This window comes from Oncorhynchus mykiss, chromosome 17 (assembly GCF_057628025.1).
Source record: "Oncorhynchus mykiss isolate SJ-2025 chromosome 17, ASM5762802v1, whole genome shotgun sequence".
Lineage (NCBI taxonomy): Eukaryota > Metazoa > Chordata > Actinopteri > Salmoniformes > Salmonidae > Oncorhynchus > Oncorhynchus mykiss.
Genome location: NC_143038.1, coordinates 64,264,697 through 64,553,054, shown reverse-complemented (window position 1 = coordinate 64,553,054; position 288,358 = coordinate 64,264,697). Strand labels below are relative to the sequence as shown.

Genomic DNA, 288,358 nt, shown 5'->3' with positions numbered 1-288,358 from the left:
CGTGCTCTCTGATTTTCTGTCTGCTCCGTATTCTGTTTTTCTGTCTGCTCTGTATTCTCTGTTTTTCTGTCTGCTCCTATTCTCTGTTGTTCTGTCTGCTCCTATTCTCTGTTGTTCTGTCTGCTCCGTATTCTCTGTTTTTCTGTCTGCTCTGTATTCTCTGTTGTTCTGTCTGCTCTGTATTCTCTGTTTTTCTGTCTGCTCCGTATTCTCTGTTTTTCTGTCTGCTCCGTATTCTCTGTTGTTCTGTCTGCTCCGTATTCTCTGTTGTTCTGTCTGCTCCGTGCTCTCTGATTTTCTGTCTGCTCCGTATTCTCTGTTTTTCTGTCTGCTCCGTGCTCTCTGTTTTTCTGTCTGCTCCGTGCTCTCTGTTTTTCTGTCTGCTCCATATTATCTGTCCGATGGTGTTTATCACGTGACTTTGTCTATGTGTCATAATGACTATAAAGTAGTGTCAGATAAAGATATTTCATCTGCCACCCAAACCTGGCTTGTGAGCTTTCTTTTCGTGAACAGTTGTGGACATTTCCATGTCATTTTTCACACATGAAGTTGGTACAAAGAACTACAACAGAGAAGTAATGAGACATATTAATGCAGCTCATATCACGTGTTCTGTTCTTCAGGTGCTTAACATCCTGCCTCATTAAAAGTGAATAGGTTCATTCCTCAAGCTGGCTGTTGTTACCCTGAGTGAAACCACATCGGAAGCAGATTGAGCCATATGGCAGTTTGCAGGTGAACTAAAGGACAAAAACATTAATTCTACTCACTTTTGCTATATGCACCCAGTCTTTCAATACAGATGTGATAGCGTGTATCACATCATTTGTGATATGACAGGCTTATGATTTCTTGGTTGTCCCTCCCCATTCTCTATTTAAATGTATACAATCGCATATGCCCAAAACTCAATGGCTGCATTAACACAGGCAGCCCAATTCTGATCTTTTTTCCACTAGTTGGTCTTTTGACCAATCATCAGATCTGTTTTTACATCAGATCTTTTTCGGAGCTGATCTGGTTGTTCAAAAGACCAATTAGTGAGAGAGAAAAATCAGAATTGGGGCTGCCTGTCTAAACACAGCCTACATGGCCAGATTGTGGTTAACTTGAAGGTGTGACCAGAGACGGAAGAGGAAGCTAACTAAGTAGACGAGACCCAGTTGCTATCGCATTGGTGCCAATGGTAGAGCCACCCCATAAGTAGAGTGGAATTGTGACCATTTCTTTCAATGGTACATGGCCTGAGTAAGACATCTTCATTTATCAATCATCTTTGGTGGGACCACACAACTACTGAGCAGCTTGCTAAGTTTATGAGAGAGAAAAGTGAAGAGGAGTTGGTGAGTGCCACAAGTTGAGGCAATGATTAGAAGTTATTACTAGCAGAGGCATATACGGTTATTTTACAAGTGCATTTCTTCTTGGTGGTTCAAATGCTGAAATTCTTGGTTGAAATGGTTACACTTTACCTTCAATGTAAAATAGTGCAATGAGAATCATATAGCACTCTGATATTATTATAAGTTATTCCAATGACAGCCACAAGGGGTCAGGTTAGGCCTGTCTTCAACCATTGAGCCAGCGTTGCTACATTTTAGAAAGCAGCTTGCGGAGATCATATTAATTTCAAAACAAGGTAACATCCGATCAGTCCTTATCTTCTCCCTTAATCCCTTCATGAGAGTTACAGTGACAGTCGACGATGATGAGGAGAAACTGTGCAAGACAATGATGGCACATTGGGACAATTTTGCTCGCACTGGGTGAGCACTCACTCCAACATAAACAATAGTACATGGAATTGGGTGTGAAGCGGATGGTTGACCAGAAACTGAAGACAAGATGCACTGCCCAGTACTCAACTCAATAACCACTAGAAGCAACAAGAAGACCGACTGTAAAATGCAAGTTCATCTTGCAAACATATTAGCAAAATACCATAGAAACAAGAGCATCTCTAGCATCATACCATAATAACAACAGGGATCTCCCTCTCTCTCTCTAGCATAATACCATATTAACAATTGCGATCTCTCGCTCTCTCTCTAGCATAATACCATATTAACAATGGCGATCTCTCTCTCTCTCTCTCTAGCATAATACCATATTAACAATTGCGATCTCTCGCTCTCTCTCTAGCATAATACCATATTAACAATGGCGATCTCTCTCTCTCTCTCTCTAGCATAATACCATATTAACAACGGTGATCTCTCTCTCTCTCTAGCATAATACCATATTAACAACAGGGATCTCTCTCTCTCTCTAGCATAATACCATATTAACAACAGGGATCTCTCTCTCTCTCTCTAGCATAATACCATATTAACAATGGTGATCTCTCTCTCTCTCTCTCTCTAGCATAATTCCATATTAACAATGGCGATCTCTCTCAATTCATTTAAATTCAATTTGCTTTATTGGCATGACGTAACAATGTACATATTGCCAAAACTTATTTTGGATATTTACAATGTAAAAATGAGAATCAAAATTGTCAACGAGACAACAGTAACAACAATAAGCAAGTGTCAAAATAACCATACATTTAACAATAACAATACGCATACAGTAAAGCACATGTGCAGGTTGATTGGTCTGTCAGACACTGTCCCTCAACTTATGGCGGGCGGCAATGTAGTGCGCTGCCAACCCACAGCTCTCTGCGTCCTCCCCCAACAGGACAGGTATCCTACTCTGATTAGAGAGGTCTTTGAAACCTTGAAAAGGGGTTTCAAATTTGGGGAAATGACACTCTCTAATTGTTTTATATTTTTTACATTTTGTCGGGAAATGCAGCTCCGTCTCAGGTTCTGCTGTTGTTCAGTGGTTGCACAGCCTTTCCTCTACAGGGAGCCAGGTTCTGCTGTGGTGCAGTGGTTGCACAGCCTTTCCTCTACAGGGAGCCAGGTTCTGCTGTTGTTCAGTGGTTGCACAGCCTTTCCTCTACAGGGAGCCAGGTTCTGCTGTTGTTCAGTGGTTGCACAGCCTTTCCTCTACAGGGAGCCAGGTTCTGCTGTGGTGCAGTGGTTGCACAGCCTTTCCTCTACAGGGAGCCAGGGTTTCCTGTGTCTACCCTTCTCAATGGCAAGGCTGTGCTCACTGAGCCTGTACTTTGTCAAGGTTTTTCTAAGGTTTTGATCAGTAACCATGGTCAAATAGTGTACTGTCAATTTAGGGCCAGATAGCACTGCATTTTACTTTGTGTTTGTGCTTGTGTTTCCCAATAAGCAATATAGTTTTGTTTTGACTGTGTTGTAATTTGGTTTATCTTGATTGATTGGATGTTCTGGTCCTGAGGCTTCAGTGTGTTAGTAGAACAGGTTTGTGAACTCAGCCCCAGGACCAGCTGGATGAGGGGACTCTTTTCTTTGCTCAGCTCTTGGTATTGCAGGGCTTGGTAATGATATGAGAGGCGGTCACTGTATTTTAGATGTTTCAAAACTGAATTGCTATTTTTTGAGTTTTTATTATTAGTGGATATTGGCCTAATTCTGCCCTGCATGCATTGTTTGTAGTTTTCCTCTGGACATGTAGGATAATCTTACAGAACTCTGCATGCAGGGTTTCAATGGGGTGTTTGTCCCATTTGATTAAATTTTGTTTTGCAAGTGGACCCCACACCTCGCTGCCATAAAGTGCAATTGGTTCAATGACATATTCAATTAGTTTTATCCTAATTTGAATAGGTATTTCAATTTTAATTCGCTTTTTAATGGAGTTGAATGCCCTGCGTGCTTTCTCTCTCTCAGTTCATTCACTGCCTCATTAAGGTGTCCAGTTGAGCGTATGTTTAAACCTAAGTAATTGTAGTGTGTGCAGTACTCTATATATTTTGTACCAATTCAGAACTTTGGTTTAATTCCCTGAGATCTGGATCTTCTCTGGAAAATCATTATTTAAGTCTTTTTGGGGTTTACTGCCAGGGCCCAGGTCTGGCAGTACTGCTCTAGCAGGTCCAGGCTCTGCTGTAGGCTATGTGCTGTGGGTGGTAGCAGGCATAGGTCATCTGCGAAGAGTAGGCATTTAACTTCTGAATTGTGGAGACTAACACCAGGGAGTGAGGATTTTTCTAGAGTAGTGGTCAATTCGTTGATGTAAATATTGAAGAGTGCAGGGCTCAGATTGCAACCCTTACGAAGAAACCGCCCCTGGTTAAAGAATTCTGTTATTTTCTTGCCAATTTTAATGCTGCACGTATTGCCAGTATATATTGATTTAATGATGTCATATGTTTTACCCCCTACACCACTTTCAATAACTTTGTAGAACAGAATCAAATGCTTTTTGGAAGTCGATAAAGCAAGCATATATTTTGGTATTATTTTGGTGGACATGTTTATCTATCAGCGTGTGTCTCTCTCTCTCTAGCATAATACCATAATAACAATGGTGATCTCTCTCTCTCTAGAATAATACCATAATAACAATGGTGATCTCTCTCTCTCTAGCATAATACCATAATAACAACGGTGATCTCTCTCTCTCTCTCTCTAGCATAATACCATATTAACAATGGTGATCTCTCTCTCTCTCTCTCTAGCATAATACCATAATCACAATGGTGATCTCTCTCTCTCTAGCATAATACCTTAATCACAATGGTGATCTCTCTTTCTCTCTCTCTCTAGAATAATACCATAATAACAATGGTGATCTCTCTCTCTCTCTCTCTCTAGCATAATACCATAATAACAACAGGGATCTCTCTCTCTCTCTAGCATAATACCATAATCACAATGGTGATCTCTCTCTCTCTAGAATAATACCATAATAACAATGGTGATCTCTCTTTCTCTCTCTCTCTAGAATAATACCATAATAACAATGGTGATCTCTCTCTCTCTCTCTCTAGCATAATACCATAATAACAACAGGGATCTCTCTCTCTCTCTAGCATAATACCATAATCACAATGGTGATCTCTCTCTCTCTAGAATAATACCATAATAACAATGGTGATCTCTCTCTCTAGCATAATAGAGAGCACAATTGTAACGGTTTTCTTCCATTGAAGGAGAGGAGGACCAAAATGCAGCGTTGTTAGTGTTCAACATCTTTAATATAGACGATAACCGAGAACACTACAAAATACAAAACAACAAATGTGAAAACTGAAACAGTCCTATCTGGTGCAATGACACAAAGACAGAAGACAATCCCCCATAAAGTACCCACAGAATATGGCTGCCTAAATATGGTTTCCAATCAGAGACAACGATAGACAGCTGCCTCTAATTGAGAACCAATCTAGGCAACCATAGACCTACAAACTACCTAGAAAGGAAACAGCCCATAAACATACAAAAAACCCTAGACCAGACAAAACACATAATTCCCCCATGTCACATCCTGTCCTAAACAAAATAATAAAGAAAACAAAGATAACTAAGGCCAGGGCGTGACAGTACACCCCCCCCCCCCCCCTCCCCCCTCTCCTCTCTCCCTCTCTCTCCCTAAAGTACACTGATGTTTTAGGAAACAGCGGGTTGAAGGCAGAAGCCTCTCTCTTTCTCCCTAAAGTACACTGATGTTTTAGGAGACAGCGGGTTGAAGGCAGCAGCCTCTCTCTTTCTCCCTAAAGTACACTGATGTTTTCGGAAACAGCGGGTTGAAGGCAGAAGCCTCTCTCTTTCTCCCTAAAGTACACTGATGTTTTAGGAGACAGTGGGTTGAAGGCAGCAGTCTCTCTCCCTAAAGTACACTGATGTTTTAGGAGACAGCGGGTTGAAGGCAGCAGCCTCTCTCTCCCTAAAGTACACTGATGTTTTAGGAGACAGCGGGTTGAAGGCAGCAGTCTCTCTCCCTAAAGTACACTGATGTTTTAGTAAACAGCGGGTTGAAGGCAGAAGCCTCTCTCTTTCTCCCTAAAGTACACTGATGTTTTAGGAGACAGCGGGTTGAAGGCAGCAGTCTCTCTCCCTAAAGTACACTGATGTTTTAGGAGACAGCGGGTTGAAGGCAGCAGCCTCTCTCTCCCTAAAGTACACTGATGTTTTAGTAAACAGCGGGTTGAAGGCAGCAGCCTCTCTCTCCCTAAAGTACACTGATGTTTTAGTAAACAGCGGGTTGAAGGCAGAAGCCTCTCTCTCCCTAAAGTACACTGATGTTTTAGTAAACAGCGGGTTGAAGGCAGAAGCCTCTCTCTCCCTAAAGTACACTGATGTTTTAGTAAACAGCGGGTTGAAGGCAGAAGCCTCTCTCTCCTTAAAGTACACTGATGTTTTAGTAAACAGCGGGTTGAAGGCAGCAGCCTCTCTCTCCCTAAAGTACACTGATGTTTTAGTAAACAGCGGGTTGAAGGCAGAAGCCTCTCTCTCCTTAAAGTACACTGATGTTTTAGTAAACAGCGGGTTGAAGGCAGAAGCCTCTCTCTCCCTAAAGTACACTGATGTTTTAGTAAACAGCGGGTTGAAGGCAGAAGCCTCTCTCTCCTTAAAGTACACTGATGTTTTAGTAAACAGCGGGTTGAAGGCAGAAGCCTCTCTCTCCTTAAAGTACACTGATGTTTTAGTAAACAGCGGGTTGAAGGCAGAAGCCTCTCTCTCCTTAAAGTACACTGATGTTTTAGTAAACAGCGGGTTGAAGGCAGCAGTCTCTCTCCCTAAAGTACACTGATGTTTTAGTAGACAGTGGGTTGAAGGCAGAAGCCTCTCTCTCTCTCCTTAAAGTACACTGATGTTTTAGTAAACAGTGGGTTGAAGGCAGAAGCCTCTCTCTCCTTAAAGTACACTGATGTTTTAGTAAACAGTGGGTTGAAGGCAGAAGCCTCTCTCCTTAAAGTACACTGATGTTTCAGATAATTAATTCATACATCCTGCCCATTTCCTTGCTTTTGGAGTTGGAGTCGGAGCTACTTCCTTCTCTCACATCCACCTGGGAAAGCCCAGCGGGGCAGATACAAAAACAAAGATGATAATAGTATTTAGATGGAATCAGGTCATACACCAGGAGCTCTGGAGCTCCCAGTTCCATTTCTGAATTCTGGTCAAAGTGTCTCTGCCTGCAATAGAAGAGGCATGTCACTTCTGCAAGAGCGGAAGACCTATGAATGGAGTGCAGGTCAGATTCAACCCCTTCCTTCCTCCACTGAGTTAGTATTGTATCCAGGTCAGGGATCACACAACAAAGGACTGTCACTCAGGTGCTTCCTTGCTGTGAGGGTGACAATGTTCTGCCCTCCTGATATAACCGATGTACTGCTCCTATTAGCAGTCACTTCCCCCAACACTTCCTCTGAGAAAAAACTTTTTTCAGATTTGGGCAACTTTGATGGGGGTGGCGGCCACAAAAAGGGCCCACAGTGGCTCATGGGTCTGCTTACCCACATGTGGAACTGATCATGTGAATTATGCTTGTAGCACCAATGTCAAGCATAACACAACTCGCTTTCAACCAATCATCATCTGTGTGTCAAACACGGGGCCTTACATTCCATTTCAATTACATTTAAATAATTTCAAATGAACAGGTGTCTTGTAGTAGTTCATTCAAATGTGTATTTTATAAAGTCTAAAATACTGTCAACATATAGACCTACTATATATTTTCAACTAAATGTAGATTGATTCATTTCAATACCACAAGGACATAACGCATAACCTGACCTCTATTGCAAATACATGCCTTTTTAATTACGGCTCCAAAAGCGTCAGCACTGTGCGATAGAAAAAATCGCAACCTCATTGGATGATCAACCGAAGCGCATCTCATGAATGAGAAAAAATATAGGTTGCACACTGTAAGCAAGGCATGGGATGACAAGTCGGAGATATCGACAGGCAGCCGTGCAAACCTAAAGCATGCTTTGGGTTTAACAATCATTTTTGGAGTAGGCTTAAATATACACAGAGTGACAGATTTTAGAGTTCATGCCTTTGGAATCCACATGACAAGACGCACGCAATCCAGAACAAGAGCGTCTTTACGGCGTTCCATCGTCAGGACGACAGTCGTCTCTTTATCAAAGTTTTTTTTTCTGCGCACAATTTAATGGCCTATACTACGCGAGTGACATTTGTTAGAGACATGCTTGAAAGAACGAGCAAGAATCTTAGTTGAAAAAGCTTACATCTACAAAAATAGAACGACAGCTTCCCAAGTCAGAGCAAAAAAATATGGATACTTGCTTAAGACGTCTGAAGCAGGAACTGGTATGTTGTCTTATTTGAGTTTTCTGCATGTTATTGTATACAATGTATGTTTGTTTTGTTTTTACTGTAAATACCGTTCTGACATACAATTTAAGTATATACATTCAGATTTTGCATTCAGATTTTTGCAAGTTAAAATGCAACTGGGTAATAAAAGAGTAAACAGCAGCTAAAATATACATGTTAATATTTCGTTATTGTTATACAGCTAGCCCACTGGGCACAGACATTTCAACGTTTCGTTTTTGGGGTTGAATTGTCAACTAACGTGAAATCAACAACAAATGTCACTATGTCATTGGATTTAGGTTAAAAGTTGTGTAAAAATTGTTTTTAAAAGACTAACGTTGATGACTTTTTGCAAATCCAATCACTTTTCCACGTTGATTCCAATGTCATCCCCATTTAATTATTTTGTTGAAATGACGTGGAATTAACGTTGTTTCGACCAGATTTTGCACCGTGGGGGGGAGGGGTGGGGAGGGGTGGGGTGCATAATAAGGCACGGTGCAATTGGTTTACTCAAGCAAATCAAATAGCTCAGTGCGAACATCATATCATGTACTTTTTGCAGACCGTTGTGCATGCGTCTGGGCGCCATGAACGGGAAGAAATGGTACAGTATAATGAATGGTCAAGCTTCCTGCTGCCTTTTCTTTTCATATTCAACTGCTGCTTCTTTTAATATTCTTATATTCATATTCCTAACCACCGAGGCATGTATAGGCTATACACTCTCTTCAAACTCCTTTTAAACTGTGAAGGATGTTAATTTAAACTTAACCCACATGGCCATGGCAAGGCATGCAAGGTCTGCAACATTACTCTTCTGTGGCTTCTGGGTTGTCTGCACTGAATTCGCTTGTGTTGCCCATGCCAATGTTCACACATGTCTGTCTGTGTCTTCCCATTCCTGGTTCCCTGAACACTCATGGCACATAGGTACACTGTACCATTATGTCAGTGGGGAAAAGCAAGGGTGTGTATAAGGGCAACAGAATAGAGTGGAATAGAATAGAATACGGGCAGTAGATTAGCCTTATGATCCAAGTCTACAGTCTTCTTATTGTACATGTGGATGCTATGTCTCATTTTATGGACTGTTGTATCATCTGGGGTCTCTGTAATTTCAAGAAAATGACAAACATCTGCAACAGACCTTGACTTGACCCTCTGATCCACCCGCCATAGCTGGTAGGTAGCCCAGCACTATGTGTGGGAAAGTGTGGTGTCAAGAGGTCAAACTGAACAGTGGACTTTGAAAGGGGACAAGGATCTGCCACACTGATCCTTATCACTGGGGCTCCTCAGGGGTGTGTACTTAGGCCCCTACTGTATTCCCTGTTCACCCATGACTGCTGTTATAGACTGTTTTCTCTGCTACCGCACAGCAAGCAGTACCGGAGCACCAAGTCTAGGACCAAAAGGCTCCTTAACAGTTTCTACCCCCAAGCCATTAGAACGCTGAACAATTCATAAAAATCGCCACCGGACAATTTACATTGACCCTCCCCCCTCTTGTACACTGCTGCTACTCGCTGTTTGTTTGTTACTTATGCATAGTTACTTCGCCCCCACCTACATGTACAGATTACCTCAACTAGCCTGTACCCCTGCACACTGACTCGGTATTGGTGCCACCTGTATATAGCCTCATTATTGTTATTCTTATTGTGTTACTTTTTATTATTACTTTATATTTTAGCCAACTTGGTAAATATTTTATCTTCTTCTTGAGCTGCACTGTTGGTTAAGGGCTTGTCAGTAAGAGTTTCACGGTAAAGTCTACACTGTTGGTTAAGGGCTTGTAAGTAAGAATTTCACGGTAAAGTCTACACTTGTTCTATTCGGCGCATGTGACAAATAAAGTTTGATTTAATTTGATACCTAGTCAATTGCACAACTGAATGCATTTAACCCAACCCCTCTGAATCAGAGAGGTGCAGGGGGATGCCTTAATCTACATCATCGGTGCAGTTGTTGAGAGGGTTAACTGCCTTGCTCAAGGGCAGAACAGCAGATTTTTCCAACCTGCCAGCTCAGCGTTGCTGTCCCAATATTTTATTTTTTTATTTATTTTTTATTTCACCTTTATTTAACCAGGTAGGCAAGTTGAGAACAAGTTCTCATTTACAATTGCGACCTGGCCAAGATAAAGCAAAGCAGTTCGACAGATACAACGACACAGAGTTACACACGGAGTAAAACAAACATACAGTCAATAATACAGTATAAACAAGTCTATATACGATGTCAGCAAATGAGGTGAGATAAGGGAGGTAAAGGCAAAAAAAGGCCATGGTGGCAAAGTAAATACAATATAGCAAGTAAAACACTGGAATGGTATATTTGCAGTGGAAGAATGTGCAAAGTAGAAATAAAAATAATGGTGTGCAAAGGATCAAAATAAATAAATAAAATAAATACAGTAGGGAAAGAGGTAGTTGTTTGGGCTAAATTATAGGTGGGCTATGTACAGGTGCAGTAATCTGTGAGCTGCTCTGACAGTTGGTGCTTAAAGCTAGTGAGGGAGATAAGTGTTTCCAGTTTCAGAGATGTTTGTAGTTCGTTCCAGTCATTGGCAGCAGAGACCCAACGCTCTAACCTGGCCTGGCTACCAGCCACCCGTATATCTGGAACTATTTAAACCTGTGCTTACTACTGGAAACATACCAGAGCCTGATAGATCTCCTAACCTTGACTCTTTACTTACATTTCCTTTCATATGGAAGTCCTGCTTGGCAAAACAAACTCTTCCGTTTCTAACAATACAATGTTGCTAAGCGACGATGATTCATCATGAGTCACACAAAGACTCAGTCCTTTTCAATGATCCCCTGAGTATCTTCTAAATGGCAGTTGAACACTTGCATGGTGCTGTTACCTCTGAGACTAAAGGATATCAAAGCTTTTGATATCGATACTAACATTTCATGGTTCTTCTATAGCTGTTATTCGCTTCACAACATTTAAACTAACTGGCTGTCAATTTGGAATTCTATTCAAAGGAGGGTGTGAGTGAGCCGTAAAGGTCATGGAACTTCTGAGAGGTGAACTCTGGCAATGCGGTTATGTCCTGAGGTGGTTAGCCAAGCTACTGTGCTCACAGAGTTTGTTTATTCTTTGTTACCTCGAGGGTGTTGGGCTGGTAGTGGTATGGCTCTGAGTCTGAGCAGTGGTCTCTTGTTCGTTTGTTTGGAGCCTCTCCTGTGGTTCCATTCTCCAGCCAGCCCTTCCTTCCCCTCAGCTAAAATTGGCCGAGGTCACATTGGCAGCTGCATGATGTGATCATTGTGTTTCAGAGATCGCTGATAACCTCCCACAAGGACTAATGCATTTATGCCACTCCAATCTGCACAGAGATCTGATGAATGTGATTCACAGTGAAAGTCAATTCTTCAACAGAAAACATAAGCAAGTTGCTCAAGACCTAATTCATTTCATGGTTATTGGGGCAGCAGGTTTGTAGTGGTTAGAGCATTGGGACAGTAACTGAAAGGTTGCTAGATTGAATCCCGAGATGACAAGTTAAAAATCTGTCGTTCTGCCCCTGAACAAGGCAAATAACCCACTGTTCCCGGTAGGCTGTCATTGTGAATAATACTTTTTTCTTAACTGACTTGCCTAGTTAAATAGGCAAGTCAAAAATAGATAAAGTAATTACAATTATCTCGAGCGTTTGCAGTACAATGATGCAGTAAAATTTGATATTGTTATTGTTGTGCATTTTGTTTGGATAGTAAACTAATGCTCACTTGAACAGCACACAGCATGTACAGACTTTCTGTTCTGCTGTTGGTCATTGTGAGCCAAGGCTCCAGATTGGATCACCAACCGTCTCCAAAACGGTTCTTCCAAAGAAGTAGCTTGGTAATCTCTCCCGCTTCACTCAGGCCAGGAAACTGCCCATTAGACCACCTCCCAGTGTTAGATGCCCCAGGAGGCCTGGTCTGGCTCACCCCACCTCTGGTCCCTGCTCTATGGTCAGCGCAGTGCAGCGGCTCACCCCACAACAGGGCTCTGCTCTATAACACGGCTACAACAATCAAACTAGTTGTTTAAAGGGTAATAAAAAAACTGTGATGCACATTCATGTTATAAACTATTTATCGTTATTGCGTCAATTGTATTTTTGTCCATATTGACCATCTCTAGTACAGAGGCATGGCCTGTATGCCCCCAACACACATCCTATTACTGCTCCTGACCAACACAGCCTACCATTCATACTCAATGAGAGGTGTGTGGGGGGTTGTGGAGATGTTTGTGTGTGTGTGTGTGCGTGCATGTGTGTGTGTTTATGGGATAATGCCCTCTCTAAAAGCCCAGGGTTTGATAAGCTGGCCTTGGCCTCCCATTTCCCCTGCCTCTGGTCAACAACTCTGAATGGCTTTCTTTACATTCATGACATTAAATAAGGGTGTTTAGTTGACTGTCCCTTATTACAATGAACTGCCACTTAAAGACGTGTTTTTGTGTGTTGGTTTGTTTCACTGAATCCAGTTTAACCGTGTCAATGAGGGTTCTGCGAACAACCACACATACAGGGAGACGGCTTTAACCATTCCAACTGGGTCAGGTTTGCTCGCATTTATTTTCTCCTTAACTGAATGAGAAAACACGTAAGAGCACAGACCCTAATCTCAACTGAGCGCAAAATAGTGTTTGTTTATTTATGCTGGGTTGGATTTAATTCACATTCATGCATATTCAATGACTAATGTGTGTTAACTGAACACTCCTTTCCTGCTTTTAGTGAACAGTTTATATGAATTTGAAGAAAGAAGCACTGACATCATCACCTTCTTAACTTTTAAAGGCCCAATGCAGCAGTTTTATATCAATATCAAATCATTTCTGGGTAACAATTAAGTACCTTACTGTAATCGATTTCCATTAAAATGGGCAAAATAGGTTTTTGGAAAAAAATATTTCTCAAGCAAGAATTTACCTCGGACTGTCTGGGAGTGGTCTGAGTGGGATGGGAAAACTGAAAACTAGCTATTATTGGCAGAGAGGTTTGGAACTCTCTTTGTTACTGGTCTATTAATCAATTTACCGAAACTCCCACCCATGCAAACCTGCTGAGTAGAAGGTCCTGTGTAGATTGTATTTTCAACCAGCCAGGCTGGTCTCATAGACTAGACGTGACATAGTAAACGAAAATCCAGGACACTCAGATAAATATGATATGTTACGTTTGGTTACATAAGACAGAAGGTTACTGAAGGCAAAAACTAAAGGAAAAATACGTATAGCAATCCAAAGTTTGCGTGTTTGAATCTCATCACTGACAAAAGTAGCTAATTTGCAACTTTGCAACTACTTACTGCTTTTTAGCCCCTTTGCAAATAATTAGCATGTTAGCTAAACCTAACACTAACCCTTAACCATTTAACCTAACTCCTAACCTTAACCCCTAGCTCACCTAGCTAACATTAGCCACAATAAATTGGAATTTGTAACATATCATCCGTATTTCAAATTCTTAACATATTGTATCATACGATTTGTAATTCGTAAAATATAATACGAATTGTAATTCGTAACATATCATGTTACATCCACAAATTGATACATACCATACCAAACCTAACATATCATACCTATTTGAGTGTTCATTATGTGACGTCTACCCCTGAGTCCAGGTTGAACCAGCAACTATCAGGAAATAACAGTGATAAAAAAAAATCACACATTTACAATGTTAGTTTCATAAGCTGTTGTGCAATCTGATATAAAACACAGGAAAAACATTAATTGTACTGCACTGGGCCTTTAATGGCTGATCATCCAACATTAATTCGAGACTGGCAGCAATTACTCCCAGAGTTTGAGAGTATTGAGTTCTTCATTGACAATTAGCTTTAGTTTGTGTGTGAGGATGGCTGCATTGCCTTTAGCCTGCACTCTTACTTCTCAATGCATGCTCAGTCATTCCCCAAACCCTTACAGCTGACAGTTACAGGCAGACAGTAACATATCACACTGCTGAAGTAATGCTAGCACACTAACATTACTGAAAGCTGCGGACTTAGCGTCAGTATTTGAGACATTGCTTAAGTTAATGGTACCACACAGTGTTTCATGCCCTGAAGCTCCTTATTCACAGATTTCGACCTGGAGGATGTGGAGCAGCGCCTGTCTGTTCCAGTTAATATGAGAGGGAGGCGAATAGCAGTCGTATTCTATGAGTCACTGACTCAAGCCATCTCTGCAACACATTACAGTAAACATCTGGGGTGGTACAGTACACTGCCCTGGGGGACAGGGGGGTGAGCAGTCACTCAGTCAGTCTCCAGCAAAAATCTGATGCCAGCTATAGGATATGATTTGGGGTGGCAAGTAGCCAAGTGGTTAGAGTGTTGGACTAGTAACCGAAAGGTTGCGAGATCGAATCCCTGAGCTGACAAGGTAAAAATCTGTCGTTCTGCCCCTGAACAAGGCAGTTAACCCACTGTTCCTAGGCCGTCATTGAAAATAAGAATTTGTTCTTAACTGACTTGCCTAGTTAAAAATAAAAATCTGGAAATGTCTGACATATTTGGGTTAAAAGTTTTGTGGCCATGCGCTGCCAGAGCAAGTGCCTTAGATGGCACAGTGAGGCCAACAATAGGACTGCTCCGCAGGGCACATTATGAATCATTTAACAGAGCCAGAGAGTCAAGATGGAGTAAACCAGGTGTGCTTTTTGATAACTGGAGGGAATGCGTGTATTTGGGGGCACGGAGAAGGGTTGCATGTGAGCAGTAAGCAAGGCATTAAAAAATGAACAAGTTAGCCAGCTAGATTCCATGAGAATAGGATGAATAGTAGCATCTCCAAACAGGGGTTGTAGTGAAGCTGTAGAAGGTTAACTTCTATACCTTGTGACGTAGTCTTTTGAATCATACTGGTGTAATGTTTTTGAAAAGGCCACGTTGTTTAATGGAGATGTCTGTAATTGGGAAAGTGTGCATCATGTGGTTGAACTTTGATGTGGTTTGAAGTAAAACGTAATTATATACAGTCTGTTCCCCAGCTTCTAAAGACTCCAGCTAATTATACCTAATGAAGTCAACCATAGGTGTTAGCGCCTAGAACCGCAGGAGAACACAGAGATGACCTCATTGTTCCAATTACCTTCTCCTTCTATAATGGCTACTCAGGAACAAAGACTCCTTTGTCTCCAGCATATGCTTAGATAGACATATTATATGACCTTTGCCAATGTTATTCATACCCTAAGTTATTCCACTATCTTTCCATATGCTTCAGAGTAGGCCTACTGATGTTACTTTTCATTTTCGGTAGAAATGTCAGCTGAGCTGCATATTGATTCAAATGACATCTTCTATGAGACCTTTTCAAGTGCTTCTTGATGCGTAATGATCTTTGTTGGAATATGTGGGACTGAAAGGCCAGTTTAGCGTTTGTCAGTGCAGTGGCTCTTGCAACGGTTAAAAGTAGACAAATTACAAAATTCAACAGATTATTTTTCATGCAGATTAACTTGAGTTACTCTTTCAATATGAAAGTATGAAGTATTTTCAATGTGATTCAAGAGGGCTCTTTACATATGAAGCATTATAACATGTTATTAACATGTCGTTACATAAAAACAACAGTCATACACTAGGACAAACTTGCAGATTATTATATTCACCTCTCAATCACTGCTGGTGATTCTCTCCTGTCTGTCATATGCTACTGTGTTAGTTACTGTAAAACAGGATCCAATGCTTTCCCACTAGGCACTAATGGTACCCAGATACAGTACCACTGACCTTGTGATTTATGACACCCACCCACGTCCTGTTCTTCAATAATTTAGACCGCTGCTCCATGTCTAGATGGATTAAGGCACTGCATCTCTGCTAGAGGCATCAATACAGACCCTGGTTCGATCCCGGGCTGAATCACAACCGGCCGTGATCGGGAGTCCCATAGGGCGGCGCACAATTGGCCCAGCGTCGTCCGGGTTAGGGGAGTGTTTGGCCAAGGTAAATAAGAATTTGTTTTCAACTGACTTGCCTAGTTAAATAAAGGTTAAAAAAAATAAAACATATGGCAAGGCCCCCATAACGACCCTCACACCCGAACTTACCCTGCTGTTACCCCAAAAACCACTTCCACTGCTGCTGACTCTCACACGGTCTGTGTCAATCAATGTGTGCTTGAGTGAACCCACCCCCACAGTTAGGGATTAACGTCTAGACACACAGCTGATTGGCTACCAGGACAGGCACTGGCCCTGATTGGCAGGGGCTTCATATAGGGGCTGACAGGAAGGGCTGTTTGAAAGGTGAGAGAGAGGGGAGCAGAGACGGACTGACAGAGCAGCCAACAGAGAGGAGAAAAGAGAAAGGGAAAGACCTCTGGGAAAGTTATAACAAGGTAAATTGATTTATTAGGATCTTAGACTCATGGATAGATTGATGATCTAGGACGTATGGGGGGAGATATGCTGGGCAATGTAAACATATGTTTTCCATGCCAGTAAAGCCCCTTAAATTGAAATATTTAATTGATATAAAGGTGAATGTTGATGTGTCTGCCCTGTAAAAGTTTCAACAACATTGACAGACCAGAGGTTTTCTATATGTCATTGTATTGAACAGCACTTTATCTAACTTGTTTCGATGTTTGTATTCTAATGTGAGTTGGAGCAATCTCATATAATGTTACATTGTTGGTATGGTGGGCAGATTGTGCTACCCAGGTGGAGGAGTTGTTCTAGGGTGAATGCTGTCTATATTCAGAGAGATCTGTGTTCAGTGAAAACCCATAGTTGATCAGACTACTGAAATGTTATCCATTATTTTATCAATTTTACCAATGCGCTATTCAAATGTTCGAATACAACATGCTATTCTCAAAAGGATATCCGCAAATCTTTTTCTATTTCTGTAAAGCTACATTTGACGTAAGATCACACAGCTTTGCTTTTAATAGGTTGCATTCGCCTCTGTGTATTCTTAATTTCAAAGACATAACAGTCATATCAAAGTGAGTCAGGGTGCATGACTTCATTTTTAACAAGTCAAGACATGGGGTCAGGTTGTTGCCTCAGGGATTAGTTGGTTGCAGGGGAAACAGTTACAACATGGTCACATGACGTAAGCTCAGTCCCACAGGATGCTGGCCCAGAGAAAGAGAGAGAGCTACAGTCAGTGCTACTCCTCCCTACAGCTGCCGGGCGACAGGGTCCTCTCACATATTCAGGCCAGATGGGGGCCCTATCACTTTCAAAATGGGTCACGTGACTGAACAAACCATGTGTGGCCTCAAAACACAAAAGGGCAACAGTGCAGAGAGCGATTAACTGTAGCAACACTAAAGGAAGAATTAATTCATATGTTAGTACCATGTGTACATTTTGGTTTGTCCTTGAGTGCATGTATTTGTCCTAAGAGGTGCTGTGATCTAACATAAGTTCAACCGTACAGGGGCAATGAAAACAATGGTCGATGTTTGACAGAAGGTTATGGGTCAAGTGCTTGAATGGATGAGTTTTGCGGGTCCTTTTGTGAAGCTAACTAGCCATTTCCCTGTTGTTTTTCTCCTTCCTCTCCCTCTCTACAGGTGTCTATGAAGGAGGCAGGAGATGGCCTCCATGCTCAGATGAACTCCATGATGGGGGCTCTTCAGGAACTCAAGCTTCTACAGGTGCAGACAGCGCTAGGGCAGCTAGACATCTCAGGGAGGTCTGTCCAAAGGGCGGCCCTACCACCAGCAGAGGACACGTGCCCTGGCCCTATCCCCAGCCCCAATGCTACCATTGGCTTTGGCCACGATGAGACCCTGAGGCCCCCCCTGGTCAGGACATCCAGCCGGGGGGGACACCAGAGCAGCCTGGGCACCTCGCCCTCTTCCTCCAGCCTGGAGACAGTAGAGACTGAGAGTGAGAACCAGCCTCTCCCTCTCCCCCGCAGAGTGTCTGGATACACCACCCCACAGGTGGAGTACTGTGGCCCACGTCTTAGCCAAGTGTTTCCAGAGCATCATCAGCCGGCTCACTCAGGCCAGGTATTGGATCTCCCTGGCATTCTCTACAGCCTGTCCAGGGAAGGCCCCTCGCTGGACAGCGACTACTCCCAGGACAGCATGGACGACTCCAGAGACTGGACCTCCTCGCTCATGAGCCACAGCCGCAACCGGCAGCCGCTGGTGCTGGGGGACAACGTTTTCGCCGACCTGGTGGGCAACTGGCTGGACCTGCCTGAGCTGGAGAAGGAGGAGATGATTGGCTGGACCGACAGGCCCGACTCCCCGGCCCACCCTCTCTGTCTCAGCCGCTCCCAGGAGATCTGCAGGAAGGTCTCTCTGACCACCAATATCTTCAAGAAGTTCCTGCGCAGTGTGAGGCCCGACAGGGACAAGCTACTTAAGGAGAGGCCAGGCTGGATGGTCCCTGAGAGTCAGGAGGCCGAGCTCTTTAAGAGGCCCAAGAAAGTGTCTAAGCAGCAGACCAAGGGGAGCTTCTACCTCCCATTCTGGGCAGGTGTAGGGCAGCAGGGTAAGGGACGGCCATGTCCCCAGTTGGCTGAGGAGAGACATCCCACGAGCCAGGGCCAGTTCTCTGGGCTTTACATAGACAGGAGACAAGGGGCCAGAATGGAGAAAATGCTGCCCTTGTTTGACTATAACACGGCTGTGTGGGTGTGATGCTGACGCTGCTCTAGGATGCTGCGGTGGTGGCAGGTGTTGGGGATTTGGCTGGGAGCTCTTGGGTGGAAACAAGGAGGTTTGTGTGTCTGTCTGTCTCCTTCTCCAAGAGAAAAGGCAGACTGAGGGATGAATATCCAGACTATTTCCCAATAGAGAGATTATCAGGGAAACTGTTTGTCTGACAATCCTAAGACCTTTTTGTCTGTGACTGTGAGAGCAAGCAGGACTTTCTCTAATAGATGGGTTCACCAAAGTTAATAAGATTCTAATGAGTGCATAAGTGCCCTGGACTATACAATATACGGTACTTCAATATGGACATAATAATGCTCTGAATTTCTCTCGAGTTGTTACAGCATCATCATGGTTTCAAACCTCAACCCTGTTTCATATGTTTGAATTCTACTGTATACCCAAGTGTATCCCCACCCTCATCTCGTACTTCTGTCAGTTGTGACACATCCTGCATGGGCACTACTAAATGTTTCATCTATGACATTGTGAAACAGTCACTGAACTGCCACTGAACACAACCACAGGTGCTTCTCTGCCTCGCTGCCCAGAGTCAGACGGTTGGATGAATACACACAGAGTGTAATATTGTTCCATCAGCCTAACTCAGGGATCGGGATGTGGCCTGTGTGACCGACTGGGTTCAAACCTGGATCTCCTGTACACCACAAGACTGTTAGCCCGCTGAGGTAAAGCCTAGGTCTTAGCTTGGGAAGCTAACACAGGTCTTCAGGTCTCAGGCAAGGTTACTCATCACATGGTTCCTTGGTTCCGAACCACCTCTGTTACATCTTCACCATCCACCTACACACACAGGATAGGGTTAAAGGCCCAGTGCAGTCAAAAAATAGATTCACCTGTGTTTTATATATATTTCCACACTATGAGGTTGTGAAAATGATTGTAATGCCCTTTTAGTGTAAGAGCTGTTTGAAAAGACATGCAGACATGATGGAACATCGTGACTCTTCAGCCAATCCTCCTGGATAGTGTATTATACATGGCAGAGAGAGAGGGAGTGAGAGCGAAAGAGCTGTGTACCATCTGGCTGCCTACAGTTACATAAGGACAAGCTAGCATCACAGACAAGAGGTGCAGTCATTCAGCGTAGGCTGTCGAGTGTTTTGAAACCAACCCTAAGCTGTGATACTGAAGTTACATGTATATGTCCTATGTATGTAATGCCAGACAGGGCCTGGAGACAGGGCCTTGAGACAGGGCCTGGAGACAGGGCCTTGAGACAGGGCCTGGAGACAGGGCCTGGAGACAGGGCCTGGAGACAGGGCCTGGAGAGTTCATGTAGAAAGCAGAGGACTGAGGAGTAGAATGTTTACAGTGAATCATTCCACATGTACATGCAGTACTAAATGTCATGATGTCAACAAAGTCGATTAGCCGTTGTGTAAAGTCATTTTAAAAAGGGACTTAAAGAGATGGAGGTTGAACCCGGTAGATATGTGGTTAGACCAAGCACTCTTCATCAAACTGTATGAAGGAGGTGTTGTGAAGAGATTTGAGAGAGCAGCATGAACATTAGAATGGTTTAGCAACATTTGCAATCATTTTCCAGAGCTGAGCTCCACATACAATTTCCTCAGGGAAATCACTGTAATTACAAAAACTATTTATCTTCTTTAGAAAACACACGGTATGCAAGTACAATCCTCAGCCCTCACTAGTAATAAGAGTGGCCTGAGAAGTCAAACATCACCCCGTCCATTAATTCAACAGACATGATTATGAATGTTCCAATGCAGCCATTTTTATCTCAATATCAAATCATTTCTTGGAAATAATTAAGTAACTTACTGTGATTGTTTTCAATTAAAATTGTCAAAAAGAAACAAAAATACCTTCTTAGCATGAGCAATTTCTCAATCAAAAATATAGCTAGGACTGAGTGGGGAAGGGAAAACTGAAAACTAGTTGTTATTGGCAGAGAGGTTTGAAACACTCATTATTATCTCACCAGGCAGGCCAAAACTCCATCCCCCCCAAAACAGGCTGAAATTTCAGGCGGTCTATTCAAACAGCTCTTACACTAATAGGGCTTTATCATAATTTTCACAATTTCACAGCATTACTCCAACCTCATAGTGTGGAAATATATATAAAACACAGGCAAATCATGTTTTTGACTGTACTGGGCCTTTAAATATCTCTTCATGTACTGAAAACACATGGGTTTCTTTCAATATTCAGTTCGGATTATATTCAGTAAATCACACACACAGACGGACGGTCTCTACAAAAACTGTAATGCCATAAGAGCCTCTATGAGCCTCTGTCTGCCTGTAGTCTTATTCATATTTACAGCTATAATTGTAATTTTAGCACTGTTGTTAAAACTGTGGTTCTGCGAACCTCAAAGTGTTCCTGAGTGTAAATTTGCACTGTAAAACTTCCACTGGCTCTTTGTAAATTAAACTTTTTTCTGAAGAGACTGGTTTCCTGACTGGAAATTGAATTTGTATATTCTGAACATAAATGTACTATTTGACCGGTGACCAATTTTTATTGGGTGATTCTAATGTTGACCCAACATACTTCTAAACAATTTGTCTGTCTTGCTACGTTTAGATTTGTGGGGATATGTTTTATATATCAACGATAATCCAGCCTTCTCTTTACTGAAAAGTTCCGAGTAGGATTTGACTCTGACCTGCTCTAGTCTACTCTGACCTGCTCTACTCTGCCCTGCTCTACTCTAGTCTGCCCTGCTCTACTCTGCCCTGTTCTACTCTACTCTGCCCTTCTTTGCTCTACTCTGCCCTTCTTTGCTCTACTCGGCCCTTCTTTGCTCTACTCTGCCCTACTCTACTCTACTCTGCCCTGCTATACTCTGCCCTTCTCTGCTCTACTCTGCCCTGTCTACTCTACTCTGCTCTGCTCTTCTCTGCTCTGCTCTACTCTGCCCTACTCTACTCTTCTCTGCTCTACTCTTCTCTGCTCTACTCTGCCCTACTTTACTCTGTCCTGTCCTGCCCTACTCTACTCTTCTCCGCTCTACTCTACTCTGCCCTGCTCTACTCTGCCCTACTCTACTCTACTCTGCCCTGCTCTACCCTGCTCTACTCTACTCTGCTCTGTTCTACTCTACTCGGCCCTTCTCTGCTCTACTCTGCCCTGCTCTACTATACTCAGCCCTTCTCTGCTCTACTCTACTCTGCCCTTCTCTGCTCTGCTCTACTCTACTTTGCCCTTCTCTGCTCTACTTTACTCTGCCCTACTCTACTCTGCTCTTCTCTGCTCTGCTGTCCCGGCCGGGAGGAGACCATGCCCTCCGCATCCCCCAGCTCTGGGTTAACCCGTATGGCGAGTTACGTCACCTCCTGTTGAGCGCACACCGAAACAGCCCCTCCGATGGTTCCTGTACGAATCGATGGCATCGACACCCACGCTCTGCTAGACTCCGGCAGCATGGTGACCCTGGCCCACCCGCAGTGGCTCACACGAGAGGGGAAGGATGAACCAGGGGACGAGGAGGTGACGGTGTACTGTGTACACGGGGACACGAAGAGGTACCCAACGGTGCCAGTGAGGATAACCACCCCAAGGGGGGAGTGCGAGATTCACGTGGGAGCTGTTCCTAACCTACACATGTCCATTCTCCTCGGTCAAGACTGCCCTCTCTTCCAGGCCCTGTGGAGGAGGGACCTGGGGAGGCGAGCACGGGAGGTAGGAAGAAAATGAAAAAGGACGGTGGCCTGTGCAACCCAACCCCCGGCACGAGAGGTGTCCACTGGGCCCGAGTCGGACCCGGAGGAAGGAGACGATCCCGCTCCGGCAAGCGAGCCACCGTGAGAGGAAGACCTCAGGCTCCCCTTTATGGAGGTGGAGGCCCTAGATGGACCTCCCAACACTGGAATCCTCACGGGTCAGTTCGGGATGGCCCAGTTAGTGGATTACGCCACCCGGTATCCTGAGGCAATCCCGCTACGCACGGCGGCAGCAAAAGGTATCGCACGACACCTTCTCGTGTTATACCTCTTCCATTTATTTAGCTGGGTGGGTATTCCGTAGGAAATCCTGACGGACCAGGGCACCGCGATCATGTCTTGGGTGATGAAAGATGTCTGCAATCTGTTACAAATAAAACAGGTGAGGACCAGTGTGTACCATCCACAAACGGACGGGATGGTGGAATGCTTCAACAAGACCCTAAAACAGATGCTGAATAAGGTCATTGAGAGAGACGGGAGGAACTGGGACCAGCTGCTGCCCCACCTGATGTTTTCAGTGCGCGAGGTACCCCAAGCATCCACAGGGTTCTCCCCCTTTGAGCTCCTGTATGGCCGTCGGCCCCGCGTGCTGCTGGACCTAGCCAAGGAGGTCTGTGAAGAGCAGCCAACCCTCCTTCACAGTGTAGTAGAACATGTGGAGGAGATGAGGGAGAGGATGACAGCGATTTGGCCAGTGGGAGGGAGCACATGGCCCAGGCGCAATGTGCCCAGGAGCGTGAGAAGGTCTGGTGAGAAGGTCTTGGTGGTGATCCCTACAACGGAGAGTAAATTCCTGGCTACGTGGCATGGACCCTACGACATCGTTGAGCGGGTAGGCGACATCAACTATAAGGTCAGCATACCGGTGCCGAGAAAACCCCTCCAGCTTTACCATGTGAATTCACTGAAGAAATGGCACGCACGCAAGGCACTGTGCATAACGTGGACCCGGCCACAGCAGGGCCCGCCCTCGGTCAAAGTTGCAATGAGGGAAGACCTCAGTCCAACCCAATGACAAGAGCTCAGAGAGTTGGTCCAGCGGAAATTGGCCGTGTTCTCCGAGGTGCCGGGGCGCATGGATCTCGTGGAACATCATATCCAGACCCGTTCAGGAGAAAATGTGCGTAAACGGCCAAACCGGATACCAGATCCCGGAGGGTGGCAGTCCAGCAGGAAGTGGCAACAATGCTAGAAATGGGGGTACTGGAGTCACACAGTGAGTGGTCTAGCCCCATAATGCTACACCACGGAACCATCCGCTTCTGTAATGACTTCCGGGGCCTGAACGAGGTCAGTAAGTTCAATGCCTACCCCATCCCCTGGGTGGACGAACTGGTCGACCGCTTGGGGATGGCGAGATATGTCAGCACCTTGGGCCTGATGAAGGGGTACTGGCAGGTGCCACTGGCAGTGGCCTCCCGAGAGAAGACTGCCTTCTCCACCCCGGGGGGGCTATACCACTACCGGGTTCTGCCTTTCGGGCTCCACGGGGCACCAGCAACCTTTCAGGAACTCATGTACCGCATCCTGCGGCCGCACAGTGAGTACGCAGCTGCTCATCTGGACGACATAATTGTGCACAGTGACCGTTGGGAGTCACATCTTTGTAGGTTACAGGCCATGGTGGATGCGCTAAGGGATGCAGGTCTGACCGCGAACCCCCACAAGTGCAAACTGGGCCTCGCCAAGATGGAGTACCTGGGCTATCAGATCGGGAGAGAAATTGTGAAACCCCAAGAAAAAAAATCGCTGCCATTAGGGGGTGGCCAGTCCCCCGAACCAAGAGGCAGGTGAAGTCATTCCTGGGGTTAGAAGGGTACTACAGTAGATTTGTAGCCTGATGAATTTACTGTGTTAAATGAGACCTCACCTCCTGGTTACACTAGTGACCATATCCCCCTTGCATCCCGCAAAGGCCTAGGTGTTGCTAACATTTACGATAGCAAATTTAAATTTGTCTTTTGAGCTTCTAGTCATGAAATCTATGCAGCCTACCAAATCACTTTTTATAGCTACTGTTTACAGGCCTCCTGGGCCATATACAGCGTTCCTCACTGAGTTCCCTGAATTCCTATCGGACCTTGTAGTCATAGCAGATAATATTCAACATTTTGGTGAGTTTAATATTCACATGGAAAAGTCCACAGACCCACTCTAATAGGCTTTCGGAGCCATCATCGACTCAGTGGGTTTTGTCCAACATGTCTCTGGACCTACGCACTGCCACAGTCATACTCTGGACCTAGTTTTGTCCCATGGAATAAATGTTGTGGATCTTAATGTTTTTCCTCATGACCCTGGACTATTGGACCACCATTTTATTACGTTTGCAATCGCAAAAAATAATCTGCTCAGACCCCAACCAAGGAGCATCAAAAGTCGTCCTATAAATTCTCAGACAGCCCAAAAGATTCCTTGATGCCCTTCCAGACTCCCTCTGCCTACCCAAGGACATCAGAAGACAAAAATTAGTTAACCACCTAACTAAGGAACTCAATTTAACCTTGCGCAACACTAGATGCAGTTGCACCCCTAAAAACTAAAATAATTTGTCATAAGAAACTAGCTCCCATACAGAAAATACCCGAGCTCTGAAGCAAGCTTCCAGAAAATTGGAACGGAAAAGGCTCCACTCCAAACTGGAAGTCTTCCGACTAACTTGGAAAGACAGTACCATGTAGTATCGAAGAGCCCTCACTGCTGCTCGATCATCCTATTTTTCCAACTTAATTGAGGAGAACAATCCGAAATTTATTTTTGATACTGTCACAAAGCTAACTAAAAAAGCAGCATTCCCCAAGAGAGGATGCCTTTCACTTCAGCAGTAATAAATTCATGAACATCTTTGAGGAAACGATCATGATCATTAGAAAGCAAATTACGGACTCCCCTTTAAATCTGCATATTCCTCCAAAGCTCAGTTGTCCTGAGCCTGCACAACTCTGCCAGGACCTAGGATCAAGGGAGACACTCAAGTGTTTTAGTACTATATCTCTTGACACAATGATGAAAATAATCATGGCCTCTAAACCATCAAGCTGCATACTGGACCCTATTCCAACTAAACTACTGAAAGAGCTGCTTCCTGTACTTGGCACTCCTATGTTGAACATAATAAACGTCTCTCTATCCACCGGATGTGTGCCAAACTCACTAAAAGTGGCAGTAATAAAGCCTCTCTTGAAAAAGCCTAACCGTGACCCAGAAAATATAAAAAACTATCGGCCTATATCGAATCTTCCATTCCTCTCTAAAATATTAGAAAAAGCTGTTGCGCAGCAACTCACTGCCTTCCTGAAGACAAACAATGTATACAAAGCACGAGGACAGATGCAGAGCCTCGGTCTGACGCCATTAAAAGGTAATTTACCACATTCACAAGTGCAGTCTCAGTGCTATGGTGGGGTCTAAAACCAGACTGAAGCATTGTTCCTAGACCTTGGTGCTGCTGTTGATACCATCAATCACCACATTATTTTGGAGAGATTGGAAACCAAATTGGTCTACACAGACAAGTTCTGGCCTGGTTTAGATCTTATCTGTCGGAAGATATCAGTTTGTCTCTGTGAATGGTTTGTCCTCTGAAATATCAACTGTAAATTTCAGTGTTCCTCAAGGTTTCGTTTTTGTTTTCACTATATATTTTACCTCTTGGGGATGTCATTCGAAAACATAATGTTAACTTTCACTGCTATGCGGATGACACACAGCTGTACATTTCAATGAAACATGGTGAAGCCCCAAAATTGCTCTCGCTAGAAGCCTGTGTTTCAGACATAAGGATGGCTGCAAACGTTCTACTTTTAAACTTGGACAAAACAGAGATGCTTGTTCTAGGTCCCAAGAAACAAAGACATCTTCTGTTGAATCTGACAATGAATCTTGATGGTTGTACAGTCGTCTCAAATAAAACTGTGAAGGATCTCGGTGTTACTCTGGACCCTGATCTCTCTTTTGACGAACATATCAAGACTGTTTCAAGGACAGGTTTTTTCCATCTACGTAACATTGCAAAACTCAGAAACTTTCTGTCCAAAAATGATGCAGAAAAATGTATCCATGCTTTTGTTACTTCTAGGTTAGACTACTGCAATGCTCTACTTTCCGGCTACCCGGATAAAGCACTAAATAAACTTCAGTTAGTGCTAAATACGGCTGCTAGAATCCTGACTAGAACCAAAGAATTTGATCATATTACTCCAGTGCTAGCCTCCCTACACTGGCTTCCTGTTAAGGCAAGGGCTCAAGGTTTTACTGCTAACCTACAAAGCATTACATGGGCTTGCTCCTACCTATCTTTCCGATTTGGTCCTGCCGTACATACCTACACGTACGCTATGGTCACAAGACCCAGGCCTCCTAATTGTCCCTGGAATTTCTAAGCAAACAGCTGGAGGCAGGGCTTTCTCCTATAGAGCTCGATTTTTATGGAATGGTCTACCTACCCATGTGAGATACGCAGACTCGGTCTCAACCTTTAAGTCTTTACTGAAGACTCATCTATTTGGTGGGTCATATGATTGAGTGTAGTCTGGCCCAGGAGTGTGAAGGTGAACGGAAAGGCTCTGGAGCAACGAGCTGCCCTTGCTGTCTCTGCCTGGCCGGTTCCCCTCTCACCACTGGGATTCTCTGCCTCTAACCCTATTACTGGCTTACTGGTGCTCTTCCATGCTGTCCCTAGGAGAGGTGCGTCACTTGAGTGGGTTGAATCGCTGACGTGGTCTTCCTTTCTGGGTTGGCGCCCCCCCCCCCTTGGGTTGTGCCGTGGCGGAGATCTTTGTGGGCTATACTCGGCCTTGTCTCAGGATGGTAAGTTGGTGGTTGAAGATATCCCTCTAGTGGTGTGGGGGCTGTGCTTTGGCAAAGTGGGTGGGGTGATATCCTGCCTGTTTGGCCCTGTCCGGGGGTATCATTGGATGGCGCCACAGTGTCTCCTGACCCCTCCTGTCTCAGCCTCCAGTATTTATGCTGCAGTAGTTTATGTTTTGGGGGGCTAGGGTCAGTCTGTTATATCTGAAGTATTTCTCCTGTCTTATCCTGTGTCCTGTATGAATTAAAGTATGCTCTCTCTAATTATCTATTTTTCTTTCTTTCTTTCTTTCTCTCTCTCGGAGGACCTGAGGCCTAGGACCATGCCTCAGGACTACCTGGCATGATGACTCCTTGCTGTCCCCAGTCCACCTGGCCATGCTGCTGCTCCAGTTTCAACTGTTCTGCCTGCGGCTATGGAACCCTGCGGCTATGGAACCCTAACCTGCTGTTTTCAACTCTTTAGCGACAGCAGAGGCTTGGTTTCTGTACAGCACTTTGAGATATCAGCTGATGTACGAAGGGCTAAATAAATACATTTGATTTGATTTGATATATGTTCTTAGTTCTACATTTTTTGAAAGGGGCATGCTTATTTAAGATGGTTAGGAAATGACTTTTAAAGAACAACAAGGCATCCTCTGCTGACGGGATGAGGTCAATATTCTTCCAGGATACCCGGGCCAGGTCGATTAGAAAGGCCTGTTCGCAGAAGTGTTTTAGGGAGCGTTTGACAGTGGACCCATAGCGGATGCAGACAAGCATTGCTGAGATTCTGATTGAAAACAGGAGAGATATATTTGGAGGGCAAGTTGGTCAGGATAATATCTGTGAGGGTGCCCATGTTTACGGATTTGCGGTTGTACCTGGTGGGTTCCTTGATAATTTGTGTGAGATTGAGGGCCTCTAGCTTACATTGGCCGGGGTGTTAAGCATATCCCAGTTTAGGTCACCTAGCAGAACGAACTCTGAAGATAGATGGGGGGCAATCAATTCACATATGGTGTCCAAGGCACAGCTGGGAGCTGAGGGGGGTCTATAACAGGCGGCAACAGTGAGAGACTTATTTCTGGAGAGATTAAATTAAATTAGATTTAAATTAGAAGTTCGAACTGTTTGGGCATAGACCTGGAAAGTATGACATAACTTTACAGGCTATCTCTGCAGTAGATTGCAACTCCTCCCCTTTGGCAGTTCTATCTTGACGGAAAATGTTGTTGGGGATGGAAATCTCCAAATTTTTCGTGGAAGTCCTAAGCCAGGATTCAGACACGGCAAGGACATCAGGGTGTGCTAAAGCAGTGAGTAAAACAAACTTAGGGAGGAGGCTTCTGATGTTAACATGCATGAAACGTTTGTTGTTTTTACGGTTACAGAAGTCCAGAAATGAGAGGGCCTGGGGACACACATGGCCTGGGTTAACCTCCACATCACCTGAGGAACAGAGGAGGAGTAGAATGAGGGTACAGCTAACGACTATTAAAACTGGTCGTCTAGTGCGTTGGGGACAGAGAATAAAAGGAGCAGATTTCTGGGCATGGTAGAAAAGATTCAGGGCATAATGTACAGACAGGGGTATGGTAAATAATAGTAAATAATTTTGTGGTGTTTTAACACTGTATGGTGTAAAGCCTAATTTGCATATACATTTTCCCTTGACTACATGTGGCTTTCACCAAGTGAATTCCTAGGCAAATGTTATCAATAAAAACTCAATGACAATACATATATCAAAAGGTCTTAGATATTGGCCTACAATTGGAATTTTTATTCATCCGCTACCTGCATTCAGAATGACTGTCAGGGTTAGGAAGCTTGATATAAGAACACTACCTAAACCATTTAAACCAGAACAACCATTTCAGTACCGGGTGCAATACATCGAACTAACTGATTGGATTAGTTTAGAAAAATGTATGTTATTTATCTTTGTGTTGCATAAGATTAATCAATAAATCAATGTACATGCAAAAACAGATACTTAAAAACAATCGTAAAAAACTTGACCAGCAGTAGAGCATGCTGGGAAATAGGATAATGAGGGGCGTGGTTTTGATGGGACTGTTTTACTCTCCAGTGTTAAACAATAACTCTGGTTATTAACACCAACATTGGTGGTCTTACAGAGTGAATTTAACTCCTGAATCAACACTATAAGTGTAACACTGAAAATCAACACTAACCAATATGCTGTGTTGGAGGGGTGGGGGGATATGGTGGTAGGGTGGATGGGGGGAAGGGGGTAGCCATACTGCCTGGAATCCATGTTGGCACAGATTCCCACCTACCATCATTGGTCTTTCAATAGCCTCCTCAGCTGTTCAGTCCCACAGCTCTGTCAACTCTCCCTGGTATGTGCTCAAATTTCACTTTTTCTCTTTGTCAGCTCAGGAAAGCTCAGAATCTGTGCTTCCCACGATACACACCCATACAGTAGAGCAGGAAGGCAGGCAAGCACTGGCAAACCAAAGGTAATCTGCAACAGCATGTAAACACCCATACTGTACTGAAAGACTGCAGACGAAGGCCATACTGTTAGAGACAGATTTGAGGTGATAAAACCAAGAGTTAAATCTGGGTCAATTATTTTAGGATTTGCCATCTGGCCTCTTGTAGTACATGTTCATCTAACATGATAATTCTTTGACTCTCTCTCGATCTAGCGATGCATGTAATAGAACAGGCTCAATCTCATATTACTGAAATAAACATGTTCTCACAAATCAACATGATTTGGCTGCTGCCTCTGTTACTTGTGTTTGAATGGATTGGGAAACAGCAGACCAGTGTGTGCCATGGTTTAACGTTATCCATATGACAACTTGAGCGTCACATAATGATCACGGGTCTCCAGAAGGAGAAGGGTTGGGAGGATTGACCGATGGGTGATCTGACAAGTGAAACTCAGGAATGATTAGATGATTTAATCTAGTTCTCAGTCACATTGTTAACAATGTAAGGAATCCCATCTGTATGGTTAAATTAACTAATGTTGATTCCTGCGCCACCAGAGTATGTTGATACAGGAGTGAGACTTTTTCTTCCTGCAAGGTTTTGCTCCCAGTTTTAAATGTATTAGTGTAGTGTAGAGTCTACCAACAACGTCTTTGGTGGTAATTGTTGTTGACTCTTCTTTTACATTTTCAATCCCACATCAAAGAGAAAACCCATAGACCTACTGAGCATGTTGCAAATCTGTTACTGAGCAGCCTTCTCAATTTGAAGAGATCTGTACCAATTTGAAGGATGGGTACATTTTTATTTTTTATTTAAAAAAAAATGTACAGCCTGTCTGCTACATATAGATACATTTTCCATACATTCTAATTTTATATACAGCAATCATATAACAATAATACATTACTGAACATACGCTCTTTAAACCCAACCCTCAGCCACTCTCAGCCCATCCCACCTATCACCATAGACCTCAGCTCTTTAAACCCGCCCCTCAGCCACTCTCAGCCCATCCCACCTATCACCATAGACCTCAGCTCTTTAAACCCGCCCCTCAGCCACTCTCAGCCCATCCCACCTATCACCATAGACCTCAGCTCTTTAAACCCATCCCTCAGCCACTCTCAGCCCATCCCACCTATCACCATAGACCTCAGCTCTTTTAAACCCATCCCTCAGCCACTCTCAGCCCATCCCACCTATCACCATAGACCTCAGCTCTTTAAACCCACCCCTCAGCCACTCTCAGCCCATCCCACCTATCACCATAGACCTCAGCTCTTTAAACCCATCCCTCAGCCACTCTCAGCCCATCCCACCTATCACCATAGACCTCAGCTCTTTAAACCCACCCCTCAGCCACTCTCAGCCTATCCCACCTATCACCATAGACCACCCTCGTTTGGTTTCCATGTGTCATATTTTTCAATTGTACTGTGATGTTTTACATGAACTTCTAACCTTCCTAATCATATAGTATCCACAGAGTGTGAGCTAAAGATGAAAACCTTTTCTGTGAGTATTATTATATTATTGATTGACTGACTATGGCTTTCCAAATCACAGGTTAATTTTAAGTGAATGTTGTGATTTTTTAACCATTCCTGAACCTGTGACCAGAAACAAGCTACATAGGGGCAATACCAGAATAAATTATGTAGTGATTCTGTCTCTTCACAGCAAAATCTACTGAGCTACAGAGCTGAGATTGTTGTATGCCCCATATACAGTGCATTTGGAAATTATTCAGACCTCTTAGCTTTTTCCACATTTTGTTACGTTACAGCCTTATCCTAAAATGGATTCAATTGTTTTTTCCCTCATCAATCTGCACACAATACCCCATAATGACAAAGCAAAAACAGGCTTTTAAATGTTTTTGCATATTTATTAAAAATAAAAACAGAAATATCACATTTATAATTGGCAAAGGCCAGAACAATGGTTTTTATTTAACTAGGCAAGTCAGTTAAGAACAAATTCTTATTTACAATGACAGCCTAACCCAGCAACAATTGTGCACCGCCCTATGGGACTCCCATTCACAGCCAGATGTGATGCAGCCTGGAATTGAACCAGGTACTGCAGTGTCTTAGACCACTGCCCCACTCGGGAGCCCCATCATTTAATACTGCCAGGGTTCACTCACACATTCAAAACCCCATAGGTCTATTGCATATCTATGAGGGAGCTTTTTAAGAGAGAACTAAGCAAATAACATGGAAAACAGTCAGAAAAATACAATAGTAACAATAACAACATTGATAGAGATAATAACAGAACAATATTATAGATTCATGCACATATTAAGAAAGTCCCTGCAAAGGTTATAAGCATGTCACCCCAGCCTACTCAGTTCATTGGGATCCAAAAATTGAAGTGAAAAATACCTATAAATATGGCAAGACCAGTTCTGGGTACAACAGCTTTAAACCAAGACGCGTGTGTAGCGTGAACCAAAAGGTAACCTCAGTAGACAACACCAACTGATGAGGAGTGATAGCAATCAGTAAATAATAAACAGGAAGTCGTTTGCTTTATGTGTGTCCTAGCAGTCCTCAATCTGAACCAGGAAGGTGGTGAGGTCCACCAGGCAGGAAGAAGAAAAAGAAGCCTCTCTCTCAACCTCTCCGAGGTGAGAATGAACTACACGCAGACTAAAAGTGACCTTTGTGGCTTCGGCTCAGTGTTCACCATTTAAAACTCACTCTGGCAACAAAGGCCTCAATTTCCCACAATGCCCACAAGCTCCTCCAATTCTATTAAAGCCGCTGAACGCTAAATAATTGAGCCTCGTATTTAGCCAGTCTTATCTCGGTGGGGTGTCTAGCTCCTTTAAAGCGGCTGTTTGCACTCACACATCCCATCGTCCCCATGAGACCTGTTTCCTCTCTAAAGCTGAAATGGCCCCGGCCCAACGATAGCTCCTCAGCGCCCTTCATTAATCCAGATTAAAACAGACATAATCTCCTAAATTGACTCACACAGCATCATTGTGGACGGTTCTTCAACAGTACACTGTGTTGTTGAACAGAGGACAATGACTCTGACTCACTTTGTTTGGATTTACTGGAGAGAGCTTTTAAAGGACTCTGAAGGCCACTTTACTGTTTCGTGATGCATTTTCAGGTTTGGTTTTAATACACGCTCCACTTTGTTCCTCCATTAGCTCTGCTTCTCGTGCTGTGTTGTTGATCAGGGCTTTCTGAGCAGAGCGGCTCCTCCAGATTGAGCAGACAGACTGCACTTGCTGTCTACACACATTTGTCTCTCCGCTTTGCTCTTAAGGGAGGAATGTAGTGAAGGAAAGGGAGATTATCAAGCTTGATGACGTTGCTGGTGCTTGGTGTGTTTCCAGATACACGCTTCAGTAAGTGCCACAGGATGGGAGAGGAAGCATAGTGCTTCCGATGTACGTGCAGAGTTCCTTGTCTATCGATAACGTACCAGTCAATTACTGTAAATTATGTGCATTTCTTTACTGGTTAAAGTGCCATTATTGGAGTTGCATGGAGATCCCACATCTGATATTGATGCTAAACTGAGGGCCAAGCTTCCACTTCCCAAATCAATGTCTCTGCTTGTGCCTTATCGTACAGTAATCTACTATCAGGCTCTCACATTTCCCCTTAACAAGAGCATGGTAGAGTAGCGAGGATGACATGGAGCTGGGTTTTCCCTGTGTTGACTCACTGTGCAGACCAAGGACGTCCAGTACCCCTATCTGTTTCTGAACACACCGCCATCACACAGCCTGACAGATGGGTCCATCCACATCTACACAGTGAAGAACAGACAGTTAAGACAATCTTAAATCACAAACACGGTACACCCATTTCAGATTTCACACACAACTCTATACATAACTAAGTGTAGGATATATAGCTAAACACTGTACACCCTTTCTAGAAACTGCATCTTTGTTGGTTGTCTCATTATATTTCCCTGCTTATAACTAGGATATTAACTGTGTGCATTTTCCAATGTTGACATTTGGTTGTGTAGACATATGGGCAGCCTGGAGGATCCATCCCTCCACTGTGCCCTTTAAAAAGACTCTGGTTGTTCTACTGCAACCTCAGCATCAGGCCTGGAGCCTGGAGGCCACCGCCATTACTAATCACAGACCCAATTCTGTCTGGTGTCACAGAACCTCCTCAGGAGGGAGTATGCGTGCGCTGGCTACACGCACACAGAATGCTTCATGCATGCAAGAACATTGTTTCTGCTCCAGTAGGTCCTCTTGGAGAGGAAGAATTTGAGGGCTGGAGGAAAACACACAGAACTGGATCAGTCTCCTAGCTAGCCAATCCCCATGGAGCAAGCGGGAGCACGAGCAGGGCTGAGAATCATCACGCCTGGTTATACAACGCAGCGAGCAGAGCATGGTAGTCATCCACCCCACTATATAACCGTCAATAGACCACAGTCATTAACAACAGAGAGTACTACTGTATATGTACTGAATGTCAAAGCAGAGCTACATCTAAGGAAAGTTCAGCCTGGCCAACATAGATCATGTCAAGAGACAGACAGCCCATAGACATTGGTACAGCCTTGTAGCATCTTTGTCTCAACATGGGGAATCCTGGTGAGCCATTTGCTCTCTGCCTTGTAACTCAACCTTTACCATCAATGTGACAAAGGGCTTAATCCACTCCCAACTCCCTTAGGATCAGAGGCAGTGGCCCAGATCCTGACCTTCTAAATCCGTGTGTAGTGTGTGTGCAGTCATGTCTTCCAAGATGGCGTAGCAGTCAGACGTCTTTGTCTTTTGTCATGTCGTGTCCCTTGAATATATATTTTTACATCTTTTTCTTCGCATATATTTTTTAAATATTTTCCTAAACCTCAACTTCTAAATACTCTCCTGCAACCAGCCTCACCCAATGTGGCGTGGATCTGCTTTTTTCTAAAGTATTTCTATTTACCTCCGAACTGGAATACCTCAACTGAATCTAGCTAGCTAACTAGCTAACTACCTACCAGCTATCAGTTAGCAAACCATTGCTAGTTGTCATCAGCTAACCTTTAGCTCGGAAAGCTCTCGCCAGTTCAAACAATGTGACTCAAACCAGAGCATAACGGACCTATTTTTCTCTCTATATCCCCGGATTCCAACCACAAACTCTGAACATTTTCACCTGGATCTTCGCAACTAGCTAACCGCAATCCCGGGTGACCACTCCTGGCTAGCGTTTCAATCCTGGAGCAAGCACCAATTAGCCTGAAGCTAGCCCGGCCAGGGCTCCTGTGCTACCACCGAAGCCCACTCCTGGGCTACAATATCCAGACCCCTTCTACTGCCGGTACGGGGCACGGAACCCCTCCGATCCTCTACGACTGGAATACCAACATAATCTGTCCGAGGATTCGAACAGGCTCCTCAGGCGTCCGCTGAAGGCCCATTCTGCTAACCTGCTATGCCTGCTAGCTACCTAGAGCTACTTGGAACCCTAGTAATTCCACGACTGGTCTACCGACGTCACCGCACAAAGAGGCAAAAACAGACTTACCCCCATTGCGACATCCCCCAAAGGCTAACTTGCCTGCCCCAGTCTGCTAACTGCTAGCTTGCCTGCCCTGGTCTGCTAACTGCTAGCCCCTGCTAACTGCTTGCTTGCCAGCCCGGTCTGCTAACTGCTAGCCCCTGCAACTGTTTGCTTGCCAGCCCCAGTCTGCTAACTGCTAGCTTGTTTAGCCCCGGCCTACTAACTGTTAGCATGTTAGCATAGGCCTGCTAATTGTCTGAATCGCCGTGTTCCCAGTCAGCCCAACCACTCACTGGACCCATATGTTCACTTGGCATATGCCGCTCTCTATCATCAACATGCCTCATCCATTACTGTCCTGGTTAGTGATTACGGTCTTATTTCACTGTAGAGCCTCTAGCCCTGCTCAATATGCCTTAACCGACCATGTTGTTCCACCTCCTACATATGCGATGACATTACCTGGTTTAAACGTCTCTAGAGACTATATCTCTCTCATCATTACTCAATGCCTAGGTTTACCTCCAATGTACTCACATCCTACCTTACCTTTGTCTGTACAATATGCCTTTAATTTATGCTATCGTGCCCAGTAACCTGCTCCTTTTACACTCTGTTCCAAACGTGCTAGACGGCCAGTTCGTATAGCATTTAGCCGTACTCTTATCCTACTTCTCCTCTGTTCCTCTGGTGATGTAGAGGTTAATCCAGTTCCTGCAGTGCCTAGCTCCACTCCCCAGGTGCTCTCTTTGGTTGACTTCTGTAACCATAAAAGCCTTGGTTTCATGCATGTTAACATTAGAAGCCTACTCCCTAAGTTTGTTTTAATCACAGCTTTAGCACACTCTGCTAACCCGGATGTCTTAGTCGTGTCTGAATCCTGGCTTAGGAAAACCACCAAAAACCTTTGGCAACACCGCCAAAGGGGGCGGTGTTGCAATCTACTGCAAAGATAGCCTGCAGAGTTCTGTATTACTATCCAAGTCTGTACCCAAACAATTTGAGCTTCTACTTCTAAAAATGCACCTGTCCAGAAACAAGTCTCTCACTGTTGCCGCTTGCTATAGACCTCCCTCAGCCCCCAGCTGTGCCCTCGATACCATATGTGCATTGATTGCCCCTAAACTGGGACATGCTTAACACCCCGACCATCCTACAATCCAAGCTTGATGCCCTCAATCTCACACAAATTATCAATGAACATACCAGGTACAACTCCAAATCCGTAAACACGGGCACCCTCATACAGTGGGGCAAAAAAGTATTTTGTCAGCCACCAATTGTGCAAGTTCTCCCACTTAAAAAGATGAGAAAGGCATGTAATTTTCATCATAGGTACACTTCAACTATGACAGACAAAATGAGAAAAGAAATCCAGAAAATCACATTGTAGGATTTTTAATGAATTTATTTGCAAATTATGGTGGAAAATAAGTATTTGGTCACCTACAAACAAGCAAGATTTCTGGCTCTCACAGATCTGTAACTGCTTCTTTAAGAGGCTCCTCTGTCCTCCACTCGTTACCTGTATTAATGGCACCTGCTTGAACTTGTTATCAGTAGAAAAGACACCTGTCGACAACCTCAAACAGTCACACTCCAACTCCACTATGGTCAAGACCAAAGAGCTGTCAAAGGACACCAGAAACAAAATTGTAGACCTGCACCAGGCTGGGAAGACTGAATCTGCAATAGGTAGGCAGCTTGGTTTGAAGAAATCAACTGTGGGAGCAATTATTAGGAAATGGAAGACATACAAGATCACTGATAATCTCCCTCGATCTGGGGCTCCACGCAAAATCTCACCCGTGGGGTCAAAATGATCACAAGAACGGTGAGCAAAAATTCAAGAACCACCCGGGGGGACCTAGTGAATGACCTGCAGAGAGCTGGGACCAAAGTAACAAAGTCTACCATCAGTAACACACTACGCCGCCAGGGACTCAAATCCTGCAGTGCCAGACGTGTCCCCCTGCTTAAGCCAGTACATGTCCAGGCCCGTCTGAAGTTTGCTAGAGAGCATTTGGATGATCTAGAAGAAGATTGGGAGAATGTCATATGGTCAGATGAAACCAAAATATAACTTTTTGGTAAAAACTCTCAACTCGTCGTGTTTGGAGGACAAAGAATGCTGAGTTGCATCCAAAGAACACCATACCTACTGTGAAGCATGGGGGTGGAAACATCATGCTTTGGGGCTGTTTTTCTGCAAAGGTACCAGGACGACTGATCCGTGTAAAGGAAAGAATGAATGGGGCCATGTATCGTGAGATTTTGAGTGAAAACCTCCTTCCATCAGCAAGGGCATTGAAGATGAAACGTGGCTGGGTCTTTCAGCATGACAATGATCCCAAACACACCACCTGGGCAACGAAGGAGTGGCTTCGTAAGAAGCATTTCAAGGTCCTGGAGTGGCCTAGCCAGTCTCCAGATCTCAACCCCGTAGAAGGGAGTTGAAAGTCCGTGTTGCCCAGCAACAGCCCCAAAACATCAACGCTCTAGAGGAAATTTGCATGGAGGAATGGGCCAAAATACCAGCAACAGTGTGTGAAAACGTTTTCTGTAAGTCTTCACCTCTGTCATTGCCAACAAAGGGTATATAACAAAGTATTGAGCTAAACTTTTGTTATTGACCAAATACTTATTTTCCACCATAATTTGCAAATAAATTCATTAAAAATCCTACAATGTGATTTTCTGGATTTTTTTTTCTCATTTTGTCTGTCATAGTTGAAGTGTGCCTATGATGAAAATTACAGACCTCTCTCATCTTTTTAAGTGTGAGAACTTGCACAATTGGTGGCTGACAAAATACTTTTTTGCCCCACTGTAGATGTCATCCTAACTAACTCGCCCTCCAAATACACCTCTGCTGTTTTCAATCAAGATCTCAGTGATCACTGCCTCATTACCTGCATCCGTAATGGGTCTGCGACCAAACGACCAACCCTCATCACTGTCAAACGCTCCCTAAAACACTTCTGCGAGCAGGCCTTTCTAATTGACCTGGCCGGGGTATCCTGGAATGACATTGACCTCATCCCGTCAATAGATGATGCCTGGCTATTCTTTAAAAGTGCCTTCCTCACCATCTTAAATAAGCATGCCCCATTCAAAAAATGTAGAACTAGGAATAGATATAGTCCTTGGTTCACTCCAGACCTGTCTGCCCTTAACCAGCACAAAAACATCCTGTGGCGTTCTGCATCAGAATCGAATAGCCCCCGTGATATGCAACTTTTCAGGGAAGTTGGGAACAAATATACACAGGCAGTTAGGAAAGCTAGGGCTAGCTTTTTCAAACTGAAATTTGCATCCTGTAGTACTAACTCAAAAAGTTCTGGGACACTGTAAAGTCCATGGAGAATAAGAGCACCTCCTCCCAGCTTCCCACTGCTCTGAGGCTAGGAAACTCTGTCCCCACCGATAAATCCACTATAAATGAGAATTTATAGAATTTATTTTGCCCCCACCCCGGTCAACTGCCCGGCACCCTCCACAGCAAGCCGCCAAAGGCCCCACCATTTCTCCTTTACCCAAATCCAGAGAGCTGATGTTCTGAAAGAGCTGCAAAATCTGGACCCCTACAAATCAACTGGGCTAGTCAATCTGGACCCTCTATTTCTAATATTATCTGCCGAAAATGTTGCAACCCCTATTACTAGCCTGTTCAACCTCTCTTTCGTATCGTCTGAGATTCCCAAAGATTGGAAAGCTGCCGCGGTCATCCCCCTCTTCAAAAGGGGGTGACACTCTAGACCCAAACTGCTACAGACCTATATCTATCCTACCCTGTCTTTCTAAGGTCTTCGAAAGCCAAGTTAACAAACAGATTACCAACCATTTCGAATCCCACCGTACCTTCTCCGCTATGCAATCTGGTTTCAGAGCTGGTCATGGGTGCCACTCAGCCACACTCAAGGTCCTTAACGATATAATAACCACCATCGATAAGAGACATTACGGTGCAGCCGTATTCATCGACCTGGCCAAGGCTTTCGACTCTGTCAATCACCACATTCTTATTGGCAGACTCGACAGCCTTGGTTTCTCAAATGATTGCCTCGCCTGGTTTACCAACTACTTCTCTGATAGAGTTCAGTGTGTCAAGCCTGTTGCCCGGACATCTGGCAGCCTCTATGGGGGTGCCACAAGGTTCAATCCTCAGGCCGACTCTCTTCTCTGTGTACATCAATGATGTTGCTCTTGCTGATTGTGATTCTCTGGTACACTTCTACGCAGACGACACCATTCTGTATACTTCTGGCCCCTCTTTGGACACTGTGTTAGCTAACCTCCAGACGAGCTTCAATGCCATATAACTCTCCTTCCGTGGCCGCCAACTGCTCTTAAACGCTCTCGTTGGGTGGCCCTCGCTTCATACTCTGCTAGGTAAAGCCCCGCCTTATCTCAGCTCACTGGTCACCATAGCAGCACCCACTCGTAGCACGCGCTCCAGCAGATATATCTCACTGGTCACCCCCAAAGCCAATTCCTCTTTTGGTCGTCTTTCTTTCCAGTTCTCTGCTGCCAATGACTGGAACAAAATGCAAAAATCTCTGAAGCTGGAGACTCATATCTCCCTCACTAGCTTTAAGCACCAGCTGTCAGAGCAGCTCATAGATCACTACACCTGTACATAGCCCATCTGTAAACAGTCCATATATCTACCTACCTCATCCCCAAACAGTATTTATGTATTTATCTTCCTCCTTTGCACTCCAGTATCTCTACTTGCACATTCATCTTCTGCACATCTACCATTCCAGTGTTTAATTGCTATATTGTAATTACTTCGCCACCATGGCCTATTTATTGCCTTATCTCCCTTAACTTACCTCATTTGCACTCACTGTATATAGACTTTTTTGGTTTCTTTTGTTCTACTGTATTATTGACTATGTTTTGTTTATTCCATGTGTAACTCTGTGTTGTTGTATGTGTCGAATTGCTATGCTTTATCTTGGCCAGGTCACAGTTAGAAATGAGAACTTGTTCTCAACTAGCCTACCTGGTTAAATAAAAGTGAAATAAAAAATAAATAAAAAATTAATAAATGGTTATTTGTTGAAACGTGTGTAAATGTGAAACAAGACAGCTGGAGGCTTAATGAACGGTCCTAGCTATGGCCTCAACTCCTGTTTGTCTTTATGATCAGAATAGGGATTACAATCACAATTGTTCAAATCAGAATAAAAGCAACAGCCTCTACAGTATATAGTCATATAGTGATTGTAATTCCTCATCTGGTCACAGAGATGAACAAGAAGTGGAGGAGAGGGGTCTTTAATCTCAGAAATAGAGACACTCCCAACCAGCCATCATGTGGGCACTACAGCCAATGATGTACAGTTGAAGTCAGAAGTTTACATAAACCTTAGCCAAATACATTAAAACTCAGTTTTTCACAATTCCTGACATTTAATCCTAGTAAAATTCCCTGTCTTAGGTCAGTTAGGATCAATACTTTATTTTAAGAATGTGAAATGTCAGAATAATAGTGGAGAGAATGATTATTTTCAGCTTTTATTTCTTTCATCACATTCCTAGTGGGTCAGAAGTTTACATACACTCAATTAGTATTTGGTAGCATTGCCTTTAAATTGTTTAACTTGGGTCAAACGTTTTGGGTAGTCTTCCACAAGCTTCCCACAACAAGTTGGGTGAGTTTTGGCCCATTCCTCCTGACAGAGGTGGTGTAACTGAGCCAGGTTTGTAAGGCCTCCTTGCTCGCACACGCTTTTTCAGTTCTGCCCACAAATTTTCTATAGGGTTGAGGTCAGGGCTTTGTGATGGCCACTCCAATACCTTGAATTTGTTGTCCTTAAAACCTCTCTGGGATAGGCGGGACAGTCGCGTCCCACTTGGCCAATAGCCAGGGAAAATGCAGAGCGCCAGAAAAAAGAAATACAAAAATCTAACTTTCATTAAATCACACATGTAAGATACCAAATTAAAGCTACACCCGTTGTGAATCCAGCCAACATGTCAGATTTCACAAAGGCTTTTCGGCGAAAGCATAAGATGCTATTATCTGATGATAGCACAACAGTAAACAAAGAGAGAGTAGCATATTTCAACCCTGCAGGCGCAACACAAAACGCAAAAATAAAATATAATTCATGCCTTACCTTGGACGAGCTTCTTTTGTTGACACTCCAATATGTCCCATAAACATCACAAATGTTTATCCAAATATCCAAAATGTCCATTTACTTGGCGCGTTTGATCCAGAAAAACGCTGCTTCCAATTTGCTTTCAGTTCAAAATATCTCAAAAGTTACCTGTAAACTTTGCCAAAACATTTCAAACAACTTTTGTAATACAACTTTCGGTATTTTTTAAACGTTAATAATCTATCAAATTGAAGACGGGACTATCTGTGTTCAATACAGGAAGACAACAAACTGACACTACTTTTCGAGTCATGCGCCTCTCTCAAAGAGTACACTTCAAATGACACTCATTCAAGATGACCGTACTTCTTCATTACACAAAGGAATAACCTCAACCAATTTCTAAAGACTGGTGACATCCAGTGGAAGCGGTAGGAACTGCAAACAAGTCATTGAGTAGACAGTGACCTCATTGAATAGACAGTGACCTCAAAAAATAAATCTGAATGGTTTGTCCTTGGGGTTTTGCCTGCTACATAAGTTCTGTTATACTCACAGACATGATTCAAACAGTTTTAGAAACGTCAGAGTGTTTTATATCCAAATCTACTAATAATATGCATATCTTATATTCTGGGGATGAGTAGCAGGAGGTTGAAATTGGGCACGCTATTTATCCGAAAGTGAAAATGCTGCCCCCATCCCGAAGAAGTAACTTTGAAAGTATGCTTGGGGTCATTGTCCATTTGGAAGACCCATTTGCGACCAAGCTTTAACTTCCTGACTGATGTCTTGAGATGTTGCTTCAATATATCCACATAATGTTCCTCCCTCATGATGCCATCTATTTTGTGAAGTGCAACAGTCCCTCCTGCAGCAAAGCATCCCCACAACATGATACTGCCACCCCCGTGCTTCATGGGGTTGGGATGGTGTTCTTCGGCTTGCAAGCCTCCACCTTTATCCTCCAAACATAAAGATGGTCATTATGGCCAAACAGTTCTATTTTTGTTTCATCAGACCAGAGGACATTTCTCCAAAAAGTACAATCTTTGTCCCCATGTGTAGTTGCAAACCATAGTCTGGCTTTTTTATGGCTGTTATGGAGCAGTGGCTTCTTCCTTGCTGAGCGGTCTTTCAGCTTATATCAATATAGTACTCGTTTTACTGTGGATATAGATACTTTTGTACCTGTTTCCTCCAGCATCTTCACAAGGTCCTCTGCTGTTGTTCGGGGATTGATTTGCACTTTTCGCACCAAAGTACATTAATCTCTAGGAGACAGAACGCGTCTCCTTCCTGGACGATATGACGGCTGCGTGGTCCCATGGTGTTTATACTTGCAAACTATTGTTTGTACAGATGAAACTTGGTACCGTCAGGCATTTGGAAATTGCTCCCAATGATGAACCAGACTTGTGGAGGTCTACAACTTTGTTTCTGAGATCTTGGCTATTTTGATTTTCCCATGATGTCATGCAAAGAGGGACTGGGTTTGAAGGTAGGCCTTGAAATACATCCACAGGCACACCTCCAATTGACTCAAATTATGTCAATTAGCCAATGATGTCAATCTGACGCTGCTAAAACCATGACATAATTTTCTGGAATTTTCAAAGCTATTTAAAGGCACAGTCAACTTAGTGTATGTAAACTTCTGACCCACTGGAATTGTGATACAGTGAATTATACGTGAAATAATCTGTTTGTAAACAATTGTTTCTAAAATTACTTGTGTCATGCAAAGAGTAGACGTCCTAACCGACTTGACAAAACTAGAGTTTGTTAACAAGAAATTTGTGGAGTGGTTGAAAAACGAGTTTCAATGACTCCAACCTAAGTGTATGTAAACTTCCGACTTCAACTGTATATACTCTTACTATTTATTTTAGTAACTAATACAATGTTTTAGTAACTAATACCATTTATTTTAGTAACTAATACAATATTGCTGATGCTATGTTTTGGCCATTGAGAGGCTCTGAAGCCACTGGTCGGCCATAGTGGCAGTCCCCAGTAGGAGCAATCCTCCATAGGAATGAATGGAATTCTACAGTATTTCAATGAAATGTTTCAAGATTAACAAAATTATATGTATTTAAGTATTTTTTGTTATAGTGGGAACAGTAACATTAGTAATCTCCAAAAAATATTTATGTTTTTCATGTTTAGCTCACATAATATGATTTAAAAATATGAATTAATAAATGCATTTCTATAGCTTCCTAAATATGATTTACGATGTTGTAGGAGTGCCAAGATGGAGGTGCAGTGGCTTCAACACAGCTCCCCTATCAGTCATCTAGTGTATATATAAATCATTGACTACAGCCCATCCGGAGTTATTCCTTCATCACAACCCACATCAATGAGATGTGAGAGATAGAACCCATCTGGACTCTCTGCTCTCTTCCCTCTACTATTCTATTCGCAGTGGTTAGACCAATGCCAGTGCCCATCCTGGTGTCTGGTTCTACCATGTCTGGTGAGGAGGAGGAGATGGAGGAGGAGCAGGTGGTGGAGGAGATGGAGGAGGAAGAGGAGGTGGTGGAGGATGAAGATGAGGAGAAGGAGGAGGAGGAGAAGATGGAGGAGAAGGAGGAGGTATAGGAAGAGGAGGTATAGGATGAGGTGGAGGAGGAGGAGGAGGAGAAGAAGAAGAAGAAGAAGAAGAAGGAGGAGGAGGAGGATTATTTTAATTGACTTTAATAATTTGTTTATGATGCCTGTGTTTGATGTTTTTGATGTTTTAATGTAATGTACTTGTTATTCTATCTTGTTATTCTTTTATCTTGTAGTTTTATATTTTATTTAATGTCCTCAGGGCACCATTGAAAATGAGAAAATCTCAATTGGGCTCCCCTAATTAAATAAAAGTGAATAATAAATAACTAGGAGGAGGAGGTTGCAGAGGAGAAGGAGGAGAGAGGTGGAGGGTAATCTGTGATTGGATGAGATGAGACATTCACCAGCACTGGCCCTGAGGAGGGCTGTGGGGTTGGTGGGCGCAGGTTATAGGGTGGACAATGAAGGGTGAAGGGCAGTGAACGGAGGGCTGTGTATGTAAAGAATGGCCATCAGTGTGCATCAGTGTCTGATAGGCCTGTTATTAAGTCCCCTGGATATATCTCAAATTATAGAGGTTACAACCTTAACCCTTGTGGCTCGGGCGCTGACTGTTTGAGGCAGCCCTGCTGCTGCTTCAGTGGCTGCATGTCAATTACAGAGCACTCCAATCTCAATGCAGCAATGCTAAAGTGATACCAGATAAATGTATGTGGCTAGAATCTCAATAAGCAAGACCATTTACTGTTCAGCCCCTTCAACAGATTCGAATGAAATGGGTGCTCAGACACACTTAAACAACACTGTACAAATCTACACTGATAACGCATACACTGTTTTAGAGTTATGTTAGTAATGCATCATTGGCTGAGTTCCATTTGGTCTGAATACAGGCCATACTTTGATTCTACAGCAGCTCTGATCACTACACACCTCTGATCACTCCACTCCTCTCTTTCGTATCGTCTGAGATTCCTAAAGATTGGAAAGCTGCCGCGGTCATCCCCCTCTTCAAAGGGGGTGACACTCTAGACCCAAACTGTTACAGACCTATATCCATCCTGTCCTGCCTTTCTAAAGTCTTCGAAAGCCAAGTTAACAAACAGATCACCGACCATTTCGAATCCCACCGTACCTTCGCTGTGAAATCCGGTTTCCTAGCTGGTCATGGGTGCATCTCAGCCACGCTCAAGGTACTAAACGATATCATAACCGCCATCGATAAAAGACAGTACTGTGCAGCCGTCTTCATCGACCTGGCCAAGGCTTTCGATCCTGTCAATCACCGTATTCTTATCGGCAGAGTCAACAGCCTTGGTTTCTCAAATGACTGCCTTGCCTGGTTCACCAACTACTTCTCAGATAGAGTTCAGTGTGTCAAATCAGAGGGCTTGTTGTCTGGACCTCTGGCAGTCTCTATGGGGGTACCACAGGGTTCAATTCTCTGGCTGACTCTTTTCTCTGTATATATCAATGATGTCGCTCTTGCTGTGGGTGATTCCTTGATCCACCTCTACGCAGACAACACCATTCTGTATACATCAGTGTCACACCCTGACCATAGTTTGCTTTGTATGTTTCTGTGTTTTGTTTGGTCATGGTGTGATCTGAGTGGGCATTCTATGCTGTGTGTCTAGTTTATCTGTCTCTGTATTTGGCCTGATATGGATCTTAATCAGAGGCAGGTGTTAGTCATTGTCTCTGATTGGGAACCATATTTAGGTAGCCTGTTTGGTGTTGGGTTTTGTGGGTGATTGTCTCCTGTGTCAGTGTTTGTACCACATGGGACTGGTTTCGGGTTTTCACAGTTATTGTTTTGTAGTTTGTTCATGTATAGTTTTTCTTATTAAAAAGCCATGAACTTCAACCACGCTGCGTATTGGTCCGCCTCTCCTTCAACAGAAGAATCCCGTTACAATCTGTCCCTTTTTGGATACTGTGTTAACAAACCTCCAAACGAGCTTCAATGCCATACAACACTCCTTCCGTGGCATGCACCTATAGCACGCGCTCCAGCAGGTATGTCTCACTGGCCATCTATCACTACAGTGTTAATTTGCTAAATTGTTATTACTTCGCTACTATGGCCTATTTATTGCCTTACCTCCTTACTCCATTTGCACACACTGTATATAGATTTTTATTTTGTGTTATTCACTGTACTTTTGTTTTTCCCATGTGTAACTGTGTTTTTTTTTCGCACTGTTTTGCTTTATCTTGGCCAGGTCGCAGTTGTAAATGAGAACTTGTTGTCAACTGGCCTACCTGGTTAAATAAAAGGACATTACTCTCTGGTCTCTGGTCTCAGCTCGCCTCGCAAGTGTTCGGCCAAGATGGCTCTCATCATCCACTCCCTGGTTTATAAAAAAGGCCTGAACATCTTGTGTGATTCAGTGATGCACACATAAGCCCTGTTTTATATTGGGGAGAGGAGGCAGGCCTGCATGGGTCATGTCGTAGGAGACCCTGGAAACATACCATGCCTCCTCCTCCTCTCCTCCCTCCATTTGCTGACTGTTACACGTGGCCACAGCAAACAGCACTCTCTTCCTACCTCACTCTTGTTTGTTCCTCTAACCCACTTCCCCAAAATTCTGCTCTAGAAAGGCCATTAAACATTTAATGGTATAATTGTACCAGTTTTTCAGTGCAACCAATTCCTTTTCCCTCTGCACATGAATATGTGAGGACACTGGCTGTCACAGCACAACATGCAGAGAGAGCCAGTGCTGGTTGAATGCTAGCTCTACGGTACATCACCTTAGGTGCAGAAACTATAACACCAACCTCCAACCCATTAGACTAGGCTACAGCTTCTAATTATTTTTCCATACAATGGCAACAGTGATTGAAACCACAATCTATTTAAAGATGGAGATGGTTTGTAATGACCTTCTAGTCAGGGTGGAGAGACACAACTGTTAAGAAGACGGATGGACTTTCCCCTGGTGTTGAGATATCAATGATTTGTTAATAGGGAAAGAGGATACCTAGTCAGTTGTACAACTGAATACCATCAACTGAAATGTGTCTTCCGCATTTAACCCGGGGGGGCTGCCTTAATCGAGATCCACATCTAATAGAAAGAGACAGCTCAGCTCCACATATTGATCATATAGGTTTTTGAGAGTCTAAACCATTGTCCATTGTCCTTTTTCCTCGTTATCCCTGGTTAATAAATCTAATAGCAACTCAGTGTATTTTTCTTGGGTTCGGACTTTCAAAAGGTTAAAATCTCTCTTTATGTCCTGACGCTAAACAGTCTTCAACTACGTAAAATACTATAGAATCTCTCATTGTATCACCATTGTGACCCGATTCAGGAAACTGGGCGTAAGTCACGACTTAACAGGAGAGCCGTTTGAACGTAAAACATTTTTTTTTATCAAAATGCGTTTTTTGGCAGAAATGCCTTCTGGAACATGTGAACTTTCATGTGACTTAATTACAAACTCGTATGCCATCTGTAAATACGAATACAATTGTTCAATTATGAGCCTTGTTGGTTAAGCCACAGAAAAAGGTAGCAACCTTCCCACTGGCCATGATTGGCTGAGGTAATGAGTGGGCTGGACATGCCGAGAGACCGGTTCAAACAAGTCTGCAATAGAAGCTCGTCAGTCAGTGTTGGTAATCCTGCCAAACGCAGCTGTTCCTTCCTACCCCTCGTTTGCAGCGGCTGTTGCTAACTCAATGGCTAGGAGGTATCACTTCTGTAGTGAATAAGAGTTCAAAGATCATACCATTCGCAACCAAAGCTCACGCTGATGTTGGCTTCGTTCTGTAGTTATTATCTGAACCATTCTGACATCGGACAGTCGTCCTCACGTCCTCTTAATTTTTTATTTCACCTTCATTTAACCAGGTAGGCAAGTTGAGAACAAGTTCTCATTTACAATTGTGACCTGGCCAAGATAAAGCATAGCAGTGTGAACAGACAACAACACAGAGTTACACATGAAGTAAACAATAAACAAGTCAATAACACAGTAGAAAAAAATATATACATTGTGTGCAAAAGGCATGAGGAGGTAGGCGAATAATTACAATTTTGCAGATTAACACTGGAGTGATATATTATCAGATGGTCATGTGCAGGTAGAGATACTGGTGTGCAAAAGAGCAGAAAAGTAAATAAATAAAAGCAGTATGGGGATGAGGTAGGTAAATTGGGTGGGCTATAGACCGATGGACTATGTACAGCTGCAGCGATCGGTTAGCTGCTCAGATAGCAGATGTTTAAAGTTGGTGAGGGAGATAAAAGTCTCCAACTTCAGCGATTTGTGCAATTCGAGCACAGTCACAGGCAGCACAGAACTGGAAGGAAAGGCGGCCAAATGAGGTGTTGGCTTTAGGGATGATCAGTGAGATACACCTGCTGGAGCGCGTGCTACGGGTGGGTGTTGCCATCGTGACCAGTGAACTGAGATAAGGCGGAGCTTTACCTAGCATAGACTTATAGATGACCTGGAGCCAGTGGGTCTGGCGACGAATATGTAGCGAGGGCCAGCCGACTAGAACATACAGGTTGCAGTGGTGGGTGGTATAAGGTTCTTTAGTAACTAAACGGATGGCACTGTGATAAACTGCATCCAGTTTGCTGAGTAGAGTAATGGAATCTATTTTGTAGATGACGCCGAAGTCGAGAATCGGTAGGATAGTCAGTTTTACTAGGGTAAGTTTGGCGGCGTGAGTGAAGGAGGCTTTGTTGCGGAATAGAAAGCCTACTTTAGATTTGATTTTAGATTGGAAATGTTTGATATGAGTCTGGAAGGAGAGTTTACAGTCTAGCCAGACACCTAGTTACTTATAGATGTCCACATATTCTAGGTCGGAACCATCCAGGGTGGTGATGCTAGTCGGGCGTGCGGGTGCAGGCAGCGAACGGTTGAAAAGCATGCATTTGGTTTTACTAGCGTTTAAGAGCAGTTGGAGGCCACTGAAGGAGTGTTGTATGGCATTGAAGCTCGTTTGGAGGTTAGATAGCACAGTGTCCAATGAAGGGCCAGAAGTATACAGAATGTGTCGTCTGCGTAGAGGTGGATCAGGGAATCGCCCGCAGCAAGAGCAACATAGGTTAGGGTGAGAAAAATGCTGAGTGGGTGTAGACAAAGAAAAGCTCTTCACTAGATTGCAAAACATGAGTTTACAAGTTGATTAACTTTCAAAGCAGAATTGCTTTGCCATTGTTCCTCAAAGGCAGTGTATGATATATAATTTTGTAGCTCTGAGTCTCTACTTTAATATAATGTAAAAAACACAATTTCAAATTTTACTACATAAGACCAAATCCAGGTGGTGAGTCACCATTGGCTGTAGCCTTTGGGTTCAGAAATAATATAGAAAATGGCGCTGGAGGGATAGCTACCATGGGCTATGGGCTCCTGACCAATTGTGCTGTTTTGTGTTTTTTTTTAGCTGATCTTATCTTAACTATGTTTCCAGCATCGTTTCTTATGGCAAAAAGAGCATCTGGTCATCAGAACAGTGAATACTAATCTCAATTTGAATGAGGATTTCTACTTCAATGAGTTGGTGGCGAAGGACGTACTGCTCCTCCCTGACGAGGCCCAAATCCCCGACACCCAAAAAAGGAAGAGTCTGCGTTCATTATAGCTGATGAGACTATATCGGCGAATGGACAAACCGCCTCTACCCTCCATTCTATTAGCGAGCTCCGTTTGAGACTATCCTATCAACGTGATATCTGAAGAACTGTAATATCCTAAGTTTCTCCCAGTAGTGGCCGGTGATTTTAATGCAGGAAAACTGAAATCTGTCTTACCTCATTTCTAACAGCATGTCACCTGGCAACTAGAGGCAAAAAAAACTATAGACCACCTTTACTCCACACACAGACCCATAAAAAGCTCTCCCTCAGACTCCATTTGGCAAATCTGACCATAACTTTATCCTCCTTATTCCTGCTTACAAGCAAGAATTCAAACAGGAAGTACCAGTGATGTGCTCAATATGTAAATGGTCAGATGAAGCGGATGCTAAGCTACAGAACTGTTTCGCAAGCACAGACTGGAATATATTCTGGGATTCATCCAATGGCATGGAGGAGTTTACCACAACAGTCACCGGCTTCATTAATAAGTGCATCGACGATGTTGTCCCCACGGTGCATACATATCCCAACCAGAAGCCATGGATTGCAGGCAACATCCGCACTGAGCTAAAGGCTAGAGCTGCCACTTTCAAGGAACGGGACACTAATCTGGATGCTTATAAGAAATCCTGCTATGCCCTACGACAAACCATCAAACAGGCAATGCATCAATACAGGACTAAGATTGAATCCTAACACAGGCTCTGACATTCGTCGGACGTGGCAGAGTTTGTAAACTATCACGGATTACAAAGGTAAACCCAACCGCGAGCTGCTCAGTAACGCAAGCCTACCAGATGAGCTAAATTCCTTCTATGCTCACTTCGAGGTAAGCAACACTGAATCATGCATGACAGCACCAGCTATTGCAGACAAATGTATGATCACTCTCTCCGTAGCCATGTGAGTAAGACCTTTAAACAGGTTAGCATTCAAAAGGCTGATTACCGGGACATGTACTCAGAGAATGCACTGACCAGCTGGCAAGTGTCTTCACTGACATTTTCAACCTCTCTCTCTAAGACCTACATGTTTCAAGCAGACTACATGTTTCAAGTGCCCAAAAATGCCAAGTTAACCTGTTTAAATTACTTTTGCCAGGTCTCCCGAGTGGTGCAGCTGTCCAAGACACTGCATCACAGTGCTTGAGGCGTCACTACAGACCTGTGACCGGGAGACCCATGAGGCGGCGCACAATTGGCCCAGCATCGTCTGGGTTAGGGGAGGGTTTGGCCGGCTGGGATTTCCTTGTCCCATCATGCTCTAGCGACTCCAGGTGGTGGATCAGGTGCCTGCAAGCTGAATTCGGTCGCTAGCTGGACGGTGTTTCCTCTGACACATTGGTGCGGCTGGCTTACAGGTTAAGCGAGCATTGTGTCAAATGGTAGTGCGGCTTGGCAGAATCGTGTTATGGACGACGCATGGCTCTCGACCTGCGCCTCTCCCGAGTCCGTAGGGGAGTTGCAGTAATGGGACAAGACTGTAACTGCCAATTGGCTATCACGAAATTGGGTAGAAAAAAGTACAAATTAACTATTGTCCCATAGCACACATCTATAGCCATGAAATTCTTTAAAAGACTGGTCATGACTCACATAAACACCATCATCCCAGAAACCCTGGACCCACTCCGATTGGCATACCGCCCCAACAGATCCACAGATGACACAATCTCTTTGCTCTCCACATTGCCTTTTCCCACCTGGACAAAAGGAACACCTACGTGAGAATGATATTCATTGACTACAGCTCAGCATTCAACACCATTGTGCCCTTCAAGCTCATCACTAAGCTAAGGACCCTGAACACCTCCCTCTGCAATTGGATCCTGGACTTCCTGATGGGCCACCCCCAAGTGTTGAGGGTAGGCAACAACACATCCGCCACGCTGACTCTCAACACTGGGCCCCTCAAGGGTGCATGCTTAGTCTACTCCTGTACTCCCTGTTCACCCACGACTGGTGCTGAGATGTACCCAGTTGTGAGCGGGTGTTTATGAACCTGCCAGAGGGGGCTGAGATGTACCCAGTATGGAGGGGGTGGTCGCACATGAGAGAGAGAGAGAGACTGAAAACCCTCCCCAGTGGACCAAGGACAGACCCTGTGTAACTGTGGGTGTGCTATTTTAGGATGAATACACACTTTGTCTTTTCTCAGTTAGTCCCAAATGAACCCACATTATGGTCTGAATGGGCCATTGATGTTGTCAATACAGATGGACTGCACCTGTTCATTACCATGTAATATAAAATATTCTTCAAATAAAACATGTAAAGTATGGCTGCCAAACAACCACCGACTCTAATGATGCTATTATATCATATTTAACAATAAGGCTTACATTGACTGACAAACTGTATCTCACCTCGGTGTGTATTAAACATGGTGTCATCTGATTCTAACATCGTGTGAAACCTATAACTGGACAGGAGGGGTGCTGGGGGGATGCACTATGTCTGGTTGAGTGCCAGAGGAAAGAAGTGCTAGCATTCTGCTGGGGATATGCTAATGTCAGAAGAGTGCTCTCGACTCCTCACCTCACCCCCACTCGGCTCCTTAAACATTGTCTCTTTCTCTCTCTCTCTCTTTTTCGTTATCCCAACGTTCTTCCCATTCATCAAGGGATTAAAGAGACCAGTCTTCCTCCTCACAGCTGCAGCTGAACAGAACTGTAACTCCAGTACAGAGTCTAACCCTTCTACCCCTACTGGTTAAACCTCCATCCCCCAGTCTCTCACTCTCTCTGCTGTGTTCCCCTTAGTGTGGAGACCAGAGAGGGGAGAGGAGGTCGCAGTGGCTTGTTTGTTTACACAGCTCTAGAAGAGGTCATAACCTTTAACCCCGGAAGTTAACTTAGGTGGGGGCTGTGCTGTGCTGTGTTGTGTTCTGTTCTGTTGGGGCTTTGATGTTTATGAGAGGCGCTTTCATGTGACTTTACATTTGTGTTGATGAAGCTAACACGACGAGATGAGCAGATGGGCATGGAAAACAGGCAGGGATTTGGGTTAACGGTGACTTTTTTTAACAGTTGGAGAATAATGCGTGAGTTCAGAGGCTCCGAGTGAGGATGGTTGGTTACCCCTTGGGCGTATTGACTGTGGGCTCTGATGGCTAAGCCAGATGACTCAGTCAACCATCACTGCCTCTTCTCCTCATCCAATACATTTGAAAACAAAACACTACAAATATACACCAATTGCTTTATGTGCCTCTGACCATCCGAGACAGAAACAGGATACTGTAGAATTATATTGTGCGATGTCATCAAAATAGGGTATACCAGGTTTATAGACATTAAAGCAAAGAAGGTATTCAATAAGCAGGAACTTGAGAACTGTGACTGTCTCTGGGTAATATATATACAGTATATATATATATATATATAACCATGAGGAATAAAATCTCCATCAGAGCAATATCCTGACAACCAATTGCCTGTCTCCAGACAGAAAACCCAGATCGAGTTAACACACATCTCTTTGTTCTATTCTGGATTTTATTGTGTCAAACATAGCCTTGCTGTAGGCTGTTGCAAATGAGGTAGAGAGCTTTGACTGAGGGGCCATTGAAGTCTCCCACTGAAATCTCAACCTGACTTAAGCGCCTGATCTTGTTTTTACACACATCTGCCTGCTATTTGCACAGATATGTCTACTGTGGGGTACATGTGTTATGCTGAGGTGGTTAACCATGAGGTACTAGACCCAGAGCTCTGAGCTCTGTGTTCTGTGTTCTGAGCTCTGTGTTCTGTGTTCTGAGCTCTGTGTTCTGTGCTCTGTGTTCTTCAGTCTGTAAACATGCTCTAATAGGCTGTGTGGTGAACACACACAGATGTCTTTGATGCATGGCCACACACCGTTGCAGCAGCGCCACATGGGGACAGAGCATCTCTGTGATGTAGCTACAGCTGGGTACAGAAGAGAGGTGAGGGGAGGAGAGTCTGTGATCATACGCCAAATCCTCACTTGCCTCCCCCAGAGTGACTCTGAAACACACACGACTGCCTCTCAGACAGTAGTCATCCTGTTCTTTGCTGGTTACAATGTCCACTCTGATTTATCTTCCAGTGTTGTGTCCTTTTGAGTCCTCTTTCCCATTCACACCTGCAGCTACTGACAATGAGAGTGTTTTAGGGACAAAGCTTTTTTAGAATGACACCACAAACTATGAGGGCAGTATCTGCAAAACATTTGGCTATACATGTGTAACACTATGTTTAATGTACTATAGCAGTGTACATCAAACCTCTCCTCAGGGACCCCCAGCCGTTCCAGGTATTTGATATATTCCAGAGAGAGCACATCTGATTAAACTTGTCAGCTAATCAAGGCCTTGAATAGGTGAATCAGGTGAGTTAGTTCAGGGCTTTTATGACATTTCTGGTGCTCCCCGAGGTGAGGTTTGAAAACCACTGTAGCTATATTATTGGCCATACCAAAAGCACATTCACTTCATAAACAGAGAATAGTAATAATCACAAATACATTTTATAAATCACAAATACATTTTCACAGCTGGAGGCTAAAACACAGTCCCCTTTAAAAAAAAGGACATCAATTTTTGTTGTATTTTAGCCGTGCCTCCTCTCTCCTCCTGCCGTGCCTGACCAGAGAGAAGAGGGTGACGGAGGGAGGGGGTGTGTCTGTGGGAGAGCCTAATGAACCTTCTAGAATCCCTCTACATTATTCCCAGACAGACATCTAACTGCAACTCAGCAGAACAGGAAACCAGATGACCACAGTAGGATCCAGAGCAGAGAGACGTCTCTCCTCCGAAAGGCTTGAATTTCATGCTTCAAGCTGCATTTCCTTCGTTTCGGGAAACCTGCCCCAGCCCCCATCCTGTTTTCCATTGTCTCTCCCCTGCCCCAGTCTCGGCCCACAAATGCAACTCAGGACAAAAATTGTCAATCACACTTAAAAAGGCATGCCTATCTAGCGTTAGTGGACAAACCAATACTGAGGGATAGGGGTTCCTTCAAATGGAGGATGTGTTGAGTTTTATTCTCTGTGTCTGGTGAGACCAATATTTTACAGTGCAGCTCTGCACCAGAGACAGATTTGTGGCCTTTGTGGAGGGTTTAAATCAAGTCTGCAGCCCTGAGTTAAGTTCAGGGAGAGGGAGAGGTGGGAGGGAGCGAGGATAGAGAGAGAGAAGAGGAGGAAGAGATTGGTGGAGAATAGTAAAGCCAATCTGCACGGCCAGCAGCCTAGCGTGTCAATCACTAGAGGTCCACACACTCCAAGTATCAGCCCAGGGTCAGCTCTCCTCTCAGCCGTGGGGGTCAGCTCTCCTCTCAGCCGTGGGGGTCAGCTCTCCTCTCAGCCCAGGGTCAGCTCTCCCCTCACCCCCGGGTCAGCTCTCCTCTCAGCCCAGGGTCAGCTCTCCTCTCAGCCCAGGGTCAGTTCTCCTCTCAGCCGTGGGGGTCAGCTCAAATCAAATCAAATTTTATTGGTCACATGCATAGCAGATTGTCACGTTCTGACCTTAGTTCTTTTATTATGTCTTTGTTTTAGTATGGTCAGGGCGTGAGTTGGGTGGGTTCTCTATGTTCGTTTTTCTATGTTGTGTTTTGCGTTTGGCCTGGTATAGTTCTCAATCAGAGGCAGGTGTCGTTAGTTGTCTCTGATTGAGAATCATACTTAGGTAGCCTTTTTTCACCTGTGTTTCGTGGGTGTTTATTTTCTGTTCTGTGTTTTGCATTGGTCCTCCGATCCTTGTTACTACTCCTCCTCAGAAGAGGAGGACGATAATCATTACACAGATGCTATTGCGAGTGTAGCGAAATGCTTGTGCAGCAATATCAACAAGTAATCTAACAATTCCACAACAACTACCTAATACACACAAATGTAAGTAAAGGGATGGAATAAGAACATGTACATATGGATGAGCAATGACCGAGCGCATAGGCAAGATGTAATAGATGGTATAAAATACAGTATATACAATATACATATGGGATGAGTAATCCAAGATATGTAAACATCATTATTAAAGTGGCATTAAAAAAGTGACTAGTGATCCATTAGAGTGGCCAATGATTCCAAGTCTGTATGTAGGCCGCCTCTCTGTGTTAGTGATTGCAGCTTAACAGTCTGATGGCCTAGAGATTGAAAAATAGCTTCTGTCTCTTGGTCCCAGCTTTGATGCACCTGCACTGACCACGCCTACTGGATGGTAGCAAGGTGAACAGACAGTGGTTGTTGTCCTTGATGATCTTTTTGGCCTTACTGTGACATCGGGTGCTGTAGGTGTCCTGGAGGGCAGGTAGTTTGCCCCCAGGGATGCATTGTGCAGACCGGACCACCCTCTGGAGAGCCCTGTGGTTGTGGGTGGAGCAGTTGCCGTACCAGGAAGTGATACAGCCTTACAGGATTCTCTCAATTGTATATCTGTAAAAGTTTGAGGGTTTTAGGTGAGAAGCCAAATTTCTTCAGCCTCCTGAGTTTGAAGAGGCGCTGTTGCCTCACCCTGTGTGGGTGGACAATTTCAGTTTGTCCGTGATGTGTACGGAGAGGAACTTTAACATTTTCCGCCTTCTCCACTGCTGTCCCGTCAATGTGGGTAGGGGGTTGCTCCCTCTGCTGTTTCCTGAAGTACACTATCATCTCCTTTGTTTTATTGACATTGAGTGAGAGATTAATGTCCTGATACCACAGCTCTCCTCTCAGCTGTGGGGGTCAGCTCTCAGCCGTAGGTGGTTCTTAGCTGGTAGCTGTTAGCTGGTATACAGAGTGGAAACAACATCACTTTCCCCTGTGAAACCTAACAGAGAAGATCTTTCATTTAGTATTTGTAAAGGCTAGAGCTGCCGCTTTCAAGGAACAGGACACTAATTCGGACGCTTATAAGAAATCCCGCTATGCCCTCAGACGAACCATCAAATATGCAAAGCGTCAATACAGGACTAAGATTGAATAGTACTACACCAGCTCAAACGCTTGTCGGATATGGCAGGGCTTGCAAACTATTACTAACGACAAAGGGTAACCCAGCTGTGAGCTGCCCAGTGACTCGAGCCTACCAGACGAGCGAAATGGCTTTTATGCTCGCTTCGAGGCAAGCAACACTGAAGTATGCATGAGAGCACCAGCTGTTCCAGACGACTGTGTGATCACGCTCTCCGTAGCCGATGTGAACAGGACCTTAAAACAGGTCAACATTCACAAAGGCATGGGGCCAAACGGATTACCAGGATGTGTACTCAGAGCATGCGGGAATCAACTGGCAAGTGTATTCACTGAAATGTTCAACCTCTCCCTGACCAGGTCTGTAAAACCTACATGTTTCAAGCAAACCACCATAGTCCCTGTGCCCAAGAAAGCGAAGGTAACCTGCCTAAATGACTACAGCCCCGTAGCACTCACGTCGGTAACCATGAAGTGCTTTGAAAGGCTGGTGATGACTCACATCAACATTATCATCCCGGAAACCCTAGACCCACTCCAATTCGCATACCGCTCCAACAGATCCCCAGATGACGCAATCTCAATTGCACTACACACCGCCCTTTTCCACCTGGACAAAAGGAACACCTATGTGAGAATGCTGTTCATTGACTACAGCTCAGCGTTCAACACCAAAGTGCTCACAAATCTCATCACTAAGCTAAGGACCCTGGGACTAAACACTTCCCTCTGCAACTGGATCCTGGACTTCCCCAGGTGATGAGGGTAGGCAACAACACATCTGCTACGCTGATCCTCAACACCATCATTAAGTTTGCTGATACAACAGTGGTAGGCCTGATCACCGAAAATGATGAGACAGCCTATAGGGAGGAGGTCAAAGACATGGCAGTGTGGTGCCAGAATAACAACCTCTACCTCAACATGATCAAGACAAAGTAGCTGATTGTGGACTACAGGAAAAGAAGGGCCGAACACGCCCCCATTTACATCGATGGGGCTGTAGTGGAGCGGGTCGAGAGTTTCAAGTTCCTTGATATCCACATCACCAACAAACTATCATGGTCCAAACACACCAAGACAGACGTGAAGAGGGCATGACAACACCTTTTCCCCCTGAGGAGACTGAAAAGATCTGTCATGAGTCCCCAGATCCTCAAAAAGTTCCACAGCTGCACCATCGAGAGCATCCTGACCTGTTGCATCACTGGCAACTGCTTGGCATCTGACCGTAAGGCGCTACAGACGGACGTGCGTACGGCCCAGTACATCACCGGGACCAAGCTTCCTGCCATCCAGGACCTATATAATAGGTGGTGTCAGAAGGAAGCCCATAAAATTGTCAGAGACTCCAGTCACCCAAGTCAGACTGTTCTCTCTGCTTCCGCACTGCAAGCGGTACTGGAGCACCAAGTCTAGGTCCAAAAGGCTCCTTAACAGATTCTTCCCAAGCCATAAGACTGCTGAACAATCAAATGGCCACCCGGACAACTTACATTGACCCCGCCTTAGTTTTTACACTGCTGCTACTCGCTGTTTATTATCTATGCATAGTCACTTTACCCATACCTACAGTTGAAGTCGGAAGTTTACATAGACTTAGGTTGGAGTCATTAAAACGTGTTTTTCAACCACTACACAAATGTCTTGTTAACAAACTATAGTTTTGGCAAGTTGATTAGGACATCTACACTGTGGATGACACAAGTAATTGTTCCAACAATTGTTTACAGACAGATTATTTCACTTATAATTCACTGTGTCACAGTTCCAATGGGTCAGAAGTTTACATACACTAAGTTGACTGTGCCGTTAAACAGATTGGAAAATTCCAGAAAATTATGTCATGGCTTTAGCATCTCCTGATAGGCTAATTGACATAATTTGAGTCAATTGGAGGTGTACCTGTGGATGTATTTCAAGACCTACCTTCAAACTCAGTGCCTCTTTGCATGACATCATGGGAAAATCAAAATAAATCAGCCAAGATCTCAGAAACAAAATTGTAGAACTCCACAAGTCTGGTTCATCCTTGGGAGCAATTTCCAAATGCCTGAAGTTACCACGTTCATCTGTACAAACAATAGTACGCAAGTATGAAGACCATGGGACCACGCAGCCGTCATACTGCTCAGGAAGGAGACGCGTTCTGTCTCCTAGAGATGAACGTACTTTGGTGAGAAAAGTGCAAATCAATCCCAGAACAACAGCAAAGAACCTTGTGAAGATGCTGGAGGAAACAGGTACAAAAGTATCTATATCCACAGTAAAAACAAGTCCTATATCGACATAACCTGAAAGGCCGCTCAGCAAGGAAGAAGTCACTGCTCCAAATCCACCATAAAAAAGCCAGACTACGGTTTGCAACTACACATGGGGACAAAGATCGTACTTTTTGGAGAAATGTCCTCTGGTCTGATGAAACAACAATAGAACTGTTTGGCCATAATGACCATCGTTATGTTTGGAGGAAAAAGGGGGATGCTTGCAAGCCAAAGAACACCATCCCAACTGTGAAGCACGGGGGTGGCAGCATCATGTTGTGGGGGTGTTTTGCTGCAGGAGGGACTGGTGCACTTCACAAAATAGATGTCATCATGAGGTAGGAAAAATATGTGGATACATTGAAGCAACATCAAGACATCAGTCAGGAAGTTAAAGCTTGGTCGCAAATAGGTCTTCCAAATGGACAATGACCACAAGCATACTTCCAAAGTTGTGGCAAAATGGCTTAAGGACAAGGTATTGGAGTAGCCATCACAAGCCCTGACCTCAATCCGATAGAAAATGTGTAGGCAGAACTGAAAAAGTGTGTGCGAGCAAGGAGGCTTACAAATCTGACTCAGTTACACCAGCTCTGTCTGGAGGAATGGGCCAAAATTCACCCAACTTTTGTGGGAAGCTTGTGCAAAGCTACCCGAAACGTTTGACCCAAGTTAAACAATTTAAAGGCAATGCTACCAAATACTAATTGAGTGTATGTAAACTTCTGACCCACTGGGAATGTGACGAAAGAAATAAAAGCTGAAATAAATCGTTCTCTCTACTATTCTGACATTTCACAATCTTAAAATTAAGTGGTGATCCTAACTGACCTACAACAGGGAATTTTTACTCTGATTAAAAGTCAGGAATTGTGAAAAACTGAGCCAAATACATTTAAACTAAGGTGTAACTTCTGACTTCAAGTGTACATGTACAAATTACCTCAACTAACCTGTACCCTCGCACACTGACAAGGTACCGGTCCCCCCTGTATATACAGTGCCTTGCAAAACAAATTTTTTCCCATTCCTCCTTGCAAAACAGCTCGAGCTCAGTGAGGTTGGATGGAGAGCATTTGTGAACAGCAGTTTTCAGTTCTTTCCACAGATTCTTGATTGGATTCAGGTCTGGACTTTGACTTGGCCATTCTATCACCTGGATATGTTTATTTTTGAACCATTCCATTGTAGATTTTGCTTTATGTTTTGCATCATTGTCTTGTTGGAAGACAAATCTCCGTCCCAGTCTCAGGTCTTTTGCAGACTCCATCAGGTTTTCTTCCAGAATGGTCCTGTATTTGGCTCCATCCATCTTCACATCAATTTTAACCATCTTCCCTGTCCCTGCTGAAGAAAAGCAGGCCCAAACCATGATGCTGCCACCACCATGTTTGACAGTGGGGATTGTGTGTTCAGCTGTGTTGCTTTTACGCCAAACATAACGTTTTGCATTGTTGCCAAAAAGTTCAATTTTGGTTTCATCTGACCAGAGCACCTTCTTCCACATGTTTGGTGTGTCTCCCAGGTGTCTCGTGGCAAACTTTAAACAACACTTTTTATGGATATCTTTAAGAAATGGCTTTCTTCTTGCCACTCTTCCATAAAGGCCAGATTTGTGCAATATACGACTGATTGTTGTCCTATGGACAGAGTCTCCCACCTCAGCTGTAGATCTCTGCAGTTCATCCAGAGTGATCATGGGCCTCTTGGCTGCATCTCTGATCAGTCTTCTCCTTGTATGAGCTGAAAGTTTAGAGGGACGGCCAGGTCTTGGTAGATTTGCAGTGGTCTGATACTCCTTCCATTTCAATATTATCGCTTGCACAGTGCTCCTTGGGATGTTTAAAGCTTGGGAAATCTTTTTGTATCCAAATCCGGCTTTAAACTTCTTCACAACAGTATCTCGGACCTGCCTGGTGTGTTCCTTGTTCTTCATGATGCTCTCTGCGCTTTTAACGGACCTCTGAGACTATCACAGTGCAGGTGCATTTGTACGGAGACTTGATTACACACAGGTGGATTGTATTTATCATCATTAGTCATTTTGGTCAACATTGGATCATTCAGAGATCCTCACTGAACTTCTGGAGAGAGTTTGCTGCACTGAAAGTAAAGGGGCTGAATAATTTTGCACGCCCAATTGTTCAGTTTTTGATTTGTTAAAAAAGTTTGAAATATCCAATAAATGTCGTTCCACTTCATGATTGTGTCCCTCTTGTTGTTGATTCTTCACAAAAAAATACAGTTTTATATCTTTATGTTTGAAGCCTGAAATGTGGCAAAAGGTCGCAAAGTTCAAGGGGGCCGAATACTTTCGCAAGGCACTGTAGCCTTGGTATTGTTATTTTATTGTGTTACTTTTCATTAAATGTTTACTTGTTTATTTGGTAAGTATTTTCTTAACTCTATTTCTTGAACTGCATTGTTGTGCTTGTAAGTAAGCATTTCACAGTAATACACCTGTTGTATTTGGTGCATGCAGACAAATACCATTTTATTTGATTAGTAATGTGTCTCTGTCGTTGCTCTATTGCTGTGATCAGTGATTAAACTGACTCTAGTATTGAATGGTCTCAGGAATGACTTGAGATGTTTTCATTAAAACCGCTATAAACTGTCATACAGACCTGAGCCATACATCACAGTGGAAAGCACAAGGTTAGATTGGCCTCTGAGGGAGAGCAGACATTATTGGAAGGACTTGATACAGACACCCCTCCATCCCCCATCTCCCCTCCATTTATTTATCAATCCATCCATCTATCCCTCCTTTCATCTATCCCTCCATTCATCTATCCCTCCATTCATCTATCCCTCCATTCATCTATCCCTCCATTCATCTATCCCTCCATCCATCTATCCCTCCATTAATCTATCCCTCCATTCATCTATCCCTCCATTCATCTATCCCTCCATCCACCACCTCACTAATAAACAAGGGGAGCGACTAGGGGAGGATGAGGTAATCATAGCATGGGTTTACGGGAGGCGAAGCAAGAGCTCCTCTCTTAATGAAGTATTGACATTTAGAGAGACTGGAAGAAAGAAACAGCCATTAAACTGAAAAATTGTCAAGTGTGCTTTTGCACAACAAAAGTGCATAAAACCCCAAAAAGACAGAGAGGGGGAGAGACAGACACATAGAAAGATAGAGAGAAGAGAGGGTGAGAGACAACAAAGGAGAGAGGGAGAGAATGATAACAAGAGAGAACAAGACAGAGCGAATAGAGAGAGATAGAGAGACATGGGAGAGAGAGAAATAGCAAAAGAGAAAAGGGGGATCATATTGCAAAAATTAAGAAAAAAATGGTACAAGTTAAATATGACGTAGCCTAATGGCTGTCAGGAAAGAGGGGGCTCATCAAAATGTAACAGGACGCCTTGGACCCACATCATCAGCCATCTGTGCTGCAAGTCCGCCACATCTGGCCCAAAAACCTCTACAAAGGTGAAATGAGGTAATCAAGCACATTACACAGAGGAACTGTTTTTACAGTGATTTCCATGTGAATTAATCAATCATTCTAACACCTAATAACTAATTAGTACCAATCAGGGCTAAAGGAAACGCAGTTCCACTCGAGCTCCCAAGTATTCTCGGGCTCACGAGTGGCGCAGTGGTCTAAAGCACTGCATCTCAGTGCTAGAGGCATCACTACAGACCCTGGTTCAATTCCAGGCTGTATCACAACTAGCTGCGATTGGGAGTCCCAAAGAGCTGTGCACAATTGGCCCAGTGCTGTCCGGGTCAGGGTTTGGCCGGTGTAGGCTGTCATTGTAAATAAGAATTTCTTCTTAACTGACTTGCCTAGTTAAATAAAAATAACATAATATAGGCTAGGCTACAGTCTCTCAGTGGAGGGGTAACCCTCTATTAAACCATGTCCTCAGCCATTTCTTCATTCCTGACATCAGGAATGTGAGGCTGATTTACAGAAGGACTGTCTCAGAGATCATCTTGACCAGTCATAGCACTGGTGGGAGACATCATCCTGTTCAATTCATCTTTGCAGTTAATGAGTATCTCCCCTTACAGTTAGCATGGAGATGCCTAGGGTCAGCAGTGTGTCATAAGAAAATATATTCCAATAAATTTACCCCAAAACAAAGTATCTTAAAGTTAAGCAAGTCAGTAGCCATGGGAGACAACAGCATCATAATACAGACAGAGGAAGCCAAGTTCTGCCACAATCCTCACCAACATGTTTCATTGTTTTTAAAATGTAACCTTTATTTAACCAGGCAAGTCAGTTAAGAACAAATTATTATTTACAATGACAGACTACCCCAGCCAAACCCTAACGATGCTGGGTCAATTGTACGCCGCCCTATGGGACTCCCAATCAAGGCCAGTTGTGATACAGCCTGGAACCAGGGTCTGTAGTGATGCCTCTACCACTGAAATGCAGTGTCTTAGGCAGCTGCGCCACTCAGGAGCCCCAATGTGTGTGTGGATGGAATAATCTAGAGGAAATGTCAGAGAGCAAGAGAAAGTGAGAGAGAGAAAGCAAGAGACAGAAAGCAAAAGAGAGAGAAAGCGAGAGAGAAAGCGAGAGAGAGAGAGAGGTTCCCTTGTGGCTCACCTAATCCTCCACTTCCTGTCAATATCCCCCTACAGTCAGGATCATATTCGCCCTCTCTTTGGAAAATGCATTAGACACACCAAACATCTCTGTCCCCACCCGGCTCCTCAATCCATCCTGCACGGTCACTAATCTGTTAATTGATCTGGCCATGGAAATGTTAGGCATTATGACTGAAGAAATATATAATCTGTTATAATGGGCTAGGGGATCTTGAGCGGGATACTTAGTTAGCACTGTAGATGTTCCTCTTTAAATGCAGAATTCATCCGGCCAACAGTGTTAAAATTGGCACTGTCTGCACGTGTTTCCAGTCTAAAGAGAGATTACAGTGCAAACAACAAGAGGGGAATGGAATACTGCACAGTAGTTTGAGAAAACTGAATAGTGCCGTTCTGTAAAACAATATATGCATTTGTCCCTTTTCAACAAATTTGACATTTTTTTACTTTCCTACAAAAGACTTAAGAATACTTGTAAGTCAGGCTTTTCTACTTCATGTGTGCTAACTAGCGAATACATAATCCATCAATATATTTGTGATGCACTATTGATATATTCACAGACATTCAAACCCATGGTTCTGTGCACTGTATAAGGCAGGGATAATGTGCTTTGGTGCAGAAAACTGAGATTTAACTCTCAAGCCCACCTATAGTATTATATACTCGAGGAGACGGGCGGCATACCGCAAAACTGAAGAATCTAGGAGGTATTTAAGATGACAGCTAGCTAGCTTAAAGAGGATCATACATGCAGAGGGGTTTGGTGTTACTGCTCCTCTCAGGACGAAAGGGATAAGTTGTGATCAAGGCTGCCGTTTGGGTGATAAAAGTCAAAAACAAGAGCGCTGTGATTCATACAGTAATCACATCACAGCTGAGCTCTGCCAGATGGATTGGCTGCCTGACTCCCCCTTACTAGGAGACGTAAGACGTTTAGATGATACAGCAATTTCAAAAGCAGACTCTGACTTCAAAAAGAGCTGGATCCATTTTGTTTTTTTGTTAATACTTCCAAAATCCAAGTAAACACAAATATTTGTGTTTATCTCTCTATGAACAGCAAAGGATGAAGATGGAAGACGGTTTCATACTGCTGCATCCAGAGACATTAAATAATACATTAAACAGTAAGCATACTGTCAGTGTTATGTTGCATTGCTTTAACAACCATAGATGGAACTACTATATTTAGCACTTATTGTCATGCAAACAGCGAAGTGCGTCGTTAGATGTTTTTTTGCCCTCCTGCGTCACTTTATACACAGAAGATCTCCGCTAAACATAGAATCACATGATTTATACATTTCTCTATGACCACTGATAACTTCAGAACAAAGTTGACTACAAATACAAAGTTTACAATGTCTTTGCAATTGAAACAAACAAGCGACATACAGTTCCTTCAGAAAGTATTCCTACCCCTTGATTTATTCCACATTTTGTTACAGCCTGAATTCAAAATGGATTAAATATATGTTTTTCACCCATCTACACACAATACCTCATAATGACGAAGTGAAAACATGTTTTTAGACATGTTTTAAAAATGATTTGAAAATGAAATACAGAAATATCTAATTTACATAAGTATTCACACCCTTGAGTCAATACTTTGTAGCAGCACCTTCGACATGGATTTCAGCTGTGAGTTTTTCTGTGTAAATATCTAAGAGTTTTCCACACCTGGATTAGGCAACATTTGCCCATTATTATTTTCAAAATTCTTCAAGCTCTGTCAAATTTGTTGTTGATCTTTGCTAGTCAACCATTTTCAGGTCTTGCCTGAAGTAGATTTAAGTCGTAAGTGTAACTCGGCCACTCAGGAACATTCACTGTCTTCTTGGTAAGCAACTCCAGTGTAGATTTGGCATTGTGTTGTAGGTTATTGTCCTGCTGAAAGGGGAATTCATCTCCCAGTGTCTGGTGGAAAGCAGACCAAACCAGGTTTTGCTCAAAGATTTTGCTTGTACTTAGCTCCATTTTGTGGTGGCTTCCCCAGAACATGATGCGGCCACCACTATGCTTGAAAATATAGAGAGTGGTACTAAGTAATTGGGATTAATATTTACTGAGAAAAATTCATTTTTATCATGAGAGTCCCGTGAAACACCGCAAAAATTGGAAGTGCCCTATTTAAGCATTTAAAACCAAGATATGGTCACTATGCAAGGGTTCTTCCACTATACTGACCTAAAGATTTCACATGTGAAACTGAGATTTAGTTTTTATTATTTTTATTTCACCTTTATTTAAGCAGGTAGGCCAGTTGAGAACAAGTTCTCATTTACAGCTGCGACCTGGCCAAGATAAAGCAAAAAACAACACAGAGTTACACATGGGATAAACAAACGTACAGTCAATAACACAATAGAAAAATCTGTATACAGTGTGTGCAATTGAAGTAAGGAGGTAAGGCAATAAATAGGCCATAGTGACAAAGTAATTACAATTTACACTGGAGTGATAGATGTGCAGATGAGGATGTGCAAGTAGAAATATTGGTGTGCAAAAGAGCAGAAAAACAAAAACAAATATGGGGATGAGGTAGCTATTTTGGTTGGATGGGCTATTTACAGATGGGCTGTGTACAGCTGCAGCGATCGGTAAGCTGCTCTGACAGCTGACGCTTAAAGTTAGTGAGGGAGATATAAGTCTCCAACTTCAGTGATTTTTTGCCATTTGTTCCAGTCATTGGCAGCAGAGAACTGGAAGGAAAGGCGGCCAAAGGAGGAGTTGGCTTTGGGGATGACCAGTGAAATATACCTGCTGGAGCGCGTGCTACGGGGTGGGAGTAGTAATGATTGAGTTACTTTGATCGGCAATTACATTTTTGTGAATTGCAAAACAGGCCGTTCATAAATTCAGAACGTTATCATGTTCCTAAAGTAATTCAGAGCATTTCAGCAGTAGGCCTAGGCTATCTTGACACAGAGTGAGATCAGGATGCACAGAGTCCACCCTGAGTAGGCTATAGTGCAGCCTGGTCTCATAGACTAGACATAACATAGTAAATTGTGACCTACAGGAAAAGGAGGGCCGAACAAGCCCCCATTAACATCAACGGGGCTGTAGTGGAGCAGTTCAAGAGTTTCAAGTTCCTTGGTGCCCACATCAACAAACTATCATGGTCCAAACACACCAAGACAGCCGTGGAGAGGGCACAACAAAACCTTTTCCCCCTCAGGAGACTGAAAAGATTTGGAATAGGTCCCCAGATCCTCAAATAGTTATACAGCTGCACCATGGGGAGCATCCTGACTAGTTGCATCACTGCCTGGTATGGCAACTGCTCGGCATAAGGCGCTACAGAGGGTAGTGTGTACGGCCCAGTACATCACCGGGGCCAAGCTCCTGCCATCCAGGACCTACAGTATATAATAGGCGGTGTCAGAGGAAGGCCCTAAAAATTGTCAAAGACTCCAGTAACCCAAGTCATAGACTGTTCTCTCTGCTACCGCACAGCAAGCGGTACCGGAGCACCAAGTCTAGGACCAAAAGGCTCCTTAACAGTTTATACCCCCAAGCCATAAGACTGCTGAACAATTAATCAAATGGCCACCCAGACTATTTACATTGACACCCTCCCTCCTTTGTTTTTACGCTGCTGCTACTCACTGTTTATTATCTATGCGTAGTCACTTTACCCCTACCTACGAGCACAAATTACCTAGACTAATCTGTACCCCTGCACATTGACTCGGTACCGGTACCCCTGTATATATATAGCCTCGTTATTGTTATTGTGTTACTTTTACATTTTTACTTTAGTTTATTTAGTAAATATTTTCTTAACTCTATTTCTTGAACTGCATCGTTGGTTAGGTGCTTGTAAGCATTTCACGGTAAGGTGGTGACGAAGTAATACCTGTTGTATTTGGCACATGTGACCAATACAATATGATTTGATATGTAAATCTAAAATTAGTATGATATGTGATGTTTGGTACAGTTACATAAGGCAGGTTACTTAATGCAAAAACAAAGGGCGGATGCTTGGTTGAGGAGGATAGGTTAGGATAGGATATAATAAGATTGTCTAGCAACCCGAAGGTTGTGTGTTTGAATCTCATCACGGACAACTTTAGAATTTTTGTTAATTAGCTACGTTTCAACTACACTGAACAAAAAATATTACACAACACAAATCTGGGTTTGGCAGATCCTAGGAGAAAGCTACCTGCCCCAATGCATAGTGTCAAGTTTGGTGGATGAGGAATAATGGTCTGGGGCTGTTTTTCATGGTTCGGACCTGGCCCCTTAGTTCCAGTGAAGGGAAATCTTAACGCTACAGCAGACATTCTAGATGATTCTGTGCTTCCTACTTTATGGCAACAGTTTGGGGAAGGCCTTTCCTGATTCAGCATGACAACGCCACCATGCACAAAGCGAGGTCCATACAGAAATGGTTTGTCGAGAAGTGTGGAAGAAGTTGACTGCCTGCACAGAGCCCTGACCTCAACCCCATCAAACACCTTTGGGATGAATTAGAACACTGACTGCGAGCCAGGCCTGATCTCCCAACATCAGTGCCCGACCACACTAATGTTCGTGGCTGGATGGAAGCAAGTCCCTGCAGCAATGTTCCAACATCTGAGTAGAAAGCCTTCCCAGAAGAGTGGAGGCTCTTATAGCAGCAAAGGGGTGGGAACCAACTCCATTTTAATACTCATGAATTTGGAATGAGATGGTCGACGAGCAGTGTATGTGAAAATGGTGTGTTTCAATGTTTTGTAGTAAAAACAAGAGGAAGCTGTTTCCAATGACATCGGTGTGCATCTTATGATTTTAACCAGTTATGAGTAGACATTGCCTACTAATTGTTTAACAATGTCATTGGAAAGAAACACTTCTCCCTCCTTTTTTACTACAAACATAGAAACATGCCATTTTCACATGATGTTGGGCTGGTGCTGAAGATGAATATGAAGTTGAAAAATTGTACTTTTAAACAGTATTATTGCACACAGCGTGTCCATACAACTTATGTGACTTGTTAAGCAAATGTTTAGGCTTCCCATAAGAAATGGGTTGAATACTTATTGACTCAAGACAATTCAACTTTTCATTTTTAAATCATTTGTAAACATTTCAAAAAACAATCCCAGTGACAAATGTGGAAAAAGTCAAGGGTGTGAATACTTTTCTGAAGGCGCTAACAGGCCAATAACAGGCCCTTTTACACCCACAGTGGTGGTTGTTGCAGACAGGATTTGCCAAGCAAATTGGGGGAGCAATTAAGTGAGATTAAGCCATAAAGCTTTGCATTGAACTGCCACTGTGCAACTGTTTGCTGATCGTTGGAGGTGGAACAACATTCCACTTAGTTTGTACACATCTGATTTAACCCCGTGATTATCATAGAGTTGGTTTTACATGACACTGTATGATTATTAAGTCAGATGTGTTAAATCCACAAAATACAATGACCAAAATAATTATAATGTACTAAATTTAATAATCCATAAAAGCTGGAACATCATTTGACAAAAACACAAGAAGCATTATTAAAGTTGGTTTAGTATATATTTCAGCTTCAAGAGACAGAAATCAACCCCCCCCCCATATTTCTTCTATAAAATACCTTTTCTCAAGCATTATTATGCAAAAAATGTCATTAGAATATATTACGGGAACTATGAAATCCCAGTGACGGAGTATAAAATTAAGTCACAGAGATATTTGCAGAAGAGAAAGTCCATGGAGTTAAGAGAAACCAAAAAACATATGGTCCACCATTGACATGACTGGCACGAGGAAATGTGTGTATGGCTATACAAAAGTTGTTACTTCCACTTGAACGTTCTTACTGCACTTAATACCAGATGTGATCACACTGTCTGCAGATATTTATAATCACACAACTAAAGTCAACTTCCATGTCTTCAAATACGATATATTGCAAAGATGTAAAATACTGAAGTCTTTTTTTCCCTTCGTAGGTAATCGTTTTTAAACTCTCAAAAAAGGAGGAGGGGGCTCTCGGTTGGCCAGACCATTGACATTTCCATTTCAGAGACTTTCAGAGAGTTTATGGTGGTTCACCATGTGGGAAATGAAGATTGTCCTTCAAGGCTCACTGATGTCAGATCAGAGAAGTCTGAGTGAGATAGACACCAGTCTTCTCTCTCCTTGTGTCCTGCCTTGATATCTTGATACTAGCGAATCAGCAGGCGGCTGTTTGTGTCGTCACCGTTTATGGCTGATGGGGGAGGCGGGGCTGTCAGAATGCTGGCACGGTCCAATCAGGGCAACAGTTCTTCATTACAGCATTCTATAGGTGGAGAGAGGATTAATGGAAAACATACAACTTTCGATTTCATTCAAGGAAATGTCCTATACTATATCACCTAGCAAGGGATATTTATCTGCCCTATATAGATATGGGAATCACTGGTCACCTTAATAATGGAACACTAGTCACAATGATAAATGTTTACATACTGCTTTACTCATTTCATATGTATATACTTTATTCTATTCTACTATATTTGTCAATGCCACTCCCGACATTGCTCGTCCTAATATTTATATACTTCTTAATTCCATTATTTTACTTTTATATTTGTGTGTATTGTTAGATACTACAGTACTGTTGAAACTAGGAACACAAGCATTTCACTACACCAGCAATAAAATCAGCTAAGTGTGTGTGTGACCAATAAAATGTCATTTGATTTGAAGTGCTGCCCTCTCCTGGCCAGTTGGTGCAGTGCATATTTCTGCTTTTCATTCAAATCTAGTTTTACATGCGCCGAACACAACAGGTGTAGACTTTACAGTGAAATGCTTAGTTACCTGCCCTTTCCCAACAATGCAGAGTTAAAAAGTGAGAAAAAAGTGCTAAATAAAAAAAGGAAATAACAATAACAAGGCTATATAGTCCATTAGGCGTGGAGGCAAGGCAAGCTTGGTAAAGAAGCTGGGCTAGGTGTTAGTGAGTAGAGGGGCATGAAGACAACTGCCCTAAGCGTTCAGAACTGAAGGGACCAGAGAGGAACAGGAAATATGGCAGATGTTTCCCAAGCCCATCAGAGACATTACCATATTGCTCACTCCAATCCAATTCCACCAGACTTAAACACCTACGAGTAGGTATGGATAACTGTATTTTTATTATTTTTTCAGACCAGCCTGAGAGCTACGGGCCTGACACCGCCCTCCCAGCTCTGCTGTTCTACCCCAGCCTGGCAGCTCCTGTAGTCTGAACAGTGGGTCTGTAATCCCGTTAGTGCCAGTCCAGTGCTCTTGGCGGCGTGGCCGGCCGAGGACAGAGGGGACAGACACTGCCTGGGGGCTGCTGGACTGGCTGGGACCCCTCACTGTGGGACTGAACAACAGATGAAACACAGTCTACAGTTACTGTAGCATAGTCCCAGACCTTTCTGCTTTGACGGCTACCCTACAGACTGGATAAAGACTGAGCACTATGGACATGAGTATGTACAGTCATGTGGACACAGTCACACCAGGCTACCAGCAGATGTAGCCGTTTCCTTCCAGTTCTAATGACAGGGAGCAGTCAACTCCCCATGAATGCTCTCAGGCCATATCAACTCCATCAATGACAAGACAATTTACTGCCAGAGTTGTATTTGCAGCCATTCAAATAATAAAGCTTGTATAAACTACTGATCAAACAAATCCCAAATTGTGTGTCCGTATTGTGAGTTGAGAAGGGGTTTGTGCTCCTTCTACTAAGGCCGGAGGCCGAGCAGCAAGGCTAGAGGTGTACCAGTCAGGGTATTAGAGGAGCGTATTAGTTACCTACTCACCTGGCTCAGAGCTGCTGCAGGGTGGAGGGGACATTTAGAGCAGGACACAGTTTGATTTCTTTTTCGCTTTCTTCTTTTCCACAGGCGTTTTACTATTTATCTGTCTGACCAAGTCGTAGAAGATCTGCAGGGCAATACCATTGTTTAGTGCTTTGACACATTAAAAAGCCCAAACTAGCCGTATAAATCCAGTCTATAAGCATCATTATTTGAATCATTGGTCAGCAGTTTGATTATTAGTACTCACGTCGAGGACGTTGATCTTTGACTTTGCGGAGGACTCTAAAAAGGCACAGTGGTTCCACTGTCTGGCCAGGTTCTGACCCTGCTCCTTGCCCACCACCCGCTCATCCTCCAGGTCACACTTATTACCCACCAGGATCATAGGCACCTGGGAGAGGAGAGAACAGGGATGAGACAGAGACACAGAGAGAGAAGAGAACAGGGGATAACATTAAAATGTTACTGAAGCATTTCACTGGGACCAGATGAAAAACACATGGATGTGTGTGTGTGTGTGTGTGTGTGTGTGTGTGTGTGTGTGTGTGAGAGAGTGAGTGAGACCGAGAGGGAGTGTGTGAGAGAGAGAGACCGAGAGTGAGTGTGTGAGAGAGAGACCGAGAGAGAGAGAGACCGAGAGGGAGTGTGTGAGAGAGACCGAGAGAGAGAGTCTCTTTCAGACACATCCTGACAGTTTGTTCTGGCTGTCTAGGGAGGTAGGTAAAAGTGGAAACTATGACAACCCCGCAGGATAGAAATGCTGCTCCATAGAATGATACCATGGCAGGATGGATGGATGGATGGAAATAACGGTTTGGGTCTCAGTGCGTCCCTTTCAGATGATTAAGCATGGCACCTGTACTACCACTACTGTACCTCGTTTTCACCTCGCAAAGTCGGCATTTCCTTCTCAATTAACTTCTCAAAGTGTTGCCATACAGGACTTCACTGCTGTCGCTTGCCTTTCTCTGACATTTGTCCAACTGCTAATGACGATGATGTAGTAGTGGAGTCAACTCCAAAATAATGGATTCCTCGACTCCTTGCACGTCGACTCCCATTTGTGTGTCAAGATGACTCCTAATATTCAATATTTTTGGAATGGAGGAGACTGATTATGTTCTTTGAAGTACGGCAACTAAACACTTGCATCTTTCATAGCGAGCTAGTGAGGAACAGTATAGGCAGTTCGGCCACTAGGCAGGCAGACAAAAAGGCCTAGTGCACGGTTCTATCAGCAATCAAAGGCTGTACCTCACAATTCCTTGGCTTGGAATGTCTCGCAACTTCAGTAAAGCTGGGGCTGTCATCAATGAACAGTCTAGGATACTGAGATGAGGGAGATGCAACACTTGGCTGTCACACAGACACACACAGTATCTGCGCATGTGCACGGGTTCGATTCATGCTGTTCACAGCCTGGTAGCCAGGGCACCAAAACAGTGGAGAAGTTGAGCCTCGCGCTTTAATGCTCTTAGTTGTTTTGGAAACTGACCCACTGTTTACTTTCTGCATCTACGTAAAAAAATAATTATAATTGGTTAGGGGTTTTTCTTAACACTAAGAATCCCAATTTCGTTTAAACCTTCACACCTCTACTAGAAAGAGCAGCTCTGCGTAGAAGTTGCTATATATAAGCATAGGTCGAGGTTCAGTTTTTCCTTCCCAGATCCTAACTTTAAGCATTAGAGGAGCAGTTGTTGCAGGAATGCAAGAACAGCGTTTGGGGGCAACTTCACCCTACTCAGGGTGGTATAAAGTGCCCTCTCTCACAGGGCTGTAGGCCAGACGACAGGAAGCAGATGTTTGGACTTGCCCTATAGAGGTAGCGTTGAAGTTTCAAATCCAAACAAACCCTCAGACTGGGCTGTTGAGCGACGGTTTCCCTAGTCCGAGTGGAACCTAAGGTACGCATTTCCAGGCTAGCAAATGCCAGAGGGGGAGGAATGTAGCTGTAGAATGTCCCCAGTCAGCAGCAGAGACAGGCACTTTAAGCTGCCCGTGTCCAAGAGCCACACCGAGACGTACACATGGAGAAATCACAAGTCAGGCATGAGCCTACTGCTCCAGCTGAACAGACGAGGGCTTAGACAGCAGGAGTCACAAGATCTCTTGCATAAGTACAGTGCCTTGCGAAAGTATTCGGCCCCCTTGAACTTTGCGACCTTTTGCCACATTTCAGGCTTCAAACATAAAGATATAAAACTGTATTTGTTTGTGAAGAATCAACAACAAGTGGGACACAATCATGAAGTGGAACGACATTTATTGGATATTTCAAGCTTTTTTAACAAATCAAAAACTGAAAAATTGGGTGTGCAAAATTATTCAGCCCCCTTAAGTTAATACTTTGTAGCGCCACCTTTTACTGCGATTACAGCTGTAAGTCGCTTGGGGTATGTCTCTATCAGTTTTGCACATCGAGAGACTGAAATGTTTTCCCATTCCTACATGCAAAACAGCTCGAGCTCAGTGAGGTTGGATGGAGAGCATTTGTGAACAGCAGTTTTCAGTTCTTTCCACAGATTCTTGATTGGATTCAGGTCTGGACTTTGACTTGGCCATTCTAACACCTGGATATGTTTATTTTTGAACCATTCCATTGTAGATTTTGCTTTATGTTTTGGATCAGTGTCTTGTTGGAAGACAAATCTCCGTCCCAGTCTCAGGTCTTTTGCAGACTCCATCAGGTTTTCTTCCAGAATGGTCCTGTATTTGGCTCCATCCATCTTCACATCAATTTTAACCATCTTCCCTGTCCCTGCTGAAGAAAAGCAGGCCCAAACCATGATGCTGCCACCACCATGTTTGACAGTGGGGATGGTGTGTTCAGGGTGATGAGCTGTGTTGCTTTTACGCCAAACATAACATTTTGCATTGTTGCCAAAAAGTTCAATATTGGTTTCATCTGACCAGAGCACCTTCTTCCACATGTTTGGTGTGTCTCCCAGGTGGCTTGTGGCAAACTTTAAACAACACTTTTTATGGATATCTTTAAGAAATGGCTTTCTTCTTGCCACTCTTCCATAAAGGCCAGATTTGTGCAATATACGACAGTTCATCCAGAGTGATCATGGGCGTCTTGGCTGCATCTCTGATCAGTCTTCTCCTTGTATGAGCTGAAAGTTGAGGGACGGCCAGGTCTTGGTAGATTTGCAGTGGTCTGATACTCCTTCCATTTCAATATTATCGCTTGCACAGTGCTCCTTGGGATGTTTAAAGCTTGGGAAATCTTTTTGTATCCAAATCCGGCTTTAAACTTCTTCACAACAGTATCTCGGACCTGCCTGGTGTGTTCCTTGTTCTTCATGATGCTCTCTGCGCTTTTAACGGACCTCTGAGACTATCACAGTGCAGGTGCATTTATACGGAGACTTGATTACACACAGGTGGATTGTATTTATCATCATTAGTCATTTAGGTCAACATTGGATCATTCAGAGATCCTCACTGAACTTCTGGAGAGAGTTTGCTGCACTGAAAGTAAAGGGGCTGAATAATTTTGCACGCCCAATTGTTCAGTTTTTGATTTGTTAAAAAAGTTTGAAATATCCAATACATGTCGTTCCACTTCATGATTGTGTCCCACTTGTTGTTGATTCTTCACAAAAAAATACAGTTTTATATCTTTATGTTTGAAGCCTGAAATGTGGCAAAAGGTCGCAAAGTTCAAGGGGGCCGAATACTTTCGCAAGGCACTGTAAGTATTGTGACCAAAGGAAATACAAATGTAGTGGCCAGGTTTGCACTGGTCAATTATTTACTGATTAAAACACTGCAATTGCATTTTGATAAATCGTATGGTTACATTGTATCACATTTAGCCTTTAACAAATCCTACCAAGACTCGTCAAAGCTTATTATAGTGGGACATCTAAGCACCTATTTCAGAGCCTTGCTGTGTTCTGTTTTGTAGCTTGAGTCTTCTGTGGACAAAGTGTCTGCAATAGAGTATGGCTAGACCATGAGCCCTCAGTGTCTCCACATTCTCCAACCCTGTGGTAGTAAATGGTGTGTGGCATTCCCATCAAGCACTTGGAGCGGCACTGAACTCACTATGCCCAAACTCAACAGAGAGAGAGAGAAGAGAGAGAGAGAGAGAAAAGAGAGAGAGAGAAGAGAGAAAAGAGAGAGAAAAGAGAGAAAAGAGAGAGAAAGAGAAAAGAGAGAAAGAGAGAAGAGAGAGAAAGAGAGAGAGAGCGGAAAGAGGAGAGGGGAGAGGGGAGAGAGAGAAAAAACACAGAAAGCATTTCCGTTGGTCATGCATTCCTGCAAGTGGCAATGAAAGATTAAACAGTCTAAAAAGCATTAATGCAACTGAAAGCAATAAACAACATATCTGATAGAACGGCCTGAGGCATTAATATTAGTCAGAAACATTTATTGCGGTTTCCACCCCCCCCAAAAAGTCAAAATGACTACAGTGCAAATAGGATAATTTTGGTAATAAAGTCAGTCTCGTCCAAAACAGAGGTTTGTAAGTGGGACTTACTTGAGGGTTGGGTTTTGATTTCAACAATGCTCACTTTCCCACTAACACAGGATACACAACTCGATCCAATCCAACCACAGAACACACAGACAGTGAAACAGACTTGGTCCCAGTTTTCCGATGGAACTTAGGCTTGCAAAGGTTTTAACCATGCATCTTTCCTACAACGGCCGAAGATGTAACTTGCTTTTCCCAAAAGCTCAGGGAGAGAACTGTTGCTAAGTGCGTTGTTGGAGCATGTGTTGATACTAGGATCGGGGGGGGAAAAAAAGACAGCGCTTCTCTCGGATCAGCTTTCTCAATTCAAATCTTACCTTAACCTTAGAATTATTTTACAATACTGACGATGGATATATTACCACCAATATGGCTGCAAATATTGAGGCAGCTTATTCTAAAGCTTACCCAACCACAATGCAAGACATCACCGATTTGGCACGTCATTGCACACATCATGACAAATTACACAGTAGCGAAATAGAACTCAATTTACTGAACATGAAATGTATTTCAATTAGAATAAAATGGGCCTATAGCATACTGTAAACTCTTCATATTTTAATGCTGTCTAATCGGTTTTCAATTAGAATAAAATGGGCCTATAGCATACTGTAAACTCTTCATATTTTAATGCTGTCTAATCGGTTTTCAATTAGAATAAAATGGGCCTATAGCATACTGTAAACTCTTCATATTTTAATGCTGTCTAATCGGTTTTCAATTAGAATAAAATGGGCCTATAGCATACTGTAAACTCTTCATATTTTAATGCTGTCTAATCGGTTTTCAATTAGAATAAAATGGGCCTATAGCATACTGTAAACTCTTCATATTTTAATGCTGTCTAATCGGTTTTCAATTAGAATAAAATGGGCCTATAGCATACTGTAAACTCTTCATATTTTAATGCTGTCTAATCGGTTTTCAATTAGAATAAAATGGGCCTATAGCATACTGTAAACTCTTCATATTTTAATGCTGTCTAATCGGTTTTCAATTAGAATAAAATGGGCCTATAGCCTACTGTAAACTCTTCATATTTTAATGCTGTCTAATCGGTTTTCAATTAGAATAAAATGGGCCTATAGCATACTGTAAACTCTTCATATTTTAATGCTGTCTAATCGGTTTTCAATTAGAATAAAATGGGCCTATAGCATACTGTAAACTCTTCATATTTTAATGCTGTCTAATCGGTTTTCAATTAGAATAAAATGGGCCTATAGCCTACTGTAAACTCTTCATATTTTAATGCTGTCTAATCGGTTTTCAATTAGAATAAAATGGGCCTATAGCATACTGTAAACTCTTCATATTTTAATGCTGTCTAATCGGTTTTCAATTAGAATAAAATGGGCCTATAGCATACTGTAAACTCTTCATATTTTAATGCTGTCTAATCGGTTTTCAATTAGAATAAAATGGGCCTATAGCATACTGTAAACTCTTCATATTTTAATGCTGTCTAATCGGTTTTCAATTAGAATAAAATGGGCCTATAGCCTACTGTAAACTCTTCATATTTTAATGCTGTCTAATCGGTTTTCAATTAGAATAAAATGGGCCTATAGCCTACTGTAAACTCTTCATATATTAATGCTGTCTAATCGGTTTTCAATTAGAATAAAATGGGCCTATAGCATACTGTAAACTCTTCATATTTTAATGCTGTCTAATCGGTTTTCAATTAGAATAAAATGGGCCTATAGCCTACTGTAAACTCTTCATATTTTAATGCTGTCTAATCGGTTTTCAATTAGAATAAAATGGGCCTATAGCCTACTGTAAACTCTTCATATTTTAATGCTGTCTAATCGGTTTTCAATTAGAATAAAATGGGCCTATAGCATACTGTAAACTCTTCATATTTTAATGCTGTCTAATCGGTTTTCAATTAGAATAAAATGGGCCTATAGCATACTGTAAACTCTTCATATTTTAATGCTGTCTAATCGGTTTTCAATTAGAATAAAATGGGCCTATAGCATACTGTAAACTCTTCATATTTTAATGCTGTCTAATCGGTTTTCAATTAGAATAAAATGGGCCTATAGCATACTGTAAACTCTTCATATTTTAATGCTGTCTAATCGGTTTTCAATTAGAATAAAATGGGCCTATAGCATACTGTAAACTCTTCATATATTAATGCTGTCTAATCGGTTTTCAATTAGAATAAAATGGGCCTATAGCCTACTGTAAACTCTTCATATTTTAATGCTGTCTAATCGGTTTTCATTTAGAATAAAATGGGCCTATAGCATACTGTAAACTCTTCATATTTTAATGCTGTCTAATCGGTTTTCAATTAGAATAAAATGGGCCTATAGCATACTGTAAACTCTTCATATTTTAATGCTGTCTAATCGGTTTTCAATTAGAATAAAATGGGCCTATAGCATACTGTAAACTCTTCATATTTTAATGCTGTCTAATCGGTTTTCAATTAGAATAAAATGGGCCTATAGCATACTGTAAACTCTTCATATTTTAATGCTGTCTAATCGGTTTTCATTTGAAGCTTCTTTTTTTGCCCTAAGAAAGTATTCACACCCCTTTATCCACATCTTGTTTTGTTACAGACGGAATTTAAACAGGTATTACAGATTTGTTTTGTCACGAACTAAACACAATACTCATTAATGTCAACACGGAACAATGTTTTTCAAAACGTACAAATTAATTAAAAATGAAAAGCTGATATGTCTTGAGTAAATAAGTATTCAACCCCTTTATTATGGCATGTCTAAATAAGTTCAGGAGTAAAAATGTGCTGAACAAGTAACATAAGTTGTATGGACTCACTGTATGCAATAATAGTGTTTAACATTATTTTTAAATGACTACCTTCCCTTCTACTCCACACAATCTGTAAGGTCCCTTAGTCGAGAAGTGCATTTCAAACACAGATTCAACCACAAAGACCAAGACCAAGTGGGACACAATCATGAAGTGGAACGACATTTATTGGATATTTCAAGCTTTTTTAACAAATCAAAAACTGAAAAATTGGGTGTGCAAAATTATTCAGCCCCCTTAAGTTAATACTTTGTAGCGCCACCTTTTACTGCGATTACAGCTGTAAGTCGCTTGGGGTATGTCTCTATCAGTTTTGCACATCGAGAGACTGAAATGTTTTCCCATTCCTACATGCAAAACAGCTCGAGCTCAGTGAGGTTGGATGGAGAGCATTTGTGAACAGCAGTTTTCAGTTCTTTCCACAGATTCTTGATTGGATTCAGGTCTGGACTTTGACTTGGCCATTCTAACACCTGGATATGTTTATTTTTGAACCATTCCATTGTAGATTTTGCTTTATGTTTTGGATCAGTGTCTTGTTGGAAGACAAATCTCCGTCCCAGTCTCAGGTCTTTTGCAGACTCCATCAGGTTTTCTTCCAGAATGGTCCTGTATTTGGCTCCATCCATCTTCACATCAATTTTAACCATCTTCCCTGTCCCTGCTGAAGAAAAGCAGGCCCAAACCATGATGCTGCCACCACCATGTTTGACAGTGGGGATGGTGTGTTCAGGGTGATGAGCTGTGTTGCTTTTACGCCAAACATAACATTTTGCATTGTTGCCAAAAAGTTCAATATTGGTTTCATCTGACCAGAGCACCTTCTTCCACATGTTTGGTGTGTCTCCCAGGTGGCTTGTGGCAAACTTTAAACAACACTTTTTATGGATATCTTTAAGAAATGGCTTTCTTCTTGCCACTCTTCCATAAAGGCCAGATTTGTGCAATATACGACAGTTCATCCAGAGTGATCATGGGCGTCTTGGCTGCATCTCTGATCAGTCTTCTCCTTGTATGAGCTGAAAGTTGAGGGACGGCCAGGTCTTGGTAGATTTGCAGTGGTCTGATACTCCTTCCATTTCAATATTATCGCTTGCACAGTGCTCCTTGGGATGTTTAAAGCTTGGGAAATCTTTTTGTATCCAAATCCGGCTTTAAACTTCTTCACAACAGTATCTCGGACCTGCCTGGTGTGTTCCTTGTTCTTCATGATGCTCTCTGCGCTTTTAACGGACCTCTGAGACTATCACAGTGCAGGTGCATTTATACGGAGACTTGATTACACACAGGTGGATTGTATTTATCATCATTAGTCATTTAGGTCAACATTGGATCATTCAGAGATCCTCACTGAACTTCTGGAGAGAGTTTGCTGCACTGAAAGTAAAGGGGCTGAATAATTTTGCACGCCCAATTGTTCAGTTTTTGATTTGTTAAAAAAGTTTGAAATATCCAATACATGTCGTTCCACTTCATGATTGTGTCCCACTTGTTGTTGATTCTTCACAAAAAAATACAGTTTTATATCTTTATGTTTGAAGCCTGAAATGTGGCAAAAGGTCGCAAAGTTCAAGGGGGCCGAATACTTTCGCAAGGCACTGTAAGTATTGTGACCAAAGGAAATACAAATGTAGTGGCCAGGTTTGCACTGGTCAATTATTTACTGATTAAAACACTGCAATTGCATTTTGATAAATCGTATGGTTACATTGTATCACATTTAGCCTTTAACAAATCCTACCAAGACTCGTCAAAGCTTATTATAGTGGGACATCTAAGCACCTATTTCAGAGCCTTGCTGTGTTCTGTTTTGTAGCTTGAGTCTTCTGTGGACAAAGTGTCTGCAATAGAGTATGGCTAGACCATGAGCCCTCAGTGTCTCCACATTCTCCAACCCTGTGGTAGTAAATGGTGTGTGGCATTCCCATCAAGCACTTGGAGCGGCACTGAACTCACTATGCCCAAACTCAACAGAGAGAGAGAGAAGAGAGAGAGAGAGAGAAAAGAGAGAGAGAGAAGAGAGAAAAGAGAGAGAAAAGAGAGAAAAGAGAGAGAAAGAGAAAAGAGAGAAAGAGAGAAGAGAGAGAAAGAGAGAGAGAGCGGAAAGAGGAGAGGGGAGAGGGGAGAGAGAGAAAAAACACAGAAAGCATTTCCGTTGGTCATGCATTCCTGCAAGTGGCAATGAAAGATTAAACAGTCTAAAAAGCATTAATGCAACTGAAAGCAATAAACAACATATCTGATAGAACGGCCTGAGGCATTAATATTAGTCAGAAACATTTATTGCGGTTTCCACCCCCCCCAAAAAGTCAAAATGACTACAGTGCAAATAGGATAATTTTGGTAATAAAGTCAGTCTCGTCCAAAACAGAGGTTTGTAAGTGGGACTTACTTGAGGGTTGGGTTTTGATTTCAACAATGCTCACTTTCCCACTAACACAGGATACACAACTCGATCCAATCCAACCACAGAACACACAGACAGTGAAACAGACTTGGTCCCAGTTTTCCGATGGAACTTAGGCTTGCAAAGGTTTTAACCATGCATCTTTCCTACAACGGCCGAAGATGTAACTTGCTTTTCCCAAAAGCTCAGGGAGAGAACTGTTGCTAAGTGCGTTGTTGGAGCATGTGTTGATACTAGGATCGGGGGGGGAAAAAAAGACAGCGCTTCTCTCGGATCAGCTTTCTCAATTCAAATCTTACCTTAACCTTAGAATTATTTTACAATACTGACGATGGATATATTACCACCAATATGGCTGCAAATATTGAGGCAGCTTATTCTAAAGCTTACCCAACCACAATGCAAGACATCACCGATTTGGCACGTCATTGCACACATCATGACAAATTACACAGTAGCGAAATAGAACTCAATTTACTGAACATGAAATGTATTTCAATTAGAATAAAATGGGCCTATAGCATACTGTAAACTCTTCATATTTTAATGCTGTCTAATCGGTTTTCAATTAGAATAAAATGGGCCTATAGCATACTGTAAACTCTTCATATTTTAATGCTGTCTAATCGGTTTTCAATTAGAATAAAATGGGCCTATAGCATACTGTAAACTCTTCATATTTTAATGCTGTCTAATCGGTTTTCAATTAGAATAAAATGGGCCTATAGCATACTGTAAACTCTTCATATTTTAATGCTGTCTAATCGGTTTTCAATTAGAATAAAATGGGCCTATAGCATACTGTAAACTCTTCATATTTTAATGCTGTCTAATCGGTTTTCAATTAGAATAAAATGGGCCTATAGCATACTGTAAACTCTTCATATTTTAATGCTGTCTAATCGGTTTTCAATTAGAATAAAATGGGCCTATAGCATACTGTAAACTCTTCATATTTTAATGCTGTCTAATCGGTTTTCAATTAGAATAAAATGGGCCTATAGCCTACTGTAAACTCTTCATATTTTAATGCTGTCTAATCGGTTTTCAATTAGAATAAAATGGGCCTATAGCATACTGTAAACTCTTCATATTTTAATGCTGTCTAATCGGTTTTCAATTAGAATAAAATGGGCCTATAGCATACTGTAAACTCTTCATATTTTAATGCTGTCTAATCGGTTTTCAATTAGAATAAAATGGGCCTATAGCCTACTGTAAACTCTTCATATTTTAATGCTGTCTAATCGGTTTTCAATTAGAATAAAATGGGCCTATAGCATACTGTAAACTCTTCATATTTTAATGCTGTCTAATCGGTTTTCAATTAGAATAAAATGGGCCTATAGCATACTGTAAACTCTTCATATTTTAATGCTGTCTAATCGGTTTTCAATTAGAATAAAATGGGCCTATAGCATACTGTAAACTCTTCATATTTTAATGCTGTCTAATCGGTTTTCAATTAGAATAAAATGGGCCTATAGCCTACTGTAAACTCTTCATATTTTAATGCTGTCTAATCGGTTTTCAATTAGAATAAAATGGGCCTATAGCCTACTGTAAACTCTTCATATTTTAATGCTGTCTAATCGGTTTTCAATTAGAATAAAATGGGCCTATAGCATACTGTAAACTCTTCATATTTTAATGCTGTCTAATCGGTTTTCAATTAGAATAAAATGGGCCTATAGCATACTGTAAACTCTTCATATTTTAATGCTGTCTAATCGGTTTTCAATTAGAATAAAATGGGCCTATAGCCTACTGTAAACTCTTCATATTTTAATGCTGTCTAATCGGTTTTCAATTAGAATAAAATGGGCCTATAGCATACTGTAAACTCTTCATATTTTAATGCTGTCTAATCGGTTTTCAATTAGAATAAAATGGGCCTATAGCATACTGTAAACTCTTCATATTTTAATGCTGTCTAATCGGTTTTCAATTAGAATAAAATGGGCCTATAGCATACTGTAAACTCTTCATATTTTAATGCTGTCTAATCGGTTTTCAATTAGAATAAAATGGGCCTATAGCCTACTGTAAACTCTTCATATTTTAATGCTGTCTAATCGGTTTTCAATTAGAATAAAATGGGCCTATAGCCTACTGTAAACTCTTCATATATTAATGCTGTCTAATCGGTTTTCAATTAGAATAAAATGGGCCTATAGCATACTGTAAACTCTTCATATTTTAATGCTGTCTAATCGGTTTTCAATTAGAATAAAATGGGCCTATAGCCTACTGTAAACTCTTCATATTTTAATGCTGTCTAATCGGTTTTCAATTAGAATAAAATGGGCCTATAGCCTACTGTAAACTCTTCATATTTTAATGCTGTCTAATCGGTTTTCAATTAGAATAAAATGGGCCTATAGCATACTGTAAACTCTTCATATTTTAATGCTGTCTAATCGGTTTTCAATTAGAATAAAATGGGCCTATAGCATACTGTAAACTCTTCATATTTTAATGCTGTCTAATCGGTTTTCAATTAGAATAAAATGGGCCTATAGCATACTGTAAACTCTTCATATTTTAATGCTGTCTAATCGGTTTTCAATTAGAATAAAATGGGCCTATAGCATACTGTAAACTCTTCATATTTTAATGCTGTCTAATCGGTTTTCAATTAGAATAAAATGGGCCTATAGCATACTGTAAACTCTTCATATATTAATGCTGTCTAATCGGTTTTCAATTAGAATAAAATGGGCCTATAGCCTACTGTAAACTCTTCATATTTTAATGCTGTCTAATCGGTTTTCATTTAGAATAAAATGGGCCTATAGCATACTGTAAACTCTTCATATTTTAATGCTGTCTAATCGGTTTTCAATTAGAATAAAATGGGCCTATAGCATACTGTAAACTCTTCATATTTTAATGCTGTCTAATCGGTTTTCAATTAGAATAAAATGGGCCTATAGCATACTGTAAACTCTTCATATTTTAATGCTGTCTAATCGGTTTTCAATTAGAATAAAATGGGCCTATAGCATACTGTAAACTCTTCATATTTTAATGCTGTCTAATCGGTTTTCATTTGAAGCTTCTTTTTTTGCCCTAAGAAAGTATTCACACCCCTTTATCCACATCTTGTTTTGTTACAGACGGAATTTAAACAGGTATTACAGATTTGTTTTGTCACGAACTAAACACAATACTCATTAATGTCAACACGGAACAATGTTTTTCAAAACGTACAAATTAATTAAAAATGAAAAGCTGATATGTCTTGAGTAAATAAGTATTCAACCCCTTTATTATGGCATGTCTAAATAAGTTCAGGAGTAAAAATGTGCTGAACAAGTAACATAAGTTGTATGGACTCACTGTATGCAATAATAGTGTTTAACATTATTTTTAAATGACTACCTTCCCTTCTACTCCACACAATCTGTAAGGTCCCTTAGTCGAGAAGTGCATTTCAAACACAGATTCAACCACAAAGACCAGGGAGGATTTCCAATGCCTCGTAAAGAAGGGCACCTATTGGTAGATGGGAAAATGAAAAAAGCAGACATTGAATATCCCTTTGAGCATAGTGAAGTTATTAATTACTTTGGATGGTGTATCAATACACCCAGTAACTACAAAGACACAGGTGTCCTTCCTACGTCAGTTGCCGGAGAGGAAGGAAACCGCACAGGTGACTTTAAAACAGTTACAATTTAATGACTGTGATAGGAGAAAACTGAAGATGGATCAACATTGTAGTGACTCCAAAATACTAACCTAATTGACAGATTGAAAAGCAGGAAGCCTATACAAAATATTCCAAAACACACATCCAGTTTGCAACAACACATTAAAGTAATACTGCTAAAAATGTGGCAAAGCAATTCACTTTTTGTCCTAATACAAAGTGTTGTTTGGGGCAAATCCAATATAACATTACTGAGTACCACGCTGCATCACGTTATGTGTATGCTTGTAATCATTAGTGACTGGGGAGTTTCTCAGGATAAAACAAAACAGAATGCTGCTAAGCACAGGCAAAATTCTAGAGCAAAACATGGTTCTATTTGCATTTCATCAGACACAGATTAATTCACCTTTCAGCGGGACAATAACTTGAAACACAAGGCCAAATCTACATGAGTTGCATACCAAAAAGACAGTGAATGTTCCTGAGAGGCCGAGTTACAGTTTTGACTTAACCATTTTCAGGCCTGGCTGTATTTGTCTGGCAATGATCAACACCAAATTTGACAGAACTTTAAGAATTTTTAAAATACTAATGGGAGGCGTGGAAAAGTCTTAGAGACTTACCCAGAAAAATGGCTGTGATCACTGTCAAAAGGTGCTTCTACAAAGTATTGAGTGAATCAGAGCTGTGAATACCTACAATACCGTTCGAAAGGTTGGGGTCACTTACAGATTTCCTTGTTTTTGAAAGAAAAGCAAATATGTCTATTAACATAACAGCAAATTGACCAAAAATACAATGTAGACATTGTTAATGTTGTAAATGACTATTGTAGCTAGAAACGACTCATTATTAGGCCCACTTTCAGCAACCATCACTCCTGTGTTCCAATGGTATGTTGTGTTAGCTAATCCAAATTCATCATTTCAAAAGGCTAATTGATCATTAGAAAACATGTTCAATTATGTTAGCACAGCTGAAAACTGTTGTGCTAATTAAAGAAACAATATAACTGGCCTCCATTAGGCTAGTTGAGTATCTGGAGCATCAGCATTTGTGGGTTAGATTACAGGCTCAAAATGGCCAGAAACAAAGACATTCTTCTGAAACACGCCTATTCTTGTTCTGAGAATTGAAGGCTATTCCATGCGAGAAATTGCCAAGAAACTGAAGACCCTGTACAATGCTGTGTACTACTCCCTTCACAGAACAATGCAAAATGCTCTAACCAGAATATAAAGAGTGGGAGGCCTGGTGCAAAACTGAGCAAGAGGACAAGTACATTATAGTGTCTAGTTTGAGAAACAGACACCACACAAGTCCTCAACTGGCAGATTCATTAAATAGTACCCGCAAAACACCCGTCTCAACGTCAACAGTGAAGAGGAGACTCCGGGATGCTGACCTTCAAGGTAAAGTTGCAAAGAAAAAGACATCTCAGACTGACTACAAAGTTGACTATTGGCCAACTTCATTCTGAAGTTATAGGAGGTCATAGAGATGGATAAACAATGGGATTCCATGTTTAACAGAGATCTCCTGTGTATAAAGTGACGCACAAGGGCAAAAAAAGCATCTAATGACACCTATGAAATCAAATTGGTCACATGGTTAGCAGATGTTATGCGAGTGTAGCGAAATGCTTGTGCTTCTAGTTCCGACAGTGCATTAATATCTAACATTTAATCTAACAATTCCCCAACAACTATCTAATACTCACATCTAAAACGGGTGAATGAGAATATGTACATGTAAGCATATGGATGGGCGATGGCCGAGCGGCATAGGCAAGGTGCAACAGATGGTATAAAAAGTCGGAAGTTTACATAAACTAATTTTATTGACTCCAACCTAAGTGTTTCTTCAACCTACCACAAATGTCTTGTTAACAAACTATAGTTTTGGCAAGTTGGTTAGGACATTTACTTTGTGCATGACAAGTAATTTTTCCAACAATTGTTTACAGATAGATTATTTCCCTGTATCACAATTCCAGTGGGTCAGATTCAGCCTTGACCTGAATCCTAAAGAAAATGTGTGGGCAGAACTGAAAAAAGTGTGTGCGATCAAGGAGGCCTACAAACCTGACTCAGTTACACCAGCTCTGTCTGGAGGAATGGGCCAAAATTCACCCAACTTATTGTGGGAAGCTTGTGGAAGGCTACCCGAAACGTTTTCCACAAGTTAAACAATTTAAAGGCAATGCTACCAAATACTAATTGAGTGTATGCTGTTGCGCCTTCTTCACCACACCGACTGTGTTAGTGGACCATTTCAGTTTGTCTGTGATGTGTAAACGAGGAAATTAAAACTTTCCACTTTCTCCACTGCTGTCCCTTCGATGTGGATATAGGGATGCTCACTTTGCTGTTTCCTGAAGTCCACGATCATCTCCTATGTTTTGTTGATGTTGAGTGAGAGGTTGTTTTTCTGACACCACACTCCAAATGCCCTCACCTCCTCCCTGAAGGCTGTCTCGTCGTTGTTGGTAATCAAGCCTACTACTGTTGTATCGTCTACAAACGTGATGGAGTTGGAGGTGTGCATGGCCACGCAGTCGTGGGTGAACAGGGAGTACAGGAGGGAGCTGAGCACGCACCCTTGTGCGGCCCCAGTGTTGAGGGTCAGCAAAGTGGAGATGTTGTTTACTACCGTCAGTGTAGACAATGAACAGCATTCTACATAGGTATTCCTCTTGTCCAGATGGGATAGGGCAGTGTAATGGCGATTGCGTCAGGTCGTCTTTGAGGACACGGCTAGGGATGCCGTCTGGGCCAACAGCCTTGCGAGGGTTAACACGTTTAAAATGTTTTACTCACGTCCGCCATGGAGATGGGGGGGGGGGGTCCTTGTTAGCAGGCCGCGACAGTGGCACAGCATTATCCTCAAAGCGGGCAAGAACGTGTTTAGTTTGCCTGGAAGCGTGACGTCGGTGTCCGTGACGTGGTTGGATTTATTTTTGTAGTCCATCATTTCCAGTAGACCCTGTCACATGCATCTTGTAGAATGTAGCTGTTCTACAAGTGGTCTGAAGCAGGTGATTACGAGCGTTTTCAAGTACAACGTTAAAGAGCGACTGCCTTTAAAAACACACAAATCCCTTTAAAAAATGCCTATGTGGCATCGATACAAGTCAGAAACAGCTATTTGTGTAAATGTTGACTACAAAATGTAAATAGGACATTTGGTCATAAAGCCAGTCTCATCTAAAACTGAGTTTGGAACATCTATGCGTCACAACGGGTAAATGAAGGTTGGGTTTTGATTTGACGATGTCCATTTGTCGAACAGCTGCTGTGAGAGCTCTCAATTCAGTAGCATAGACAGTGAGACAGACCTGCCCAGCTGCTCCGACTGTTTACATAAGACAACATGTCACACATTTTTTTACTTGAGAAACACAGCGCCAAACACCTCAGTTAGATATAAAATTGTACAACTAAAACAGTAAACTTCCAGGGGGGAAACAAAGTATGACCCAACAATAGAAGACTCCTACAGAAAGGTATGTGTCCCGTAAGGGACGCGTCAAAAACATGTGGTGTTGTGCTTTTTCTTCCAGGGGGGAAACAAAGCCTCGGGCCAGACCACAAGGAACAGCAAGTCAGGGGGGAAACAAAGCCTTGGGCCAGACCACAAGGAACAGCAAGCCAGGGGGGAAACAAAGCCTTGGGCCAGACCACAAGGAACAGCAAGTCAGGGGGGAAACAAAGCCTCGGGCCAGACCACAAGGAACAGCAAGTCAGGGGGGAAACAAAGCCTTGGGCCAGACCACAAGGAACAGCAAGTCAGGGGGGAAACAAAGCCTTGGGCCAGACCACAAGGAACAGCAAGTCAGGGGGGAAACAAAGCCTTGGGCCAGACCACAAGGAACAGCAAGCCAGGGGGGAAACAAAGCCTTGGGCCAGACCACAAGGAACAGCAAGTCAGGGGGGAAACAAAGCCTTGGGCCAGACCACAAGGAACAGCAAGCCAGGGGGGACACAAAGCCTCGGGCCAGACCACACGGAACAGCAAGCCAGGGGGGAAACAAAGTCTCGGGCCAGACCACACGGAACAGCAAGCCAGGGGGGAAACAAAGCCTCGGGCCAGACCACACGGAACAGCAAGCCAGGGGGGAAACAAAGCCTCGGGCCAGACCACACGGAACAGCAAGCCAGGGGGGAAACAAAGCCTCGGGCCAGACCACACGCAACAACAAGCCAGGGGGGAAACAAAGCCTTGGGCCAGACCACAAGGAACAGCAAGTCAGGGGGGAAACAAAGCCTCGGGCCAGACCACAAGGAACAGCAAGTCAGGGGGGAAACAAAGCCTTGGGCCAGACCACAAGGAACAGCAAGTCAGGGGGGAAACAAAGCCTTGGGCCAGACCACAAGGAACAGCAAGTCAGGGGGGAAACAAAGCCTTGGGCCAGACCACAAGGAACAGCAAGCCAGGGGGGAAACAAAGCCTTGGGCCAGACCACAAGGAACAGCAAGTCAGGGGGGAAACAAAGCCTTGGGCCAGACCACAAGGAACAGCAAGCCAGGGGGGACACAAAGCCTCGGGCCAGACCACACGGAACAGCAAGCCAGGGGGGAAACAAAGTCTCGGGCCAGACCACACGGAACAGCAAGCCAGGGGGGAAACAAAGCCTCGGGCCAGACCACACGGAACAGCAAGCCAGGGGGGAAACAAAGCCTCGGGCCAGACCACACGGAACAGCAAGCCAGGGGGGAAACAAAGCCTTGGGCCAGACCACACGGAACAGCAAGCCAGGGGGGAAACAAAGCCTCGGGCCAGACCACACGCAACAACAAGCCAGGGGGGAAACAAAGCCTTGGGCCAGACCACACGCAACAACAAGCCAGGGGGGAAACAAAGCCTCGGGCCAGACCACACGCAACAGCAAGACAGGGGGAAACAAAGCCTTGGGCCAGACCACACGGAACAGCAAGACAGGGGGAAACAAAGCCTTGGGCCAGACCACACGGAACAGCAAGACAGGGGGGAAACAAAGAGCAAAAGGCGATGAAAAGAGTCAATCACAACAAAGTCCAGGGGCCCTATTGGCACACACAAAGAAAGTTTAGTCCCGCCCCCAGAGAGAGAGGGAACAGGAAAGAGAGAGCTAGAGAGGAAAGGGATTCTACAGATCACCAAAAAAGGTAATCCTCCTCCTGAGAGAGTATCTGTCGAGGCCAGTTCTCTCACTATGCTACTCCAAACACAAGGAGGTAATACCAAGACATGGGACTGTGGTTAATGTGGAGGGGTTGCAATAATAATTGTATTATATTTCCTTTTCTCATTCTTGCTGTATGAGCTCAGTTGTGATTACACCGCAAAGACTAGTTCATGGGAAAATGTTATATCGTGCTGTGGCAACTATACTGGTTGGTTTTAACTAGCGGCAGGAGTTTTTACTGATCATGTGGCCTGATTAGGAATAAAGCTGGGTCCTAGTTATAAACCAAGGGGGACACTGGGTGATATGCTACATCATCTCCTGTAGATACTCACATCTTCGGTGTCCTTGACTCTCAAGATCTGTTCCCTCAGGTCCTGCAGGTCGTTGAACGTGGACTGTGCTGTGATGGAGTATACCAGGGCAAAGCCCTGACCGTTCTTCATGTACAGATCTCTCATGGCAGTGAACTGCTCCTGTAGGACGGACAGACACACCATAAGCTCCGCTCTGTCATTACAGTTCAACACGTCTCTTATCCTCCTCAAAGCCTCTTCATTTCACCATAAGTGATCCCCTTCTATAAATGTATTTAGCAGCTGCTGATAATTTTATCTAGTCTTGGTAGTTCTGAGAAATTATTAATAAAAACACAGACTGAGAAACATTCACTTACTGTGCCGGCTGTGTCAAGGATTTCAAGCATGCACTGCTGTCCATCTACCTCCACTTGCTGCAGAGGAGAAGAAAATACAATATTAGAGGAAGGTACAGAGGAAGGTACAGAGGAAGGTACAGAGGAAGGTACAGATGAAGGTACAGAGGAAGGTACAGAGGAAGAAAAAGCACAACACATGTTTTTGACGCGTCCCTTAAGGGACACATACCTTTCTGTAGGAGTCTTCTATTGTTGGGTCATACTTTTCCACAAAGATTCCCTGCACAAACTGGACTGTCTGTAAGAGAGGACACGGGCCACAACAAGTCAGATCAACAAATCACAACCCATCACTAGCACAGGAATATGCAATCATGATGCTGTGGACCTTCAGGCCTGGCTTGTGCTTTTATTTATTTAACCAGGCAAGTCAGTTAAGAACAAATTCTTATTTACAATGACGGCCTGCCCCCGGCCAAACCCGGACGGCGCTGGGCCAATTGTGCGCCGCCCTATGGGACTCCCAATCATGGCCGGATGTCGTACAGCCTAGATTTGAACCAAGGACTGTTGTGACGCCTCTTGCACTGAGATGCAGTGCCTTAGACCTCTGCGCCACTCGGGAGCTAGTTGTGCTAGTTGGTACACAAATAAAAGACAGACAGCTGGACTGAGCAGACAGACAGCTTTATGCTGTCACCCAGACTCACATCTGTTTAGCTATAGCACACAGTGGGTTTTCAAAGGACCATCGAGTTTAGTCTGCTTTATGCTTTCTTTTTTACCAAGGAAAATCTGGTATCGTCGTATCGCGGCAACAGTAGCAGGAACAGAGTGGTCGGGGCCAGAGTAAAATACTCACCAGAGCGGACTTGCCCACGCCTCCCGAGCCTAGCACCACTAGCTTGTATTCACGCATGGCAGGATCTCTTCACGGGACAGCCCAACAGTCTGCACAGACAAGAGAAAGAGACAAAGTTTTTTTTTTAAGTAACAAGAGTTTTCCCAGTAAGAGCGTAGTCATTCCCGAATTTAGCATGGTTGGGACAAGTAGCAACGTAACAAAGGGAACACCCATTAGTGGAGCTCCAGGGCGGAGATGGTGAGGAGTATATGACCCCAGATGACCCCACCCTTTAGCTAACACAAACCAGCTGTGGGTGTGAATGGATATGCTTGGGTTTTTAGGCCGCCTGCTACAATGACACAACCATCTGGCCGTTATGCATGCAGGCAGCACACCCTGTAAGATTCAGTTTATGAATACAGTAACTGAAATCCATTGCTGTACGTCACATGGGCTTGACAACTGGGTCTATATGCAGGCCTATCTTTCTGCTAAAGTAAAGCGAAGAGGCTAGCTGGCAAAATCTGTTGGCAGATAGCCTAGTGGTTAGAGAGTTGGGCCAGTAACTGAAGGTTTGCTAGTTCGAATCCCGAGCCGACAAGGTGAAAAATCTTTAGTTCTGCCCTTTAGCAAGGCAGTTAACTGCCCACAACAGCAGCTCCCCGGGCATCCAACGTGACAGCCCCTGCACCTCTCCAATTCAGAGGGGTTGGGTTAAAAGCGAAAGTAAAGTTTCGGTTGGGCCTTGTATGCATGCAAGATGATAATAATAAATGTATACCTATTTATTGTCAATGTAGAACCACAATACCGCCCAACACTGCTCCTCGTGTCGTCCTTTTGACAGCACAAGCCCTCTAGGGCTAAACACTGAGGGGAGGGAAGCTCCTTGACCTTCAGCTCCCGACACCAGACAGTCTCATTGGATATGAGACCAATCAATCACTTAAGGAGAGACTAATCCTCCTCACCATACAGGAGATACGTTTTTTTTTGGGGGGGGGGGGGGGGGGGGGGGGGGGGGGGCGGACGGACACACACCTACGCTCTACTGAGAAGAAACAGTCTACCCGTCAGTGGAGTTTCTGTTCCACACATCGTAGTCCTCATGAGCCATGCGAAAACTGTAATCCTTTTAAAAGCAGAGGAGGACAGACTTAGCTATTATTATCGCTGAGGCATGCTGAAGATGTAGGTTTAATGTCACTGGTAGCGTAATAAACATTTCAGTTCAAATGATGTGAAAAACTGTCAACTACAACTAGGCCTACTTTCAAATAGATGTGACCAAATAAAATAACATTTCATTTGTCACATGTGCCAAATACAACCGGTGAAATGCTTACATGCCCTTAACCAACAATGCAGTTAAGAAAAATAAGTGTTAAGAAAATGTACTAAATAAATTAAAGTAAAAAAACAAAACAATAATGAGGCTATATACTGGGGGTACCGGTACCCAGTCAATGTGTGAGGGTAAAGGTTAGTCGAGGTAATATGTACATGTAGGTAGGGGTAAAGTTTCATACTGGGATGACCTACTGAAGTCCCTCAACAGCACACACGTGCACTGCAGGCCATGTAAGGACATCTATTTAACAACCTCAATCTCTCTCTCCCGCTCTACTCGTCCTCAATATATCTCATCACAAAACAAACAGCCTAAAGAGCACAGGAGGTTGGTGGCACCTTAATTGGGGAGGACTGGCTGGTGGTAATGACTGGAACGGAATAGGTGGAATGGTATCAAATACATCAAACACATGGTTTCCATGTAATTCACGCTGTTCCAGACATCATTATGAGCTGTCCCCCCCCTCAGCATCCTCCACTGCTAAACAGTCTTTCCCCTCATAGTAACTAAGAAATAAGGAGAGTGAGCCACGCACCACAAACATGCTGAAACCATGACATCACCAACATATAACTCACTCTATGGACAGAGGTATGTCTCCATGTAAGGCTTAAACTGGGAAGATAAGTTGCACAGACAGACAGCATGTCTTAGCCATGTTACAAATTAGTCAAAACAGTATACAGATTATTGGTGGACACAATTCAAATGTCATTAATAGCCACACTGTAGTAGTAGATAGGTACTCTGACATGTAGCCTATACTTCAGCAGGCTATTTTGAGTGGGGGGAGATTTCCTATGATGTTGCTGGTAATCCAGTGACAATGATAGTGAAGCTGTCACTGCGCCTGACCCCGACTCAGCACCACACTGACTGGCAGGTTCCTCTATCTCTCCAGAGCAGTAGAAACCACACTCCTATCATTTGAGGCACCACTTTACACTTACATAGCAAGTATCTGTTCATTACACTCCCCTATTACCCTCTGTTAGCAAAGCTAGCACTGAATATGGTTGGAGTCAAAATAATTCTGGTCAACCACTTGTGGTTCAGGAATTAATGGGGCTAAAGAATGGGCAAAATCTACACAAACTGATATTATTTAAATTGCCACGATAAGGTCACGTCTTCTATCATTACTCTTTCAAACAACTCCACCCTGAAACCACCCTACTAAAATGTCAGGAAATTACAGAAAAATACCCCACACAGTCAGCATCAGCCAGAGAGACAAAATCACAAGGTTAGATGAGCAGAAAATCTATCTTATTATGAGCTAGTTTTTATTTGCACAAATCCATACTGGCCCTTTGTTTTTGACAAGAGAAGAGTCCCATGGTAATCCTGTGAAAAACAGGATTAGCATAAATTAACATTGAAACATTTGTCTGAAGCGTTAGCCCAGATGTCCTTCTCTGTCGTCTCGGCTACATTCTAATGTGATGACTATCTTCTGGCTCACAGCAGGCCTAGAGGTTTTAGGGTTGATGAGGCTGAGGGCAACCTCCACTCTAAACTCTGGGCAAGTCATTCATTGAATTTAAACCAAAGAGAAAACAACTGTTGGTAGTAACCGTCGTGAGTTCAGAGAGGGTTTAAGCAAACTGCTGATGTAATCACTGACTGACTGAAACTGCCAGTTGAAACTACCACAACTCAAAAACCACATGGAAATTGGAGATATTTGTACATCACTGGTTAGAGGACAACCTGCAGAACACAGTCAGCTACATTTAGATACAGGGATCCTCAAAACAGAGAGAGAAATTAAACACTGTTTTGTCATTCACTCATCGATTATCAAGTTGAAATCAATTGTTTGAGAGGGGGAGATGAGGTTGCATGTCCTGTTAAAACTATCACAGCTCCGGCCTCCCGAGTGGCGCAGCGGTATAAGGAATTGCATCGCAGTGCTTGAGGCGTCACTACAGCAGACCCAGGATCGATCCCAGGCTGTGTCACAACCGGCCGTGACCGGGAGTCCCATAGGGCGGCGCACAATTGGCCCAGGGTCATCCGGGTTAGCGGGGGGCTTTACATGGCTCATCATGCGCTAACGACTCCTTGTGACGGGCCGGGCGCCTGCAGGCTGAATTTGTTGTCAGTTGAACGTTGTTTACTCCGACACATTGGTGCGGCTGGCTTCCGGGTTAAGTGGGCGGGTGACATCCACGGCTCCCGGGGATCACTGACTTGCACAGGGGCAGAAAGACAGAATTTTACCATGTCGGCTCAGGGATTTGATCAAGCAACCTTTCGGTTACAGGCCCAAAGCTATGAGGCTGGGATTAATGTGTTCATCACTGGTTAGAGGACAATTTGTAGAAGACAGCATTTTGATTCCAATGGGTCGCCATCACAGTAAGTGTAATGGAAAACTTATGTTAATCACTTCCATTGATATGATGCTGAACAGGGCAAACATTTGGGACTGTAGTGCTAAACCTTCAGACCTCATAGCGGCAGTCGACAGCCTTTCTATAAATTAATTGGTACAGGCTAGCAGGTCAGCGGTGGAGCTCGAATGATTGCCCTCTGTCTCATGGAAATATTTGCAGTGATTAGCTGTATATAGTCAGCTAACTAGTTGGTCGTTTTGTCTTGTTTCTACCAATGTAATTCATATTCATAGCTAGTCTGTCAGGCAAGAAAGGTTGTGTGTAGAGTTAAATTATGGTTTGTCATGTTTGCTGGGTGGATATATTCATAGCTTATACATTGCCTCGTTTTGATATTACTTGACAGCTTAACTGTCGTGTTAGGGTAGTAGATGCCCGCGCAGTATGATGAGTTGGATTTTGTTTACATAGCCATCAAACAAGTTGCTTGTTTTGTCCTGTTTCTACCAATGCAATCCATTGGGAAACTGTCCCAGCATCGTAACTAATCAGCTAACATTGGCTAACTCTGTAGTTAGTCTGTCAGGGCAAGAAAGCAATAATTGATTGGAGGAGGGAGAGAGAGAGAGAGAGAGAAGGAGAGAGAGAAGGAGAGAAGGAAGGAGAGAGAGAGAGAGTAGTGGGGGGGGGGGGGGGTCTGTAACAGTATCATGAAACCCCTTATTAGGAAGAAAGTATGTGTATGGTTGAGAAAAAGGAAGGAAGGAAGAGAGAATGAGATGCTCCTGATTACAATTGTATCCTTTTTGTTGCTCCTCTCCCATCTTGAACATTCTCAGTATTCAGTATACTGAGTATTCTCAGTATTCAACAGCAGCAACCTAGAATTATATTGGGGTCTAAAGGGTCTAACACTATTCAAAGGCCACAATAACCTATTTATGATTGGTTAGATGAGGACTTGTAGAAAGCTATCTATATTTTGGAACGATGAATGTCGGGAGTCTGCCATCATAGAAAAGGGAATACATATGTTTCCTGTTAGTTAACTAAAACGAATCACATTGGCTGCTATTTAAGCGATAGTTTTGATTGTCAAATCAGTGTACCGGTGTGTGGCCAGCGACTTTTAGAGAGACCGCCCGAAATGATCAGTGCCGTGAGAACGAAAATTACAGCTAAATTCTAAAATCTGCGACCCCCTACGAGTATGGGATATGGGATTCCCCCCCAATTCGATGTGGTCAAAACGCCAGTTTGCGTAATGTAGTTAAACATACTGCCCACACAATGGAAAGTAGCATATACTATACATGTAATTATTTTCTAATATCTAATGAATCTTTATTTAACATGATAGTAAATCAAGTAAACGTACAGATTTGTTCAATAATGACACATTTATCCCTAGTTTAACCATTTAGAGATGTTGAAATGCGCTCTAGAAAGAGTTTTCCAAAGGGACCGTGCAGCAGCAGCCCATTCATTTGACTTGCCTACTGTAATCCCTGCCAGCGACGCCCTCCTAGCTGTTTTACAGCAGCGAGTATATTGGCTACATCAGGAGAACCAACAGACATCCACATGTCAACCTAAACAAAATTGTTATGCAGCTATGATCTGGCCTCTTGCAAGGTGGTCAGTTGACATCCCATGAGCGGACAGACAGCTAACTAACAAGTCAAGTACTACAGACTAACAATCAACACCTAACAAGGTAATTTCTCAAGCTAGCGAACAGTTGACACAAGTCAAACTAACGGTACCTAACTATTTAGAATAAACTTGATTAACTCAAATTAGTACACAACGAACGTTAGCTACACATACGGTAACTAGCAAGCACACTTGTGTCGTAGCCTTCAAGTAGGTCTAAAACGAATTCAAAATACAAATGCCAGCTAAATGTTACCTAACTAGCTTAATAGCTTGCTAGTACGCTAATAGTTAGCAAACTGTTAGCGACTGGTGATTGGTCGACGCTTCACGAGTTAACGTAGCTAACTGTAGTTCCGTGCATTCCTGTGCCTCTGTACACAATACAAAATATAAACTATAGTACACATCTTTGGATAACGTTATATTTTAAATAGCTAACAGACGTGGAATGTATCTTATCTAGTAACATATGTTTTCCACAATCCTATAGTTAGCTAGCTACTGACTGTTAGCTACCTGCCCTTCCGCCTGGCCTTGACTAAAATGGGAGTGCACTACATACAGCTTCTAGTGGGCGTTTAAATTCCTCATCTCAGTAGCTAAATGCAGCATATTCACTAACAATGTGTCATGTTTTTCTTTCTAACTTACATAAAATTGTTGCACCGACATTTTTTACGCGGGTGGCTTTTTGACGGCCAAATAAAGTAAGCCTTTTGACTCTCACCGTTTCTCGCTCCACTCCGCCAGTCTGTGTATATCCAAAGACGTTGGATAAATGAAGATGGCTCACTCAGGCCATTTACCATAGGAAAAAATGTGTCAGTTCCTGTCTACTTAAAGGGGTGTCTCTTCCATAGAAACCAACGTTTACTTGGGTCATTGAAACAATAAATGAGAAAGTGGGATGTCTCGCTTCTTTTGCGTCTCTGATATCCCCGGTCCGGCCCCGTGCGCAGGAGACGTCCTTCCTAACTATTTATCTTATAATGAAAATGTGAAATGTTGCGCGTGTTCCGTTTGTGGTAGCAGTGGATGTGCCACATAAGGAACAAAAACTTTTTTTGAATCATCAACATGGCCCCTTGGCCCATGACAGTCCTTGGCAAACCCAATCAGTAAACTCGGCAAAAAGCATTTAAGCAAATATGTCAACTTTATTATCAAACCATCTCTGTTAGTTTGACTCTCCTTTGACTTCCTCCTCACAGACTGGGTCACGGCACCTATGTAACCGACTGTGTGAACCAAGCTAGTTTTGAACATTGACAATAGAGTCAAATTGATGCAAGAGATATAGAGGCACACCCACACATTGTGTGCAGATGCATGTTAACGTTTTTGAGAGAATGGAGATGGCATGTGACAGCAGTGACTAACACATTTCTTTCATGCTCCTCCAAGAACAGAAACATTTTTTTCCAACTGTTATTGGGCTGCATTTCCTTTTCAGATTTCCTGTAGCTGAGGACAGGTTTGTGTTTTGTGTAAATGAAGGGGGGGGGGAAATGCTCACATGAGTTAGTCTCCAACAACCCCTGGCAGTCAATTTTCACTGAGAAGAAAACTGTGAAACATGGACAACTCTTTCAGGATATCTAGTGTATACTGCCCTCTAGAGGGTGACATGTTTTAGGTTTTATGGTTTTATGCCTTGAGAGTTCTCCAGGCTGAGATAGCAGTCTCTTGAATAACATAAGCAACACAACACCAAAGCAAATGGTGTAAAAAATACATACTGAGGTTACCTAAGATCAAGTGGTATGGTGAGAGTATTGAAAACTTAGATGAAAAGCTATTGAGGATGATAGCGGACTATATTGCCACTCCTATTTGTCATATCTTTAATCTGAGTCCTGGAGGGAAGCAAAAGTAATTATGCTACCTAAGAATGGTTAAGCACCCTTTACTTTTGTTTGACCAGATACAATGCCATTTCACTGTAAACAAATTAACAACAGACTTTCAGGATGCTAATAAAGAAAGGGCACTCAACATGTACTGCACTGACACAAATGGCTGATGATTGGTTGAAAGAAATTGATAACAAGAAGATTGTGGGAGCTGTATTGTTAGATTTCAGTGAAGCCTTTGATATTATTGACCATAACCTGTTATTGAAAAAACATACAGTATGTGTTATTGCTTTTCAACCTCTGCCATGTCATGGATTCAGAGCTATCAATCTAATAGGACATAGTTTTCTTTAATGGAAGCTTCTCTAATGTTAAACATGTCAAGTGTGGTGTACTGCAGGAGAGCTCTCTTGGCCCTCGAATGTTCTCTATTTTTACTAATGACCCACCACTAGCCTTAAGTAAAGCCCGTATGTCTATGGATGCTGATGATTCAATATTGTACACGTCAGCAACCACAGCTAGCGAAATCACTGCAAACCTAAACAAAGAGTTGCAGTCAGTCCCTGGGTGGCCAGTAATAAACTGGCCCTGGACATCTCTTAAACACTGTATTTGGTACAAAACATTCCCTAAGTTCTAGACCTCATCTGAATCTCATAATGAATAATGTGACTGTTGAGCAAGTTGAGGAGACTAAATTACTTGGTGTTACCTAGGAATGTAAACTGTCATGGTCAAAACATATTGGTTGTAAAGATGGAGAGAAGTCTGTCCTTGATAAAGAGATGCTTTGCTTTTTTGACACCACACACCAAAAATCAAGTTTTGCAGGCTCTAGTTTGATCTTATCTTGATTATTGCCTAGTCATATGGTTAGGTGCTGCAAAGAAAGACCTAGCAAACTGTTGCTGGCCTAGAACAGAGCAGCATGTATTGGTCTTCATTGTAATCAGAAGGCCAATATCAATACTATGCATGCCAATCTTTCTTGGCTAAAAGTAGAGGCCGACTGCGTCGCTTCTTGTTTTTCTAAGAAACAATGTGTTGAAAATTCCAAATAGTTTGCAGTCAACTTACAACACTGACACACACCTACCCCACAAGACATGCCACCAGGGTTCTTTACAGTCCACAAATCTCAAACAAATTCAAGGAAACGTACAGTATTATAGAGCCATGATTGCATGGAACTCCCATCTCAGATTGCTCAAGTGAACGGCAAACCTGGCTTTCAAAAACAGATAAAGCAACACCTCACGGCACAACGCAATCCCCTATTTGACCTAAATATTTTGTGTATATGTGTGTATTGACATATATACTGAGTGTACAAAACATTATGTACACCTTCCTAGTATTGCCCTCAGAACCGACTCAATTCATGAAGGCATGGACTCTACAAGGTGTCGAAAGCATTCCACAGGGATGCTGGCCCATGTTGACTCCAATGCTTCCCACAATTATGTCAAGTCAGCTGGATGTCCTTTGGGTGGTGGACCATTCTTGATACACAAGGGAAACTGTTGAGCATGAAAAACCCAGCAACGTTGCAGTTCTTGACACAAACCAGTCCGCCTGGCACTTACTATCATACCCGTCGAAAGGCACATAAATCGATTGTCGATCACCCTCTGAATGGCACGCATACACAATCCATGTCACAAATAGAGCAACAGCGTAGCCTAGTGGTTAGAGCACTGGATTAGTAACCAAAAGGTTGCAATTTCAAATCCCTGAGCTGACAAGGTACAAATCTGTTGTTCTGCCCCTGAACAAGGCAGTTAAGCCACTGTTTCTAGGCCATCATTGAAAATAAGAATTTGTTCTTAACTGACTTGCCAAGTCAAATAAAGGTTAAACATTTTTGTCAAGGCTTAAAAATCCTTCTTTAACCTGTCTCCTCCCCTTCATCACTGATTGAAGTGACATCAATAAGGGATCATAGCTTTCACCTGGTCAGTCTCATAGCAGATGTCTAATCATTTGTGCACTCAGTGTATACTGTATGTAACTGAGCCTAGACACTACTGAATATAAAAGACGGCCTAGAATAGGTCTTTAGTTATATTTTTTGTTTTTATGTCACGTTTCATGATTTGTACGGACCCCAAAGTTGAAGTTGCACTCTGATAATTTGAAGATTAAATAAAAGCTACAAAATATTGTATTTTACCAATTTTATTCTTGTGTAATTCAATCTGTCATACAGATACGTTGCATCAACCCCTTGCATTGAGTAACTAGTGAGGTTTGTCCTGTTCATCATCCTTCTGTCTCAAACATCATTTGCCAGCAGTAATTTGTGCCTCTTGGTGTAAATTTATAAAAGCATATAATTATCAACTACAACAACAAAAAAGTCACTATAAAACCTAAGATTTCAGGAACAGCATAATGAATTGATTGCCTTTTATACCATTCAATAAAAGCAATTCATAAAATGCCCACTTACATTTTAAATTTACAAAATGGCGAGCACAAGCACAGGATATGATGAACAACAAGGCAAATAAACAAAACATATCAAATGCATGCAGGAAAGCCTATATATACACACATACGAAAAACATTATACAAGTTTGGAAGGGTCCATCTTTGAGTTGATATTGACATAGCCATGGCAGTGCCCTTGGCTCAACATCAGCTCCAGTGTCTGGCACACTTGCAGGGTAGGGTATTACATGCATGTAAGATTGTACAAACCAAACTTTTCCCTCGTCTCCAGTTCAGATATTTTAACCAATGTAGGGTGAACTACGCACAACTGTCAAGACGGAGGATGGTGAAAGGCAAATCTGTACATGGCTCCGGGGGAAGAAAGTGTGAATTTGCCCTTTAGTTCTGACCCAGTCCATAATGTTAGGTGCAATTGCCTATTGTGTAGTATTTGTCCTCCATTTCCCCAGTGTAACTTCAGCAAGGAATTCAAAAAGGCCTAGAGACTGAGACCTCTCACTGGTACTGTCTGTAGTCTCCTCCAAAGGAAGGGGCAGGCATGGGGGCTGGCTCCTCAGCAAACTGGGGACCTGTATAAAGAGGAGAAGAGGTGAGATCAGGGATAATCTATTGAAAAGACAACTGGGCAGTCATTTGAATTCTCTATAAGCCTTCATTGCAGCCCTGAGAATCATCTATAGCATAGCTCAGTGACACTCACCAGTTGGGAACTGTGATGAAGCAAATCTAGTAAGCAGGATCCCAGCACCCTCTATCAACGCCAACAGTATACCTCCCATTGCTGCAGAGCCCACCATTGCCACAGGTCCATCTGAAGAGAACAGTAGAGAAATCAGAAAAACAGACTAGCCTTGACACTAAACCAAAACACAACATTTACAGTGCACTGTGAAAGTAAATCTGACCCTGTTCCCTTTTTCCACATTTTGTTACATTACAGCCTGATTCTAAAATGTATTAAATATTTTTCTTCCTCTTATCAATCTACACACAATACTCCATAATGACAAAGTGAATGTTTGCAAATGTATTAAAAACAAAAAACATAAGTATTCAGACCATTTTCTATGAGACTTGAAATAGAGCTCTGGTGCATCCCATTTCCATGTATGATCCTTGAGATGTTGCTACAACTTGATTGGACATGATTTGGAAAGGCACACACCGGTCTATATAAGATCCCACAGTTGACAGTGAGGTCGAAGGAATTGTCAGCAGAGCTCCGAGACAGGATTGTGTCGAGGCTCAGATCTGGGGAAGGGTACCAAAAAATGTCTGCAGCATTGAAGGATCCCAAGAACACAGTGGCCTGCATCATTCTTAAATGGAAGAAGTTTGGAACCACCAAGACGCTTCCTAGAGCTGGCCGCCCACCCAAAGTGAGCAACTGGGGGAGAAGGGCCTTGGTCAGGGAGGTGACCAAGAACCTGATGGTCAATGACAGCACCCCAGAGTTCCTCTGTGGAGATGGGAGAACCTTCCAGAAGGACAACCATCTCTGCAGCACTCCACCAATCAGGCCTTTATGGTAGAGTGGCCAGACAGAAGCCACTCCTCAGTAAAAGGCACGACAGCCCGTTTGGAGTTTGCCAAAAGGTACCTAAAGGACTCTCAGACCATGAGAAACCAGATTCTCTGGTCTGATGAAACCAAGATTGAACTCTTTGGCATGAATTCCAAGTGTCACGTCTGTAGAAAACCTGGCACCATCCCTACGTTGAAGCATGGTGGTAGCAGCATCATGCTGTGGGGATGTTTTTCAGAGGCAGGGACTGGGAGACTAGTCAGAATCGAGGGAAAGATGAACGGAGCAAAGTACAGAGAGATCCTTAATGAAACCTGCCCCAGAGCGTTCAGGACCTGACTGGGGTGAAGGTTCTCCTTCCAACAGGACAAATACCCTAAGCACACAGCCAAGACAATGCAGGAGTGGCTTCGGAACAAGTCTTTGAATGTTCTTGAATGGCCCAGCCAGAACCCAGACTCGAACCTGATCGAACATCTCTGGAGACCTGAAAATAGCTGTGCAGTGACGCTCCCCATCCAACCTGACAGAGCTTGAGAGGATCTGCAGAGAAGAATGGGAGAAACTTCCCAAATACAGGTGTGCCAAGCTTGTAGCATCATTGCTTTGACCTTGTTTTTTTATTGACACTTGTTAGTAAAACTCATGAATGCAATTATTTATGTAAAATTGTTTTGTGTTGTACTTGTAGCTCTGGTTGTCCTATAAAGAAAATGGTAAAACACTTAATTGGGAGTCTAAATATAAGGGCTGGACATGCAGATAAATGTAAGTCAGATTAAAGTGATTTTTGCTGGGGTCTTGGGACTGATAGGGTTAAATTATCACTCACTTCTTGCAGCGAGGATAGCTCCAGTCATGGCCCCGCTTGTGATGGAGTTCCAGGGGTCCTCTTTCTCCCTTACCTTTACCAACCCACAGTCAATCATGGAGAAGAGTCCTCCCCATACTGCAAAGCTACCTACAATAAAAACAGAATCCACACGGTTTCAGACAGAGAAAGCAACAATGCATTACACTCAGAGAATAAAATAAGGACCAAATATGGCAAATACTTTTCAATTTGAATGTGCACTCACCCCCCAACTGTGGGGCTCTGGTTTTGATGGCAGTCATGCTACCTTTCAATCGGTGGCTCATCCCCTGAGAACAGAAAGAAGATGCATCAAAACTTCTCATTTGTCACACCTCACTTAACCCATTTTCATGACTCCAATTTCATTCCATTGAACCATTAGAGGTCTCCATTAGCCATGTGTGGCAAATGACAGAAGGCAGCAAATAGAACTAACGTGCAATACCGTTTAGGGAAAATGTGGAACTTAACTCATAAGCGAGAAACAAAATGTCAAATACAAAAGGCACACTTACTGTAAGCAGTTTAGGAACGTTGCACCCGGCTTTATTTTAAGAAACACAGAAACGTGGAATGGAACAATGGAAATACGAACGCATGGTGAGAGGATGTGTCGTAGTGCAACAGCCGGGTGCAACTTGGCTAAACTGCGCAAAGTATGTATAACTTTTGTATTTGAAACATTCTTTCTCGCTTGTATGAAAGTTCCAAAGATTTCCAAACTGTAACTTTAGCAAGGATTAACAATGTTTCTAAATGTTAAAACAAAGCGTTGGGATTGTAGTTCACATGGAGCCAGCTGTCCTCCAAACCATCCATCACCTGAAAACCCAAGACGGGGAACGACTGTATACCACCTTGGGTTCTCCAGAGCCACACCTCACTATGCTCAACTCATTCAGCAAAGTGCTAAATTCTTTGTCAAACGAGGGCTGTAATTGACAGGCATTTTCACAAGTTAAAATGTAACTGTTCCTTCAAATTACAAAGGCTGCATCAAACATAGCTGTCAACTTTATTTTGCACATGGGTGAATTTATTTACATGGCTTTACATACTGAAGGTGAATTTCTGAAGCCCTTGACTGCCTGGAAGATCCCTCCTCCAATGGCCCCCATGGTGAAAGCACCTCCACAGTCATCCACAATTCTCCACGGACTGCAAAAACACAGTGTGTTCAATAAACACAGATAACCACACCACAGGTATCTAACAGTTTTTCCTCAGGGTCATGGGTGCATTTAACTTTGATGCAACCAAGATAGTTTTTACATTGTGCTGGAGTCCAGCACAGTGTAAAACTCAACAAAAAAAAGTAACTCTTGGATCGAAGCTAGGGTGCATTTAAAATGCATGAAAAACGTTTTAATTTCCACACTGGGTAGATACCGGTAGGCTAACCATAGATACATACTGCTTTACTCATCTCATATGTATATACTGTATTATATTCTATTCAGTCAATACCACTCGACATTGCTCATCCTAATATTTAAATATTCTTAATTCCACTTTTACTTTTTAGATTTGTGTATTGTTAGATACTACTGCATGGTTGGAGCTAGGAACACAAGCATTTTTCTACACCCGCAATAACATCTGCTAAATGTGTATATGACCAATACATTTGATTTAGCTAATGTAGTTGCTTGAAACGTAGCTAAACTGTGCTAGCAGCACATAAACTACTAATAGCTAGCTAGCCCTTACTATTTCTAGCTAGCATATCACCTTTTTTCAGCTTTAACTAGGCAAGTCAGTTAAGAACAAATTCTTATTTACAATGACAGCCTACCGGGGAACAGTGGGTTAACTGCCTTGTTCAGGGGCAGAACGACATATTTTTACCTTGTCAGCTCGGGGATTCAATCCAGCAACCTTTCAGTTACTGGGCCAACGCTTTAACCACTATACTTAATATTGTAATGAAACCGCCTTTCAAAGAGCGCGTCCTCGCGCTAGCTTGCGACTCTACGTGTTACAGGAACGCGCTCACCGGCGAAGCACGCGCACTGTCGTGGATGCAAGGTCCGATCACTTCTGACACCAATGTAATGAAATAGCAGGGAGCAGGTCTCGAACCCTCGACCTTCTAGCCCAGCGCGCTATCGACTGTGTCGCAAAAGCCTGCTCGAACGGCAGAGTCGATTTCCGCGCTTATAAACCCAGGGTCGTTACAATATGATATATTAATGTATTAGGTAGCTATGCTTTCTCATGTGGATGGAGCATGCAGACATTTCATCACACACTATGAAATGATTGAGCAACCACAATCCATAGTTAGCAGGCTAGTAACGTAGCAGGGCTAGCTAGTTACTTATGAACCGTGAACTTGGGAAATATCTAATCCGACTAATTGGTGGTGAAGTGTGGATCACACAATGTATGCGTAAAATTATACGATTTTAACGTCGTTACCACCAACAACGTTTAAACGCTCAACAAGGTCATTGAAGAGTGCTTCCCAACAACGAACATGGCTTGCTTGCTAGCTGCGTTAGCTAGATAACTAATTTAATTAGCTAGCATCGTTAGCTTAGCTGAATATCTTCGGATTTGGGGTTTAAAATATTCGTTTTGATGAACGATATATTGATTGTATATTTTAACAGGTTATATATGTTAGGACACCATAATAACAAGACCGGTAAAGCTGTCTTGCACTTTAGCTAGCTAGCTACCAAGACTCACCACGGCTCCCGTGCGTATTCCTCCATTTTGTTATTTCAATGGTCCGCCAATCGTCACTAGTTACCACAGCCTCAAAGTCTCAAACCCCGCCCATTTCTACCATTTCTCTTCATAAAATGGGATTTTAACCCTAACCTTAACCTCACTACTAACCTTATGCCTAACCCTAACCTTAAATTGAAACCAAAAATAAATGTTTTACTATACAGCCACTTTTGACTTTGTGCTTGTTTCCCCTGATGTAACTGCCAACAACAACCGGAGAAACGACTACATCATCACTAAATAAATAATGTAGCTATTGCATTATTACATTTTAATTTAATATTTTATCACAGAGTTTATAAACCCAGAAGCGCAACATCTCAAAACTTCCAGGTACGTTTGCGAAGCAGACTAAGCAGACCAGGCAGGGGTTTGAGAAGTCACTGACCTGTTCCGAGACGGATAGCATCAAACCCGTGATGTATCATGAGTAAATTGTGACTGATCTACAAATAATAATGAGTCGTTCTTTATGATGCAAGGTGATTTGTAGATCAGTCAGTCAGCAGTCACCTGCACTGTCGGCTGCAATGTCAAACAAGGCGAATCAGAGAATTGAAAAATGATTCCCAGTTGTTAATTTTCTTAAAATCTAAAAATGCACAACTAAGATTTGAGACAATGTCTTATGTAGTTTAACATTATTACTCCAATAACGCTCAGCGCCACAGTGCCCACAAAGCTCATCACAAAACTAAGGATCCTGGGACTGAGCACCTCCCTCCCTCTATAACTGGATCCTGGATTTCCTGACGGGCCGCCCCCAGGTGGTAAGAGTAGGCAACAACACGTCTGCCACATTGATCCTCAACACTGGGGCACATCAGGGGTATGTACTTAGCCCCCTCCTGTACTCCCTGTACACCCACGACTGTGTGGCCAAACACGACTCCAAAACTATCATTAAGTTTGCTGACGACGCCTTGAAATGGAAATTGGATTCCTCCCTGCCAGTTGCAATGTGGCTATCGGAAGTTAATAGTTGTATCCCACTGGAGAAAAATCACTTACTGCTTGAGGAATAAGTTAAATACATTTTACAGAATTTGGCAACCTTTTATTGACTATATGGAGAATCTCCCCCCATATCACATTGATTGAATCTATATATGATCCTCACATAATGTTTCACACATAATGTATAATATGTAGCCTCATAATGTCTCATTATTATTTTTTATTGTATGTTTGTATATACAATTATCTTTTTTTTTTGTTACGCTCGTCTGTTACTGTCACTTTGTCCTATCGTTGTCTAATATCTTTTCACTTTTGTTTTGAATGTTCTTAATTGAAAAATGCAAAAAGAAAATATTACAAATAAAAAAATAAAAAGTTTGCTGATGACACAACAGTAGGCCTGATCAACGACGAGACAGCCTATAGGGAGGAAGTCAGATAACTGGCAGTGCGGTGCCAGGACAACAACCTTTCCCTCACTGTGAGCAAGACAAAGGAGCTGATCGTGGACTACAGGAAAAGGCTGTAGTGGAGCAGTTCGAGAGTTTCATCACCAACGAACTATCATGGTCCAAACACACCAAGACAGTCATGGAGATGGCACGACAAAACCTTTTCCCCCTCAGGAGACTGAAAAGATTTGGCATGGGTCCCCAGATCCTCAAAAAGTTATACAGCTGCACCATGGGGAGCATCCTGACTAGTTGCATCACCGCCTGGTATGGCAACTGCTCGGCATCTGACCATAAGGCGCTACAGAGAGTAGTTCGTATGGCCCACCATAAAATTGTCAGAGACTCCAGTCACCCAAATTATAGAATGTTTTCTCTGCTACCACACTGCAAGCAGTACCGGAGCACCAAGTCTAGGACCAAAGGCTCCTTAACAGTTTCTACCCCCAAGCCATAAGACTGCTGAACAATTAATCAAATGCCCCCCCTCCATTTGTTTTGTACTCTGCTGCTATTCGCTGTTTATTATCTATGCATTGTCACTTCACCCCTACCTACATGTACAAATTACCTCAACTAACCTGTACCCCGCACACTGACTCGGTACCGGTACCCCCTGTATACAGCCTCGTTATTGTTATGTTATTGTGTTACTTTTAATTATATTTTAATTATTTTTATTTTTAACTTTGGTTTATTTGGTAAATATTTTCTTAAATTCTTCTTGAACTGCACTGTTGGTTAAGGGCTTGTAAGTGAGCATTTCACGGTAAGGTCTACACTTGTATTGTATTTGGTGACAAATAAAGTTTGATTTGATTTGATCTCGTGAACGTGACAATTTGGCACGTTTACATTTTTCATTTAAAAAAATACTTTATATCGAAGGAGTGCCTTTGAATTTACAACTTGCACTTGTGCAGTTCGGCGCGGAACAACCATTAGACCCTTTTTTATAGGGTTTGTTCGACATTGCAGCCGACAGTGCAGGCGGCTGACTGATCTGTAAAATCACCTGGCGTCATAAATAACTACTCATTAATATTTGTAGATCATTCAGTCAGTCACAATTTACCCGTGACACATTACGGATTGTATGCTCTCGAACACGGCCACAGTCTATGGTTAGACCCGACTACATATTCTGAGCATGAGTTTAGCTAGCCAACGTGTCGTCGCCATGAAATCGCTATCGGGGATTTCAATTGGAGAAGCAGTTTCTAGCTTCATACTGTACTGTCTGTAGTTTTATCTTCGTCGATAACTCTTCACTAAAATAGAAATAATACAAATAATAAAAAGACAAACTCTCGGCCCTATTATGGTCAGAAAAAACTCTTGGCCCTTTAAGATTTTAATTGATTTCCTGAAAACTAGTTTGTCATCGAGCTGTCCAAAGACTATTTTTGGTTAAAGACTCCCCAAAGACCAAACTCTTTCTTTATCATCTAATTTCAATTATTAGTGCCCCAAGTTTTTCCTGAGCACGTGACCTGACCAGGAAAAAAACGGTCAAATCACATCGAAGACTCTAGGCCTACAGGTCAGATTCCATCCAATCTGGAGCAGCATGTAGCCTAGTGGTTAAGAGCAGTAAACAAAAGGTTGCTGGTTCAAATCCTGGGGACGACTAGGTTAACAATCTGTCAACATGCCCTTGAGCAAGGCTCTATTCACTCTGGATAAGAGCATCTGCTAAAATGTAAATCTTGTCAGATCATTTGGTAAAAACTCAAGGCCCAAGTTTTATAGTGTAATTACACAAGCTGATCATTTCAGGAATAGCCCACTGTTTGGGCTATTACACACGCTGATCATTTTCAGATTCCTTCCTACCCCACTCCCCATCAGACCAGCGTTCATGGGGAGAGCCAGACAGACCGCTGGCCCACTTCCCATTACTAGGAACGAGAAAGGAATGAATCACAGTGCAACTCCTCATTGAGAAATGACCAAATATAGGCATTTCATGGATGCAGAGGTTTAGGCCAGGCAGTCGAGATGTAAACTGACCTGTTGCTATCCCTCTCAACCCCAAGTGCACTGGCCGGGAGAGAGCAATGCTTTTCCACTGCCTTGAACATGATGTCCTTAAAGGAGCCATCTCACAACTTCTCAAATATTGTCAGAACTAGTAGCAGTGCTCTACTTGGACTGAAATAGGTGCCGGTACTCTTTTGGGATGCCGCTGCTATTAATATTTAGGCACTTTTGAGCTAATATTCTATAAGAGGTGCAGGAGCTCTAGCAGTAGAAACATTGAGGTGCCGGTACTCCGCTCGAGTGAGATCCCACCCAAGTCAAGCACTGGTAGTAGACAGTCCCCTCTCTTTTGTTGGTTGTGTGAAGGACATGATCTTGTGGGAGAGAACTTGTAGAGTGTACTGTACTGCACTCTCCAACTAAAGTTCACATTCCATTTAGTCTTGTCCGCCAGCCATGTGTACAGAAATGGAAATCAGATTGACATTACAGTATACACACACAACAGTGCATTAGATCATTAGCTTTCTGTTCCCAAGGAACACTTCAGTGGTCTCTGTGTGTGTACGCAAACATTTTATTAGGATCCATTTGACATTTTATACTCGGCATGACACACAGAATGGTCAATTCGGTCACAAAGCTTCGAAATCAGTGCAGGTTACAGGGCTCTACCAAGACAACATATCTAATATAGATGCTGGAAATTATTCCTGATTCTGTCAACCAAGCAATAGCCAGACATAGCCTACTGAATACTTCTCAAGCAGAAGAAATTGTATAAAGCTAAAAAAAAAAAATGGGAATGTCCCCCTGAAAGGAAAATATTTTTTAATAGAAGTTTAACATTTAAACAAAATACAGTAAAATTATCCTTAGCATTTTCTTTCTCAGTACTGTACTATCAAATAATGGATAGATATTACCTCATCCGGTATCTTGTTGTTAGACAAAGTATTTTTACCTTTATTCTTGTTGTACTTCATTGCAAAGTTGTTAAAATAAAGTTGATTATATTACACTTTCAATTGCAAACATAGAAGTACATTTTATTAAAAGGTACACAAGCTCTGTAAGTAAAATTAGTGAAGTCCAATATGACAGAGAAACCACATTATGCATACAAATAATCAATAGTCACTTTTAGAGCAGCGAGACACTCTGTACAACATCACATCCAATTTTAAAGTTTTTATTTTATTTATTATTATTTTGTATTTTATTTAACTTTTTATTTAACTAGGCAAGTCGGTTAAGAACACATTCTTATTTACAATGACGGCCTACCCCAGCCAAATCCTCCCCTAACCAGGACGACGCTGGGTCAATTGTGCGCTGCCCTATGGAACTCCCGATCACGGCCGGTGGTGATACAGCCCGGGATCGAACCAGGGTCTGTAGTGCCTTAGACCGCTGCACCACTCGGGAGCTAGTATTGCATAGCTCAACAAGGCTGCTCTAACATGTTAATAAAATAAACTGTTTTGACATCCTTAGTAGTAAGACATCCAGCCTAGAATATATTTGCATCGTTGTTGCTGTAAATAGTATTCTATGATTTGTTGTCTTTGCTTTTGAGTGTCGTTTTTTTTCTTCTGTTAGAATTATTATTTTTTGCACTAAGTAAAATGTATGAAAATAGCTTTATACATAACGTTGTTATTACTAAAAGGGCGACCATTCTTACATCCAAATCAGACTGAACTTCATACTGAATCGTTCAAAGAAGACTGGGATTATAGGTTGCTTTTTATGTGAAAACTTTGCCTGAGATGTCAGTCTTGAGATTTGGCAACGACACACATTACAAACCACCTCTCTCCTCCCCCTGTGAATTGTTGAAGTCTAACCCCATTTTAATTCCCTGATAATATACCATGGAGAATCAGCAGTTTTGGCAAAATTATATGTCACAAGCCACGAGGTGATTCCCTCCACAAATAAATAAACTGTCAAATTACAGTCCAATTTTTCAATGAATGTTAAAGAAGATTTGTATAGAATTTACAGAAAACTGTTTGACCTGCTTTTCAGTTACCACTCCCCCACATTATACTGTACACGTCTTGCCACATATGCTTGTCCACATACCATATGAACTTCTTCATAATCTAGTGCAAATAACAGGCAAAGTATCAACACAGACAAAGGCAGACAAATAGGACCTCAGGGCACGTCCTGCTGAAAAATTCCCTCCACAGGGTCCCTGCGGTCCAGTGTATAGCTTAGAGAGAACTCACGGCACAGTGGAAGCCGTGCATCCAATAGAAATCATCTGTTCATTCTCTGCTTGCCTGCCTTATCAACCTCGCAGCACAGTGGTCAGACTGTGTGTCTATCTATGCATGGGATGTGTAGGAGTTTTGATCCACGCTCAAGACCACCTGTGAGATCTATGTCCTTCCTATTTCTTGGGTTATGGTCTCGATTCCAGAGGACTACTGCAACAGCTTTGGTACCGCAACCTGTAGGAAGAGAGGGGATGGTATATGGATATAAATGTGTTACAACTCTTTCTATGTCTATCAGCTATTTTTCCTTGCCCCACCTTACCTTCTTCAGTTTCTTCATATTGGCATTCCTAATGGAGTCCAGCAGTTGGTCCCTGGAGTTAAAACCGGCTTTATTGGCCTTATCATCCATCTTCCTCTGTGATGCAGGCGTCAGGGAGTTGCGTAGGGAGTCTATGTCCAGCATGGGCGGTGGAGGTGGGGGTGGTCCTCCAGGAGGAGGGGGTGGAGGAGGTCCCCCTCCTCGTCCTCTTTTAGGAGTCAACTTCGGCGAGGGCATTGGTGAGGGATGTGGGGAGGGTGTAGGGGAAGCCTTGGGGGAACCCCGGAGGAATCCTCCAGCAGTTTTGGGGACCTCCAGCGCCCCTTTCTTCTCACCATTGGCCTGGGCCAGCTTCTGCTCCTGTAGGCGCCGCTGTCGCTGCTTGTCCATGTTACGGCTCAGGATGTTGGTCATGGTCATGCGTGGGCCGGCAAGCTCAAAGCCATAGCCCAGCTTCAGGAGGGTGGTGTTGTCTTTCAATATCTTGGTCATTTCCATTTCTGTCTTGCCCCCACAGATGTGCCTTTGGTTGTGGAAGCGCAGCTCGGTGAGTGTAGTGTTTTTCTGCAAGGCCTGGATCAGGGACATTATACCCTTGGGGGTGAGAAGGTTCGAGTCCAGGTTGATGCTTGTGATGGACGTGTTGCTGCGCAAGGTGCCAGCGATGGCGTAGGCCACATGGTCGTCAGCACGGCAGTTGGCCAAGGCGAATGTCTTAATGTGGGTGTTTTTATTCAAGGCCTCTGCAAACTGGATGAGTGTTTTAGCCTTGATGACCTCAGAGTTGTTGACGTTGAGCTCGGTCATGGTGGGGTCGTTGCTGCGAACCTGCTCTATGAGGTCATCGAACATGCTGGAGTCCTCGTCTTCTTCCTCATCTACTTTGGGCTTGCTAGGTGTGCTCTTGTTCGCCACACAGTTCCCACGTTGTTCATCACCCTTGATGGATTTTAGTCCTTCATTCAAATCTTTTCCCTTTTTCTCTTCTGTTTCCTTATCTGTGATACTCCTATCTTTCGCTTTCATACTGTCCTTACATTTTAACACCATGGCTTTCTCATTATCCTTACCATCTTCTTTCACTTTCTCCTTAGGATCTTCCTTCTCACTTCCGCTCTCCTCTTCTTTTGAGGACTTTTGACGCTCAAGTTTCAAGTCAAACTTGTCTTTATTGGGCTTGTCTTTCTCTTCCACTCTGGATTTCTTATCTTCTGGTTTACTCTCTTCAATGTGACTTTGCTTTTCCACCAACTTTGACACAAGTCCCCTTGTCTTGTTTTCACCTCTTTTCCTACTCTCCTCCTTTCTTTCTTTCTCCTTGATCTCCTCTTTTTCCTTTTTCTCCTGTAACTTGGAGATCATTTCTTTTGTCTTATTACTGGTGCTCAATCTATTGTCTCTTTTCTCCTTAAGCTTGCTATCCTCATTTTTATCTCTTTCTTTGGCATCCTCTTTCTCTACAATGTCCCTACTCTCCCCTCTCCCGAATCTGTCTCTAGTTGTATCTTTCACGTCAGTGTTGCTACTCTCAACTCTTTTGAAGCTTTCTCTAGGGGTCTCTTTCACATATTTTTCTTTGCTCTCCTCTCTCCTGTATCTACTGGACAGGCTGGCTCTGTCCTCTTTAGTACAGTCCGGGCCTTTGTTATTTCTCTCCACCATCTTGTTCTCTCGTTCAGTGGAGATACTTGATTGCCTCCTGATCCCTCCTCCTTCCTTCCCCTCCTGACTCAGGCCCATCTTCCTCAGGTACTCTTGTTTCCGGCTCTCCTTCTTGGGTTCTCCCTGCAGGAGAAGAAACATTACATAGGAATGTTTCCACAGTGAAGTGAATCTGAATAGTATACTGTACACATTGACGAGACTTTCAAGAATCCACACAACAATTCAAACAGTAATATACTGAACAAAAATATAAACACATCATTAAAGTGTTGGTCCCATGTTTCATGAGCAGAAATAAAATATCCCAGAAATGTTCCATATGCACAAAAAGTGTATTTCTCTAACACTTGGAGAACAAATTTGTTTACATCCCTGTTAGTGAGCATTTTTGCTCTTTGCCAAGATAATCCATCCACCGGACAGGTGTGGCATATCAAGAAGCTGATTAAATAGCATGATCATTACACAGGTGCACCTTCTGCTGGGGCCATTAAAAGGTCAATAAAAATGTGCAGTTTTGTCACACAACACAATGCCACAGATGTCTCAAGTTGAGGGAGAGTGCATTTGGCATGTTGACTACAGGAATGTCCACCAGAGCTGTTGCCAAATAATTGTGTTAATTTCTCTACCATAAGCCGCCTCCAACGTCATTTTAGTGGAATTGGCAGTAAGTCCAACCAACCTCATAAGACCACGTGTATGGTGTTGTGTGGACGAGTGGTTTGCTGATGTCAACATTGTGAACAGAGTGCCCCATGGTGGCGGTGGGTTATGGTATGGGCAGGCATAAGCTACGGACAATGAATACAATTGCATTTTATCAATGGTCTTGAGGCACTGCCCCATGTCGCAAGGATCTGTACACAATTCCTGGAAGCTGTCCCAGTTCTTCCATGGCCTGCATACTCACCAGACATGTTACCCATTGAGCATGTTTGGGATGCTCTGGACTGACATGTACGACAGCAGGTTCCTGTTCCTGGCAATATCCAACAACTTTGCACAGCCATTGAAGAGGAATGTGACAATATTCTACAGGCCACAATCAACAGCCTGATCAACTCTATGCGAAGGAGATGTCGCATTGCATGAGGCAAATGGTGGTCACTGGTGGACACTGACTGGTTTTCTGATCTACGCCCCTACCTTTTTAAAGGATTTTGTGACCAACAGATGCATATCTGTATACCCAGTCATGTGAAATCCATAGATTAGGGCCTAATGATTTTATTTCAATTGACCGATTTCCTGCTATGAACTATTACTCAGTAAATATTTCTTAATTGTTGCATGTTGCATTTATATTTTTGTTCAGTAGTTTTCTACGGTATCATCCAATTTGAATCCAGATATTGTGTTTAATGTGTGTTTAATTTGTCAATGTGCCTTGCCTGTTATGGTCATCCCTGCATGGCCACCATTCTATGATGTCAACTAGCAACAGCCCTATTAAGATGATTAATCACAGGCCTGTCCTCCAGCTCCAAATCAGTCTGTATTCTTGATTATGTAACCCTGTAACCCTTTGTTTACCAATGATTACACAAAAACATGCATTTGCTCATTCATATTCTCTAAAAATATTAAATATTAAAATGAGTCTTGGTAATACCAGTCTAGTTTTATTTCAAAGCTATTTATGAAGAATAACATATTGGCTCCCTTCGAGCACAGTATGACAAACTGTGATATAATCCCACAGCATGTAATGTAAACTTGACATTATATACCATGTGTTTACAGTGTGCATGGGGGAGCCTTTTTATAGTGCAGAAATACATTTGCAGAGCAGCTAAGTGTTTGATTTGTGAGCCTTGCTCCGTCTGTTTTGCTGTGCAAGGCTGTGGACCTGGCAGATGTGTCCTTAAAAGGCGGTAAGGAACAATCAACCAAGGAATTCCATCAGGCCGGGATTACGAAGCTCCACAGGGCCCAGGCTCCATCCTCTAAAGTGCCTTTTCTTATACACTTCCAACGGCTACCTCATGGCTCGGTTTCCCCCTACCTGGTGGGCCCTATGTCAAAAAGCTGTCACTTACAAAAACAACAAATATTTGACCTATAAACTACAAAGCTACTACAATCTGACATCTCTGTATCTTTAAGCATTTCCTCTGTTTACCAAAGGAGACTTGAGCGAAGAATGTGAAAGCCTCTTAGGGGTATACAATAATGTTTTTTCTGGCATTAGAACTAGCAGCAGTGGAGCATGATTTATGTGGAGCATGAGCTGTTGGAATCTTTTCCAAGGTCCCGTTGGCAGGGGAATAAATGTCAGAAGTATCATCAAAATACCTGTTCAAGAAACACTAACCTAAATTAACTATTAGACATTTGTGAATTGTAATTTGTTTATCTGGCTTCCAAAAGCCAGTCCTATTAACCAAAATGGGTTTTATTATAGTATAACAGTTATGTGAAACGGGTGGAGCTGATGTGAGGGGGTTGAAAGTAGTCCCGATCTGAAAGGATGTGATCAACTTCCACCACTATCGGTTTTGTCAACATCGCTGAGATTAAACAGATTTATTAGTTAAGGGATAAACCAGGTAGATTAACATAGGATAAACACCTAAAGTGACAGATCGTGTGGTAAAGCATCTCAGAAGGCAGACTTTAGACCATCTCAGTCTCATACATAATACACATTAACTGTGGAGGTTCCACTGACTTGATGTTCAGTTATCATACCTCAATAGACTGTTCCCTTTGGCTGAGCTTCCCTGGACGCTCTCGGCTGTCCAGCTTAGCATCCCGGTCCCGGACAGCGTTAGTGGCAGGTTGTTCTATGACTATTCCCTCGTTGGGATCCTGGTCCGGTATCACCAACACTTCCTTCTCCAGCTCCTCCATCTCCTCAGGGGACAGGTTGGACAGCAGGTTGTCCAGATCAGGGTCCTCGCTCACCTGCCGCCCCGTTCGCGTCAGTCCCCTAACCTTCCTCCTGGACATGGTTACCTCTGGCTGGAGAACACTCAAAGAAAATACCCTCGGAGCAGAACAGATGTAAAGGGTTTGTAGCCTATGGTATCTCCTTTAGAATATTGTTCTTTCCTAGTGTAGGAGCCTGCAGAATATCGGCCATGGGCCGAAGGTGGTGTCTCTCTCACTGAGACGCCACCAGAGGCATCAATTTTGGTGCTAAGAGGGAGGACTAGAGACTCGGCTTGCAGTCAGGTACCAGTATGGAGTGTTAGCCTATCATGAAAGTTGGTGTGTGAGGCTGGGACATTCTTTGAAATCCTGTGAAACTGCATGTCCATATTTAGTATAGGGTACATAGCCCTTTAAAGGCAAAGGGAAGGGCGGCGGTTTACAGAAATGCCAAAGCATAGTATAACACAGAGCTACTTCCTCTTTCATGATTACAGCATTACTTCAATAGGGTTCAGTGTTCAATCAACACAGACTTCATAAAAACAAACTTGTAAAGTTGAATTTGTATTATAAGATGTGTCCATGCTATTGAGGTGTTTTATTACATAGTTTCACGAGATAACTAATAACGAGCTAATGACTACAAAAACACATGAAACATTGTTCCAAAATGAAAAGTCTAACACTGTGCTGAAATACTGTACATTCAAAAATTGCACTATGAACTAAAAGAAGAGGGATATTTCACTTGGTGGAAAAGTAACAAATTGAGGACATCTACTGGTCAAAATAGTAAACTTCCATCAGGGTAGCCTAGTGGTTAGAGCGTTGGACTAGTAACCGGAAGGTTGCAAGTTCAAATCCCTGAGCTGACAAGGTACAAATCTGTCATTCTGCCCCTGAACAGGCAGTTAACCCACTGTTCCTAGGCTGTCATTGAAAATAAGAATTTGTTCTTAACTGACTTTCCTAGTTAAATAAAGGTAAAATAAATAAAATATCATGACCCCTTTCATACGTTCAGTGATAGATTGACCTTACATCAGTGGCAACCTGTAATTCAGGGCAGGGGCTGCCCCACCTTTTAATCTTAAAAGAAAAACAAATAAAATGTGTTGCATGTTATTTTGGCATTAATACATGTCACACATCAGTATGCAAACAGTGTAAAAAGATAATAAATAATAATTGACTTAATAAAGCTGCATACAAACATGGTCGCTTTCTTGAGTAAGGCAGTTCCAAAATGTAGGTGTTTGAGTCTAGCTGTGCTTTCTATGGTTGTGGGGCAACCAGCGGAAAATATTTAGCGTAAGGGTTGGTAATGTTCTCTAGTTGCACTGTGATTGGCTCAGTGTTCTGTCACTCATGAGGATACTACGTCACCACCAAATCTAAGGATAGAGCTCGAAAATTCAAGACCCTTGGATGCTGCCATAGAGTTAAATTAGAAAGTGCCCATCCAAGAAGGCTCAAGGTCATTGGCCACAGATACAATGACGTAAAATCACGTTATATCTACAGTAGCTTTGATTGGACTGATCATGTCAACATCATACTTAGCTAGCAGTCATCATGAATGAAGTCGACAATCTACTGGCAAATCATTTTTAATCGTTGTCATATGAAGAGAAATAACTAACAGAAAATATAGATAAAACATATTGGTGCTCATCGGCCATTGGACATTAACATTACACAACAAGTTGGGAATCACAAATTCAACAATGAGTTTGGAAGGAATCCGTGGCTAACTGCAAGCATTGCAAAGCAATCACTAACCTGCTATTCAGTGGAGTGGGTATGTGGTCTAAGGGTCTCTTTTCCAAGCTTAAAAGGATAAACATTCAATCTTGGCCATGCTGTCAATCCAACATGACTTCTGCCGCGTTCTAAACAACTGGAAACTCGGAATTCTGAGTTCCAGACAACTGGGAACTCTAGGGGAAAAACGAGATCCGACTGGGAAAATATGTTTTGAGCAGTCATCCAACTAGGAATTGAGATCACTTTCTAGAGCTCTGACCTGAAGATCACTGAATTCATCATGATTCGACCAATTTTTTTTCCCCAAGTTACCAGTTGTCTTGAAAGCACCATAAATCCAGAGAATGCCAGACTTTGATGACAATTTTCCCACGAAGGCCCGCCGCGCTACTTTCCTGTTCAAGTGAGCACAGCACAAGGTGAGTCCAAAAATGTATTTTATGCTGCTGATGACATAATATGCCAAATTATGTAATATGTAATATGCCAAGGAGATAGTATTACTTTCTTAGCTACAGTATACTTAAGTTTATGTTGTGTAGTAAGATGTTAGTAGCCCATGTGCCTCACCCTAATAATTTGGTCCCTTTCCCCCCCTCTTAATTTTGCCTACTGTTCTGACTTGGTGGTGCACATGTAGCCTATAGTGTGTTTTAGAGAAATGTACTCATATATTTTAAGAGCTTTCATTGCCTGCTTATATGCCCCCTTTATGTATCATGCGGTTCTGACTTGGTGTACAGGGAGAATACTGTAAGAACGGCCCATGTTCTGAATTCTGTCGCTGTACATTTCAAAACTGCTGAACAAATAGTTAAATTGACTACGTTCGTCCTAGCTCGCTCATTAATGTCTTCATCAAAATTACACATTGCCTCTTATCCTTCGTCATCTCCTTATGTCATAGTTTGTACATCTCAATTGTCAGGCCATATTTGTTTCAGCAAGTCAGCCATGTTTTATTTTTTAAACGCAGTAAATGAGGCTGAATGAAATGTTTCACTGCCAGAAAAGACTCCGCTGATAGCCAGGTATAGCATCGGTAAGGTATTCGGATTGTTGTTGGGACACCTTTATGGGCTCCTGAGTGGCACAGCAATCTAAGGCACTGCATCTCAGTGCAAGAGGTGACCCTACAGTCACTGGTTCGAATCCAGGAGGAATCACATCCGTGATTGGGAGTCCCATAGGGTGGCGCACTATTTGCCCAGCGTCTTCCGGGTTTGGCTGGGGTAGGGGTATATATATATATACCCCTACCCCAGCCAAACCCGGAAGACGCTGGGCAAATAGTGCGCCACCCTATGGGACTCCCAATCACGGATATATTTTTTTTTAAATGTAGGCCATAACAGTTTGTGGGATCACTGTTATAGTGCAATTAATGTATTGTTGAGCATTGTGGCTTTGCTGGCATGATATACAGTGCCTTGCGTAAGTATTCGGCCCCCTTGAACTTTGCGACCTTTTGCCACATTTCAGGCTTCAAACAAAGATATAAAACTGTATTTTTTTGTGAAGAATCAACAACAAGTGGGACACAATCATGAAGTGGAACGACATTTATTGGATATTTCAAACTTCTTTAACAAATCAAAAACTGAAAAATTGGGCGTGCAAAATTATTCAGCCCCTTTACTTTCAGTGCAGCAAACTCTCTCCAGAAGTTCAGTGAGGATCTCTGAATGATCCAATGTTGACCTAAATGACTAATGATGATAAATACAATCCACCTGTGTGTAATCAAGTCTCCGTATAAATGCACCTGCACTGTGATAGTCTCAGAGGTCCGTTAAAAGCGCAGAGAGCATCATGAAGAACAAGGAACACACCAGGCAGGTCCGAGATACTGTTGTGAAGAAGTTTAAAGCCGGATTTGGATACAAAAAGATTTCCCAAGCTTTATCCATAAAACGTGTCGTTTAAAGTTTGCCACAAGTCACCTGGGAGACACACCAAACGTGGAAGAAGGTGCTCTGGTCAGATGAAACCAAAATGGAACTTTTTGGCAACAATGCAAAACGTTATGTTTGGCGTAAAAGCAACACAGCTCATCACCCTGAACACACCATCCCCACTGTCAAACATGGTGGTGGCAGCATCATGGTTTGGGCCTGCTTTTCTTCAGCAGGGACAGGGAAGATGGTTAAAATTGATGGGAAGATGGATGGAGCCAAATACAGGACCATTCTGGAAGAAAACCTGATGGAGTCTGCAAAAGACCTGAGACTGGGACGGAGATTTGTCTTCCAACAAGACAATGATCCAAAACATAAAGCAAAATCTACAATGGAATGGTTCAAAAATAAACATATCCAGGTGTTAGAATGGCCAAGTCAAAGTCCAGACCTGAATCCAATCGAGAATCTGTGGAAAGAATTGAAAACTGCTGTTCACAAATGCTCTCCATCCAACCTCACTGAGCTCGAGCTGTTTTGCAAGGAGGAATGGGAAAAATGTTCAGTCTCTCGATGTGCAAAACTGATAGAGACATACCCCAAGCGACTTACAGCTGTAATCACAGCAAAAGGTGGCGCTACAAAGTATTAACTTAAGGGGGCTGAATAATTTTGCACGCCCAATTTTTCAGTTTTTGATTTGTTAAAAAAGTTTGAAATATCCAATAAATGTCGTTCCACTTCATGATTGTGTCCCTCTTGTTGTTGATTCTTCACAAAAAAATACAGTTTTATATCTTTATGTTTGAAGCCTGAAATGTGGCAAAAGGACGCAAAGTTCAAGGGGGCCGAATACTTTCGCAAGGCACTGTATATATATATATATATTTTTTTTTTTTTACAAATTATTTGCCCGACCAAGATTTATATTCTAAAAACGCCCCTGCTTAACATACTTACTTTTCTGCCTTCCAACCAGATTCAGAAACCACCTTGAGGGCGTCATCAACAAAACCTAATAAACTCAAGTTTCACACAATCAAGGTAATGATATCATTGATTCCAAGGCAAAAATCTAAAAAGTTATTTTTTAACTATGGGTATTTGAAATGCAATTAAAGACAGCTATTACAGCATTTTACATTCTAAAGTTATAATTTATGTTATTAGAAAAAAAACAGCACTTACAACATCCATTAAACCACCAACAAGTAACATCTGGTAACTGTTCTACTAGTAACAGATTAGATTTACACGCTGGTAAAAATGTTAAATGTACACAATAAAATAAGTGCATTCATAAAGCAAACCCATCAGCAAACCCAGTAGAAAGTCAAGTATGTACTGTGCTGTGCATATTACTTTACATGTTGACAATAAATAAAGTAATCAAGTAATTCAAATTGTGACATAGTTACAATAGTGTGTCATTGTTATACATTGACACATAAACAGTAGCTGAATAGGGAGAATCACTAGATATTTTGCATAATTGTTCCACCTTTTTCATGCCAAGATTCTCAGTGTGCTTTCAAACAACTCGTGTTTTCAATGGAAAAATGTATCAAGAATCTCAGTGATGGTAAAATAGAATGTCACCTTATCCAACACATTTGACCTGGATGAGCCATTCACTGGCTGGTAATAGTAAACTGTACCACACATTCCCTACACGTCATGTGTGATGTTAGAGCTGCACAGTAGGACAAGGGGCACAACGATGGCTCAGAGGGAAATGTAATAACCAGAAATATAACCTGTAAAACAAAATGCTCAAACCATTTAACAGTACAATGTTTTTAAAAGTTGCGATAGTATGTTAAAACGATAATTATTTGTTAATATGTAAACCTTCGAACATAAAATATGTTTGACAAAATACGTATTGAAATTGCTTATCTTGAATTCACGATGACATAAGGCTCAGATTTGTTATTTAAGTTATTAAATATACATTGACCTGATATATTACAGGAAAAACATTTACACAGCTGCCACTAATAAATAAACTTTCTGACAACTGATTACGAAGACACATTGGGACGTGGCAGAACCTGTATAACTGACTCTCTAATATGAATAGAGTTAATGATATTCTATTTGGAAAGACAAGCTAGGCGTGAGAGGGCAAAGAAATCCCCACAGAATATGAACCTGCAGTAAGAGCTGGCTAAAGGGATCCGATAGAGCGAGAGAAGCAATCTGACTTTTATACAACATATAGGATCTACCATCAGCTCCCACACACAGTGTTATCTGCAGGCAGGTATGACCTCTGTCTGTCCACTACCAGATTAAAGCCAAGCCAACATGTGAAAATAGATGTTGACCATTGCTCAAGTCAAACGTCTTAAAACAGAGAATTAATGTCAAACAAATGGTAGTGTGTGACTTTATAGAATGGGTTACCCTAATGGACCCTCTGGATGGATGTGAGAGTGAGTGCATGGATGCAGGATGGTTACCTCACTTGGTGTGACATTTTCCAGACTGTCAGTAGGAATCAAGTTCAGTGTCAGGACTGACAGGAAAACCCAACTCAACACATGCTCTGTTCCATTGAAGGATGTAGTAAATAAAGGAAAGTGCCTCTGGTTATCTTTCACTGGACAACCACTAGGAGAGCTGAGTTGTCTCGTGGTCGCCTTCTCTTTCTGATGCAGTCCTTTCTTTGTCTTTCTCATCTCCCACCATGTACATGTTATCATCCCATCAGTGACTGGGGTGGGGGGTGTACTGGGGTGGGGAGTAAGGAGGGGGTGCTGTAACACACAACAGTAAAAAGGTCTATTATTATTTATAAACTGGGTGGTTTGAATGCTGATTGGCTGATAGCAGTGGTATATCAGACCATATACCACAAGTATGACAAAACATGTATTTTTACTGCTCTGACTACATTGGTAAACAGTTTATAATAGCAATAAGGCACCTCTGGGGTTTGTGATATGGCCAATAAACCACGGCTAAGGGCTGTGTCCTAAGAAGAGTCCTTAGACGTGGTATATTGGCCATATACAGTGCCTTGCGAAAGTATTCGGCCCCCTTGAACTTTGCGACCTTTTGCCACATTTCAGGCTTCAAACATAAAGATATAAAACTGTATTTTTTTGTGAAGAATCAACAACAAGAGGGACACAATCATGAAGTGGAACGACATTTATTGGATATTTCAAACTTTTTTAACAAATCAAAAACTGAAAAATTGGGCGTGCAAAATTATTCAGCCCCCTTAAGTTAATATTTTGTAGCGCCACCTTTTGCTGCGATTACAGCTGTAAGTCGCTTGGGGTATGTCTCTATCAGTTTTGCACATCGAGAGACTGACATTTTTTCCCATTCCTACTTGCAAAACAGCTCGAGCTCAGTGAGGTTGGATGGAGAGCATTTGTGAACAGCAGTTTTCAGTTCTTTCCACAGATTCTCGATTGGATTCAGGTCTGGACTTTGACTTGGCCATTCTAACACCTGGATATGTTTATTTTTGAACCATTCCATTGTAGATTTTGCTTTATGTTTTGGATCATTGTCTTGTTGGAAGACAAATCTCCGTCCCAGTCTCAGGTCTTTTGCAGACTCCATCAGGTTTTCTTCCAGAATGGTCCTGTATTTGGCTTCATCCATCTTCCCATCAATTTTAACCATCTTCCCTGTCCCTGCTGAAGAAAAGCAGGCCCAAACCATGATGCTGCCACCACCATGTTTGACAGTGGGGATGGTGTGTTCAGGGTGATGAGCTGTGTTGCTTTTACGCCAAACATTTTGCATTGTTGCCAAAAAGTTCAATTTTGGTTTCATCTGACCAGAGCACCTTCTTCCACATGTTTGGTGTGTCTCCCAGGTGGCTTGTGGCAAACTTTAAACGACACTTTTTATGGATATCTTTAAGAAATGGCTTTCTTCTTGCCACTCTTCCATAAAGGCCAGATTTGTGCAATATACGACTGATTGTTGTCCTATGGACAGTGTCCTCCCACCTCAGCTGTAGATCTCTGCAGTTCATCCAGAGTGATCATGGGCCTCTTGGCTGCATCTATGATCAGTCTTCTCCTTGTATGAGCTGAAAGTTTAGAGGGACGGCCAGGTCTTGGTAGATATGCAGTGGTCTGATACTCCTTCCATTTCAATATTATTGCTTGCACAGTGCTCCTTGGGATGTTTAAAGCTTGGGAAATCTTTTTGTATCCAAATCCGGCTTTAAACTTCTTCACAACAGTATCTCGGACCTGCCTGGTGTGTTCCTTGTTCTTCATGATGCTCTCTGCGCTTTTAAACGGACCTCTGAGACTATCACAGTGCAGGTGCATTTATACGGAGACTTGATTACACACAGGTGGATTGTATTTATCATCATTAGTCATTTAGGTCAACATTGGATCATTCAGAGATCCTCACTGAACTTCTGGAGAGAGTTTGCTGCACTGAAAGTAAAGGGGCTGAATAATTTTGCACGCCCAATTTTTCAGTTTTTGATTTGTTAAAGAAGTTTGAAATATCCAATAAATGTCGTTCCACTTCATGATTGTGTCCCACTTGTTGTTGATTCTTCACAAAAAAATACAGTTTTATATCTTTATGTTTGAAGCCTGAAATGTGGCAAAAGGTCGCAAAGTTCAAGGGGGCCGAATACTTACGCAAGGCACTGTACCACACTCAGGCCTTATTGGTTAAATAAAATATCTGGCTCTAGATCTTTTTTTTAAACTTCAGACATTGATATTGCATTAGTCTAAAAATCAAATCAACCAATGAAAAATCATGTCAGTCAGTATTAATAACAAAGTGTGGTTGTCCTCTTACCTCCCTGAGGGTAGCCAGAATCTGCCATGGGGTACGGGGGATACGGGCCGGGGTGCATCATGGGGTACGGCTGTGGCATGCCAGGATACTGAGATGCCATTGGGTAACCAGAGTGTGGATAATCTGGATGTCCCATCACCAGCGGCTTGCCGTAAGCGTCATACATGGGCTCCACGGGGTAGGTGGCCATAGGGATGTGCTGGGCTGAAGCATACAGGTTGTAGTGAGCTTCCTTATCAGTGAGTCAATATGGAAATACAGTACACTGGGATCTCACTAATTCAATGAATCCCCACCTCCATTTTCACTTTTTCTCAAATCCTTTTCACATAACTACGCCTGACATTAGAACTACGCCTGACATTAGAACTACACACACCCCCAACTGAAACTCCACACACACCCAACTGCAACTCCACACACCCAACTGCAATTTTAAAATAGACATTTGCCAAAAACAATATACAGTACTTCATCACATCAACACATTGTGCTAATATCAACCCAACATGTTACCATCATAGTGCGTCCTGCCACGCTGCTGTCGCTGCTGGTAGAGGTAACAGCAGGAGCACATGAAGCAGCTCACCATGGTAGCAATGATAGCCACGAAGAGCAGGATGGACGAAGCCATGCTGGCGATGGTGGTAGGGCTAGGAGAGGGAGGGATGGGAAGACGTTGGATTCTTTCTAAAAACACTCAGAGTTCATTATGTAGAGAAGTATCAGTGTTCCAACTACCAACTGTCTTCTTCCAGAGTAACTCTGTGAACCCAAAGTTTCAGAGTTTATGAACAGCTTTCAAGTCCCATCTCTGGCTCAGCTCAGCTATTCACAAATCTTCTCAGAGTATTACAGCGTTCCTCACTGAGTTCCCTGAATTCCTATCGGACCTTGTAGTCATAGCGGATAATATTCTAATCTTTGGTGACTTTAATATTCACATGGAAAAGTCCACAGACCCACTCCAAAAGGCTTTCGGAGTCATCATCGAGTCAGTGGGTTTTGTCCAACATGTCTCTGGACCCACTCACTGTCACAGTCATACGCTGGACCTAGTTTTGTCCCATGGAATAAATGTTGTGGATCTTAATGTTTTTCCTCATAATCCTGGACTATCGGACCACCATTTTATTACGTTTGCAATTGCAACAAATAATCTGCTCAGACCCTAACCAAGGAGCATCAAAAGTCATGCTATAAATTCACAGACAACACAAAGATTCCTTGATGCCCTTCCAGATTCCCTCTGTCTACCCAAGGACGCCAGAGGACAAAAATCAGTTAACCACCTAACTGAGGAACTCAATTTAACCTTGCGCAATACCCTAGATGCAGTTGCACCCCTAAAAACTAAAAACATTTATCATAAGAAACTAGCTCCCTGGTACACAGAAAATACCCGAGCTCTGAAGCAAGCTTCCAGAAAATTGGAACGGAAATGGCGCCACACCAAACTGGAAGTCTTCCGACTAGCTTGGAAAGACAGTACTGTGCAGTACCGAAGAGCCCTTACTGCTGCTCGATCATCCTATTTTTCTAACTTAATTGAGGAAAATAAGAACAATCCGAAATTCCTTTTTGATACTGTCACAAAGCTAACTAAAAAGAAGCATTCCCCAAGAGAGGATGACATTCACATTAGCAGTGATAAATTCATGAACTTCTTTGAGGAAAAGATTATGATTATTAGAAAGCAAATTACGGACTCCTCCTTAAATCTGCGTATTCCTTCAAAGCTCAGTTGTCCTGAGTCTGCACAACTCTGCCAGGACCTAGGATCAAGAGAGAAGCTTGAGTGTTTTAGTACTATATCTCTTCACACAATGATGAAAATAATCATGGCCTCTAAACCTTCAAGCTGCATCCTGGACCCTATTCCAACTAAACTACTGAAAGAGCTGCTTCCTGTGCTTGGCCCTCCTATGTTGAACATAATAAACGGCTCTCTATCCACCGGATGTGTACCAAACTCACTAAAAGTGGCAGTAATAAAGCCTCTCTTGAAAAAGCCAAACCTTGACCCAGAAAATATAAAAAACTATCGGCCTATATCGAATCTTCCATTCCTCTCAAAAATTTTAGAAAAGGCTGTTGCGCAACAACTCACTGCCTTCCTGAAGACGAAATGCTTCAGTCTGGTTTTAGACCACATCATAGCACTGAGACGGCACTTGTGAAGGTGGTAAATGACATTTTAATGGCATCGGACCGAGGCTCTGCATCTGTCCTCGTGCTCCTAGACCTTAGTGCTGCTTTTGATACCATCGATCACCACAATCTTTTGGAGAGATTGGAAACCCAAATTGGTCTACACGGACAAGTTCTGGCCTGGTTTAGATCTTATCTGTCGGAAAGATATCAGTTTGTCTCTGTGAATGGTTTGTCCTCTGACAAATCAACTGTATATTTCGGTGTTCCTCAAGGTTCCGTTTTAGGACCACTATTGTTTTCACTATATATATATTTTACCTCTTGGGGATGTTATTCGAAAACATAATGTTAACTTTCACTGCTATGCGGATGACACACAGCTGTACATTTCAATGAAACATGGTGAAGCCCCAAAATTGCCCTTGCTAGAAGCATGTGTTTCAGACATAAGGAAGTGGATGGCTGCAAACTTTCAACTTTTAAACTCGGACAAAACAGAGATGCTTGTTCTAGGTCCCAAGAAACAAAGAGATCTTCTGTTGAATCTGACAATTAATCTTAATGGTTGTACAGTCGTCTCAAATAAAACTGTGAAGGACCTCGGCGTTACTCTGGACCCTGATCTCTCTTTTGAAGAACATATCAAGACCATTTCAAGGACAGCTTTTTTCCATCTACGTAACATTGCAAAAATCAGAAACTTTCTGTCCAAAAATGATGCAGAAAAATTAATCCATGCTTTTGTCACTTCTAGGTTAGACTACTGCAATGCTCTACTTTCCGGCTACCCGGATAAAGCACTAAATAAACTTCAGTTAGTGCTAAATACGGCTGCTAGAATCCTGACTAGAACCAAAAAATTTGATCATATTACTCCAGTGCTATCCTCTCTACACTGGCTTCCTGTCAAAGCAAGGGCTGATTTCAAGGTTTTACTGCCACCCAACAAAGCATTCCATGGGCTTGCTCCTACCTATCTCTCTGATTTGGTCCTGCCGTACATACCTACACGTACGCTATGGTCACAAGACGCAGGCCTCCTAATTGTCCCTAGAATTTCTAAGCAAACAGCTGGAGGCAGGGCTTTCTCCTATAGAGCTCAATTTTTATGGAATGGTCTACCTACCCATGTGAGAGACGCAAACTCGGTCTCAACCTTTAAGTCTCTACTGAAGACTCATCTCTTCAGTGGGTCATATGATTGAGTGTAGTCTGGCCCAGGAGTGGGAAGGTGAACGGAAAGGCTCTGGAGCAACGAACCGCCCTTGCTGTCTCTGCCTGGCCGGTTCCCCTCTTTCCACTGGGATTCTCTGCCTCTAACCCTATTACAGGGGCTGAGTCACTGGCTTACTGGGGCTCTCTCATGCCGTCCCTGGAGGGGGTGTGTCACCTGAGTGGGTTGATTCACTGATGTGGTGGTCATCCTGTCTGGGTTGCCCCCCCCCCCTTGGGTTGTGCCGTGGCGGAGGTCTTTGTGGGCTATACTCAGCCTTGTCTCAGGATGGTAAGTTGGTGGTTGAAGATATCCCTCTAGTGGTGTGGGGGCTGTGCTTTGGCAAAGTGGGTGGGGTGATATCCTTCCTGTTTGGCCCTGTCCGGGGGTATCATCAGATGGGGCCACAGTGTCTCCTGACCCCTCCTGTCTCAGCCTCCAGTATTTATGCTGCAGTAGTTTGTGTCGGGGGGCTGGGGTCAGTTTGTTATATCTGGAGTACTTCTCCTGTCCTATTCGGTGTCCTGTGTGAATCTAAGTGTGCGTTCTCTAATTCTCTCCTTCTCTCTTTCTTTCTCTCTCTCTGAGGACCTGAGCCCTAGGACCATGCCCCAGGACTACCTGACATGATGACTCCTTGCTGTCCCCAGTCCACCTGACCGCGCTGCTGCTCCAGTTTCAACTGTTCTGTCTTATTATTATTCGACCATGCTGGTCATTTATGAACATTTGAACATCTTGGCCATGTTCTGTTATAATCTCCACCCGGCACAGCCAGAAGAGAACTGGCAACCCCACATAGCCTGGTTCCTCTCTAGGTTTCTTCCTAGGTTTTGGCCTTTCTAGGGAGTTTTTCCCTAGCCACCGTGCTTCTACACCTGCATTTCTTGCTGTTTGGGGTTTTAGGCTGGGTTTCTGTACAGCACTTTGAGATATCAGCTGATGTACGAAGGGCTATATAAATACATTTGATTTGATTTAGTTTGACTTGTATTTAAGAGCAATTGGAGGCCACGGAAGGAGAGTTGTATGGCATTGAAGCTTGCCTGGAGGGTTGTTAACACAGTGTCCAAAGAAGGGCCAGAAGTATACAGAATGGTGTTGTCTGCGTAGAGGTGGATCAGAGAATCACCAGCAGCAAGAGCGACATCATTGATGTATACAGAGAAGAGAGTCGGATCAAGATCTGAACCCTGTGGCACCCCCATAGAGACTGCCAGAGGTCCGGACAACAGACCCTCTGATTTGACACACTGAACTCTATCAGAGAAGTAGTTGGTGAACCAGGCGAGGCAATCATTTGAGAAACCAAGGCTGTCGAGTCTGCCGATGAGGATGTGGTGATGTGGTTACACACACACACACACACAGACACACACACACACACACACACCTGAACTGGAAGAGCATGCAGCGCTTCTGCTCCCTCTCAGTGATCCTCTTGAGGCCGTCCAAGCAACAGTAGCGCTTGTGGCAGTTCCCACAACAGAAGGTCATGAGGGGACAGGGGACCCCGTTGTGCCAAGTGCCATTCTTATCCACGTACCACAAGCAGTCATCAATGGCACCCACTGCAGAGACAGACAGAGACTTAGAAGGGTGGGCTTACAGAGGCAATAGAAAGCTGATTACACTCATCCTGAGACCACTCAGGGGTCTTAATATATTTAGATAGACACCAAACAGCCCATCTGCTACATCTCACCCGAATAACTACTGTGTAATTTGACTTGAAAGAAGAGGTTGGAGAATGACACAGTAAACATGTTCAGAGGTTACAGGCAGCAGGCTGTCCTTATGGGCCACCTGCATATAGGTCCCTCCAAACCCATATTAATAAGTCCCTCCTTCATTAATATAATTTCCTTCTGGCCCAAGGGACTACAGATTCATCTCTTTGAGCCCATGTCATATGAAACCATGTGTGAAATGTGAAACCAATCCACATTTAGTGCAATATATATATATATGATCCTGCTGCATCTAATTTGATGGGATGAAATCAACTGATCAATCAATTAACTGTTTAATAAATTACATACATACATACATACACACACATAATGTAATTCTATAATGTAATGTAATTTATTAAACAGTTAATTGATTGATCAGTTGATTTCATCCCATCAAATTAGATGCAGCAGGATCATTTCTGCCAATTATGTATTGTTGACACCAATGGGTTCTAATACGGTTTGATTTACAGCTTATTTTGTGCTGAATAAAATTAATAAAATTCACATAATTAATTTTCAATAAACCGGTAAGACTATTAGAGAAACAATTACGAAATTAAATAACACATAGCGTTAGACCTTTAACAGAATAACAATTGTCTACGTAGGCTAGGGAATATTTGGCTATCGCGCGTTTCATATTTGAGACCACCATATCTTGATAGCAATTCTTAAATACAAAAATCCACATTAGTTTAATAAAAAAATAAAAAAAAAGGTCGATAATAAATATTAGTAAAATAGGCGGAAAACAAAAAATGCATTAATACTGTCTGGCCCATAGAAATAGAATGAATGTATATTATTTCTATGGTTGGACACCATTTTAGCCCTAGGTGTCGAGTGGATTCGACCGCTACAATGTATGGATGGATACATTCTTGTAACATGTGTAAAATGTATCAAGAAATATAGCCTAGTGCGGCCTGTTAGAAAAAACCAAGCAGCATTGTCAATACTTACCCTGCCAGGCTGAAAGAAGGACGGTGATCACCGGCAGAGCCATAGCGATAAGGGACATCTTGCCCACTGTAAACATGCTATGCAAAATGGTTCAACTGCTGATTTTCCGGAAACCAATGGCAGATTTAACAGCTATTTCGCCCCATACGCCGCTGTAAATAATTATCTATATAATAATGCTCTAGTTACGGAATTATATGACAGTCAGGAATGAGGTTAATGATCAACAAAATCTGGATAGAATAACATCGCATGTGACGCTGTTCACCCAGTGAGAACCAATGGGATTCCGTAGCGCCACTCTGGCCTCCGGTGGAAGGAATACATTGCACATTATTCCATTACATTTTTTTTTTAACGATAACAGCCAGAATAACATCCTACAGTACACAGGATGAGAAGCCTCCTGTTGAGTTAAGTGACGGCTGAGCTGTTATTTTCAGTCTGTACCCTGTATAAAAATACGTAAATTACCCCAAGCCAGTAGTTTACAAAACAACATGTGTTGTTTACCAATACAATGGTTCTTCTACATTTCCTATTCATTTATACAATTACTCGTTTATTTTTCAAGTGATTCAGTTTTTAAATGTTTCTACTTTTCAAAATATGAATAGAAGTAGCAGTCATAAAAAAAAATATGGCAATACAATTCCTGCATTTGCCATTCTCTTGCACAAAAAAAACAATTTACAAGCAGGGTAATCTAAGAACCACTAAAAAGTTGACTTGTGTAATGCATGGCAGCTTCATGTACTTCTAATTTACATTTGAGAAGAGACACTGTGCGACTGCCAACACTTACGAAAGCACATCAATTTGTAAAAGAAACACTCACCAAATTCTTCCTGAAAGAGATTGCAATTGTCAAATGAGTCAAGGCCCTGAAGGAAATGTCAACCAAACCAACAGAAATCCAGTGGTGTAAAGTACTTAAGCAGTACTTTAAAGTAGTTTTACTTAAGTATCTGTACTTTACTATTTATATTTTTGACCATTTTTACTCCACTACATTCCTAAAGAAAATAACGTAATTTTTACTCCATACATTTTACCTGACACCCAAAAGTACTTAGCAGGATAGGAAAATTGTCCAATTCACACACTTATCAAGACAACACATCATCATCCCTTTTGCCTCTGATCTGGCGGACTCACTAAACACAAGTGCATCTTTTGTAAATGATGTCTTAAGTTTGCTGAATATAAAACACAGTTGTCAGTGAGAGGACGTTTATTTTTTTTGCTAGTTTAGAAGGAATACAATTATTAATACTTTTACTTTTGAAAGTTAAGTATATTTAGAACCAAATACTTTAAGACTTTTACTCAAGTAGTATTTTACTGGGTGACTTAATTTTACTTGAGGAACTTTTTATTAAGATATTTATTAAGATATATTAAGATACCTTTACTCAAGTATGACAATTTGAGTACTTTTTCCACCACTGAAGAAATCACAACACATGGTATGGGCAGCCATAAACTACGGACAACGAACACAAATCTGGATTTGATAAGATACTATAGGTGAGTAGGGGTGTTCACATATAGTCTTCTTGAATGAAAACAAAGGAAAAGTACTCGGTTGTCTTTGTATTCACACTGCCCTTGCCTTTGAAATGTGCAACTCTTTTGCCAGTTCACTTCACCTATTTGGTGGTCTGAGTCCCCCTTGCATTCACACTGCTTTGTTCAGAAAGGCAACACCATGAGATTATGTTAGGACAGCGCCTAGCCACAGAAAACCATACAGCCATTTTCCAGCCAAGGAGAGGGCTCACAAAGTCAGAAATAGCGATGAAATGAATCACTAACCTTTGATGATCTTCATCTGGTGGCACTCCCAGGACTCCATGTTAGACAATAAATGTGCTTTGTTCGATAAAGTTGATCTTCATGTCCAAAAATCTCATTTGAAATTGGCGCGTTATGTTCAGTAATGCATTGTCTCAAACAAACACCCGGTGAAATTGCAGAGAGCCAAATCAAATTACATAAATACTCATCATAAAACACTGATGAACGATACAAGTGTTATACATAGGATTAATGATACATTTCTTGTTAATCCAGCCGCTGTGTCAGATTTCAAAAATGCTTTACGGCGAAAGCAAACCACACTATTATCTGAGGATAGCGCCCCATCAAACAAGCACAGAAAATCATATTTCATCCCGCCATGCGCAACACAAAACTCAGAATTAAAGATATAATTCATGCCTTACTTTTGAAGATCTTTTGTTTGCACTCCAATGTCCCATAAACATCATAAATGGTCCTTTTGTTAGATTAATTCCGTCGTTATATATCCAAAATGTCAATTTATTTGGCGCATTTTATCCAGAAAAACACTGGTTCCAACTCGCGCAACATGACTACAAAATATATCATGTTACTTGTAATCTTTGTCAAAACATTTCAAAACAACTTTCCGAATACAAATGTCTTTTTTTATGAAAATAATCAATCAAATGTAAGGCGGGATGAACAGTGTTCGATACCGTAGGAAAACAACATGAAGCACGTGATCTGGAACGCGCATCAAAACATTAGAGAGCCTTAGCCTGGACCCTCGTTTTGGACAGCTGTACTTCTTCATTTCTCTAAAGAAAAACATCAACCAATTTCTAATTTCCACATCCAGTGGAAGCAATAGGAACTGCAACGAAGTGCCACAGAAATCTAGGAAACCCATTGAAAACACTGTCACCTCACAGACATCATTCAAAAAGTTTTAGAAACTTCAGTGTTTTCTATCCAAATCTACCAATTATATGCATATCATAGCTTCTGGGCCTGAGTAGCAGGCAGTTTAATTTGGGAACGCTTTTCATCCGGTCGTGAAAATGCTGCCCCCTATCCCACAGCTGAATTCGGAAGTTTACATTCACCTTAGCCAAATACATTTAAACTCTGTTTTTCACAATTCATTAAATCTTAGTAGTAAATTCTCTGTCTTAGGTCAGTTAGGATCACCACTTTATTTTAAGAATGTGAAATGTCAGAATAATAGTAGAGAGAATGATTTATTTCAGCTTTTACTTCTTTCGTCACATTCCCAGTGGGTCAGAAGTTTACATACACTCAATTAGTATTTGGTAGCATTGCCTTTAAATTGTTTAACTTGGGTCAAATGTTTCGGGTAGCCTTCCACAAGCTTCCCACAATAAGCTGGGTGAATTTTGGCCCATTCCTCCTGACAGAGCTGGTGTAACTGAGTTAGGTTTGTAGGCCTCCTTGCTCGCACACGCTTTTTCAGTTCTGCTCACAAATTTTCTATAGGATTGAGGTCAGGGCTTTGTGATGGCCACTCCAATACCTTGACTTTGTTGTCCTTAAGCCATTTTGCCACAACTTTGGAAGTATGCTTGGGGTTATTGTCCACTTGGAAGACCCATTTGCGACCAAGCTTTAACTTCCTGATGTCTTGAGATGTTGCTTCAATATATCCACATAATTTTCCTACCCCATGATGCCATCTATTTCATTAGATGCACCAGTCCCTCCTGCAGCAAAGCATCCCCACAACATGATGCTGCCACCCCAGTGCTTCAAGTTTGGGATGGTGTTCTTCGGCTTGCAAGTCTCCCCCTTTTTCCTCCAAACATAACAATGGTCATTATGGCCAAACAGTTCTGTTTTTGTTTCATCAGACTAGAGGACATTTCTCCAAAAAGTGCGACCTTTGACCCCATGTACAGTGACAAACCGTAGTCTAGCTTTTTAATGGCGGTTTTGAAGCAGTGGCTTCTTCCTTGCTGAGCGGCCTTTCAGGTTATGTCGATATAGGACTCGTTTTACTGTGGACATAGATACTTTTGTACCTGTTTCCTCCAGCATCTTCACAAGGTCCTTTGCTGTTGTTGTGGGATTGATTTGCACTTTTCGCTCCACAGTATGTTCATCTCAAGGAGACAGAACGCGTCTCCTTCCAGAGCGGTATGACGGCTGTGTGGTCCCATGGTGTTTATACTTGCATACTATTGCTTGTACAGATGAACGTGGTACCTTCAGGAAATTGCTCCAAAAGATGAACCAAACTTGTGGAGGTCTACAATTTTTTTTCTGGAGGTCATTGCTGATTTTTCCATGATGTCAAGCAAAGAGGCACTGAGTTTGAAGGTAGGCCTTGAAATACATCCACAGGTACACCTCCAATTGACTCAAATTATGTTAATTAGCCTATCAGAAGCTTCTAAAGCCATGACATCATTTTCAGCAATTTTCCATGCTGTTTAAAGGCACAGTCAACTTAGTGTATGTAAACTTCTGACCCACTGGAATTGTGATACAGTGAATTATAAATTAAATAATCTGTCATAAGCGATTATTGGAAAAATTACTTGTGTCATGCACAAAGTAGATGTCCTAACTGACTTGCCAAAACTATAGTTTGTCAACAAGAAACTTGGAGTGGTTGAAAAACGAGTTTTAATGACTCCAACCTAAGTGTATGTAAACTTCCGACTTCAAGTATATATAAATATAGCTAATAGATAAGTCATCTTTTAACGAAATACAATCCCAATCTAATCAAGTAAATATTATTGGTAACAGAATAAATAGAAGAATACTGCAGATTAAATAATGCTGTACTTGAAAATTTCACTCAATCTAGGCTACTGCCCCTTTAAAAGCTAGCGTTGATTTTTTGGTTAGTGCTAAGTCTTCACACTATTCAAACCCCACAATCAAATAAACAGTTTATGAAACTTCCTTAGCCTATAGATAACACTTTGCAAACAAATAATCTGAACATTGTGTCAGCACCAAACTCCACACATATATTTGGGCATTTCTGTATGTCCTTGACAGTTGCTAAAGAATATCCAAAAACAGCACACATTATTTCCACGAACCTACACATCATCTTCTTTCTTTTGTGCCACAAATGTGAGGGGTTATGTCAGGGGAAACTGTGTTGCAGTAGTCTAGTGTGTGGTGCAAGAAGAATGACAATACTTTGTGAGCTGTGTGTTCCCATTGCCCTAATATAGGGAACCGGACCACGGGACTAAAGCAAACCGAACATAGACCACCTCGAGATGTCTCCATTCGGTTCGCTTCAAATGCTCTTTTGAGTGGTCCAAGTTTCTTTGGAGTGTTCACACAGCACAAAAAATGACGTGAACAGCACTGAGTACAGACAAATTGTCTGAAAGGGACCAAGTGTGAAAACTTGTACTGCCATTCTTCACTATCTGGGAAAGTGACCAAATAACAATGGAAACAAAAATGGTGTCCTATTGGGACTTTTATTGAGAAATTTCACCCCAACTAGTGGGTAAAGGGAAATGAAAAGGCGGTGAGTCACCATGGCAACGGTGTGAATCCCCCATAACCACCCAGGCCCCAGTCGCAACCAGAAATCCTCAAGGTTTTCATCCCAATCAGAAAAGTCAATGGTTTCTGAAAACAAGGCCACCAAAGTTTCTTACTCAGTCTCAAAGATATATTTCTCTTTGTCTGTCCATCGTCATGAAGTCTCTTTTGCCTCTTGGAAGTTTTTTTAATTTTTTTTTTACAGAAGCACAAAAATAAGTGGGTCGAGTTACAAATGGGACACAGTAAAGACTCCGTTCATATATCACAGCTGCCCTGCCTGTCCCATTGCAAAACATCAACCCCTCTGTCACATTCCAAAGTCCTCCCACAAGTACAACAGGGCAGAGGAGCGAGGAGACACTAAGGAGGTGTCTCCCACAACTGTCTCCCAGCCCTCCCTGGGAACAAATCAGGGTGTCCCTCACGACCTTCTCTCGAACTTCTTCCGTCACATCCCTCCACAAATCCGCAGTCTTTTCCTGGTCATCCTTTAAGTCAGAATAGAAAGACAGGATGTTATGGGTAAGTCATGTCTGTCTCTTCTCTCCCGCTTTACCTCCCCATGATCTTCTGTTGGAGATGTAGGTAAAGCATCAACAACTGCTTGGCCAATCAGAGCCTCTCCCACACTCAGGGGTTGGTGATTGGTTGGTGAGAGTGAGGGATTGAGCAAGAGTGTTCTAGTAGGGTTGACATAGGGAAGTGGATGGGAGCAGGTTTAGATGCCGATAGTCTGCAGGACTCTCCTCTCAGCGTCATTGAGATGGCCAGAGAACATGCTGTAGCACGGCGACTGGGCAAACTGGGTCAGGAAATCTGTCAGGTAGGCCTGGAACACACAGTACAACAAACTTTATTTAAAGTTCATTTAAAACATTAAAATACAACCGAAAGGACAAACCGTTGAAATCTGTTCAATACAACTTGATCAATCTCCTTAAGGTCAATTAAGAGGGCACAGTTGGAGCACAACCACGTCAGCCCTAAGTAGTCATGTTTTTGTGAACTAAATCTGAATGACAGATCAGTATATTAGCGAGGCATTACCTGAAGGTCTATCTGATATATGGGGTCCTTCAAGGCATCTGGATCCTCCTCATCATCATCCTCATAGTAGTCTTCATCTGAGAGATTCAAAATACATTTTGATACCTGTGAAACATGGCAGATAGAGCCAAGATGGCTGCCTACTACACTGATGGAGGAGCCAGACCTCTAGAAGAGGCTGAGAGAGTGAAGTTATTTTGTCACCATGATGAATTATTTTGTAGCCGCAAAGCTTCGGTGCATTTTTCATTCTTACTAAGCATAAGCCATAAATAATAAGGGCTTTTAAATTATTCCACTACATGAGTGCCTTGATTACTTCTGTTTTTTTAACTTCTTTTTCGGCATTGTTTACTATCCAGCAAACTTATTTTGGTCTATTCTCACCATATTTGTTGGAAGCGATGAGGTCAGATAGCAGCTGCCCGGCCAGCCCTTCATCCTCCTCATCATCCTCCTCCTCCTCCTCTTCTTCTGCCTCCTGGTCCTCCCACATTCCACCTGAATCTGCAGTGACACAACCAAACAGCTTGGGATTAGATTCAACAGGGCCTACTTGCCTTCACAATACTAAAACACACACATGAAGGCCGTTTGTGGTCCTCTGTAGCTCATTTGGTAGAGCATGGGGCTTGCATTGCTAGTGGGAAAACTCCCAGGACCACCCTTTTTTTAAATGTATGCATGCATGTCTCAGTCACTTTGGATAAAAGCATCAAAATAAAATGGCTTATTCACAAGTATTCAGACCCTTTGCTATGATACTCGAAATTGAGCTCCGGTGCATCCTGTTCCCATTGAATTGATTGGACAGGATTTGTAAAAGGCATATATAAAAGTTCCCACAGTTGAAAGTGCATGTAAGAGCAAAAACCAAGCCATGAAGTCGAAAGAATTGTCTGTAGAGCTCCGAAACAAGAATGTGTCGAGGCACAGCACTGGGGAAGGGTACCAAAAAATGTGGGTACCAAAAAATGTCTGCAGCATTGAAGCTCCCCAAGAACACAGTGGCCTCCATCATTCTTAAATTGAAGAAGTTTGGAACCACCAAGACTCTTCCTAGAGCTGGCCGCCCGGCCAAACTCAGCAGTCGGGGGAGAAGGGCCTTGGTCAGGAAGGTGACCAAGAACCTGATGGTCACGGACAGAGCTCCAGAGTTCCACTGTGGTGGTGGCAGCATCATGCTGTGGGGATGTTTTTCAGCGGCAGGGATTGGGAGACTAGTTAGGATCGAGGCAAAGATGAACGGAGCAAAGTACAGAGAGGTCCTTGATGAAAACCTGCTCCAGACCCCAGACTGGGGTGAAGGTTCACCTTCCAACAGGACAATGACCCAAGGGACACAGCCAAGACAACACAAGGATGGCTTTGGGACATGTCTCAATGTCCTTGAGTGGCCCAGCCAGATCCCGGACTTGAATCCGATCAAATATCTCTGGAGCACAGAGCTTGAGAGGATCTGCAGAAAAGAATGGGACAAACTGTGCCAAGTTTGTAGCATAATACCCAAGAAGACTCAAGGCTGTAATTGCTGCAACAAAGCACAAGGTGCTTTAACAAAGTATGAGTAAAGGGTCTGAATATTTATGTAAATGTAATATCTGTTTTTAATTTAATATTTTGTGATGGGCTTGGTACCGGGGTACGGTTCGCTGCAAGTGAGAACGTAGTCCGGAACAAAAACAGGGAAAGGGGATACTTAGTCAGTTGTACAACGCATCTACCGCATTTAACCCAACCCCTCTGAATCAGAGTGGTGTGGAGGGCTGCCTTAAAATCGACATCCACGTCTTCGATACCCGGGGAACAGTGGGTTAACTGCCTTGCTCAGGGGCAGAACAATCTATTTTTACCGTGTCAACTCGGGGATTCGATCCAGCAACTTTTCGGTTACCTGCCCAACACTCTAACTACCAGGCTACCTGCCGCCCCAAAGAACCAGAGGCACACATTATTATTTGTTGTTTGACAATAGCATTTGATGAAATGCACGCAGTAGCCAACCATAGAATGTTTCAGAGATATCAAGTTATGAGTAGCAGCACATTTATGAGCACATCCGATGCAGATTAAGGGAGACAGGGAAGTAAATATATACACTAAACTAAAATATTAAACTCAACAATTTCAAAGATTTCACTGAGTTACAGTTCATTTAAGGAAGTCAGTCAATTGACATATATTAACCAGGCCCCAATCTATGGATTTCAATAGACATCAGGATATCATCATGCTATCTCTGTGCATTTAAAATTGCAATTGTGTTCGATGATCAAATGAAATTTGAGCATTTGCCCACTGAAAGTCAGCTATGACACCAAACTGCAGGCAGGTGAAGACTCTTGTGAGGATGACAAGCACGCAGATGAGCTACTCGGAGACGGTTTCTGACAGTTTGTGCAGAATTTCTTTGGTTGTGCAAACCCACAGTTTCATCAGCCGTCCGGGTGGCTTGTCCCACGTGTAACCACGCCTGGGCTGGCGTGGTTACACGTGGGTCAGTGGTTGTGAGGTCGGTTGGACGTACAGCCAAATTCTCTAATACGACGTTGGAGGCCGTTTATGGTAGAGAAATGACTATTAAATGTTTTGGAAACAGCTCTGGTGGACATTTCTGAGGTCAGCATAGCAATTGCACGCTCCTTCAGAATTGTGTTGTGTGACAAAACATTTTAGAGTGGACTTTTATTTTCCCCAGCACAAGGTGCACCTGTGTAATGATCATGCTTTTTAAATCAGCTTCTTGATATGCCAAACCTGTCAAGTGGATGGATTATCTTCACAAAGGAGAAATGCTCATTAACAGGGATGTAAGCAAATCTGTACACACAATTTGAGAGAAATAAGCGTTTTGTGCATATGGACAATTCCTGGGATCAATACAAAGGCGATCAAAATATTGAATCAAACATTTCATGAGAGCCCTGGCATTCAGAGTTTGAGTGGCAGTGAGAGCCAGCTCCTCATAGCTGGTTGGTGCATGGAATAAAGTAAGTGTTTCTGTTGCGCAACATTTATACAGGCTTCGCAATTGCATGAGAAAACAGAGTTTTGATGGCCTCAATGAGGATCCCGTCATCTTTCTATAGGCTAGGCTTATATTTATTTCTCAACATTACATGTATTAACAAATCGCTTCTGTTCTGACAGGTGCATGATAATGGACCATTCTAAACTAATTTCACACATTATTTAGAATACGTAAAGACCAGTGCCTAAATTTGTGAAAATTGGAAGGTACCAGAACAAAAAGTGAGCTCGAGAGGGGATTGACCTGGGGACCTGAGGTACCGTAACACATGGAGAATAAATAATAATAATTCACCTTTATAATAAAGCATTGCATGCATATCATGGTATTTGCGTAATGGCATAGAGCAGTAGAGTTGAGGCAGTTACAGAAGTTGCACACATGGGGTACATTTTTAGTAGCCTAGGGTCTGGAAAAGTGTTGGCCTTTTATAAACGCATTTAATGCATTTCTAAGTCCTTTTACATGACTGGAGACTGGAGACAGAATCTATTTTAATACTGCACAAATTATCTACAATGTCAAGAAAAAGTATGTGAACCCTTTGGAATTACCTGGATTTCTGCATAAATTGGTCATAAAATTTGATCTGATCTTCATCTAAGTCACAACCATAGACAAACACAGTGTGCTTAAACTAATAACACAAATTATTGTATTTTTCTTGTCTATATTGGATACATCATTTAAACATTCACAGTGTAGGTTAGAAAAAGTATGTGAACCCTTAGGCTAATGACTTCTCCAAAAGCTCATTGGAGTCATGAGTCAGCTAACTTGGAGTCCAATCAATGATAAGAGATTGGAGATGTTGGTTAGAGCTGCCCCGCCCAATAAAAAAAAATCCCCAAAACAAACTCACAAAATTTGAGTTTGCTATTCACAAGCATTGCCTGATGTGACCCATGCCTTGAACAAAAGACATCTCAAAAGACCTACGAATTGTTGATTTGCATTAAGCTGGAAAGGGTTACAAAAGTATCTCTAAAAGCCTTGATGTTCATCAGTCCAAGGTAAGACAAATGGTCTAGAAAATGGAGAAAGTTCAGCACTGTTGCTACTCTCCCTAGGAGTGGCCGTCCCGCAAAGATGACTGCAAGAGCACAGCGCAGAATGCTCAATGAGGTTAAGAAGAATACTAGAGTGTCAGCTGAAGACTTACAGAAATCTCTGGAACGTGCTAACATCTCTGTTGACGAGTCTACGATACATTGCTGCAGGTCTGAAACATTGCTGCAGGTCTGAAGTTTGAAAAATAGCACCTGAATCTTCCACAGTGCTACTGGAAAAAATATTCTGTGAACAGATGAAAGTACAGTTGAGTTGTTTGGAAGGAACACACATCACTATGTGTGGCGAAATAAAGGCACAGCACACCAACATCAAAACCTCATCCCCACTGTAAAGTATGCTGGCGGTAGTATCACGGTTTGGGGCTGCTTTGCTGCCTCTGGACAGCATGCTATCATCGACGGGAAAATGAATTCCCAAGTTTATCAAGACATTTAGCAGGGGAATGTAAGACTATCTGTCTGCCAATTTAACTCAACAGAAGTTAGGTGATGCAACTGGACAACGACCCAAAACACAGAAGTAAATCAGAATGGCTTCAACAGAAGTTAGTTGATGTAACTGGACAACGACCCAAAACACAGAAGTAAATCAGAATGGCTTCAACAGAAGTTAGGTGATGCAACTGGACAACGACCCAAAACACAGAAGTAAATCAGAATGGCTTCAACAGAAGTTAGTTGATGTAACTGGACAACGACCCAAAACACAGAAGTAAATCAGAATGGCTTCAACAGAAGAAAATACACCTTCTGGAGTGGCCCAGTCAGAGGCCTGACCTCAACCCGATTGAGATGCTGTGGCATGACCTCAAGAGCGGTTCACACCAGACATCCCAAGAATATTGCTGAACTGATAGTTTTGTATAGAGGAATGGTTCAACATTCCTCCTGACTGTTGTGCAGGTCTGATCCACAACTACAGAAACCGTTAGGTTGAGGTTATTGCTGCAAAAAGGAGTGTCAACCAGTTATTAAATCCAAGAGTTCACATACTTTTCCCACCCTGCACTGAGAATGTTTACACGGTGTGTTCAGTAAAGTTCATGAAAACGTAGAATTGTTTGTGTGTAATTAGTTTAAGCAGACTGTTTGTCTATTGTTGTGGCTTAGATGAAGATCAGATCACATTTTATGACAAATTTATGCAGAAATCGAGGTAATTCCAAAGGGTTCACATAGTTTGTTAGTGTCAAAGTAGCCGGAGATCAATAAAAACGACCTGGTCTTAAATCCATCAATAGTCTAGGCCTAGGTGTGTGGAGATACATATTGTAGGCTCCAATATGAGTTAATTATAGTCCTAAAAAAGCTTTCCAGTTTCACTGACTCACCCAATGCTGCGCAGATCACACGCTGGTAATGGCCTGCATGTTTGTGCCAAACGCCCATCTCTAGTTTTATGCAGTAAAACCATATTTGGAAGATGATCAAAGATTTTGATCGCCTACAGCATAGTCTTTTCAGCAGGAGCCATTTGCTTTCCAACCTGTTACCCTTCGATTGTATTTGAAATCTTGCGAAAGGCCTGTTTTGTCTGCATGCTGTTCACTGACAGATGTGATGCGCATCCTCAGCTGTATGCTATGCCTTATTGGGCTACACACAATACACAGCTAGGCATTTTTTTGAAAGAAGCTACTGATCCTGCGAGGCTAAATTATAGGCCTTCTCATGGTGTAGTAGATGACTATTAATGACTTAATATCTTTCTGAACAGACAGCAGTAATTCTAGAACTTTGGAAAATGTATTTCAATTCAACAGATTTGACTAGCCACTATACAATACAATCCCAGGTTTCTAGTCCTGCTATATTTATTGCTCACTTAAAATAAATGATCCGCTTTATAAACGGTGTAGCCTACCTGGCATGTTAAAAAAACTATCTGCACGAAACCTCCATTTGCTATTTGAGTGCAGGTTATGGATGACTTTTTTTGTGGGCCATTCTTAATAAAAAAATTATTCCACACATATACACACAAAAGTATTTGGACACCCCTTCAAATTAGTGGACTTCAGCCACACCCATTGCTGACAGGTGTATAAAATTGAACACACAGCCATGCAATCTCCATAGACAAACACTGGCAGTAGAATGGCCTTACTGAAGAGCTCAGTGACTTTCAACGTGACACCATCATAAGATGCCACCTTTCCAACAAGTTAGACACATTTCTGCCTTGCTAGAGCTGCCCCTATCAACTAAGTTCTGTTATAGTGAAGTGGAAACGTTTAGGAGCAACAACGGCTCAGCTGCGAAGTGGAAGACCACACAAGCTCACAGAACAGGATCGCTGAGTGATGAAGCACGTACAAATCTTTGTCCTCGGTTGCAACACTCCCTACCAAGCTCCAAACTGCCTGGAAGCAACGTCAGCTCAAGAACTGTTCGTCTGGAGCTTCATGAAATGGGGTTTCCGAGCAGCTGCACACAAGCCTAAGATCACCATGTGCAATACCAAGCGTCAGCTGGAGTTGCGTAAAGCTCAGACTGTGGAGCAGTGGAAACGCCGTCTCTGGAGTGACAAATCACACTTCAACATCTGGCAGTCCGACAAACTAATCTGAATTTGGCAGATGCCAAGACACCGCTACCTGCCTGAATGGATAGTACCAACTGTAAAGTTTGGTGTAGGAATAGTCCATGGTTTGGGCTAGGCCCCTTAGTTCCAGTGAAAGGGAATCTTAACGCTACAGCATACACTGACATTCTAGACGATTCTGTGCTTCCAACTTTGTGGAAGGCCTTTCCTGTTTCAGCATGACAATGCCCCCGTGCACAAAGCGAGGTCCATACAGAAATGGTTTGTCGAGATCGGTGTTGAAGAACTTCACTGGCCTGCACAGAGCCGTGACCTCAACCCTATCGAACACCTTCGGGATGAATTGGAAAGCCGACTGCGAGCCAGGCATAATCTCCCAACATCAGTGCCCGACCTCACTAATGCTTGTGGCTGAATGGAAGCAGGTCCCTGCAGCAATGTTCCAACATCTAGAGGAAAGCCTTCCCAGAAAACACAACACAGAACAGCTGCATGTGTACACTCCCTCGGAAATTGTTTGGAGAAAAATATCCTTTCTATTTTATTCAGCTATGTTCAATTGTATTGTTCTTACTATAAAATAAATGCCACAGGAATAATAAGCTAATCTTGCCTGCTAAATGAACTTGTGTAGCCCACAGCCATATGGCCTAGCCAAATCAGGACCTGACATAAGGATGACTCAGAATATGCTATTCTGTTCTTCTGAAATATGATAGAAAGAAAAGCCTGCTTCTTTAGATCTGCCTAAAATAATTCATTGTGAAGGTGTAGGATATATTAAAATGTATTTATTAAGAGTTTTTAAAATGTATATTTTTCAAAGGTCTACATCAGTGGATTGTAAGCTGTGGTGGAAGCCAGAGATGCTGAAGGTGTTCATTAACTGTCAATTACAGTGAGACCGGCAGTTATTTGAATGACAATCACCGGCTGACAAAATGTAATGACCGCCACAACCCTGACCTTGACTCCAGTCTGCTGCGGCAGCTCTGGTTGTGTTGGCCTCCACCACTGACGACAGCTCATTGACAATCAGCTTAAAGACCTTCACTAGCAATGGAATGTTGGTCCACTTCTCTGGATCTGGGGAGAGACAGACAGACCTTACAGCCACACTGTAAGATGTGCATACCATCAAAGAGTTGAGCCCCCAACAGAAGCATATAGCCAATGCACCCCGTGTCATACATTAGACAAGATAATGGGGGAGGATATTTTTTGTGTCCTAAATGCTAAATTAGAGAAGTGAGCTGTGGGTCGTACTCTTGGCAGACTTGGAACGCGTGCGGATGCCCTCGTCAGGGCCAAAGATCTCCTCTCCCTTGACCACGATGTCCTGGAGACGCTTGTCATTGGTGTTGAGGCCGTGCTGCAGCAGCTTACACAGGGCTACCGTACTGCACAGGGACAACACAGGAGACGGGGAAACACAAACATTACAAAAGGGAAGAAAATTCCAGGTCATAAAATTCCAAGTCATAAAAAGGTGGAAAGGGGAGTACAGAGAGGAACACACCTTTTCTTCACCAAGTTGAAAATATTCTACTCTACCATCTATCTTGAGGAGTGTGGATACACTCACCTGACTTTACCCTCGTACTGTCCGTAGAAGAGGTGCTGTCGGCTCATCCACTCAGCCATGACAAACTCCAGGGCTGGTTTCCCCGTTGGACCCGGCAGACTGCACAGGAACTCCAACAGAGGCTCCAGCTGAGAGTGGACCAGGTGGGCAAATACCATGATCAGAGACTGGGGGAGAGGAAAAGAGAGATGATGATCAGAGACTGGGGGAGAGGAGGAGAGAGATGATGATCAGAGACTGGGGGAGAGGAGGAGAGAGATGATGATCAGAGACTGGGGGAGAGGAGGAGAGACATGATGATCAGAGACTGGGGGAGAGGAGAAGAGAGATGATGATGATCAGACTGGGGGAGAGGAGAAGAGAGATGATGATGATCAGACTGGGGGAGAGGAGAAGAGAGATGATGATGATCAGACTGGGGGAGAGGAGAAGAGAGATGATGATCAGAGACTGGGGGAGAGGAGAAGAGAGATGATGATCAGAGACTGGGGGAGAGGAGGAGAGAGATGGTGATCAGAGACTGGGGGAGAGGAGGAGAGAGATGATGATCAGAGACTGGGGGAGAGGAGGAGAGAGATGATGATCAGAGACTGGGGGAGAGGAGGAGAGAGATGATGATCAGAGACTGGGGGAGAGGAGAAGAGAGATGATGATGATCAGAGACTGGGGGAGAGGAGAAGAGAGATGATGATGATCAGAGACTGGGGGAGAGGAGAAGAGAGATGATGATGATCAGCCGGGGGGAGAGGAGAAGAGAGATGATGATGATCAGCCGGGGGGAGAGGAGAAGAGAGATGATGATCAGAGACTGGGGGAGAGGAGAAGAGAGATGATGATCAGAGACTGGGGGAGAGGAGGAGAGAGATGATGATCAGAGACTGGGGGAGAGGAGAAGAGAGATGATGATCAGAGACTGGGGGAGAGGAGAAGAGAGATGATGATCAGAGACTGGGGGAGAGGAGGAGAGAGATGATGATCAGAGACTGGGGGAGAGGAGGAGAGAGATGATGATCAGAGACTGGGGGAGAGGAGGAGAGAGATGATCAGAGACTGGGGGAGAGGAGAGAGAGATGATCAGAGACTGGGGGAGAGGAGAGAGAGATGATCAGAGACTGGGGGAGAGGAGGAGAGGAGTCGAATGTCAACAGGGTCTATATGGGTGGCAATAAAGTATTTGCTGGACAACATTGATGCAAGGCTCAAGATGAGTATAAATTGAATAGCGACAGCTTGGCGTGTTGAAACCTCAACATCACAGAGAACACTGATAGATTTAAAGAGGAAAGTTCCAGAGAGGGACAAACAGAATTGTTACGTCCTACCTGCATGACGCTGAGGGTCTCGGCCTGCTGCATCTTGCTGAGGATGGCTCTGAGGATTTGGTCTAACTGCTCTCCAAGCTCAGTGCCGGCGCGGGCGATCAGCGTGGACACCAAACGGCCCACGAAGGCAGCGGTGAATTCTGATGTCCTGGGGTCAAGCAGTTGACTGACCACCTGCATCACGTACCACAGACCACTGTGGCCCTCCGTGTCCCTCCACTGGCCCACCTGCTCCAGGGCCACTGACACATACGCCCGCAGACACTCACCCCCGTTCTGGAAGAGAATGGGGTTAGAGTTCATATAATTACAAAGTGTACTGGTGTAAGAGCAGTTGGTATTAACATCGGAGTCCTTCTCGGTGTGTGTGTACCTGTATTGTGGTGTTGTCGTCTGTGCGGAGGGTACACTGGGCCACCACAGGGAAGGCCTGGCAGACCAGCATCTCAGAGAGCGGGGGTTTGGTGTGTCGGACCACCGTGGTCAAGATGTCGATGGCGGTCTGTCAGGGAGAACACAGGAGACAACTGTCAATATATGACTGACTAGAACCCTAAACGTTGATGGTAAACAAGGAGGCCAGACCACCAACCATGGTCCTGGAGAGCGCAGGCTTTTAATCCAGCCCAGCACTAACACACCGGATTTAACTAAGTCAAGGAAATGACTACTTGATTAGTTAAATCATATGTTAGAGTACCTGGCTGGAATAAAAGCCTTCACACCCCTGTAGCCTAGGCCCTGGGTTGGTGACTACTACCAACTCTGTTAGGCCCCGACACACAGTGCTGCTGCAAATTAACCACTTCCATAGTAGCTAGAGGCACCAGACCAGTGGTGACTTACTGCACACAGACCGGAGGGGATCTTGTCAGGCGGGGCCTGCATGATGCTGACCAGGGTGGGGATGAGGCGCATCTGCATGGGGCCCTGACACGCCTCGATCTGGGCCAGTTCCTTAAAGATGTCCTGGGCCAGAGACGCCACCACCGGGTCTGGGGAGAGGAGGGAAAGTAAGATAGAGGCACATGGGTTGATCTGTAAGGAATGGATAGTCATAGTGGCAGGTAGCCTAGTGGTTAGAGCGTTGACCAGTAACGGAAAGGTTGCTAGATCGAATTGCCGAGCTGACAAGGTAAAAATCTGTCGTTCTGCCCCTGAACAAGGCAGTTAACCCACTGTTCCTAGGCCATCATTGAAAATAAGAATGACTTCTGCCTTGTTCTGCCTAGTTAAAAAGGTTAAATAATAAAATATGGTAATATCTAAATTAACTATGGGACTCAACGATACACTAATAATAAAATACAAGAGCACCAACTGCCAAGGTTACTATAGTTACCCACCGTTACTATACTTGAGAAAGATGGCGATGGTGAGGGGGCAGATCTTGTTCTCTGCGCTGGTAGTGAAGGCTGGGTCCACAGTGCAGACGATACACAGTGTCTCCATGACCAGGGTGAGAACCTCAGAGCTGAACTGGGCTGCCAGCTGCACCAGTCCGTCCAGAACAGCAGGCAGGAACGGCTGTAGGACATGGGTACTCTCAGACAGCTTCAACTGGTCACAGTACCTGAGGAGAGGACACACACAGAATTACCACCTGCATACCAACACATTTAATGTTATGGTGTAGTGACGGATTGTGTGGTATGGCTAGTTGGGTGACAAACTAGAGGGATTTATCCATCTATCTACTGTATGACATCATCGCTTCTACCTGGCCTAGCTTACTGGTATTATTATGATGACTGAAGAAGTGTAATCTACAGCTTGTCAGAACTATCGAGGTTTAAGTGTTGAACTTTCATCTCCCTCACCCCCAGATGGCGCGTACGGCTGAGATGCGGACTGAGGGGGGCTGACTGTCGTGCAGGCCGCTGACGGTGGCCTGGAGGAACTGCTGGATGAGCTCAGGGGACATGGCTGCTGTGAAGCGGCTGGCCGCCCACAGGGCTCGGCCCAGCAAGAACGGAGAGGCCGCTGGGGGAAGAGAGGAGGGAGGGGTTATTATATAAGCATATACGGTACCATGAGTCACAGTCCAGACCTCCAGGCCTTTGATGTCTGAAGGTTATTGTTTCTTCCTCACTCTTTATTGATCACGTAATCAATTGATCACCAAGTCAATGATTGACTAGTGAGTCCACCCACCAGGTTTTCGCAGTCTAAATCAGACATTTTTTGAAAGAACAATATACAGTGGGGCAAAAAAGTATTGTTAGCCACCAATTGTGCAAGTTCTCCCACTTAAAAAGATGAGGCCTGTAATTTTCATCATAGGTACACTTCAACTATGACGGACAAAATGAGAAAAGAAATCCAGAAAATCACATTAAAAATCCTACAATGAATTTATTTGCAAATTATGGTGGAAAATAATTATTTGGTCACCTACAAACAAGCAAGATTTCTGGCTCTCACAGACCTGTAACTTCTTCTTTAAGAGGCTCCTCTGTCCTCCACTCGTTACCTGTATTAATGGCACCTGTTTGAACTTGTTATCAGTATAAAAGACACCTGTCCACAACCTCAAACAGTCACACGCCAAACTCCACTATAGCCAAGACCAAATAGCCGTCAAAGAAATTGTTTCTGGCTGAGAAGACTGAATCTGCAATAGGTAAGCAGCTTGGTTTGAAGAAATCAACTGTGGGAGCAACTATTAGGAAATGGAAGACATACAAGACCACTGATAATCTCCCTCCATCTGGGGCTCCACGCAAGATCTCACCCCGTGGGGTCAAAATGATCACAAGAACGGTGAGCAAAAATCCCAGAACCACACGGGGGGACCTAGTGAATGACCTGCAGAGAGCTGGGACCAAAGTAACAAAGCCTACCATCAGTAACACACTACGCCGCCAGGGACTCAAATCCTGCAGTGCCAGACGTGTCCCCTGCTTAAGCCAGTACATGTCCAGGCCCGTCTGAAGTTTGCTAGAGAGCATTTGGATGATCCAGAAGAAGATTGGGAGAATGTCATATGGTCAGATGAAACCAAAATATAACTTTTTGGTAAAAACTCAACTCGTCGTGTTTGGAGGACAAAGAATGCTGAGTTGCATCCAAAGAACACCATACCTACTGTGAAGCATGGGGGTGGAAACATCATGCTTTGGGGCTGTTTTTCTGCAAAGGGACCAGGACGACTGATCCGTGTAAAGGAAAGAATGAATGGGGCCATGTATCGTGAGATTTTGAGTGAAAACCTCCTTCCATCAGCAAGGGCATTGAAGATGAAACGTGGCTGGGTCTTTCAGCATAACAATGATCCCACACACACCGCCCGGGCAACGAAGGAGTGGCTTCGTAAGAAGCATTTCAAGGTCCTGGAGTGGCCTAACCAGTCTCCAGATCTCAATCCCATAGAAAATCTTTGGAGGGAGTTGAAATTCCGTGTTGCCCAGCAACAGCCCCAAAACATCACTGCTCTAGAGGAGATCTGCATGGAGGAATGGGCCAAAATACCAGCAACAGTGTGTGAAAACCTTGTGAAGACTTACAGAAAACGTTTGTCCTCTGTCATTGCCAACAAAGGTTATATAACAAAGTATTGAGATAAACTTTTGTTATTGACCAAATACTTATTTTCCACCATAATTTGCAAATAAATTCATAAAAAATCCTACAATGTGATTTTCTGGATTTTTTTCCTCATTTTGTCTGTCATAGTTGAGGTGTACCTATGATGAAAATTACAGGCATCTCATCTTTTTAAGTGGGAGAACTTGCACAATTGGTGGCTGACTAAATACTTTTTTGCCCCACTGTAACTGAACATGGCTGCCCGGAGATGAGCGACTGACTAACCTGTGAGGTTAAGGTCAGCCAGGATGACGTTAGCCAGGAAGCCGTGCATATCAAACTGAACACGGCCGTTCTTCACGTTCTCTGTGATGATGGTCTTCACTGAGCCCAGAGCTAACATACAGGCCTCATGGATCTTCCACCTGCAGAAGGGGACAACACAGGAGTAAGGAGAGAGCACACCTACAGTGCTGATGGTTTAGCCATGGGGTGCAACTCAATAGTAGAACGCAATGTTCACTCATGTTTTTCTGTTACTTAGCAAATTTCAGGTCTGTTGAGTGCAAACTTGAACATTCAGAAAACACTGAGGCAGTACCCGCTTTAAGTTACAATTTCAGACAGTGGTCAAGTAGGCTACTGTGGCTATTTGGACCATAATGTAGGCCTATCAGATTGGCCTACCCTAACAAAAAAAAGTGAAAAAAAAATGCATCCAATAACATTTTAACAGGGAAATAGCTGTTCTATCATTCAGCCTGCAGTAGCAGCCAACGTGTTCAATGTAAGCCTACATTCCATGAGACATTTGAAAAAAAACATGCAGGGCTTGACATGAGTCTATTTATCCACTTGTCCTTCAGACAAGGAGGCGACAGAAAATGTTGTTGTGTTGTTTGATGCAAGAAACCACTTTACAAAATAAAATGCATTATTATTCCTATACCATTATTACAGAGAATCAGACAAACTATTCTACCCTCTGCATATTGGCTAATTAGCTTATTCAAACCTGTCTCAAAACACAACACTGCCCCTTTAAGACAATAAAAAACCTCTTTACCCGACTCCCTCTTCCTAAGATGTCTAGAAATGTACATGTTTTGTGCTCTTGTTGGAAGCAATCACTCCCCCATTGCTGACTACAAATGATCTATAACTGGACTAAGTAAGAACTCACTAACTAGCAAAGAATATGAACAAATGTGAACACATGGCTACATGCAGCTCTCGCTTTCATGTCAAAACAAGCAGTATCTACTCACACTCATGCTGTAAACACAATCCAGTTCAAAGAGAATGGCACAGATCCATATATGGCAATGGTCTGTTTGCATATAGGCCTACTGCAGCGCTGATTGGTTATGTCGCACCGGTCTGTGTAGAGTAGGGGTTGAGTAGTGGGTGTCAATGCAATAGAATCCTACTCTGATGCTTTCTGCCTACAACAAAATATCTTGCATAGTTAGTTTTGCATACTAAGTCTTGCGTAGTTCGTTTTGTTTCGGTATGTTGCATTGAAAGTGGCTAATATTGCATTGATTCGATCACAATTCCCACAGTAAATCAAAAATGTTGTTCGTGTTAACTAAGGGGGAAAAAAAAAACGTGCTTCCTTTCTCTGGGTGATATTTCTTCTGCGGGGCAGTCCCAGGGGAGCAGAACGCGGGAACTGGTCGAAAGTAATCTCATCACCTTGTTTTCCGTCTGCACTGACAAAAATACCTGGACAGATTAAAGCAAATTCCTGAAAGGCTTCCATATTGCTTTCACCTAACGCGTGTTTTCAGTTCAACGCCGAGGACAAACAGGAGACAAGGACTATTAATTAAGAGGCATCCACTTTGCCATGTCATGCAGCCGGTTCACCTGATTTAGAATTCCTCACAATCAAATGTAGATCGCATTATCTACCAAGAGAATTCTCTTCGATTATAATCACAGCCGTATATATCCCCCCCCCAAGCAGACACATCGATGGCTCTGAATGAACTTTATTTGACTCTTTGCAAACTGGAAACCATTTATCCGGAGGCTGCATTAATTGTAGCTGGGGATTTTAACAAGGCTAATCTGAAAACAAGACTCCCTAAATTTTATCAGCATATCGATTGCGCAACCAGGGGTGGAAAGACCTTGGATCATTGTTACTCTAACTTCCGCGATGCATATAAGGCCCTGCCCCGCCCCCCTTTCGGAAAAGCTGACCACAACTCCATTTTGTTGATCCCTGCCTACAGACAGGAACTAAAACAAGAGGCTCCCACGCTGAGGTCTGTCCAACGCTGGTCCGACCAAGCTGACTCCACACTCCAAGACTGCTTCCATCACGTGGACTGGGACATGTTTCGTATTGCGTCAGACAACAACATTGACGAATACGCTGATTCGGTGTGCGAGTTCATTAGAACGTGCGTTGAAGATGTCGTTCCCATAGCAACGATTAAAACATTCCCTAACCAGAAACCGTGGATTGATGGCAGCATTCGCGTGAAACTGAAAGCGCGAACCACTGCTTTTAATCAGGGCAAGGTGTCTGGTAACATGACCGAATACAAACAGTGCAGCTATTCCCTCCGCAAGGCTATCAAACAAGCTAAGCGTCAGTACAGAGACAAAGTAGAATCTCAATTCAACGGCTCAGACACAAGAGGCATGTGGCAGGGTCTACAGTCAATCACGGACTACAGGAAGAAATCCAGCCCAGTCACGGACCAGGATGTCCGGCTCCCAGGCAGACTAAATAACTTTTTTGCCCGCTTTGAGGACAATACAGTGCCACTGACACGGCCTGCAACGAAAACATGTGGTCTCTCCTTCACTGCAGCCGAGGTGAGTAAGACATTTAAACGTGTTAACCCTCGCAAGGCTGCAGGCCCAGACAGCATCCCCAGCCGCGCCCTCAGAGCATGCGCAGACCAGCTGGCCGGTGTGTTTACGGACATATTCAATCAATCCCTATTCCAGTCTGCTGTTCCCACATGCTTCAAGAGGGCCACCATTGTTCCTGTTCCCAAGAAAGCTAAGGTAACTGAGCTAAACGACTACCGCCCCGTAGCACTCACTTTCGTCATCATGAAGTGCTTTGAGAGACTAGTCAAGGACCATATCACCTCCACCCTACCTGACACCCTAGACCCACTCCAATTTGCTTACCGCCCAAATAGGTCCACAGACGATGCAATCTCAACCACACTGCCCTAACCCATCTGGACAAGAGGAATACCTATGTGAGAATGCTGTTCATTGACTACAGCTCGGCATTCAACACCATAGTACCCTCCAAGCTCGTCATCAAGCTCGAGACCCTGGGTCTTGACCCCGCCCTGTGCAACTGGGTACTGGACTTCCTGACGGGCCGCCCCCAGGTGGTGAGGGTAGGCAACAACATCTCCTCCCCGCTGATCCTCAACACTGGGGCCCCACAAGGGTGCGTTCTGAGCCCTCTCCTGTACTCCCTGTTCACCCACGACTGCGTGGCCACGCACGCCTCCAACTCAATCATCAAGTTTGCGGACGACACAACAGTGGTAGGCTTGATTACCAACAACAACGAGACGGCCTACAGGGAGGAGGTGAGGGCCCTCGGAGTGTGGTGTCAGGAAAATAACCTCACACTCAACGTCAACAAAACTAAGGAGATGATTGTGGACTTCAGGAAACAGCAGAGGGAACACCCCCCTATCCACATCGATGGAACAGTAGTGGAGAGGGTAGCAAGTTTTAAGTTCCTCGGCATACACATCACAGACAAACTGAATTGGTCCACTCACACAGACAGCATTGTGAAGAAGGCGCAGCAGCGCCTCTTCAACCTCAGGAGGCTGAAGAAATTCGGCTTGTCACCAAAAGCACTCACAAACTTCTACAGATGCACAATCGAGAGCATCCTGGCGGGCTGTATCACCGCCTGGTACGGCAACTGCTCCGCCCTCAACCGTAAGGCTCTCCAGAGGGTAGTGAGGTCTGCACAACGCATCACCGGGGGCAAACTACCTGCCCTCCAGGACACCTACACCACCCGATGTCACATGGTGATGGTGCATCAAAGCTGGGACCGAGAGACAGAAAAACAGCTTCTATCTCAAGGCCATCAGACTGTTAAACAGCCACCACTAACACTGAGTGGCTGCTGCCAACACACTGACACTGACTCAACTCCAGCCACTTTAATAATGGGAATTGATGGGAAATGATGTAAATATATCACTAGCCACTTTAAACAATGCTACCTTATATAATGTTACTTACCCTACATTATACTGTACTCTATATCATCGACTGTATCCTTATGTAATACATGTATCACTAGCCACTTTAACTATGCCACTTTGTTTACATACTCATCTCATATGTATATACTGTACTCGATACCATCTACTGTATCTTGCCTATGCTGCTCTGTACCATCACTCATTCATATATCCTTATGTACATATTCTTTATCCCCTTACACTGTGTACAAGACAGTAGTTTTGGTATTGTTAGTTAGATTACTTGTTATTACTGCATTGTCGGAACTAGAAGCACAAGCATTTCGCTACACTCGCATTAACATCTGCTAGCCATGTGTATGTGACAAATAAAATTTGATTTGGTCCTCACCAGTGCTCATTGCCACTGTTCTTGGCCTGCTCGGCATCCTGCAGGTGCCTTGTTGCTGCTGCAGCCAACGCTGCCGCACTCTCGTTCTGGAACTCTGTCGCCACAGCCTATTGAAAGAGGAGGAAGGTTGGAGTGAGAAGTCTTCTCTCCAGAAAGGTCACATTGACCAGAACGTAAACATGCAGAAGTAACTGTGGCGTGAAACTATGGGGTTCACCCACACACACACTTCAAAGGTAGTGCACTATATGGGGAATAGGGTGCTATTTGAGCTTCGCCTACAGACTGAGGTACTCACCAGCAGCAGGTCCTGGGCTGAGATCCTGACGGAGTAGGAGAAGGTGTCGTCATCCTCGTCCTCCACAAACTGCTGGGGGTTGGCCGTCCACACCTTGATCTACAGATACACGACTACTGATGAGGAACACATACAACCATGACATCATAGACTACTGATGAGGAACACATACAACCATGACATCATAGACTACTGATGAGGAACACATACAACCATGACATCATAGACTATGGATGAGGAACACATACAACCATGGCATCATAGACTACTGATGAGGAACACATACAACCATGACATCATAGACTATGGATGAGGAACACATAACCATGACATCATAGACTATGGATGAGGAACACATACAACCATGGCATCATAGACTATGGATGAGGAACACATACAACCATGGCATCATAGACTACTGATGAGGAACACATACAACCATGGCATCATAGACTATGGATGAGGAACACATTCAACCATGACATCATAGACTATGGATGAGGAACACATACAACCATGACATCATAGACTATGGATGAGGAACACATACAACCATGACATCATAGACTATGGATGAGGAACACATACAACCATGGCATCATAGACTATGGATGAGGAACACATACAACCATGACATCATAGACTACTGATGAGGAACACATACAACCATGACATCATAGACTATGGATGAGGAACACATACAACCATGACATCATAGACTATGGATGAGGAACACATACAACCATGGCATCATAGACTATGGATGAGGAACACATACAACCATGACATCATAGACTATGGATGAGGAACACATACAACCATGGCATCATAGACTATGGATGAGGAACACATACAACCATGACATCATAGACTATGGATGAGGAACACATACAACCATGGCATCATAGACTACTGATGAGGAACACATACAACCATGACATCATAGACTATGGATGAGGAACACATACAACCATGACATCATAGACTATGGATGAGGAACACATACAACCATGACATCATAGACTATGGATGAGGAACACATACAACCATGACATCATAGACTATGGATGAGGAACACATAACCATGACGTCAAATGGGTTTGTAAAGACAGTGGCAAATCAAATTCAAGAACTTTAGTGCTTTTTCAAGCACCAACATTTATTTTCAAAGACCATCAATTTGTAATAGTTCCTTTTACGCAATTGTTCGTAGTCGTCACCAGATGGCAGTATATCTCCACAACCTCTTGAAAAAAACACGTACTATTCATCACTACCTTACAAGTTTTACTCAATAATAAGCATTCACTAGTTATTTACTAAATACACGAGTGGTAAGTCAGTACTAACGTTGTAATTTGAGTAGAGATGAGCAGAGTTTTGCAACGGTGAACACACATTTCCTATTCGCATTACTACACAATTCCAGTTTAAATGACTATATTGTATTTTTATTTTGTATTTGGGGGTCTACTAATTAATAGCTACGAAAAAGCGACTTCATTCCAACTGGCAGCTTTAGTGTCACCGGTTCGGCAGAAGAGCTGGTGGGCTGTGTGAGGGAAAACAGAACGTGAACAGCCACCAGAACGGCAGGAGCACAGCTGCCTCTTGATAAAGCGGATTATCACAGCTGCCTCTTGATAAAGCGGATTATCACAGCTGCCTCTTGATAAAGCGGATTATCACAGCTGCCTCTTGATAAAGCGGATTATCACAGCTGCCTCTTGATAAAGCGGATTATCACAGCTGCCTCTTGATAAAGCGGATTATCACAGCTGCCTCTTGATAAAGCGGATTATCACAGCTGCCTCTTGATAAAGCGGATTATCACAGCTGCCTCTTGATTGAGGCAAAAAAGCTCTGGAGAGAAAAAGTCAATGTAGAATTGGCGCTAGTGCATGATGCAGCATTGTCTTTCCCCCCATCAGGGCTGACTCACCAATGCTCGTCTGGCAACCAGAGTGAGAAACTATTGAGGAAATAAAACTTGGTCGTCTGCCTGGAAATTAATTTAAGACCAAAACATTGTTCTAATGTTTTTCATATTAAATCATTTTCTGTTCTCCTCGCATTTTAATTCAAGTACTTTTTAAGTACCAACCAATTTAAACATCTCAAGCACCTTGTGCGAACCCTGCATCAGACTCAGCACCATTAAAAAAAACGGTCTCTCTCACACATACACAGGAGTGAGGGAGTGTGTACCTGATCCTCCGTGATCTGCATGTAGAGGATGATGTAGTAGATAAGCTCAGGAAGAGCCTTCTTCACTGTGCTCTTGAACTTGCTGTTCTCCAGCAAAGTGTGAACAAACTCAAAGATGCTAAACACCAGGTTCTCAAAGCCCAGAACCTCACCTGGAAGAAAAACGCACAGTTGGCAGACCATGGCACTTTCAATGCCAGAATAATTGGTTTGATTTCCGGAACCCTCCGTATGTAAAATGTATACAATGACTTAGTAGCTTTGGATAAAAACGTTTCTTAAAATGGCACATACGCATGCATATAGAATACCAGTCAAAAGATTGAACACACCTACTCATTAAAGGGTTTTTCTTTATTTTGACTATTTTCTACATTGTTGAATAACAGTGAAGTATTCAAAACTATGAAATAACACATATGGAATCATGTAGTAACCCCAAAAAATAGATTCTTCAAAGTAGCCACCCTTTGCCTTAATGACAGCTTTGCACACTTTTGGCATTTTCTCAACCAGCTTCATGAGGTAGTCACCTGGAATGCATTTCAATTAACAGTTGTGCCTTGTTAAAAAAGTTCATTTGTGGAATTTCTTTCCTTCTAAATGCATTTGAGCCAATCAGTTATTGTGACAAGGTAGGGGTGAAATACAGAAGATATCCCTATTTGGTAAAAGACCAAGTAGATATTATGGCAAGAACAGCTCAAATAAGCAAAGAGAAACGAAAGTCCATCATTACTTTAAGACATGAAGGTCAGTCAATGCGGAAAATTAAAGAACTTTGAACCTTTATTCAAGTGCAATCGCAAAAACCATCAAGAGCTATGATGAAACTGGCTCTCATGAGGACCGCCACATGAAAGGAAGACCCAGAGTGACCTCTGCTGCATAGGATAAGTACATTAGAGTTAACTGCACCTCCTATTGCAGCTCAAATAAATGCTTCACAGAGCTCAAGTAACAGACACATCTCAACATCGACTGTTCAGAGGAGACTGCGTGAAATCAGGCCTTCATGGTCGAATTGCTGCAAAGAAACCACTACTAAAGGACACAAAGAAGAGACTTGCTCGGGCCAAGAAAAACGAGCAATGGACATTAGACCGGTGGAAATTGTCCTTTGGTCTGATGAGTCCAATTTTGAGATTTTTGGTTCCAACTGCTATGGCTTTGTGAGACGGATGATGAACGGATGATCTACGCGTGGTTCCCACCGTGAAGCATGGAGAAGCATGGAGGAGGTGTGATGGTTCTTTGCTGGTGACATCATCTGTGATTTATTTAGAATTCAAGGCACACGTAACCAGCATGGCTACCACAGCGATACGCCATCCCATCTGGTTTGAGCTTAGTGGGACTAGCATTTGTTTTTCAACAATACAATGACTCCAAAAACACCCCCAGGCTGTCTAAGGGCTATTCGACCAAGGAGAGTGATGGAGTGCTACATGAGATGACCTGGCCTCCACAATCACCCAACCTCAACCCAATTGCGATGGTTTGGCATGAGCTGACCACAGAGTGAAGGAAAAGCTTCCAACAAGTGCTCAGCATATGTGGGAACTCCTTCAAGAATGTTGGAAAAGCATTCCAGGTGAAGCTGGTGGAGAGAATGCCAAGAGTGCGCAAAGCTGTCATCATGACAAAGGGTGCCTACTTTGAAGAATCAAACATGTTAAATATATTTGGATTAACACTTATTTGGTTACTACATAATTCCATGTGTTGTTCCATAGTTTGTGTCTTCACCACTATTCTACAATGTAGAAAAGAGTAAAAATAAAAACCCTGGAATGAGTAGGCGTCCAAACTTTTGACTGGTACTGCGCACACACACACACACCTTGACTTTTTCCACATTCTGTTACGTTACAGCCTTCATCAAAAATGTATGAAATTATTTTATCCCTTATCAATCTACACACAACACCCCATAATGACAAAACAAAAATGGAATTTTAGAAGTGTGAAAATGTATTAAAAATAAAAAACTGAAATATTATATTTACATCAGTACTCAGACCCTTAACTCAGTACTTTGTTGAAGCACCTTTAGCAGCGATTACAGCCTCAAGTCTTCTTGGGTATGACGCTACAAGCTTGGCACACCTGCACTTGGAGAGTTTCTGCCATTCTTCTCTGCAGATCCTCTCAAGCTTTGCCAGGTTGGATGGGGAGTGTTGCAGCACAGCTATTTTCAGGTCTTCCAGAGCTGTTCAAATGGGTTCAAGTTCGCACTCTGGCTAGGCCACTCAAGGACATTCAGAGACTTGTCCCAAAGCCACTCCTGCATTGTTTTGGCTGTGTACTTAGGGTCACTGTCCTATTGGAAGGTCAACTTTCACCCAAGTCTGAGGTCCTGAGTGCTCTAGAGCAGGATTTCATCAAGGACCTCTCTGTACTTTGCTCTGTTCATCTTTCCCTCAATCCGGACTCGTCTCCTAGTCCCTGACGCTGAAAAACAACCCCACAGCATGATGCTGCCACCACCATGCTTCACCATAGGGAGGTTCCAGGTTTCCTCCAGATGTGACACTTGGCATTCAGGACAAATAGTTCAATTTTTGTTTCATCAGACCAGAAAATCTTGTTTCTCATGGTCTGAGAGTCCTTTAGGTGACTTTTGGCAAACTACAAGTGGGCTGTCATGTGCCTTTTACTGAGGAGTGGCTTCTGTCTGGCTACTCTACCATAAAGGCCTGATTGGTGGAGTGTTGCAGAGATGGGAGAACCTTCCAGAAGGACAACCATCTCCACAGAAGAACTCTGGGACTCTATCAGAGCTCACCTCCCTCACCAAGACCCTTCTCCCCAGTTTGCTCAGTTTGGCCAAGTGGCCAGCTTGAGGAAGAGTCTTGGTGGTTCCAAATCTCTTCCATTTAAGAATGATGGAGGCCACTGTGGGACCTTCAATGCTGCAGAAATGTTTTGGTACCCTTCCCCAGATCAGTGCCTCGACACAACCTGTCTCAGAGCTCCACGGACAATTCCGTCAACCTCATGGCTTGGTTTTTGCTCTGACGCGCACTGTCAACTGTGGGACCTTATATAGACAGGTGTGTGCCTTTCCAAATCATGTCCAATCAATTGAACTTACCACAGGTGGACTCCAATCAAGTTGTAGATACAGCTCAAGGATGATCAATGGAAACAGGACTCAATTTCGAGTCTCATAGCAAAGTGTCTGAATACTTATTGTAGAAAAGGCCCATGGAGTTGGTGGAATAATCATTTAATTCATGGCCACTTACTCAGCTTGGCCAGGGGCGCTTTAATTAGGTCAGGTGGCAATGACCGACAGGTCTCATCCCCATAAAAAGGAGGAAAACACCATCGCCTGATCTCGCTGCTTTCTCTTCCTTAACTCAGTCTGCTCCAGAAGTTCCATGAATCCACGTAATTCCACCGACGCTGTTACCGTTCATCTGAACTATCTGTTGCAATCAGGGGAGTGGGCCATCAGTTATTGTTTATAGTTATTACCGCGGAGCGCACGCTTCAAACATATTGTGTAATGTGAATTATCAATGATCACAGCCCTACGATCCTCATAGGCCAATTATGCAATCGATATGGTTAATATGTAATGCAATTAATTACATGTACACATGAAGACAATTGAACGGGTGAAATGAGAAACGTCATTGTTTGCTAACTGATCAACTTTGATATCAAACTAATTGGGGTTACAGATTGAATAACCATTCACTGTTTGTATTCTTTCAATGATTTATGATAAATAGTTACGAGCCTATATGACTCATGGATGATTACTATTGACTTCTTAATGAACTGGATTGTGGAATTCCCTAATTATGTTAATCATGAATGATTGTTAAGACTTGATCTTTGTGATTATGAATTTGATTGGATACATGTTATTTGTTTCCTTTGTGATGCAGCACAGACTACTCAGTAAATATACCACATTATGGTTAAAGGAATTCCTGCCTCAGTCTCATCCATTCCTCTGTCACCTGACCCGTGACCACCTGTTCACCTTCACTGTCAGTCATCCTACCTGTCCAGCTACCCACAGATTCCACTAATCTTTCACTTATGTAAATGGGGTATCTGTTTTTAATTTTTAACACATTCACTCAAATGTCTATAAACCTGTTTTCGCTGTGTCATCATGGGGTATTGTGTGTAGATTGATGAGAATTTTTAAAAATCCATTGAAGAATAAGGTTGTAACAAAATTTGGAAAATTTCAAGCGGTCTGAATACTTTCCGAATGCACAGCACAGCACAGCACAACACACACACCTGATCTAGAGGACTTGAGGAAATTATATAGTAATAGCTCACTATGTTCTATACCACTATCTATAGCTACTGTATGTTATAATGCTTTCTATATCCATCTACTGTATGTTCTAGATCAGCCCATTTAAAATGATTAAATCAATATGTTACAAGTTCAATTAATCATGAACAATAACAAGTGATCTAAATGCATGAAAATAAGAACAAGACTAAGGTTGCACTCACCATCAGAGTCAATTGGATCGTCTACCTCCTCTGTGTAATTGACCTCTGTTCTGACATAAGTGCACAACTGGTTAAGGAATACTCATTTTCAGGACACAGACCAGTTTACCTGATCACCCTCTACAGTTAGGTGAATAGGTCACATTCCAAGAGGAACATTGCCAATCATTATTGTCAGATATGAAACAAAGCTATGGGAATTAATAGACATTGAGCTATATGAAAGTGGAGAGGACATGGTTGCAGCAGTGTGAAGGATATAAAGCGGCACTCTCTGTCAGGGTGTTCCAGACGATGGGCAGGATCTGCTGCATGGACGACACCATGGGTTTAGGGAAGTTCTTCACTAAAGCTGTCACGGCCTGGCAAAGAGATATTAGGTGAAAAGAAGGTTGGATCAGGACAACCTATAACATCTGACCTACAGAACCCATAAGGCCAACCTCATCTAGCGTATAAATCCTTGTGGTAATCTTCTCACCTTTAGGACCTCCATCTTGAGGCCGCTGTCTGAGGAGGGTCCATCAGGCATCTGCAAGGCCAGAATGAACGCCTCAGTGAACTGCTGCACCACAGGGAAGATCAGGGCCTTGGCTGCTCCCTTCTCCAGCTCCTCTATCGCACAGATCAGGTTGGCACAGGTGGAGAAGATCTCCACGGCTCTGGAGCGGGTACGGATGCTGTAGATCTCCATCATGGAGAAGATCTTGTACATCTCAGGCAGGATCACCGGAGCCACCAGAGGCATCTGAGTGTCTGTCACCTCACGGGTAAACTCTGTGAGAAAAAGCCAGAAGAATTATGTGAATACACTGAGATCCATGCATACAAACAGTTAAGAGTGGGAACGGCGCACAGGAAAAGGGGTCAATTTGGGATGTGCGTGTACCTGTGAGGACCCTCATTGCCCCATGCACTGCGTTGACGTCGCCACTGACCAGCATGTCCATGAGGATGGTGAAGAGCTGAGGCCAGGCCTCGGGCCAGTCCCAGTGGGCAATGGCCGACACAGCATATGCCACACTGGACCGCACCTTACTGATGGACTCCCTCAGGCCTCCTGGCAACAGCTCCCTGATGGCTGCCTTGGCCTGGAGAGGAGAAAGAGAGATATTTTAGGCAGCATCAGTGGTTTTGTAACTCCTCTTTCTCAAAATATTTTCAAATAGTCAGCCATCAAAAATGATACATTTTGTTTAGTAGGAAGAATGACGTGTTGCTTTGCTTACCCGGTCTGTGGTCTCTGGGGGTCTGAACTTCTCAGATAGGGAACACCAGTGGGTCTCCACATACTGCTTAAGGATGACTGAGGCCAACTGGACAAAACACACATACGTATAATTGATTGATATAGTAGAGTAAAGGAGATACAGAGATGTGGTCTCACATACACAATAGACATAGAATTAGAGCGCTAGAATACTTCTAGAGTTAGAATAGAAGAAGAATGACAGTTTCTGCTTACAAACCTGACGAATGGCCAGAGCTCCCCGAGGGTCCACAGTTAGCTCCGCCAGGTGGACTCCAAACTCTTCCAACACAAATGGAGCAACAACACAGTGGACAGATCATCAAGAACACATCAATCATCAGATCACATAAGCCTCACATGACGTGCAATTCCGGAAACTATGACGGGCATGCAAGGAAGGGACAAAATGTCAGAAATATTCTTATGATTGGATTCATGACTTTGATTTGAAGAAGAAAAAAAACATACATATCACATTTAGTGTTGAGTGATTATTGATTTGAGGTCAGATGAATTATATTAAACACGGTTTTCAATTGTTATTATTATTTTTTACATTAAGTGCACTACGCATGGTGGGAATAAAACAATTACTAAAAGTCCCATGATGGTAGTGACTGCCCATTACTGCTTATCACGTATTAACCACAATTTATTCACATTACTTCAATAAAATATTTCAGTTGTTATGGTCATTTGTTCGACAACTATTATTTAATTCCAAGTGATCATCTCTATAGAGCTGCTGCCTGACAAAATCACTGTATCAAAGTAAATAAGGCATACTTTTATGACTGCTGAATACCAACTATCAATCACTTAGATCATGTATTTTCAGGTAGAGATACTGCGAAGCAACTGCTCTCTATCCCTCTCCATCGCACGTTCTTCTCTCCGTCTCCGTGCTCCACACAGACCGGACAAGTAGGCGCACAATGGATTATGGTAATTGTAGTTAATTACCAAGTTATGTGCTAAACTATGTAAAATATTGGCCTGTTGGAAACTACAACTCCCTACTACATCGCACAGTTTGGGCTTGATATGATTTATCTCTAGAGAAACTGCACATTGAGGAAAAAACGCAATGAAAAGGAATTCAAATAATTGAACAGTGGGCCAATTTGTTGTTTAAAAAGTGAAATTTTGGGGGGGGTTAATTGCTCAGCGCTTACATCGATTAAGCACATTCGAGCATTTACAACAAGCACCGTCTCTTCCCCCCAAAAAACTCTTCCAATCTGTTTTAGGCTAGTCAGTGAGACTCAGAACCTCATCCCTACAATGTGCCACGCTCTATCCCAGCTTTAACTGAGTGACATCAGAGTCCAAGAGACAATGTTAGTGCTGACAGCTCTAGCTATACATAGAGTAGCTCCCTCAGAAAGAGGCCTGCCGGGCCCATTCTTGCTTCTGTGACACTACAGTGGATCCCGACAGACAGCCTGCACAATCAGCCTTTTTGTCATGCTGGAGGAACGCCACAGACAAAGGCACTGTACACACTGTCCCTATTTTCACCCCTCACTGTACTTTGGATTAGTGGCAAGCTGATTTTGGGTAGCTAGCTAGTTACTACACTTTGCTATATAGCTAGAACCATGTATTTAGAATTGGGCCAATGCGCTTTCTGCATTATGATGGAGCATATACATGACACTTCAACATTCTATGACAGCCATGTTAGCTCCCTATTAACATTACATGGGGAATATTTAATTTAATGGTATGTAACTGAAGGTCTAGAATTATAACTATATATAGTAGCTATAATTCGTTCAACATGCATTGGGTAAAAGGGCGTGTGCAGTATTTGACAGATGGAAAATTAATTTATTCAAAGGGGAACAAGGAACAATACGTTGTTTTGCTGAAAAAATTTAAACAAGTTGTCAAAAGCACTGATGATGTCCGCACAGGGTTAGTTATACAAATATTGTATGTCAGTGTACAAAGGCTTGAAGCAGCAAGGCGGGAATACTACGGAATCATATTCGCGGGAAAACGTGACATTCCAAATCGAACGGTTGCTATAGCGACCCTAAAACGATTTGAGCTTTGATTATAGATTCATCAACACTATGTTCTTCTGTAATTACAAGTGGAACGCAAGGCCCGAGATAACATTACACAAGTAATTTGGTAACTAGCTAGCTAACGTTAACTAAGAAACGTCTTATCTGCTGTATACGGTCAGCCCATCTAGCTAGCTAGCTCTTTGTATTAGTCAAATTGCCATTTTAATTTCAGGCAGTGTCTTCTTGATTGAATTGGTCCACCACGTCATGTGTTGACATACTTCACAGAAAATGGAATCAAAAAGCTGCTAAATTTAACAAGCAAGCAAGGATTATGGAGGTAGAGTGCGCTTCACACACATGGTTTGTCTGTCAGCTAACTAGCTAGTTGCTAACTAGCTAGTTGGAATAAGTTAGCTAGCTGGATTAATTTGCGCCACTTGCTAGCCAATTGAATAGGAGAGAACATCTTAACTAGTTAGTTAGCTACATATTCTGTTTTATCATAGCGAGCGAACGTTAACAGTATTAAGTAACATGACAGTAATTGTGTTGTATGCTGTGGCTGGCTGGCTAGCTAGAATGTATCTTTCCGTAAAGGCCCATATGCATGGAAGTTATCATGCCATTCCACTCTCTTCATCAGCTGGTCTCGCAATGCTAGCATCCATGCTTACCCTCTGTCACTTCCAACACTTTTATTTGCTCCTCCGCGGCTGCTCGCACTTCTTGAACCGGGGACAGGATAGCCGTCAACGTCTCAATCAGGGCTTCTTTAAGTCCTTGTTGAACCGGTCCAGCAGCCGAAGCCGACCCAGGACCTGCTGCACTCATGCCTGCCATGTTTTCACACACACAGCCTGAGCAAATCAGGATCTCGTCAGCAACATTGGAAAAAGTACTTCCGGGTCACGTAATTTCTGAAACGTTCCAAATAAAAGTCCCTAAGTAATAGTAGAATATGTTCAAACTATATTTATTCGTGATGTATGTAAAATAATTGTCTAAACAGTAACAATGATTCATATTTGTTAATATTTAAGTGACATTTGCATTAAATCTGGGTTTTAAAACATGTTCCAATATAAAAAACAAAATGCCTCCAATGCAAATTGATTCCTTGTGCCATTGTAAAAGAAGGGTAGAGAGCAGTAGGGTCTGTAGAATATTTATATGGTGTCATTTCATGAGGCTCTGAACAATACTGACTGTTGCTGGCCTTTTACTGTGGTCAAACAGATTAAAATGGGGTGCCTGTACAGGAAAAGCAATTCTTTGTGCAAATGTAAAAGTGGGGCGGGGAAGATCTCAGTAGGGTCTGTAGAATCGCAGTGGAGAGGGTCAAAAGCTTCAAGTTCCTCTGTGTGCACATCACTGATGACCTGAAATGGTCCCTTCACACAAACAGTGTGGTGAAGGCGCAGCAGCGTCTCTTCAACCTCAGGAGGCTGAAGAAATTTGGCTAAGCCACCAGAGCCACGACCTGTTCACCCCGCTAACCATCTAGAAGGAGGAGACAGTACAGGTGCATCAAAGCTGGGACCGAGAGACTGATAAACAGCTTTTATCTCCAGGCCATCAGACTGTTAAACACTCACCATTAGCCGGCCTCCGCCCAATGCCCTGCCCTGAACCTTAGTAACTGTTACTAGCCGACTACCACTACCCTGCACCTTAGATACTGCTTTGTCCTATGTACATAGAGTCATTGAACACTGGTCACTTTCATAATGTTTACATACAGTGGGGCAAAAAAGTATTTAGTCAGCCACCAATTGTGCAAGTTCTCCCACTTAAAAAGATGAGAGAGGCCTGTAATTTTCAACTATGGCAGACAAAATGAGAAAAAAAATCCAGAAAATCACATTGTAGGATTTTTAATGAATTTATTTGCAAATTATGGTGGAAAATAAGTATTTGGTCAATAACAAAAGTTTGTTATATACCCTTTGTTGGCAATGACAGAGGTCAAATGTTTTCTGTAAGTCTTCACAAGGTTTCCACACACTGTTGCTGGTATTTCCTCCATGCAGATCTCCTCTAGAGCAGTGATGTTTTGGGGCTGTTGCTGGGCAACACAGACTTTCAACTCCCTCCAAAGATTTTCTATGGGGTTGAGATCTGGAGACTGGCTAGGCCACTCCAGGACCTTGAAATGCTTCTTATAAAGCCACTCCTTCGTTGCCCGGGCGGTGTGTTTGATCATTGTCATGCTGAAAGACCCAGCCACGTTTCATCTTCAATGCCTTTGCTGATGGAAGGAGGTTTTCACTCAAAATCTCACGATACATGGCCCCATTCATTCTTTCCTTTACACGGATCAGTCGTCCTGGTCCCTTTGCAGAAAAACAGCCCAAAAGCATGATGTTTCCACCCCCATGCTTCACAGTAGGTATGGTGTTCTTTGGATGCAACTCAGCATTCTTTGTCCTCCAAACACGACGAGTTGAGTTTTTACCAAAAAGTTATATTTTGGTTTCATCTGACCATATGACATTCTCCCAATCTTCTTCTGGATCATCCAAATGCTCTCTAGCAAACTTCAGACGGGCCTGGACATGTATTGGCTTAAGCAGGGGGACACGTCTGGCACTGCAGGATTTGAGTCCCTGGCGGCGTAGTGTGTTACTGATGGTAGGCTTTGTTACTTTGGTCCCAGCTTTCTGCAGGTCATTCACTAGGTCCCCCTGTGTGGTTCTGGGATTTTTGCTCACCGTTCTTGTGATCATTTTGACCCGACGGGGTGAGATCTTGCGTGGAGCCACAGATCGAGGGAGATTATCAGTGGTCTTGTATGTCTTTCATTTCCTAATAGTTGCTCCCACAGTTGATTTCTTCAAACCAAGCTGCTTACCTATTGCAGATTCAGTCTTCCCAGCCTGGTGCAGGTCTACAATTTTGTTTCTGGTGTCCTTTGACAGCTCTTTGGTCTTGGCCATAGTGGAGTTTGGAGTGTGACTGTTTGAGGTTGTGGACAGGTGACTTTTACACTGATAACAAGTTCAAACAGGTGCCATTAATACAGGCAACGAGTGGAGGACAGAGGAGCCTCTTAAAGAAGAAGTTACAGGTCTGTGAGAGCCAGAAATCTTGCTTGTTTGTAGGTGACCAAATACTTATTTTCCACCATAATTTGCAAATAAATCCATTAAAAATCCTACAATGTGATTTTCTGGATTTTTTTTCTCATTTTGTCTGTCATAGTTGAAGTGTATCTATGATGAAAATAACAGGCCTCTCTCATCTTTTTAAGTTGGAGAACTTGCACAATTGGTGGCTGACTAAATACTTTTTTGCCCCACTGCACTGTATTCTAGTCATGGCTCATCCTATATAACTACTGCTTTACACACCTTTTCTATTCATATACTATCCATACTGTCTATATATACTGAACAAAAATATAAATGCATCATGTACAGTTTTGGTCCCATGTTCCATGAGTTGAAATAAAAGATCCCAGAAATGTTCCATATGCACAAAAATGTTGCGAAGAAATGTGCTTACATCCCTGTTAGGGAGCATTTCTCCTTTGCCAAGATGATCCATCCACCTGACAGATGTGGCATTTCAAGAAGCTGATTAAACAGCATGATCATTACACAAGTGCACCTTGTGCTGGGGACAATAAAAGGTCACTCTAAAATGTGCAGTTTTGTCACACAACACAATGCCACAGACGTCTCAAGTTTTGAAGGAGCATGCAATTAGCGTACTAACTAATTTAATGTTAATTTCTCCACCATAAACTGCCTCCAATGTCGTTAAAGAGAATCTGGCAGTACGTCCAACTGGCCTCACAACCACAGACCACGTGTAACCACGTCAGTCCAGGACCTCCACATCCGCCTTCTTCGCCTGCGAGATCTTCGGAGACCAGCCACCCGGACAGCTGATGAAACTGAGGAGTATTTCTGTCTGTAATAAAGCACTTTTGTGGGGATAAAAACATATTCTGATTGACTGGGTCTGGCTCCCAATTGGGTGGGCCTATGCCCTCCCAGGCCCACCCATGGCTGCGCCCCTGCCCAGTCATGTGAAACCTGAGGCGCAACATCGCGAGACTTCCGGGAACGCTTACTAAACAGACCACGCCGGGGTTTGGAGTTTCAGAAGTCAATGACAGAAGTGAACAATTCGTCCTTGGTTGTTAGATTTCGAGAAAATTAAAGGCACAACCTAGATTCGAGACAATGTCTTAAGTAGTTGAACATATTACTCCAACCCCGTGAAAATGACAAACTGACACGTTTTCATTTTCGTAAAAACAGCTGTCGAAAGACTACCTTCGATTTGAAGGCATGCACATGCGCAGTTCGGCGCGAGAGACCTTTTGACGTGTTTCGTCGCATGAGCTTTGCTTGCCAACATCGCCATGACATCGCCTACAAGTGTGATCGGGGATTTCTATTGGAGAATCAGTTTTAGCCTATTTTTATAACTAACTCAAGAGAGACCAGAGACAGAGCCTGTCGTTTCCAGTGGGAGCATAAAAATCATAGTGGGCAGAACAAGCAAGGGGGTGGGCAGAGCCAAGCACGAGTTAGCGAGATCCTATTGGCGCGTTCTAGCAAAATTTCCATATTTCCGTTTGGGAACGACTACTCTGTGAAGTGCGCGTGTGCAATAACTAAATTCGCCCATGCAATGCTTCGAAAGAACGCTTTTTTGTGTGACTTTGGCAAAGGGTAAAGTCTACCAAACTTAGCCCACTCTATTCATAACAGACTCTTGTTTTGGAAACGGAAAACTGTATTGAGATTAAATGTTTCAATGATAAGAGAATTTGCAGAAAGTCTGCCAAAATCCATCACGCTCCATCTTCCCTCACTGACAGCCACTGGGCATCCTCTCATCTCATCACACCGGATGCTTCACATTTATACATCCGGTGAAATATCTCATTGTGACAGTAAGGTCTTTGTGACTGTTTTCTAACTGTACTGTCTTTGACTCAGTGACATGGACGGCGATGGCAGGACTTCGAAATAATTCTTTACACATTACCTGGGATGAATGTCAATAGTTTAAAATCCATCCATCTCGTTCATCTGCATTAATCTGAACACAGGTGAACATATTGTGTTGGTTACCTGCCTAGTGTCTACCTGGTATTTGCTGTGACCTCTACATTTCTTTGAAATCAGTGTAGATGAAGAAAAGGAGACCAGGAAATGAAGTCTCTTTAGATGCAATCTTGGCCTAGTAATGCAATACTATTCAGCTGGTCAAATCTCTGTGATATTCTTTGTTTAAGTAATTACCAGGCGAGTAATAAGACTACTAATAAGACTTCATCTTCCACGGAGTTACGTTTTAAAAGTTATAATAGGTCAGGCTACGGAATAACTGACCAGTTCCTAAATGTTCCATGCTATGAAACTGTGGCAACATGCAAGGTTTGCGGATCCTGTTGCGAAGCTGACAGCTGATTGGACAAACAGATGATAACTGCCTCACACCATTGATGATCATCTATACAACATTAATTCCGGAGACCTTAAAGCTATAGAGAGCCTTAGTCTCAGAGACGGTCCAAAATCAACCGCTCATCACTAGCCCTTATAGGTTTGCGGAACTAAAATAATTTAATAAGTGTAGGTGATGTAACCAGGAAGCTCCCTGCTCAGCGTTCAACACCATAGTGCCCTCTAAGCTCGTCACCAAGTTTGGGACCCTGGGACTGAACACCTCCCTCTGCAACTGGATCCTGTACTTCCTGACTGGCCAACCGTGGGTGTTGAGAATAGGCAACAACACCTCTGCCATGCTGACCTTCAACAAGGAAGTTGTGTACTCCTCCTGTACTCCTTTTTTTCCCCACAAGTGTGTGGCCACGCACGACTCCAACTCCATCAAGTTTGCTGACGACACGATGCTGGTAGGCCTGATCACCAACAGCGATGAGACAGCCTACGGGGCGAAGGTCAGAGAACTGTCAGGACAACATTCTCTCCCTCAACGTCAGGATGATCAAGGAGCTGATCGTGGACTACAGGGGGGTTGAGCTACACTATTGAGAGCATCCTGATTGGTTGTATCACCATCTGATATGGCAACTGCACCACCTGCAACTGGAAAGCTCTACAGAGGGTGGTGCGGACCGCCCAGCGCATCACTGTGGGGCTATCTCCCATCCATCCAGGACATACATGCCAGGCGATGTCTGAGAAAGGTCCCAAAAATAGCCAAAGACTCCAACCACCCAAGACATGGACAGTTCTCCATGCTCTTATCCGGCAGGAGGTACCGGTGCATCAATGCTCAGACAAAACAGACTATCCCCTGCCGTTAAGACTGTTAAATGTTGCGGGGTGGCAGGTAGCCTAGTGGTTAGTGTGTTGAACTAGTAATCCGAAAGGTTGCAAGATCGAATCCCTGAGCTAACAAGGTAAACATCTGTCGTTCTACCCCTGAACAAGGCAGTTAACCCACTGTTCCTAGGCCGTCATTGAAAATAAGAATTTGTCTTAACTGACTTGCCTAGTTAAAGAAAGGTAAAAAAAATGGCTAACAACTACTCCCTCTCACAGACTCTATGACCATCCACAGGTCTTTACACACTCAGACACAACCTACACTGCTGCTAAAATGTTTATTGGGTTCTGTGTGGCTCAGCTGGTAGAGCATGGTGCTTGCAATGCCAAGGTTGTGGGTACAATTCCCACAGGGGACCAGTATGAAAATGTATGCAAGCTACTGTAAGTTGCTCTGGAAAAGAGTGTAGACTAAAATGTGATTAGATTTATTATTCCAATACGCTGCTGTCCATTGATTGCCATTACGAATAGTATTTATCCAGCTACTGGTCACTCTTACTCCTGTTTACATGTATATTGCATATTACCATTGGATTTGAAATGATACAATGACTATGAGGTTAAAGTGCAGATTGTCAGCTTTAATATGAGGGTGTATTACCCTCTCCTGTAAACCGTTTACAAATTACAACACTTTTAGTTTATAGTCCCCCCCATTTTAGGGGACCAAAAGTATTGGGACAAATTCACTTATATTTGTTTTGAAGTTGTAAAAAGTTAAGTATTTGGTCCCGTAGTCATAGCACGCAATGACTACATCAAGCTTGTGACTAGAAATGTTTGATGTATTTGCTGTGCCAAATAGAAATGAATGGTGAGTAATGTATTGTGTCATTTTAGAGTCACTTTTATTGTTAATAAGAATATAATATGTTTCTAAACACTGATACATTAATGTGGATGATACCATGATTACGGATAATGCTGAATGAATCATGAATAATGACGAGTGAGCAAGTTAGAGGCATAAATTCACTTTGTGGAATACACGTATGTGGACACTCCTTCAAATTAGTGGTTTCGGCTAATTCAGCCACCTGTTGCTGACAGGCGTATAAAATCAAGCTCACAGCCATGCAATCTCCATAGTTAACATTGGCTGTAGAATGGCCCGTAATGAAGAGCTCAGTGACTGTCAACTTGGTACCGTGCTTAGATTCCACCTTAACAAGTCAGTTTGTCAAATTTCTGCCCTGCTAGAACTGTCATGATCAACTGTAAATGCTCCTATTGTGAAGTGGAAACGTTTCGGAGCAACAATGGCTCCACCGCAAAGTGGTAGGCCACACAAGCTCACAGAATGGGAGAGCAGTGCTGAAGAGCGTAAAAATCGTCTGTCGTTGAATGCAACACTCACAGTTCCAAACTTACTCTGGAAGCAACGTTAGCACAATAACTGTTTGTCGGGAGCTTCATGAAATGGGTTTCCATGGCTGAGCAGCCGCACACAAGACTAAGATCACCATGCGCAATGCCAAGCATCGGCTGGAGTGGCGTAAAGCTTGCCGCTAAACGCGTTCTCTGGAGTGATGAATCACACTTCAGCATCTGGCAGTCCAACAAACAAAAATCTGAGTTTGGCAGATGCCAGGGGAACGCTACCTGCCGAATGCATAGTGCTATCTGTAAAGTTTGGTGGAGGAATAATGGCCTGGGGCTGTTTTTCATGGTTCAGGCTAGGCCCCTTAGTTCCAGTGAAGGGAAATCTTAACGCTACAGCATACAATGACATTCTAGACGATTCTGTGCTTCCAACTTTGTGGCAACAGTTTGGGCAAGGCCCTTTCCTGTTTCAGCATGACAATAGCAAAAAGCGAGGTCCATACAGAAATGGTTTGTCGAGAACTTCACTGGCCTGCACAGAGCCCTGACCTCAACCCCATTGAACACCTTTGGAATTAATTGGATGCCCGACTGCAAGCCAGGCCTAATCGCCCAACATTAGTGCCCAACCTCACTAATGCTTGTGGCTGAATGGAAGCAAGTCCCTGCAGCAATGTTCCAACATCTAAGTGGAAAGTCTTCCCAGAAGAATGGAGGCTGTTATAGCAGCAAAGGGGGACCAACTCCATATTAATGCCCATGATTTTAGAATGAGATGGTCCACGAGCAGGTGTACACATACTTTTGGCCATCTAGTGTATAATTTACCCCCCTCCAAAATGCTACCCTCTCCTGTTATTGTAATGGTGAGAGGTTAGCATGTCTCGGGGGTATGATATTTGTGTGTCCGTAACTTTCTTACCCATCATTATTCACGATTAATTCAGGATTATCAGTAATCATAGTAGCATCCACATTAATGTAAGTGTTTAGAAACATATTATATTCTTATTTGCAATAAAAGTGACTCCAAAATGACACAATACATTATTTACCACTCATTTCTGAAACTCAACAGCAAATGCATCCAACAAATTTGTAGTCACAAGCTTGGTGTAGTCATTGTGTGCTATAAATATGGGACCAAATATTTACCTTTTTAGTACACATCTATGTGAATTTGTCTCAATACTTTTGGTCCCCTGAAAGAGGGGGGGGGGGGGGGGGGGGGGGGGTAGACTACGTACAAAAAGTGCTGTAGATTCTAAACAGTTGACCCAATATGGGTGAAAATACCCGCAAATGAAAGCTGACAGTCTGCACTTTAACCATAGTCATTGTTCGTATCATTTCAAAAGAGCCAAAACAAAAACAGAAGTGTCACAATTCTTTTGGAGCTCATTGTTCATCCACTTTTCTTTTCTTTTTACACATATAAACCCACCTCATCCACTCCAGTAAGGTACTGGCGCTGACCTGTATATACAGTGCATTCGGAAAGTATTCAGAACTCTTGACTTTTCCCACATTTTGTTACGTTATAGCCTTATTCTCAAATTGTTTAAATAGTTTTTTCCCTAATCAATCTACACACAACATAATGACGAAGCAAAAACAGGTTTTTAGAATTTTTTGCAAAAGTATTAAAAACAAAACACTGAAATACCACATTTACACAAGTATTCAGACCCTTTAGTCAGTACTTTGTTGAAGCACCTTTGGCAGCGATTACAGCCTCGAGTCTTGGGAATGACGCTACAAGCTTGGCACACCTGTAGTTGGGGAGTTTCTCCCATTCTTCTCTGCAGATCCTCTCAAACTTTGTCAGGTTGGATGGGGAGTGTCACAGCACAGCTATTTCCAGGTCTTTCCAGAGATGTTCGATCAGGTTCTGGCTGGGCCACTCAAGGACATTCAGAGACTTGTCCCGAAGCCACTCCTGCATTGTCTTGGCAGTGTACTGAGGGTTGTTGTACTGTTGGAAGGTCAACCTTCACCCCAGTCTGAGGTCCTGAGCACCCTAGAGCAGGTTTTCAACAAGCATCTCTGTACTTTGCTCTGTTCATCTTTCACTCGATCCTGTCTCCCAGTCCCTGCCGCTGAAAAACATCCCCACAGCATAATGCTGCCACCACCATGCTTCACCTTAGGGATGGTGCCAGATTCCCTCCTGAATGCTTGGCATTCAGGCTAAAGAGTTTCATCAGAGAATCTTGTTTCTCATGGTCTGAGAGTCCTTTAGGAGCCTTTTAGCAAACTTCAAGCGGGCTGTCATGTGCCTTTTACTGAGTGGCTTCTGTCTGGCCATTACCATATAGGCCTGATTGCTGGAGTGCTGCAGAGATGGTTGTCCTTCTGGAAGGTTCTCCCATCTCCACAGAGGTATTCTGGGACTCTATCAGAGCTCACCTCCCTGACCAAGACCCTTCTCCCCCGTTTGCTCAGTTTGGCCAAGTGGCCAGCTCTAGGAAGAGTCTTGGTGGTTCCAAACTTCTTCCATTTAAGAATGATGGAGGCCACTGTTTTCTTGGGGACCTTCAATGCTGCAGAAATGTTTTGGTACCCTTCCCCAGATCTGTGCCTCGACACAATCTTGTCTCTGAGCTCTACGGACAATTCCTTCAACCTCACGGCTTGGTTTTTGCTCTGACGTGCACTGTCAACTGTGGGACCTTATATAGACAGGTGTGTGCCTTTCCAAATCATGTCCAATCAATTGAATTTACCACAGGTGGACTCCAATCAAGTTGTAGATACAGCTCAAGGATGATCAATGGAAACAGGATGCACCTGAGCTCAATTTCGAGTCTCATAGCAAAGGGTCTGAATACTTGTGTCAATAAGGTATCTGTTTTTTATTTGTAATACATTTGCAATAATGTCTAAAAAAACTGTTTTCACTTCGTCATTATGGGTTATTGTGCGTAGATCAATGACGAAAATGTTTTATTTCATCCATTTTAGAACAAAGTTGTAACGTAACAAAATGTGGACAAAGTCAAGGGGTCTGAATACTTTCCGAATGCACTGTACTTGCATTCTCGTGTTCTTTAACTCTCATCGTAGTTCTTGTGTGGCTTTTATTCTAACTTTCATTTTTTATTCTATTTTTTCTATGATTATCACTGCATTGTTAGGAAAGAGCTCTCAATGTAAGAATTTCACTGTACACCTGTTGTTTCCTGTGTGCACGTGGCAAATAAAAGTTGAAACTTGAACTCATGATCTATCCAGTTGTTGTACCCGAACAAAGCTTCCTATCCCGTGTGTGTGTGTGTGTGTGTGTGTTTTACTCAGACAGTGTAACACTCTGCTTTTACAGACGTAATTTAAGTCTTTGTACAAAATGTACAAGAAGTGTTAGACACATGGAAAAGCAACATACATTGAAAACACTCAATGTAAAAATAAAAAAAGCCAGGTGTTTTTTGGTGCTAAAATTACACTCACTTATTGCTGCAGCGAGTTGGGCTAGGAAAACACAGGAGACATCAACATAACTATACTAAATTAACAAAATAGCTGAAATCTGGTTTCCCACCACTGTCACAGTACCACCATTTGAAAAAGGCAAGGGCTATGCCTCAAGAGTGAGGCTTAGTGTACTCTCATGTTCAAATCTGGCAAAAGTTGACAAATAAATACATAAATACTCCTATGCATTTGTAAATCACAGAGCCATGGCAGAGCATAGTCATATGGCTGAATGTGTACTGTCATTTTCTATAGTACAGAGAGGGTCATCTTGGTTGTCACCTGGTAGTAGGGCAAGGCTGCAGAAATAGAAGAGGCTCCGTCTGGTGAATATGGACATGACAGAAAATGATAGCTTCGAAAAATAAATGGTACTCAGCCTCTGCAAGGCAGAACTAAAAATGAACCAAACACTAATACATTTTTTCTTATTTTTTTAAGCAAAAATAATTAGGTTTATGTAGAAACAAACAATGTTTTGCATTTGGATATTATCCTCTCCTTTAAAAGAGTTAAAGCTTAAAAAAAGAAATACAAATGAGTATAAACTCCTCCCATTACACCCAGATTAAATGTAGGCCGATGTTGGTGACAAAAAACTAAGAAAACCTGGAGAGAGCTCACAATGGAGATACTATAGAGAATAACATACATATAAAATATACAATCTGAAATATATTTTATATATATTCAATTGTGTTAGGGTTTAATATATTTTACTTCAAAACATTAGGATGGGATGTCTGCTAATTTTCCTTCTTAAATTCTATTATATATAAAATCATAGGAAAGTAAAGCAAAACAAATTAATCAACGGACAAACAAATGTGGGAAAATGGTAACTAAGCAACAGATGGCAGCCTCGTCCCCTCACCTCACCCCTACCCAGGGCGGCTGAGGCTTGCCTAGCTGTACAGCGCAGTGAAACATACCTTACATCTTAGCTCTTAGCTCATTTTATACGTACAGTCGTGATCAAGGCACAGGGATCTTCTACAAGTAATTTTTTGTTCAATAAAGTTGTACAAAATAATACATTTTACAGTCTGTACAAGAATAATAGTCCAGCAGTAAAATAAAGACAGACAGACTGAATGCTCGGAGGCTGGGAGACAGGAGAGGTGGCAGGGACAGGGATGTGTAGGGGTAAGTGATGAGGACAGGACTCTGTGTGTGTGTGTGTGTGTGTGTGTGTGTGTGTGTGTCATGTCTGTCCTTTGCTCCCTCAACTTTTTATTTCCGTGTGTTGTGGTCATTCTTTCCTTGTTAAATAAAGTCGGTCTACAATCCCCAGGTGTGGAAAATAGTTCTGTGTTTTGTGAGCTGGAGTCTGGTAGCAGCGGGAAGGGAGGGAGAAGGGAGGGAGAAGGGAGGGGGAAGGGAGGGAGAAGGGAGGGGGAAGGGAGGGGGAAGGGAGGGAGAAGGGAGGGGGAAGGGAGGGGGAAGGGAGGGAGAAGGAGAATAGACGGGGTGATTTGGGAGGTAGGAAACAGGGTTAAATGGTGCACAAAGGCAGATCACACACACAGTGTACACCAACACACAACATGGGGAACTAACAAACTTAAAAGTTGACTTGTGTTATTACAGGAATATATAATATGTATATATATATATATACACATATATAAATATCTATCTATATATATCTATATATATATATATATATAGCTTGGATTTTTTTGCACTGCATGACGTTCACTGTATGCATGAATTCATGTATTATATGTTGAGATTTTCCTCATTGATTCCAGAAAAGCAAGTCATGTGACAGTCTTGTGTCCGAGTCACACTCAGTTCTACATGCATCCATCCATCCCCTGGCAGAACGTGCTCACAACCCGCTTCTTTATTGGTTACATTCCTCCATTTTTCCGTACTGTACATACTGCATCTCTCGAGGACATCTCTTGCCAGAGTAACTGAAGATAGTGTGTGTGTGTGTGTGTGTGTGTGAGAGGAATATTTCCAAGTAGAAGAATGAATGTGAGACACTGAAAATGAGAGAGGGTTTCCTTGCGTTTGTTTTTGAGAGCGAGAGTGCACGAGGAAAAAAGCCACGGATTGCACATTGCAGTCCTGAGCACAGTTTCAAAGTGCAGTGGCGCGTTTAGCAGTCCTGGTTTGTTACAGGTACAGTACTGTGTTTAGGAGTCTGTTGGTTTGTTACAGGTACAGTACTGTGTTTAGGAGTCTGTTGGTTTGTTACAGGTACAGTACTGTGTTTAGGAGTCTGTTGGTTTGTTACAGGTACAGTACTGTGTTTAGGAGTCTGTTGGTTTGTTACAGGTACAGTACTGTGTTTAGGAGTCTGTTGGCTGCACTGTCACTTTCTTACTTTGAAACACAACGTCCCCAGGAGAAGGTGTTTGTTTTTCAGGATGGAAGGGAGGGCTGGTTGAGTGACGAGGGGACTAACTGATCAAGGATAGGCAGAACACTGGGAGTCTCTCCTCCCACTCACATCACAAGAGCTCATATTGTCGTAGGTGCATCCTCTGAATGATGTCTCGACAGTCATTAAAGACGCGCCGGATGTTTTCAGTGTCCACTGCGCAGGTGAAATGGGGATAACAATAGTGCCTTCCATCTCCGCTGGCTGTGCTGATCCTCTGAAAAGGCCACACAGAAGAGAAGGGATTCATTATCACATATGGTTGTGTGCATATTGGCCTGACTTCTATACACTTTTGGTGCTACTACAGTCTCACAATATGCTTGGTTTCTTACACAAAAAGGTAAACAAAAAAGTGACTAGACATTAATGAATGTACCAGAAACTCATCACGTATGAAGTACTTTGCCCTTGTGACACGAGGATCCTCCCCTGGCTCTGGTGTTGCTGGTTGGGAAGGACAGAGACATCAAACCCAGTGGACATCAGTTATATACCAGCATCTGTTAAATCTGTTTAATCACTGTATACCAGACATTTTCATTTCCATCAGTAAAATAATCCATGTTAACCAGATTCATTCTTCACCAGAGAAGAGTTCGCAAAGTGATCCAAAGTGTTCAAAGTTATATTATTACAATTGTTACATTTACAGATAAACTTGAAACGTTGCCAGTCTTGAATAGTTCCAGTAGAGAGTTTCCCTTACCATCATCTGGTGTAGTGTAGCGCCCAAACTCTGGGAAGTACTCTTCAATTTTAGATTTCCCCACAAGCACCTTCACTGCTAGCAGATCCTGTTTGTTCAGGAAGAGAATGACAGAAATGGTCCGTAGCCACCTGAGGAGAGAAACAATAACAAAGGGAGTTGAAGTGGATGTATTCAAATCAATGACATTTTAAATTAGCATAAAAAGGTCAACAATCCATATCGGCAACTGCTGTGGTTGGGAATCACACAAAACAACAGTATGTCAAGGACAGGAGTGGCTTTGTAAGTGGGAGAGAACTGAAAGTGGTAGAGGACAGAGAGGTCTTGCCTGTTGTTCCAGATGTTCTTGAAGAGGTTGAGGGCCTCCTGCAGCCGGTTGGTCTGATTGTCTTCCCGGATCACCATGTTGTAGCTGCTACTGGCTACCACAAAGATAATGGCTGTCACATCTGGAGGGACAGACAGACAGACAGACAGACAAGGAGATAACCACCACTGGGTTAGACATGATACTGGACATGGATGTGAAGGTGGATGTATCACATGCCATTTGCTTATACACTATTGTAGGTAGAAATACAACAGCATTAGATGGTGCAGAGACCTTACCATTAAAACACTGAATCCACTTTCGGCGTTCATCCCTCTGACCTCCAACATCAAACATACTGGGAGAGGAGAAAAGACAGTGAGTTACTTACTGCCCAATATATCCACTGATAACAAGTAGTAGAAACACAGAGGGATCAACAGTTAACTAGGGTATTCATCTTGAAGAAAAATGGCTGCCATTTCAAACTCACTGAAAATTGACTTTGTCTACTTGGAATCTTGTCTCAAAAATCCCCGAAGTCAGTACTCTGCATCTCAACAGGTCCTGATCAGTAGGAGAGTAGTCACTCTGCTTCACAATTTCAATCTTTTCTAGAAAGCTGTAAAAGAGGATTACACATTTATTGACAGATATTAAAGGACACAATGTGATATTTATAGAGTATATTGTGCATACAACTGACAGAAATACATAATTAGTACTATACCCAAATGGACAATACTCCAAGAAATATAACAATATTCTTCATTCATGAGAGACAGATGACCGAAACCCACACAGTACCCAGAATTACCAAACATCAGCCTACCAACTCTGAAACATTCTCAAACCAGAACTATTGTCAAATACCAAAACCTCACTGGGTGCTGCATTTGAGACATTAGATTTATGTTATCTGTCTGTGAATTCAGCCAACTACATGTTTCACCATACATTTCCTGTCAAACTAATCAGACCGTAAACATTCTCAAGATGGCACTAGCTAGCGGTCATCCTGCCACTTGGCAAATTCCATACCAGGCAGATTGAGACTCGGGGAGGGAGACTTTAGTCTCCAACCAGTAAAGCAAAAAGATAACACTTCCACAACCGACCAGCAGAGGGGTGTATTTATTCTCCACAGCCAGATCAGAGGTTTGCAGTGTGAGTCACCAGCCGTTTGCTCTGTCAGACACTGGAGCTGCTGCTGTAGTAGTAATAGTGAGGGGGGGGGGGACTCTGTAAATGTTATATGCATATAGTTGAACCATTAAATATGTCTACGCTGAATTTAGAGAGCCTTTAGACTGATGTGACTTGTTGTGGCCAGCCAGCAGACGGATCGGATCCTCCCTCTTTTTCTACATGTGAACCTGCAGTGTGGACTGCCGTCATTGGTCCAGTGTACTGGGCAGAATGGTGTGACAAGCCCAACCCCACACCATGGTCATAGGCTACACATTTCAATATCAGAGAGGTATTGTGTGTTGTGCCGTCCCAACAGTCAAATATATATATATATATATATATATATATATATATATATTTATATATATATATTTTTTTTCTTTTTTTTTTCTCTTACCTTTATTTAACTAGGCAAGTCAGTTAAAAACATTCTTATTTTCAATGACGGCCTAGGAACAGTGGGTTAACTGCCTGTTCAGGGGCAGAACGACAGATTTGTACCTTGTCAGCTCGGGGGCTTGAACTTGCAACTGGTTACTAGTCCAACGCTCTAACCACTAGGCTACCCTGCCACCCCAATACAATGACTGCTGTCTGAAATGAAGGTAAAACAGCTAAATTCCACAGTGAAGTGCAGTGATTCAGGGCATTACTGAAGATCCCCATGGAGACCAATAAACTTTGATTTGATTGGAGACTGGCTGTAGGAATGTGAGGCCTGGTAACCTGTCTCATGTCCAGAACCCCAACATGGACAATCAGTGTGCTGCTTGGCTGCCTCTCAGGGAAGAGGTATATAACCCTCTGATATAACTAGGAATGTGACACACTGGTGTGAAATGTGACCAGAGGCCTGCAGGTCACACACAGAGAGAGGAGGGGGCTGGCTGGCTGGCTGGCTGGCTGGCAGGCAGGCAGGCAGGCAGGCAGGCAGGCAGGCAGGCAGGCAGGCAGGCAGGCAGGCAGGCAGGCAGGCAAACATTCACATAGACAGACATTCACATAGACAGACATGCTTCATGCTCACACACGCACTCATGCGCAGAGCCAGCTAGCTACCACCTCCCTCTTGGGGCTGAGTGGCAAGGCTGTTCTCATACCACAACTGCTCTGATGTGCCCACGGATCCAGTCCAAATACACATCTCAATTTTAGAATTTCTCCCTATTAATAGAGCTAGTCCTATAATAACCCTTCCCCAGTAGTCAGACTGAATAATGATGTAGAAACACTAACCTGGTGTGCTTTTATTGGTGGCAGACTGACGTTTGTTTTTATATTTTCTTTAACTAGTTTGGTGATCTCAAAAGTATTTCTGGGATATAGTCTGTGTCCATTTATCCAGCACTGGTAAATGGAAATTTAACTTACCACCCCAGCCTTTGAGATTTCCAGTAATGTCAGTATCTTTAACTTGACTATATTTAACTTGAAGTAACAATAGCCTAAATTTAATAACAGAGACATGTTCTACAAAGCAGGCTATAATGTGGCATAACTTAATAGCTCTGGGGCATAGCTCCAAAAATCTTAAAAGACAACACACACACACACTGAATCACGTGAATTATATAACAATGATTATTTGTTTACATTTTCCACCAAAGAAAATATATGGGATCTACCGATGCCAACCGATAACATTGTACAGTCAAATTGTTAATGGGTCAAGTTCACCTCATTGAACTAAAACCCCCTAAAATACATCATTTAAAAAAGGTCAGAATTTTGAGGCATTGTCCTCTCACGATTTTCTATTTTCAACAAAACGCTAAACACATTCTGGTTTGTTCAACATGGGTTTAGTACAACATGGGTTTAGTACAACATGGGTTTAGTACAACATGGGTTTACTTATTGTTGGTTAAGAGTCCTAATAATTTTTCTACTTCCGATGAAAGACGTGTAAGGAGTCTTTCTAAATGTTTTCCTACATCTCATAATGTCATCCACTGCATATCTGGACCTGTTTCTCAGCCGTCCCCCAGCCTATAACTGATCCACCACACACTGTTAGAGAAAAGACAACTCCGAGCCAGCCTTTCCAAGAGATAATAATATTCCACACCATGCTAGTGAGCAGTGTCATGGCGGTGTTTGCTAGCTGAGCACATGCGCAGAAGATGCTAGATCAGGAACAGAGAGTGGACCTGGAACATACATGGATACATTGATACAGAGATTAACCATGCAAGTCTACCATGCAAGTCTACAAGTCTATCAGTTTTGTAAAACATTTGAAACGTAGCTTAATACATACAGTGCCTTGCGAAAGTATTCGGCCCCCTTAAACTTTGCGACCTTTTGCCACATTTCAGGCTTCAAACATAAAGATATAAAACTGTATTTTTTTGTGAAGAATCAACAACAAGTGGGACACAATCATGAAGTGGAACGACATTTATTGGATATTTCAAACTTTTTTAACAAATCAAAAACTGAAAAATTGGGCGTGCAAAATTATTCAGCCCCTTTAAGTTAATAGTTTGTAGCGCCACCTTTTGCTGCGATTACAGCTGTAAGTCGCTTGGGGTATGTCTCTATCAGTTTTGCACATCGAGAGACTGAAATTTTTTCCCATTCCTCCTTGCAAAACAGCTCGAGCTCAGTGAGGTTGGATGGAGAGCATTTGTGAACAGCAGTTTTCAGTTCTTTCCACAGATTCTCGATTGGATTCAGGTCTGGACTTTGACTTGGCCATTCTAACACCTGGATATGTTTATTTTTGAACCATTCCATTGTAGATTTTGCTTTATGTTTTGGATCATTGTCTTGTTGGAAGACAAATCTCCGTCTCAGTCTCAGGTCTTTTGCAGACTCCATCAGGTTTTCTTCCAGAATGGTCCTGTATTTGGCTCCATCCATCTTCCCATCAATTTTAACCATCTTCCCTGTCCTTGCTGAAGAAAAGCAGGCCCAAACCATGATGCTGCCACCACCATGTTTGACAGTGGGGATGGTGTGTTCAGCTGTGTTGCTTTTACGCCAAACATAACGTTTTGCATTGTTGCCAAAAAGTTCAATTTTGGTTTCATCTGACCAGAGCACCTTCTTACACATGTTTGGTGTGTCTCCCAGGGGGCTTATGGCAAACTTTAAACGACACTTTTTATGGATAGCTTTAAGAAATGGCTTTCTTCTTGCCACTCTTCCATAAAGGCCAGATTTGTGCAATATACGACTGATTGTTGTCCTATGGACAGAGTCTCCCACCTCAGCTGTAGATCTCTGCAGTTCATCCAGAGTGATCATGGGCCTCTTGGCTGCATCTCTGATTAGTCTTCTCCTTGTATGAGCTGAAAGTTTAGAGGGACGGCCAGGTCTTGGTAGATTTGCAGTGGTCTGATACTCCTTCCATTTCAATATTATCGCTTGCACAGTGCTCCTTGGGATGTTTAAAGCTTGGGAAATATTTTTGTATCCAAATCTGGCTTTAAACTTCTTCACAACAGTATCTCAGACCTGCCTGGTGTGTTCCTTGTTCTTCATGATGCTCTCTGCGCTTTTAACGGACCTCTGAGACTATCACAGTGCAGTTGCATTTATACGGAGACTTGATTACACACAGGTGGATTGTATTTATCATCATTAGTCATTTAGGTCAACATTGGATCATTCAGAGATCCTCACTGAACTTCTGGAGAGAGTTTGCTGCACTGAAAGTAAAGGGGCTGAATAATTTTGCACGCCCAATTTTTCAGTTGTTGATTTGTTAAAAAAGTTTGAAATATCCAATAAATGTCGTTCCACTTCATGATTGTATCCCACTTGTTGTTGATTCTTCACAAAAAAATACAGTTTTATATCTTTATGTTTGAAGCCTGAAATGTGGCAAAAGGTCGCAAAGTTCAAGGGGGCCGAATACTTTCGCAAGGCACTGTATTCCTTGAATATGAAGGTCCTGATCCTAATCTTTACAAAAATGTTGATTACAGATTGTAAATAGTATGATAATTAAACCCATTACATTGGATCATAATTTTTATAACTACATTAAATATATTATTGCAAACCACCCACTATTTCACTATCCCTAACATCCCTCCGTATTTAAAAGACACACACACACACACCCAGAAGACGCTCTGACACAGAAGAGAGGGAGAAAGGGAGAAAAGAGAGAGAAGACATTACAGAGCTGCTCCAAAAATAGCTCCCTGGCGCCCTGGCCTCCAGCTTGGTTGTTATGGTGACAGAACCACAGGCGCTATAAATAGACTATCAGCTCCAAATCTTTAGTGACTGGAGTGGGGCCAGAGAGAGGGAGAGACAGACACAGAAAAGAAAGAGGAGAGGGAGAGAGAGAGAGAGAGAGAGAGAGAGAGGGAGAGACAGACACAGAAAAGAAAGAGGAGAGGGAGAGAGAGAGAGAGAGAGAGAGAGAGAGGCAGGGAAAGAAGAAAATAGGGGGAGGGAAACGTGGAGAGAGACTAGCAAAGGGAGGGTGAGAGCCCCCCCAAAAAGGGCTGTTGAGCACAGAATGCTGGAAGTAGAGAGGGAAAGGGGTGACAGGCTCTAAACAGGAGAGCATTCTAGAAATAACAACTGTCTGGCAACACGGGCTCTAAACAGGAGAGCATTCTAGAAATAACAACCGTCTGGGATTGCAACAATGTAACTACGTACGCAGACCAGGGTTGTATTCATTATTCGGAATCTGTTTTGCAACAGACACGTTTACGGTTTACTCTGCGAACCAAACTGAAGCAAACAGAGCAAGTGGGACGAAACCGGGAGGGACCTACCTGAATTTGTCCAGCTGCACGGTCGTAACACTGTAGTGCGTCTCACAATTTTCCTGGAATGTATCCATTAGTCTCGTTTTCGTTACAAAACATTTCGTAACAGAAAATGTTTTGCAATGGAATCCGACTAATGAATACACCCCAGGAAAGTCGCGAGACGCGCTACAATGCTGTGGCCATGCACCTGGAACCAACAACTGTTTACCTATTCTCACGCTGGAAATGCAGTCAGCTAGATAAATAGGGAGGATTTTATATGCGTGCAGTGTGTGCGACTACACAAAAATACCCACACACAAACTCAGGCCTTTCAGTTTGAAAAGCCCTCTTACGCTCTCCACCAACCCTGTTTCCAGTGAAACCTCTCACCCTCCCTCTCTCTCTTTGCCTCCCTCTCTCCTTCCTTCTCTCCCTCATGTGATGACTCAGTCCCAGCCATTTCCTGCAGAGACACTACTACAAACTGGATGGGGAGAGAGAAAGAGAGAGAATGGGAGAGAAGAGTTTACCAAGTGAACAATGTATAGCAGAAAAGTAAAGATAGTGTGGCTTTGAGAGAAAGTAGAACTGACAGGCCAGACTGAATGGTCTATAGCTCCGTTGATACATATGTCAGTGGCTAGTAGGCTAGGCCAGGGGTTCTCAAACTGGGGTCGCGGAGGTACTGCAGCAGGTCAACGGCCAGATCTAAAAATATTTAGTCACATTGTTTACGTTTCATGAAAAACATTACTAACAACAACAGATTTAATGACTGTTGACCAAGGCATCCGTGGAATAAGTTTAGAGGGTGTAATATAGTACAATGTAATATCATTGTGTTATCTAAAATGTATGTTCTTAACCCTGGGCAAAATGGGTCTGGGAGGCTCACAGGGATATTGGTATCCACAGTACTCTACCAATTATACATTTTAGAACGTAATACTTATTGTATTGCCCTAAAACATTTTTGATTTTATAATTACATAAATGCACTGTAATTTAAGCTTTAAACCTGCAAAATGTGTAGAATTACAGGACATGAGCTTTAAAGCTGCAACAACAACAAGAATCTCTGCCCAAGGACTATACTTTTTTGAATAGCAGGAAATTAGCTTGAAAACTACACACATTTCTCTCCAATGCCAGGAGGTGGGCCTTTAAGGAGTGGGTTGAGTCACTGATGTGATCTTCCTGTCTGGGTTGGCGCCCCCCCCTTGGGTTGTGCCGTGGCGGAGATCTTTGTGGGCTATACTCGGCCTCGTCTCAGATGGTAAGTTGGTGGTTGAAGATATCCCTCTAGTGGTGTGGGGGCTGTGCTTTGGCAAAGTGGGTGGGGTTATATCCTTCCTGTTTGGCCCTGTCCGGGGGTATCATCAGATGGGGCCACAGTGTCTCCTGACCCCTCCTGTCTCAGCCTCCAGTATTTATGCTGCAGTGGTTTATGTGTCGGGGGGCTAGGGTCAGTTTGTTATATCTGGAGTACTTCTCCTGTCTTATCCGGTGTCCTGTGTGAATTTACGTATGCTCTCTCTAATTCTCTCTTTCTTTCTCGGAGGACCTGAGCCCTAGGACCATGCCTCAGGACTTCCTGGCATGATGACTTCTTGCTGTCCCCAGTCCACCTGGCCGTGCTGCTGCTCCAGTTTCAACTGTTCTGCCTGTGATTATTATTATTTGACCATGCTGGTCATTTATGAACATTTGAACATCTTGGCCATGTTCTGTTTTAATCTCCACCCGGCACAGCCAGAAGAGGACTGGCCAACCCTCATATCCTGGTTCCTCTCTAAGTTTCTTCTTAGGTTTTGGCCTTTCTAGGGAGTTTTTCCTAGCCACCGTGCTTCTACATCTGCATTGCTTGCTGTTTGGGGTTTTAGGCTGGGTTTCTGTACAGCACTTTGAGATATCAGCTGATGTAAGGAGGGCTTTATAAATACATTTGATTTGATTTAAAATGTTCCTTCCCAGGGCCCCAAGACTTGGTTCACGCACTGCCAAAGTCAGATTAAAACTCCTTGTATACTATTTTATCTCACTAAAGAAGAATTTGCTATCACATATGGGGTTCCTGGCCCAAAACGTTTGAGAACCTCTGGCCTAGGCTACTCCACACAGCCCTATTTCCTCAGCATTCCTAAAGCTGTCCACATCAGCCTGAGGGGAGCAGCTCAACAACCTCTCTCTGCTTTTTTCTGTGGCATCGCACCTTCACTTCCCAGTCCTGTTCACTGAATTATGTAGTGCGTTTAGGTACAAATCTTATAAGGGAAACTGAGATACAAATGCAAAATGAAGCCTAGTTTATCAAGTTTTGGTATGGAATACAGAATTAGTACAAAGCAAACACAATTTTGACTCGAGGGACACATTGGGCTTTTTAAAAACCAGCGGAGGGCCGATTGGTTCATCAAAAGCAATTTGCGGGCCAGGAAAAGGGCAGTTATTTTACATTTTTTATTTAACTATCTAGTTTCGACATTCAAGAGTGGCCTGGAGTGTTTTGTACACTCCTCCCCACCCATGATTTTGACAGAGCAATGAGCAGTGCGATTGTCAGACAAGACCATAATACACCTAATACACAGGGAAAGAGCTTTTTATTTTGAGATTCATTTCTGTGACATTCATGTAGGACTGAGATTTATGCAGGTTAACCGTGCTCTCACTAGGTCTCAACCACAGATCAAAACTACTTGACATGTTGTTTTGGGTTTCTGTTTGGTTTAGTATCTATATTACCATAACGTCTATACTGTATGTTGCTGTTGGAACTCAAGGCACTCCCCAAATTGACCCCCAATTCATAACAGGATCCGGTAAAAGTTTGCCCTCAAGAATCTGTAACGTAAAATGTTTTATCGCGGTTGTTATGGAATGAAAATGTAGCGCTCAGCCAGAGAAAGACATTTTGACAACACAATAAGAAATATACTTGCAACAACAGCCATTTCATAACTTCTTGGCCTAATATGTGATGCCCATGAGAGGGTGGTAATCCATGTGGTATAGAATGAAATGAGGCAGATACATGAGGCTCCCGAGTGGCAGAGCGGTCTAAGGCACTGCATCTCAGTGCTAGAAGCATCACAGCAGACCCTGGTTCAATCCTGGGCTGTTTCACAACTGGCCGTGATTGGGAGTCCCATAGAGCAGCGCACAATTGGCCCAGCATCGTCCAGGTTAGGGTTTGGCATCTTTATTTAACTAGGCAAGTCAGTTAAGAACAAATTCTTATTTACAATGACGGCCTACCTGGGAACAGTGGGTTAACTGCCTTGTTCAGGGCAGAACGACAGATTTTTACCTTGGGTAGGCCATCATTGTAAATAAGAATTTGTTCTTAACTGACTTGCCTAGTTAAATAAAACTACGGAGCGTAAGGTTGGTAAATGTGACAAGCCATGCAATCACATGGACGTTGTATATGAAGTGATTGCCTACAGTCTATTTCAGCACCTTTCGGACAGTCAACATGTCACCCTGTTGCATTGCTAAAATGATTAAGATACACTACCAAGTCCTTATCACCGCCACAGAGAGGGGGGAATACCACCAAGTCCTTATCACTGAGACAGAGAGGCGGGAACAAGTACTTATCAACACAGAGACAGGGGAACACTACCAAGTCCTTAACTCTGCCACAGAGAGGGAAAAACAACCAAGTCCTTATCTCTGCCACAGAGAGGGGGGAAACACTACCAAGTCCTTATCTCTGCCACAGAGAGGGGGGAACACTACCAAGTCCTTATCACTGACACAGAGGTTGGGGAATACTACCAAGTCCTTATCACTGCCACAGAGAGGGGGAATACTACCAAGTCCTTATCACTGCCACAGAGAGGGGGAACACTACCAAGTCCTTATCACTGACACAGAGGTTGGGGAATACTACCAAGTCCTTATCACTGCCACAGAGAGGGGTAATACTACCAAGTCCGTATCACTGACACAGAGAAGAGGAACACTACCAAGTCCTTATAACTGCCAGAGAGACGTGGGAACACTACCAAGTCCTTATCACTGACACAGAGAGGGGGGAAACACTACCAAGTCCTTATCTCTGCCACAGAGAGGGGGGAACACTACCAAGTCCTTATCACTGACACAGAGGTTGGGGAATACTACCAAGTCCTTATCACTGCCACAGAGAGGGGGAATACTACCAAGTCCTTATCACTGCCACAGAGAGGGGGAACACTACCAAGTCCTTATCACTGACACAGAGGTTGGGGAATACTACCAAGTCCTTATCACTGCCACAGAGAGGGGTAATACTACCAAGTCCGTATCACTGACACAGAGAAGAGGAACACTACCAAGTCCTTATAACTGCCAGAGAGACGTGGGAACACTACCAAGTCCTTATCACTGACACAGAGGTTGGGGAATACTACCAAGTCCTTATCACTGACACAGAGGTTGGGGAATACAACCAAGTCCTTATCACTGCCAAAGAGAGGGGTAATACTACCAAGTCCTTATCACTGACACAGAGAGGGGGGGAATACAACCAAGTCCTTATCACTGCCAAAGAGAGGGGTAATACTACCAAGTCCTTATCACTGCCACAGAGAGGGGGAACACTACCATGTCCTTATCACTGACACAGGTTGGGGAACACTACCATGTCCTTATCACTGCCACAGAGAGGGGTAATACTAACAAGTCCTTATCACTGACACAGAGAAGAGAAACACTACCAAGTCCTTATCACTGACACAGAGAGGGGGGAAACACTACCAAGTCCTTATCACTGACACAGAGGTTGGGGAATACTACCAAGTCCTTATCACTGACACAGAGGTTGGGGAATACTACCAAGTCCTTATCACTGACACAGAGGTTGGGGAATACTACCAAGTCCTTATCACTGACACAGGTTGGGGAATACTACCAAGTCCTTATCACTGCCACAGAGAGGGGGAACACTACCAAGTCCTTATCACTGACACAGAGAGGGGGAACACTACCAAGTCCTTATCACTGACACAGAGAGGGGGGAACACTACCAAGTCCTTATCACTGACACAGAGAGGGGAAATACTACCAAGTCCTTATCACTGCCACAGAGAGGGGGAACACTACCAAGTCCTTATCACTGCCACAGAGACGGGGGAACACTACCATGTCCTTATCACTGACATAGAGAGGGGGAACACTACCAAGTCCTTATCTCTCCCACAGAGACGGGGGAACACTACCATGTCCTTATCACTGACACAGAGACGGGGGAACACTACCATGTCCTTATCACTGACACAGAGAGGGGGGAACACTACCAAGTCCTTATCACTGACACAGAGAGGGGGAACACTACCAAGTCCTTATCACTGACACAGAGAGGGGGAACACTACCATGTCCTTATCACTGACACAGAGACGGGGGAACACTACCATGTCCTTATCACTGACACAGAGAGGGGGGAACACTACCAAGTCCTTATCACTGACACAGAGAGGGGGGAACACTACCAAGTCCTTATCACTGACACAGAGAGGGGGAATACTACCAAGTCCTTATCACTGACACAGAGAGGGGGGAACACTACCATGTCCTTATCACTGACACAGAGAGGGGGGAACATTACCATGTCCTTATCACTGACACAGAGACGGGGGAACATTACCATGTCCTTATCACTGACACAGAGACGGGGAACACTACCATGTCCTTATCACTGCCACAGAGAGGGGGAACACTACCATGTCCTTATCACTGACACAGAGATGGGGGAACACTACCAAGTCCTTATCACTGACACAGAGACGGGGGAACACTACCATGTCCTTATCACTGCCACAGAGACGGGGGAACACTACCATGTCCTTATCACTGCCACAGAGACGGGGGAACACTACCATGTCCTTATCACTGACACAGAGAGGGGGGAACATTACCGAGGGAGGGTTTTCACTTTCCCTCACTAACCCAGACAGATTTTCATTCCATGCCGACACCATCATTGATGCTAAAGTTGTCTCTCTTTCCCCAACACACACACACACTAATTCTTTCTCCTTCTGCAGCTAGCCTGAGTTAAAAATAGCTCTCCCTCTCCCCTTCTCTGCTTCTCCGTTTACATAAGTACACAGCGGGGGGAGGGGAGCACTTCCGGTGTGGCTACCCAGCATCTGATCCACAACACAGGCTGGGCTGCTGGGTGTGGGAGACTGGAGGAGGGCTGACATACATACCCCGCAATGCAGGAAAGACCTCCATCTATATGTCTCTCCCCCTTTAGCCTGCACCTAACTGTCTAACCTAACCTGCCTGCCTGCCTCTCCGTCTGTCGTCTTCCTGCCTGTCTTTGACGTTCCAGGAGCGGCTCGCATCCTGGGCTAAGAATAACAAACCAGAATCACATTTCAAAACAAGGGAGAGATTTCATGACCAACAGCATCCATCTTCCAAGAACTCTGGATTCATGTGACCAGTGCATGACTTATAACATAGTCAGGTCTGACAGAGACAAAAAAACAGATAAGAAACAATTCCAGAAATGAAAAGCTATGAGCCGATGAGGGAAAGGTAAGCTCTACTGTAAAACCCTCTCCCTCCCAGCACAGCCAACCCTCTCCCTCCCAACACAGCCAACCCTCTCCCTCCCAACACAGCCACAATGAAAATATATTAGAATATGCACAAATCTCCAGCATATACAAATAAAAAAACAAGCTCTTGTAAAACACAATCTCAACAACAGCCACACTGTAGAGTGAAACAACAGCCACACTGTAGAGTGAAACAACAGCCACACTGTAGAGTGAAACAACAGCCACACTGTAGAGTGAAACAACAGCCACACTGTAGAGTGAAACAACAGCCACACTGTAGAGTGAAACAACAGCCACACTGTAGAGTGAAACAACAGCCACACTGTAGAGTGAAACAACAGCCATACTGTAGAGTGAAACAACAGCCATACTGTAGAGTGAAACAACAGCCATACTGTAGAGTGAAACAACAGCCATACTGTAGAGTGAATCAACAGCCATACTGTAGAGTGAAACAACAGCCACACTGTAGAGTGAAACAACAGCCATACTGTAGAGTGAAACAACAGCCACACTGTAGAGTGAAACAACAGCCACACTGTAGAGTGAAACAACAGCCACACTGTAGAGTGAAACAACAGCCACACTGTAGAGTGAAACAACAGCCACACTGTAGAGTGAAACAACAGCCACACTGTAGAGTGAAACAACAGCCACACTGTAGAGTGAAACAACAGCCACACTGTAGAGTGAAACAACAGCCACACTGTAGAGTGAAACAACAGCCACACTGTAGAGTGAAACAACAGCCACACTGTAGAGTGAAACAACAGCCACACTGTAGAGTGAAACAACAGCCATACTGTAGAGTGAAACAACAGCCATACTGTAGAGTGAAACAACAGCCATACTGTAGAGTGAATCAACATCCATTCTGTAGAGTGAATCAACAGCCATACTGTAGAGTGAATCAACAGCCATACTGTAGAGTGAATCAACAGCCATACTGTAGAGTGAATCAACAGCCATACTGTAGAGTGAAACAACAGCCATACTGTAGAGTGAATCAACAGCCATACTGTAGAGTGAATCAACAGCCATACTGTAGAGTGAAACAACAGCCATACTGTAGAGTGAAACAACAGCCATACTGTAGATTAAGGATGCCATTGTCAGCTGGACAAATTGAATAAGTCAGCAACAAAGCAGTTAAATGAATACTTAACCTGTCCTGAAGTTTGAGTCTGTCTGTGTGTGTGTGTGTGTGTGTGTGTGTGTGTGTGTGTGTGTGTGTGTGTGTGTGTGTGTGTGTGTGTGTGTGTGTGTGTGTGTGTGTGGGTGGGTACTTACTACTGTGCACAGTCGATCAGCTGGTACTCATTGGATCTCTCGAAGCAGGCCTTCACCCCCTCGTCTTGCCATAGGGTCTTAGCATGCTCATAGAACTCCTGCAGAACAACATAACACAGAGAACTGGATCAGGCCAGTACATGGGTAGACAGTTAAACCGGTTGCCAACTTGGACCCAACTCAGATTAGAAAAATCCTTCAACATTATTTACATTTCAGGTATTCATTTCATTCAGGCAATAGAAAATATAGTCCTAGGCCCTACCCCCGCGGCCCTACCCCCGCGGCCCTACCCCCGCGGCACACCTGTACATCTCAAATTATTAGATAATTGAGCGATAGTTCACCTACATACAGTACGTAGGATCTTAATTTTAGCCAGTTTCCTACAGCAGGAAAATAATCTTGGAGCAACAGGAAATGTGAATTATGTGGATTATAGACGGACGGGTTGGTTGTTTAGGGAAAGGGACACCTAGTCAGTTGCACATCACGGAAAGCATTCAACCAAAATGTGTCGTCCGCATTTAACTCAAGCCCTCTGAATCAGAGGGGGGGCTGCCTTAATCAATGTCCAAGTCATCAGTGCACTGGGAGAAGTTGTTGTTTGGGGTTAAGTGCCTTGTTCAAGGGCAGAACGGCAGATTTTTCCACCTTGCCGGCTCTGGGATTTGAACCAGCAACCTTTGTGTTACTGGCCGCGCACTCTTAACTACTGGGCTACCACTAGCAACTACAATGTGTGCACAGCTATGGGGAAAAACAGAGTGGTTATCGCGACGTTGTCAGCCAACCCGTCTAAAATTAATGGCCATTTTTGTATGGGTTGATACATTTTTCGTAAGGGAAAATCAAGTCTGAAATTATAAAGTGGAAATTACAAACTTCAGAAGCCTTTTTAAACTCCAAATACACTACATGTCTTTAGCCTATCAGAAGGTAAGATGAAGAAGCAATGCTTGTCTAAATCTATCCTATCTAACCTAGCCAGGCTTTTGCTCTAGTCATATTATAGCAAACTACACCAGCTAATCCTGAGGAGGAGATAATTCATATGATCATATGTGTTTAAAGTTAGACTGAAACAAAATCCTGCAGGAGCTGCCCAGGAGGGTTGGCAATCCATGGGCTAGCATAGAGGCTAATAGGCTGACCACACCGCTCGCGTCGCAAAATAAATTTAGAAATCTATGTTTTTCAATTATTGCACCCACACTGCTCACGCGTGTCAACGAATGTCCTTTCTATTTCTGACGCAGATCGCACTGCAAGGCCTGCCTCTCCCATCTCCTCATTGTTTTATAGAAGCAGGTACCCACGTGCCATCTCCTCATTGGTTATACCCACGTGGGTGATTGAAAGACGAACTGTGTTGCCGGTCGGTGTAGTAATATTATGAAAGTTTAGATGCCAATAGCCATATAAGTTCAAAGATGAAAATGCCTGGAAGGAGGAGAGATGACTAGAAACTATTCAGTTGGCCGTTTTATGTGTGGATTAATTGTCGGAGTAGAGGACCTTGTGCATTTCAGGTAAAATAACAACTCAATGTTTATATCCCAGGAAAATTAGCTAGCAACAGCAAGCTAGCTAAATAGGACAAATTAGCTAGCAAGTGCGAGCTAACTAGCTAAATTGCCATAAATGTTTAATGCTTTTCGACCCGTTTCCAAATTAATGTAATTGGTTCAGAGTTTGTTTTGATATGTTAACCTGCGTGTCGTGATCACGTTTGGTGTGGGGGGACAAAATACATTTATGCACGATGGTGCAAGCGCGCAGCCGGTTTGGGTTCGGTGTAAGAGTCAATTGGGAATTCAACACTAAATCAACCAATCAGAAAATACTTTTAAGCTGAAAATGACATATTTGGGGCGGGCATTGCATGTGTTTTCCTTTAAGTGGTCTCATTGAACCTACAGCCGTACCCGTCCCTTAGTTGACAGTGGTGAGTGGAGACAGAGTGGGCACAAGACACAAGAGATACAGAGTGAAAAAAACATTCATCAAATCAAGCAGCCTACACATGAACGATGAGGGACAGCAACACCATAACAGAACCTTGTCTTTCCAAATGACAAGGACTCTCTAAGCATCCCCAACTAGGCCTCTGGAGTCCAGACAGTAACAAGACACAGGCTTACATGACAATTGATATGACTGCCAATGCCTGCATGCAACAAAAAAAAACAGAAATGTCAGTCTCACTGACCACGCTAAAATCCTGACATTCACTCATGTTGTAAATCAATCAACGAGCATTTTAACGCTAGTGACTAATTAGTAGGGTCAAGTGTTTCTCCTAAACATGTGGCAGGTAGCCTCAAGGTTTGAGCATTGGGCCAGTAACCGAAAGGTCGCTGGATCGAATACCGGAGCAAGGTGAAAAGGGTACAAAGTGAAAAATCTGTCACTGAGACCTTGAGCAGGGCACTTAACCTTAATTGCTCCTGGGGCGCTGTACAATGGCTGTGATCCTTCTCCCTGAGGGTATCTCAGGGGGAGACGGGGTAGGAAAGAAACACATTTCCATAACACCCTTGTGTGTAATAGGACAAATATAATAACCCCCCAAAATATTATAACCAAGTAGGCTAAAACTCCTGTCCCTATTCCTGAGGTATATCATCAGCGCACATAGCTGAGGACAGACAGATAGCAAGACACCTGTCCTGGTTCAAACTGGTGTTATATTTAGAGAAGTACAGAAGAGGAGGAGACAGATGAGGACAACGAACATATGGGTTGAGGAAGTTCACTGAGACAAAAGGCCATTACGTACAGTAGAAGAAACCAAACTCTTTAAGGAAGACACTGGGATGTAGTCAGTATATTCAAGGCATTGGCTAAGCTTAGGTTTCCTGTCCCTGTTCCCTGTCAGAGCGGAGCGAAGCGGCAGGCAGAGTCAACCAGTCAGACTGGTTCCTGGTAGGCCCTAGCCTAGGGCCAGGGGATAGGGGGAGGGCGAGAGGGAGGAGGAGGCGGCAGCAGCCAATCAGATAGTCTTCTCTGGCCAAACACACACAAACCCACATTAATATAATGAGTTAGATGCTTCAGAAAAGTAGTCAGAAGCCACAGACATTCCAATCCACAATATACAGTGCATTCAGAAAGTATTCAGACCCCTTGACTTTATTCATTTTTTTTAACATTACAGCCTTATTCTAAAATGGATTAAATAAATAATAAATCCTCATCAATCTACCCCATAATGACAAATACAGGTTTTTGAAATGTTTGCAAAATGTATTCAAAATAAAAAACAGAAATACCTTATTTACATAAGTATTCAGACCCTTAGATATGAGACTCGAAATTGAGCTCAGGTGTATCATGTTTCCATTGATCACCTTTAATATGTTTCTACAACTTGATTGGAATCCACATATGGTCAATTCAATTGATTGGACATGATTTGGAAAGGCACACACCTGCCTCTATAAGGTCCCACAGTTGACAGTAAATGTTAGAGCAAAAACCAAGCCATGAGGTTGAAGGAATTGTCTCAGAGTTGCTCTGTGGAGATGGGAGAACCTTCTAGAAGGACAACCATCTCTGCACCACTCCATCAATCAGGACGATGGTAGAGTGGCCAGACAGGAACCACTCTTCAGTAAAATGCACATGACTTAGAGTTTGCCAAAAGGCACCTAAAGGACTTCTCTGGTCTGATGAACTCTTTGGCCTGAATGCCAAGCGTCACCTTTATTTAACTAGACTAGAACAAATTCTTATTTACAATGACGGCCTACCAGGGAACTGAGTTAACTGCCTTGTTCAGGGGCTCGGGGATTCGATCCAGCAACCTTTCGGTTACTGGCCCAACGCTCTAACCACTAGGCTACCTGCCGTCACATCTGGAAGAAACCTGGCACCATCCCTAAAGTGAAGCATGGTGGTGGTAGCATCATGCTGTGGAGTGTTTTTCAGCAGCAGTGACTTGGAGACTAGACAGGATTGAGTGAAAGTTGAATGGAGCAAAGTACAGAGAGATCCTTGATGAAAACCTTCTCCAGAGCACTCAGGACCTCAGACTGGGGTGAAGGTTCACCTAACAACAGGACAACGACCCAAAGCACACAGCCAAGACAACGCAGGAGTGTCTTCAGGACAAGTCTCTGAATGTCCTCGAGTGGCCATGCCAGAGCCCGGACTTGAACCCGATCAAACATCTCTGGAGAGACCTGAAAATAGCTGTGCAGCAAATCTCTCCCCTTCCAATCTGACAGAGCTTGAGAGGATCTTCAGAGAAGAATGGGAAAAACTCCCCAAATACAGGAGTGCCAAGCTTGTCGTGTCATACCCAAGAAGACTCAAGGCTGTAATCACTGCCAAAGGTGCTTCAACAAAGCACCGAGTAACGGGTCTGAATACTTATGTTAATGTCAAATTTTTGGTTTGTCATTATGTATTGTGTGTAGATTGATGGAGAATTATTATTTTTAAAATCCATTTCAGAATAAGGCTGTAACGCAACAGAATGTGGAAAAAGTCAAGGGGTCTGAATAGTTTCCGAATAGATTACTTTGGCACAGCAACAGACCATATAAAATATCTCCAAATCTATAGAAAGCATCGGGGCAAATTCTCACCAAGTTTCACGTTTTAGTCGTATGTATGTGATACACATATACACCGTCCAATGAAATGCTTACTTGCAGGTTCCTTCTCGACAATGCAACAACAATAAGAAATAATACAAGGCTCAGTAGAATAAACATTTTAGCATCAGTATAACACAGGAAGTCACAAGTCAATATTTACAAGTTTTACAGAAGAGGGGATTGGGGGGCAAACTCTCACCTAAAGATGCAACTTCTGATTCAGAATAGGAAAACTGCTTATCCTGCCTGCCTGCTTATCCTGCCTGTTTCCCTGTCTGTCTGTCTGCCTACCCAGCTGCCTGCCAACCCTGGGAACAGGCAGTTTGGAAGGAATCCCTGAGGGTCCTGGTGTTTCAGAGGGGAACTCCCATCAGACTCATTTAGTGTTATTAAACACAATCAGTGTTAACAGGCACAGGCCATGCATCTCTCAGGTGAGAGCCTTATTCAATTGTGAGCATCCCAAGGAGAGCACACCTGCTAATTACTGAACCACAAAACAGCCAGACACCATACTGTAGTAGCTTTCATGGCTGATGTGATGTTCCTCAAGGAACTTATTGGCTATTCCTCCATTCACTGACTGGTCCTATTCCTCCATTCACTGACTGGGTCTATTCCTCCATTCACTGACTGGGTCTATTCCTCCATTCACTGACTGGGTCTATTCCTCCATTCACTGACTGGTCCTATTCCTCCATTCACTGACTGGTCCTATTCCTCCATTCACTGACTGGTCCTATTCCTCCATTCACTGACTGACTGGTCCTATTCCTCCATTCACTGACTGGTCCTATTCCTCCATTCACTGACTGGTCCTATTCCTCCATTCACTGACTGGTCCTATTCCTCCATTCACTGACTGGTCCTATTCCTCCATTCACTGACTGGTCCTATTCCTCCTGTCACTGACTGGGTCTATTCCTCCATTCACTGACTGGGTCTATTCCTCCATTCACTGACTGGTCCTATTCCTCCATTCACTGACTGGTCCTATTCCTCCATTCACTGACTGGTCCTATTCCTCCATTCACTGACTGGTCCTATTCCTCCAGTCACTGACTGGGTCTATTCCTCCATTCACTGACTGGTCCTATTCCTCCAGTCACTGACTGGGTCTATTCCTCCATTCACTGACTGGTCCTATTCCTCCATTCACTGACTGGTCCTATTCCTCCATTCACTGACTGGTCCTATTCCTCCATTCACTGACTGGTCCTATTCCTCCAGTCACTGACTGGGTCTATTCCTCCATTCACTGACGGGTCCTATTCCTCCATTCACTGACTGGGTCTATTCCTCCATTCACTGACTGGTCCTATTCCTCCATTCACTGACTGGTCCTATTCCTCCATTCACTGACTGGTCCTATTCCTCCATTCACTGACTGGTCCTATTCCTCCAGTCACTGACTGGGTCTATTCCTCCATTCACTGACTGGTCCTATTCCTCCATTCACTGACTGGTCCTATTCCTCCAGTCACTGACTGGTCCTATTCCTCCAGTCACTGACTGGGTCTATTCCTCCATTCACTGACTGGTCCTATTCCTCCATTCACTGACTGGTCCTATTCCTCCATTCACTGACTGGTCCTATTCCTCCATTCACTGACGGGTCCTATTCCTCCATTCACTGACGGGTCCTATTCCTCCATTCACTGACTGGTCCTATTCCTCCATTCACTGACTGGTCCTATTCCTCCATTCACTGACTGGTCCTATTCCTCCAGTCACTGACTGGGTCTATTCCTCCAGTCACTGACTGGTCCTATTCCTCCATTCACTGACTGGTCCTATTCCTCCTGTCACTGACTGGGTCTATTCCTCCATTCACTGACGGGTCCTATTCCTCCATTCACTGACGGGTCCTATTCCTCCAGTCACTGACTGGTCCTATTCCTCCATTCACTGACTGGTCCTATTCCTCCTGTCACTGACTGGGTCTATTCCTCCATTCACTGACTGGTCCTATTCCTCCAGTCACTGACTGGGTCTATTCCTCCAGTCACTGACTGGTCCTATTCCTCCATTCACTGACTGGTCCTATTCCTCCTGTCACTGACTGGGTCTATTCCTTCATTCACTGACGGGTCCTATTCCTCCATTCACTGACGGGTCCTATTCCTCCAGTCACTGACTGGTCCTATTCCTCCATTCACTGACTGGTCCTATTCCTCCATTCACTGACTGGTCCTATTCCTCCATTCACTGACTGGTCCTATTCCTCCATTCACTGACTGGTCCTATTCCTCCATTCACTGACTGGGTCTATTCCTCCATTCACTGACTGGTCCTATTCCTCCATTCACTGACTGGTCCTATTCCTCCATTCACTGACTGGTCCTATTCCTCCATTCACTGACTGGGTCTATTCCTCCATTCACTGACTGGTCCTATTCCTCCATTCACTGACTGGTCCTATTCCTCCATTCACTGACTGGTCCTATTCCTCCATTCACTGACTGGTCCTATTCCTCCATTCACTGACTGGTCCTATTCCTCCATTCACTGACTGGTCCTATTTCTCCATTCACTGACTGGGTCTATTCCTCCATTCACTGACTGGGTCTATTCCTCCTGTCACTGACTGGGTCTATTCCTTCATTCACTGACGGGTCCTATTCCTCCATTCACTGACTGGGTCTATTCCTCCATTCACTGACTGGGTCTATTCCTCCATTCACTGACTGGGTCTATTCCTCCATTCACTGACTGGTCCTATTTCTCCATTCACTGACTGGTCCTATTCCTCCATTCACTGACTGGTCCTATTCCTCCAGTCACTGACTGGGTCTATTCCATCCTGCCTTAAATTCAAACACATAGACCTATATCACGTTAGCAGCCAGTTTGACTAATGTTCATAGTTCCATCAGTTTGAGGTGGACATTTTTCTTTGGGGCAAGAACTCAGAATGAGACTGCAGAATCCAATTAGGGTTTGAACTAGTCTGTTAGCCCACTGAGCTAAACGAGCACCATCAGAGAACAACCCGGAAACATGCCAACATGACAGGGAGAATAAGTCATTATTAATTAGAAAAATACTTACCGATGTAAATTCAAAATCCTTCTGATTTACTAGGTTGAGGATGTATTGGATTCGGAACTGGTGTGCTGGGTTGGCTAACCGGACTGGGGGCGTCAGTGTACTCATGGCTGTCACGATAGTCTGGAATGGAGGAAAATAGAAAAACCTTGATTTACAAAATCTACAGACATTTTTTAAATGTTTTTGTAAATCTTGAAATGTGTTAAAGACTTCCTCTATTGGGATACTAGTACTGCTAACTCATGTAAACAATGTAACCAAGAGGGAGAAAATCAGCAGTAAACAGCACCAATTACTGACCTCTATAGCTTCTTTTATGTTGTTTTTAATGTCTTGAATTTTCTGTTTTTTCTCCCTGTGAAGCATGAAAATAGATATTTAGAATCACGATAATGAGGAAGTCAGTGTATAACAGCATACCACCTAAATGTCATCAAAATCACCATAAAGGTGTAGCAATGCTTGACATGGAAAAGAAGAATGGCAATCTTTACTCATTGAAGTCTGCAAACACTAAATAAGGGCCAGACCACACAGACTTTGCATCCATAAAAAATGGTTGCCAATGGTTTTTCTATGGGGCTCATGCATTGATGGACGATAGAGACAATTTAATTTGGATAGATAGACAAATAGTGCATTCTTCATGCATTTCATCAGTCTGTGTAGCTGGGCTGATAGAATGTAGGAGTTTCAGTGACAGAGTAAAAGCAGTGCACTGTACGACAGAGGAGGCTCCACTACATTCCTCACACTAAGACCTCAAAACACCCCGTTTAAAATAAACTGCCATACCAATCTCTTCTCACCACTGCCATTCCACTCCTCTCCCTTATCATCCACTCTCCCTATCATTCTGTCACTCCCCACCTCCCATCGCCTTCTGTCCTCCTCATCCCACTCTCCAGCACCTTGTACTGACTGGCACTGCCTGTCCAACTTCCAGTAGGTAGGTACAACATTCTAGTCTGAGGGGCAGGCTGAGACAACCACACGGAACTGAAGCAAGCACGATAGAGATCCCCTCCCTCCATATATTTATCAATAGCCTACACCAGGGTATCTGGCTGTGGAACACAAACCCGGACAACAACTGTCCTGAATTGACCATCAATACAATCTGTATACGGTCCCTGCTATGGACTGACTGACTGGCTGATGTGTGTGTGTGTGTGTGTGTATGTAATTTTGGCCTACTATGTTTTTAAATTGCACTATTTCTATGAGGTGATCAGTATTATATGTTGCGTATGTCATGTAGGAGCAGTCGTTCTTGTACGTCCAACAAAAAGGCCCCCTCTGGGACAATAAAGTTGATCTGATCTTATTAAGACCTGTCAACTGTGCCATATGGGGAAGCCAAGGTGTGGAATGATCAGAATCATGACCAGTAAAATTAACAATACAGCCACTGTACGTAACCTGAGAATCCACGGAAATGGAACCTGAGTGAAGTCATATTGTTGGGAAACAAAAGCTTAAGGCAAATTACTGTTTTTAATGAGAGGTCCTACAGTATTGATGTTGGCATACTATATGACATACTATACTGGCTAGGGAAAAGAAGTTAGTGAAACCTAAATCGTCAGCATTTTCTCTCGATGAGCAGGGTTACAAGACCTACTAGCCTGAACGCAGTAGGCTATGCATGTGATTTCAAACGATTCAAAAACTATTTCAAGGATCTGTTGAATAATTGGTGCCATCTAGCAAAACACTTGTTGTTTAAAAAACAGTTTATAAAATAGGCAATTCATAGAGCAATACACTTTGTAAATATTATCAATTAACTCAAGCAGTTTCACCTATAGTCATAACAAAACACCCAGTCTCTGGCGACTAACACCCATATACTCTCTGGGTTGGGGTGGAATTGCACACCCAATATAATTGAAAATGTAGCTACATTGCAAGAAACAGGTGAATATGCATTAGCCAAAGTCCGCCATCACACTCGCACATACCCGCACAGTGAATTTACTGTTCCTTGCTACCTTGTCACTTTTTTATTTATTTTGTATGCTGGAGTACGCATATCATTTGACAACAACACTTACAATGCCTTTTACTTCAGGAGATCTCACTGATGATATCAGTGTGTGTAATTCGGTTGTCAAGGTAACAACCTGTATCTGCTGCTACATTTCCATTTGAGTCATTTAGCAGACACTCTTATCCAGAGCGACTTACAGTAGTGAGTCATTTAGCAGACACTCTTATCCAGAGCGACTTACAGTAGTGAGTGCCTACATTTTCATTGATACTGGTCCCCTGTGGGAATCGAAGCCACAACCCTGGCGTTGCAAGTAACATGCTCTACCAACTGAACCACACGGGATAATGGCAGGTACGCGCTCACCCCTAAACAAGCTGAACCCCAATATTTATGAAAAGGCATTTATACGTTTCGACTGTGGTCCTGAACTTGGTCGACCCGGAATGAAAATGCCACCCCCAGGTTAAAAAGAAGTGTGAACCCTCTTGTCTCTTCAACCTGATTGGGGTGAATGCCAGTGTGGGATTGTCATTCAAGCCATATACTACAGTATCTATTTATTTAATAAGCCACGAGGGGGTGTGGTATGTGGCCAATATACCACGGCGAAGGGCTGTTCTTATGCACGACGCATCGTGGACTGCCTGGACACTGTCACGACTTCCGCCGAAGTTGGTCCCTCTCCTTGTTCGGGCGGCGTTCGGCGGTCGACATCACCGGCCTTCTAGCCATCGCTGATCCACTTTTCATTTTCCATTTGTTTTGTCTTTGTTTTACACACCTGGTTTCAATTCCCCAATTACATCATTATTTAACCCTCTGTTTTCCCCATGGTTTTTGTGCATGTTTGTTTTATGTATTTCGGTCCGATTGTGATGGCTTGGTATTACTACATGTATTTGGTCATTTTGAGTAAAGTTACTTTTATTACTCCATCTCTGCTGTCCTGCGCCTGACTCCTCTGCACCAGCTACACCCAGACCTTTTACAGACACAGCCCTTAGCTGTGGTATATTGGCAATTTAAACTCTGCAAAAAAAAGAAACTGCCCTTTTTCAGAACCATGTCTAAAGAAATCAAATCAAATCAAATCAAATCAAATTTTATTTGTCACATACACATGGTTAGCAGATGTTAATGCGAGTGTAGCGAAATGCTTGTGCTTCTAGTTCCGACAATGCAGTAATAACAAGTAATCTAACTAACAATTCCAAAACTACTGTCTTGTACACAGTGTAAGGGGATAAAGAATATGTACATAAGGATATATGAATGAGTGATGGTACCGAGCAGCATAGGCAAGATACAGTAGATGGTATCGGGTACAGTATGTACAAATGAGATGAGTATGTAAACAAAGTGGCATAGTATAGTATAAAGTGGCTAGTGATACATGTATTACATAAGGATACCGTCGATGATATAGAGTACAGTATATACGTATGCATATGAGATGAATAATGTAGGGTAAGTAACATTTATATAAGGTAGCATTGTTTAAAGTGGCTAGTGATATATTTACATAATTTCCCATCAATTCCCATTATTAAAGTGGCTGGAGTTGAGTCAGTGTCAGTGTGTTGGCAGCAGCCACTCAGTGTTAGTGGTGGCTGTTTAACAGTCTGATGGCCTTGAGATAGAAGCTGTTTTTCAGTCTCTCGGTCCCAGCTTTGATGCACCTGTACTGACCTCGCCTTCTGGATGATAGCGGGGTGAACAGGCAGTGGCTCGGGTGGTTGATGTCCTTGATGATCTTTATGGCCTTCCTGTGACATCGGGTGGTGTAGGTGTCCTGGAGGGCAGGTAGTTTGCCCCCGGTGATGCGTTGTGCAGACCTCACTACCCTCTGGAGAGCCTTACGGTTGAGGGCGGTGCAGTTGCCATACCAGGCGGTGATACAGCCCGCCAGGATGCTCTCGATTGTGCATCTGTAGAAGTTTGTGAGTGCTTTTGGTGACAAGCCGAATTTCTTCAGCCTCCTGAGGTTGAAGAGGCGCTGCTGCGCCTTCTTCACGATGCTGTCTGTGTGAGTGGACCAATTCAGTTTGTCTGTGATGTGTATGCCGAGGAACTTAAAACTTGCTACCCTCTCCACTACTGTTCCATCGATGTGGATAGGGGGGTGTTCCCTCTGCTGTTTCCTGAAGTCCACAATCATCTCCTTAGTTTTGTTGACGTTGAGTGTGAGGTTGTTTTCCTGACACCACACTCCGAGGGCCCTCACCTCCTCCCTGTAGGCCGTCTCATCGTTGTTGGTAATCAAGCCTACCACTGTTGTGTCGTCCGCAAACTTGATGATTGAGTTGGAGGCGTGCGTGGCCACGCAGTCGTGGGTGAACAGGGAGTACAGGAGAGGGCTCAGAACGCAACCTTGTGGGGCCCCAGTGTTGAGGATCAGCGGGGAGGAGATGTTGTTGCCTACCCTCACCACCTGGGGGCGGCCCGTCAGGAAGTCCAGTACCCAGTTGCACAGGGCGGGGTCGAGACCCAGGGTCTCGAGCTTGATGACGAGCTTGGAGGGTACTATGGTGTTGAATGCCGAGCTGTAGTCGATGAACAGCATTCTCACATAGGTATTCCTCTTGTCCAGATGGGTTAGGGCAGTGTGCAGTGTGGTTGAGATTGCATCGTCTGTGGACCTATTTGGGCGGTAAGCAAATTGGAGTGGGTCTAGGGTGTCAGGTAGGGTGGAGGTGATATGGTCCTTGACTAGTCTCTCAAAGCACTTCATGATGACGGATGTGAGTGCTACGGGGCGGTAGTCATTTAGCTCAGTTACCTTAGCTTTCTTGGGAACAGGAACAATGGTGGCCCTCTTGAAGCATGTGGGAACAGCAGACTGGTATAGGGATTGATTGAATATGTCCGTAAACACACCGGCCAGCTGGTCTGCGCATGCTCTGAGGGCGCGGCTGGGGATGCCATCTGGGCCTGCAGCCTTGCGAGGGTTAACACGTTTAAATGTCTTACTCACCTCGGCTGCAGTGAAGGAGAGACTGCATGTTTTCGTTGCAGGCCGTGTCAGTGGCACTGTATTGTCCTCAAAGCGGGCAAAAAAGTTATTTAGTCTGCCTGGGAGCAAGACATCCTGGTCCGTGACTGGGCTGGGTTTCTTCCTGTAGTCCGTGATTGACTGTAGACCCTGCCACATGCCTCTTGTGTCTGAGCCGTTGAATTGAGATTCTACTTTGTCTCTGTACTGGCGCTTAGCTTGTTTGATAGCCTTGCGGAGGGAATAGTTGCACTGTTTGTATTCGGTCATGTTACCAGACACCTTGCCCTGATTAAAAGCAGTGGTTCGCGCTTTCAGTTTCACACGAATGCTGCCATCAATCCACGGTTTCTGGTTAGGGAATGTTTTAATCGTTGCTATGGGAACGACATCTTCAACGCACGTTCTAATGAACTCGCACACCGAATCAGCGTATTCGTCAATGTTGTTATCTGACGCAATACGAAACATCTCCCAGTCCACGTGATGGAAGCAGTCTTGGAGTGTGGAGTCAGCTTGGTCGGACCAGCGTTGGACAGACCTCAGCGTGGGAGCCTCTTGTTTTAGTTTCTGTCTGTAGGCAGGGATCAACAAAATGGAGTCGTGGTCAGCTTTTCCGAAAGGGGGGCGGGGCAGGGCCTTATATGCGTCGCGGAAGTTAGAGTAACAATGGTCCAAGGTCTTTCCTCCCCTGGTTGCACAATCGATATGCTGATAAAATTTGGGGAGTCTTGTTTTCAGATTAGCCTTGTTAAAATCCCCAGCTACAATGAATGCAGCCTCCGGATAAATTGTTTCCAGTTTGCAGAGAGTTAAATAAAGTTCGTTCAGAGCCATTGATGTGTCTGCTTGGGGGGGGATATATACGGCTGTGATTATAATCGAAGAGAATTCTCTTGGTAGATAATGCGGTCTACATTTGATTGTGAGGAATTCTAAATCAGGTGAACAGAAGGATTTGAGTTCCTGTATGTTTCTTTCATCGCACCATGTCACGTTAGTCATAAGGCATACGCCCCCGCCCCTCTTTTTACCAGAAAGATGTTTTTTCCTGTCTGCGCGATGCGTGGAGAAACCTGTTGGCTGCACCGCTTCGGATAGCGTCTCTCCAGTAAGCCACGTTTCCGTGAAGCAAAGAACGTTACAGTCTCTGATGTCCCTCTGGAATGCTACCCTTGCTCGGATTTCATCAACCTTGTTGTCAAGAGACTGGACATTGGCAAGAAGAATGCTAGGGAGTGGTGCGCGCTGTGCCCGTCTCCGGAGTCTGACCAGAAGACCGCCTCGTTTCCCTCTCTTTCGGAGTCGTTTTTTTGGGTCGCTGCATAGGATCCACTCCGTTGTCCTGTTTGTAAGGCAGAACACAGGATCCGCGTCGCGAAAAACATATTCTTGGTCGTACTGATGGTGAGTTGATGCTGATCTTATATTCAGTAGTTCTTCTCGACTGTATGTAATGAAACCTAAGATGACCTGGGGTACTAATGTAAGAAATAACACGTAAAAAAACAAAAAACTGCATAGTTTCCTAGGAACGCGAAGCGAGGCGGCCATCTCTGTCGGCGCCGGAAGTAGATGTCTATTAAAGATAATTCATAGAAATCCAAATAATTTCACAGATCTTCATTGTAAAGGGTTTAAACACTGTTTCCAAAGCTTGTTCAATGAACCATAAACAATTAATGAACATGCACCTGTGGAAAGGTCGTTAAGACTAACAGCTTACAGACGGTAGGCAATTAAGGTCACTGGTATGAAAACTTAGGACACTAAAGAGGCCTTTCTACTGACTCTGAAAAACACCAAAAGAAAGATGCCCAGGGTCCCTGCTCATCTGCATGAATGTGCCTTAGGCATGCTGCAAGGAGGCATGAGGACTGCAGATGTGGCCAGGGCAATAAATTGCAATGTCCGTGAGTGTGTACTGTGTACTGTGAGACGCCTAAGACAGCGCTACAGGGATACAGGACAGACAGCTGATCATCCTCGCAGTGGCAGACCACGTGTAACAACACCTGCACAGGATCGGTACATCCGAACATCACACAGGTACAGGATGGTAACAACAACTGCCTGAGTTACACCAGGAACACACAATCCCTCCATCAGTGCTCAGACTGTCCACAATAGGCTGAGAGTGGCTGGGGACTGAGGGCTTGTAGGTCTGTTGTAAGATAGGACCTCACCAGACATCACTGGCAACAACGTCGCCTATGAGCACAAACCCACCATCGCTGGACCAGGCAGGACTGGCAAAAAGTGCTCTTCTCTGACGAGTCATGGTTTTGTCTCACCAGGGGTGATGGTCGGATTTGCGTTTATCGTTGAAGGAATGAGCGTTACCCCGAGGCCTGTACTCTGGAGCGGGATCGATTTGGAGGTGGATGATCCGTCATGGTCTAGAGCGGTCTGTCACAGCATCATCGGACTGAGCTTGTTGTCATTGCAGGCTAGCTCAACGCTGTGCGTTACAGGGAAGGCGTCCTCCCTCCTCATGTGGTACCCTTCCTGCAGGCTCATCCTGACATGACCCTCCAGCATGAAAATGCCACAAGCCATACTGCTCGTTCTGTGTTTGATTTCCTACAAGACAGGAATGTCAGTGTTCTGCCATGGCCAGCGAAGAGCCCGGATCTCAATCCTATTGAGCACGTCTGGGACCTGTTGGATCGGACGGTGAGGGCTAGGGCCATTCCCCCCAGAAATGTCCGGGAACTTGCAGGTGCCTTGGTGGAAGAGTGGGGTAACATCTCACAGCAAGAACTGGCAAATCTGGTGCAGTCCATGAGGAGGAGATGCACTGCAGTACTAAATACAGCTGGTGGCCACAACATTTGCTGACTGTTACTTTTGAGTTTGACCCCCACCTGGTTTAGGGACACATTATTCAATTTCTGTTAGTCACATGTCTGTGGAACTTATTCAGTTTATGTCTCAGTTGTTGAATCTTGTTATGTTCATACAAATATTTACACAGGTTATGTTTGTTGAAAATAAACGCAGTTGACAGTGAGAGGACGTTTTTTTTTGTTGCTGAGTTTATCACAAACCCCCAAGGTGCCTTATTGCTATTATAAACTGGTTACCAAAGTAATTAGAGCAGTAAAAATAAATGTTTTGTCATACCCGTGGTATACGGTCTGATATACCACGGCTGTCAGCCAATCAGCATTCAGGGCTTGAACAACCCAGATTATAAAGGTATAAAATCTAAACAATGAATCATCCTGAGAGAATCCTAGGGCCTCGGTTACCAGTTTAAAGTCTGTGTAATACAAAAGGAGTAAGAACCCTATGGGCTTCAGTAAGGCTGCGACGATACCAGCATCGCGATACTCATTAGTCTCCTGCAACAAAACCCGAAGCGGATTTAACTTCTTTAAGAAAACAGCCCTAATGATGGAAGCAAGCATAATTATTTTGTCATCCAGAGTCACATTTATTTAAAAGGACCATAGACTTTGACCTGCTTCAGTTTTTCCGTGAAAAGAATATTGCTATACTGGTATCGTCCCGGCCCAAGCCTTCAGTGGCACCTAGAAAATAATTAGTGCTTGACACGGTTCTGCAAAGATTTATGAAATGAGGGGAAATAATACTTACTCTGCGTTGAAGCCATTCACATGCAATATTCGCATTTGTTTAACTATCGTGCTCTTCCCAGATTCACCAGCACCTGCAAACAGAGAGAACAGGAAGATAAATCTAAAGACCTTTCAAAAAACACCTCACTTGACAGTGGTCTCTTTAGGGCGATATCAATTCCCTTGAGCTAAATTCTAGGCATGCAAATCACACATTACTTCAGTGTTCAACCAAGTTATGACCTACTACAACTAGGTCCCAGAGTGTTTCCTGGTCAGATAATAAGGTTAGGAAGAAATCCTAACCTCTAGTGATGACTGTCCACTAACCACGGAACATGGAATGCTGGGAACATTCGGGGATATTCGGAACAGTCATTCCCCACACATTGAGGAACGGAGAGAACAAACGCTGCTCCTTCGTGCTAACAGCATGCTACATGCTAAATGAAAATGAAAAGCAAACAGACCAGATCCTAACATGGGCCTGAGCATCTTCTTTTTTTTTTTTTTTACTTCTCTCCAAGGGAAAAACACACCAATAATGTAGCGAGTTGACTAGGTAGACTTGTCATAAATACCTAGGCCCCTATAAAATCCCAAATGGTAACCAGGTTTCCGGGATCCGGTCAAACACATTCTTACTGTGCAGCAACAAAAAAAATGAATTGGAATAAATATGCAGCTTTTACATTTATTTTGTATGGTGAACATACTTTTGTTGAATTAATGTATCCAAAGAATGTGAATTATTTTAGTGAATGAAGAATGTTGTTGTTGGATAAGTTAATAGGGACCCTAGTCATTGTCACTTCAGACTAGAATCAATGTCTGTATTATTATTAGGCCTAATACTGTAACGTCAAAAACATAGAACGTGATTTCATGTGGTTTGTAATACCAATGAGGATTAAATTGCTCCAAAAGATGAGCCTACCAAATCAAGCCAATTAAAGGAAAAGATCAGTAGTTAGTCTAGCCAGCTATCCAAACTTGTTGTAATCATGGCCGATTACCGGCTGGCCGGGCACGTATGGCATGTGCCCAGAGGTCCTGACCTCCGGAGCCACCATTGATTTTGTTAGTCACTCTCAGTCAGATATCATATTAAGAAACATTTTGTAGAATTGCAGGAAATGTCTCTGTCCCATGGCAAAATGTGTAGAATTGCAGAAAACTTGCTAACTATACAGACGTTTTTATCTCAATATCAAATAATTCTGTGTAACAAATAACTACCTTACTGTGATTGTTTTCATTTAAAATGGTCAAAAATAAACAAAAGAATAGCTTCTTAGCAAAGAGCCATTTCTCAAGCAATTTTGCTAGGACTGTTTGGGAGTGGTCTTAGGGAGGGGAAAAAAGAAAATGAGCTTTTATTGGCAGAGAAGTTTGGAACTCTGTTTTTTATCTTTCTTATTTACCCCAAAGCTCAATCCCACCAAAACAGGTTGACATTTCAGGGAGTCTTTTTAAACAGTAAAAGGGCCATTATCATCATGTTCACAATGTCACAGTATTATTCTAACCTCAGTGTGGAAATATATATAAAACACTAGAAAATCATGTTTTTGACTGCACTGGGCCTTTAAAACTGCAACATGTTATCTATGCTCCATGGCAAAACGTGTAGAATTGCAGGATATGAACTTTAAAACTACACTTTCTCTCTCCACTGGCAAGAGGGGGGCTTCTAAAATGGTTTTCCATGAGGTGTGGGTGTGGGGGTCACCCAACCAAATCTTGCTTAGGGCCTTTAAATCCTAGAGCCAGCCCTGTGTAATTGGAATAACTCCATTACTATACCATTATAAAGCAATTACTATGAAACAACACGCTAATACAATGGTGTTACTTGAGTAATTACAGTGTTATTACATAGGTAGGACTAGGAACATCTTGATTACTCTAGGCCTACTGTCAAATAAATCAGTCCTGGTATTAGCAACGATTATGATTAAAAGCACTCCAAGGAAAACGTAGTGCATGATGATGAAAACTCACATTTCTGAGGACTATAATATATAGGTTACTCTTCCAAAGTCAGGCATATAGACACACATTGCTAGGCTTACACCACAAGCAATAATTCCACTAGTCAGATGGCATCATATGCAACAATGTTGCAAAATAAGGGTACAAATCCTTTTGGTGGCTTTTCATGAACAGCTGCTTGAAATGACAGGTGTGCATTGACACACGTATTGTCAGTGTAAGTCTTTTACAAGAACAAAGTCCTATCGAAAATGACAGCAAAACCACACGTAAACCCCATTACAATAAAACAAATGGAAGAGTCTTGGTTTAATAGACTGCCCAGGAAGAACATGGGCCTACATACAATACGGTCATTTACCACGTCAGACCCTTGTCATCCTCAAATGCCACAATAGGTATATGGCAGGGATACCCACATTAAACATGGCATGAACACTTAACCAATGTCAGAAACCTACCTAATAGCAGAAGCCGGTGAGTAGCTCGGTAAATCTGTTTGTCTTTTTGAAGCTGTTTCTCTATCTTTTTGTTAGCTTCCCTCTGTGTCTTCTCCTCATTACGTTGGTCTTCCGATTTACTATTGCCCAGACAACCCATCTTCCCAAAAACCCAATAAAAAGGTTCGGGGGAGGGGGGATTCATATAATAAATAATTTCTAGATTCCTAGATTGGGCCAAGAGAAAGACACCTTGCTCAAGATGGGTGACATCTGTATTGCCAGTTGCAGACTAAAAACCGGCGGAAGATCAAGACCAACCAAGCCGTAGCCTTTATCACAGTTATTAGTGTTAAATATCTGCCGGCTACAATAGATTATTCAGTGAGAACAGAGTGGTGGTGCTAATCACGACACTCAGGCCGCCCTCTCAGACAGTTGATTCATATAATGTTTTCACTGTAAATCCGCAATATAGTCATCAAGATTCATTTCAGTGTTGAATATTATCCTTCAGCGTTACAATGTACATAAATGATCTCGAGTTGTCGTAGAGCTGGAATCCACACTGAATTCTAGCAAATGTCTCATCTAGAATCCATCATTGGTTTCACTCGTAGAATTCTGACTACTGCCATTCAAAACATTTGCGTATTTCCCTTTTTCTTGTTCAATCCGTCCTCAGCCCCAGCGTGACAGGCAAAGCAGATACAGAGGGTGGATAAAAAAATATGAATATTTCCACTAAAATGACGGCATGTGGATGATTATGCAGGGTTTCCTTCTTCATCCGAATGTATTTTAAATCCAAGACAAAACGTTTTTGTTGTAACTTTGTCAAATATATCCTGTTTTAGTCAATGATATTAATTTAATTCCCCTCCTCGTCACAGATGTTGGCTGCTTTTGGGGTTTGTCCAGATCAAAAAGGCCCTTCTCTCGGTCTTTTTCTTTACCGCTGTAGTTTGTATTTCTCCTCACATCGGTAAGCTTTTCTAGGCGAACATTGCCTTCAGTAGGTTTTGTTGTATGCAATGCAATTTCCCCGATTCAGGTATATTTATGAAAATCATTCATTATTTTCTTGTTTTTCTCGTGGGTAGAGCCCGCTGTCAGTCTAAGCTTTGTATTCCTTTTGAATTCGTATGGTAGCCTAAGCCTGGATATATGTGCATATCGATATATGAACATACCGCGGTAGGCCAATATAACAATTAATCCAACGATGGCAGTTATTTTTTCATGTAAAGGCCAGATCTGCTCTTGCATAAATGTGAATAGATTAGTTTATTTGAAGTATTTATATGCATTTTTGTCCTTTTCTCTGAGAATTGTACATTGAGATAGAAAGCGTTAAAGAGATGGGGTGGGGCAAACAGCTCTCACTGAACCCTGGGAAAGACCAGAGTGTAATCACATGATTGCCCAAAACGTCATGAAGTTGCGATTCCGAAGAGAAAAGGCGCCCTCTTTGAAGAACTGATCGTCCATACAGGGCAAGTGGACTACTGTAGCACAACATATGCATCGTAACCATTATAACATGGATACACAGAATGCATTAATACTCTATTCAGTCTTGACTTCTTTATTCCCTCTCTAAATCTCTGAATGTAAAACATAAAAGGATTTGTAAAGGGGTAGTTTAAAACTGGTTGAAAATTCTCACTATTCTACAAGCACCAAATAAGTACACAATTTTAACCATTTGTTTTCATTTATTATAAACCATCTTTAAATTAATAATAACTTAATTATAAACCACCCCTTTATAAAGAATGCCAGTATATTAATATACATTTGTTTATGGATTCATTTGTAGATATGAATAATAAAAACACATTGCACTTCTTGACAGATATAGGCTTACTAAATGTACTGCTTTACTGGGTCTTGCCATTCCCAAATGTGACATATCAGCCCAGCCTTAAAAAATACCATCCTCTATTAGCATGCTTGAAAATAAATGTGCCCACATTGTGATCAGATTTCCCACTGCATTTAACAACATTTATCTGACCACAGCACAGACTGTATGAGTATGTGGCGTGAAGACACCAGGGGTCTGTTTCTGAATCACAGCAATATACAATCAATGTAAGTTCTCTAAAAAATGACTGTGTATATGGTTATTTGATAGTTGCCCAATTATCATTTGTGTAACCTATTGTCATGTGTGTTGTCAATAACAATGAGTGACTAATATCAGAGCTCAAATTCTTCCGTTAGTGTTTTTGAACTTATTTTGTGAACTAGGAAGTCCTTCAGCTCAGTCGAATGAGTATCCCACTGTTTTGTGTAAATAAAAAATGTAGGCTGCTATATTTCCTTTAACCATCATACAGGCCGGTATATTTCCTTCAATAAATGATTCTGAGCTATTATCCACTGTAAAAAAAACACTGCTATTGCTTTTGAATATTTTGTTGACCTAAAATTTTAAATGTAGAGATTCAGATGATAATTGGAAATCATACAGGCCGGTACATTTCTTTTAACCATCATACAGGCCGGTACATTTATTTTAACCATCATACAGGCCGGTACATTTCCTTCAACCATCATACAGGCCGGTACATTTATTTTAACCATCATACAGGCCGGTACATTTCCTTCAACCATCATACAGGCCGGTATATTTATTTTAACCATCATACAGGCCGGTATATTTATTTTAACCATCATACAGGCCGGTATATTTATTTTAACCATCATACAGGCCGGTACATTTATTTTAACCATCATACAGGCCGGTACATTTATTTTAACCATCATACAGGCCGGTACATTTCCTTCAACCATCATACAGGCCGGTACATTTATTTTAACCATCATACAGGCCGGTACATTTCCTTCAACCATCATACAGGCCGGTATATTTATTTTAACCATCATACAGGCCGGTATATTTATTTTAACCATCATACAGGCCGGTATATTTATTTTAACCATCATACAGGCCGGTACATTTATTTTAACCATCATACAGGCCGGTACATTTCCTTCAACCATCATACAGGCCGGTACATTTATTTTAACCATCATACAGGCCGGTACATTTCCTTCAACCATCATACAGGCCGGTATATTTATTTTAACCATCATACAGGCCGGTATATTTATTTTAACCATCATACAGGCCGGTATATTTATTTTAACCATCATACAGGCCGGTATATTTATTGTAACCATCATACAGGCCGGTACATTTATTTTAACCATCATACAGGCCGGTATATTTATTTTAACCATCATACAGGCCGGTATATTTATTTTAACCATCATACAGGCCGGTATATTTATTTTAACCATCATACAGGCCGGTATATTTATTTTAACCATCATACAGGCCGGTACATTTCCTTCAACCATCATACAAGCCGGTACATTTATTTTAACCATCATACAGGCCGGTACATTTATTTTAACCATCATACAGGCCGGTACATTTCTTTTAACCATCATACAGGCCGGTACATTTCCTTCAACCATCATACAGGCCGGTATATTTATTTTAACCATCATACAGGCCGGTACATTTCCTTCAACAATCATACAGGCCGGTACATTTATTTTAACCATCATACAGGCCGGTACATTTCTTTTAACCATCATACAGGCCGGTACATTTCTTTTAACCATCATACAGGCCGGTACATTTCCTTCAACCATCATACAGGCCGGTACATTTATTTTAACCATCATACAGGCCGGTACATTTCCTTCAACCATCATACAGGCCGGTACATTTATTTTAACCATCATACAGGCCGGTACATTTCCTTCAACCATCATACAGGCCGGTATATTTATTTTAACCATCATACAGGCCGGTACATTTATTTTAACCATCATACAGGCCGGTACATTTATTTTAACCATCATACAGGCCGGTACATTTCCTTCAACCATCATACAGGCCGGTACATTTATTTTAACCATCATACAGGCCGGTACATTTCCTTCAACCATCATACAGGCCGGTACATTTATTTTAACCATCATACAGGCCGGTACATTTATTTTAACTATCATACAGGCCGGTACATTTCCTTCAACCATCATACAGGCCGGTACATTTCCTTCAACCATCATACAGGCCGGTACATTTATTTTAACCATCATACAGGCCGGTACATTTCCTTCAACCATCATACAGGCCGGTATATTTATTTTAACCATCATACAGGCCGGTACATTTCCTTCAACCATCATACAGGCCGGTACATTTATTTTAACCATCATACAGGCCGGTACATTTCCTTCAACCATCATACAGGCCGGTATATTTATTTTAACCATCATACAGGCCGGTACATTTCCTTCAACCATCATACAGGCCGGTACATTTATTTTAACCATCATACAGGCCGGTACATTTCCTTCAACCATCATACCGGCCGGTACATTTATTTTAACCATCATACAGGCCGGTACATTTCCTTCAACCATCATACAGGCCGGTACATTTCTTTTAACCATCATACAGGCCGGTACATTTCCTTCAACCATCATACAGGCCGGTACATTTATTTTAACCATCATACAGGCCGGTACATTTCCTTCAACCATCATACAGGCCGGTACATTTATTTTAACCATCATACAGGCCGGTATATTTATTTTAACCATCATACAGGCCGGTATATTTATTTTAACCATCATACAGGCCGGTATATTTATTTTAACCATCATACAGGCCGGTATATTTATTTTAACCATCATACAGGCCGGTATATTTATTTTAACCATCATACAGGCCGGTATATTTATTTTAACCATCATACAGGCCGGTACATTTCCTTCAACCATCATACAGGCCGGTACATTTATTTTAACCATCATACAGGCCGGTACATTTCCTTCAACCATCATACAGGCCGGTATATTTATTTTAACCATCATACAGGCCGGTACATTTCCTTCAACCATCCCATCATCGTCACTATTTCACCATGGTGTGCGTAGTTCATCTCCAAAGGCCTAAAAGATGTCAACCTTCAAATCTACAGGTAACTGCCAAAAATAAAGGAAACACCAACATAAAGTGTCTTTATAGGGCTTTGAGTCACCACAAGTCAGAACAGCTTCAATGCACATTGGCATAGATTCTACGAGTTTCTGGAACTTTATTGGAGGGATGTGACACCATACTTCCATGAAAAATGACATAATTTGGTGTTTTGTTGATGGTGGTGGACAACGCTGTCTCATGCACCTCTCCACAATCTCCCAAAAGTGTTCAATTGGGTCGAGACCTGGTGACTGAGACGGCCATGTCATATGTTTTACATTGTTTTCATGCTCATCAAACCATTCAGTGACCACTAGTGCCTTGTGTATGGCGGCATTGTCATCTTATGGTGGCATAGCCATGGTAGCCAAAATAATGGCCAGCCCAGCATTTTAAACATGGCCCTAAGCATGGGATGTTAACTGCTTAAACTCATCGATTTTTTTTTATCGATGAGCAAAAAAGATTCAGTATTCTACATTCAAATGCAATGCCCAACTCTTGCCAGTACGGGGCACAATTTAGTTACAGTTGTATCATACCTGAGGCTTCTCAGCAATCACACTGGATTCTAGGATTTGAGCAGTGGCGATTTTAGCATGTAAATCTTGATGGGGCAAACTCAACAAAAACAATTATATGCATGCCAGCAAAGCCACTACACAAGACAGCAAAACAATACATTAATTACACTATAACAGTAACAAACGGTGCCCACAAACTGTTAGAGCCTACATAAAGCTGTCCCAACAGCAGAGCTTTATTTTCAGCACCATGTAGTGAATCCTTACCACTTCTACACCTGGCTATCAGCGGAGCCTTGTCTGGCAGCGAAACAGTTCATTCAGCCTCATTTACTGCCTTTTTAAAAAACATAGCTGATATGGCTGACTTGCTTGAACAAATGTGGTTTCTACTGACAATTGAGATGTACAAGCTATGGCATAAGGAAACGGTGAGCAGATAAGAGGCAATCCGTCATTTAGATTGAGACATTAATGAGTGAGCTAAGACAGACTTAGTGAATATAACTATTTGTTCAGCACTTCTGAAATGTACTGCGACAGAATTCAGAACATTGGCCGTTCTTACAGTATTCTCCCTGTACACCAAGTTAGAACAGTAGGATAAATAAAGGGGGCACATAAGCAGACAATGAAATCTCTTGCAAAACTTGATGATAACAATTCTCTAAAACAGGCTATAGCCTACATGTGGACCATCAAGTCAGAACAGTAGGTTAAGTTATGAGGGGGAACGGGACCAAATTAATAGGGTGAGGCACATGGGTTACTAACAGCTTACATTTATTTTGTTATTTAGCCTTTATTTAACTAGGCATACACTTACTATTACTTTCTTAGCTACAGTATACGTATCTCCCTGGCATATTACATAATTTATGAGGCAGAATACAATACATTTTTGGACTCCCCTTGTTGTGCTGTGCTCACTTGAACAGGAAGGTGGCATGGTGGTCCTTCTTGTGGGCAAATTTTGTCACCATTCTCTGGATTTATGGTGCTTTCAAGACAACTGGGATATCGGGAAAAAACAAGTTTGAATCATGACGTCAGGGATCTTAAGGTCGGAACTCTAGAAAGAGGCCAGAGTTCCCAACTTGGAATTCAGATTTGGATGACCGTTCACAACATATTTTCTTTCCCCCCCCAGAGTTCCCAGTTGTCTTGAAATCACTGAAGTCTGAGATTTTCCAGTTCCAAGTTTCCAGTTATTTTGAAAGCAGCGGAAGTCATGCTGGATGGGCACTTCTAATGTAAATCTATGACAGCACCCAAGGGGCTTGAACTTTATAGCTCTCCCTGTAGATTCTGCAGTGACATAGTGTCCCCATGAGTGACAGAACACTGAGCCAATTACGGCGTAACTAGAGAACATTACCACCCCTACCCTCTGTATTTTTATTTATTTATTTATTTAACTAGGCAAGTCAGTTAAGAAAAAAATATTATTTACAATGACGGCCTAACCCGGATGACGCTGGGCCAGTTGTGTGCCACCTATGGGACTCCCAATCACAGCTGGATGTGATACAGCCTGTAATTGAACCAGGATCTGTAGTGACACCTCTAGCACTGAGATGCAGTGCCTTAGATCACTGCGCCACTCGGGAGCCCCTGAGCACTCTAAAAATGAGGGGTTCAACAAGGGTTCTTCTAAGATCCTCAAAGTTCTTTGAAGAACCTTCGTCACGTTCGTTATAAGGATCAGACCAAGGCGCAGCGTGGTATGTGTACATTCTTATTTATTAAAAGAATGAACACTGAACAAACTAACAAAATAACAACATGAAGCTATACAAACGAGTACTGACAGGCAACTACACATAGACAAGATCCCACAAACACCAAAGGGAAAATGGCTAACTAAATATCATCCCCAATCAGAGACAACGATAAACAGCTGCCTCTGATTGGGAACTATATCAGGCCACCATAAATTTAGAAAAAACCTAGACAATACAAAAACTAGCGTACCCACCCTAGTCACGCCCTGACCTAACCAAAATATAAAGAAAACAGTGATATCTAAGGTCAGGGCGTGACAACCTTAGGGTTCTTGGCACTGAAAATGGCCCCCAAAAGGTTCTTCCAAGAACCCCATAGGAGGTGGGGTTCATCAAGGAACCTCCTTAGTTAGTGGGGGTTCTTGCAGAAACCTAACTGCCCAACTGAAACATTTGAATTTGAAAGGATAGCACTTAACTGAAAATGTAAAGATCTCAATTTAAGGTAAGGTTTGTCCCTTGTATGATCTAAATTGATATGGTTTGATGATGATACCATGCCAATTGTGGTATGTTATGCAGATCACTGTAACGGTTTTCTTGGTGAGAAGGAGAGTCGGACCAAAATGCAGCGTGGCTATTGCAATCCATGTTTATTTAAATAATAAAGAAACACGAATCTAAATACTAACACTACCAAAACAATAAATGTAATGAAAACCGAAACAGCCTATACTTGTTTAAACTAACACCGAACAAGGACATCAGAACACTAAGGACAATCACCCACGACAAACTCAAAGAATATGGCTGCCTAAATATGGTTCCCAATCAGAGACAACGATAAACACCTGCCTCTGATTGAGAACCACTCCAGACAGCCATAGACCTTGCTAGATAACCCCACTAGCTACAATCCCAATACATACACACCAAAACCCCAAGACAAAACACACCACAATACAAAAACCCCATGCCACACCCTGGCCTGACCCAATACATGAAGAAAAACACAAAATACTTAGACCAGGGCGTGACAATCACATGTACCATTCTCTACAATTATGGACAAACTATGTGTATGAAAACCATTATCAAAACAGTTTTTTTCATGAACATTTACCACAAAAACCAAAGGTATGAATACTGTTGTGTGCATGTTTTGTTAATCATCTGTATAAGTACTATTTTTTGGATTCACATACTTTACCCTCCCTACACCTCTGATGAATATAACAGGAAACCTGTTTGCAAAATTTTTCTGTCTATGGATACGGAGAACATCAACACATTAACATCAACACGCCAGACGATATATCCATTGGACTTGGGGTTTACCTCATATTTGGCTTTTTTTTTTAATTCTGCTTTGCCACTAAAATCATAATAAACACTGACAACTAAAATATTGTGTTATTGTTATGCATATTTTTATTAGTAATAATAGGGGAGAGGGGGGGGGGGGTTTGGGGGTAGTTCAAAAATTTATTCCAAAAGGTTATTTGAGGATCCATTAAAAGGGGCTCTTTGAAGAACTTATAGGGGTTCCCCCACAGTTTCAATTTGAAGAACCCCTAAAGGACACTCCTGGAAGCTTTTCCTTTTGAGTCCACCACCACAGAAAGCACTGAGCTAGGCTGAAACACCTGCATTTTGGAGCTGTCTTACTCAAAACAAAAAAGAGACCATGTTTGTATGCAGCTTTATTAACTCAATTATTATTATTTTTTTTTACATTGCTTGCTAACTGATATGGGACATGTATTAATGCCAAAATAACATGCAAAACAGGCAAGAATAAATACACATACACACACACACATATATATACAGTGGGGAGAACAAGTATTTGATACACTGATTTTGCAGGTTTTCCTACTTACAAAGCATGTAGAGGTCTGTAATTTTTAACATAGGTACACTTCAACTGTGAGAGACGGAATCTAAAACAAAATTCCAGAAAATCGCATTGTATGATTTTTAAGTAATTAATTTGCATTTTTTTGCATGACATAAGTATTTGATACATCACAAAAGCAGAACGTAATATTTGGTACAGAAACCTTTGTTTGCAAATACAGAGATCATACGTTTCCTGTAGTTCTTGACCAGGTTTGCACACACTGCAGCAGGGATTTTGGCCCACTCCTCCATACAGACCATCTCCAGATCCTTCAGGTTTCATGGGCTGTCGCTGGGCAATACGGACTTTCAGCTCCCTCCAAAGATTTTCTATTGGGTTCAGGTGTGGAGACTGGCTAGGCCACTCCAGGACCTTGAGATGCTTCTTACGGAGCCACTCCTTAGTTGCCCTGGCTGTGTGTTTCGGGTCGTTGTCATGCTGGAAGACCCAGCCACGACCCATCTTCAATGCTCTTACTGAGGGAAGGAGGTTGTTGGCCAAGATCTCACGATACATGGCCCCATCCATCCTCCCCTCAATACGGTGCAGTCGTCCTGTCCCCTTTGCAGAAAAGCATCCCCAAAGAATGATGTTTCCACCTCCATGCTTCACGGTTGGGATGGTGATCTTGGGGTTGTACTCATCCTTCTTCTTCCTCCAAACCCTGCAAGTGGAGTTTAGACCAAAAAGCAACATTTTTGTCTCATCAGACCACATGACCTTCTCCCATTCTTCCTCTGGATCATCCAGATGGTCATTGGCAAACTTCAGACGGGCCTGGATATGCGCTGGCTTGAGCAGGGGGACCTTGCGTGCGCTGCAGGATTTTAATCCATGACGGTGTAGTGTGTTACTAATGGTTTTCTTTGAGACTGTGGTCCCAGCTCTCTTCAGGTCATTGACCAGGTCCTGCCGTGTAGTTCTAGGCTGATCCCTCACCTTCCTCATGATCATTGATGCCCCACGAGGTGAGATCTTGCAAAGAGCCCCAGACCGAGGGTGATTGACCGCCATCTTGAACTTCTTCCATTTTCTAATAATTGCGCCAATAGTTGTTGCCTTCTCACAAAGCTGCTTGCCTATGGTCCTGTAGCCCATTCCAGCCTTGTGCAGGTCTACAATTTATCCCTGATGTCCTTACACAGCTTTCTGGTCTTGGCCATTGTGGAGAGGTTGGAGTCTGTTTGAATGAGTGTGTGGACAGGTGTCTTTTATACATGTAACGAGTTCAAACAGGTGCAGTTAATATAGGTAATGAATGGAGAACAGGAGGGCTTCTTAAAGAAAAACTAACAGGTCTGTGAGAGCCGGAATTCTTACTGGTTGGTAGGTGATCAAATGCTTATGTCATGCAATAAAATGCAAATTAATTACTTAAAAATCATACAATGTGATTTTCTGGATATTTGTTTTAGATTCCGTCTCTCACAGTTGAAGTGTATATATATATATATATATTTGTTTTTAGCCTAACAGGTGGGGCTGAAAATAGGCGGGGCTCTGCCCTACCTGCCCTGAATGACATGTCGCCACCGGATTTGAGTTTCAAAACAATTAATCTGGCTAAGAAGATGTAATAAAATTAAACAAGGTAGCTCCTTTTTTGTTTTCTACAAATTAGCATTTTAGCACAATCATACCTCTACTTTGTTCTGTTATTCTAAAAACAACATTTCAAACTCCAACAAGAGGTCCCCTAAGGACACAGAAGATAGCCTTAGCTAACAGGGTGGAGATCATCAGCAGAACAACGAAGAGAAGCAATGATTAAGATAATAACTAACTAACTCACACCTGATTGTTCATAAGCATACGAAGGTTCTCATTCTGCTCATGTCCAGTCTGTTCTTAAACCTGCAGCCCCGCATGACTGGTGTATTTTGGTCACAGAGCCCACACAGTTCTTCCACTTGTGTCTGCAGACTGCCCTCCTTTCCTTGTGTAACGTAGAAAAAAGGGGCAGCTTCTATAAAAGGCAAAGGAGCTAAGGGTCTCCTTGTGTTACAGTCTATAACTATAGGTTGTATCAAGGTCTTACTTTGCTAACACTTTTGATTCAACTTTTTTTTGTATGAAACCTGTTCTCCTTCACTTGAGCAAATCAAAACAATGCCTTCCACAAGAACTGGCATAAGCAGTTACAAGCAGCCATAAGCAGTTATTACATGTCCTTATGGATCATTTTCTGCATATGTGTGTGTGTGTGTGTGTGTGTGTGTGTGTGTGTGTGTGTGTGTGTGTGTGTGTGTGTAAGATACATATAATGCCACATTTAGCTTATACAGTCTGCTTTTCAAATTAATCTTGTTTTGGTCTCTTTTCTCAAAAAGCAAGCATGTGAGAATCTGCCTGTTCTCATATACCCTCAAGGCAGCATTAGCCTCTGAAACCTATGATAGCATGTCGTTTCTTAATTCACTCACTAAATAAACTGTGAGTGTAATAACAAGCGATGAATAGGGGTGTATGTACTGCTGTTGCATATTTACACTTACAACAAACAGTCCCTCAAAAATAACGTGTTGTTTGGACATCAATAAGCATCACCCACAACGGTGTAGAGAAAGCAGCTGAGATATCAGTGTAGATAGCCAGTTCGATATCAGAGGGAACTACAACGTATATGTCTTGACTCTTGATATATTGGTAAAATTACATTAGTGATTTAACAAGTGCAGGGCCTAGCCTATATATGGTAACTATATCCAATTTCAGTGTGAATATTCTGCTGAATAAAAACACAGAACAAGCTCATTAGCAGTCATGGCAGATCAGTTAGGTTACTTGTCCAGTTAGCAAATGATCACAAAGCTGAGATCCTTATGGACATATGGCCAAATATACAGTGCAGAGCACAACACTTTAAATTAGGTCGTTTAACAGTTCAATTAACCTACCCAATAGCAGAAGCCTGTGGGTTTGTTTGTACTCCCTCTTCTCTGCTTTCAGACTCTTGTCTATGTTCCGACTTCTCTTTATTTCTGCTTTGATCCGTGCTTTCTCCTCCACTCTGCGTTGATCCCGAAGCTCCAGGTCGGAACAATTATCCTGCTGCCCAGGCTCGCCATCTAGCCCAGCATTAGCACCCGTTCGCCCGCTGTAGGTTATCGATGAGTGCGGTCCTATAATCCTAGATCTAAAACTATGGCACATCCCCATAACGAGCCGCCAGGTTTTAATTCAATTAATTCAAGCTAACACTGACTGAGCGTGGAAACACCATTATAACAGTCTCGCTGTTTATTTTCACATCCCGTTAGCGGACATGGGGTCCGTGCAAGGACCAAGGTGTCCCCTTCTCGCACTTGAATGTTTTTTCTGAAAACGTAAAAAACACTCACAGTATCTGACGAATATGAAACTGAACGACGCACAGTTTCAGTGCTTCTAGTGTGATATATTTAAGTAGATAGCTTGTTGGTTTGCCCTATTTTGATATCGAAGTGCTTCCTCATCCTGTTACCATTTTTAGGAGCAACAGGGGGAGGCAGAGGAAAAGCCACGCTTTTGAGTCACATGATTTGCGTCATTCATAGCTTGCTTTAGCACACCTGATTCAATCTCAAATCAATCCCTCTCACAGAATATACATACTGTACTCTCACAGAATATACATACTGTACTCTCACAGAATATACATACTGAAGGGTTATAGCTTCAAGGCTCTTTTCAGTGTCAGAGTACTTTCTGTCAATCACCGTATTCTTATCGGCAGACTCGACAGCCTTGGTTTCTCAAATGACTGCTTCGCCTGGTTCACCAACTACTTCTCTGAGTTCAGTGTGTCAAATCGGAGGGCCTGTTGTCCGGACCTCTGGCAGCCTCTATGGGGGTACCACAGGGTTAAATTCTCGGGCTGATTCTTTTCTCTGTATATATCAATGATGTCGCTCTTGCTGCTGGTGATTCTCTGATCCACCTCTACTCAGACGACACCATTCTGTATACATCTGGCCCTTCTTTGCACACTGTGTTAACTAACCTCCAAATGAGCTGCAATGCCATACAACACACCTTCCGTGGCCTCTAACTACTCTTAAACGCTAGTAAAACCAAATACTAGCATCACTACCCTGGACGGTTCTGACCTAGAATATGTGGACAACTACAAATACATAGGTGTCTGGCTAGACTAAACTCTCCTTCCAGACTCATATTAACCATCTCCAATCCAAAATCAAATCTAGAATCAGCTTTCTATTTCGCAACAAAGCCTCCTTCACTCACGCCGCCAAACTTACCCTAGTAAAACTGACTACCCTACCTATGGCGACGTCATCTACAAAATAGCTTCCAACAGTCTACTCAGCAAACTGGATGTAGTCTATCACAGTGCCATCCGTTTTGTCACCAAAGCCCCTTACACCACCCACCACTGCGACCTGTATGCTCTAGTCGGCTGGCCCTCGCTACATATTCGTCGCCAGACCCACTGGCTCCAGGTCATCTATAAGTCTATGCTAGGTAGGGCTTCCCGGGTGGCGCAGTGGTCCAAGGCATTGTCGTGATAGCTGTGCCACCAGAGACTCTGGGTTCGAGCCTAGGCTCTGCTGCAGTCGTCCGTGACCGGCAGGTCCATGGGGTGACGCACAATTGGCCCAGCATCGTCCGGGTTAGGGAGGGCTTGGCCAGCACACACTAACAACTCCTGTGGTGGGCAGTGCATGCTGACCAAGTCACCAGGTACGGTGTTTCCTCTGACACATTGGTGTGGCTGGCTTCTGGGTTGAATGTGTGTTGTGTCAAGAAGCAGTGCGGCTAGCTTGGGTTGTGCTTCAGAGGACGCATGGCTCTCAACCTCATTGGTGTGGAAGCCAGCCACACCAATGAGCAGCAATGAGACAAGACTGTAACTACCACCAATTGGATACCGCAAATAAAAAAGGGGTGAAAATAAAATTGGAGCACGTGCTCCAGCAGGTATATTACTTGCTACTATGGCACACTGAACTCAGAGAAGTAGTTGGTGAACCAGCTACTATGGCCTATTTAAATAGGCCATAGTAGCTGGTTCACCAACTACTTCTCTGCCTTTAATGCACTTTCTTTTTTCTATTGTGCTTGTTTATTCCATGTGTAACTCTGTGCTGTTGTTTGTGTCGCACTGCTTTATCTTGGCCAGGTCGCAGTTCTAAATGAGGACTTGTTCTCAACTAGCTTACCTGGTGAAAAAGGTGAAATAATTGTTTTCATTTAAAAATACCCAAAGCCTCCTTTGGCCGCCTTTCCTTCCAGTTCTCTGCTGCCAGTGACGAGTACATAGTCCATCTGTAAATAGCCCACCCAATCTACCTACCTCATCCCCATATTGTTTTTATTTACTTTTCTGCTCTTTTGCACACCAGTATCTCTACTTGCAAATCATCATCTGCTCATCTATCACTCCAGTTTTAATTTGCTAAATTGTAATTACTTTGCCACTATGGCCTATTTATTGCCTTACCTCCTCACGCCATTTGCACACACTGTCTATAGACTTTATTTTTTTCTATTGTGTTATTGACTGTACGCTTGTTTATTCCATGTGTAACTCTGTGTTGTTGTTTGTGTCGCACTGCTTTGCTTTATCTTGGCCAGGTCGCAATTGTAAATGAGAACTTGTTCTCAACTAGCTTACCTGGTTAAGGTAAGCTGGTTTTAAATAGGCAAAATAAAACTGATAGACCGCAATTGTGTTTATCTGAAAATGTCAATATCTTACTTTGAAAAGGGGGAAAAACGGTGTATCGCTCAATATTTAGATGAAGATGGATTATATTAACACTACTGTTAACTGCTGGGTTATTGCTATCATGCGGTGCCTTTCCTGTCCCCAGGAAATATCACTTCTTATTTAGTGTATAGTAGTCAGACATGCGGATTTCAAAAAGCTTTAAATACAAGGTCAGGTGTCCTTTACCTTAAAAACTCACAAATATGGATATTAAAAGCGAATTTTATGCATTTTCGAAATAAAAAATCAGTGGACATAGGAGTTTTTGCCATGTCCCCGGAGGTTATTCATCAACTTCTACGAGAAATATAAGCCATAAAATAATACAACATTTTTAAAAATTCTTCATTATTTTATAGTTCTAGTTAAATTCTCTCTCATAACTTTTTTACATGATTATTGTATTTATTTTTATTTATTTAAGATTTACTGAGTGTCCCTGATATCAATTTCCACCCTGTTACTTTGTTGTAAATTTTCCATTTAAGAAAACAACCCTTTCCTACAATGACACCACATTCAGGAAGTGTCATAATTTATTTGGTGGGAAAACAACGGTGCAAAGATAAATAAATATAAACACTCAGTTGTGTTTCATGTTGTTAGTCTGTATTTCCCACTCATTTACACCTTGTTAGGCAAAATTATATATACAAACAAAATCGAAATGTTAAACTATGTTTGATAGAGAAGTTCAAATCCTGTTCAAGTGTTTACCATTATTCTAGCTCAATCTTGGTCACTCACGGAGTTATGGCTAATTTAATCTCCAAATGTCCACTTTATTAGGTTCCACCCTGTTAAGAATTTTTTTTCTGAAGGAATATACATATATATTTTTTTATATTTTCCGCTTTAAAATTAAGAGGTCCAAAAGGCACTGCTGTGTATGTGTTATAGATTTTTCAGATTGGACCAAAAAAATCGGATTAGGGATGTTTGTGATTGACTAGAATTCATCCCATGGGGGAACCTCTCTAAAATTGCCAATAGATGGCAGCAAATTCTAACTAGTTTGGTACAGCCGGAGCCGGCTTCATAATGTTTTGTATTTACTCCAACCTTAATATATACTCAAATTTTGGACATTCGTTAGATGGATAATCCCATATAATTATTTCCACATAAATACTTTAACATTATTTTAAACTAATTTCTCCAACATTTTTCACCATCGGTGGTTCTCGAAACTGCGACTTCCTCAAACTTTGAAAAATCGCACCTCCCCTTTTCAGTTGCTGTACAAAAGCTAAGAAAACGGAAGGTATCCGAAAGTTAGACGTCGTTGCTTCATGAAATGGCTGGGAAAATAAAGAAGTTTTACGACTTTTCAGCTAAATTGCTGTCTGGAGATTTGCTACATTTCTCCTCCCTAAAGGATAAAGTTGTGCTTATTGAAAATGTGGCGTCACTCTGAGGAACAACAACCAGGGACTACACTCAGATGAACGAGCTCCATTCGCAGTATTCTGAAAAGGGGCTCGTTGTTCTTGGGGTGCCCTGCAACCAGTTTGGCCATCAGGTAGGCATTCACTTATTTTTCTATATGAATTTCAATATTGCAGATTATTCAGTCTTATATTTGAAATGTGGTGGTCAAGTAGTGGTCAACTCTCAGACTGCGAGCCCAAATGTAGTTTGTCGCAGTTGTTGCAACATTGTAGATTGGTAATAACAACACTATTGTTAAACTCTGTCTGTGTAATACTTTTGGGAATCATCATTGAAACATTCGTAGTCCCCCCCCCATGTTGTTAACATGCTTCAATTAAGATCATTTCTGAAACAGATTTATTGTTTATTGATTCTGATTCTGTATAAACAGGAGAATTGTAAGAATGATGAGATCCTGAGGTCCCTGAAGTATATCCGTCCCGGAAATGGCTTTGAGCCCAAATTTCCACTTTTTGAGAAGATGGATGTGAATGGGAAGGATGCCCACCCCTTGTTTGTGTATCTCAAGGATAAATTGCCATTCCCCTCCGATGACTCCATGGCCCTCATGAGCGACCCCAAGTTCATCATGTGGAGCCCTGTCTGCAGGAATGACGTCTCCTGGAACTTTGAAAAGTTCCTGGTCAGTCCTGATGGAGATCCTTACAAGCGCTACAGCAGAAGGTTCCTGACCAGTGACATTGAGGCAGATATTAAGGAGCTACTCAATGTGAAATAAACCGTCCAGGCAGAGCTCTCACAGGGGTACAGTGGTGGTGGTGATAAGGATGTAGAGGGCCACAGGGACAACACAGAATGTCTTCACTCTCCTGTTAATCAGCAGTCGCACATTTTCTTCATCACAATCACAATATCCCTTCACCAGTACCAACGGCTTTTGCTACTAGCATCTGCCTCTGTAGGAATACGCCTGCTGCATTTGTTTCAATTGGCTTTGCTCTCCTGTGCAAGATACTCTTGTTTTTTTAGGCTCTTTACTGAATGAAGACATTCCTTAAAACCTTTGTTGTGAGGGGAGTTTCTGATAAAGATGTAAAGTCCTGAATCTAACAGTAGTGTATTACTCATGTATAGCAAAGACCAGTCAGTAGAGAAATAAATGTAATAAAAACATGTTTTTATTGGTTTTCATTTCCTTTAACTTTATGTAATTCTACATTTGAGGAGTAATAACAGTCACTTGAGGAGTGATAACAGGTTGATGGTTGATATTAACATACAATCAAAGTTTTTACAACAGAGCAATGTTCTATAGATTGTTACAATCAAATAGTTTTAATATTGGTTATAAATACTATAAACTGACTTTATGGTGTATAAAAAACAGAAACTACAGTAACTTGAACCAATGAAATATGACAGCCTAGATGTCTCTACAAAATAAAGTAGAGGGATACATAAAAAACTGCAAGTTTGCTGCTGAATAATTCACTTCTCTGATTGTTCTATGTATTGTAAAGTGAGCCCAGATTTAATCCTGATTTCAGACAGGTTTGTCTTGAAAATCTTTCCTGAGGAGTTGTTATCAACAGAAACCTATGTCACGATGCTCTGTGTACAGATAACTGGCTGAATGAGGGCCTTGTCATTGAGTACAGAAGTCATTGTAATAAACAGAAAGATCATACTCCCTTTCCATCTGCAACACAATCTCTAACATGCAGTGGTCCTCCTCTGAACTGGACACATCTCCATTGCTGCTGCTTCTGTACTCTACTAAGCTGTCTGAACTGTGTTCCTCTGGTGATAGAAACTCCTTGTCTACGTCCTGATTCCCACACACACGGTGCAGCTCATTCTCAAACTCCAGTTTAGCCACTAGATCCTCCAGAGTCTGGATATCTGAAGTCCCTTTGCAGGGGACACAATGCAAGCTTTGAGTGGTTGGTGTTTGCCATCTCCTTTATGTGATAGCTTTGTGTCTTTAAACTAGTACAGGGGCTGACCTTAAACATTCATTTTGTTTAACATTGAAATGTGGAAAAATGAAAAATAACCACCAGCGTGTGAACATCACAAATTGTGTTTTAACTAATCTTTAATTAGTTGGTGTTTTAATACTAACCTAAAACTTCAAGTAGATCTTTAGGGAATGGAGCTTCGGATTTGCTTGACAGTGCAAAGCCCTCCCTTTTATGCCTTGACTTCTCTCGCCTTTTGAATGACAAAATGACAAATGACCTCAAAATAACATTGTTATAGTATAGCCCTATTGTAATTAAGTCTGTTTGCTTTTTATGTATCCATAATCTCTATACCTGACAAGTGGTTCCTCAAATTGTAGTTTTGTTTGTGAGTGACTGAGTGAGTCCTTGCTGGACTTATCAAGAGAAGAAGGTGTAGAGATCTCTAGTGCTGTAATATCCTCCATTGCACGGTCCAAGGCATCAGTTAGCCCTTGTCCTTGTTTACACTGTTTCAGGCTTGTTGGAGAGGCTAATGCTGTACAAATTAAATGGTTATGGTAGAATAGTGGCTGATATCCCATAGCGTCCGCTGGAAGTGCATCAGCAGTTGTCCTATTTTAAAGTCAGTCCCTGACAGTCTATTATTATATTTTTATTTTGAACCTTTATTTAACTAGGCAAGTCAGTTAAGGACAAATTCTTATTTGCAATGACGGCCTACACCGGCCAAACCAGGACGACGCTGGGCCAAATGTGTGTCGCCCTATGGGACTACCAATCACGGCCGGTTGTAATACAGTCTGGATTGCAATTAGCCCATGTCAACTAACATTTTATAGTTTACTAGGTGAGTTAGTCGAACCAGCTATCTAAACCTTGTAGTAATTATGGCCGAATTACTGACCAGGCACTCAAGGCATGTGCCTAGGGGCCCTGACCTCCAGGGGGCCCCCATTGATTTTGTTTGTCACTCTCACTCAGATATCTGTAGTAGAATGTGTAGAATTGCAGGAAAATAGCTTTAAAATTGCTAAATGTTTTCACCGTCCCAATTTAAAATGTGTAGAATTGCAGGAAAATAGCTTTAAAACTGCATTTTTCTCTCAACCATAGGGGGAAATGTGTAGAATTACAGGAAAATAGCTTTAAAGGTGCCGGTTTTTCTCTCCACTGCCACTTAAATATTTTGCCTATGAGTTGTCCCCCCCCCCCCAGACCCAGATCTGAGTGGATGACCCATGTTTCTGGGCATATTGACCCTAACCCCCTTGACATTTGATAAGGCAAGTTTCTTAGCTATTTTTAAAAAATTGATTATAGAAGTATAGAAATTGTCATTGTTGGTATGCCTAAAGCTTCAAGCTAATAGCAACAAAAAACACATAGCTAAACTAGCTACCTTTGTACTTCAGCACCATGGAACGGGTGATATATATATATATATATATATATATATATATATATATATATATATATATGCTAGCTATCTCGTGTCAATCGATCAGAAATAACAAGTACGTTAACATTAGCTCTTGTGTGTGGTGCGGGTTAGTGCTTGTTGGCCTCACCATTGTCGCTGATGTTGCTTGTTTGATAACTCTGACTGATTGTTAAAGTTCGAACTTGCTAAACTTCTGAAGGTCTTGGAATCTGCAACCGCCATCCTTGTCTCGTGATTAAGTAGCTAGTTGGACGTGTTGAATGTGGCTCGTGAGCAAACTGATTATGAACATGTAAACTCTTTCGCGTTTATGTTGCTGGAAAGGTTTCTGAAGTTGACATTTCAAATAGTTAATGGGAAGGGTTGTGGCTACGGTTAGGGTATGGACGTCCCAAGTATCCCGGATAGCTCTTACCATGCGATCAACCCACCCAACCCCCCTTGATGACAGCATTTGGCGCACCCTACCAGACGGCGGAAGTATTGAGTTTAGCAAACTCGTAAAGATGTCTATCCAGGATGACCCAGTTCAAAGAGAAATCCATCAGGATTGGGCAAATCGCGAGTATATAGAAGTGATCACGAGTAGCATCAAGAAGATTGCCGATTTCCTAAATTCATTTGGTAAGCTTTACCCAAGGCATTCCTTCCTGCTTTCGTCCAGTGGCTCGCTCGTTAGCTATCTAGCTAAACAAGCAACCGACCACTCCTAGTTAACGTTAGCTAGCTAACGAATACTTGCTAGCTAGCTTGGACTACGTACGGGTACCGGTAACAGTATTTGATAGCTGGCCAGCGTGTAATGTTGTTACTGTCTTGTGAGCTTGTAGCCCTGGTGCAGAGAGCGCATAGCCCTGGTGCAGTCCATTGATGGTTGCTTATCTAGCCCGCATACGACACTAGCTTTAGGTAGCAGTGGTTGTTGCACAACAATTGCCAGTGGTATTATGAATGTCCTGGTCCCAGATATAATGCCTTCTTTAGCCAACTCTAATTTGGCATGCCAAGTAGTGTCTGAGGAGTTAGTTACACATTGCATACAGAGATCTGGGGTCAGGTTAATGCTATATTGTTATACTTTTTTTTTTTTTTACCATTGTCTGGCATCACACAATCCATATGTTTGAATTGAGTGTCCTGTGGATTGTGCTATGACCTCGAGGTTATATTTACTGTAGTGATCTACCTAAAATGAATTTGACCCTAATAGCTTAATAATAATAATAATAGGGCCAAACCAATCTAAGCCGAACTGTACTCAGCTGGCATGGCTACGCATCCATCACAATTGCTGGAACCTTGCTGGAATGGACAATATGAAATGAATAAGAACAAAACATCAAGTCAATTTTCATGTGAATTTATTTTCCAGATATGTCCTGTCGGTCCCGGTTAGCCACTCTTAATGAGAAGCTAACTGCCTTGGAGCGGAGGATTGAATACATTGAAGCAAGGGTAAGTGGTTTTGAAATATGCACATGATGGTATGAGGTTATAAAATACTGGTACAGAAAAACATCTGTTGGAACATCTGAAATTCATTATGTATCTGTTTCTCACTCCCAAGGTTACTAAAGGTGAAACCCTGACCTAGACCTCCAGATGACTGCTGAAACACCATGAATACACCACTTTTCCTAATTTTCTGTTAATTATTTTATACGTACTTACTGTATAGTTTACATTGGGCTTTGCCTAAACATCAGACTTTCCCATGGTTACTCCATGGATATCCGTCTGAAAGAAGTCGCTGTTAAAAAGACGCAATAGTCTCTACAAAGCAGAATGTTTACTAAAATGATATTTACACTTACTCTACCAGTTGTACATGCTGTTGGTCCTTTTGGCAATAGGTGGAGATAGGGTATCCACAGGAAAGTGTTGTTTACCTGACTTTTTGTGGTACCAGTAGGTTCTGTCGCTTGTATTTTCAATCTATCGATGCATTGCACGTGATTTCACAATATGTAGACAATAGCCAAATATAGTCGACCGAAGAACATTTCCTCGCAATCAGCAGGAAGTGTTTGCTGTTAAGTTAGGCTCAGCCATATTGTGTAAGTGTTTGTCAAGTGCAAATGACATCCGTATTGAAAATAAAATACAAACGATATACAGACTAGCGTACTGAAGGTCGGGTTGATAACACTTACCTGTGGATATTTTGTATCAGATTACCTCTGACATAGGGACAAAATTGGCAGGCAACAGGTAAAGTAAGCTGAAATGAAGTTTGTTCAACATTCTGACTTGTAATGGGACTGTTTGGGAATGCTGAGCCTACATATTAGTGACAAGTGTGTAAGTATTTCACTCACTGATTCTACGAAGAGGCTACATTTGGCTCAATTTGTTTTGGACCTTTTTGTTTGATCCTGAACATATACCTGACTATTTTGTGTGTTAACAGTTTTAAACTCCATACTAAATTCATGAGAAGGCTATTTCATCCATTTTTATGGTTCAAACAGTGTATTATGTGCACTCAATCGTAGAGTGGAGAAGGACAAGCTTATCACTCAAGAAATCACTGTACAACTGCATTCTTGCTTTGTTTATCTTGCCAAGTGAATGTCTAAGCATACATCCACCTGTGTTTGAAACATTTGAACAGTTGATTTACCTGCTGTGAATCATGAATGACAAAATCAAAATGAGAGGCTTATGTCCCCAAGTGCCAAGTTGACACTGTGCTGTTTGTGTGTATTTATTAATCTTCTATTACTATCTCATGGTCATGTTTGTACAGTACATAGTGACAATTGTTTTATGGCAAAAAAATAAAGAAACTAACATTGAAAGTGCAGCTATGTGTCATTTTCTCCAGACAAAAGGTTTAAGTAGTAAAGATTATTCATTCTCACGCTCACAAGCTCCCGATGTTGCCTTTCATTAAATGTTATAGACCTGTGTGAAATGTTTTAGGCCTGTGAAAACCAGGCAGGACAGGCTACACCTAGCCTCGTACGAAGGCACCGATCACCCTTGAAAAAACTTCGTTACCCAACATGCATCGTCTTTTTCCACGTTCCAGCCCTAAGCATCTTGGGAAGGAGAAAGTGTTGACGAGTCAAACACCATTTTTCCCTTTGAAATGTGCAAGTCCTTGAATTGTTTTCAAACATATTTGTATACTATTTTAAAGCTTGTTTAAACTGGTGAGTTACAATGCTTCTGTATAGTTGTACTCCTATGCGTTACTATTTGTGTTCTTAACCTAGGTACCAGCTAGCTCAAGGCAAGTCTCAATCAGCTAACGTTAGCTTGAAGCGTACGTCATTGTGTCTCCATCTTGCCTCTGCTTTCAGCAGACAAGCCAACTATCTAGCTAACTAGGTTGTATTTACATGCTGGAATAATAATACACTATTTTTTTTCTTGTCCCCCAATTCCACACATCTCCACCCTTTGATAGTCGTGGCAACCATTGAAATGGGACGGTGAGTTTAAATCAGCATAAAAATATTGTAGGTACTGTATTGTCTCGCTAGCAAGTTAGCTAACGTTAACAAGCTACTTTTTTGTTTGACCTTTTATTTAACTAGGCAAGTCAGTTAAAAAACATTTCTTATTTTACAATGACCGTCTACCCCGGACAAACCCTCCCCTAACCCGGACAAACCCTCCCCTACCCGGACAAACCCTCCCCTAACCCGGACAAACCCTCCCCTAACCCGGACAAACCCTCCCCTACCCCAGACAAACCTTCCCCTAACCCGGACAAACCCTCCCCTAACCCGGACAAACCCTCCCCTAACCCGGACAAACCCTCCCCTACCCCGGACAAACCCTCCCCTAACCCGGACAAAGCTGGGCCAGTTGTGCCCCGCCCTATGGGACTCCCAATCACCCTCGGTTGTGTTACTGCCCGGGATCGAACCTACTAAGTTAGCTAACTTACAACTACACTTGCAATATTTCGGTCAAAGTAATTTAGCTTGCTGATTTTGGCTTATGTAATGTTTACCATTCCATGGTTTGCTAGTAAGCAACTCTCCCTCCTATTAAACTAGCTAGGGCTTTAGGCATCGCATCATCAGTGACATTCTCAGTATGAGAACGCACAACCAGGTCTCAGCATTTCGTATTTAGTCTGAGACCAGACTTGAATGCAGTGGTTTGTTGGATAACCCTCTTGACTAAATCCACACACAACAATTTAATCTTGAAGAATAAATCAGAATTGGGGAGATTACATTTCTAACTGTAAATAAAAGTACTTGGAAGTTATCTTGACCAATATACAATTGCATTGGAACACATTCTTTATTCCTTGAGTGTGTCAAATTTCAATCAGCTTTTTACTGTGTATATGTATGACTGACTGTGTGCACAGGTTGAGTCGCACAGAGCGTAGCGGCAGATACGGCGGCAACGATCTGGGCCGGGGTGAGTCAGAGTGGCGTGAGAGGGGAGAGCAGGACATGCGCCGATGGGGAGAAGAGAGACACAGCGAACGCTACGATGGAGGAGAACGCCGGGGGAGCAGAGGCAGTCCAGAGGTATGTGTTCTGAGTCAGACACCCAGTGACATGACTTGTAATGGGAGTGCATCCAAAACCAATCTCATTGATTACTAGTAGAGTCCACTGATCAGGGACCGGTATTAACGCTGGGCCGGGGCCAGTGAATCTCGTCTGTCCTGACCGGGGCAATAACTTTTCAGCACATTTTTGCCTTCCGGTTCAACATTTACCTTTAGTGTCGCGTTCTACCATGGAAAAGCATTAAAGACTACAAGTAGAAAATTCATGCAATTTGAACAATTTGATTTGTCTTTCATTCTAACCCCACCATGCTCCAGCGAGTACTGCTCTGAAAGTTGTGACATGAGTTGATGCCTTCACACTAGAGGTCAACCGATTAATCAGAATGGCCGATTTCATAACAATCGGTATTTTTGGGCGCAGATTTATTTTAAATATTTTATATTTTTTAAATTTAAACCTACATTTAACTAGGCAAGTCAGTTAAGAACACATTCTTATTTTCAATGACGGTCTAGGAACGGTGGGTTAACTGTCTCGTTCAGGGGCAGAACAACAGATTTTTTTTCCTTGTCAGCTTGGGGGATCCAATCTTGCAAGCTTACAGTTAACTAGTGCACGCAATTAAGACCTGCCTCTCTCTCGTTGCACTCCACAAGGAGACTGCCTGTTAGGCGAGTGCAGTAAGCTAAGGTAAGTTGCTAGCTAGCATTAAACTTATCTTATAAAAAACAAATAGCGTTTCAAACGTCTCTCGCTCTGAGACTTCTAGTAGTTGTTCCCCTTGCTCTGCATGGGTAACGCTGCTTCGATGGTGGCTGTTGTCGTTGTGTTTCTGGTTCGAGCCCAGGGAGGAGCGAGGAGAGGTACGGAAGCTATACTGTTACACTGGCAAAACTAAAGTGCCTATAAGAACATCCAATAGTCAAAGGTATATGAAATACAAATGGTATAGAGAGAAATAGTCCTATAATTCCTATAATAACTACAACCTAAAACTTCTTACCTGGGAATATTGAAGACTCATGTTAAAAGGAACCACCAGCTTTCATATGTTCTGAGCAAGGAACTGTAACGTTAGCTTTCTTACATAGCACATATTGTACTTTTAATTTCTTCTCCAACACTTTGTTTTTGCATTATTTAAACCAAATTGAACATGTTTCATTATTATATTATATTAAGTTAAAATAAGTGTTCAATATGGGCCTCCCGGGTGGCGCAGTGGTTAAGGGCGCTGTACTGCAGCGCCAGCTGTGCCACCAGAGACTCTGGGTTTGCGCCCAGGCTCTGTCGTGACCGGGAGGTCTGTGGGGTGACGCACAATTGGCATAGCGTCGCCTGGGTTTGGCCGGTAGGGATATCCTTGTCTCATCGCGCACCAGCGACTCCTGTGGCGGGCCGGGCGCAGTGCACACTAACCAAGGTTGCCAGGTGCACAGTGTTTCCTCTGACACATTGGTGCGGCTGGCTTCCGGGTTGGATGCGTGCTGTGTTAAGAAGCAGTGCGGCTTGGTTGGGTTGTGTATCGGAGGACGCATGACTTTCAACTTTCGTCTCTTCCGAGCCTGTACGGGAGTTGTAGCGATGAGAGAAGATAGTAGCTACTAACAATTGGATACCACAAAAAAGAGGGTAAAAAAAATAAGTGTTCATTCAGTATTGTTGTAATTGTCATTATTACAAATTTGGTCCTCCAATAATCGGTATCGGCGTTGAAAAATCATAATCGGTCGACCTCTACTTCACACATCACACGTGAGCTTTCCAGAGGAAAAAGAAGTGCCCATCAATCTACTCGCTGAGCTTATTTATTTTAGGGGAATGTGATTTACAAAAGTAAACCTTCAATAGTGAACATACTAACAAAATGCTGGCTACTGTTGGTAGTCTACAAATAGAAGCTACAAATATAACAACTAGTCTTGGCTAGCCTACTGTATGATCTGCATCATACAAATTTTGTGCTTCAGTTGCAATTCTCCACTCAGATGAAGAATGACCATTGGTGAATTTATCAGCAGACAACGGTCTGATTTGATGTGTAGCTACTTGTCTCGTGTAGCCTATTTATTTATTTTCTAGTAAAATGCGAGATTAACTTCAAGCTAAACATGGGGAAATATAGCTAGCTATGTTTTTTCTAGGACAAACATTCTAAATGTACCTTGCCTTTTCATTGTTAGCTCATTTACTTGTGACTGCTAGTGAAATAGCTTTGCACATCTGTTGTCAACTGATGAAAATGAAGCCATTTTCGGTGTATGTTTTGGTTTAATGTTTTTTTATGTAAAGGAAAACTATACTACTATATATACAAAAGTATGTGGACACCCCTTCAAATGAGTGAATTCGACTATTTCAGCCACACCCGTTTCTGACGGGTATATAAAATCGAGCACACAGCCATGCAAACTCCATAGACAAACATTGGCAGTAGAATGGCCTTAATGAAGAGCTCAGTGACTTTCAACGTTCCGCCATCATAGGATGCCACCTTTCCAACAAGTCTGTCAAATTTCTGCCCTGATAGAGCTGCCCCGGGCAACTGTAAGTGCTGTTATTGTGAAGTGGAAACGTCTAGGAGCAACAACGCCTCAGCCGCAAAGTGGTAGGCCATGTTTTTCATGGTTTGGGCAAGGCCCCTTAGTTCCAGTGAAGGGAAATCTTAACGCTGCAGAATACAATGACATTCTAGACAATTCTATGCTTCCAACTTTGTGGCAACAGTTTTAGGGAAGGCCTTTTCCTGTTTCATGACAATTGCCCCTCGCACTAAGCAAGGTCCATACAGAAATGGTTTGTCGAGATCGGTGTGAAAGAACTTGACTGGCCTGCGCAAAGGCCTCACCCAACCGCATCGAATACCTTTGGGATGAATTGGAAGGCCGAAACCTAGCCAGCCCTAATAGCCCAACATCAGTGCCCGACCTCACGAATGCTCTTGTGGCTGAATGGAAGCAAGTCCTCACAGCAATGTTCAAACATCTAGTGTTGCCTTATTAAAGCCTTATTATCTATCCTGATGCCTAGTCACTTTACACTGCTTTCATTTATATATCTCCCTCAAATACCTCATACACCTGCGCATTGATCTGGTTCTCCCTGTATGTATCTCCATTCTTGTATATTTTATTCCTCTTGTTGTATTTGGTGCATGTGACATACCATTTGATTTGAATATATAATACACAGAAAGCACATTTTTGACTGCAATGCCCCTTTAATAATATATATATTTATAATAACCAAATCATCGTAGCTCATTTAATAGCTGAATATGGCGAGAAGGCATGTCAACCTATAGGCCCTGCATGAACCCAATGAACTTAAGAACTACACAATGTCCTATCCAGTAGAAATTCTGTTCTGGACAGTAGGTTTTTGGTTATTTGGGATAGTGAGGACAAAAGTTAGCATTGGTCCATGCTAATGCACACTGTTTTATCCACTCCAGCAGAGAGACAGGAAGCGACGGAACAGCGATAGATCTGAAGACTGTTACCACTCTGATGGAGACTACCCTGAGCAGGAATACAGGGAGGAGCCAGGGGAGGAGAAGGAGAGTAAAACCATCATGCTCCGGGGCCTATCTCTTCACATTACAGAGGGAGACGTAAGTTTCTCTTTCTCTGCTTTAGACACACCACCTGTGGTTTGGTTGGCTGCCATTTTCTCTGCGAAGAAGGGTGGGGGCACTACTGTATAGCCTACTCTGTGAAGAGTAGGCTATACAGTGAAACTAAAGGAGACATTAGTAGCTATGTATAATGTCAAGTGAAATGGGTTCCAGAACTTAAGGCTATGGATTTAATGTCTGTCTTTCTCTTGCCGTCCAGATCCGAGCTGCCCTGGACCAGCTGGAGGGACCCCAGCCAATAGATGTCCGCCTGATGAAAAAGAGAACAGGTGAGACCCAGGCGTACCACGCAGCCCCCCTCCCCCCACACTATATTTGACTACAGGGCCAATCTGCTTCAGTTGACTTCAGTTTTGCTATAGCAACATAAAAATCGGAAATTGTTAAGAATTAATGTCAAGCAAAGAAACAATTTTATTTTGTCTTAAGATGTGGAGCGAAAAGGTAAGAAAGGCCATCAGCCAGCCAAGCTGCTTTAAATGAGAGAAACACTGATCATAGAGGCACACTGAGTATGTCTGGGCCAGTGTCATCCTGCAGCATTTCTTGCTATGGCAAAACCCAAAAGGAAGGGCCCACTGTTTGCCGTACTGGCCCCTGAAGCAGTTTGTGACAGAGTTTGAATGTTGTGCCCATGGACTCTGACTAACACTCCTCCCGTCTATATTTGAATGCTGTCTCTAGGTATAAGCCGAGGTTTCGTCTTCGTGGAGTTTTATCACTTGCAAGATGCTACCCGATGGATGGAGACCAATCAGGTTGCTTCACAATCGCCAAGTCTAGTTTTTTTTATTTTTTTTACCTTGGGGCTCTGAAAAAAGACAACCAAATGGCAACCAAAGTGATTATAAATAAGAACTGAGGTTTTGAAGGAAATGTGGATTTTTAGTTGGAGAATACAATATTGGAATCTGAATATGGTATCCAGAAAGACTGCATGATTTTAGAGGTTTATTTAGCATTTCACTGATCCTAATTCCATCCCACCCCCAATATTTTCATGGTGTAAGACTAAGTTAAGACAAGAAAATTGAACCATGTAGCCTAATTTATCGGAAGCTTAACTTAAAACACTTGATTTTCAAACCAGCTTTGAGATTGTAGTACCTTGCAATCTGGCTGGTAAGAGTTTCCTGATTTAAATAAAATTGGCCTAAGGCCTTCGGGGGACAAATGGTGAATTTCTACTCCTTATAGCCCAGTGGCCTCTCCAAATTTGAGCACCCCCCCCCCCCCCCCTTTTTGTTTGTTGTTGATTACTTTGATTTATGCTGTGCTTCTTAGCAAATGAATTTTCATCCAATGTCTGTTGTGGGGAGCTTATCCCTGGTTCCAGGAAAGCTGATAAAAGTATCTCTCATGTTAACATTATACACACTGCTCCGGCTCAGTCTGGACACTCGGGTCCCAAACACCTTAAGAACCCTCTGTACACAAGCTCACATACACATCTTTCTGTCTGTCTTTGACACAAACTCCAACCGGGGGTCCCTTCCCTACCTGCCAGCACTGCTTGTTCTTTGGTTGCAGCTAGAGTGAGACCTGTGCCTGCCAAGAAGCTTGAAATTACCAACATTTTGAACCTCCTCTTGCAGAAACTCCTGGTCATCCAAGGCAAGAGTGTGGCCATGCACTACAGCATCCCGCGACACAAGTTTGAAGACTGGCTCTGCAACACTGTAAGTTTATTTTGTGGCTTGACTCCATGTCCAACCCTGCTGCCCACACTATATTTACCTTCCACTCCTATCTGAAATGCTGTAGTGACAACGTTAGGCCCTCAATTGTTAGTTACCTTATAGTCCAGAATGAGCTCCTGCCAAATGAGTTGGAGCACGTCGTTAGGTACAGGGATCCCTGATTTCATTAGTTGCCAGGGTGAGCATTTGGCTCAGGTAAGTACCGTATGCTGCACCGCTGTTAGTTTGCTATTCATCTGAGGCAGCAGTGTCCTGGACATAAGTAGCTGTATTATCAATAAAAATGATGTGACCGGTTGCTTGCAGTGCGGCCTGTACAATTTCCGGAGGAGGCTGAAGTGCTTCAGGTGTGGAGCAGCTAAAGCTGGTAAGTAGTTCCTGAACCAGGAAGCCACTGCCTGCACCCATCTGGATGGCCTGAGACAATGTTCAGGCAAGAGGGGCTGCGCACAGGACCAGTACAGAATACTGATATATATACTTTAGAAATGCCAACCCTATTAACACGACTGTCATCATGGCCCCATAAACACTGACCAATCATATTCCTTAGTATTGTGAACAAATCAGATTTAGCTGAAAACGTACGTGAGAATTGACTGGCGGAATAGCGAGGATGTCAAATCCCTGTAGAGATGATTTTTTTTTCTAACTCATGTCCTGGACTCTCATGGGTACTGAGGGTGAGATGACGTTAATGCCCTGCTCTCATTCTGTCTGCCTCAACAGAGGGTGAGACCAACACCACTGGAGTCACAGAGATCCAGCCGAGTGGAGACTACTACGGCGACAGTGAGTACCTCTCCACAAATGGGCAGCCCACAGACACACACCCATAATGTCCTGTCAGATGTCATGGGGGAGGGGGGTTTGAGGAGAGCCAGTGAGAGACTTTAGACTGTTTGTGTTCATGTCCTCTCCAGCAATCATCCTGAGGAACATAGCCCCTTTGACCACGGTGGAGGCCATCTTGACAGCCCTGGCCCCCTACGCCAACCTGTCACCCAGCAACATCCGTCTCATTAAGGACAAACAGACGGGCCAGAACAGAGGCTTCACCTTTGTACAGCTCTCCTCCCCTCTGGTACGCCATCCTTTAAGAAGACGTCTCCACATATACACATGATATGGTCTTTGATTTTAGTTTCTCTACAGAACATCCTCTGACTTCATTGATGTCCCTTATGATTATGAATGGCCATATTGCTCGACTGGTGCTTCTCATCTTTGGCTTGATTAAGTGAAATCTGTATAAATGTTTCTGTGTAAAATAGTCTTAAGTGCTTTGTTTTTTTCTGCGTCACAGGAGGCATCTCAGCTTCTAACCATCCTACAAGGACTACAGCCTCCTCTCAAGCTGGATGGAAAGACCATTGGTGTGGACTATGCCAAGAGTGCCAGGAAGTGAGTGTCCTGTCACAGATGTCAGTGGTTTTCAGTAAATTATGTCCTCAGAGGGCGTAGTGATGGCAGCGTCTCTAATCTTGACTCTCCTCTCTTCAGGGATCTCTTGCTCCCAGACGGTAACCGGATCAGTGCCTTCTCTGTGGCCAGCACAGCCATCGCTGCTGCCCAGTGGTCCTCCAGCCAGGTAACCCACACACCGCTCATATTCAGCCACAGTCTTTTGTTTTGCCACACACATACTAAGATGCAGTATATTCCTTCCTAGCCTCAGCAGGGTGCTGAAGGACATCTGTCAGAGTACAGCTACCTAGAGGAGGGCTACGCTCCCTACACACAGGTATGATGATCGGCGGGGAGGTTACCCCAGTCTGGAAATCCCTGGGGTTTATTGCAAATGCTCCAATGTGACTGACTGCCTTCCTTTCTGTGTTGCTAGGACTACCAAGCCTACTACCAGCAGGCAGCAGGAGACCCTTCCCAGGGGAATGGAATACTGGGAGGTAAGAGGAAACATACAGTCTGCAATTCATTCCGTGTCGATACCTTTAACAGATCATTTCCCTGTAGAGAGGTCAGTAAGGCAGGGCTGTCATTTTGTCAGCTTTGCTGTACAGTGTTTCTACAGAACCCCTAGCTGCTTTAATAATTAGGGATAAAGAGGGTTAGGGGTGTTGGAATCCCAGGTGGTGGTGTCAGTGTTCTACATCAGTACGCTGTTGACACTACTTGTACTGTGAAGGATGTAGGAAGCATTGGAAGCATTATAACAATCATTGACTTGTACGGTAAGGCATCAGGTACTAAAGATCTGTTTCCAAAAGAGGTGTTGGTAATAGCATGTTATAAAGCCTGGGAGTCTTGTATTGACAGCGGCTCCAGGTGTCCCAGCAGCTACAGGAGTGGTGATCTCACAAGGTGCACAGGTCTACCAATCCAACCTCATCAGTCACACTGCCACACAAGTAAGTCCTATGTATTTAACCTATGAGCTTGTCACGACACACAGCCGTAAAGATTCCCACAATTACCAATTATGTCTTTGCAGGCGTTGCAATTGGCCCAGCAACTGGAAGCCAAACAGACCGGAATTCACTCGGCAGCTGCGATGACAGCGCCGGTTTCCACAGCCACAGCGACACTCTCTGGACTGGCCACTGACACAGGTTAGAGCCTCACTCGCCTACCTGTGTGACTGACACTGCAGGTTCCCTGTCTGACTGACACTGCAGGTTCCCTGTCTGACTGACACTGCAGGTTCCCTGTCTGACTGACACTGCAGGTTCCCTGTCTGACTGACACTGCAGGTTCCCTGTCTGACTGACACTGCAGGTTCCCTGTCTGACTGACACTGCTGGTTCCCTGTCTGACTGACACTGCAGGTTCCCTGTCTGACTAACACTGCAGGTTCCCTGTCTGACTGACACTGCAGGTTCCCTGTCTGACTGACACTGCAGGTTCCCTGTCTGACTGACACTGCAGGTTCCCTGTCTGACTGACACTGCAGGTTCTCTGTCTGACTGACACTGCAGGTTCTCTGTCTGACTGACACTGCAGGTTCCAGTGCAGAATTGAAAACAATAGAACACTTGTGGAATGCTTTCAGATGTAAAATGATCTACTCTGTTCAAGCCAGGTGTTTGACTCTTTTAATATTCCATACTCTGTCTTCATCCTCAGCTGTACCTGATACCTCTACCTACCAGTATGACGAATCCTCTGGCTTCTACTTCGACCCTCAAACCGGCCTCTACTACGACCCAAATACCCACGTTAGTACCCACACACTGTGTTTTCTCTTGCTGTTCTGCATTGTTCCACAATGCCGTCTGAGTTGTGCGAACACTTGGTCTGTGGGTGTATGTGTTTTTATAGTGGTAGTTTCTCCTTTCCTTCAGTACTACTACAACTCCCAGACGCAGCAGTACCTCTACTGGGACAGTGAGAAGCAGACGTACGTCCCTGCCTCAGCCGCCGACCAAACTGAGCAGAGTGCGAAAGCATCAGCAGCAGCTAGCAACGAGGCTAAGGAATCCAAGGAGAGGAAACAAGAAAAGCCCAAGAGCAAAACGGCTCAGCAGGTAGACAGAGGGATATCTAGACAGCATAACTTTAGACTTCTAAGAGGGGGTAATTGGTTCTGCAGCAGAGGAGCACACAATACTTAACACACATTAAAAACACATGGATTACAGTGATACACAATGATACTGCTGAATACCGTGGTTGGTGTGTCTGAGTTGTTCTGGTTGGCCTTTCAGATCGCTAAGGACATGGAGCGCTGGGCGAAGAGTCTGAACAAGCAGAAGGAGAACTTTAAGAGCAGCTTCCAGCCCGTCAGCCAGGAGGAGAGGAAAGAGGCCGCGGCCGCTGACGCAGGCTTCACACTCTTCGAGAAGAAGGTAGCCATTTTAAGTCTATCCATGATAGTTTGAATCCTTTAGAAAACCCATCCAGGAAATCTTAACATTGACTTGATGGTAGATTGACGAGGTGGACTGAGTAGTGTTGTGGTGTGACTTTACAGCAGGCTGGAAGCTTGGAAATGCTGATGTCAGAAGCAGTGCAGCGCCCTGAGGAGCAGGCCCCAACCAACTCAGCCAAGGTAAGATAATGTTACTACACTCCAATGTATGAGCTGCAGTTTTAGAGTACATTTTCCAGTCTGGTATGGTAGCTACCTAGTTAATATACAACCATCTGGTTGTCCTCCAGGTTGGTCTGGTGGCAGCCTATAGTGGAGACAGTGACCCAGAGGAAGGGGGTGCTGCAGAGCCAGAGCACGGTGGTGAGCAGGACCAGCTGACAGACTGGAAGAAGATGGCGTGCCTGCTGTGTAGGAGACAGTTTCCCAATAAGGACGGCCTGGTGCGCCACCAGCAGCTCTCAGACCTCCATAAGGTACTTATCACTGACTCGAAGGAAGAACTCCAAAATAGTCCACTTTCTCAACTGTTATGAAAAGCTAATCTGGGAAAGGACGAGCTTGAAATGTATGAATGAAGTGTAAAGGTCTTTGACTTATTTGTCTTTTCCCAGCAAAACCTGGAGGTCCACCGCAGATCTAAGCTGAGTGAGGCCGAGCTGGAGGAGCAGGAGAGGAGAGAGACCGAGGTAACGGCTCAGACATGGAGACGATGCTGCTAACTGTTTTAGTTGGGGTTCAGTTAATAGAAACCCTGTTATCAGGTGTGTTTCTACATTCATTCACACTCTCTGTGTCTCTTTCTTGCTCTCGGTCTGTGAACAGATGAAGTACAGGGACCGGGCTGCGGAGAGGAGAGAAAAATACGGCATCCCTGAACCCCCAGCACCCAAGAAGAAGAAATTCACCGCACAGCCAGCACCAGTCATGTTAGTGCTAGTGTTATGCCGTGCACTTACTTCTTAAGCCTTGTTCACACTGGCAGTTTGAAGTGACTCAAATCCATATTCTGATATTCCAAGACACATTTCAAACCACCTTCATAGTTGAAAAGAACCATGTGAATGTGCTAGCTAGCTAGTTGACCTTTTTGGCTAGCTAGCTAGCTAGCCAAAAAGGACTCATTTTGAAAGTTGGTTAATCTTATCCTTTGAGGCATTAAGTGTTCTTCTACTATGATTTTGAACATTCAAAGCAACTGGGAAACTTCTATGGCAGGCATTGTCTCCTTAACGTGCTACATAACTTCTGACTGATAGGAAGCACGAGCACCACCACCATTCAGCCTACACCACTGCACACACACCCATCGTTACTATGACAACTAGCATAGCCATGTCAGCAAATTACTGCTGTCTTAACAAACACCTGATTTGGTCGCTTGTAACTTGCTGTTTGGACAGTCAGTATTCCAAAACAGATTTGAAAAACAAAACTGTTTTGAGCATTAAGGTCTGCAGTGTGAACAAGAACCTTCTGTGACATGAGATTGGGTAATAATGATTGTTGTGTCATTTCCCCCTCTGCAGTAACTATGAACAACCCACCAAGGACGGTCTGAACAGTGACAACATAGGGAACAAGATGCTGCAGGCCATGGGATGGCAGGAGGGCAGAGGTCTGGGCCGTAACCAGCAGGGCATCACTGCGCCTATAGAGGTGAATCTCGTCCAGTTAAACCAGTAATAGTGCTGCTTCAACCCAACAGCTAAACATAAGGAAACTGTTAAGGTGTCTTTCATATACAACAAGTCTGTTAAGTTTGCTGTATAAATGCAGAGCCGTGGTAGAGGTAACATTCCCCGGCACGTCACATATACAACTTCCCACCGGAGACCAGGGTTCAATCCCTGGGCACACCCTTCCCACTGTCTTTCTCTCCACCTAATTTCCTTACTGTCTGAATGTGTTTAAACACCTAAGCAATATATTGGAAAATAAGTATATAGAGATGGATAGAGATTTTTTTTGTTATTTAATATGCCAGTGATTCCAGTGTCATATTGCTTTACTGATCACAGGCCTGCTGTCATCTCTCTACAGGCTCAGCTGAGGGCAAAGGGGGCTGGTCTTGGAACCAAAGGCAGCAGCTACGGCCTGTCTGCCTCCGACACATACAAAGACGCTGTCCGCAAAGCCATGTTTGCCCGCTTCACTGAAATGGAGTGATTTGCCCAATCCACCTGCCTCCTAAGAATGGACACATCCTTCTGGACCTGTGCCCAGATTCACGAAACACTTCTTATGCAAAAACTTAAGAAGCTTCTTAAGGATATAAAAAGATGTTTGTAAGTGCAATTCCTCAACAGTATCTGAAGATTTTATGATTTTTCTTACCATCTTCTCAAATATCTTCTTGGGATGTTTGTTGCTAAGCAACCGTTTTAACTAGCAATGCCAATCATGTTACTGTATTTCTTACTGAGATCACTATTCTAAAACAAGTTCTTGGGTTTAAATAATCAATACTGATACTTTCAGATGAAGTTTGTGTGAATTAAACATGTTCAATTGTTTTCAATTGCATTTTCTCTCACTGCCCTGAGTTTAAGACAAGGGTTTCGCTATCTTGGAATTAACAACATTTCCATGAACTTTATTTTCAAGAATCTAATTTCTTAACTTTTTGCTTAAGGAGAAGCATAAGAAATGTTCCAATAACCCTTTTTGAGGAATAGCATCTTTACTTAGTCTATAGTTAAGGAAAAAATGGCAGTTACGAAGACATTTCTTCATAAGAAGATTTTGTGAATCTGGGCCCTGGTCCTATGTTCCCTTCCTTTCTGTGTGGGACCATCACCCAGGGGTATCCTAACATCCTTCCCTACAGTCATCCATTAAAAGACACCTTGAGATGAGCTGAAGGGATTGTAATGGCGGCATGGAGAAGATGACACGCTCGATAAGGGGATTGGATTGAGAATTATGTTTACTGTACTCATTAGCCTGGCAGGGAAGAGAGGCATAAAGAAAGGACTGGTCTTTATTGGAGAAAGTGTAAAACTATGAATTATGTAACTTATAATTTGTGTATATATACGCACAGGTCATTATTTCCTTCTGTAAGAATGAAGATATAGACATGTTTTTCTCCTTTTGTTGTGGCAATAGTATTTAAATTATTGTACATTCTGTATGATATGCTTTCTCATTTTGTACAGAAAATATTAAATAAGATTGATCACTCAATTCGTGTGGAACATTGGTTGTAAGTGATGAGCGTAGCTCCCATGTATAGTGCAATGACTAAGTCACTGGATAAGTCTGCTAAATTACTAAAATATAAATTTACACAAGATGTTCAACTTTGAATCCTTAACATTTGAGTTCAATGCAAGGTTAATTGACTAGGATAACATGCAATCTAGAGTCACATACCAAACTTGCCTTCTCAACCGGTCAGTACAGAGACATAACATTGAGGAAATCCGGAATACATTTCTAGTGTGGGCTCTAGGGTCACATTTCTCCTGAAGCAGGGCCACTACATTTGATTTAAACCTAAAATAAATGTTCTGCAGATGCAGTCCACCCCACCCCCCACTTCCTTTCCTCTTACCACAGGCATGGCCATTCTAACAAACTGAAGCTAGAGAATACTGAACTACCTGCTACCAATTTTCCACCAGGATCTACCTGGTGACTCACTACCAGGTAATGGCGTTCCTCTCCTCCCCAGTGACTCACTACCAGGTAATGGCGTTCCTCTCCTCCCCGGTGACTCACTACCAGGTAATGGCGTTCCTCCCCGGTGACTCACTACCAGGTAATGGTGTTCCTCCCCGGTGACTCACTACCAGGTAATGGCATTCCTTTCCTCCCTGGTGACTCACTACCAGGTAATGGCGTTCCTCTCCTCCCCGGTGACTCACTACCAGGTAATGGCGTTCCTCCCCGGTGACTCACTACCAGGTAATGGCGTTCCTCTCCTCCCCGGTGACTCACTACCAGGTAATGGCGTTCCTCTCCTCCCCGGTGACTCACTACCAGGTAATGGCGTTCCTCTCCTCCCCGGTGACTCACTACCAGGTAATGGCGTTCCTCCCCGGTGACTCACTACCAGGTAATGGCGTTCCTCCCCGGTGACTCACTACCAGGTAATGGCGTTCCTCCCCGGTGACTCACTACCAGGTAATGGCATTCCTTTCCTCCCTGGTGACTCACTACCAGGTAATGGCGTTCCTCTCCTCCCCGGTGACTCACTACCAGGTAATGGCGTTCCTCCCCGGTGACTCACTACCAGGTAATGGCGTTCCTCTCCTCCCCGGTGACTCACTACCAGGTAATGGCGTTCCTCTCCTCCCCGGTGACTCACTACCAGGTAATGGCGTTCCTCTCATCCCCGGTGACTCACTACCAGGTAATGGCGTTCCTCCCCGGTGACTCACTACCAGGTAATGGTGTTCCTCCCCGGTGACTCACTACCAGGTAATGGCATTCCTTTCCTCCCTGGTGACTCACTACCAGGTAATGGCGTTCCTCTCCTCCCCGGTGACTCACTACCAGGTAATGGCGTTCCTCTCCATGGGGCTCTTAAGCAGCCCAGGACTGAGTTTGGGAAACTGTGATTTAGCAGGCACTCTAATCCAAACAATGAGCTGGTGAAAGGGGCAGGGGGAGCCATTGGTCTAACAGAGAACCCCACTGCCTGCTGGAGATGGATGGTAGCAGGACCTGAGCAGGCTAGTCTACCGGTTGATTTTGAATCCCAGCTTTTGAATGTAGAGACCCCTTTAACACAATCTTCAACACGAGCAAAGTTCATCACACCAGTAGACATTAGAAAAACAGGTGGCCAGCTGCAACACAATTTCAAGCATGGGGAGTCCATTCCAAGCTAAATGTCTAGACTCTAGAGCTTCTGGTGTTGGATACAAACACAATTGTGCAAGCAAATATGTCATTAGAACTGTTCGCACCATTGAGAAACTATGCACTTTTCAATATCTGAAATCTTTGAAGGAAATCATTGTGGATAGGAACACAAACAGTACATCTTTCCAACAGAGCATTAAGAGGAATAATGTACCAGTGCTTAACAATGCTAAGGCAAAGCCAGTCACAAAAGAGAAAAAAGTAACAATCAGCATTAAAAAGCGATCAAGTTCCGAGATGGAAATCTGCATGAGTTTTTCTCTCCCGAGAATACGAATGTCCTCCAGCCCTTTCAAATAACAGCATGCTTAACTTGCCCCCAGATCTTACATGCTAGGCCTGATCGCTGTAGATTCCTACCCACCTGTGCCTTCTTCTTTTGATGCACACCCGCAAAGTTTCCACATTTGGCAAATATGGCTGTAGTCTCTTCCAGCCTGGGGTAGAGCACCAATTGCAATAAAATCAATATTGAGTGGGACAGATACAAAGAAGATGGTCTAAAAGCCTCAACAAAAGAGGAGTGAGTAAAAGGCTTCAGAAAGAAAGTTGGGGAGACAACCAAGCTTCCATGTAAGTTCTGTGACTTTCTTAGAAATCCTTTTGACAAACAGGAGCTTTTCAAAATGTTGACGCAGAAGGTGTGTGCCAATGAATCTGTCGATGGAAAAGAGATCTATGTTATAACTGATGATTTTGTGGTGTCAAATGGGTCCATCTGACATCAACACCAGAATGTAACCACGAAGAGGCAGACAAAAGAGTATGCCTTTATCTTAAAGATGCCCTTCAAAAGGGTACAAATACAATTGTCATTTAAACAGTGGATACTAACAATGTCCTCCTTGCTGGGCTGTTCTTCCCTTTTTATCAAGGATTATCCAACCTTAAAACTGTGGGTTGCTTTTGGTATGCGCTCCTGAGTGGCGCAGTGCTGCATTAATTAATAAAACAAATTATCCCCCTTTCAATCTCTCATTCACCCCTCAGTTACGCGTTACTTGTCCATGGGACCGGCTGACATTCACTCTCTGACCTTTTCACACTCTTTCCCTCAATCACTCACTCCCTCTTTCTGTCACTCAATCACTCCCTCACTCACAAACTCCCTCTTTCACTCACCAGGGATAGAAATAGTACTCAAATATCCTATTCAAAGAGATGCACTGTTACTTTAATAAAATTTTATTAAAGTAGAAGTAAAATGACTAACTAATTACAACTGTCATTACTGTAATTTCCAGAGGTTACTGATGCCTTTGTTTCCATGTCAGCTGAACCAATTCTGGAATCGTCTACTTTCACATTGCATAAGAGACACCTGTGTTCTCTATGGGAAGACAATTCGCCTAGGGATGGTGTCAATGATCTGAGGAAGGATCTCTTCTCCAAGAGGTCATTCTCAATGGAGAACGCCCCCCACAACACAGGCTGTACTGCTGCAATAGTCAAACCAAGCAGGGTTTCAAACAAGTATTTGGTTATTAACAAGTCTGAAAACCATTTATTCGGCACCATCACCAGAAAGATTTCGACGGTTGATTCCTGGGCACCTTTGTGGACACTTACCAAAGGCTACCAAACCTTGCAGGGATCACCTGAGGTATGGCTGCAGTGAGCCCCTCTGTTCTCGGAGTCTAGGCCAGGATGATGGATTATCATGCACTGCATTGTGCCATTGTCCGAAAACTTTTATTTTCTCCACAAATCAGAACTTAAAGAATACATTTGATATGACATTAAGTAATAATATGTTATTTTATGACAATTCACAGTAACTCACTTCCTTGTTAAGTTTACAATGGGCACCCTTTCTGGGACGTTTTTACATCACCTGAGGAATGTTTTTACCAAGTGTGTGTGTGCGTGTGTGTGTGTGTGTGTGTGTGTGTGTGAGAGAGAGAGAGAGATGTTTTTATGAAATGTTAGTAATTTGTGGGTTTCAACCTTCTGTTACATTTCAATCTGTCCACAATGTTCTTAAAACCCTGGACACTGTCTTTTCACAGGTTATCCAGATTGTGTTTGTGTTGTCATGCCACACACACACACACACACACACACACACACACACACACACACACAGATAGAGCGTGAACCCTCAAGGTGTTCACTGAAGGTCTTCTCTTGGCTATATCAGTCAATAATTGCGAAGACAAACATGCGTAACTTCTGCAGACCTGGACTACCGTCTGGTGCAATTGGCTCAGAACAGGGCAGCACGGCTAGCCCTTGGATGTACACAGAGAGCTAGCATTAATAATATGCATGTCAAATCAAATCAAATTGTATTGGTCACATACACATGGTTAGCAGATGTTAATGCAAGTGTAGCGTAATGCTTGTTTGTGCTTCTAGTTCCGGCAGTGCAGTAATATCTAACAAGTAATCTAACAATTCCCCAACAACTACCTAATACACACAAATCTAAAGGGGTGAATGAGAATATGTCCATATAAATATATGGATGAGTGATGGCCGAGCAGCATAGGCAAGGTGCAATAGATGGTATAAAATACAGTATATACATATGATATGAGTAATGTAAGATATGTAAACATTAATGAAGTGTCATTGTTTAAAGTGACTAATGATCCATTTATTAAAGTGGTCAGTGATTGGATCTCCATGTAGGCAGCAGTCTCTCTGAGTTAGTGATTGCTCTTTAGCAGTCTGATGGCCTTGAGGTAGAAGCTGTTCTTCAGTCTCTCGGTTCCAGCTTTGATGCACCTGTACTGACCTCGCCTTCTGGATGATAGCTGGGTGAACAGGCAGTGGCTCGGGTGGTTGTTGTCCTTGATTATCTTTTTGGCCTTCCTGTGACATCGGGTGGTGTAGGTGTCCTGGAGGGCAGGTAGTTTGCCCCCGGTGATGCGTTGTGCAGACTGCACCACCCTCTGGAGAGCCTTGTGGTTGAGGGTGGTGCAGTTGCCGTACCAGGCTGTGATACAGCCCGACAGGATGCTCTCGAGTATGCATCAGTAAAAGTTTGTCAGGGTTTTGGGTGAAAAGCCAAATTTCTTCAGCCTCCTGAGGTTGAAGAGGCGCTATTGTGCCTTCTTCACCACACTGTCTGTGTGGGTGGACCATTTCAGGTTGTCTGTGATGTGTATGCCGAGGAACTTAAAACTTTCCACTTTCTCCACTGCTGTCCCTTCGATGTGGATAGGGGGTGCTCCCTCTGCTGTTTCCTGAAGTCCACGATCATCTCCTTTGTTTTGTTGACGTTGAGTGAGAGGTTGTTTTTCTGACACCACACACCGAGTGCCCTCACCTCCTCCCTGTAGGCTGTCTCATTGTTGTTGGGCATCAAGCCCACTACTGTTGTGTCGTCTGCAAACTTGATGATAGAGTTGGAGGCGTGCATGGCCACACAGTCGTGGGTGAACAGGGAGTACAGGAGGGGGCTGAGCACGCACCTTTGTGGGGCCCCAGTGTTGAGGGTCAGCAAAGTGGAGATGTTGTTTCCTACCTTCACCACCTGTGGGCGGCCCGTCAAAGTCCAGGACCCAATTGCACAGGTCGGGTTTGAGACCCAGGGCCTCCAGCTTGATGATGAGCTTGGAGGGTACTATGGTTAGGAGAAGGGTTAGCTTAAAGGGTTAAGGTTAGGGTTAGGGAAAGGGTTAGTTAACATAGTTTCATAGTAGCTAAAAAGTAGTAAGTAGTTAAAAATGTGACAATTAGCTAAAATGCTAAAATTGTCCGCGATGAGATTAGAAATAGCAACCTTTGGGTCGCTGGACGTTATGGTTATACATTCACCCTACTTTTGTTTTTGCTTTAAGCAACCATCTGTCTTAAGTAACCATACCAAATGCAACATACACTACATGATAAGTATGTGGACACCTGCTCGTTGAATATCTCATTCCAAAATCATGGGCATTAATATGGAGTTGGTCCCCCTTTGCTGCTATAACAGCTTCCACTCTTCTGAGAAGGCATTCCAATAGATGTTGGAACATTGCTGCGGGGACTTACTTCCATTCAGCCACAAGAGCATAAGTGAGGCCGAGCGCTGATGTTGGGCAATTAGAACCGACTCGCACTCGGCGTTCCAATTCATCCCAAAGGTGTTCATGGGGTTGAGGTCAGGGCTCTGAGAAGGCCAGTCAAGTTCTTCCACACCGATCTTGACAAACCATTTCTGTATGGACCTCGCTTTGTGCACGGGGGTGTTGTCATGCTGAAACAGGAAAGGGCGATACCCAAACTGTTGCCACAACGTTGGAAGCACAGAATCGTCTAGAATTTCATTGTATGCTGTAACGTTAAGATTTCCCTTTACTGGAACTAAGGGGTCTAGCCCGAACCATGAAACAGCCTCAGACCCTTATTCCTCCTAAACCATTGGTGCCACATTGAAAGTCACTGAGCTCTTCAGTATGGACATTCTACTGCCATGTTCGTCTCTGGAGAGTTCATGGCTGTGTGCTCGATTTTATTCACCAGTCGGCAACGGTGTGGCTGAAATAGCTGAAACCACTAATTTGAAGGGGTGTCCACATGCTTTTATATATATAGTGTATCCTACTAATTTGAGTGTCTCGGATGTACATTTACTATGTTACGTCTAGTCTACGAGAACAGGCTGGAATAAAAGGCAGCCATTGTGAGTGTATCCATAAGTTTACCCGTCAAATTGCCTGGGATAGAATTTCCAAACATGTTCTATTCATTCTTTTTCTATGGTCAAGTCTCTGTTGGCAGTAGTTGTGAGGTAGGGGTGGGTGTCAGCAGTGGGATTTTACTCTCTTGCCTGAATCACACTATAGGGCTGACCCAAACCATACTGTGCTGCCTGGCTCTAGTATTTTGTTTTAACATGGTCCTTTCCAGCACTGTTTCAGCATCTATGGGGGATGCTTAACCAGGCCAGACCAGCACCAGCTCGACTTGGTTCGGCTCTTAGGCGTTATAGTGTGAATCAGGCGTGTTCAGGGGAATATCAGCTGACTGGGGGAGCCTGTCTACACACGACTTGATGGCCTCATGTTTAGCTCTCATTATCCCAGCTCTGTTTCCCTTTGGGAAAAGAACAACACACCTACTTACAATGCTGCCTGCATGTGATGTATCACATGGTATTAAAGGATGTTGTGTGCACCTGGCATCCACAGAGACGACATTGTAGGAATTGAGAAACAGTTATTAAAAATACATGACGACGGTCTCAAACAATACCTAGTCTGTTGACATTTTAACTCACTTGGCATGTGTATGCAATTTTGAAATGGACAGTAAAGCTAGCTGTCTTTTACACATGTTGACGCAAGTGCAGAAGATGTTGTGGTACAGTACAATACAATATACTTACGTGCACTTATGAAATTAAAGTAAATAGAAAAATTAAAACAAAAAAGTAATGAATTGGAAACAAAATCAACGAGCTGCGAGGGCACTTCCTCATTTTTGTTATTTTTATTTCACCTTTATTTAACCAGGTAGGCTAGTTGAGAACAAGTTCTCATTTGCAACTGCGACCTGGCCAAGATAAAGCATGGCAATTTGACACATACAACAACACAGAGTTACACATGGAATAACCAAAACATAGTCAATAACACAGTAGAACAAAATAAAACAAAAAGTCTATAAACAGTGTGTGTAAATGAGGTAAGATAAGGGAGTTAAGGCAATAAATAGGACATGGTGGCGAAGTAATTACAATATAGCAATTAAACACTGGAATGGTAGATCTGCAGAAGATGAATGTGCAAGTAGAGATACTGGGGTGCAAAGATAAATAAATAAATACTGGGGATGAGGGAGTTAGTTAGACTATTTACAGATGGGCTATGTACAGGTGCAATGATCTGTGAGCTGCTCTGACAGCTGGTGCTTAAAGCTAGTGAGGGAGATATGAGTCTCCAGCTTCAGAGATTTTTGCAGTTAATTCCAGTTATTGGCAGCAGAAAACTGGAAGGAAAGACGACCAAAGGAGGAATTGGCATTGGAGGTGACCAGTGAGATATACCTGCTGGAGCGCGTGCTACAGGTGGGAGCTGCTATGGTGACCAGTGAACTGAGTGGGTTGTGTATGGGGCTTTGGTGACAAAACGGATGGCACTGTGATAGACTGCATCCAGTTTGTTGAGTAGAGTGTTGGAGGCTATTTTATAGATGACATCACCGAAGTCGAGGATCGGTAGGATGGTCAGTTTTAAGAGGGTATGTTTGGCAGCATGAGTGAAGGATGCTTTGTTGCGATATATGAAGCCAATTATAGATTTAATTTTGGATTGGAGATGCTTGATGTGAGTCTGGAAGGAGAGTTTACAGTCTAACCAGACACCTAGGTATTTGTAGTTGTCCACGTATTCTAAGTCAGAGCCGTCCAGAGTAGTGATGCTGGACGGGCGAGCAGGTGCGGGCAGTGATCGGTTGAATAGCATGCATTTAGTTTTACTTGCGTTTAAGAGCAGTTGGAGGCCACGGAAGGAGAGTTGCATTGAAGCTCGTCTGGAGGTTAGGTAACACTGTCCGAAGAGGGGCCAGAAGTATACAGAATAGTGTCGTCTGCGTAGAGGTGTACCAGAGAATCACCAGCAGCGAGAGCGACATCATTGATGTATACAGAGAAGAGAGTCGGCCCGAGAATTTAACCATGTGGCACCCCCATAGGGACTGTCAGAAGTCCGGACAACAGGCCCTCCGATTTGACACACTGAACTCTATCAGAGAAGTAGTTGGTTAACCAGCCGAGGCAATCATTTGATAAACCAAGGCTGTCGAGTCTGCCAATAAGAATGTGGTGATTAACAGAGTCGAAAGCCTTGGCCAGGTCGATGAATATGGCTGAGCAGTATTGTCTCTTATTGATGGCGCTTATGATGTTGTTTAGGACCTTGAGTGTGGCTGAGGTGCACCCATGACCAGCTCTGAAACCATAGGTGGGTGTTAAGAGTAGAAGTTCAAAGGGCATAGGTGAGGGCACTGGTTGACCTATTATCTGTGCACGTGCCTCCCATGAAGTTATAGAAGTGTCTTATCATTCTTCTTGTTGTATGACATGGACACATTGCATGATAGCCCATGATTTATCTTTAAGAAATCTGATAACCTTGAGGCCTTTACTGTCCAAAGCCACTATTATTCTACAGTGTTGTTGGTGAAAAGACCAATGGAATTTATCATGGGCATTCAGATACTACATCACTTCAATTCTTCATGAGACAGAGTACATTATTGTGTCTCCCTCTCTATCTACGCCATTATATTGCAATGGGCTTGAGTCTGTGGGTTCATTCTTTCCAGAGGTCTCAGCTTTACCCAGGTTTCCAGCAGAGCATGTGTGTGTGCTGTGGCGCAGGCAGGTTTTTTCTGAACAATGGATGTGGTGTAGCAAGGTCACGAGGGTTCTGTGAAAACTCTCTTATGCTCAATGTCTTGGGAAACATAATAAACATATTCACTGTTGAATGAGACGTCCTGGGTTACATAGAAGGGTTCAGTGAGGTGTAGCACATGACTTAGCGAGTTGATTGAGAGCATATTCACATTTACAGTGCTTTATATTGTAATGATCCTCGCTAATGAGCCATGTTATCTCTACTTCCGCGATGCCTAGGTTTAATGCCTTTCACGCCAGCGTCCCAGGTTTGCGTCTTTGTTCCTCTGTTTGCTACATTGGTTTCAGAAGTTGTATGGTGGCTGTGAGGCCATCATAATGCACGGACGGATGTGTGAGGAGGCTGAAGTGGTCAAAGTTTGTACCGTCCCGTTCGCAGGGGGCAGTGTATCGATCCTCACGAATGAGCAATGTTACAATTCCCAGCAAGTGAGTTCAACTAAGGTTTTGCATTTCACGCCAGCGACCCAGGTACAATATTCCCTGAGACCCAAAATTGTAAAAATGCAACTTTTCCTAAATTGCATTCTGTAAACTCAAAAATAATGTCAAACACTACATAATGAATATCCTTAGACCCAGATCTGTCTCTTAGTAGTCTCTGTTGTGTTTTAGTGGGATGTTTGTGTCATCAGTAGCCTCTAAAACACAGATCCTCAACTAGATTTATTTTTGAGTGGATGGTCGGAGGGCCGGACCATAATTACAAATCATTTGTAGCCTGCTAATTGACCGCAAGAAACCCAAATGGATATAATATTTGAATAAAACCATCATTTAAAACCTTGCTTACATTTGTATATGATCACATACATGTACTGTATATCGCTCTATTATGAGTGGGAATACTTTTTGACATATTTCCAAAATTTAAATTGTGATTTGCTGATGTTTTTACAGTCTTTCATGTCAAAAGTTTATGTATTTTTGCTCAGAATACATGGGGGGCCAAGTAAAATCCCTCGCGTGCGGCCAGTTGAACCCTGCTCTAAAACATTAGAAACTAAATCCCTCGTCTGGCACCACACTGGTCCCCTACACAAGCATATGTTGTAGGCCATCCATGCAAGTCAATTACTTGAAATTCTTCTCTAAGATGTGGTGTTTATGTAGATATATTTTTTGGGGGGAAATAAACATTCTGAGCCTGATCTAGAGGTAGTTTGGTAAGTGTTGCAAAAACGCAAACAGGGGCTTATTAAAGGGTTACCAAACTGAGATATACACTCTTAGAAAAAAGCATTCCCAGAGAGTTATTCGGCTATCCCCATAGGAGAACCCTTTTTGGTTCCAGGTAGAAGACTTTTTGGTTCCAGGTAGAACAATTTTTTTGCCTGAAACCAAAAGGGTTCCACCTGGAACCAAAAGGGTTCCACCTGGAACCAAAAAGGGTTCTTCAAAAGGTTATCCTACTGGGACAGCAGAAGAACCCTTTTAGGTTCTAGACAGCACCTTGTTTTCTAAGAGTGCAGGGCCACATTCATTTATTGATAGACAAGTTAGAGAGATTGTTTCCCTTCCAAATTCTGCAAATGTGCACAACCAAATACTCAAAGAGTAACTTTGGTGACCCCTCTACACATCAAAAGAACAAAAATGAAAAATGTATATCTTTAAAAAAAAAAAGTTGTTTATGATGTCAGAATATGGCCATTGACGACCATTCATTTTATGGTAAAGACGTAAGAAAGTCGATTATCTCTCCAAATTAAGTGAGAAAGGACAACCAAATATTACTAAAAGTACAGTGAGTTAATGTTCTCTATACATAGAAAACCCACAAAATAGTTGTCATTTCAAAATTATTGGGGATAGCGAAATACAAAAAATGTGTCTATTTCTATTTCAAAATAGGACTTTATTATTTTCATATGTGTACTGTATATACAAAACATTAAGAACACCTGCTCTTTCCATGACATAGACTGACCATGTGAATCCAGGTGAAAGCTATGATCCCTTATTAATGTCACTCGTTAAATCCACTTCAATCAGTGTAGATAAAGGGGAGGAGACAGGTTAAAGAAGGATTTTTAAGCCTCGAGACAATTAAAATCAAATAACATTTTATTGGTCACATAGACATATTTAGAATATATTTGTTTTATTTATTGCAGGTGTAGTGAAATGCTTGTGTTCCTTGCCCCAACAGTGCAGTAGTATCTAACAATTCACAACAATGCACACAATTCTAAAAGTAAAATAATGGAAATATATAAATATTAGGATGAGCAATTGTCTAGAATACAGTAGAATACAGTATATACACATTAAATTAGTAAAACAGTATGTAAACATTATTAAAGTGACTAGTGTTCTATTATTAAAGTGACCAGTGATTCCATGTCTATGTTCATAGGGCAGCAGCCTCTAAGGTGCAGGGTTGAGTAACCGGGTGGTAGCCGGCTAGTGATGGCTATTTAGATGTTGGCTATTTATTATTTTTTTCAGTCTCTCAGCCCCAGCTTTGATACAACTGTACTGCCTTCTGGATGATAACGGGGTGGACAGGTCGTGGCTCGGGTGGTTGATGTCCTTAATGATCTTTTTGGCCTTCCAGTGATATCGGGTGCTGTAGATGTCCTGGAGGACAGGCAGTGTGCCCCGGTGATGTGTTTGGCCGACCGCACCACCATCTGGAGACCCCTGCAGTTGTGGGCGGTGGAGTTGCCGTACCAGGTGGTGATACAGCCCGACAGCTTGCTCTCAATTGTGCATCCGATCTGGCACTTTGTTTGTTCCGGCCCGTATTTTTCCGGACCCGGTAACTCTGTAGATATTCTAATAAAAGCGATCAACGTTAAATCAAGTTATTTCCCCCGCCCCCCAGACAGACCATCATGTAAAAGCACCGTGATCCTTCTGTGTCATCATCCTATCCTGCAACATTGATTCCAACCTGTATTTTTTTTTCTTTACAAACTTGTTCAGTACTGTGAAGACTAACAAACAATTAGTTTGTACACAAACCAATTGAATTGACGGCATCTAACCAAAATCTAAACATGCGCAGCTCTGTGACACCACTGTTGCTTAATAAATGTGAATGAAAAGCGATAAAAAAAAAAACCGTTGAACTTTTGAAACTTTTGTAAACACTTTATATTTGGTCAAACCCTGGGACACGTGATCATGTGACAAGTCACGGTTCATGTTTGGGGAGCCTCTTGTTTGTTAGTTGAGTTGGAAGTTGAGAACTTCTGTTGACTTTGCTCTTCTGTATCTTTTGAAGTGAACGTTGAAAGAGATCATTGCTCTGTGGGTTTCTGAGATCAAGGTCTGTGTTTGTGTTTTAGATGGGGAGAGAGGTATCAGAAGAAAACAGATAGTTGGACAGAAAAATTAAGTGCTATGTCCGTTTTTGGACTTATAAATGAATAATACATACCCATTGATTCTTGAAGGATACAACTTCTGCCTCATGAGCTTAGTTCAACTGTTGTACCCTATCAGAACTCAAAATATAACCTTGTTTTGCTCCAATGTTTGTTTTTCTGATGACTGCCTTGCCTGGTTCACCAACTACTTTGCAGACCGAGTTCAGTGTGTCAAATCGGAGGGCATGCTGTCCGGTCCTCTGGCAGTCTCTATGGGGGTGCCACAGGGTTCAATTCTCGGGCCGACTCTTTTCTCTGTATATATCAATGATGTTGCTCTTGCTGCGGGCAATTCCCTGATCCACCTCTACGCAGATGACACCATTCTATATACTTCCGGCCCGTCCTTGGACACTGTGCTATCTAACCTCCAAACGAGCTTCAATGCCATACAGCACTCCTTCCGTGGCCTCCAACTGCTCTTAAACGCTAGCAAAACCAAATGCATGCTTTTCAACCGTTCGCTGCCTGCACCCGCACGCCTGACTAGCATCACCACCCTGGATGGTTCCGACCTTGAATATGTGGACATCTATAAGTACCTAGGTGTCTGGCTAGACTGTAAACTCTCCTTCCAGACTCATATCAAACATCTCCAATCGAAAATCAAATCTAGAGTCAGCTTTCTATTCCGCAACAAAGCCTCCTTCACTCACGCCGCCAAACTTACCCTAGTAAAACTGACTATCCTACCGATCCTCGACTTCGGCGATGTCATCTACAAAATTGCTTCCAACACTCTACTCAGCAAACTGGATGCAGTTTATCACAGTGCCATCCGTTTTGTCACTAAAGCACCTTATACCACCCACCACTGCGACCTGTATGCTCTAGTCGGCTGGCCCTCGCTATATATTTGTCGCCAGACCCACTGGCTCCAGGTCATCTGCAAGTCCATGCTAGGTAAAGCTCCGCCTTATCTCAGTTCACTGGTCACGATGGCAACACCCACCCGTAACACGCGCTCCAGCAGGTGTATCTCACTGATCATCCCTAAAGCCAACCTCTTATTTGGCCGCCTTTCGTTCCAGTTCTCTGCTGCCTGTGACTGGAACGAATTGCAAAAATCGCTGAAGTTGGAGACTTTTATCTCCCTCACCAACTTCAAACATCTGCTATCTGAGAAGCTAACCGATCGCTGCAGCTGTACATAGTCTATCGGTAAATAGCCCACCCATTTTTACCTACCTCATCCCCATACTGTTTTTATTTATTTTATTTTCTGCTCTTTTGCACACCAATATCTCTACCTGTACATGACCATCTGATCATTTATCACTCCAGTGTTAATCTGCAAAATTGTAATTATTCGCCTACCTCCTCATGCCTTTTGCACACAATGTATATAGACTCCTTTTTTCTACTGTATTATTGACTAGTTAATTGTTTATTCCATGTGTAACTCTGTGTTGTCTGTTCACACTGCTATGCATTATCTTGGCCAGGTCGCAGTTGCAAATGAGAACTTGTTCTCAACTAGCCTACCTGGTTAAATAAAGGTGAAATAAAATAAAATAAAAAACAATGTAAATTAACACTGTAGTTATAGCATCAAAATATGGTTAAAACTAAGGTTGCACATTTTAGAGAATATTCAGAGGTGGACACTTTCCGTGGAAATTAACGGGAATATATGGGAATTAACGGGAATATATGTGAATTAATGGAAATATATGCATATTTACCATATAATATGGAGACAAACATAAACTTTTTACCTATTCATAAGTAGACATAATTGCAAATGATTAAATCCTTCCAATAGATTTTTTTTTAAACGATTTAGTTATGAATTGGCCCCATATCATTTGGAGACAGAAACAAACATTTTACCTGATCATAATTAAACATAATTACAAATGATGAAATCCTTCCAACAGAAATAATAGTTACCAATTGAACTTTAATGAAATGAGTTGACTCTTCACATGGGGTGATTTCATTGAACAACAAAAAAAAGGGAATATTGAAAGATCCCCAATGATCCATCGCATCTCCCCAAAAACTTTTCAACATAGATCTGTAAAATGATAGTCTAGAAACTAAAACTTTGGTTGTCTTCCTCTCAGGCTTCCATGTCTTCTCCCTGGACCTCCTCAATTTCCACCTCTTGAACATCAGACTCTGAGGCCTCATCTTCACTGTCACCTTCCAACCTTGTTGAGGATGGCTCGTTGTCAGGCTCAAAAAGCCTCAAATTTGCCCAGATGGCCACCATTTTTTCAACCATTTTTTTTTATTGGTCAGCCTGTTTCGTTCTGAGGCTGCTGATGTTGGTGGGATTTGGAGGATGATGGAGGCAACAGGGGAAAGAGCCTCAGATCCACAAAGTCCCTTCCACCAGGTGGCTGATGAGATATGTTGGCACGACTGCCATATTGCATTCCATCCCAAAGTCCTTGCTTGGAAGTGTACTTCACCAGACTGCCAAGAACCTTGCCCTTATCCAGGCCATGGTGGCGAGACATGGTAGTGATGACCCCAACAGACAGGACGCTCTTGCCAGCGTTCTTGGGGTCCAACATGTACACTGCGGCATGTATGGGCTTCAGGCAGAAGTCTTCATGCTTTTGATGTATTTCAGAAATGCAGTTTCCTCTGTTTGGAGTAACAGTGAATTGGGCAGGGCAGTACAGATTTCTTCTCTTACATCTGCAAGCAGAGTCTGAACATCAGACAGGATGGCATTGTCTCCCTCAATCCTTGCATAGGTTTAGGTTTCAGGCTGCTTACCACTCTTTCCCAAAATAAATAATCCAGGAGAATCCTCTTGATGGGGCTGTCCATATCGGCAGACTGTGATATGGCCATTTCTTGGAGAGACTCATTCCCCTCCAGGAGACTGTCAAACATGATGACAACACCACCCCAACGGGTGTTGCGGGGCAACTTCAATGTGGTACAGTCAATAACACAATAGAAAAATCTGTATACAGTGTTTGCAAATGAAGTAAGGAGGTAAGGCAATAAATAGGCCATGGTGGTGAAGTAACTACAATTTAGCAATTAACACTGGATTGATAGATGAGCAGATGAGGATGTGCAAGTAGAAATACTGGTGTGCAAAAGAGCAGAAAAAACAACAACAAATATGGGATGAGGTAGGTAGTTGGTTGGATGGGCTATTTACAGATGGGCTGTGTACAGCTGCAGCGATCGATAAGCTGCTCTGACAGCTGATGCTTAATGTTAGTGAGGGAAATATAAGTCTCCAACTTCAGTGATTTTTGCAATTCATTCCAGTCATTGGCAACAGAGAACTGGAAGGAAAGGCGGCCAAAGGAAGTGTTCGGGGATGACCAGTGAAATATACCTGCTGGAGCACGTGCTATGAGTGGGTGTTGCTGTGGTGACCAGTTAGCTGAGATAAGGCAGAGCTTCACCTAGCAAAGACTTATAGATGACCTGGAGCCAGTGGGTTTGGCGACGAATATGCAACGAGGGCCAGCCAACGAGAGCATACAGGTCGCAGTAGTGGGTAGTATATGGGGCTTTGGTGACAAAACGGATGGCACTGTGATAGGCTGCATCCCGTTTGCTGAATAGAGTGTTGAAGGCTATTTTGTAAATAACATTGCCGAAGTCAAGGATCGGTAGGATAGTCAGTTTTACGAGGGCATGTTTGGCAGCATGAGTGAAGGAGCCTTTGTTACAAAATAGGAAGCCGATTCTAGATTTAATTTTGGATTGGAGATGCTTAATATGAGTCTGGAAAGAGAGTTTACAGTCTAGCCAGACACCTAGGTATTTATAGTTGCCCACATATTCTAAGTCAGAACCGTCCAGAGTAATGATGCTACTTTTGTCAGAGGTTGCTTGTTGTGAGCGCCGAGGGAACGTTATGCACTTGGCCAGATGATTCTGCATCTTTGTTGCATTCTTCACATATGATTTGGCACAGTATTTGCAAATGTACACAGCTTTTCCTTCTACATTAGATGCAGTGAAATGTCTCCACACATCAGATAGTGCCCGTGGCATTTTCCTATAAAGATTAGAAACAATTTGTAAAAAATAAATAAATACAATTCCATGTACAGATAAATAGTTAAGCTGTTAGGTTGAACAATTCCTTTGTTAGATAAATGTTTTCAAATGAAACTTGTATGGAAACAGGTGAAGTAACACTCCTCAGTTAGCAGGCTCAAGCAAGCTAAAACCCACATGGTAGCAAAAACTAACTAGCAGAAATTATTAACAAGTTAGAAATGATTTAAGGCTACTATTTACTAGTTAACAAAAAAATCATGTATGTCATTTATAATATTTTCACCCCACTCGGTATTGTGATCAAAACTTACCAGAAAGCATGTAGTCCTTGGCTCAGACAGTGTAGTAGTGTGGGCTCAATAGCATCTCATTAGTGTGCAAGATCTTGCGAATCAGCTGTACATGTGATGGAAGAGTGCACTGTACATGTGATGGAAGAATGCACTGTGCATGCAGAGGGTTGCAATTCCATTGACTTGGGATAGTTTAACCAGAATATGCCACAAGACCTAGAATTGCCTTATGTGTATCCCACAAAAAAAGGTTCACTGTTATAAGCTAACTTTTTTTGATGAATTTAAGCAAAATTCCCCAAATTCCCGGGCTTAACTTCCCATGGAAAATTACCAGAAATTTACCGGAAAGTTTCCGACCCTTTGCAACCCTAGTTAAAACTATACATTTGATATCATGGATGGTCAGTCCTTGCATCCATAGCTCTGAGTGGTAGGATTTCTCCAGCCCCATCCCTGAGCTTTTTACCAAAATAGAGGCAGGGTCTCCGCTTTGTTATTGCTTCAATTAAGGACTCAAGCTTTAAATCTTGGACGGTTAGTGAATTACATTTTCCCAGAATGACTCTTCACACACGACAATCTAGTGACCATAAACCAATCATCATCTCACATGGGTGATCTTGGAAGACCCGATGGCCTGCAGATATCCTTCTGTTATTCTTACATCTCCGGCACAAATGTTCTGACTTGCTTCTCAGCCCACCACGGGGTTTGACTCATCTCTGTAAAATCAGTGGTTCTCCCTCCTTCTCTCCCTCCACATTCCCAATTCCTGGAAATATTACACGCGGAAGGTGAGCCGTAGGAAAATGCCTTTCAACCTTTCCCCATAGTTAAAGATACTCTACACTGCATTATTTCTTCAAACAAACAGAGTGAGATTGAAAAGGCATGGGCTCTGGTAAAACTCTTGCCCAGGTTTGAAAAAGCATGACCTGGCCAGGGGGTGGGGGACACATGGCCCATCTGAGAGAACAGCAGGTAGAAGCGTCCTGGGGATGGCTAGACAAAGAGCCTCTCTGTTCACCATGTTGGTTTGCACAGGGGACGAGGATCCATGTCGGGCATGACAAGGGGTGTGTCTCTTTCCCTTAGGATCTAGATAGAAACAGAGTGGAGAATAGATGGGTTCCTACAATGCACATCCCATAGCTTTCAGAGGACTCTCGTTTCTTCTAAATTGTGTCCTTTTACTACTGATATCAAAATGTAAGATATCTCCTGGAACATGCCCTGAGATGACAGAGGTGAACCTAAAGCCAGTGAATTTAGTGATTTTCTATTAATTTTCTATTATTAACTGTTTATTGTACAAATGTAAATCCCAAGTCTGGACACATTTTCACAATCATTAAAACCTCTAGTGACTCCCCATCCCGCATGCGGGAGCGTAATCATCGCCTGACACTAATTAGCATAACGCAACGGACATAAATATTCCTAGAAAATATTCCTATTCATGAAAATCACAAATGAAATATATTGAGACACAGGTTAGCCTTTTGTTAATCACCCTGTCATCTCAGATTTTCTAAATATGCTTTACAGCCAAAGCTAGACAAGCATTTGTGTAAGTTTATCGATAGCCTAGCATAGCATTTTGTCCAGCTAGCAGCAGGTAACTTGGTCACGGAAATCAGAAAAGCAATCAAATTAAATTGTTTACCTTTGATGAGCTTCTGATGTTTTCACTCACGAGACTCCCAGTTAGATAGCAAATGTTCCTTTTTTCCAAAAATATTATTTTTGTAGGCGAAATAGCTCCGTTTGGTCTTCACGTTTGGCTGAGAAATCGCCCGGAAATTGCAGTCACGAAAACTGCGAAAAATATTCCAAATTAGCTCCATAATATCGACAGAAACATGGCAAACGTTGTTTATAATCAATCCTCAAGGTGTTTTTCAAATATCTATTCGATTATATATCCATCGGGATAATTAGTTTTTCAGTAGGACCGATTGGAGTAATGGCTACCTCTGTATTTTACGCGAGAATCTCTCTGGCAGCATCAGGTGACCACTTGCGCAATGTAGCCGCTTACGGGTATTCTTCAACATAAATGCGTACAACTATGTCACAAATGCTGTAGACACCTTCGGGAATACGGAGAAAGAGTAATCTGGTTGATAGCCCATTCACTGCTCAATAGGGACTCATTGGAACGCAGCGCTTTCAAAACATGAGGCACTTCCGGATTGGATTTTTCTCAGGCTTTCGCCTGCAACATCAGTTCTGTTATACTCGCAGACAATATTTTTACAGTTTTGGAAACTTTAGAGTGTTTTCTATCCTAAGCTGTCAATTATATGCATATTCTAGCATCTTGTCCTGACAAAATATCCTGTTTACTACGGGAACGTTTTTTTTCCAAAAATGAAAATACTGCCCTCTAGTCACAACAGGTTTTAACAATACCAGTCAATTCATGTTCTGGCTTTTGGATATGAGTTTATAATTATAATATCATCCAGTCCGACACTCTCAGAAGAATTAAGACTGGGTTAATTAAAGACTGGGTTGGGTTCCATCTCTACTCTGAGACATTTACGTTCCTTTATTTGGGGGGTTTTAAATCTCCCTTTTCCTATAAGTAGTGTTTTAAGATAAATCCCTTAACTTACAAAGGATATGTTCTACGTGAACTTCAGGTGAGGACACAGAATTTCCCCCAAATCCTGTCTGTTGGCGTTCTGTATGTGGCAGCAGGGAGGTCAAAGGGTACACAGAGAGACGACAAATAAGTCATTACTCATATTACTACGATTAAAGCATGCAGAATGATTTGTCAAGTCTCAATTAAGACATAACCATGGTTACATGGTTACACATTAAAGACTTACATTGGAGTCTGAGACGCAGACATTTAATCTGGCGGCAGGTCAAGAAGTCAACTGTCAAATTCAATCAAGGTAACACTTTACATTAATTAAGGTATACTTAAAAAGCATTCATAAATGGGTTTATTAGTAGTTAAAAAGGGTTATTTCTAAGTTTATAGATAGTTTATAAATATGTAATAAACCGCTATAATACATTGGCTGAAATCATTACCTCAATCAGTCGATTTGCATTGCTGACAAAATCAACATAGTTAGATCCAAACAGTTAATAAATACTACGTAAGTTATTTCCTGTACTTAATTTCTTCACAAATTGTTTAGTTGATTATTTGTAACAAAATTTACCCTGTAAACCAGAGTGACCCAGTGGATTAGTCACTAGTTATTGGAATTAAAGAAAGTACATAGAGGTGGATTGTGAACGCAACTGTACCGCAAGTCCCTCTCCCTACGTCACCCTACATTGTGAAACTGTTCCTTCATCTCATAATGACTGGTTAAATTTGCTCACTACGTCATGTTTGTTCTGTACCTGGAAGGCTGAACTGAAGAATACTGTAGATGCGTAACTAACTGGGTCAGCTAGGCACCATGGTTTCCCCAATGATGACCCCATGAACTTTTGGCCGCTGTCTCACTATTGTAAACAATATGAATGTGTTGAAAATTACCCTGTTAAAGGAATGTGGCACCTGAATCTCATTATGACCCACAATGTCACACAGTGCAGGGCCCAGAAACGTGAGGCATTTCCTGTCGATACCAGCCAATCCCAGTCGTTCACAAGTTTCCAACCCAAGGCGGCATCGCCCCCCCAGGACACCTCACCCCCCCAGAGCTAAACAATCTTATCACGCTTTGCTCATGTGTTACTTTATTCACAAATCAGTCTACCGGTAGCCTATGTGGAATGTGCCAGTATCCTATGTGGAATGTATTTTCAGACAGGATTTTTGTAAATCTTTCTTGGTTTTATGCTGTCTGTAAGTTACCATCAAATAATGTAACCTATGCTGTAGCTAGTAGATACTGCCAGACAAGCAGGAAAAAAGAACACTTCTACTTAGACTGCCTGTCTGCCCTACTGCTATTTGAAAGTATGTCATCTTCATATACACTGAATGTACAAAACATTAGGAACACCTTCCTAAAATTGAGTTGCACCCCTTTTTTCCCTCAGAACATCCTCAATTCATCGAGGCATGGACTCTACAAGGAGTCAAAACGCTTTCGACTCCTTGTAGAGTCCATGCCTCGATGAATTGAGGATGTTCTGAGGGAAAAAAGGGATGCAACTCAATTTTAGGAAGGTACTGGCACATTCCACATAGGCTACCGGTAGACTAATTTGTGAATAAAGTAACACATGAGCAGAGTGATAAGATTGTTTAGCTCTGGGGGGGCGAGGTGTCCTGGGGGGTGATGCCGCCTTGGGTTGGAAACTTGTGAACGACTGGGATTGGCTGGTATCGACAGGAAATGCCTCACGTTTCTGGGCCCTGCACTGTGTGACATTGTGGGTCATAATGATATTCAGGTGCCACATTCCTTTAACAGGGTAATTTTCAACACATTCATATTGTTTACAATAGTGAGACAGCGGCCAAAAGTTCATGGGGTCATCATTGGGGAAACCAAGATGCCTAGCTGACCCAGTTAGTTATGCATCTACAGTATTCTTCAGTTCAGCCTTCCAGGTACAGAACAAACATGATGTAGTGAGCAAATTTAACCAGTCATTATGAGATGAAGGAACAGTTTCACAATGTAGGGTGACGTAGGGAGAGGGACTTGCGGTACAGTTGCGTTCACAATCCACCTCTATGTACATTGGCTGAAAAAGCGCAATGACTCTTCACGGGAACCAATTTGGAGGTTGAATCGATTCCGTTACATAATCTTCCACTCTGTGTAAAGAGAGGAAGATTTATTTACCATTGGTGTAATATGCAACAACACAGAAGTGAGATATATATTCCTTACCAATACTCAATTTAAAGTTCAAATTAAATGTAATCTTTAATCATTTTAAACAAAATCTTAAATGTGCTCTTAATTGCTGATGTTTTACTGTTGAATCGCTGTTTCTGGGATCCTGAACTAGTTTCCACCAGTCTCATGCTGTGGGGTTCCTGTCATGGGCCTCAAGACCTCCTGGAAGAACACTTGAAACCTACATGGACAACATCGGTCTATACACTGGTCTCAGAACAGAGGACCTAGAAAACCAGCTGTCATGAACAACAGAGAGCTATGGCATGCTATCATTCGGAGCATTGCAACGCCTTAAGCAACACAGCATCTGCAAAGTAGTCAAGGTAAGCAGAACAGAGAACAGTTCTTCAATTGTGAGTCATTCTCTTTGGAATTGGAATGAGTTCAAAGAACCTGTAATAGAACATATACTTTTGGCACAGAAGTGACCCCTTGACCATGGAGGTAAGTCCAATAGCGTAGGCCTTCAGTACACAGTCAGTGTATTGCTCTCATCCATTAAATGTAATTCATTAATTTCAGTTGTTGGATGGTTCCATGTTGAGAGGAGAAAATGCTTGATCCAACCAATTGTCCCCCAGTGAGGGATTGAAACGTGCTAAAATCCACAGGATTCCTGTGCTGTTTCCTTTCCTTGTCATATACTATACAGTAAGAGTATGTTGTCTCTGATCAGATTAAATTAATATATTTTAATATCAAGTATTCTCACACCTTTCCTGAAGCACAGTTGGCTTGACTGCAGGGACAACAATCTTGGATATTAAACTGCTTTGTTTTTCATCATTTTCCCAGAAAGGTCTGGGGTATAACTCTAAGCTGGTTCTGAATGTCAGCGTGCTGTTGATGCTGTTGTTGTTGTGGACTGACACAGCTGCCTGTAAAGCTCCTTTAGTACCGCCCCCCTGGGTGGCTGGGCCCCGAGGGCCTCACATTATAAAAAGTCTGTCTCCGTGGTGACCAGCCTCACTGACAAAGAGGGGGTCGTCAAACGGGGCGGGCAGGTCATTAAAGGTAGTGAACATGAGCCACCCTAAATGACCTAACCATGAAGCCGGTCTCAGAGCATTTCGTATTATTCTGCATATACATTAGTATGATTTAGGTTTAGTATGATATGTTACATTTCGTATGGTATGTATTAATTTGTGGATGTCCATCACCCATTTCGTATGATATGTTACTAATTACAATTGGCATTATTTGCAAAACGTACAATATGTTACGAATTTGCGAAACATATGATATGTTACGAATTCTAGCTAGCTGGCTAACGTTAGCTAGGCTAGGGGTTAGGGTTAGGGGTTAGGGTTAAGGTTAGGGGAAAGGTTGACTAAAAAGGTTAAAGTCAGGGGAAGGGTTAGCAAACTTACTAAGCAGTTGCAAAGTAGCCAAAAAGTAGTAAGTCATTGAAAAGTCCAGCTAAATGCTAAAGTTGTCCGTGATGAGATTCAAACTTGCAACGTTTGGGTTGCTAGACGTTCAAGTTATATGGCCGACCAACTACCTTACTTTTGTTTTTGCCTTATGTAACCGTCTGTCATATTTAACCATATCACCTTAACATATCATACCACTTTGATTGTGAGCTGTGTGTCGTAGCGGTCTGTGTGGAGTAGTGAGCTGTGTGTCTGTGTGGCGTATTGAGCTGTGTGGCGTTTTGAGCTGTGTGTCTGTGTGGCGTAGTGAGCTGTGTGTCTGTGTGTTATAGTAAACTAGGTGTCTTTGTGGTGTTGTGAGCTGTGTGGATAGTGAGCTGTGTGCCTGTGTGATGTAGTGAGCTGTGTGTCTATGTGTTATAGTAAACTAGGTGTCTTTGTGGTGTTGTGAGCTGTGTGGTGTAGTGAGCTGTGTGTCTGCCTGGCATAGTGAGATGTGTGTCTGTGTGGCATTGTGAGATGTGTGGCATAGTGAATCAAATCAAATCAAATCAAATGTATTTATATAGCCCTTCGTACATCAGCTGATATCTCAAAGTGCTGTACAGAAACCCAGCCTAAAACCCCAAACAGCAAGCAATGCAGGTGTAGAAGCACGGTGGCTAGGAAAAACTCCCTAGAAAGGCCAAAACCTAGGAAGAAACCTAGAGAGGAACCAGGCTATGTGGGGTGGCCAGTCCTCTTCTGGCTGTGCCGGGTGGAGATTATAACAGAACATGGCCAAGATGTTCAAATGTTCATAAATGACCAGCATGGTCCAATAATAATAAGGCAGAACAGTTGAAACTGGAGCAGCAGCACAGCCAGGTGGACTGGGGACAGCAAGGAGTCATCATGTCAGGTAGTCCTGAGGCATGGTCCTAGGGCTCAGGTCCTCCGAGAGAGAGAAAGAAAGAGAGAAAGAGAGAATTAGAGAGAGCATACTTAAATTCACACAGGACACCGAATAGGACAGGAGAAGTACTCCAGATATAACAAACTGACCCTAGCACCCCGACACATGCAGCATAAATACTGGAGGCTGAGACAGGAGGGGTCAGGAGACACTGTGAACTGTGTGTATGTGTGGCGTAGTGAGCTGAGTGTCTTTGTGGTGTTGAGAGCTGTGTGGCATAGTGAGCTGTGTGTCTGTTTGGCGTAGTGAGCTGTGTGTCTGTATGGAGGAGTGAACCGTGTGTCTGTGTGGTGTAGTGAGCTGTTTGTCTGGTTGGTGTAGTGAGGTATGTGTCTGTGTGGCGTAGTGAGCGTTGTGTCTGTGTGTCGTAGTGAGCTGTGTGTCGTAGTGAGCTGTGTGGCGTAGTGAGCTGTGTGTCTGCATATAGGGGTGAGCCGTGTGTCTGTGTGGTGTAGTGAGCTGTGTGTCCGTGTTGCGTTGTGAGCTGTGTGGCTTAGTGAGCTGTGTGTCTGCGTGAAGTAGTTAAACTGGGTGTCTGTGTTTTGTAGTGGTCTGTGCGGCATATTGAGCTGTGTGTCTGTGTGGCGTAATGAGCTTTTTGTCGTAGTGAGCTGTGTGTCTGTGTGGCGTAGTGAGCTGTGTGCCGTTGTGAGCTGTGTGTCTGCCTGGCGTAGTGAGCTGTGTGTCTGTGTGGTGCTGTGTGTCTGTGTGGTGCTGTGTGTCTGTGTGGCGTAGTGAGCTTTTTGTCTATGTGGCGTGGTGAGCTTTGTGTCTACTGGCCTAGTAAGCTGTGTGTCTGTGTGGCGCAGTGAGCTGTGTGTGTGGTGTGTGAGCTGTGTGGCGTAGTGAGCTGTGTGTCTGTGGCGTAGTGAGCTGTGTGTCTGTGTTGTGTAGTGATCTGTATGCCGTTTTGAGCTGTGTGTCTGTGTGGCGTTATGAGCTGTGTGGCGTAGTGAGCTGTGTGTCTGTGTTGCGTAGTGATCTGTATGGCGTTTTGAGCTGTGTGTCTGTGTGGCGTTATGAGCTGTGTGGCGTAGTGAGCTGTGTGTCTGTGTTGCGTAGTGATCTGTATGGCGTTTTGAGCTGTGTGTCTGTGTGGCGTAGTGAGCTGTGCGTAGTGATCCAGACAGAAGCATTGCCTTTCATGGGGCAACTTGGGCCCTGCATGCACTACTGAGACATGTTGAGGACAACCAGTCTATCACATTACAGAAATAATAATTTTTCCTGTTTCAATAATGAACAAGATCCAAGTGGTCCATATAGACGGCCGAGCAGCTTTGACCTCCAACCTCCTCACCATACCTCCCCTTCACATCTCCCCATCACACCTCCCCACCACACCTTCCTACTAGCTTGATTTAGATTTAGGTCAAAGGGTTGGTTGTTTGGTCAATAACCAATAAGAAATACCACAGAAACTTCTTCCATTACTATCATTGACACTTCTGTATCAATTGTTGTGTTTCTCAGACAAGTCAGTCAATGAATGGGTATTGGATAAGATATATTTTGCCTCGTGGCATCACCAGTGATCTATGATCTGGGATGGAAAGCTGGATCCCACTGAAGGATGGAGACAGAGGCCAAACTCAGTGGGTAAGACACTGTTTTGGTAAAATAACCCAGCAGTTTGATACTTTATGTATCATACAGTCGTACTGGATGATTATTTACTTATTTCAAGCAGACAATGTATCCAGGAAATAAACTGACAAAGTTAACTTTTTTCCACTTCCCAATAATAGGAAGTGCTATTACATTGCTCATAATTGTTTCCCCCTCAGTAAAATAGAGCTCAAACACGACAAGCCAATTGACAGAGTTCTAAAACAAATACCCAGTGGTGATTATTTTATTTTATTATAAAATCACACATTAAAAGCACATCAAAGTCATAAGTCTTTGTCAGGACAGCTCTGGGGTCTAAGTAACCCCCCTACCAGCCATTCTCAACACGGGCATGCACACACACACACACACACACCAGATTTCCTCAGGGATGGAAACCAAAATAACCCACAACGCATGTGTGGCAGTATAACTCAACCAAGCCTGGTGCAGAACCATTAAATTAAAACAATTAATTTGTGAAGTGTCGCGCAGTTGGTCTATTCATCTGTCAGCTCAAACATTGACCTCTCCCCCTCTGGCCAGTCTAAAGGCTCTCTAGCCTTGTTGTTCTCTCTCATTTCTCACCATGAGGTATCTGATCCTCCCATTCCAGAGACATGGCATCCTCACAACAGAGACCTTGGTGACAAATCTCAGTATGGCACGGCAACCAATTAGGCTCTTTAATGGGACTCCGTCAAATATGGGTATAGTAGGCGACTAGGCGTGCATATCCAAGTACAAGTGCCTTGCATGAAGCCTAAGAATGTCAATTTACTCGATATTGCTCTCCACCCAGCTCTATAACATTTCATGATGTAAATCAGGGATGGGCAACTCTGATGGTGGTGGGGGTCACAAAACAATCTGAACTCATCATGAGGGGCCCATATGTAAATAGACAGGGCATGATGCTTGATTAACATATGTAGGATACGGTTCTGAGAGGTGTTCCAATAGCCTGCCAAAATGCTTCAACTAAGTCTACATGAGCCTACATGGCATTGCTGCATGCATATCGTATGGTTTGTATTGTAGCTACCTTAACCCAACACCTGGTGATCTCATCAGAAGGTTTGGACATCTTGGCATAATGGTTAATGTGTTTGCTTGACGAGTCCGGATCAGGGCTACCCACCGAAATCGCTACGGTACATTACAGGCAGTAAAAACTAAGGACATGAAAGTAACCCACCGTGCGTTTCCGATTATTTCCTCACCACGCGCACAGTGAGTGGGAACCTTGAACGAATAGAATAGATAGCAGACACCGACAGGGGAGGCGGAACTTAAAACAAGCCATACAGCTCAGCTATAGTCCATTTACAAATGCGGTTCATCTCTCAATGAACATTTTTATTTTACTACAAACTACATGAGATAATTGAGTGCGCGTTATTATCTTAGAGATAAAAACAGAAGAGACCGAGGAGTCAAGAAAAGAAGAGGACAGCGTTGAGAGTAAAGAGTTGTAAAATATATAATTAACCGCGGAATTAATTCACAGCGTGGCACTCGACTCATCTGGTAAGATTTTAACAGTATTTCAACGCTTGCCTCTATGTAAAGAAACACGATTCATTGTTCACTGAATTGTCGAATGTTTTAATTGATTGTTCCACAACTGAATACATAGTTCATTCAAAACTGAAGTTCAAGAATCTATTCCATTTATGAAACCCAATTGACGCGTACTGCCAACACGTTGGTGAAGACAATGAAAAAGAAAAATAACCATTCCTTATTCACATGAATGAGCAATGCCTTCATATACCATATACGATTTAATGTGCCTTATTTCTTATCCATTAGTTTAGTTTTCCCCCTCACAAATATTAATAGGCCTATGGCGTTACGCGCAAATGTCACCAACATGTGCCTTAGAAGAAAACTGTCAATTCGTTTCATTGTGTCTTACTCGTCCAGACCTTGGTGCCTTGAAGACTACATAAAAAACACACTTCCATTTGATTTTGCCACCTTCACAATATCTTGTGCACTCCATGTGTGTTGGCACATGTGACTCAAGTTTCATTGCCAGATAGCATAACCATTAAAAAAACAGAGCATGCATGGCCCCTGAGAGTACCTAAATGAATGGTATAATGGTCTATGTATATGATTTTGTAAGGAATAGATAGCAGACACCGATTTTTTTTAAGGAAACCCCCTCATTGAATGAGACAACATGTGATGGGTATGTGGGATAAATGATATCCATTGTGCTAATCAATTTATTTCTATTCAATCAGATTTTTTAAAGAGCAAGTCTCTTGTTGTATATAGGTCCCCCCTCTCCCCCACATAATGGAGCAATAGTACCTCAGACATTCTTTGATTTTAAACACGCTTTTTCAGGCCAGTATAAGTAGCCTTTGCCCATACTTTGTTGAAATATGAGTCCTGGTCATGTGGAATGTAGCAGTGGATAAGTATCATAGACCGCATGGGGGACCATTTATTTCCCAGTATGCCTACCTCCCACACTCCCACCTCAAAACCAATTATGTATATAAACCCTGATTGCTGATGCTATGTATTGGCCATTGAGAGGCTCTGAAACCACTGGTCGGCCGTATTGACACTCCCCAGAAGAAGCAGTCCTCCTTAGGAATGAATGTAATTCTACAGTATGTCAATTATATATTTTAAGTACTAAATTACATGTATTTAAGTGTGTTGTTGTTGTAGTGGGGACAGTAACAGAACTTTCCAAAAAATATACTTAAAGGAAAATGTTTTTATATATATTTTTTATGTTAATGTTTAGCTCATATACTATTGTTTAAATGTATGCTCTAGGGTGTCTGTAATATAATAAACATGGGAAAAAAAATTGTAGACGTTAATAAATGTATTTCTATAGCTTCCAAAATATGTTTTACAATGGTGGTTAGAAAGTGCCAAGATAGACGGGTGGAGGCTTCAAAACGGCACCCCCTTTCAGTCATCTAGTGTATATATAAATCAATGACCACGTTTACATGCTCAGAGTATTCCAGATAGTGGCTCATAACCCTCGTAAGGTCTTATTCAGGATAAGCTGTTTACATGCACCTTTGAAATCCCACTCACAAGTATACCTGTATCGATGAATTAAATAATATTTATAATTTAAGTTCATATGGGTTTAACAGAATGGTAACTGAAATCTGGACACTGACTATAGGCCTATAACATCTCACATGTAGTATAATATGATATTAACTCCTGCAGAATTATGCATTTCTTGCAGTAGAATTGTACAACAAATGTTAATTTTGTCTCGGAAACAGGAGTGGAGAAATATGACTTATTTCTTTCAGCACCTCTTGAGAAAATGCAAATGCATGTGTAATGTGTTACCTGTGACACTGTCAATGCAAACACACAGTCTTTCAACCTCATAAAATATGCACTCAAGACAAACTGAAGTCTTATCAGAAACATGTTTCATCGTTTCCTCAGCTTTTAATTTCCTTAAAACCGGTTAAACTGATGACATTTGGACATTTTGCACTTGAACAATCTTTTCACTGTTTTGGAGTTATTGCGTTTTCTCCCCGGTCCGTAAATGAAACAGAACTTTACCGGTGAGGTTGGAGAACAGGGCTGATAAGCAGGGCTCCAGTCATTGACCCCCCCCCCCCCCCCCCACCCCAACTAGGGCATGGCGTGTTGGAGTAGCTGATTGGTTGACCTGGCTCCGCATTCAAGATGGGATTGGAGGGGTGGCTGGTGGGTCTGTCCTGCGATTGGAGGGGTGGCTGGTAGGTCTGTCCTGGGACCAGGCTGGATGGGAAAGAGGCAGCTGTGCTCTCCTGTCAGTCTGAAGTGAAGAGCCCTGTGAATAGTTCTGTTTGAGCCCTGTGAATAGTTCTGTTTGAGCCAAGCCGCCTGCTCCGTTAAAGTGGAGTTTATTCTTATCCCAGTCCTTTCCCTGTCTGGCCCGGATGGGTCCCCTTCAGACATGACCTTGTCATTTGACATTCTGCATTTATATGGATCACAGGACAGTTACCCGTGTTTGTTTATATGTTTTTATGTATTGTTCCAGCCACCTATAGGGTCCTTATATAGCTGCTGGTGCCTGACTGAAGTTGTACTGTTGAGGTTTCCAGCCCAGCATATTCCAAAGGATGCCAAGCCATGCCATTGCTTTCATGAAGGAATGCTGATAGTAATGACTGTATAATTTTCCTAGTTGGTACAGTACTGTAGCATGTCACAGGCCATGTCTGAAATAATATTTAAATATTTAGATAAGATCATATTATGATCTTCCATGAAAAACTAACAATATAACAGCTGAGGTATAAAGCAGCTGTAAAGAGGCCTTACTGGAGCCTCACAGGGAAACTGGCCTTCTGGCTGCTGCTGTACAACTCCTGATATATCGCTTCATTAAAACACTACAGCCATTAAACTATGATTGCGCAGCTATGTATGAAGGTGTTTTATTCCGACAGGGGCTTTGAATAACGGGAGTAAAACAGAGTTCAGCATAGTGCAATCTCACACAGACAGAGACCGACAGAGCGTGTGATGTTACAGAGTCGTGTGAGGCAGACCTTTAGTTTGCACAGTCACAAGTGTAAGCCGAGCCAGTGGAGCTATCCTGACCTGGGCTCAGACCCAAAGTTGTGCCTCAAGTGTCAGAAGAAGCGAAGAAGGGCCTGGAGTCTTATTGCAAAGTTGCCCTGTGGCTAACACTCTGTTACTAGGCTGTTTCTTAGAGCTATATTCTAAGTAGCCAGCTAACCTCTATAATGAAGTAAGCTCAGAAAGTTTGCCAGAACCAAACCAGGGAGGAGGGAGGGAGTTTGCATCACAAAATGGTTTGTGTTGGCTTTGCTTAACCAGGTTTGTAAAAGGGAGGGGTTCATTTGCGTAAAACAATTTTCACATGTTGTCTTTTTACCAGGTTTGAAAATGCTTTGGTTGCACTTTGTTTGCTTGGTTTGAGGACAGGGGTAAAACACTTTTGTAGTGCACTCCTCCTGTGTCTGTTTGGTTGGATCAGGTTCTAGGTGAAAAGTATCTGTGTAGCTCTGTTAATATTGCTTACGTGCCTGGCACTCACCATATTCTAGAGCTCTTCTTATGACTCTTGACCTTGACTAACCTTCTGTGTGTAGACGTCACATTCTACACCAGTGTGTTGTCATAGAGCTACTACATCCATTAACCATGTGTTACTACACCATGCTATGTAAATTGAGAAATCATGTGACTAAACTGAATAAAAAGAAGAAGAAACTACACTATGATACCATCACATTTAAGGTATGACCCAGATGCAGACAGTGTTGAAGAAACAAAAGTTTATTCCTTAAATGGGGGCAGGCGAACAACAGGTCAAAGGCAGGCAGGGGTCAATAATTCAGAGAGGTGGGGTAAGTGTTAGATTAATTTACTTCTTATGTGTTCATTAACCAATTCAATTAAAACACTGTCTGTTTCTGAGAATTTGTAAGGTTCTTATTTGCATAAAATGGACAGAGACCAGCCACCAAAATTAGCCAATAGCGTTTATTCTCGAGAGCTCTGGTCATAATACCATGTACATTGGTTTATATACCTCACATTTCGTCATAAATGTCCCTCCTCCTCTCAGATACAATCGCAATATAGTTCACAAGCCTTCTCACATTGTCTGCCACCTGTTAAACAATCTACAACAAGCCCACGGTCTCTCCCCTCCCTGGGTAGGGACAGAATGTCCTGTAAGGAACACAGTATTCCAGCCGGTCTGACGATAGCTCCATTAGTTTCTAACAAGGAACATAAAGTCCTTGTTCTAATTCTTGACTAAAACTACACACATTATATTCAGTATTATGATTATAATAAGATTCATAAGGTACAGGACGGCAGGCAGTCTTAGGGTCAGGGCAAGCAGAGAGGTCAAAACCGGGAAGGACTCGAAAACAGGAGCAGGGGAACAAACGCTTGTAGGTTTCACAAACAAATCGAACTGGCAACAGACAAACAGAGAACACAGGTAGAAATACACAGGGGATAATGGGGATGATGGGCGACACCTGAAAGGGGGTGGAGACGAGCACAAAAACAGGTGAAACAGATCAAGGTGTGACAGAAATAAAGATTAATGCCATAAAGAATGATAGTAAAAAGATTTGGAACACCTTAAATTATATTTTTTGGGAAAAAGCAAACTCAGCTCCGTCATTCATTGAATCAGATGGCTCATTCATCACAAAACCAAATAATACTTTAATGTTTTTTTCATTGGCAAGATTAGCAAATTTAGGCATGACATTCCAGCAAAAAACGCTGACACTACACATCCAAGTATATCTGGCCGAATTATGAAAGACAAGCATTGTCATTTTGAAATACGGAAAGCCCCCTACCCTCGTGCCTTGAACCTCGCGCGCCCACCTCTATTTCAGTGGATACAGCTGGAGAACTGCAAGGCAATCCCATTGTGTGCCACTCGAGAGCCATGACCCATATGATGATATATATATATTGTCCTGCTAACAATAGGGTTAATAATATATCTGTGAGAATGTCCAAGGGGCTTTTATATAATTCAAAATTAATAAAAATAATAATCGCTTTGTTTAAAAAATAATATTTTGGAGATGATTTCGTTTTCAAATAAAGTCAAATGAGTGAGAAAAAGGCCACTCTTGAACATGGGGTGAGATATTGTTACTAATTTGTAAACAAAGCCAGTTTGTTATTTAGAATGATTTATTTCTGTTTTTAGAGGGAGAGAAACCAAAAACTACAGTCATATCATGGATCTCCCAGTTGAGACGGGCTCAGATATTGAACCAGCATCTGTAACAACTCAGGCTGCACTGTCTTAGACCACTTCGCCACTAAGGCACTGTACAATGTGACTGGCCAGGAGTAGGCTCCAGTACTACAGAGACACCAAAAGCATAATCAGAGCTCTAACTCCCCCTTGCGCTGGCCTGGAGAAATGAAGTAGTGACGCAGGGGACCGTACTAAACCACAAATTACCTCTAAGTCCCGCAGCAAAATCGCAAAACATTTAGTGGAGCAACCACTGTATGTATGCGGATGACTCAATACTATGCATGTCAGCTACTACAGCGACTGAAATGACTGCAACACTGAACAAAGAGTAGCAGTACGTTTCAGTGGGTGGCGGGGAATAAGTTACTCCTAAATATTTCTAAAACTAGAAGCATTGTATTTGGGACAAATCATTCACTAAACCGTAAACCTCAACTAAATCCTGTAATAAATAATGTGGAAATTGAGCAAGTTGAGGTGGCTAAACTGTCATGGTCAAAACATATTGATACAACAGTTGCTAAGATGGTGAGAAGTCTGTTCATAATAAAGTGTTGCTCTACCTTCTTAACAACACTATCAACAAGGCAGGTCCTACAGGCCATAGTTTTGTCGCACCTGGACTACTGTTCAGTTGTGTGGTCAGGTGCCCCACAAAACCTGCCACAAGGGATATCTTCACAGTCCAGAACAGACTATGTGAGGTGCACAGTACTACATAGAGCCATGACTACATGGCAGGGTAGCCTAGTGGTGTTGGACTAGTAACCGGAAGGTTGCAAGTTCAAACCCCCGAGCTGACAAGGTACAAATCTGTTGTTCTGCCCCTGAACAGGCAGTTAACCCACTGTTCCTAGGCTGTCATTGAAAATAAGAATTTGTTCTTAACTGACTTGCCTAGTTAAATAAAGGTAAAATAAAGAATATTCCACATCAAGTAACTGATGCAAGCGGTAGGATGTGATTTAAAGAAGAGATAAAAAATATACCTTATGGATCAGCGGGACTGTGAAGCCACACAGACATATACGTACAAATGGATTTTGTACTGTAGATATGTGGTGGTGGAGTAGGCACCTGAGGGCAAACAGTGTGTTGGGAAATCAGTGAATTTATTGTAATGTTTTTAAAATTATATCAACTGCCTTAATTTTGCTGGACCCCAGGAAGAGTAACAGCACTCAGAGGGTGTTCTTTAATGGAAGCCTCTCCTACATAATCCATAATAAATAAATAATACAAATGGTCTATGGAAAGTACCACAGCTATCATGGTTTTCCATTACAGTGGGATCACTGGGTTACATATCAAATATCATGTCACCCTGGCTTCAGTACATTTCAATGGTTTCCCGCAAGCTATTATAATTGTCGCCTGACGTGACAGAATTTGATGAGACGTGTAACAGAGAAGAACAGCTGCATTTCTCAATGTGGACTGTCTGTGCCCATGGCCCAGGGGCACCCCAATCCAGTCACACAGTCGCTGGATCCAGTCCACTTGGCTGTGTTCTGTGTGTATGTATCTCCGTGCACAATTCTCCATGTACACTTTTAAGGTGTCAGGTAGCCTAGCAGTTAGACTGTTGGGCCAGTAACTGAAAGGTTGCTGGTTTGAATACCTGAGCCGACAAGGTGAAAAACACAACCCTAATTTGGGAGGCGTAAGCCCAGGCAGTGTGAGAATGGGATGGTGGGTGAGACGTCTACAGTGTTCATCCCAGTTCTGTTGCTGGAAAACTCTCTCTGAAATACAAGGTAACAAACTAGCGAACAACTATGAACAAACTGCTGATGGGAAAAGCACATTACAGACAGCCCAAGGTTCATCTAGGGAGGAAGAGATGCAAATCCAAACTAGAACATTTTGCCCCACAAATGAATCGTCACACAAATTATGCCAAATATTTTATATTGGCATTATATTGCTGATTAACATTACTCACGTAATCACAAGCCGCATAACACAAGCGATGATGTCGTCATGTCAAAGCAAATGTTAAGTATGAGTTCATGTTTTTTTTTAAACTGTAGGTTGCATAACCTGCTTCTGCAACGAGAGAGACAATACCCCTCCTACACACACACACACACACACACACACACACACACACACACACCCTATTGTCAACTTTGCCATTGTGGACTGCAGAGGGTCCCATCCCATTCAGAGGGCTGCAGGCAGGAGGGAAAGTGATCATGTGTCCCTTTGTCTCTGAGCACTCAGCGGGCACGTGGCTAAGGAGGGTGAGGAGCAGGCACTACCAGGATCTTTGTGTTGGCACCTCGTGGTGGCTGCTCCTGACACACGGCCTGGGCAGTGGGCATCTCCTCATCCATCCACATGTGCCCATTGCCCACTTAGCCCCTCTCACCCCCGGCTCCGTGCTGGATTAATGACAGCACTCAGGCTCATTCAACTCACCTCATGTCAGAGGGGTGTCCTATGAAGCAAGCTAGATCTACTCAGGGTTTTCTAAAGCTGACCATTTTCAGTTAGTTTCACATTCCAGCTCAGGCTACATCTGTACTACGATATTGCTTGTCCGACCTGCCGCTAACACTAGCAAGTTTGTAACTGCTCGTGCAAGTCACACGTGGCTAGTGAATGCTGAACTTTTCATTGAGACAATGCTGAAACATCAATCCATGGGCAAGTCAATGCCACATTTTCATTTGTGCTGAAATCCTAATGAAAGTGAAGTTATCTTGTGAATTCAGCAGGCTATAGTGTGAAATAGGCTTTTAGAAAGTGTTGTCTGTATTTGATTACTAATCGTTAATGCTTTGGTGTTTTTATCACAACCATAAGCACTGTTTTTCCCACTCTTATCGATTGTATTGATTATACAGAAGTGTTACTGGCGTGAAGTTTAAAATGCGTAATGTGTAATATATTTTAACACAACTATTTTTAAACAAATAACATTTGATTAAAATGCACCATACCGGCTGTATTTCTGTATGGTTACTTTTACCCCCCAATTTCGTGGTATCCAATTGGTAGTTACATATTGTCTCATCGCTGCAACTCCCGTACAGACTCGGACTGCACTGCCCACTTAACCCGGAAGCCAGCCACACCAGTGTCAGAGGAAACACCATGCACCTGATAGTCTAATTGACATCATTTGAGTATATTGGAGGTGTACCTGTGGATGTATTTCAAGGCCTACCATCAAACTCAGTGCCTCTTTGCTTGACATCATGGGGAAATCGAAAGAAATCAGCCAAGACCTCAGAAAAACAATTGTAGGCCTCCACAAGTCTGGTTCATCCTTGGGAGCAATTTCCAAATGCCTGAATGTACCCCGTATGAACACCATGGGACCACGCAGCAGTCATATCTCTCAGGAAGGAGACGCGTTCTGTCTCCTAGAGATGAACGTACTTTGGTGCAAAAAGTGCATATCATCATAACGATGGTCATTATGGCCAAACAGTTCTGTTCTGCCAGAGGACATTTCTCCAAAAAGTATGATATTTGTCCTCCTGTGCATTTGAAAACCGTAGTCTGGCTTTTTTTATGGCGGTTTTGGAGGAAAAAGGGGGAGACTTGCAAGCCAAAGAACACCATCCCAACTGTGAAGTACGGGAGTGGGAGCATCATGTTGTGTGGGTGCTTTGCTGCAGGAGGGACTGGTGCACTTCACAAAATAGATGGCATCATGAGGGAGGAAAATTATGTGGATATACAGTGCCTTGCGAAAGTTTTCGGCCCCCTTGAACTTTGCAACCTTTTGCCACATTTCAGGCTTCAAACATAAAGATATAAAACTGTATTTTTTTGTGAAGAATCAACAACAACTGGGACACAATCATGAAGTGGAACGACATTTATTGGATATTTCAAACTTTTTTAACAAATCAAAAACTGAAAAATAGGGCGTGCAAAATTATTCAGCCCCTTTACTTTCAGTGCAGCAAACTCTCTCCAGAAGTTCAGTGAGGATCTCTGAATGATCCAATGTTGACCTAAATGACTAATGATGATAAATACAATCCACCTGTGTGCAATCAAGTCTCCGTATAAATGCACCTGCACTGTGATAGTCTCAGAGGTCCGTTAAAAGCGCAGAGAGCATCATGAAGAACAAGGAACACACCAGGCAGGTCCGAGATACTGTTGTGAAGAAGTTTAAAGCCGGATTTGGATACAAAAAGATTTCCCAAGCTTTAAACATCCCAAGGAGCACTGTGCAAGTGATAATATTGAAATGGAAGGAGTATCAGACCACTGCAAATCTACCAAGACCTGGCCGTCCCTCTAAACTTTCAGCTCATACAAGGAGAAGACTGATCCGAGATGCAGCCAAGAGGCCCATGATCACTCTGGATGAACTGCAGAGATCTACAGCTGAGGTGGGAGACTCTGTCCATAGGACAACAATCAGTCGTATATTGCACAAATCTGGCCTTTATGGAAGAGTGGCAAGAAGAAAGCCATTTCTTAAAGATATCCATAAAAAGTGTTGTTTAAAGTTTGCCACAAGCCACCTGGGAGACACACCAAACATGTGGAAGAAGGTGCTCTGGTCAGATGAAACCAAAATTGAACTTTTTGGCAACAATGCAAAACGTTATGTTTGGCGTAAAAGCAACACAGCTGAACACACCATCCCCACTGTCAAACATGGTGGTGGCAGCATCATGGTTTGGGCCTGCTTTTCTTCAGCAGAGACAGGGAAGATGGTTCAAATTGATGGGAAGATGGATGGAGCCAAATACAGGACCATTCTGGAAGAACCTGATGGAGTCTGCAAAAGACCTGAGACTGGGACGGAGATTTGTCTTCCAACAAGACAATGATCCAAAACATAAAGCAAAATCTACAATGGAATGGTTCAAAAATAAACATATCCAGGTGTTAGAATGGCCAAGTCAAAGTCCAGACCTGAATCCAATCGAGAATCTGTGGAAAGAACTGAAAACTGCTGTTCACAAATGCTCTCCATCCAACCTCACTGAGCTCGAGCTGTTTTGCAAGGAGGAATGGGAAAACATTTCAGTCTCTCGATGTGCAAAACTGATAGAGACATACCCCAAGCGACTTACAGCTGTAATCGCAGCAAAAGGTGGCGCTACAAAGTATTAACTTAACAGGGCTGAATAATTTTGCCCGCCCAATTTTTCAGTTTTTGATTTGTTAAAAAAGTTTGAAATATCCAATAAATGTCGTTCCACTTCATGATTGTGTCCCACTTGTTGTTGATTCTTCACAAAAAAATACAGTTTTATATCTTTATGTTTGAAGCCTGAAATGTGGCAAAAGGTCGCAAAGTTCAAGGGGGCCGAATACTTTCGCAAGGCACTGTATTGAAGCAACATCTCAAGACGTCAGTCAGGAAGCTATAGCTTGGTCACAAATGGGTCTTCCAAATGTACAATGACCCCAAGCACACTTTCAAAGTTGTGGCAAAATGGCTTAAGGACAACAAAGTCAAGGTATTGGAGTGGCCATCACAAAGCCCTGACCTCAATCCTATAGAAAATGTGTGGGAAGAACTGACAAAGTATGTGCGAGCGAGGAGTCCTAAAAAACTGACTCAGTTACTATAGCTCTGTCAGGAGGAATGGGCCAAAATTCAACCAACGTATTGTGGAAAGCTTGTGGAAGGCTACCTGAAACGTTTGACCCAAGTTAAACAATTTAAAGGCAATGCTACCAAATACTAATTGAATGTATGTAAACTTCTGATCCACTGGGAATGTGACGAAAGAAATAAAAGCTGAAATAAATCTCTCTACTATTATTTTGACATTTCACATTCTTAAATTAAAGTGGTGATCCTAACTGACCTAAGACAGGGACTTTTTACTAGGATTAAATGTCAGGAGTTTAAATGTATTTGGCTAAGGTGTATGTAAACTTCAGACTTCAACTGTATGTAATGGGGAGTTGATAAAAATAAACAATCCAAGGGCAAACAATGCACACAATGAAACAGTGAATGTGCAAGAATTGGCGGGAGACAGCCGAGTCATTCTGGAAAGCTGAGCGCATGCATTCTGGAGAGAGGCATGCCTATATCTTTGCCACACACCCCTCCCCTTCGTCTTGTCTCAACATTTGTATTTATTATACTCCAGACACATTATCTTAACACATTTTAGATGCTCTTCACTGACAGCCACAACTCAATAATCAGCTAGTCCTATTGCCACGTGTACTGCCCAAATTGTGGGCTTCCCAAAGAGTCATACTGTAGGCCTACAAGCTTGTGATTTGTAACAAAATAAGCTAATGATTCTCTTCACCTAAGTCATGCTTTCTGGTGAAGTATTTTGAATTACTTTATTTATTTCTGTATAGACAGGAGTAAATGTATAATTTTGGTAAAAGTATTTAAATGTACTTTAGGGGAAGCTTAGTTTATTAGCCCATTGGACGCACCACCTATTCAAAAGTAGGTTACATTCACTTGTTCGTCCAAAATAATTCCAGCTTTTCCAGCTTCCAGCCAACTTTAATTCAATTCACAAGTGGCTGAAACTATCTCACTGGAGAAAGCATCCGAGCGAGCAAAACAGCGCCCCTCTGTCTTACAATGTGTAGCCAATGTATTTGAGGGCGATAGTATTTTTGGCCAGACAGCATCAGATAAATGGGCTACACATACTGAGCTAGAGTGTTCAACAAATCAAAATATATTTTACATTTGAGATTCTTCAAAGTAGCCACCCTTTGCCTTGATGACAATTTTTCTCTTAGCATTCTCTCAACCAGCTTCATGAGGTAATCACCTGGAATGCATTTCAATTAACAGGTGAGCATTGTTAAAAGTTAATTTGTGGAATTTCTTTCCTTTTTAATGCGTTTTGAGCCAATTTGTTGTGTTGTGACAAGGCAGGGGTGGTATACAGAAGATATTTGGTAAATCCAAGACCGTAGACCATATTATGGCAAACAGCTCAAATAAGCAAAGATAAATGAGAGTCCATTATTACTTAAGACATTAATGATAGTCAATCCGGAAAATGTCCAGAACTTTGAACGTTTCTTCAAGTGCAGTCGCAAAAAACATCAAGCGCTATGGTGAAACTGGCTCTCATGAGGACCGCCACAGGAAAGTAAGACCCAGCATTACCTCTGCTGCAGAGGATAAGTTCATTAGAGTTACCAGCCTCAGAAATTGCAGCCCAAATAAATGCTTCACAGAGTTCAAGTAACAGACACATGTCAACATCAACTGTTCAGAAGAGACTGTGTGAATCAGGCCTTCATGGTCAAATTGATGCTAAAAAACACCAATACTAAAGGACACCAATAAGAAGAAGAGACTTGCTTGGGCC

At 42.8% G+C, this 288,358-nt stretch overlaps 11 protein-coding genes and 2 long non-coding RNA genes across 24 annotated transcripts in view; 5 read left to right on the top strand and 8 right to left on the bottom strand.

Moving 5' to 3' along the window:
* Nucleotides 1–7,656: 7,656 nt before the first annotated feature.
* On the top strand, nucleotides 7,657–21,267 carry LOC110494689 (PAK4-inhibitor INKA2). 2 transcript variants are annotated; one of them, XM_021569980.3, is made up of 3 exons: nucleotides 7,741–8,159; nucleotides 8,734–8,775; nucleotides 17,724–21,267. In XM_021569980.3, the coding sequence occupies exons 1-3, from the start codon at nucleotides 8,124–8,126 to the stop codon at nucleotides 18,804–18,806; spliced, it is 1,161 nt and encodes a 386-aa protein (XP_021425655.3). In that variant the 5' UTR covers nucleotides 7,741–8,123; the 3' UTR covers nucleotides 18,807–21,267. The 2 variants fall into 2 exon arrangements, with proteins under 2 accessions (XP_021425656.3, XP_021425655.3); XM_021569981.3 differs by lacking the exon at nucleotides 8,734–8,775 and having other exon boundaries at nucleotides 7,657–8,159.
* Nucleotides 21,268–31,676: 10,409 nt separating this feature from the next.
* LOC149976226 (uncharacterized) lies at nucleotides 31,677–36,168 on the bottom strand. Its single transcript, XR_016487666.1, has 2 exons — nucleotides 35,851–36,168; nucleotides 31,677–33,586 (listed from the first exon to the last, which is right to left on the bottom strand). It is a non-coding gene; the product is annotated as an uncharacterized LOC149976226 (long non-coding RNA).
* Nucleotides 36,169–68,794: 32,626 nt separating this feature from the next.
* On the bottom strand, nucleotides 68,795–97,758 carry LOC110494688 (ras-related protein Rap-1A). Of its 4 annotated transcripts, none has more exons than XM_021569977.3 (8): nucleotides 97,242–97,758; nucleotides 91,175–91,263; nucleotides 90,542–90,610; nucleotides 90,331–90,387; nucleotides 89,990–90,130; nucleotides 71,379–71,522; nucleotides 71,132–71,255; nucleotides 68,795–69,630 (listed from the first exon to the last, which is right to left on the bottom strand). In XM_021569977.3, exons 2-7 carry the CDS (start codon nucleotides 91,229–91,231, stop codon nucleotides 71,166–71,168), a joined length of 558 nt encoding a protein of 185 aa, XP_021425652.3. In that variant the 5' UTR covers nucleotides 91,232–91,263; nucleotides 97,242–97,758; the 3' UTR covers nucleotides 68,795–69,630; nucleotides 71,132–71,165. The 4 variants fall into 4 exon arrangements, with proteins under 4 accessions (XP_021425652.3, XP_090062432.1, XP_090062431.1 ...); XM_090206306.1 differs by having other exon boundaries at nucleotides 71,124–71,255; nucleotides 97,242–97,744; XM_090206305.1 differs by having other exon boundaries at nucleotides 97,166–97,294.
* A 2,777-nt stretch (nucleotides 97,759–100,535) lies between these two features.
* LOC110494687 (mitochondrial import inner membrane translocase subunit Tim17-A) lies at nucleotides 100,536–106,655 on the bottom strand. 2 transcript variants are annotated; one of them, XM_021569975.3, is made up of 6 exons: nucleotides 105,906–106,655; nucleotides 104,270–104,369; nucleotides 103,435–103,498; nucleotides 103,188–103,316; nucleotides 101,531–101,641; nucleotides 100,536–101,399 (listed from the first exon to the last, which is right to left on the bottom strand). In XM_021569975.3, the coding sequence occupies exons 1-6, from the start codon at nucleotides 105,929–105,931 to the stop codon at nucleotides 101,326–101,328; spliced, it is 504 nt and encodes a 167-aa protein (XP_021425650.1). In that variant the 5' UTR covers nucleotides 105,932–106,655; the 3' UTR covers nucleotides 100,536–101,325. The 2 variants fall into 2 exon arrangements, with proteins under 2 accessions (XP_021425650.1, XP_021425651.1); XM_021569976.3 differs by having other exon boundaries at nucleotides 105,060–105,906.
* Nucleotides 106,656–109,904: 3,249 nt separating this feature from the next.
* On the bottom strand, nucleotides 109,905–116,892 carry lmod1b (leiomodin 1b (smooth muscle)). The gene is made up of 3 exons (XM_021569973.3): nucleotides 116,258–116,892; nucleotides 111,899–113,683; nucleotides 109,905–111,810 (listed from the first exon to the last, which is right to left on the bottom strand). Exons 1-3 carry the CDS (start codon nucleotides 116,516–116,518, stop codon nucleotides 111,784–111,786), a joined length of 2,073 nt encoding a protein of 690 aa, XP_021425648.3. The 5' UTR covers nucleotides 116,519–116,892; the 3' UTR covers nucleotides 109,905–111,783.
* Nucleotides 116,893–121,184: 4,292 nt separating this feature from the next.
* LOC110494685 (protein shisa-4) lies at nucleotides 121,185–131,288 on the bottom strand. 2 transcript variants are annotated; one of them, XR_016488075.1, is made up of 5 exons: nucleotides 130,978–131,281; nucleotides 129,669–129,846; nucleotides 125,498–125,561; nucleotides 124,909–125,112; nucleotides 121,185–122,870 (listed from the first exon to the last, which is right to left on the bottom strand). XR_016488075.1 is itself a non-coding variant. In XM_021569972.3 (5 exons), exons 1-5 carry the CDS (start codon nucleotides 131,051–131,053, stop codon nucleotides 122,821–122,823), a joined length of 645 nt encoding a protein of 214 aa, XP_021425647.1. In that variant the 5' UTR covers nucleotides 131,054–131,288; the 3' UTR covers nucleotides 121,185–122,820. The 2 variants fall into 2 exon arrangements, 1 of the variants encoding a protein (XP_021425647.1); XM_021569972.3 differs by having other exon boundaries at nucleotides 125,425–125,561; nucleotides 130,978–131,288.
* A 4,928-nt stretch (nucleotides 131,289–136,216) lies between these two features.
* Nucleotides 136,217–166,222, bottom strand: LOC110493271 (importin-9). The gene is made up of 22 exons (XM_036950746.2): nucleotides 165,992–166,222; nucleotides 163,514–163,575; nucleotides 163,274–163,360; nucleotides 162,934–163,135; nucleotides 162,526–162,821; nucleotides 162,306–162,406; nucleotides 162,045–162,103; nucleotides 157,551–157,702; nucleotides 155,343–155,441; nucleotides 155,045–155,151; nucleotides 150,722–150,861; nucleotides 148,729–148,891; nucleotides 148,255–148,481; nucleotides 147,755–147,903; nucleotides 147,282–147,410; nucleotides 146,909–147,184; nucleotides 145,587–145,753; nucleotides 145,268–145,401; nucleotides 144,968–145,087; nucleotides 137,740–137,859; nucleotides 137,353–137,429; nucleotides 136,217–137,134 (listed from the first exon to the last, which is right to left on the bottom strand). The coding sequence occupies exons 1-22, from the start codon at nucleotides 166,155–166,157 to the stop codon at nucleotides 137,024–137,026; spliced, it is 3,144 nt and encodes a 1,047-aa protein (XP_036806641.2). The 5' UTR covers nucleotides 166,158–166,222; the 3' UTR covers nucleotides 136,217–137,023.
* Nucleotides 166,223–176,268: 10,046 nt separating this feature from the next.
* On the bottom strand, nucleotides 176,269–224,951 carry LOC110494684 (guanine nucleotide-binding protein G(s) subunit alpha-like). 2 transcript variants are annotated; one of them, XM_090206303.1, is made up of 11 exons: nucleotides 224,342–224,951; nucleotides 209,864–209,936; nucleotides 201,573–201,627; nucleotides 201,273–201,392; nucleotides 193,615–193,712; nucleotides 180,342–180,470; nucleotides 180,148–180,206; nucleotides 179,867–179,987; nucleotides 179,536–179,666; nucleotides 179,206–179,273; nucleotides 176,269–179,043 (listed from the first exon to the last, which is right to left on the bottom strand). In XM_090206303.1, exons 1-11 carry the CDS (start codon nucleotides 224,601–224,603, stop codon nucleotides 178,897–178,899), a joined length of 1,263 nt encoding a protein of 420 aa, XP_090062429.1. In that variant the 5' UTR covers nucleotides 224,604–224,951; the 3' UTR covers nucleotides 176,269–178,896. The 2 variants fall into 2 exon arrangements, with proteins under 2 accessions (XP_090062429.1, XP_090062430.1); XM_090206304.1 differs by lacking the exon at nucleotides 224,342–224,951 and adding an exon at nucleotides 212,301–213,674.
* Nucleotides 224,952–228,156: 3,205 nt separating this feature from the next.
* On the top strand, nucleotides 228,157–229,725 carry LOC100135925 (glutathione peroxidase 1). Its single transcript, XM_021569971.3, has 2 exons — nucleotides 228,157–228,679; nucleotides 228,983–229,725. Exons 1-2 carry the CDS (start codon nucleotides 228,602–228,604, stop codon nucleotides 229,328–229,330), a joined length of 426 nt encoding a protein of 141 aa, XP_021425646.1. The 5' UTR covers nucleotides 228,157–228,601; the 3' UTR covers nucleotides 229,331–229,725.
* Nucleotides 229,711–232,173, bottom strand: LOC149976225 (uncharacterized). The gene is made up of 4 exons (XR_016488074.1): nucleotides 232,088–232,173; nucleotides 230,871–231,054; nucleotides 230,678–230,766; nucleotides 229,711–230,463 (listed from the first exon to the last, which is right to left on the bottom strand). It is a non-coding gene; the product is annotated as an uncharacterized LOC149976225 (long non-coding RNA).
* A 99-nt stretch (nucleotides 232,174–232,272) lies between these two features.
* Nucleotides 232,273–234,761, top strand: LOC110494680 (putative protein BRICK1-A). The gene is made up of 3 exons (XM_021569965.3): nucleotides 232,273–232,584; nucleotides 233,333–233,415; nucleotides 233,528–234,761. The coding sequence occupies exons 1-3, from the start codon at nucleotides 232,314–232,316 to the stop codon at nucleotides 233,552–233,554; spliced, it is 381 nt and encodes a 126-aa protein (XP_021425640.2). The 5' UTR covers nucleotides 232,273–232,313; the 3' UTR covers nucleotides 233,555–234,761.
* Nucleotides 234,762–234,975: 214 nt separating this feature from the next.
* On the top strand, nucleotides 234,976–248,805 carry LOC110494672 (RNA-binding protein 5). Of its 2 annotated transcripts, XM_021569943.3 has the most exons (25): nucleotides 234,976–235,118; nucleotides 235,376–235,400; nucleotides 236,297–236,462; nucleotides 239,905–240,063; nucleotides 240,287–240,356; nucleotides 240,772–240,845; nucleotides 241,683–241,766; nucleotides 242,094–242,154; nucleotides 242,517–242,579; nucleotides 242,711–242,871; nucleotides 243,094–243,191; nucleotides 243,291–243,378; nucleotides 243,460–243,531; nucleotides 243,631–243,694; nucleotides 244,065–244,156; nucleotides 244,240–244,357; nucleotides 244,872–244,963; nucleotides 245,090–245,272; nucleotides 245,453–245,593; nucleotides 245,719–245,796; nucleotides 245,907–246,092; nucleotides 246,231–246,305; nucleotides 246,442–246,545; nucleotides 247,146–247,275; nucleotides 247,660–248,805. In XM_021569943.3, exons 2-25 carry the CDS (start codon nucleotides 235,393–235,395, stop codon nucleotides 247,783–247,785), a joined length of 2,493 nt encoding a protein of 830 aa, XP_021425618.3. In that variant the 5' UTR covers nucleotides 234,976–235,118; nucleotides 235,376–235,392; the 3' UTR covers nucleotides 247,786–248,805. The 2 variants fall into 2 exon arrangements, with proteins under 2 accessions (XP_021425618.3, XP_090062428.1); XM_090206302.1 differs by lacking the exon at nucleotides 240,772–240,845 and having other exon boundaries at nucleotides 234,988–235,118.
* Nucleotides 248,806–275,286: 26,481 nt separating this feature from the next.
* The window catches only part of LOC110494674 (sodium-coupled neutral amino acid transporter 3), a 58,572-nt gene continuing 45,500 nt past the window's right edge, over nucleotides 275,287–288,358 (top strand). For 2 of the 4 annotated variants that reach the window (XM_021569954.3, XM_021569950.3), the window contains exon 1: nucleotides 275,287–275,818. The gene's annotated coding sequence lies outside the window, so the exon portion shown is untranslated. The remainder of the gene's footprint in view (nucleotides 275,819–288,358) is intronic. The other 2 variants (XM_036950745.2, XM_090206300.1) reach the window with 2 other exon arrangements.

Coding starts and splice junctions, on each gene's coding strand:
- LOC110494689 (XM_021569980.3), top strand. CDS start 8,124: ATGGATACTTGCTTAAGACGTCTGAAGCAGGAACTG. Junction 8,160..8,733: donor GACGTCTGAAGCAGGAACTG/GTATGTTGTCTT, acceptor TACTTTTTGCAG/ACCGTTGTGCATGCGTCTGG. Junction 8,776..17,723: donor GCCATGAACGGGAAGAAATG/GTACAGTATAAT, acceptor CCCTCTCTACAG/GTGTCTATGAAGGAGGCAGG.
- LOC110494680 (XM_021569965.3), top strand. CDS start 232,314: ATGGGAAGGGTTGTGGCTACGGTTAGGGTATGGACGTCCCAAGTATCC. Junction 232,585..233,332: donor CGATTTCCTAAATTCATTTG/GTAAGCTTTACC, acceptor TTTATTTTCCAG/ATATGTCCTGTCGGTCCCGG. Junction 233,416..233,527: donor TTGAATACATTGAAGCAAGG/GTAAGTGGTTTT, acceptor CTCACTCCCAAG/GTTACTAAAGGTGAAACCCT.
- LOC110494672 (XM_021569943.3), top strand. Junction 243,532..243,630: donor GCTACGCTCCCTACACACAG/GTATGATGATCG, acceptor CTGTGTTGCTAG/GACTACCAAGCCTACTACCA. Junction 245,594..245,718: donor TCACACTCTTCGAGAAGAAG/GTAGCCATTTTA, acceptor GTGACTTTACAG/CAGGCTGGAAGCTTGGAAAT.
- LOC110494684 (XM_090206303.1), bottom strand. CDS start 224,603: ATGGGGATGTGCCATAGTTTTAGATCTAGGATTATAGGACCGCACTCA. Junction 180,471..193,614: donor CTGATCGACTGTGCACAGTA/GTAAGTACCCAC, acceptor CCTCTTTTACAG/CTTTCTAGAAAAGATTGAAA. Junction 179,667..179,866: donor AAGAACATCTGGAACAACAG/GCAAGACCTCTC, acceptor TTCTCTCCTCAG/GTGGCTACGGACCATTTCTG.
- LOC110494685 (XM_021569972.3), bottom strand. CDS start 131,053: ATGTTTACAGTGGGCAAGATGTCCCTTATCGCTATGGCTCTGCCGGTG. Junction 125,113..125,424: donor TGGCAGGACGCACTATGATG/GTAACATGTTGG, acceptor TGTATGCTTCAG/CCCAGCACATCCCTATGGCC. Junction 122,871..124,908: donor TTCTGGCTACCCTCAGGGAG/GTAAGAGGACAA, acceptor TGTGTGTTACAG/CACCCCCTCCTTACTCCCCA.
- lmod1b (XM_021569973.3), bottom strand. CDS start 116,518: ATGTCCAGGAGGAAGGTTAGGGGACTGACGCGAACGGGGCGGCAGGTG. Junction 113,684..116,257: donor AAAGGGAACAGTCTATTGAG/GTATGATAACTG, acceptor CTTCTCCTGCAG/GGAGAACCCAAGAAGGAGAG. Junction 111,811..111,898: donor ATATGAAGAAACTGAAGAAG/GTAAGGTGGGGC, acceptor CTCTTCCTACAG/GTTGCGGTACCAAAGCTGTT.
- LOC110493271 (XM_036950746.2), bottom strand. CDS start 166,157: ATGGCAGGCATGAGTGCAGCAGGTCCTGGGTCGGCTTCGGCTGCTGGA. Junction 163,136..163,273: donor CCCCAGAGACCACAGACCGG/GTAAGCAAAGCA, acceptor TCTCCTCTCCAG/GCCAAGGCAGCCATCAGGGA. Junction 155,442..157,550: donor TGCAGATCACGGAGGATCAG/GTACACACTCCC, acceptor GTGTATCTGTAG/ATCAAGGTGTGGACGGCCAA.
- LOC100135925 (XM_021569971.3), top strand. CDS start 228,602: ATGAACGAGCTCCATTCGCAGTATTCTGAAAAGGGGCTCGTTGTTCTT. Junction 228,680..228,982: donor GCAACCAGTTTGGCCATCAG/GTAGGCATTCAC, acceptor CTGTATAAACAG/GAGAATTGTAAGAATGATGA.
- LOC110494688 (XM_021569977.3), bottom strand. CDS start 91,231: ATGCGTGAATACAAGCTAGTGGTGCTAGGCTCGGGAGGCGTGGGCAAG. Junction 90,611..91,174: donor GCGTGGGCAAGTCCGCTCTG/GTGAGTATTTTA, acceptor CCTCTCTTACAG/ACAGTCCAGTTTGTGCAGGG. Junction 90,131..90,330: donor TCCTTGACACAGCCGGCACA/GTAAGTGAATGT, acceptor TCCGTCCTACAG/GAGCAGTTCACTGCCATGAG.
- LOC110494687 (XM_021569975.3), bottom strand. CDS start 105,931: ATGGAGGAATACGCACGGGAGCCGTG. Junction 103,499..104,269: donor GCTTCAGAAATTCACCTTCA/GTATGTAAAGCC, acceptor TTCTGTTCTCAG/GGGATGAGCCACCGATTGAA. Junction 103,317..103,434: donor CAGAGCCCCACAGTTGGGGG/GTGAGTGCACAT, acceptor TTTTTATTGTAG/GTAGCTTTGCAGTATGGGGA.